This window comes from Staurois parvus, unplaced genomic scaffold, assembly GCF_062004578.1.
Source record: "Staurois parvus isolate SC_StPar_1 unplaced genomic scaffold, SC_StPar_1.0 ptg000020l, whole genome shotgun sequence".
NCBI lineage: Eukaryota > Metazoa > Chordata > Amphibia > Anura > Ranidae > Staurois > Staurois parvus.
This window is the reverse complement of record NW_028317816.1, coordinates 549,264-786,102: the sequence shown is the minus strand read 5'-3', so window position 1 is coordinate 786,102 and position 236,839 is coordinate 549,264. Positions and strand designations below refer to the sequence as shown.

At 42.7% G+C, this 236,839-nt stretch overlaps 1 protein-coding gene across 3 annotated transcripts; it reads left to right on the top strand.

The window, feature by feature from the left end:
* Nucleotides 1-24,303: 24,303 nt before the first annotated feature.
* NUP214 (nucleoporin 214) lies at nt 24,304-207,431 on the top strand. 3 transcript variants are annotated; one of them, XM_089686952.1, is made up of 37 exons: nt 24,304-24,457; nt 29,113-29,308; nt 32,216-32,367; nt 35,498-35,693; nt 38,172-38,242; nt 59,550-59,613; nt 65,335-65,438; nt 66,094-66,203; nt 73,384-73,450; nt 78,818-78,944; nt 81,152-81,310; nt 84,732-85,329; nt 87,593-87,765; nt 89,111-89,193; nt 91,153-91,194; nt 96,359-96,508; nt 97,231-97,389; nt 97,499-97,602; nt 98,754-98,927; nt 101,390-101,478; nt 102,997-103,080; nt 103,651-103,929; nt 105,379-105,534; nt 105,630-105,729; nt 108,220-108,295; nt 114,061-114,163; nt 114,919-115,018; nt 119,047-119,117; nt 128,682-130,343; nt 130,493-130,563; nt 162,945-163,098; nt 172,118-172,264; nt 188,299-188,470; nt 201,444-201,607; nt 201,696-201,720; nt 203,907-203,965; nt 205,919-207,431. In XM_089686952.1, the coding sequence occupies exons 1-36, from the start codon at nt 24,416-24,418 to the stop codon at nt 203,941-203,943; spliced, it is 6,261 nt and encodes a 2,086-aa protein (XP_089543078.1). In that variant the 5' UTR covers nt 24,304-24,415; the 3' UTR covers nt 203,944-203,965; nt 205,919-207,431. The 3 variants fall into 3 exon arrangements, with proteins under 3 accessions (XP_089543078.1, XP_089543091.1, XP_089543083.1); XM_089686965.1 differs by lacking the exon at nt 172,118-172,264; XM_089686957.1 differs by lacking the exons at nt 24,304-24,457; nt 29,113-29,308 and adding an exon at nt 29,592-29,718.
* Nucleotides 207,432-236,839: the final 29,408 nt, after the last annotated feature.

Here is a 236,839-nt window from a genome sequence, read left to right as displayed (position 1 = left end):
GTGTCCACTCTACACTGACTGGTTTCCTGCTAACTGGATATAAAAATATTACAGTAATATAAGCATACTTGTCAAAGTCTCAGGAAAAGTGGAAAGGCTTGCTTTTTGCTGAGGTTTCTTTATGACACCCAAACAGCATCGTTGGGTGAGCACATTTCCTTGATGCAGATACCATATTGAAGCAGACATTTGAGACCATTTTTAATTTGAATGATCATGCTATATGGGCTACACATATTGTAGCAAAGAGTTTGGTGAGTGTTCAGTCTGAAGGGTATTGGTGTTTTTCCATACACTGGTGGATTTGTGTTAAAGCAAGATTGGATGATGGAGGTTTGTGTAATAGACTTTTTGTAATATTTAATTTGATTTATTAATTCACATTTTATTTTTCACACTGTAATGCTGTATATAATAAGGTTATGTTTTCTATATAATTTATATAGAGTGGTGCAGAAAAACATTTGACATATACGTATGGACAGGGATTCATGACTGGGCATTTGTAAGAGTTTGAATTTCCACTATTTGAACTGTTATGTTACCTCTCAAGGATAGGAGTGGCTGTTACCCGATTGTTCTATGTCAGCAGAGAAATGTCCACTCGATGTGTGGCTATAAAGACCCAGTGAAGCCTGATCTATCTTCTGCCTGAGCTCAGGGATAATAACTGACATTGTCGAGGTTGTAGATAGAGGTCAACATTGCCCATTAAAGCCTAAACTTTTATTTCATGTAATCATTGCAGCTACTTATTTTATGACACATTAGAAGTATCTGTTGGAATACAGTATTCATGTATTTTGTGCAACAACTACATCAGTATTCATTTGAGATATATTCTTCAGTCAGTAGATTGCAGTGTTTATAAGTTTGTAGCTGCATCTATGATTATATACTCTACAGTATGTCTTTTCTCTGAATAAAGTTTCCTACTTTCTTGTTGCAGTGATGCAGAAAGGCACATGTGGACTATGCACTGTCTGTTCTGTAAGGCCATAGGCAGAAATTCTAACACGTTTTACACCCAGGCAAGATACAACAACAGAAAGAAGACTGCAAAAGAATAAAAAGAAAAATGGTCAGTAACACAGCAGTACCAAAGCTTTAATTTGCAAATCTGACAAACCAGAACTACCAGTCTTGGAAATTCAAGATGGAAATACTGCTAATAAGAGAAGGTACATGGAAATGTACAAATTAAGTCATGCTAGAACACCTTTCAGATGATTGGATAGAGAAAGATCAGAAAGCTCAGAGCACAATCTCTCTTAGCAAGACGAGCAAATCATACATAGTGTGAAACTGATAAAAGAAATTATTACAAAATGTGCATGAAGGAGCTAGGTTTAGCAATAAACTGTATTTGATTAAGAAAGCTATACCATATCAGGCTGGCGAAAGGCCAGGATATGCAGGATTACATAAGGCACACCTTGGAAATGGTTGAACGCCTGAGAGGTACAGGAGAAGAAATAAAAGATTTTCATGTCTCAGCACTACAACTTGGTGGTTTACCAGAAAGTTATGAAATGCTTGTCGCAGCACTTGATGCACATCCAGATGATTAACTGATATTGGAATATGTTAAGGGCAAGCCTATGGATGAATTTAAGCGTAAAACAGAAAGCATTAATAGTGACGGTGCATCTATCACAGAGTCTGCTTTAAAGACAAAAAAGTAGGAATAAAACCAGTAACATGCAACAAGAAACACATGAATGCCTTGTGTGCAAGAAAGAAAGCCATTTAAAAGCAGACTGCAGATCCTGGAAAGCTAGAATGCAAAAACAAACTAAACCACAAAACACCAAAAGCGTGAAGGAAGAAACTGATTTTTCTTCAGATAATTATTGTTTTTCAGTCCAAAAGTTCAGCCTCATATTTGCAGGCATGGTGTGCTGATTCATGAGCTATGAGTCACATGGCAAATTACAAATTTCTTTATTCACCTTGACCAGAGTAAAACATAAAAAGTCACCACAGCTATTGAGCAAATAATGGAACCAGAAGGGGAGATGATTTTCTTTACTGTCCCATTTACCAGAATGTCACCAGAAAGATACTTGTGAAAAATGTCCTGTATGCACCTGCTCTTGTAACTAAACATTTGTCAGTGAAGAAGCTCACAAAACAAGGCAATGTAGTGACCTTCCAAGGTGACAGTTGTGCCATCACAAAAGGGGACATCTTACTTGCAAAGGCTAAAATTACAGATTAACATCTGTAAAAAAAAAAAAAAAATACAGATTAACAATGTCAGCTGGATTGCAACGAGGTGGATAATACTGTCAAGTTAAAACTGCATTCACACATGGCACAGACGACTTGGACACAGAAGTCCTAACATAATAAATAAATTAAATGAGAATGATTAAGTGGAATAAAAATTAGTCCATGTGATCAAACAATGAAAGGCACCAGCTGTATAAAAGGAGAAATGACAAGAAAAGCCTTTCCAAAGCAGAGAAACAGCAGAGCTAAAACAAAAAAAATCTTTGGACTTCATTCAGATCTTTGCAGTCCAATGTTGGTCCAAATTGACTCCAGGAAAGAAGAGGTATTTGCTCACTTTTATAGATGAGTACTCCAAGTATACAATACTATATCTATTACACAACCAAAGTGAAGTACCAGAGAAACTTGAACAGCATTTGACTCAAGTAAGCAACAAATTTGGCAAAATGCTGAGGGTATTGTGCACAGAAAATGGAACTAACACACAGGCGATTCTCAGAAAGCATGGCATAATATTTCAAACTACTGTCCCATACAACCCAGAACAAAATGGGGTTGCAGAAAAAGAATGAACCATGCTCTATGTGAGAGTAGAAGAACCGTGCTATTTGATACAGGTATGCCAACCACATACTGGGAGGAGGCAATTATGACTGCATGCTATCTCCAAAATCAACTATCAGGAAAATCAACTAAGAAAACTCCATATGAACTGCTGAAAGGAAAGGCCCTGGCATCTCAAAAGAAAAATGTACAAAATGGGACGCTCGCATAAAGGAAAATGTACTTGTGGTGCACATGAATCTCAAAAGGGATACAGAATTCTACAACAAGACACAAACAAGGTAACCATAAGTAGAGGTGTAATTGTCGATTAAACTTCAGTGTGTTTAATTTCATGACAAACACTTCAGACTAAGGGAAATTCCTCATCAGTTTCACATGAAAATAAGCAACAAAGACACAAAAATAGAAATTAACGCAGACAATCCAAATACTGTAAACAAAGAACCCAGGCCACAAAAGCCTTCAAATCATGAAATCTACCAAACGATATAAAGGCATCTCAGCCAAACGTCTGTCCTATATTGCTCATGTAGCATTAAAACCAGAGCCAGATTCATGGGATGAGATGCAAAGACTTCCAACCCATGAGAAACAAAAGTGGATCAGAGCTGCTGATGAAAAGATGACATCTCTTAGTGAACTGCAGATATGGACACTTTCAGAGTTAAGCGTGCAGTTAGCTGCAAATGGGTTTTAAAGGCCAAATGCGACTCTGAGGGAAAGATCTGTAGGTACAAAGCATGGAGAGTGGCAAAAGGGTACTCACGAAAATTTGGTAAGTATTACGATGCTACTTTTGCTCCTGTTGCAAAACAAAGTACTTTCAGAACACTATTGACAGTGGCGGTTTCTCAGAAAATGGTTTGAAAGCTCTATATCACAGCAGTCTTCCTTAATGGGAATGAGTGCTGGCCCTCCAAGCTCATGTCCGGTCCATTTGCCCCCAAAAGCTTCCTGTGTCTGATTTTGCATGAGGGTACTGGGCCTCATTCAAGGTGGTGAGGTCACTTTCGCTCCAGGTCTCTCTACAGCTCAGTGTACTGACTGTTTGTGACAAGTCCCCTCAGTCCCTGGAAATGCCCACGTGCCTCTGCCCTGGTGGCTTACCAATCATATGTTGGAGTCAGTGAAGTCATTCCTTACATTGTGTACAAATAAAACTTCAGCGCAACAAGTAACTCCTCAAATTCCTGTGTATACCAGTGCTGCTGACACTTACATGCACTTTTGACAGAACATCTCATCGATTTTTGTGGCTTCCCTATTGTATTCATCTCTTTCCATATAATTCCTTTTGATCCTTGTAAGTTTCCCTTTCGGGATATTCATAAGCCACATTTTGTGATCCATGCTTATGTAGCTATTTTTATCAGTGGGTTTGAAATATGTTTTGGTGATAATCCTCTCCCCTGTTTATACAATATGAGGTCTAGAAAATGTAAAGAGATGAATATAATAGGGAAGCCACAAAAATCAATGAGATGTTCTGTCAAAAGGGATATGAATGGGGTTTTTTTGGAAGAGAAAAAGAGACATGTAGATAGGATGGATCTGATAGAAAAGATCTGATCCAGGATGAGAGAAAGAATAATGAGAATAAGGAATATTTAACAGCAATAATCTTGAACTACAATCACCAGTATAAGAAAGTGGAACATATTATAAGGAAACATTGGGACATTTTGACTCTGGATAAATGGTTGAACAATGTATTACCCACTAATCCAAAATGTATTTATAAGAAAGCACCCAATATAAAAGATAGATTGGTGAGGAATGTCGTGGATGCACCTCAATCTAACAGTATTGTTTCTTTCTTTGATGAAAAAGTTTTTTTTTGCATGTGGCAGATGCTTTGGATGTAAAAGTGTTAAAAACAACTTGAAAAGAAGGAAAACTGTTATATGTCACAGTACGGAAGTACACTGTGCTATTCAAGATTGTACAACTTGCAAAAAAGGGGGTGGCGTATTGCATAGAATGCGAATGTGGCTTGCAATACATAGGTAGAACAAAAAGAACATTAGCCATGACCAGGGGAGTAAAGATGGCTTTAAGTCCCACTCAAACAATACCTACCCCCCATCCTTATCCTAGGTAACCACACTGACAACAAATGGAGTTAATGGCCTTCAAAACCGACCGTTTATTATAACCATCAATAAATAACATTTTAAATAACAGAAACACAAAGGTCCCAATAGGCATCAAGAAAAAGGAATACCTGCGTCCTGCTTAACTAGGACTCCAGCCGCAACATCATCAACTCGGAGAACCACTGCAGATACCCCCACCAGCACAACTGGAAGCCGTACCTCAGACGAGTTCCTACAAAGTGCCTTTTCTTGTGCCCACCTTAACCAACAAGGACCTTGCACCCCACCAAACGTCACCCAGCACCAATATGGCACAACCACCACCCAGACAGACCATTAAACAAAGGGCAGGCGGGAGGGAAGTTTGTCCTGTGAAAACTCTCTCCAGACTGAAAAAAAACCCTGCCACACCCTGTAAAACCACCCCTCATTGCTCCCCCTACTCCTTCCTTAACTATCTTGACTCCCCCTTATCCTAATAGGACTCTGCCTCTCTCAACCCCCTTTAACCCCTGTCATGCCATAGTTTGCCCATAATATAGACATGTATGGTTCTGATGTTCTCAGAGAACAATATAACTGATAACAGTCAGTACAGGCAGAAAGCATAGGAAGTTATCAGGTCACAAGGTTTTCACCAAGATCAATAGCTACAGTACAGTGTGGAGCGTATGACAGTGGGTAGCATGTACAGGGAGAGAAGTGCGGAGGGAATGGCGGTGGGTAGTATTTGCAGGATGGTGTCAGTAGAGCAGTGGATGGTGTCAGTAGTTCTTTTTTTTTTTTTTTTTTTACAATTTTAGGATTTTTTTTTACAATTGAATGTTTTATTATTTTTATAATTTTTCAAAAAGCAATTTGGGTGGCCATATGATGATGTCAGTAGAGCAATGGCGTGGGTGTCAGAATTGCTTTACTGTTATTATTACATTTTTCATTATTTTTTACAATTTATTTTTGTATTATTTTTTTTCACAATGATTTTGTGGGGGCAGTGGATAGTGTCAGTAGGGAGTGAACAGGGGGCACTAGTATATGTTGGGCTGTCATTAGATTGGGATGAACAAACAGAACCTGTACCCCTTATATCATATGTCCTGATCACAGTATTCCTTACATCAGATGTCCACACATGGGACCAACTAGTGCCATAGGCTGATGACACAAAACTAAACTTCTTTGGCTGCACTCATGAATGCTATTGCTGGAGGACAAAATAGGAAAGAGGAGGAGAGGAGGGAGAGAGATTTGGGGGAAGGAATGAAGGAAAGAAATGGAGGAAGGAAGGAAGGAAGGAAGGAAAGGAAAGGAAAGGAAAGGAAAGGAAAGGAAGGGTGGGAAGGGAGGGAACGAAAGGAAAGAGGAAGGAGGGGAGGAAGGAAGGAACAAAAGGGAGGGAGAGAGGGAATGGATGGAGGAAGAAAGGAAGGAAGTGGAGGGAGGGAGGGAGGAAGGAAGGAATGGGAGGGCAGGACGGAATGAATGAATTGGAGGGAAGGAAAGAAAGGAGGGGAGGGAGGAAGGAAGAAAGGAAGGAAGAAATGAGGGGAAAGGGGATAAAAGAAAGGAAGGGGATGGAGGAAGGAGGAAAAGGGAGGAAGGGAATAGAAGGAAGGAAGGTAATGGTTGTCGGAAAGAAGGAATGAAGGAAGGGAAAGAAAGGAAGGAAAGGAGGGGAGGGAGGAAGGAAGGAAGGAAAGGAGGGGAGGAAGGAAAGAAGGAAGGGAGGGGATGGAAGAAGGAAGAGAAGGAAAAAAGGGAGGGAGGGAATGGATGGAGAATGGAAGGAAGGAAAAGAATGGTGGAAGGGAGGCAAAGGAGGAAGGGAAGGAAGGTTGGGAAGGAAGGAAAGGAAGGAAGGAAGAAATGAGGAGAGGGGAAAAAAAGAAGGAAAGGAGGGGATCGCCCCTAGCTTCGGCATATATTTTTTTCACTTTTTCTGGCAGAGAAATAAATTTTAAAAAACTGTTATTTTGTTGAGTTAATGTTCTATTGTTACTGTGTTCTATTGTTAACCATTGTTGTTTGCTTTGCAGGAACACCAATCAGCTGCAGCACTAACCTGTTTATTCTGACAGCAACAGGGTCTTGCTCTGAGAATATACATACAGTAAGTGCGTGCAGCGCTATTGGATGAGATTTGTCATCCGCAGTTAAAAAAGAGCATTTATGCCCAAGCATGGGGGCCTGGGGTGGTCAGTGGGTGGATTGCCCCTATGCTTCGGCATATATATTTTATAATATTTTTTGGCACATTTCAATAAAAACTGTGTTTTATTGAGTTACTGTTTTATTGCTACTGTTGTATTGTTAACTGTTGTGGTTTTCTTTGCAGGCATGCCATTCAGCTGCAGCAATGATCTGTTTATGCTGACAGCAACAGGGTCTTGCTCTGAGAATATACATAAGTGCATGCAGCGCTGTTGGATGAGATTTGTCATCCGCAGTTAAAAAAGAGCATATATGCCCAAGCATGGGGGCCTGGGGTGGTCAGTGGGTGGATCGCCCCTATGGATCGGCATATATATTTTATAATATTTTTTGGCATGTTTCAATAAAAATGTTGTTTTATTGAGTTACTGTTTTATAGCTACTGTGGTATTGTTAACCGTTGCAGTTTTCTTTGCAGGAATGCCATTCAGCTGCAGCAATGATCTGTTTATTCTGACAGCAACAGGGTCTTGCTCTGAAAATATAGATAAGTGCGTGTAGTGCTGTTGGATGAGATTTTTCATCTCCAGTTAAAAAAAATAACATATATGCCCAATCATGAGGGCCTGGGGTGGTCAATGGGTGGAACGCCCCTATGCTTCGGCATATATTTTATAATACATTTTGGCACGTTTCAATAAAAATGTTGTTTTATTGAGTTACTGTTTTATTGCTACTGTTTTATTGTTAACCGTTTCGGTTCTCTTTGTAGGAATGCCACTCAGCTGCAGCAAGGATCTGTTTATTCTGACAGCAACAGGGTCTTGTTCTGACAATATACATAAGTGCGTGCAGCGCTGTTGGATGAGATTTTTCATCTGCAGTTAAAAAAAATAACATATATGCCCAAGCATGGGGGCCTGGGGTGGTCAGTGGGTGGATTGCCCCTATGCTCCGGCATATATTTTTTCATTTTCTCTGGCAGAGATTTCAATAAAAAAAGTTGTCATTTTATTGAGTTAATGTTCTATTGTTACTGTGTTTTATTGTTAACCACTGTTGTTTACTTTGCAGGAACAAAAAAAAAAAAATAAATATATATATATATATATATATATATACATATATATATATATATAAAAAAATATGAAATGTAGTTATATAAAATGTTCTTAGAAGTTGATTTTTGAAAAAAAACCTCAAAAAACTAAAAATTGTATAAATATAAAATATTTAATTGTATAAAATTTATAAATGTCAAAACACAGGGGCAAAGATGACTTACATAGTGCAGAATGTGGTAATGTTAAATAGGACATGTACAGTGTGGAGCATATGACAGTGGGTAGCATGTACAGGGAGAGGAGTGCGGAGGGAATGGCGGTGGGTAGTATTTGCAGGATGGTATCAGTAGGGCAGTAGATGGTGTCAGTAGTTCTTTATTTTTTATTTTTTTTACAATTTTAGGATTTTTTTCACAATTGAATGTTTTATTATTTTTATAATTTTTCAAAATCAATTTGGGTGGCCTTCTTTGGCTGCTTTCATGCATGCTATTGCTGGAAGACAAAATAAGAAAGAGGAGGAGAAGAGGGAGAGAGATTTGGGGGAAGGAAGGAATTAAGGAAGGAGGAAGGAATGAAGGAAGTAAAGGAAGGGAAGGAAGGAAGGAAGGATGGGAAGGAAATGAAAGGAGGGGAGGAAGGAAGGAAGGAAGAAAAGGGAGGGAGGGAATGGATGGAGGAAGGAAGGAAGGAAGGAAGGAAGGAATGGGAGGGCAGGAATGAATGGGAGGGAAGGAAAGAAAGCACGGGAGGGAGGGAGGAAGGATGGAAGAGAGGAAGGAAGGAAGAAAGAAAGGAAAATATGAGGGAAAAGAAGGAAGGGAGGGGATGGAGGAAGGAAGAAAAGGGAGGAAGGGAATAGAAGGAAGAAAAGTAATGGATGGCGTAAAGAAGGAATGAAGGAAGGGGAAGAAAGGAAGGAAAGAAGGGGAGGGAGCAAGGAAGGAACGAAAGGAGAGGAGGGGGAGGAAAGGAGGAAGGAAGGAAGGAGGGAAAGGAGGGGAAGAGAGGGGAGGGAGGAAAGAAGGAACTGAAGGGATGAAGGAAGGAAGAGAAGGAAAAAAAGGGAGGGAGGGAATAGATGGAGAATGGAAGGAAAGGAATGGAGGAAGGGAGGCAAAGGAGGAAGGGAAGGAAGGCTGGGAAGGAAGGAAACGAAGGAAAGGAAGTAGAGAAAGGGAGGAAGAAATGAGGGGAAGGAAAAAAGGAGAGGCATAAATTTTTTTCACTTTTTCTGGCAGAGATTTCAATTAAAAAAGTTGTCACTTTATTGAGTTAATGTTCTATTGTTACTGTATTCTATTGTTAACCATTGTTGTTTGTTTTGCAGGAACACCGATCAGCTGCAGCACTAACCTGTTTATTCTGACAGCACCATGGTCTTGCTCTGAGAATATACATAAGTGCATGCAGTGCTGTTGGATGAGATTTTTCATTTGCAGTTAAAAAAAATAACATATATGCCAAAGCGGGGGGACTGGGGTGGTCAGTGGGTGGATCGCCCCTATGTTCCGGCATATATTTTATTATTTTCTCTGGCAGAGATTTTAATTTAAAAAGTTGTCATTTTATTGAGTTAATGGTCTATTGTTACTGTGTTCTATTGTTAACAATTGTTGTTTGCTTTGCAGGAACACCAATCAGCTGCAGCACTAATCTGTTTATTCTGACAGCAACAGAGTCATGCTATCATAATACACATAAATGTGTGCAATGCTGTTGGATAAGATTTTTCATCCGCAGCTAAAAAAAAAAACATCTATGCCCAAGGATGGGGGCCTGGGGTGGTCAGTGGGTGGATCGCCCCTATGCTTCGGCATATAAATTTTATAATATTTTTTGGCATGTTTCAATAAAAACGTTATTTTATTGAGTTACTGTTTTATTGAAACTGTTTTATTGTTAACCTTTGCGGATTTCTTTGCAGGAATGCCATTCAGCTACTGCACTCATATGTTTATTCTGACAGCAACAGGGTCTTGCTCTGAGAATATACATAAGTGCATGCAGCGCTGTTGGATGAGATTTTTCATCTGCAGTTAAAAAAAAGAACATAACATGGTGGACAGTGGGTGGATCGCCTATATGCTCCGGCATATATATTTTAAAATAAGTTTTGTCACGTTTCAATAAAAATGTTGTTCTATTGAGTTACTGTTTTGTTGCTAACCATTGCAGTTTTCTTTGCAGGAACGCTATTCAGCTGCAGCACCGATCTGCTTATTCTGACAGCAACAGGGGTCTTGCTCTGAGAATATACATAAGTGTGTGCAGCGCTGTTGGATGAGGGTTTTCATCTGCAGGTAAAAAAAGAACATATATGCCCAAGCATGGGGGCCTGGGGTGGTCAGTGGCTGGATCGCCCCTATGCTTCAGCTTATATTTTTTAAACATTTTGCTGGCAGAGATTTCTTCATCCACATTGATCGACAAGAATGAAGGGATCTATTAGGGTCTTTTTTCATTCAGCCCCTGGGAAGAACACTGTATTTATGCCCAACATTAGAACTGGTTGGATGCAGGGCAGTATATTGTAAAGTGGGAATACCACACACGTTTTCTGGCAGAGATGTCTTCATCCACATCCATTGATATGAATGGACGACTCTGTTAGCTTCTTTTTTTTGTTCAGCCCACAGGTTGCGTGAAAAAAAAGAACAATACACATATGCCCAACAAGGACCAGTGATGTACTGGTATGTCGCTGGACTTTGAGTGGTTATACCGCTACAGGCATCACCCTGGTATTGTTATTTTCAGCTGGAGGTCGGCTTCTATGTAAAAACAATCCTAGTGGCTCTGTTGTCCCACCGGGGAACCCGGGAATGCAGTTGGTGGTTCTGCCTGTTGACCATGGAGCTGATCAGAGACTGGAATGGCTCCAATCAGCTCTATGGTCAGAGAAACTGGAAGCTCTGAGCATTTCATCACTTCGGTTTTGCAGGATATAAACAGGGCCATTTTTAAAATAGGAAAGCATCTGATCACACTAATCTTGGTGTGTGATCAGATGCTTTAAGTTAAGAGGAGAGATCTACAGTCTAATAGACATCAGATTTCTGAGAAAAGAGTACCTGTCACTGCCTAATGCTATCATTGGGAATATTTACATTCCCTGTGATAACAAAAAAGTGATCAAGAAAATAAATAAGTAGTGTTAAAATAAAAAAAGCAAAATACATAATTAAAAAATAAATTAAAGCACCCCTGTCCCCCCGTGCTCGCGCACAAAGGCGTACTCAAGCATTGGCCTTGTGCCGGTATGTAAACAGCAGTTGCACCATGCATGCAAGGTATCGCCGCAAACCTCAGATCGAGGGCAGTAATTTCAGCACTAGACCTCCTGTGTATATCTAAAGTGGTAGCATATAAAGGCTTTTAAATTGTTGCCTATGGGCATTAAAAATGAATGCAGTTTGTAACTGTTGCTTGGGGTGTATGCACTTTTCTATAGCATGTCATGTTTGGTATTTATTTACTTGGCATAACATCATCTTTTACATTTTACCAATTGGCCAATATATTGTGTTTTTGTGTATTAAAATTCAAAAAAGTGTAATTTTTCCCAAAAAAGTGCGTTTCAAAAATCGCTGCACAAGTACTGTGTGACATACAAAAATTGCAACACCCTCCATTTTATTCTCTAGAGCAGGGATCTTCAAACTTTTTAAACAGGGGGCCAGTTCACTTTCCCTCAGACCATTGGAGGGCCGGATTATAGTTTAAAAAAAAAAACTATGAACAAATGCGCACACAGTACAGGAGATGACCAGAGACTGCGGACATACAACGGCGGCGGGAATACTGAGCCGGCCGCTCCATAAGACGCACAGACATTTCCCCCCAAGTGTGTCTTATGGAGCGAAATAGTGCCCCATCATTGGTGTCAGTGGAAGGAGTAGTGCCCCATCATTGGTGTCAGTGGAAGGAATAGTGCCCCATCATTGGTGTCAGTGGGAGGAATAGTGTCCCATCATTGGTGTCAGTGGGAGGAATAGTGCCCCATCATTGGTATCAGTAGGAGGAATAGGGCCCCATCATTGGTGTCAGTGGAAGGAATAGTGCCCCATCATTGGTGTCAGTGGGAGGAATAGTGCCCCATAATTGGTATCAGTGGGAGGAATAGTGCCCCATCATTGGTGTCAGTGGGAGGAATAGTGCCCCATCATTGGTGTCAGTGGGAAGAAATGTGCCCCATCATTGGTGTCAGTGGGAGGAATAGTGCCCCATCATTGGTGTCAGTGGGAAGAATCGTGCCCCATCATTGGTGTCAGTGGGAAGAAACGTGCCCCATCATTGGTGTCAGTGGGAGGAATAGTGCCCCATCATTGGTGTCAGTGGGAGGAATAGTGCCCCATCATGAGTGTCAGTGGGGGGAGGAATAGTGCCCCATTGTTGGTGTCAGTGGGGGGAGGAATAGTGCCCCATCGTTGGTGTCAGTGTGGGGGGGGGAATAGTGTATGTACTCTCCAGAGCCTCAGGATATGCACAGCCAAAAGGGAAGCCAAGGGTACCAGGACAGCGACAACCAAAGGAAATGATCCAGGGGTGCAGCCCTCCTCAGACGGGGAAATCAGCCACTGGATAGAGAGAAAAAAAAACAGGTGGCGCACACACCTAGTGCATTATCCAAGGTTTATTGTAGGAGTGAAATAATAAAAACATACTCACAGACGAAGCATGTATCTAAAAATCATAGAAAAATGACAATGGCCACAACGGCAGGCAAGGTGTTCTCACTGTCAGTGCGGTCAAATGGCTGACGCGTTTCGGGGACGAATCCCTTTCCTCAGAGCTGATGAGCAACCTCTGATGCTGATGTATGATGAATAGAAAGTAAGAGCCTCACTGTCAGGCTCCCCAACCAGGTACGTGACAAATGTACTGTCAAATCTTGGGTGAGAACCTTCTTCCCTCAGCCAGGGCATTGAAAATAGGTCGTGGATGGGTGTTCCAGCATGACAATGACCCAAAACACACAGGCAAGGCAACTTAGGAGTGGCTCAAGAAGAAGCACATTAAGGTCCTGGAGTGGCCTAGCTGGTCTCCAGACCTTAATCCGATTGAAAATCTGTGGAAGGAGCTGAAAGTTCAAGTTGCCAAACGTCAGCCACCAAACTTTAACCTCCCTGGAGGTATTCCTGAGTGTAGCTTGGGGTAAAGTTTCAGCACCACAAGCGATAACCTCGAGCTACACTCGGGAATACCTTGCAGTGTTGCTCCGGGATCCCTTCTGCACTTACCTTGTCCTTCGCTCTCATGATGTCCCCCTGCAGCATCCCCTGCCAACTCCTCCGGCCGATGCCGGCATCTGTCTTCCGGGTTCCATTCCCTGCGACGTTGGGATGTACGGGAACCTAACCGGTGGGAAATTTGAAAATGTCAAAAAGTGACATTCACTAAATACACTAAAATCACATAGTAAAACATTACTGTATCAAACCATTTCACATACATTTTGTCCCTAGTGCTTTGTCCTGTGCCCTGCCTGCTTTTTTACTGTTCTTTCTGCCTGGAAACTGAGAAATGTCCATGGCATCCAAAAAGCATCCCTTTAGGTCAAAAGTGGTTTTAGACCAGCTAGAGAACAGCGATAGTAAATTAGAACTACTTGCAGAATTGAGTGATAATGATTCGTGGGGAAATTCGTCATCAGTCACTGAAAATGATTTTGCAACTTTGCTCTAATTTCAAATTTCAGTGTTTTTGGTTTGATCACATTATTGGCTTACATTTATTGTTATTTTTTATGATTTTTATTAAATTATAATTTATGATTTTGAGTTTCAAATTTTATCATACCCGGGATGTTTACTAGACTCTTGTTCGGACAGATTTCAGTGAGATATTTCTAAACATTACAGGCCTACAATAAAAAAACAACATATTTCCATGCAAAAAAATGTACCGCTTTGAGCACAGAAATACTGACATAATCAGACTGCTAGGGAGGTTAATGATTTGGAGAGGATCTGCCAAGAGGAGTGGGCCAAAATCCCTCCTGAGATGTGTGCAAACCTGGTGGCCAACTGCAGGAAATGTCTGACCTCTATGATTGCCAGCAAGGGATTTGCCACCAAGTACTAAGTCATGTTTTGTGAAGGAGACCAAATACTTATTTCCCTCATGAACATGCAAATCAGTGCATAATTTGTTAGACATGCATTTCCTTTGAATTTTTTGTTGCTACTCTGTCTCGTAGTGTTACAATACACCTACCATTCAATTTTTAGACTGATCATTTCTTTGTGAGTGGGCAAACATTCAAAATCAACAGGGGATCAAATACTTTTTTCCTTCACTGTATATATACATATACACTATACACACACACATATACTATATTGCCAAAAGTATTGGGATACCCCTCCAAATAATTGGATTCAGGTGTTTCAATCACCTCTGTGGTCACGGGTGTATAAAATCAAGCACGTAGGCATGCAGACTGCTTCTATGAAAGAATAGATCACCCTCAGGAGCCCAGTGAAGTGAAAAGTGTGGTACTGTGATAGGTTGCCACCTGTGAAATAAGTCCATCTGTGAAACTTACTTGCTACTAAATATTCCACGGTCAACTGTTAGTGGTATTATAGCAAAGTGGAAGCAACTGGGAAAAACAGCAACTCAGCCATGAAGTGGTAGGCCACGTAAAATGACAGAGTGGGGTCAGTGAATGCTGAAGAGCACAGTGCGCAGAAGTTGCCAACTGTCTGCAGAGTCAATAGTTAAATACCTCCAAACCTCATGTGGCCTCTAGATTAGCACAGCAACAGTGTGTAGAGAGCTTCATGGAATGGGTTTCCATGGCCAAGCAGCTGCATCCAAGCCTTACATCACCAAGTGCAATGCAAAGTGTCGGATGCAGTAGTGTAAAGCACGCCACCACTAGACTCTAGAACAGTGGAGACATGTTCTCTAGAGTGATGAATCACACTTCACTGTCTGGCAATCTGATGGACGTGTCTGGGTTTGGTGGTTTCTAGGAGAACGGAACTTGCCTGACTGCATTGTGACAAATGTAAAGTTTGGTGGAGGGGAGATTATAGTGTGGGGTTGTTTTTCAGGGGTTGGCCTTGGCCCCTTAATTCCAGTGAAGGGAACTCTTAAGGCATCAGCATACCAAGACATTTTGGACAATTTCATACTCCCAAATTTGAGGGGAACAGTTTGGGGATGGCCCCTTCCTGTTCCAACATGACTGCATACCAGTGCACAAAGCAAGGTCCATAAAGACATGGATGAGTGAGCTTGTGGTGGAGGAACTTGATTGGCCTGCACAAAGTCCTGACCGCAGCCTGATAGAACACCTTTGGGATGAATTAGAGTGGAGACTGCAAGCCAGACCTTCTTGTCCGACATCAGTGCCTGACCTCACAAATGCACTTCTGGAAGAATTGTCAAACATTCCCATAGACACACTTCTAAACCTTGTGGACAACCGTCCCAGAAGAGTTGAAACTCTTATAGCTGCAAAGGGTGGGCCAACTCAACATTGAACCCTACGGACTAAAACTTTGATGCCATTAAAGTTCATGTGTATGTAAAGGCAATACTTTTGGCAATATAGTGTGTTTGTGTATATATATATCTCACAAAAAGAAAATGGGGGAGAAAGATACTAAGGTATATCACAAAGGTCACTATCAGAAGAAATGTAATTTCAGATACAGATCCTCATCACACCTATGGTTCAGTCCCTGTGGGATGCGAGTGGTAGTCTGATGATCGTCAAAAACACGTTGGCTGTTTCAGCTATGTACATGCCTTTACAGTAAAGAAATATACAGTTGGACTTCATCCTGAGTGCTGGCCATTCCTGTTCTTATCCTGTTCTGCGGGGGTTTTGGCAACTTCCAGGTCTGAGCACCGGGCGGAGCAGTAATTGAGAAAGGTGGTAGCGTCCTCACACCTGTTTTTCCTAGAGTTGGGGACCACATTACACATAACGGCCTTGACGAGGCAGTACGATTTCCACAGACTGATCCCATTCACAAGGGCTGATTAGTATAGTGCCCCATGCAGAGCTGTCTTTTCCTGGGTTTGGATACACAGGTATTTCCTTCATCCCCGTCTTGGCATCCCATTGTTATCTATTGCAGGGGTAGGCAACCTTAAAGAGGAGGAGATCTACCTGAACAACATGGGAGAAGTCAGATATCACTGAGCATAGTGTTGCCTCCTCACACTTGATTTAAACCTCTGATTTCCGTACTACTGTGTCGCAGTTACGTGCATTGCACAGCAATCATGGGTTTTAATCAAGTGGTGAGGAAGCAAAATATCACCTCCTCACCACCTGTCAAACACACTTGGATGGCTTTTCAGTGTAGCAGCAGTGCCTGATGCACTTGTGAATGAGCCCTTAGTTGCATTCGGCAGCGGCACCCTTAGGGCTTGTTCACATATAAAGTTGATGGGTGGTAAAACCCTGCTTTTGAGTCACATTTTTACTGCCCGCAGTCCTTACCCCCTTTAGCTGCTGAGGCAGCAGCCAAAAGGTGTATCCATGCCACAACAGGAATAAAACCCCCTGTTGCTTTTGGTGGGTGCTACGCCTGCCAATTGCAACCCATTCAAATAAATGGGGCCACTCTGCAAGATCTCTGCAACTGCATGCTTCTGCGGGATCCAAGGGGTTAAAGCAGGTGGTGAGAATGCAACGCAACACTTCCTGCTTTAACCCCTTGTCTGCTGTACTGCACAAGGTTGCAGGGCTCTTGCAGAGCGGCCTCATTTACTTGAATGGGTTATGCTTGGCAGGTGCTACACCCACCAAGAACACTTCTTAGCTATGAGGTTTTACCACCTCTCAAAAAGTAAATGTAAAAGAATCGGTACTGTTCTAAGCCCCCTAATAGGCTGCTTTCACATTGATGGGCTAAAGTTTACCTGCACCATGGGTGCAGTGCATTTGTGACTTTCCTGGGTTAGCTGCACTTTGCCATAGACTTCTATTATATCCTATTATATCCTGCAGGTGTGGTGCAATTTCTGAAAGCAAAACAAAACTTAGGAGTTTTGGTGTACATTCAGAATATGCACCAAATCCGCAGGATATAGTAGAAGTCTATGGCTAAGTGCAGAAAACCCACAGGAAAGCTGCTGGCACATTGCACTGCCCGACGGTCTGTGTAAACTACAGCGCATCAGTGTGAAAGCATATCACTGCACGTGGGACAGGAGCCAGCACTACAGAGGAGGCATCGACTTATGCGGCTCTTGCTCTCTACTACAGCTCCAACTTTAGAAGTAGTCCCTCTGCATTGCACTCTGATTGATGCTCTCTGATGGTGGGTCAGCAAGCCCAGACCACGATCTACCAGTTACCTGGCCAAGATCGACAGGTTGCTGACCCCCGGTGTATTGTAATACACAGTTGCATGGACACAGCTTCTGTGTCCCAATATGACTTTGGACAGGGAATATCTGAACACTGTCTCTACCCTGTGGTTCCCTATAGGACTGGGAAAATTCCATGAGAGTGATCCCATGGCATGACTGTTTGCCTCTCACCACACGGAGAAAAGGTGTCAACCTGGCTGCCTCCACCAAATAACCTTCTCCATCCAGCAGCAACCTCTTCACTTTACTAGAGGAACATTTTCTCCAATTAGAGAACAGAATCTCTACCTGCTAAACTACAACGGGAGAAATGGCACCAAACTTTGTAAGCACCGTTACCTAAAATCTGTATTCATGGTGCAACATATACTGTAAAAATATATTTTGTGCACTGTACATAACACACTACTCAGAGCATAAAATTAAATAATATTTATACATAATCTATTTAAAAGCATGCTATATTTAAACATTTATAAGGACTATACCTCGCAATAAAAAAATAAGCTCTGCATAGCTCAATCATTATAAAATTAACATAACTGAATACATGAAGAAACAATATCTTTGATGTTAAACAATATGATCCCCAATATCACTTGCACTGTCCTAGCTGAATATCTAAAATCGTGCTTTGTTGTCACTTACTAGGGTTGAAGGCAGGGGCGGACTGACCATTTGGAAACTCGGGCACTGCCCGAGGGCCCGAGGTCAGTAGGGGGCCCCATGAGATGCCCCTGGTACCTTTTTCATAGGCTTTTTTAAGTTTGGGCAAGGACACAGGGGCCCCATGATCCCCTATTGCCCGGGGGCCCCATGAGTTGTCAGTCCGCCCCTGGTTGAAGGTCATAATGGCAATCTCTTTATCTGTCCCACCTGACACTGGTGTGCAGTTTAAATATTGATCATTACGCCTCCACTGTCTGTCAAGCAAAACTCTCTATGGTTGGCATGTTGCTTGCTCCCTGGCAGGACACCAAAGCAGGTGGAGAAATGCATGTGTGGGGGAAAGGACACTGCCAAAGAACACAAAGAACAGACTTAGTACAGAAGGCAATACTGTATGAGGATGAAAAGGAGGGGTGGAGGATGGGGGTGTAGGTGGAGGAAGGGAGTATTTCATGAAGACTACTAGAAATTGGGGGAATGGAGCAGTACAGGGGGTTCTGATGCCAGACAAGAACAGCAGCAGCAAAGAAGAGTGCTGGAAATGAAGGTGAGGATCAGTAAATGAGATGATGCAGATTGGCAGGAGGAACAGTATAGTGGAGTGTTGAAGGTAGAGGAGCATGAGATGCCTTCTTTCTTAATCCTCCTAGGAGTAAGTGAAAAGTGGGCACTGCTGCTGCAGACCTTGGGTAATTCCTGCCAACCCCTATCAGAATCCAATACCAGAATGGATCCCGCCACAGAGTAAGGCTCTCTTTATTTTGCTCTAGGCTCTGCATCATGTGAGGTTTTTATTCACCTCACTACTCACTTATGCACCAACTATACTAGTATTCAGGTCTGACAGAGATGTGGCTGGTATGAGGAAACATACTGTAGTTCCTGGCATTGCAAACTGTGGCTCTGTAGAGATCTTTGCTGGTGGCTCTTCCAAATTAGTGAACCATCCCTGTACTGGGTAGGTTGGGCAATCAGGCATGGGCACCAAGGGAGCCTTCATGTTTGTCTCAAGAGAGATTTATTTTAGGTAAAAAAAACTAAAATGGAATATAAATGGCTTGCTTAAAAGTGGCCCATTGGTGCTGTTACCTGAAGCCTTGAATCAATTGGTGTGTGAATGTTCATGCTAACAGCATCAATCGCTGTCAGCCCGCCATTAATCTAAATGGGCCACTGCTGATCACATAATCTGGTCATTCCCGCAGCAAGAATCCGCAGATTCTTGCCGCAAGAATCTGGTGGCTGCACCAATCTGGCTGTATGAAAGAGGCCCTAATCTATTTTGTTTTCTAATCTCTTCCTGGGTTTGCTTTACTGCTGCTGGGACCAAATAGAAATCAGGCTACAAAGCAAAAGATTTGTAGGCTATTGAGAAGAAAAATTAAATCATTGCGAAGAGGTTTCCCCATGGTGTAAATAGCCAAACAGAAACCTACAGAGCGAATGGACCTGTATACAGTACTTGCTATTGTATTCCATTGTATAACCTCCTGGGATATTCTTTACAGCAAACACTACTTGCTTCTTACCAGGATACAGAAAAACACACATGGGCACTGATAGGCGGCACTGATGGGTAGCACTGACTGGCGGCACTGACTGGCAGCACTGCTGGGCACTGATGAGTGGCACTGCTGGGCAGCACTGATGGGTGGCACTGCTGGGCACTGATGGGTGGCACTGCTGGGCACATGTGAGTGGCACTGCTGGGCACAGGTTGGTAGCACTGCTGGGCACAGGTGGGCAGCACTGGTGGGTGGCACTGCTGGGCACAGATCATCAGTGCCGATCCGTCCTCTGACAATTGCCAGTTATTGGCAGTACTTTTTTCACGCTGTGACAGTGTGAGGAAAGTGCAGCTGGTAACCGGCAACTGCATTTATCGGTGATCTGCAGTGTCATTGGACACAGCTGATCATGTGGTAAAAGGCTGCTGTGATTGGCCTTTTACCACATCCTACGGACACAGCTGATCACGGAGATCGCCGGGTACATGCCCCCCGGGGGCGTGCGGGAGGGCGCGTTCTGGGAGGACGTCATATGACGCCCTCCCAGAACTGGCTGGCCGCAGTGAAGCCATCATTCGGCTATCTGCGGTCGGCCAGTGGTTAATGCTTTAACTTAAAGCATTACTAAACCTTAAAACAAAATTGAAATATATTGTACTTTACTAGTCCCTAGCTGTTGTGGCTGCATTAGTTTTCTTTTTTCAAGCTTTTCTTCCTTTTGTTTTCATTTCTTGTCCTAGGATGACAACAGTCACTCACTCTTTTGTATCAGGACAACATAACAAAGAAAGGACTATGGAACCCCACTCCTCTCCTATTGCCCATAATATAGACATGTATGGTTCTGATGTTCTCAGAGAACAATACACCTGATAACAGTCAGTACAGGCAGAGAGCATAGGAAGTTATCAGGTCACAAGGTTTTCACCAAGATCAATAGCTATTTTTTTTAATTCAATAAACAGATACAGTATCTCACAGAAGTGAGTACACCCCTCACATTTTTGTATATATTTTATTATATCTTTTCATGTGACAACACTGAAGAAATGACACTTTTCTACAATGTAAAGTAGTGAGTGTACAGCTTGTATAACAGTGTAAATTTGCTGTCCCCTCAAAATAACTGAACACACAGCCATTAATGTCTAAACCGCTGGCAACAAAAGTGCATCCACCCCTAAATGAAAATGTCCAAATTGGGCCCAAAGTGTCAATATTTTGTGGGGCCACCATTATTTTCCAGCACTGCCTTGACTCTCTTGGGCATGGAGTTCACCAGAACTTTACAAGTTGCCCCTGGAGTCCTCTTCCACTCCTCCATGACGATATCTTGGAGCTGGTGGATATTAGAGACCTTGCGCTCCTACACCTTCCCTTTGAGGATGCCCCACAGATGCTCAATAGGGTTTAGGTCTGGAGACATGCTTGGCCAGTCCATCACCTTTGCCCTTAGCTTCTTTAGCAAGGCAGTGGTCATCTTGGAGGTGTGTTTGGGGTCGTTATCATGTTGGAATACTACCCTGCGGCCCAGTCTCTAAAGGGAGAGGATCGTGCTCTGCTTCAGTATGTCACAGTACATTAATAAAATCAGATGAAGAATCAGATAAATAATTGCACAATAACATATGTTAAGTAACTCAGTCCATATTAAGTGGTAAAGCAAAGTGATTTTGTGCAAGTGTCCAAAAAATCCATGATCAAGGATAACCATGACTCTTGTGTTCTTGTGAATGTACAAACATTGCACTAACCAGATAGCGCATTAACTGTGCGTGGAGCAAATAAGACCCGCTCCTGGTGCTCTGGACTTGTGATACCAGGAAGATGTCATCTGCAAGTGGGCCACTAGATGTCTTCAGTCTAGGTGTATTCTTAAGCCATCCACCAGGACAATCACCAGCGGGGGAGGGGGAAGTCACACATCACTCCAAATCATCAGGAACATCCGGATCTGATCTGGCCACTACGGTGTCAGTCAGGATAGCCTTGCGTTATATGTACACAGGTCAGGGGCACCTCCCTAACGTGTTTCGTGTAAATAACATTCCCTCTGGGGAAGTGCGCTATCTGGTTAGTGCAATGTTTGTACATTCACAAGATCACAAGAGTCACGGTTATCCTTGATCATGGATTTTTTGGACACTTGCACAAAATCACTTTGCTTTACCACTTAATATGGACTGAGTTACTTAACATATGTTATTGTGCAATTATTTATCTGATTCTTCATCTGATTTTATTAATATTAGCGCTGCATATTTTTTTTTTTTTACATTTCTCATACTAGGTTTTAGAGGTTACCTTTTTATGCTAGCGGCTTTATATTTATGTTCCCAGTGCTCAATTACCATTTTTATATATGTCACAGTACATGTTGGCATTCATGGTTCCCTCAATGAACTGTAGCTCCCCAGTGCCGGCAGCACTCATGCAGTCCCAGACCATGACACTCCCACCACCATGCTTCACTGAAGCCAAGACACAATTGTCTTTTTACTCTTCACCTGGTTGCCGCCACACACGCTTGACACCCTCTGAACCAAATAAGTTTATCTTGGTCTCATCAGACCACAGGCCATGGTTCCAGTAATCCATGTCCTTAGTCTGCTTGTCTTCAGTAAACTGTTTGCGGGCTTTCTTGTGCATCATCTTTAGAAGAAGCTTCCTTCTGGGTCAACCATGTAGACCAATTTGATGCAGTGTGCGGCTTATGGTCTGAGCACTGACAGGCTTTCCACCCACCCCTTCAATCTCTGCAGCAATGCTGGCAGCACTCTTATGCCCATATCCCAAAGACAACCTCTGGATATGACGCTGAGCACGTGCACTCAACTTCTTTGGAAGACCACGGCAAGGCCTGTTCTGAGTCAAACCTGTCCTGTTAAACCGCTGTATGGCCTTGGCAACCGTGCTGCAGCTCAGTTTCAGGGTTTTGGCAATCTTCTTATAACCTAGGCCATCTTTATGTAGAGTAGCAATTCTTTTTTTCAGATCCTCAGAGAGTTCCTTGCCATGAGGTGCCATGTTGAACTTCCAGTGACCAGTATGAGAGAGTAAGAGCGATAAAACCACAATTAACACACCTGCTCACCATTCACACCTGATTCCTTGTAGTACTGAGTCACATGACACCAGGGAGTGAAAATGGCTAATTGGGCCCAATTTGGACATTTTCACTTAGGGGTGTACTCACTTTTGTTGCCAGCGGTTTAGACATTAATGGCTGTGTGTTGAGCTATTTGAGGGGACAGCAAATTTACACTGTTATATGTACAAGCTGTACACTCACTACTTTACATTGTAGCAAAGTGTCATTTCTTCAGTGTTGTCACATGAAAGGATAGAATAAAATATTTACAAAAATATGAGGGGTGTACTCACTTCTGTGAGCTACTGTATATGAAAACACTTTCAATTGTATATTTAACAGACCAAAAGGAACAAAATATGTTTTTAGGGTTTTTTATGCCCTTTATGGCTGAAAGGTATAGTATTTAAAGCGGAGTTCTAGCTCAAAAAAAAAAAATTAATAAAAGTCAGCAGCTAGAAAAATTGTAGCTGCTTTTAAAACACAGCCACTTACCTGTCCTTTAGTCCAGTGGGGTCTTCACTACTGCTGGTTTCACTGGCCGTCTTCTCTTCCTGGCACCGGCATCTTTAGTGTGATGCGGATGGAGCCCTGCACGGCCGTGCTGTTTTCAAATTTGACAGCTAGTACGGGTAGACTTTTCTTCGTACCATCTGTCACAGGGAGGGGAGACAGCGGGTGGTGGCTAAAAACAGGTGGAACACGTAACACGTTCCCAAAGGTGAACTTATCCTTTAAGAAGATTAAAGTTGAACGTTACATATAAAATTTGATAAAAAATGTTTATTTAACAAGGAACATACATTCCACAATATTATTTATTCTTCCAAAATTAGTGTGTGCTGTAAATTGCCTCCAGCATTCTTCCTGTTTCTTCTTGCTGGAGGCTGCCATTTTCTTCTGCCATTTTCTTCTTGCTGGAGGCTGCCCAATGCCCCTGACCAGCAGTAAATCTTTAAAGGATAAGTTCACCTTTGGGAACATGTAACGTTCCCATACACGCAGCCACCGCCCTCTGAGAAGATAGTATGGGGAGAAGTCTCTCCATACTGCCAAATTTGAAAACAGCGTGGCCGTGCAGGGCTCCGCCCACATAGACTTCCATGAATGCACTGCAAGTCCCGATAGCCATGGCGGCTGTGGGCTTGTAGTTTTCAGTGAACGATCAGTGCTGTGGAGTGTCATGGTAGTTCATTGAAGCTGTCAGTATATCTGCTTGACCGTACATCCCATAACGCAATCAGATATTTTGACAGGTCTGTAGGAACCCTGCATGGTATCAGCAATATACTGATCTCTGGTGCAATGCTTTCCAGGCTCCCGTAGACAAAAATAATAAATGCGCATTTTTCTACATGCCAAAAAATGTGCATTTAGTATTTTTATCTAAAAGGTGAACTTATCCTTTAAAACTAGTACTCCCACTCTCAGTTCTCTTTTGTTCTTTCTTCATAGCCATCCGTGTCACAATCAGCACTTCACCGCTTCTGCAGCATCTATTCCACACCAATTTGCCCTACGGCCCGGCCTGACAGTCCACGCATGTGCAGAACAATGCCCTGAACAAAGATGGCGGCACTGTACACGGAAGTTGCGTCTTAATTATACTGATGAGCGCGAAGTGGCAACTTTACGGAGGAGCTGTAAGGTGTTCCGGTGTGTGAGGCCTGCCAGGAGAGATACAGCCACATGGAGGAGGACACGGATGCCCCCCCAGAGAGGGACACTAAGGTGGGTGCGGGGGAGAGGATTGGTGACTCGGTGGCAGAACATGCTGGGAGTACTTTCATTACCACAGCTGTTTTCAGACATGTGGGGAGTACTGTCTTTACCACAGCTTGTACCAGGGATCCTGGAGTGCAGTCATTACCACAGCTGGTATCAGGAGTGCTGGGAGTACTGTCATTACCACAGCTGGTATCAGGAGTGCTGGGAGTACTGTCATTACCACAGCTGGTATCAGGAGTGCTGGGAGTACTGTCATTACCACAGCTGGTATCAGGAGTGCTGGGAGTACTGTCATTACCACAGCTGGTATTAGGTGTGCTGGGAGTACTGTCATTACCACAGCTGGTACCAGACATGCTGGGAGTACTGTCATTACCACAGCTTGTACCAGGGACGCTGGGAGTACTGTCATTACCACAGCTGGTACCAGACATGCTGGGAGTACTGTCATTACCACAGCTTGTACCAGGGACGCTGGGAGTACTCTCATTACCACAGCTGGTACCAGACATGCTGGGAGTACTGTCATTACCACAGCTGCTATCAGGAGTGCTGGGAGTACTTTCATTACCACAGCTGTTTTCAGACATGTGGGGAGTACTGTCTTTACCACAGCTTGTACCAGGGACCCTGGAGTGCAGTCATTACCACAGCTGGTATTAGGAGTGCTGGGAGTACAGTCATTACCACAGCTGGTATTAGGAGTGCTGGGAGTACTGTCATTACCACAGCTGGTATTAGGAGTGCTGGGAGTACTGTCATTACCACAGCTGGTACCAGACATGCTGGGAGTACTGTCATTACCACAGCTGGTACCAGACATGCTGGGAGTACTGTCATTACCACAGCTGGTACCAGACATGCTGGGAGTACTGTCATTACCACAGCTGGTACCAGACATGCTGGGAGTACTGTCATTACCACAGCTGGTACCAGACATGCTGGGAGTACTGTCATTACCACAGCTGGTACCAGACATGCTGGGAGTACTGTCATTACCACAGCTGCTATCAGGAGTGCTGGGAGTACTGTCCTTACCACAGCTGCTATCAGGAGTGCTGGGAGTACTTTCATTACCACAGCTGGTACCAGACATGCTGGGAGCACTGTCATTACCACAGCTTGTACCAGGGACGCTGGGAGTACTCTCATTACCACAGCTTGCACCAGGAACGCTGGGGGTACGCTCATTACCACAGTTGGTATCATGAATGCTGGGAGTACTCTCATTACCACAGCTGGTACCAGAGATCCTTGGAGTACTCTCATTACCGCTGCTTGTACCAGAGGTGCTTGGAATACTCTCATTACCTTACCTGGTACTAGGAATGCTGGGGGCAGTCTTATTAGTACAAATGGTACCAGAGATGCTGGGAGTACTGTCATTACCCCAGCTGGTACCAGAGATGCTGGGAGTACTGTCATTACCCCAGTTGGTACCAGAGATGCTGGGAGTACTGTCATTACCCCAGCTGGTACCAGAGATGCTGGGAGTACTGTCATTACCCCAGCTGGTACCAGAGATGCTGGGAGTACTGTCATTACAGCAGCTGGTATCATGAATGCTGGGAGTACTCTCATTACCGCAGCTGGTACCAGACATGTTGGGAGCACTCATTACCACAGCTTGTACCAGAGGTGGTTGGAATACTCTCATTACCTTACCTGGTACTAGGAATGCTGGGAGCACTCTTATTAGTACAAATGGTACCAGGGATGCTGGGAGTACTGTCATTACCGCAGCTGGTACCAGAGATGCTGGGAGTACTCTCATTACAGCAGCTGGTACCAGAGATGCTGGGAGTACTCTCTTTGCCACAGCTTGTACCAGGGATGCTGGGAGTACTCTCTTTGCCACAGCTGATACCAGGGATGCTGGGAGTACTCTCGTTGCCACAGCTGATACCAGGGATGCTGAGAGTACTCTCGTTGCCACAGCTGATACCAGGGATGCTGGGAGTACTCTCGTTGCCACAGCTGATACCAGGGATGCTGGGAGTACTCTCGTTGCCACAGCTGATACCAGGGATGCTGGGAGTACTCTCGTTGCCACAGCTGATACCAGGGATGCTGGGAGTACTCTCGTTGCCACAGCTGATACCAGGGATGCTGGGAGTACTCTCGTTGCCACAGCTGATACCAGGGATGCTGGGAGTACTCTCGTTGCCACAGCTGATACCAGGGATGCTGGGAGTACTCTCGTTGCCACAGCTGATACCAGGGATGCTGGGAGTACTCTCGTTGCCACAGCTGATACCAGGGATGCTGGGAGTACTCTCGTTGCCACAGCTGATACCAGGGATGCTGGGAGTACTCTCGTTGCCACAGCTGATACCAGGGATGCTGGGAGTACTCTCGTTGCCACAGCTGATACCAGGGATGCTGGGAGTACTCTCGTTGCCACAGCTGATACCAGGGATGCTGGGAGTACTCTCGTTACCATAGCTGGTAGCAGAGATGCTGAAAGTACTCTTATTGCACAGTTTGTACCAGGGATGCTGGGAGTAATCTCGTTGCCACAGCTGATACCAGGGATGCTGGGAGAAGCATCTCACTCTAGCTGACAGGACATGTGAGAAGTATTTATCCCACCGTAGCTGGCGGATGACATTTGTGGAGTATTATTCTTACTATAGGTGACAGCAGGACATCTTACGGTGGCCAAATATGGAGCGATTTTATATCCAATCATTCAAGTAGATTTACTGTCCACTCAGAAGCTGGAAAAGATTGTTTGATGAGCCGTACACTTGATGATCATATCCATCCCTCTACTCTCCTCTGTTCAGATATTCCATCCAGGCTCAGCAGAGTAATTGTGATGACATGGGCAGAGGGCCCATTCTGTTTCTTCTAGGTAATTAATAGAGCAGATCATCCCATTCTGTGGTATCAGTCAATCAGATTGGTACCTGTATGGCCACCATTAGGAGTATTGTTACCACCATAGGTGATAGCAAGGCAAGATAGAGTGTTCTAATGACTTCTGAATGCAGAATAAGCTGGGAGCATTATTTCCTCTCTGGCTGATAAAATGATGTGCTGGGAGTGTTATTCCCTCTGCAGCTGGAAGCACAACATATTAGAAGCAATGTCCTTACTCTAGGTGACAGCGGAGCATGAAGAGAATATTATTCCCATCACTGCTGACAGCAGTGCACGCTCGGAGTATTATTATTACCGTACTTGACAATAAGGCATGCTGCGAGTATTCTGCCAACCACAACTGGCAGCAGAGAAGCTGGAAGTACTATTCATACCACAGCTGCCAGCATGAAATGCTAGGAGTATTGTTCCCACCACTGCTGGCAGCAGGGCATGTTGGGAGTAATTCCCTTCTCAACTGGCAGCAGAAATGCTGAGAGTACTATTGCTACTACAGCTACCAACATGAAATGCTGAGAGTATTATGCCCACCACCGCTGGGAGCAGGGCATGCTGGGAGTAATTCCCTTCTCAACTGGCAGCAGAGATGCTGAGAGTACTATTGCTACCACAGCTGCCAGCTTGAAATGCTTGGAGTATTATGCCCACCACCGCTAGGAGCAGGGCATGCTGGGAGTATTCTTCAAAGCATTACTGGTAGCAGAGATACTGGAAGTAATATTCCTACCACAGCTGTCAGCATGGAATGCTGGGAGTATTATACCCAACATTACAGTCAGAAGGGCATGCAGGGAGTATTGTTTTACCAGCTCTGGTAGTAGGGCATGTTGGGAGTACTGAGGGAAGCAGCTCTCTGTATAGTATGGCTCAGTAGATGTAGAATTACTGTGACCTGTCAGCTGAGTGTTGGACTCGTATAGAGAGTACTGGGACTTTCGTTCTACAGTAGTAACTAATTCCAGCAGTGTAGGGCTTAGAAATTGGTTGGTCAGTCATTTAAGTGCTATATTATAGATGGATAATGTTAATATTCCCATTGCACACGTTCCTGGATCAGGCTCAGAAGTGTCGGGTGTTGCAGTAACAACTGGAAACATAACAGGTCGACACTCATATTTGCCAGCACACTGCGGATCATCAGTGTTGTCCAAAAAGCTTTTTTTATTGTAGAATGATCACATCACAGAATGAAAGGTGCAATGTTTCGGAGCTGCACAGGACCCCTTTGTCAGGTTCTGAAACGCTGCACCTTTCTTTCTGTGATGTGATCAAAACTGAAACATTGGAATACTAGTCGGTATCAGTATGCAAAGGTGTATTTGCTTTGAAAGAATAAATCACCTCTAACGTTGAGTGTCCGATATGTGTGGATGTTGCTGCATTATGTAAAACTATTAGTTTTTTTACATATTACAATGTTGTCCCTTCAAATTGTGCAGAAATTTAAATGGTGCCTTCATTGGAAAAAGGTTGAGAAACCCGGTTATTCAGTTTAGGTACATATTAAATGAGATTGCGCAGGCTTTGTGCAATCAGAATGTAGCGTGTATGGCCATGCTTAATTGCAACTGTAGGCATTGTTAGCCAGTCAACAGGTCTGATTTTAATACTGAATTTCCTCTTTAGCAGCAGCCATGCTTGTTAACTAACTAGGTGCCAGTGGAATCCCTGAGCACCTTTCAGGATTGGCATGTTACAAATTCAAGAACTGTTATTAGTCCACTTACATCCTACCAGACCTGCTCTAAACAGATGTTTTGCTTATTTAACAGGATTTCCAGTTCAGACAGCTGACAAAGTTGCGAATCTTCCAGCCTCCACAAGAACTTCCCAAAGATCGCTCCACTCTCTTGGCTTTATCCAACAAGTATGGGTTCCTGTTTTTTGGTTGTCCTTCTGGCCTGAAGATTTTCTCCACCAAAGATGTTCTTATCCCAATAAAAGCTGGAGAGGACCCAAACAGCATTGGTATGTTCAGTTATTTTAGCAACACCACATCTATGCTCAAAATCTTTCATAAATATTGAAAAAAGAAAGGTGGATAGAGGCTGCATATCAGAGATCAGTTTCATCCTGTAATCTGCCATAGAAAATTTACATCCAGAATCATTTTGCACTAAACTTCAAATTTTCTGTGCTGCTGTTTTTATAAATCAGTTCAAATTTGTTTAAAGTGTTACTAAACCAACAGTAAAATCAGTTTGTATATGCATTAAAGCATCTTCGAACCTGCACAAGAACTTCCAAAAGATCGCTCCACTCTTGGCTATATCCAACAAGTATGGGTTCCTGTTTGTGTTGTCCTTCTGGTCTGAGGAGTTTCTCCACCAAAGATGTTCTTATCTCAATAAAAGCTGGAGAGGACCCAAACAGCATTGGTATGTTCAGTTATTTTAGCAACGCCACATCTGTGCTCAAAATCTTTCATAAATAAGGAAAAAAGAAAGGTGGATAGTGGCCTTATATCAGAGATCAGTTTCATTCTGTAATCTGCCACAGAAAATTTACATCCTGAATCATTTTGCACTAGATTTCAAATTTTCTGTGCTGCTGTTTTTATAAATCAGTTCAAATTTGTTTAAAGTGTTACTAAACCCACAACAGTAAAATCAGTCCGTGTATGTATTAAAGCATGCTGCTTATACTCACTGTGGAACCTGCATTGTATTAAAAGGATGTTTGATCCTGTCTTCTCTGACCCCCCCTCCTTCTATTGTCCCCCATTCATCTGCTGATAGAACAGAACTTTGGGGACAAGCTGCACATGCTCATTTTGGTGTGTATTTCTAGAGTTTTTTTTTTTTTTCTTGAGAGAGTGCATATGATCAGCACAGGGCCAATCAGCACTGTCCAGACCCAGGGCCATGGGTTGTGCAGTCTCATTGGACAATCAGGGAAGAATGAAAACTCCTACAAGCTTTAACCAGTGCTCTGCTGGACACTGATAGAAGTCGCAAGACTGCTCTAACTGCTGAGGGGAAAAGGTATTTAGCAGTTTATATTTACTAAATTGTATTTCCATGTTGTGTGTACTATAGGAGGCCAGATATATTGAATGCAGGGTCATGAGTTTAGTAACACTTTAATAGAAAAAAAAAGAAAAAGAATGGAGCCTAAAGTAAACCCATAAGAGTTTTGCAACACGAATGAACTGTTCAGCACCCCTGCCAGTGAGTTCCTTTAGCACTGACCAAGCTTTCAGAGACTGCCACTGTTTAGAGATTTGTGGCTGCTCTTGAAAACAAGTTGCTTTTCAGAAGCCAAATTGATACTGCACAACACAACCTACTATGGAAAAAAAAAAGGTTGCCCCTTGAAGAAAGCCAGGCAGGGATGTCTAGCACAGATAACCTCAAAGCCCCTCATCAGTGTTGGTAAAACAGCTGATTGGCATGGGTGTGAACCAGAACAGCTTTAGCTATCCACAGTGGGGATGGAGAGGAAACGCGGTTAGAGGATCTTGTCAACTTTTCCTTCAGTGTTGAAATACTCTTTCACTCTTTTACTTTTCACTGCTGCCCCCCCCCCCCCCCCCCTCCCATTTTCATTTTTTTTTATTTTTTTTTTTTTTTTTTTTTTTTGTACACTAAAATGCACATTTTAGATACTTAAACCCCCAAAACATATATTTTCTGAAAGCGGAGACCCTGCGGAATAAAATGATGGTGTCATGTGACAATTGTGTTCTTGTTTGTTAAAACTACATTTTGAGTAAAAAAATAACACTCAAATTTTTTTTATTTTTTTTTTACACACAATATAATACCCATTTTGTGGTAAAATATAAAAGCTGAGTTTCTGTAAAGTAAACGGATACCAAATATTACAAGCCTCAAAATTGCGTGCTTGTGAAATGGCAAAGGAATACAGTACCCATATTTACCCGCTGGATCATCAATGTAGAGTTAACTGAAAGAACAGTGCTCTAGAAATATAGCTAGTTGTCACTGTCATACTTGTGTGCACCCGACGTGCGTGTTTCTGTGTTCATGGGTACAAGGGGGCTATGGGCCTGTGACTGGACAGTTTGGGTAAGAAGACTGATTATCTCATCTCCCTGTTCCTCTGCTCTCTCCCCCTGTCAGTGGTTTCCTTGTTGATATAGAAGTTCTGCAGCACAACTGTTTTTAAAAATACTTGGAGTTTAGCTTTGAAATGCCAGCTAGTTCAATGTGATATCCAGCTAAAAGGGATATAACTGCTGTGAATGGATTGGTTCTATCATGGAAATTAGACATTGATGATTACATACTTGCACTTATTCCCAGGGAGCCCTTTGACTTAAGATACTCATTTTGTATATTAGATTTCAGTCAAAAAAGTTAGTGTTTTAAACCACTGACATAAAAAAATTAACAAAGCATAGACTTCTCTAGTATGTACGTGCCTCTACCCAAAGCACAGAGTGTCTCCACCTCCTCCAGCACACAGTTGTGGATTGATAGCCTCAGCCGTATGTTTCCCCATGAGACTGTGTAAAGGGAGGTGCATCCATTCTCTCCTTTCAGGTCTTAGTTTGCACTCGAAATATGGCCACAGGAAAACCGACATAGTATGAACCCAGCCTAAGGCACCACCCTCTAATTTGCTATTTCCCGAACCACTGTATTTATCATCCAGTTTGGATACCCTTTCAGATGAACAGGGGCTTGAGATATGGGAGTAGGTGCACTGAACCTTGGCTTTCTTAACTCAAAGCAAAATTGGCAAAAATTAATTCCTTGGGTTTCGGAGCTTCTAGAGTGCTTGGGTGCATTGAAAGCTTCAGGTATGTACAGTAACTTCCTTTCTTCACTGGATTAGCCTTTACAGCAGTGACAGGTTTCTCTGTTGTATTTAACATCACAGACTGAATTTTATGCCTCTTTTGTGCAGTTGCCAGTCCACCTGGGATTGAAGTGCCAACCACATATCCAGTGCATCATGTGGCCTTGAGTTTTGACAACCTCACTCTGTCCGTCTGCATGTCCTCCAGTGGAGGTGGCTGTACAATCTCCTTCTATGATACTCGTACACTACTGAACAAGGTATTTGGATCAGACTTCCATTATCTTCTTTTTTTTTTTTTTTTCTTTCAATAATTAGGATTCCTGTAGTACAGAAATTATTTTACTGAGTTGTTCTGTTTTAACAGAAATAGATAAAACAGTTTGTTGTCTAAAGCAAACAGGAAAATGTAATATGTTACAGATTATCAGTTCTTTGACATAGTGGCTGCCTTTGTTTTTTTAACTGTATCTATTGAGGGAGCCGTGACTGCCACTCAGGCTGCATTGTGAGCTTGAATGATCTTTATGAAATAAACGTTTAAGCTCATCTAGCTGCCACCAGGAAATGAAAGTAGGCAAGATGGCTCACCTACTTCTAAGTACTAAATCCACTCTCTCTACACTCTATGCATTTCCAGTCATCGGCACATCAGGAGCGTTGTATCTTAAAATCTTTTATTGACTTCATCGGAGGTAGTTTATCAAACATTGTTTAACCACTTCCCGCCCGGCCTATAGTCAAATGATGGCCGGGCAAACCTCTCGTCCCTCCAGGAGGGTGTCATATGATGTCCTTCCTGGATCGCGCTTTGCGCGTGCCCTCAAGGCCCCGCTGTGGCGAAATCTGTCACCGGCTGTGTACCTCAGACAGGGACGATGACAGATCTGTGTACTGGCCCCATTGCTAGTACCATGTGACCTGCTGTGACCAATCACAGCAGGTCACATGATAGTTGTATACAATGGATGGCTTCCATTCATACCATTCATTGTATACAAGTGTGTTTAGCTGTAAATGGTCACAGTGATCACATGCACAGGCTGCGCCAGTCACAGCCCATCTGTGTCATGTGATTAGCTGTGGCCAATCACAGCTAATCACAACAAAAAAAAGCTGAATAATGGATTTAATTCAGTTAAATGTTGCTTATAGCAAACCCCCCCCCCCAAAAAAACTGATAACTTCCCCAAAGTAGTACAATGTTACTATGGTAACATTATACTACTGTGGTCATAGTGTAATATGAAAAAAAAAGAGAAAAAGTAACAAAAATAAAAAATAAAATTGAAAACATTTTTTTTTTTTTTTCGTACTGTCAACAGTCAGTGTCCCTGATCACTGCCACACCAGTTATATGATGACGTTTTAATCCACTGGTGAAAGTATGTAAGGAAAAAAAGTGTGAAAATAATTTTTTTTAATTTCTTCATTTTCCAAAAAATATGACAAAAAAATTACAACTTCAAAAAACTCACCATGCCTCTTATGAAATACGCCGGACTGTCTACTTTGCAAAAAGGGGTCATTTGGGGATATCTGTACCATTCTGACATTTTTGGGCCTCAAGAAATTAGATTGGCCGTCAGTACTTCAGGATTGATCAATTTTCAGATATATCCCATAGTTTGTGAACACTATAACTTTCCTACAAACTAAATAAACACTAATTTGGGTTATTTTCACCAAAGAAATGTAGCAGACTACATCTTGGCCTAAATTTATGGAAAACTAATATTTAATTGCAAACTTTTATAACAGAAACAAAGAAATGTGTTTTTTTTTTTTTTTTGTTTTTGTTTCCTAAATTTTAGGGGTTTTTTTTGTTAGCAAAAAATAAAAACCCCAGTGGTGATTAAATACCATCAAAAGAAAGCTCTAGTTGTGTGAAAAAAATGATAAAATTTTAGTTTGGGTACAGTGTTGCATGACCGCGCAATTGTCCTTCAATGTGTGGGAGCGCTGAAACCTGAAAATTGGCCTGGGCAGGAAGGGGGTAAAAGTGCCCGGTAAAAGAGATTTGTGCTTCTAATGATCACTGGTAGGTTCCGCCCCCTGTTGGATCCAAGAGACTGTGTTCTGGAAGGAAAAATTAGCATGCACACACAAAGGTTTCTAGAAGACCATCTGAATCTTTATTCGTAGATTCCTCTTCTTATATTGTAACAAAGAAAACTATACAATAGGATTTAGATGGATACTTGTCAAGGCTGTGAGATTTTCTCAGACCTTGAAATCAGTTACAAGTAACCAACAGTTATTTTCCCATGGGACAGAAGTATTTGACTTTTAACTATATCATAGCAGAAACAGGTGCTGTTAGTACAAAGAAATAATTGGTTAGTTTTCATGCCTTGAGCAGAACTAGATTTAAAAGAATACATGAGTGCAGGCCTATAGCACATAACTGACACACAACTATACATTTAATTATCTAGACGGATTAGAAAATAATAAAAATGGAGGGCAAGGAACATATACATTTCCCTTCACCTGGTATTGAAGTGGCTAAAGGATAAGTTCACCATTTTTAAATTAAATAAATAAATGTACATTTTTTTGCAGGTAAAAAATGTGCATTTATTTTATTTTCATTAGAATTAGAAGCCTGTAAAGCATAGCACCCCTGTTCAGTAGATGGTGGGTGCAATCTCATATTCCTGCAAACTGTCAGTGTATCTGTTTTCCCGCACCTCATAGGAACTGGCAGTTACTGAACAAAGGGAGGCATCAATAAACTGCCTAGGGTACTCATCAGAACTGCATTGAGAACTAAAATCCATCAGTAGTCTGTAGTTGTAGTTCTTGGTAATTGTAGTTCTCCCATTTACAGAACTCTGTGAATGAATGATGCGGCCGGAGGGGGAGGATCTCAGACAGCCATGTTTTTATTTTTAATTGTAACTGCGTGCAGGAGGAGGAGATCCTTGGCCTGCTGTAACAATGGGGACATGTGGGGGAGGGGCTGTACGGGAGCGCTCAGTTAATAAGCTGTTACACCCTAAACATGGGTGTAATGTATTTCTAAATGTACATTTCTTTCAAACAAGGCCTTTTTTTTTTTTTTTTTAAATTCACATTAAACATAGGCTAATTCTAGATTTTTCAGCTCCACATGGAAACTAGGCACTATGATTTTTAATCTAAAAATCTGTCTTAACACTTGTGTTAATTTGCAGAGTTTTATAAAATAAGTTGTTGCTCTGTTGATTAAATAAGTCCTCAACCTCTAGTAGAATAAAGGCTTGAGGGCTGAATTGCTTTAAATAGCACAGATAAATAACAGTGTTTGTAAAAAAACAAAGCAAAAATAAACTGCCTAAACTGTAAGTGTAATACAGATGTTTCTTTGTCTCTTTCTTTCTTTCTCGCTTTCTCTCTCCCTCATAGGCCAAGCAGCCTAAACAGGCCTTTGCATCTCAAACACTTTTGCAACATGCTGGCAGCTTTGTTGCAGACCTTAAATGGAACCCAGTGTCTCCCACTGTGGCTGTCTGTCTAAGTGACGGGAGCATTGCTGTCCTACAGGTCACAGAGTCAGTAAGTCTGTATGCTAGCTTGCCCGCATCTACTGGGGTTACCTCAGGTGGGTATCTTTTTTGGTACATTTAACATAACTGGTTTGATTCTAAACATTCTATTTCTCACATGTGGAAGGAAGGTGGGGGGACCTAACAGAATATGGTGTACTTCAATGTGCCAAAGTAAAACTGTTCTCTGTGTTGTTGCACCAGCTTACTTTAGTGAAATGTTGCAGTTTCTACGAACCTCTGATGGAGCGTGCCAAAATAATCACACGTTTTAAAGTAATACTTGTTTTAAATGTAATTCATGGTCTAAATACTTTAGCGAAGAGCGGTGGACAGCTAGAGCAGCATTGTAAGATTGAGTGGAGAGTTGGATGTGTGGACGGAGAGCACCATTATTTTGTGACAAATTAACAAATTGTCACACAACACTTTTATTTATTGGCGCAGAAATACTATTTAAATGCCCGTATAGAAGTTAACACTTTTTTTTTTTTTCTGCAGTCCAATCTTTGTTAATCCCCCTGAATAAGATTACTTTCTGCCTAAGTAGTTTATATCCCTTTGCATTAAATAAACATCCTATGTCCTATGCTGTTGGGGATTCTTTGGAAAAATTCAATTGGACGTTTTGAAACCGTTAACAGTGAAACTGTTAAAGTGGAAGTCAAACACTAACTATACTTAAATCTGCTCCCACCCCCATTCTAAACCTTTTTTTATTTTCCCTGTGAAAGGAAAGATCTGTATACTTACCAATTTTGAGGGTGTTCGTCCTGTCATATTATCGGGTTCCAGCTTCAGTGTAGAGCAGGGACAGCTGCCAACCAATGTCCCATAGTAAACCTATGGGTGACATAATCACCAAGAATCTACAGCCGTTTGTGGCAATCTCTCTTCTTTACTGAAGCCAACACTGGGACAAGATTATGTAACCAGACTGGAGCTCCCTCAGCATAAGTATATAGATCTTTCCTTTACATGGTAGATAGAATCGGCTTAGAATGGTGGTGGGAGTGGATTTAAGAATAGTTGGTATTTGACTGAACTTCTACTTTAAAGTTCTAAATATAAACTGTTAATTTTTGTTTCACTTTTTGAAGCTAGAAGCTGAAAATTAGCCAATCCCTAAACCAGATTTCCAGAATAATTTATATTGTGTTCCAGCCCTGCTGCATTATCATTTGGATCTGCTAAGACCAAAGCTTTATCTATGTCTAGTCTCATATCATATCTGTCATACAGAACAGTACAGAAAATTAAATTTCCTGTTGGTTTGTGGGAACGCTGTTTTTTTCTTTCTAATTCAGCAATGAAATGATTTATCCCACTGAATTTTACATCTATTTTCCACCACAGGGTTAAACTAATGTTTCAACTTTCTGAGATTGCTGATAATTTAAATTTCCACAGATCTGTCAATTGTTATCTTTGTTGCAGTTAAGCAGTTCAGCTTGGGGCCATACACCCCCAGCCTGCTTAGTGATCCAAGACCAAACATCATTATATTAATAAGTCATCCTTGTGCTCCACCTTCCTCTAAACTTGTTAAACCTATAGTGCTCTGTGGTGTACCAGACTCTAATCCTTGTTGCCCCTTAATCTTCCAGCCCTGTGCCAAGGCGAACAGGGAGCCAAGCAAATACATGTAGTTAAACTAATAACATCTTAAAATGCATTTCATTACATTTTTATACTTTCATTGAAACTTTAATAAGTTTTAACTGTTGATATTACAAGATGTCAGAAATTGGTTAGTAAAATATTTTTTATGGATAAAACATACCCAAATCCACAGCACTGATCCAAACCTACAACTCTTAGGGCCAGTTCACACTGCATGCGTTTCAGTTGCTTTTTTTTCTGCATCCAAACACACAGAAAGTAGGTTATATGGTTGTCAGTGTCCTAGTTCACGTCAGTGCTTGCAGTTCCAGTGCTTTCCGGTTGCAGGAAAAAAAAGTAAAACATGCTGCTTTTTTCCTGCACAGAACTGTACTGGAATGTGGTAAAACACACCGGAACACACAAAAATGCATAAAGAACGCACATGTTTCTATTTAAATTGCCGAAAAAGAGAGGGGAAGAGATGAACTGGAATACATCAAAAATGCACTGGAACACGTCAAAAACATGCATGTGAAAACGCATCCGGAACGCAACTGGACTGCGTTTCTATAGTGTGAACTGGCCCTTAATGCAAATGGACAGTCCAGGTGCTGGCTCCTGTAGACCATCCTCGCTCCAACATGAAGATATAAGTGTCGCACTCCGTATGTAGTTAGCTTGTTTTAGGACCTATTTTATCCTTGTGAGCAAGCCCATTGGGTTGAAATTCATTTTGGGAGTGTGGTTATTCTGTTTCCTTGTTTGGGCCTTTTTGTCATAACTAAAGCAAAAATTTTGCACTTCTATTTCCATCAACAACTAATCAGGTGCCTGTGACTAGCAAAAGAAAAACTGAAAAAGTTTAAATCTGACTTTGTACTTGTTTTCTGTATAGAATTTGATATTCTAAACTTGTGATTTTGTTATAGTGTGTTGGAGCCCTAAAGGGAAGCAGCTGGCTGTTGGAAAAGAGAATGGCACAGTTGTGCAGTACCTCCCGGTAAGTGTGGCTAGTCTCCAATAATAGAGTAAATTGCTTTTGAGATTTTACCAGTTTTGCTCATATTTATAAACTGGTGATCCCTCTACACTGAAGGCTTAATCTAGTGCACCTTATACACTGTAGGCTAAAGTGGTTAACTCTGTGCAGTGTAGCCTAAACATGGTAAACCCCTTATACAGTAGACTAAAACATATACAGTAGACTAAAACATACACTATAGGTTAAATGTAATACCGTGATCTGTTGTTTAACCTGCTTTCCTGCTCTGTAGTCAGTTTTTTTTTCCCCCCAAAAAAAGTGATAGAGAGATGGGTTTATTGTGTGTGACATAATTCCCAAATGTGAAAGAGATTAAGCCCCTGCTCACACTGGTGGAACTTGTCATGCGATTTGACAGGGCTAAAGTGATATTAAAGGCAATTAAAAGAAAAAAATGACAAGCATGTCCATACATACTTGCTCTGTGCAATGGTTTTGCATAGAACGGCCTCGATCCTTCTATTCTTGGGTACCCTGCCACAGCACTCCTGGCCCCTCCCTCCTGCCAAGTGCCCCTTTAGTAAGCTGCTTGCTATGGGGGCACTCAAGCAGGCTCACTTTGAACCGCTGCTCTGTGTGTCCATTCACACACACAGAGGCGGAGCTCAGCCCTGCCCCCTCTCTCTCCTCATTAGCTCACTGGCTATGATTGACAGCAGCAGGAGCCAATTGCCCCCACAGCTGTCTCATCAATGAGGCAGAAGAGTCCCCAGAAGCCTAGGCTCTTGTGCAAAAAGCTGGATTGCGACGGGGCTCGGGTACATATTGGGAGGTTTGGGGGGCGGGCTGCTGCACACAGTTTTTTTTTACCTTCATGCATTCTACTCGCAGAAAAGAGCCACATGTCCCCTTCAACCTCAACAAACTGATATATGTAGACATAGATCCCAAATTCATACTTTCTGCCCTATTTTGCCCAGGGTTTTTTTGTTTCCGTTTTTGCTTCTTCCGACCGTAAATCTTGCTCGTTCAGCCCACCACTGGACCTGAGTATTTTGCTGTTTAGGTGTATTTGTTTGTTTGAGTTTTTTTTTTTTCTTTTCTTTTTTTATATCCACTTGCAGACCACCCACATGTACAGCTCTCTGGCTATACTGACATAGGGAGTCACTGCACAGCGAAATGGTGTTCATGTGTTTGCTAGGTGACCATATGATCACAACGTCAACAAAGGTGTTATGAATGAATTTCATTCTTAACAGCTTTGCGTCTGTTACTAGTGAGCTGTGATTGGCTCACATGGTACCTGGGCCAATTGCAGCACCCTATACCATGTGATTACCTGTAGTCAATCACAGATCACTAGTATTCTGAACTGTCATGAACTTAACCCATTCATGACCGTTCATAGCATTGCTGGTGCAATGTACTTCATTGCACCAGCAAACATAGTGTAAAAAAAAAAAAAATCCCTGCTCACCCCCCCCGAGGAGTTCAATGTTATTATGGTAACACTGAACTACTCTGAAAGTATTTTTTTTAAAAAATAGTAACAAATTAACCACTTCCCGCCCACCCACAATGTACTGCAGACGGGCAGTAGCTGCAGGCAAAGCAACGTACCAATACGTCGCTTTGCTTTTCCGGGTTTAGAGCGCACCCCCCGTTGTCATTCCTTGTAGGAGGTGTATGCCAGCAGGTTTTGGCCGGGACTCTGCTGATCTTCTACAGCGAATGGAGATGCAGAGCTGTGCCTGTATTTGTAAATACAGGCACAGGATCTAGCTGGTTCTCTCCCTGGAATCATTTTGTTCCAGAGAGAGAAGAAAGACATCACTCGTGAGTAAAAGCAGCACACTGCACCCACACACGTTAGAGACATTTTAACAACTTGATTGCCACATTTAACCCTTTGCCCCCTGCCAGTGCCATTAGTACAGTGTCAGTGTACAGTATTTTTCACTTATCACAGTATTCGTGCCACTAGCGACGTCAGCGTCCCTCCCAGCTAGGGTCCTCTAGCATTAGATTGCCTGCACACTATCGCACTCATGCTATAGGTCGCTGATCAACGTCATTACTAGTATAGTGTTTGTACAGATCAATAACAAAACTAAACCAGTGCCCCCTTGGTATTTGTGTTCCCAAAAACGCAGTGTTAGCAGGATCATTCCCGTTCGCTGCCAGCACTAGCTTTTAGCCCCAACGCTCCCCCCCACCCCTAACAAGAAGAAGTGCAGTGTCAGTATAACTTCTGATCACTGTCACCTGTAATACATTGCACACAAAACTGCAGTGTTCACAGAATCAGGCCTGATCTCTGTTAGCACTTGCCAGTAAATTTTTTTTTTTTTTTTTTTGTAGCGGTTCAAGCAGTCCCTGACAGCCAGCTGCTCTGTTTCCCGTGAGTCGCACTAGGCACCTATACATTTAGAGTCCAAAATGTCCAACGGAAAGGTACACTAGTGAAGAGGCCTACAGAATTCTGAGCATGTCAGTTGAGAGCGAAGGGGAAGACTCCCTGACACAGTCCGCCTCAGAATATGAACCTGTAGATAGCAGCGGCACCCTGACAGGTAGATCGGGTGATGGAGAAGAGGTCCCTGTTAAGGTCAGGCGTACCCGTCCCCATGAAGCTGAAGTGCTAGGATCGCATGACTTGTCTCATAACCAGCAGAGTGCCAGTACTAGTGCTGCACTACCTTTTGGTGAACTGGCAAGCACCAGCAGCCTAATATATCCTGGTCTTTTTTTTATACCAGTACTGCAGTATTGGTTGGTGACGTGGCGTGTCCGGGGGCGGACTGACCATTTGGAAACTTGGGTACTGCCCAAGGGCCCGGGGTCAGTAGGGGGCCCCATGAGATGCCCCTGGTACCTTTTTTCATAGGCTTTTTTGATTTTGGGCAAGGACACAGGGGCCCCATGATCCCCTATCGCCCGGGGGCCCCATGAGTTCGCATAAGTGCAGTACAAGCTGGTGCGGTGGCAAGCACAAGTAGTGTCTCGCAGCCCCCAAGAATTTGCACACAGACCCGTAGAGCCCCTAGTTTCCTTCCAGACGTGCTTGCAAATGCTGATTGGCAGCCCACATATTTTACAGCACCCGTACTTAACACCCCCCCCCCCCCCATTCACTGCCCAACCTGGAATTCAGGTGATAACAGCAAATTTAACTACTCCCCTTGATTTTATGGAGACGATTTGTACGATTTGATTGTGGGCCAAAGAAATTTATATGCTCAACAATATATAGCCGCAAACACAAATTCAAACCTTGCCAGACCATTCGCATGGAAACCCATTGCGGTTTATGAATTTAAAACCCTCAACATGGGTATTACGAAAAAGAATGAGTTGCGGTTGTATTGGTCCACAGACCCAATTCATCATATGCCCGTGTTCTCTGCTGCCATGACCAGGCATAGATATGAGATGATAATGTGCTTCATGCATTTCAGTGATAACACACTCTGTCATCCTTGGGGTGACCCTGAACATGACACTCTACAAAATTCGGCCCCTCGTAAACCACCTCACTGAGAAATTTGCAGATGTGTATACGCCCCAGCAAAACATCTGCGTGGATGAGTCCATCATTCACTTTACTGGCTGCCTTGCATTCAAACAGTATATCCCCAGCAAGTGTTCCAGATATGGGGTCAAATTTGTATAAGCTCTGTGAGAGGGCCCAGGCTGTACGTACAAATTTAGGGTTTATGAGGAAAGAGACAGCGAAGTAAAGCCCCCCCCGACTGCCCAGACTACATGGGGATCAGTGGCAAGATAGCTTGGGACTTTGTGTCGTGTTTGTTCCGTAAGGGGTACCACTTATACGTGGACAATTTGTATACAAGCGAGCCACTATTTAAACATTTGTACAATCTTGGAATTGGCTCATGTGGCACCGTGTGACCTAACCACCGGGGCTTCCCTTAATGGCTTGTAAATACCTGACTTAGAAAGGGGGAGAGAGCCTGCTTGAGGAATGAAGAAATTGCTCATAGTGAAGTGGAAGGACAAACGGGATGTTTGTGTCCTATTTTCCATTCACGCAGACGCAACAGTCTCTGGCATTGTTGAGAAACCCCTCTGTGTCCACGACTATAACCTTAACATGGGAGGAGGGATGGACTTCAATGACCAAATGATAAATCCGTACCTAGTTTCCCAGAAAGCTTGACACTGGTACAAAAATGGTGTCTTTGTTTATTTCAATTGGCTATACAATGAATATAACACCCCTGTTAAAATGTCAGGTTTCTGTGATGTGAAAAAATTAGACCAAGATAAATCATTTCAGAACTTTTTCCACCTTTTAATTTAAGCTATAAACTGTACAACTCAGTTTAACATCAAACTGAAATCTTTTAGGTGGAGGGAAGTAAAAACTAAAATAATATTGTTGCATAAGTATGCACACCCTTAAACTAATACTTTGTTGAAGCACCTTTCGATTTTCATTACAGAACTCAGTCTTTTTGGGTATGAGTCTATCAGCATGGCACATCTTAACTTGGCAATATTTGCCTACTCTTCCTTGGAGTGCAAAAACACTCCAAATCTGTCAGATTGTGAGTGCATCTCCTGTGCACAGCCCTCTTCAGATCACCCCACAGATTTTCGATCGGATTTAGGTCTGGGCTCTGGCTGGGCCATTCCAAAACTGTAATCTTCTGGGGAAGCCATTCCTTTGTTGATTTTGATGTATGCTTTGAGTCGTCATACTGTAAGCTGAAGTTCCTCTTCATGTTCAGCTTTCTAGCAGAAGCCTGAAGGTTTTGTGCCAGTATTGACTGATATTTGGAACTGTTCATAACTCCCTCTACCCTGACTAAGGCCCCTGTTTCAACTGAAGAAAAACAGCCCCAAAGCATGTTGCTGCCACCACCATGCTTCACTGTGGGTATGGTCTTCTTTTGGTCATGTGAAGTGTTGTTTTTGCGCCAAACATATCTTTTGGAATTATGGCCAAAAAGTTCAACCTTGGTTTCATCAGACCATAACACATTTTCCCACATTCTTTTGGGAGACTTGCAAAATTTAGCTGGGCTTGGATGGTTTTCTTCATAAGAAAAGGCTTCTGTCTTGCCACTCTACCCCATAACCCAGACAGGATACATCGAATACAGGAGATTGTCACTTGTACCATACAGCCAGTACTTGCCAGATATTCCTGCAGCTCCTTTAATGTTGCTGTAGGCCTCTTGGCAGCCTCCCAGACCAGTTTTCTTCTCCTCTTTTCATCAATTTTGAAGGGACTCCCAGTTCTTGGTAATGTCACTGTTGCGCCATATTTTCTTCACTTGATGATGACTCTGAACACAGCTACATCCCCAGTTATAACAGAGCGTGCACACTTATGCAACCGCATTAATTTTAGTTTTTTATGTTTACCCCCCCCCCCCCCAAAAGATTTCAGTTTGTTTTTCAATTGAGTTGTATCGTTTATAGGTCTCATTATAGGAGGAGAAAGTTCTCAAATGATTTATCTTTGTCATTGTCATCTGACGTTTTAACAGGGTGTGTAGACTTTTTATATCCACTTATCCTTCCTAAAATTCCAGGAAGAGGTCATCAAGGCCTTTTTGTATCCAGAAGGTGCTGTGGCCCAATCCTCAAATCCAGATGCAGTTAGCCAGCTGCATGAGAGGCATTTTCAGGATGTCCTTTCTGGTACCCCAACCCAAAGGTCACCCCAAAGAAGATGTCGCGTCTGTAGCAGACACGGAATAAGACGCAACACCAGCTTTTTTTTTTTTTGTCCCCCTTGTCCTGGCCAACCTGGTCTCTGCCGCAAGGACTGCTTCCGTCGCTACCATACATTAGTGGAGTATTAGTTTAGGGTACAGCACGGCACAGTTCAGGGCACATAGTTACACAGGGTCTCGAAAGATGTTTGGTAGTCAGGAAACAGGCTATCGCATTTTGAGAAAACCTACAATCTGTTTTAAAAAAATTGAAGTTTAAAAAAAAAAGTTCAAGTCCAAAAAAATGTTTTAATATTTTAGAAACCAAAAATAGTTTTTGTTGTTGTTACTGTTCTACTGTTATGGTTTTACTGTTTTATTGTTAACCATTGCTGTTTTCTTTGCAGGAATATCATTCTGCTGCAGCACCGACTTGTTTATTCTGACAGGGTCTTGTTCTCTGAATATACATAAGTAGGTGTGTGCAGTGCTGTTGGATGATATTTTTCATCCGCAGTTAAGAGAAAAAGAGAGCATGCATGCCGAACCATGGGGGCCTGGGGTGGCCAGTGGGGGATAGCCCCTATGTTTCGGCATATATATTTTACAATTCTTTTTTGGCACATTTCATGTGTGCCCACCATTAGAAGTGGGTGGATGCAGGGCAGTATAGTCTTATGGTGGGAATACCACACACTTTCTTGCAGAGATTTCTTCTCTTTTTTTCATTCAGCCCACAGGCTGCATAAAAAAACCCAAACATAGCATATACACCCAACAGGATCCAGCGACGTGCTGGTATATCACTTGACTTTGAGTGGTTATACCAGGATAATGCCTGCAGCTGCAGGCAATCATCCTGGTATGGTTTTTTTCAGCTGGCGATCGACTTGCATGTACAAGCAATCTTAGTGACTAATTAGCTGCAGGATTGTTTTTACAAGTAGCAGGAGAAGATGCCCCCTCCCCGCTGCCTTTTCGGGCAGTCCCGTGCCCTCGGGGGAACCTGAGAATGCAGCCGGTGTTTCTGCCAGCTGACCATAGAGCTGATTGGAGACCGGAATGGTGCCAATCATCTCTATAGTCTAAGAAATCGGAAGCTACGAGCATTTCTTCACTTCAGTTTCGCAGCGCCATTTGTAAATTGGGAAAGCATTAGATCACACCGATCTTGGAGAGATTAGATAATGCAAGGGCAGAGGAGATATCTAGAGTCTGATAGACCCCAGATTTCTCATGAAAGAATATATGACCATGTCCATTGAAGTTATTAGGGATATTTGCATTCCCTGTGATGGCATTAAAAGTGATTAAAAAAAAAAGGGACGGTGTAAAAATAATTAAAAAAAATCAAATTAACTTAAAAACGAAAAAAAAAACCAAAACAAAAAGAAAAGCACCCTCGCCCCCCACCCCCAAACCCGCACCTGCGCCAGTATGTAAACAGCGGTTGCACCATGCATTTGAGGTGTTGCCGCGAACAACAGACCAAGGGCAGTAATTCTGCCACTAGACCTCTGTAAATCTAAAATGGTATTTTTTAAAGCTTTGCCTATGGATATTAAAAATGTATGCAGTTTGTCGCCATTGCATGGGGCATGCGCAGTTTTAAAAAGTATGTCATGTTTGGTATCTATTTACTCGGCATACCATCATCTAATACATTTTACCAAATAATTGGCCAATATATTGTGGTGTTGTGCATTAAAAGTAAAAAAAAGTGTGTGTGGGTTTTTTTGTTTTTTTTTTAAATTTGCGTTTGAAAAATCGCTGCTCGAGTACTATGGGACATAAAGAAAGTGCAGTACCCACCATTTTATTCACTAGGGTGTCTGCTTTAAATATATATATATATATATATATATATATATATATATAATGTTGGGGGTTCAAAGTAATTTCCTAGCAAAAAATACTGTTTGTTTTTTTCATGTGAACAAAGTGTCAGAAAAGGCTTGGTTTTTGGTTTTCAGGTGGTTAGAAGAGTGAGTGATGTGTGGCATAAGCTTTTAATGCTGGGCATAAAATGCCCTCACCCGCCAAAATGATCCCTTTTTGGAAAGTAGACACCCCAAACTATTTGCTGAGAGGCATGTTGAGTCAATAGAAGAATTTATTTTTTTACCACATGTTTTGGGAAAATTACAAAAAAAAAGAATTTTTTTCTTTTACACAATTGTCAATTTATTGCTCACACATGCCATGGGCATATGTTGAATTACTCCCCAAAATACATTCTGCTGCTTCTCATGGGGATACCATGTGAGAGACTTTTTGACAGTCTAGTAAAGTACAGGACCCCAAAATCCAATAAGCACCTTTAGGCTTTTAAAGAGCTTTATTTCCTCATTACACTTCCTGACTACCTATCACAGTTTCAGAGGACCTGAAATGCCAGGATAGCTCAAAACCCCCCAAATGACCCCTTTTTGGAAAGTAGATACCCCAAGGAATTTGATAAGAAGCATGTTGAGTATGTGCCAGCAACCTGAGAGCGATTGTTACTGGGTCAGGTTAATTACGCAATTAACCCTTCACACTGCCACCACCACCTTTTTAGAGAGGAGGAAACTCTCAAATCTTAACAATAACACTATGATATTCGTATAAGCGTCTGTAATACACACGGTCACCACAGACAGAAGTATTCAGAGAATTATTACATACAGTAGCACTCTTCAGAGACAGGGATTCTTTAGTTTGCATTAAAAGCTTTAGAGACAGCTGAACACTTTTCAGACAATAGGATTTATTACTAAAAGGTCAATTAAAATATTTACAGAAAAAGATGTAACAAAGCTATAAAGAAAGCAATAAAACAACAGAAATAAAACAAAGAAGTTCAGAAGTCAGAATACTTGCAAAAGTCCTTGGCTTGAGTAGAGTCCAATCGTCCGAACAAAGGCTGCTCTGACTCTCAAGTCTCTTAGGTGGTTGCTGATCGATGTTAAAGGAGAGCTCATTTTTCTCCAGGCTATAAGTCTTTTCCTATCATCTCAAAGGGGTGTCTCCTGAGAACAAATGACCAATCGTCCAGTTTGGGGATGGGTGTTAGGCGGTAACCAAGATTATGACCAAACCCCTTACAATTTCATACTATGGTCAATAACCAGCAATAGGTACCGGTAGCATCCTAGCAACTGGCAGATTAATATTTAGAATTATATTCTAAATGCACAGATACCAAACTTCGCATATCTTTGCCACTCCAGATAAAAGAGACTGCTTTATTTTCTTTTGTAGATACTGATACAGTCATGCAAAGTATCGTTTGACTCATATTAAAATGACCTATGCGAATATGTACTTCATATTAATGTGCCCAGTTCCTGCTGAAGTGTATGAATTTGTATGAAAAATGACTCGTGTGGAATGTACGTTTTATGGCATGATTTAGCCCTAATAGCCTAACAGGTCGTGACTGATTGAATTATTTTTTTACGATCGGGCAGAGGAAAGTGGTTTTTCAAAGAAGATCCCCTGGGAGCAGACTAATTAGTGGTTTACAGCCATGGAGCACATATAGCTGTGTTTATCTAGGACAAGAGGCACTCCTGACCTCCATCCGCCCAAAGCCCCACATTCCATTCAGAAGGGAGGAGGGAGGACAGGAGAGACAACATGGCCGCGACCTAACAAGATGGCTGTCAGTGTACATGTCTCTGTTTCGCACAATCGTCACAGGGGGGGTTTGGTACTATCCTGGCATTTCAGGGCCTCTGAAACTGTGATCGGTAGTGAGGAAGTGAAATGAGGACGTTACGCACCTTCAGGCTTTCAGAGTGGTCATTGGATTTCAGGCTCCTGTATGTGACTAGGCTCCCAAAAAGTCTCACACCTGTGGTATCACCATACTCGGTAGAAGTAGCAGAATTTTGAGTTGTACTTCCAAATCTACCCATGGCTTTTGTGAGCAATATACCATTTAAGTGACAACTTTGGAAAATGACAAAAAATTTTTTTTTTTTTTTTGTTACACAAAGATTTGTGGGGAAAAAAATAAATCTTCCATGTACTCAATATGCCTCTCAGCATATAACTTAGGGTGTCTACTTTCCGAAAAGGGGTCATTTGGGGGTTTTTGTACTGTGCTGGTATTTTAGCACCTCAAGAAATGTGATAGGCAGTCAGAAAGTAAAAGCTGTGTAAATTCCATTAGCTATACCATAGTTTGTAGATGCTATAACTTTCACACAAAGCAATCAATATACACTTATTGGGATTTTGTTTTACCAAAAGCATGTAGCAGAATACATTTTGGCCTAAATTTTATGATGAAATTTGAGTTTTTTGGATATTTTTTATGACAGAAATGAGAAAATATTGTTTTGTTCAGAATTTTCGGTCTTTTTTTTTTTTTTTGTTTATAGCGTGAAAAATAAAAAGCGCACAGGTGATCAAATACCACCAAAAGAAAGCTCTATTTGTGTGAATAAAAGGACATAAATTTTAATTTATGTACAATATTGCATGACTGCACAATTGTCAGTTAAACTAGTGCAGCGCTGTATAGCAAAAAATGGCGTAAATTACAGTATGTATACCATAGTTTGTAGACACTATAACTTTCACACAAAGCAATCAATATACACTTATTGGGTTTTTTTTTTTTTTTACCAAAAACGTAGCGGAATACATTTTGGCCTAAATTTATGACTATCTTTGCGTTTACTATATATTTTTTTATAGCCGAAAGTAAAAAAAAATCTTTCTAAATTTTCTGTCTTTTTTTGTTAATAGCGCAAAAAATAAAAAGCGCACAGGTGATGAAATACCTCCGAAAGAAAGCTCTGTTTGTGTGAAAAAAAGGGCATTATTATTATTATTATATTATACAGTATTTATATAGCGCCAAAAGGTTTGCTCAGCTCTGTATATTATAGTGGGGGACAGTACATGAGATAAATAGGATAAAAACGAGCGCTGGATCTGACAGATTCAAGCCGCTAGCATAAAGGTAAACCTCGTATAACCTCTTCATAGAAAATAAAATACAGCAAAAAATGCAGCGCTTGAGTGTATAGTAAGGAGAATTAACATATGTACAACAGACTTAGAAGGAAATACATTAAAAGTATGACATGCACCAGGTTTAACGTACATAAATTAATGTAAACAGTGGTCGGGTGAGTAATAAAGATTCATCCAACCAATCGAAGTGCATATAGTGATAGGGATGTTAGAGTCATTAGATCTGGGGGTACATCCAAGTGCCAATCAAATCCGTGACTTCTGTGATAGGAGAATAGCTGTAAAATGCACTAACCAGATAGCGCAAGTAAAAGCGCATTGGAGTATAATGACCTACTCCTGGTCACAGCCAAATGGTCATCAGCGTAGATCCCTCAGGAACACCTGTGCACCACTCTTGCCGTCTCCTACCACCAGGGGGAGTGCGCCTCTTTACAGTAACACGAATTTGCCTTATATCCTCTATCGCCAGGGGTGGTATGCTTTCATATCAGGAGATCACCTTAGGGCAGGGGTGTCCAAACTTTTTTCAACGAGGGCCAGATTGGATGAAGTGAACATGGTGGAGGGCCGAACATTTTTCCGAACATTCTTTGAACCATTACAATTAAATGCAAATAAATTATTTTATGCCAAGTTAATTGCAAACGACATACTTTTCATTTCATAACATTAAGATCAACTAACAGCTGAGTTTTCACAATGTATTGAAAATACATTTTAAAAAAACTTACCTGCATTAATGTGAAGGGTGAAAAAGGTAGCTTTAGCTGAAGTCTCTACTCGGCAGCCGGCGGGGAAGAGAAACACACTTCACGCTGGAAGCCCGGCCCTGACGTCACCGCCCTCTGTCGCTCCCAGCACGGCTCAGTCACGCATGCGCACTGCTCTCAAGCAGAAGACTGTCTGCCACAGAAGGGAGGGCTGTGCGACAGCCGCATTTACACAGACCAGGGAGAACGCGCCGCAGTCAGGCATGCGCACTGCCCTCTGCTCTCAAGCAGAAGACTGTCTGCCATAGAAGGGAGGGTCGTGGGAGGGCCACATTACACAGAGCAGGGAGGGCTGTTGGAGGGCCGTATTAAACCGACCCCCAGACCGTAAATGGCCCGCGGGCCGGACTTTGGACATGCCTGCCTTAGGGACTCGGCAATAAGACCCAAAAGAGAGAAATCTTGATAGTGTAGTATTTTTATTCAAGAGATTGGTAAAAACAGGTAGCACACTTACATGGTAATGTCCAAAGAAGTTGATTCACAGAATCCAAAAAGATGGCCAACAGTCAGATGCATGAACCAAGTAGGTAATAAGTGGTATGCGAGGTATCCTTATCCCTATATAAGGATATAAAGCAAATTCGTGTTACTGTAAAGAGGCGCACTCCCCCTGGTGGTAGGAGATGTATGTCATGTTTGGTATCCATTTACTTGATGTTACATCTTTTATATTTAACCAATTGGGTATTATATTGTATTTTTGCGCATTAAAAAGTGTATTTTTTCCAAAACCGTGTTTAAAAAATCACTGCGCACATAAAAAATTGCAACACTTACCATTTTATTCTCTAGGGGTTCAAAGTAATTTTCTAGCAAAAAATACATTTTTATTCTATGGAAATAAGTGTCAGAAAAGGCTTAGTTTTCAAGTGGTTTGGAAGAGTGGATAATGTGTTGCAGAAGCTTCTACCATTGAGCATAAAATTCCATGGCAGTTCAAGCACCCCCTTTTTGGAAAGTAGACACCCCAAGCAATTTGCTGAGGGGCATGGTGAGTATTTTGCAGATCTCATTTGTTAAAAATATTTGTGTAAGTGTAGTGCTGCCCCAATATTCTCCAATAAACAAAGTGTCATCAATGTGCACTAAATATACAGTGCTCTATATATACAAAAACCACAAATTGACGTGATAAAACCCACTCTTCCTAAAGTAACAAAAGTACTGAACGTTAACTCCGAGCTACACTCGGAAATACCACCAGGGAGGTTAATTAGCAGAGGGTGTTGTTAATCAGTTTCAGCTGCTTTGGTGTTTACGAAATTAACAGTTGCACTAGATGGGCGACAATGAGACGATCCTCAAAACAGGAATGGTTTTACAGGTGATGGCCTTGCCTTTTTTTTTTTTTCCTACTCTTTTCTGACTTTTTCACTAGTTTTGCTAGGGTCAGTGTCCCTACTGGTAGCATTAGGCTGTACCTGGACCCTACAGAGATTGCACGGGCAGTCCAACTCCTCCAGGATGGCATATCAATATGTGCCATTGCTAGAAGGTTTGCTGTGTGTCCCAGCACAGTCTTAGGAGCATGGAGGAGATTTCAGGAGACAGGTAGTTGGACAGGGCTGTAGAAGGACCTTAACCCATCAGCAGGACCGGTTTCTGCATCTTTGTGCAAGGAGGAACAGGATGAGCACTGCCAGAGCCCTACAAAATGATCTCCAGCAGGCCACTGGTGTGAATGTCTCTGACCAAACAATCAGAAACATACTTCATGAGTGTGGCCTGAGGGCTTGACGTCCTCTAGTGGGCCCTGTGCTCACTGCCCAGCACCATACAGCTTAATTGGCATTTGTCATTGAACACCAGAATTGACAGGCCCACCACTGGCACTCTGTGCTTTTCACAGATGAGAACAGGTTCACCCTGAGCACATAATGACAGACGTGAAAGGATCTGGAGAAGCCGTGGAGAATGTTATGCTGCCTGTAACATCGTTCAACATGACCGTTTTGGTGGTAGGTCAGTGATGGTCTAGGAAGGCATATCCATGTAGGGACGCATAGACCTCTACAGGCTAGACAATGGCACCCTGACTGCCATTCGGTATCGGGATGAAATTCTTGGACCCATTGACAGACAGTGGTGCAGTGGGTCTTGGGTTCCTCCTGGTGCACGACAATGCCCGGCCTCATGTGGCAAGAGTATGCTGGCAATTCCTGGAGGATGAAGGAATTGATACCATTGAATGACCCCCATGCTTGCCTGACCTAAATCCAACAGAACACCTATGGGATATCAAGTTTTGGTTCATCCAACGGCGCCAGGTTGCACCTCAGACCATCTAGGAGCTCAGTGATGCCCTGGTCCAGATCTGGGAGGAAATGCCCCGACGTTGTCAGGCATGCATACAAGCACATGGGCGCCATACAAACTACGGAGTACCATTTTGAGTTGCTGCAATGAAATTTTAGCAAAATGGACTAGCCTGCTGCATAATTTTTTCCCCTTTGATGGAAATGAAAATTATCAACATACAGAGGACTGAATTCAAAGACACCCCGAAAATCAAATGATGAGGCATCCTTACGTTCCTAACACATTACCCAGTCCATATCCGTATAGATATCCAGCATGATATTTTTCCCCATTGAGATCTGATGTGTTGTCAAAGTGTTCCTTTTTATTTTTTATTTTTTTCTGAGCAGTGTATATAACAGATCTCATTTGTTGCCACAAATTTTTGGAAAATGAAGAAAGAAAATGAAAATTTATTTATTTTTTCAAAACCTTGTGACAAAAAATATTTGCAAAATATCCACCATGCCTCTTATCAAATTCCTTGAGGTGTCTACTTTCCAAAATGTGTTGTGTGTTTGGGGGAGCCCCCCCGGGTATTTGGACTATCCTGACATTTCAGGGCCTCCAAAATTGTGATAGATAGTGAGGAAGTGAGATGAAGAAATCTGCCCTTTGAAAATCATTGGATTTTGGGGGCCTGTATGTGGCTAGACTGCTAAAGGTCTCCCATATGTGGTATCCCCATACTCGGGGAAAAGTAGTAGAATGTGTTTTTGGGATTTTTTTTGTAATTTTCTAAAAATGTATGGCAAAAAAATAAAATCTTCCATGGGCTCAACATGTCTCTCAGCAACTAGTTTGGGATGCCTACTTTCTTAAAAGGGCTCATTTGGGGGGAGGTATTTATGCATACCTGGCATTTCAGGGCCTCTGAAACTGTGATGGGTAGTGAGGAAGGAAAATTTGTAAATTATGCCCTTTGAAAGCCTGAAGATGGTCATTGCCATGCGTGAGACTTTTTGGAAGCCTAGCCATGTACAGGGCGTACATGGCTAGGCTCTCAAAAAGTCTCGCACATGTGGTATCTCAATACTCAGGAGAAACAGATGAATGTATTTTGGGGTGTAATTTCCACATATACCTATGACATGTGTAAGTAATATATAATTTAAGTGACAATGTGTAAAAAAACCCGAAACCTTATTTTTATTTTAACCGCTTGACTATCGGGCACTTTTACCCCCTTCCTTCCCAGGCCAATTTTCAGCTTTCAGTGCTGTCACACTTTGAATGACAATTGCGCGGTCATGCAACACTGTACCCATATGAAATTTTTATAATTTTTTTTGAGACCGAGCTTTCTTTTGATGGTATTTAATCACCTCTGGGTTTTTTATTTTCTGCTAAACAAACCAAAAACAACTGAAAATTTTGAAAAAAAAAAGTTTTTATTAGTTTGTTATAAAATTTTGTAAACAAGTGATTTTTCTCCACTGATGTGCGCTAATGAGGCTGCAGTGATGGGCACTGATAGGCGGCACTGGTAGGCAGCACTGATGGGCATTGACAGGCATCACTGATGAGCACTGAAAGGCAGCACTCATATATGGCACTGATAGGCGGCACTGATAGGCAGCGCTGGCACTGTTAGATGGCGCTGATTGCCAGCTCTGATAGGTGGCACTGAAAGGCAGCTAAGATGGGTGCTGATATGTGGCATTGATGTGCACTGGTAGGCACTGATGGGCACTGGCAGGTGGCATTGATAAGCACTGGCAGGTGGCATTGATGGATACTCAAAATCTTGGGGTCAAAATCTTTACCAAGTAATTATACACCTGGTAGTTTAACTTCTATAGTTGGGAAGATATTGGAGCGTTTAATAAAAAACACATAGATGAGTTCTTGCTGGAAAAAAATGTTTTAAGCAACAGACAGCATGGATTCATGAAAGACAGAAGTTGTCAAACAAATCTGATTTCTTTTTATGAGGCGGTGAGCAGAACCATGGACAGAGGGGTGGCGGTGGACTTGGATTTTGCAAAAGCTTTTGACACAGTTCCCTACACACGGCTAATGTGTAAGGTAAAGTCTACAGGCTTGGAAAAATCCGTATGTAAATGGGTAGAAAACTGGCTAAAAGATTGTATTCAGAGAGTAGTTCAGTGTTGGGACCCTTACTTTTTAATATATTTATAAACTATATAGGGTCTGAGATTGAAAATCCAATTTCAGTCTTTGCAGATGACACCAAGCTGTGCAGTGGAATAACGTCCTTACAGGATGTCTTCAACTTACAAGCCGACCTCCATGCACTGTTTAATTGGGCAACTATGTGGCAAATGAGGTTTAATGTTGATAAATGTAAGGTAATGCACTTGGGGGCTAAGAATATGCATGCTTCATACATACTAGGGGGAGTACATCTGGAGGAATCAATGGTGGAGAAGGATCTGGGCGTTCTGGTAGATCACAAGCTTAATAATGGCGAGCAATGCCAAGCTGTGGTTTCTAAAATGAGCAAAATTCTCTCTTGTATTAAAAGAGGTATAGACTCCAGAGAGAGAAAAATCATTTTACCCCGGTACAAATCATTAGTAATACCTCATCTGGAATATGCAGTTCAATTTTGGGCACCAATTCAAAAAAAGAACATTGGGAAACTTGAGAAAGTACAGTGAAGGGCAACTAAACTGATACGAGGCATGGAGGAGCTCAGCTATGAGGAAAGATTAGAGGAACTGAATTTATTCTTGAGAAGAGGAGATTAAGAGGGGATATGATTAACATGTATAAATACATTAGAATAAAAAGGCATAAAAGTGAGCGCTATGGATGAGCTGCTGTAACACCGAAAGGCACCAATAACCTTCTGAGACCAAATGATATAATAAGGTGCAGCGCTAAAATAATGTAAATCTCAATATAAAGTGCAATGAAATGATTAAAGAAACAATCTTAGTAACATATAAAGTGCAAGTGGTGCTAATTCAAGTGATAATTCAATCAACAAGGCAAATGTATAAAGTGACGAGAGTGTAAATGCACATCCAGCAAAGTGCAAACAGTGCCAATAAGGTGATAAAGTGTGTAATACCATCAATGAATAAACGTTAAGCTTCAGATAAAAGTGATCCTCATTGAGTATTCTGGTGATAAAATAATAGAATTACGCACTCACCAGATGCGTAACACCATTACGCATTTGAGAATAATTATATCTCGGTGGGCCAGCTGGATCATCTTATAGACACCTCTGCCCTGGTATAGATTCCTCTCTGGGTCATCAATGGGATGCAGTACTTTTCACCTTTTCCTGAAACAGTACCCGCAGCACAACTCACTCCAGCTGGCACGTGCGCGGTAAGTCTCCGGTCAACAAACTAGGAGCCAGCTCATTGATTGTATTACACACTTTATCACCTTATTGGCACTGTTTGCACTTTGATAGATGTGCATTTACACTGTCGTCACTTTATACATTTGCCTTGCTGATTGATTTGTCACTTGAATTAGCACCACTTGCACTTTATATGTTACTAAGATTGTTTCTTCCATCATTTCATTGCACTTTATTATATTGAGATTTACATTATTTTAGTGCTGCACCTTATTATATCATGTATAAATACATCATTGGTTCACATGGTGAAGTTGGTGTAGAGCTATTCATCATGAGGTCATCACAGAGGACAAGGGGGCACTCTTTACGTCTGGAGGAAAAGAAATTTAATCTCCAAACATGGAAATGTTTCTTCACAGTAAGAGCTGTGAAAATGTGGAATAGACTCCCTCAAGAGTTGGTTCTGGCCAGCTCAGTGGATTGCTTTAAAAAAGGCCTGGATTGTTTCTTAGATACACAGAATATAACTAGATACTAACATTTATAGGTAAAGTTGATCCAGGAAATATCCAATTGCCTCTCGGAGGATCAGGAAGGAATTTTGTTTTCCTCTGGATCAACTGTGGATATAGGATTATAACTTTTTTTTTTGTTTTTTTTTTTCTATAGTTGAACTGGATGGACTCTTGTGTATTTTTTTTTTTTTTTGCTTTTTTTTCAGCCAGACTAACTATGTAACTATGTACTGACAGGTGGCACTGATGAGGCTACACTCATCATCTGGGCACACTGATCATGTCCCCTCTTAGTAATGCCAATTACCGTGTCTCTTCTCCTCACGAGCTGTCAGCGTGACAGCGCGTGAGGAGAGAAATGCAGATAACCGGCATTTCCTTATTTGAGATGAGCTGTGATTGGACACAGCTGATCACATGACAGAGCCGACGTCTTCTGCTCTTTCCGTTGATTGGTGATCCGCTGTGTCCCACAGCGCACCACCGATCGCCGCTGGTTAGAGTGTGAGGACGATATGACGAAAAGGGGTCTTTGGGGTGGAGATGTACTACCCTGGCATTTCAGCAGAGCAGAAATGTGATGGGCAGTCAGAAGGTAAAAACTGTGTAAATTTCAGTATTTATACCACAGTTTGTATACACTATAAATTTCACGCAAACTAATTTTTTTTTTTCTACCAAAGACGTATAGCAGAATACATTTTGGTCTAAATTTATGAAGAAATTTATTGGGTACTTTTAATAACAGAAAGTAGAAAATATAATTTTATTTTTTTTTTAAATTTTCGTTTATATTGCAAAAAATAAAAATCCCAGAGGTGATCAAATGCCACCAAAAGAGAGCTCTATTTGGGTACAGCGTTGTATGACCACACAATTAGCAGTTGAAATAGCTCAGTGTCTAATAGCAAAAAAAATGCCCTGGTCAGGAAGGGAGTAAATTCTTCTGGGGCTGAAGTGGTTATCTCCATTATCTTTCTTACGTGAAGGTACACCTAGTCAGCCTCCGTTTAATTTTCTCCAGGAATTTATTTTGTACGTTGCTGTTTATGTGTAAGCATGCATTAAAAGAGATTCCAGTGTTAATTCAAAAGCAGCATACAGGTTTGCACCTCAGTAAAGTGCAGTATTCCACATCAACCAGATAGTCTCTCAACAAATCTGACTGCATTAAGTTAAAATCTGGTTGTTGTGGGTTGTTTCTTTTTGCATCTCCATATATTATTATTTAGCAGTAGTAGTTGATGACACCCTTTTGCAAAAGTTAGTTTTTTTAACCACTTCCAGTCCGGACACTCTTACCCCCTTCCTGACCAGGGCAATTTTCAGCTTTCAGCGCAATCACACTTTGAATGACAATTGCGCGGTCAAGCAACACTGTACCCATATGAATTTTTTACCATTTTTTTGGGACAGATAGAGCTTTATTTTGGTGGTATTTAATCACCTCTGGGTTTTTTATTTTTTTTTTATAGAAAAATAAGTGATTTTTCTCCTTCACTGATGTGCGCTAATGAGGCTGTAGTGATGGGCACTGATAAGATGCACTGATGGACACTGTTGAGGCACTGGTAGGTGGCACTGATGGGCATTGACAGGCATCACTGATGGGCACTGAAAGGCAGCACTGATAGGCGGCACTGACTGGCACTGTCTAGCACTGATAGGCGGCACTGACTGACTTTATTTTGGTGGTATTTATTCACCGCAGGGATTTTAATTTGTTTTGCTATGTAAATGAAAATGTCCAAAAATTTTGTAAAAAGTGTTTTTCTTATAAAATTCTGCAAATAAATAATATTTCATCATAAATCTTGGCCAAAATGTATTCTGTTTTCTTTTTAGTAAAAAAAAAAAAAATAAGCCAAATTAGTTTATAACCAAAAATTATAATTTTGAAACTTTTTTTACTTTTTTTTTTTTTTATATTTTAATATTTTTTTTACATACTGTCACCCTAGCAGTACAGTGTCACCATGGTGACACTGTACTACTTTTGGGGGGTGATGAAGATTTTTTTTTTTTTTACACTGATTGCTTTTACACCCATATAGGATGTAAAAGCAATCGTTTCTCTTTCTCTCTGTCTGCATTCTTGCAGCCATTGAGAACTACTGAGTGAGCTGTGATTGGTCACAGCTTGTCACATGGTACAAGGCTGTTGTGAATAGCCTTGTACTATGTGACCTCTGTGATCATTCACAGATTTTACACGTAGTAAGCAATGATGTCACAAGTGACATCTTGCTTACTACTTTGCATGTGATCACTGATTGGCCAATCAGTGATCACATGATCGGGACCTCGTACAGAGGTCCCGTTCGATCGGTGTTTCACTGTGTCCGGAGGACACATCGGGCACCGGATCGCGGTGCTGCACGCTCCCGTGGAGCGTGCACAAGCAGGGTGCAGTGCCACTGTCCGACAGGTGTCATCTGATCAACCATAGCCTGGCTGAAACCCCTCACACACTGGCCTGGACGGCCAGCCTCTGCCAGCCACAGGGACCTGCCAGATTACACCAATCTCCAGGAAATACACCTCTTCACAGAGCGGTTGGTTTTTCCACAGCGACCAGAGTGTCGTTGTATTCTCGAACTTCCCAGCTCCAGGACACTCCAGTCTTTGATAGTCTCTGCGCCTGTGATATTTGCTTTTTTCTTTTTATATATTTCAGTTAGAACTTTCCCAGTCCTCTGACATACATGTCTGCAAGAGCTAACTGTTTGTTAATACTTTATGTAAGCTATTTTTCTTCCCTAGACCAGCGAAAGATGTAACGTTCTAATTTTTCATATATAGTAAACAGATGCCAGTAGCGTAGTAGCCATGTAAAGAATACCAAGATGAAAATTAGAGATGTCACATAGGTTGACTGTCCAATTAAAACATGTTCAAGAAGTTACAGTTTTCCTGTTTGGCTGGCGTTTTAAAGAGGTATTAAACCCAAAACCAAAATGTGATGTCCACATTCGTGGTTTTTTTTTCTATTAGAAAGAAGTGCCACCTGTCAGTGCTGAACAGTGCCACATATCAGTGCACATCAATGCCACATATCAGTGCCCACCTGAGCTGCCCTTCAGTGCCGCCTATCAGTGCTAGACAGTGCCAGTCAGTGCTGCCTTTCAGTGCCCATCAGTGATGCCTGTCAATGCCCATCATCTTCATCAGTGTCCATCAGTGCATCTTATCAGTGCCCATCACTACAGCCTCATCAGCGCACATCAGTGAAGGAGAAAAATCACTTATTTACAAAATGTTATAGCAAAAACTAAAAAAAAACATTTTTTTTTCAAAATTTTCAGTTGTTTTTGGTTTATTTTAGAAAAAAATAAAAAACCCAGAGGTGATTAACTACCACCAAAATAAAGCTCTATCTGTCATAAAAAATGATAAAAATGTAATATGGGTACAGTGTTGCATGACCGCGCAATTGTCATTCAAAGTGTGACCGCGCTGAGAGCTGAAAATTGGCCTGGGCAGGAAGGGGGTATAAGTGCCCTGTAGGCACTTAATAAATTCATATACTGTAATGTTGGACTATTTTTATAAGGCTATTCAATGTTGTTGGTTTTTTGTTTTAAACATAATGTTTTTGCTATTTATGTTTTTTAAGTTACTTTTTATAATATTTTATAAAGTTTTCAAAAAATATACTTTGTGAAGGAAGTTATAGTATGTAGGAGACTTACCCTTTTGAGGTGTCAGGCTGTGTTTGTTTCCTTGTTTGTTTGCTTCTTACTTTATATTTTTTCATTCTGTAATAATTGAGTTAATATCTTCTTTTAGAATCTCCAAGAGAAGAAAGTTATTCCCTGTCCTTCCTTTTACGATTCGGATAATCCAGTTAAAGGTATAGAGGATTTCGCTTTGTTATTGATGTTATGGGCATTCCTTCATAGTACAACAGAAATGTGAAATATGACAAACTTGTGTCTGCAAATGGTACCCTATGGTACCTTGCTGCCTACAAGTAGTGGCTCCTGTACTGACTCTGCCTCCTGAAGCTCCTTCTCTCAGCACCTCTGTAGTTCATAAGGCAGGCTCTGGCAGGATCAGCAGAGCATAGTGAATGTGTCACAGAATTTAAGGGGGATCTTCATAAAGTAAGTTTACAAACTTCAATTTGTTCAGAGTAATAGGGGTAGGCTAAAAATCATTAAAATTCAGTGATGTGTGATTTAAATTTTGATCACATACAGTTGTGTTCAAAATAATAGCAGTCAGACATCACTAACCTGATCAATCACTGTTTTTGGTAGAAATGATATTTCTACATGGCAAATAATTTACTAGCAGGTGTAGTACAGTAATAGAAATCCAACAGACCCGACAGTCATGACATGCATGCTGCTGATTCTATGTAATTGAATCACTAATTGAAAGGGGCATGTTCAAAATAATAGCAGCGTGGAATTCCATTAGTGAGGTCATTCATTCTTTGAAAAACAGGTGGCAATTATTGCCCTTATTTAAGGAAGGAAGGCAGCAAATATTGTACATGCTGGTTACAGTGCATTTCTCTCTGAAATTCTGAGGAAAATGGGTCGTTCCAGACATTGTTCAGAAGAACAGCGTACCTTGATTGGAGAGGAGAAAACATATAAAGAAGTGCAGAAAATGATAGGCTGCTCAGCTAAAATTATCGCAAATGCTTTAAAATGGCAACCAAAACCTGAAAGTCGTGGAAGAAAGCGAAAAACTACCATTCGAATGGATAGAAGAATAGCCAAAATGGCAAGGACTCAGCCAACAATAAGCTCCAGGAAGATCAAAGAAGGTCTAAAGTTACCTGTGAGTACTGTTACAATTAGAAGATGCCTATGTGAAGCCAAGCTATCTGCAAGAAGCCCCCGCAAAGTCCCACTGTTGGAAAAAAAAGACGTGCTGAAGAGGTTACAATTTGCCAAAGAGCACACTGACTGGCCTAAAGAGAAATGGCGCAACATTTTGTGGACTGATGAAAGTAAGATTGTTCTTTTTGGGTCTAGTGGCTGGAGACAGTTTGTCAGACGACCCCCAAACACTGAATTCAAGCCACAGTACATTGTGAAGACAGTGAAGCATGGTTGCGCAAGCATCATGATATGGGGATGTTTCTCATACTACGGTGTTGGGCCTATTTATCGCATACCAGGGATCATGGATCCGTTTGAATACATCAGAATACTTGAAGAGGTCATGCTGCCTTATGCTGAAGAGGAAATGCCCTTGAAATGGGTGTTCCAACAGGACAACGACCCCAAACACACCAGTAAACGTGCAACATCTTGGTTCCAGACCAACAAGATTGACGTTATGGAGGTGCCAGCCCAATCCCCGGATCTTAATCCAATAGAAAACTTGTGGGGTGACATCAAAAATGCAGTTTCTGAGGCAAAACCAAGAAATAGAGAAGAACTGTGGAATGTAGTCCAATCATCCTGGGCTGGAATAGCTGTTCACAGGTGCCAGAAGTTGGTTGACTCCATGCAACACAGATGTACAGCAGTTCTCAGAAACAGTGCTTATACAACTAAATATTCATTAAGTGATTCAAAGGAAAGCAAAATCTTCAAACATTTTTCAGTTTATATAGTGAATGTTTGAGTTTGTAAAGAAGAATACAAACACTGCTGTTTTTTTTAAACAGTCTAATATTCACTTTTCTTAAATTTTTTTAGAGGAACAACACAAATTTGATATATTTTTCTTCATGTTTTGATTTGGAATAGAATGTGTAGTGTTACCAATGCACTTGTGTGTATGGAAATAAACGCTATTAGAAGGATTTTCAGCTTTATTCACTTTATTCAACACACTGCTATTATTTTGAACACAACTGTATATGCTTTAACTAGAAATACTGTTGCAAAGTTTGCTATCCGGGTTGTCTACACAAATCCTCCATGCTTCCAGTCCTTGCACTCTGCATTATTTTAACTAGTTGCCGACCGCAGATAGCCGAATGACGGCTGCACTGCGGCCGGCCAGTTCTGAGTGGACGTCATATGACGTCCTCCCAGAACGCGCTCTCGGGCGCGCACCCGGCGATCTCCGTGATCACTGTGTCCTACGGACACAGCTGATCACGTGATGTGGTAAAAGGCCAATCACAGCAGCCTTTTACCACGTGATCAGCGGTGTCCAATGACACGCTGATCAGAGGGAAATGCAAGTGCCGGTTCTCAGCTGCGCTTTCCTCACGCTGTCAGATCGTGAGGAAAGTACTGCCGAGAACCGGCAGTTGTCAGAGCGGGGATCGGCACCGATCATCAGGGCACTGATGATCAGTGCCCTGATGATCGGTGCCCAGCAGTGCCACCCGCAAGTTCCGCCCACCTGTGCCCAGCAGTGCGCCCACTAGCTCTGCCCACCTGTGCCCATCAGTGCACCCACCTGTGCCACTCTGCAATGTCACACACCTGTGCCCACCAGTGCCACCTACCTGTGCCCACCAGTGCCACCCACCTGTGCCCACCCACCGGTGCCCACCCACCAGTGCTGCCCACCAGTACCACCCACCAGTGCAGCCCAGCAGTGCTGCCAGTCAGATCCACCAGTCAGTGCCCAGCAGTGATGCCAGTCAGTGCCGTCTATCAGTACCCATCATCAGTGTCACCTTAGTGCCGCCTATCCGTGCCACCTCATTAGTGCTGCCTATCAGTGCCCATCAGTGCCGCCTATCAGTGCCCATCAGTGCTGCCTCATCAACGCACATCAGTGAAGGAGAAAAAATACCTATTTGAAAAATTTTATAAACGAAACAAAGAAACTTTTTTTTTTTTCAAATTTTTTGCACTTTTTTTATTTATAGCGCAAAAAGTAAAGCGCCCAGTGGCGATTAAATACCACCAAAAGAAATCTCTATTTGTGAGAAAAAAATTATCAAAATGTCATATGGGTACAATGTTGCATGACCGCGCAATTGTCAATCAAAGTGCGGCAGCGCTGAAAGCTGAAAATTGGCCTGGTAAATAAGGGGGTATAAGTGCCTGGTAGGCAAGTGGTTAATGTGTATTCCTATACAAGTCTGTAGTGATTCTCTAACTTCATAGCATGCTGCAGAGCTCAGAGATTTTCCAGCATATCTAGGAAGGACACCATGGAGAAAAGTGCAGTTGATAAATATTTCCCCTAAAGCTATAAGGAAGAAAAGCGTGTGCCTCATCAAAATAAACTTTATCACTGAGTGTTCACCTTTCAAGCTCCGGGAGTACAGCCTTTTCCTCCAAATATTACCTATCAGCGCTGTTTCTATTCAGGTCTATGGGGCTCAAAAATGCACCACATCACACCAAACACGCACAGGACTTTTCTGGAAATCGCATTGCATTTGAAACGCATAGGTGTGTACGACCTCCATAGAAAGCCATGTTATCTCTCTTGACGTGTGAATCTATGCAATCTAGAACACATCAGAACTGCATCAGATTTGCATCAATGTGAACCAGGACTAAAGGCAAAGTTTGTGTATATTCATAAAGCAAATTATGATTTACTGCAGTGTTTTTATCTTAAATCTGAACTCTGGGAAATGTAAAAATGTTTCCTTGCTGTGGGCCTGCCCCAACACTGCAAGGGTTAAATGCTACTTTACATCTAGGGGCCTGCTGTCAGAGGGAAAGGGGTGAGGGGGGTGAGTGGGGCATGAGCTAGAACATGCTTCATATGTCACCCTAACCCTAGGTTCACACGTAAGCGTTTTCCACAGCGTTAACATGAATTCCTATGGGACATGTTCACATCTCCGCGTTTTCACCCGTTTTATGGAAAGGGTCAGGGACTTTTTTAAATGCAAAAAGTTGTGTTTTTGGTTCTATAGACCTGAACAGAAACGCTGCAAAAAAGCATGTAGTGCATTTTTTGCTGCGTTTTTTTTGTGTTTTTTCAAATCTGCCTAGCAACAAGAAAAAAAAAAAGTGTGGCAAAAATGCAACGCTAAAGGCAATGCAGAAACGGGTCAAATGCAAACTGCATGGGTGTGAACCTAGCCTAAAACCTGGTGTAACATGTTCCAAAGGTGAAATTATCCTTTTAAGTTGCCAATAGATGGATTGATGTTTGGCCAGTTCAGCGGGGACCAGCTTAATTTCGATCTGCTTTAAGCCTTTAGATCGATGTCTTAGAAATGTGCTTGTTGGAAAATTTGTGTTCAGTCATCGCTGCAAGCCCATAGGCTGCAGCACTCACCAGTGTATTCTGACAGCAGAGGAAAGGATTCTTCCAGTCTACCACACTTTTTTGTAGAATGGGGAATTTGTTCAGTATTTTCAATCAGCCCTCTGACTGATCTGGAAAACCCCCCCCCCCAAAAAACTGAGCCATGTACATACAGCTTTAATAGATACTTAGAGCAGATCACAGATCAGTGATTTTTGGAAGCAATTGTAAGCCTAGCAGTGATGTCCACCACAGAATTCTACCCATTTTTAAATTGTTACTAAATCCACAACAGCAAAATATCTGTATATGCAGTAAAGCATGCTTGTTATACTCACTGTGGAACCTAAGGGGTTAATCCTTAAAGGATGTTTGATCCTGACTTCTCTGATCCTCCCCTTCTTCCAGTGCCCCCCTCTTATCTTATGATAAAACATATTGTGTGGAGTCACTCTGCACATGCTCAATTTGGTGTGTATTGCCAGAGATTTTTTTTTTTTCTTGGGAGAGTGCATGTGATCAGCACAGGGCCAATCAGCACTGTCCAGACAGAGGTCAGGGGTTCTGCATCCTTCTAGCACAAAATGAAATCTCCTACAAGCTTTAACCAGTGCTCTGCTGAACACTGATAGAAGTCACAAGACTGCTCTAACTGCTGATGAGAAAAGGTATTTAGCAGTTTATATTTACTAAAATAACTGCACTTTCATGTTTTGTGTACTGTGGGAGACCAGATATAGTGAATGCAGGGTCCTGGGTTTAGTAACAATTTAATGTAATGCCCACTGGGGGCCCAAAGATCACAACAATCCAGTATTGCATTTTGGCCTTGTCCCCTGCAAACAGAGGTTTCTCCAGATTCTCTGAATCTTTTGATGATAGTATGTGTTGGTAGATGATATATTTGAAAGTCTTTGCAATTTTACAATAAGGAACATTATGCTGAAATTGTTCAACAATTTTTAGACGCAGCTTTTCACTGAATGGTGAACCTCTGCCCATCTTTAGATTTTTGAGATACTCTGGCTAAGGTGCTTTTTTTTTTTTATACCTTCTCATGTTACTCACCTGTTTGCCAATTATTCTAATTAGTTGAAAATGTTCTTCCAGCTCATCCTTCTTAGTACCACTTACTTTTAATTTCATTGTTGCCCTGTCCCGAATTTTTTGAGACATATTGCTGCCATCAATTTCAGAATTACATTTTTTTTCTTATAATGTTACAATTTCTCAATTTAAACATTTTTTCTTATGGTTTCTGTTTTCTGTTGTGAATAAAATATGGTTTTGAAATTTTTCAAATCATTGTATTCTGTTTTCATGTAGTTGTTACACAGCATCCCAACTTTTTTGAAATTGTACATGTAGTGTATTGTGTATACAGTCTTTAGTTCCTTTTATGTTCAGTACTCACTATGTGTTTGTATCGTAGTGCTGGATGTTCTATGGATCAGCACATACGTCTTTGCAGTGGTGTATGCAGCTGCGGATGGCTCTGTAGAAACATCTCCTCAGCTTGTGATGGTCTTGCTTCCGGTATGTCATTTTAATTTTATCTGTCATGTAGTGTAAAGGCAAATTTTGTTCTAAAAATATATGCTGCATATCTCATACCATTTATACTTAGCCTGCATGTTAGGAACAGTAATTCTGTAAGTGACACTGTATTCATGTTTGAGAATTTGAATTTGCTGCAGAATATTGGTGCATGCAAAACATGGGGCCTGCATACTTTATCAGTTTCCATCCAGAATGCACTGGAACATTCTAATTTGCAAATGGACATTTTCATTTGGTAGTTGGTGCCTAGCCCTGTGTTTCCAAGATTCTGCACTCACAATAGGCCATCCAGGAGGCAGGGCTATCAGTGTCTTCTAGTAGGAAGTCCATACAAGGGCACTTGAGGTTTATTGGTTCCATGTTCACACTAGGTGGACAGAGGAGATGTGCAGATACCTCATGGAGGAGGCGTTCTCACTTGAGTGCATGCAATTCAGAAACCAAAATGTGAGTATGGAGTTTTGGATTCCTGGGAGTTAATGCCAAAGCTCAATGATTAATATATAATTTCACACACTAAAAATAAAGTAAAGCCATTAGATCAGCCATGCCTTTTCTGGTAGCCCCTGTAAAACTTTGTTTTAAAGTTGAACTCTTATTTTTGTTGAACAAATGCCAATATTTAATGCAGAAAAAAGAAGACAAACGAGGGGAGCGCTTCTTGAACTTTACAGAGATCTGTTACTGCAGCATCAACAATGAAAGACAGCATCATTTCTTTATGAATTACATGGAGGACTGGTAAGTTCCACTTGCAGATTCCAAATTTTTCAAGGTTAATATTCTGGTGGTTGTCATTTTAACTTTAATGAAACTTTATAATCTACCTGATATTTGCATTAATTCCTCAAGTCGCATAAGGATTAACATCCAAGCAATAGTTTGCTTGTAAATCGACTGCTTTCATATAATCATAGGTGTCTGTACCTCGCATTGCTGACAGTAACTTGCAAGGGCTGTACTTTCTGGGCTGCGTGATTAGCTTTCAGGTGTTCTTTCCAGTTCAGAACAACTGGGGTGCAAAGAAGGGTGGTTTCATTCCACTCCTCCCCACCTGTGGGAGAATGAGGGTTCAGGTGAGGTACATAATTTGGATGAAGAGGATGAGGTTCGCGGTGAAGGTCGAGACTGTTCTTTGGATGAGTCTTCTCAGGAAGAGGCTCAGGGCTCTGGCCTATCTCAGGTATAGAGAATCAATTTTTTTTGGGGGGGGGGGGGGGGGGGTTGCAGTAAGAATTTTAAATTTCACCTCTCTTAGGGTCACTGGGTTTAAGCAGTACCCCATAGAGGAGGAGTTCTCCAGAAAAAAAAAAGTGTTGTTCTCCAGCCAAAGACCTGGCTTTCACCTTCCTGAACAACTCTCTCACAGTCCCAGTGGATATACTGTAGTTCCAGGTTTAAGAATGCTATGGATAAGAGCTTTGAGACCCTCTTTAATGACTTAGGAACATATTACAATCTAAATACAAGTGTAGCATGTAACATGTTCCTAAAAGTGAACTAAGCACCTGCTTCCCACTCCCAAAACCCCCTCCCTGTGACAGCATGGGGAGGTTCACTCCCTCACAGCCACTGTCAAAATAAAATCGGAGCTCTGTGAATGAATAAACAACAAGTTGTGTCTGCCTCCGTGACAGACAGACTTGTAATTCTCAATGAACTATTTCTGTTATACTTGGCACTCTAGTAGTCTATTGACATTTCCTACAGCTTTCTAACTAAAAGTTTGTGCAGAGTTATGGGTAGAAAGCTGCAGGAAGTGTGTTCAGGAGCCTGGCATTGCACCCATGACCCACTGATCGCGGAGGCAATGTTTTGCAGGCTCCTGTGAAAAAATGTGAATTTATTATTTTTTTCTTTTACAGTGAACTGCACCTTTTTAAGGCATCTTTCTCCTTGGTGGGAGCAGCCCTGCAGTTGACAGTGGCTAAGGTGGGAGTCTGCCTTGAGCTCAAAGTTCAGGCAAAACATATGCTTCAGTCTAGGGAATCTGATCATGAGGATCCTGCTCTTGGACAATACCTGGAGCAGTTTTCAAAATATTTTGAGTTTCTTGGCAAATGCTTTAGAGCAGGACTGGTGGCCCTCCAGCTGTTGCGAAACTACAAATCCCACCATGCCTCTATCTTTGGGAGTCATGCTTGTAACTGTCAATCTTGCAGTTCCTCATGGGACTTGTAGTTTGAGCTGGAGGGTTACCAGTTTGACACCTGTGCTTTAGAGGATTCCATTTGGCAGCTATCAAGGCTGGATATAATGTCTGTCCATATGAGATGACTCCTGTGGTTCAAACGTCACTGCCTCTAAACTCCTGTAAACATATAGTGTGCATGGACACACAGGCTAACATGGAGGGGCATTTACAGACAGAGAAAAAAAATTGCCTAACTGCCTGTGAAAGCAGCATTTTTGTGCTCAGGTGTGCATGAGGCCTAAGGAACCACCATAGTGGCTGTCCAATGAGAGTGAACACTTGTTTGGGCCATCCCTGGATGCTTTCATCCAGAAGGTGATTGTGGAGCAGAGCATGCCATTTCCCCTGAAAAAGAAGAGGGAAATCCAACGGGTCAAAAGCTGGGGCCTTCTTCAGCCTCCAAGAAGTAGTTCTTTTATCAGCGACAGACCTCAGGCTTTAAGTAAAATCCTACCACTGAGTTTCAAATGAAGAACTGGACCCCAAAGACCTCCAAGCCCAGATAGAAGTCTTCTTCCCAGTGAACAGATACCCCAACTTTTACCAGTGGGAGGAAGCCTGTCTGCCTTCATGGCTGTCTGGACTTGGGAAATTGTAGATGAAGAGTTCATAGCTTGGTGTCTAGAAATTACAAGCTAAATCACCAATACTTTCCCTTTTCAAGCTTCGCCCATTGTGCCTGTGCTGAAAGGGGAAATGGTTTACAGCTTCTATTCAAACCTCTTTACGGTCTCCAAGCCAAACAGATGTCTGGTCTATTCTGGACCTCAAGAATCTCAACAAATTCCTGCTAGTGCGAAATTTCAGGATGGCGTTTACCTAGTCGGTGATTGCTTCATTTCAGCAGCATCCTTGGATATCAAGGATGCCTATCTGCACATCCCCAGTGGATTCTATGGTTTGCTCTTCGGTATTACCACCAGCTTATGGTGCTGTGATCTGGCATTTGCACTGATCCCAGAGCAGTGGAAGAGGTTCGGTGTGTGTGGTAATCCTACTACCTTGTATGTGCAATATGATGCTGGCAAATATCTGACAACACAATGGAAAGATCCTGTGCATGCACAGTAGGAAATTGCAGACCAGGTCACTGCAGCCCATACATGGGCTCTTTATACGTATTCTGATATCAGAACTGTGTTGGTGGAATTCCTGCATTGCATCATGTGCATGTATGTTTTCTAGAGGAAGATCCAACTGTTGTTTAATTTAATTTTCATGTACAGTGTATGTATTCATTGTCACACAGAGATGTTTATTTCTTAATCTTACATCACAGGACACAGACTCTGATATTCATGCTATATTCATTTTCTGCTACCACCTTTATGCAAATGAACACTGGTCAAAAAAGGCAAGAGTCTCCACCAGGCATAATCCCAACCAGAACAGCTAAGCCTCAGTTTTTAGCTGGGGTTCTCAGGTGATAGATGTGTCTCTCTGATCTCACTCATAGGATTTGTTCCCATAAAACATAGCCTATTCCTTACACCTGATGAAACAAAGGAGGGCTGTATCTGGTTCAGCAGGCCAAGAGGGGTTGTACCCAGACTACTCATGCAAGAGCAGGGATGGTCTGTAATGTTTGCTAGACCCCATGGTGCAATGAATCTGGTAACCTCTCTGACAGGATGTTCTACAGGTCCAGAGCAGTGATCCCCCTGGAGGGGAGTCGAGTCGCTGAAGGCCCTGTGTGGCACACACTTGTGATGTAGCTATGGGCCTTGTAAATGCCTCTGTAGTAGTGGAGTAATGTGTCAGTTCCTCAGACAGTATTTTTCCTGTTTTATTGGCCTTATTTGGGCAGAACCACATGTGCTGGATTACAGCATGCGCCATTTTTACCAGTCACGGCCACAGAATATGTGCATTAATAAAAAGAATTTACCAGCGCCACTACTCTCTAGAGATTTGGTATGGAAGCGGAAAAATAGTTGGCTGGGGATCCTGGACCTACAGATCAGTAATGTATTTAATTGTCAGATCCTAATGGGCAGTGTATGGGTGACTCTTGTTTTTTACTTTCTTTTATTTCACCAATTGTTGTTCCCATTAGCAGTGGTCAGCAATTCCTTACATTTACCATCCATCCACAAGTGGATTTGAGTAGCTTTAGGGTGGCTCTTGCGAAGTACATGTGCATTGCAAGTCCTACACATCAAAAACAAAAAGAAAATACTAGCACTTGCACTAGCTTCCTAATATCTCTTTTCAGCTCACTTAAAGTACACTTGGTCCAGTCTACTAAAGGTTAACAGTCCACAAACACCATCAGTTGCTGCAGCTCCTCACCAGACTTCCATGGGGGGGGGGGGGGTCCGGGGGGGGGGGTCCGGGGTGGTAGTAAGGGGTCAGAAATACTCCTGTAGACCAAAGACAAAAGGAGAGAGCATTCAAGCTCCCTGATGTAGTATACTTTATTAAAACAAGCTTAAAGTGTTACTAAACCCAGGACCCTGCATTCCCTATATCTTTTCTCCCACAGTACACACAACATGGACATGCAATTATTTTAGTAAATATAAGCTGCTAAATAGCTCTTCTCATCAGAAGTTAGAGCAGTCTTGTGACTTCTATCATTGTCCAGCAGAGCACTTGTAAAGCTTGTAGGAGGAGTTTTCATTCTCCTCTCACTCTCCTATGAGGCTGCAGGACCCCTGACCTTCTGTTTGGACAGCGCTGATTGACGCTGTGCTGGTCATATGCACTCTCCGAAGAAAAACTTTCTAGCAATACTGTACACACCAAACTGAGTATGTGCAGCTTGCCCTCAAGGCTCTGTCCCATCAGGAGATGGGTTCAGAACAGTAGAAGGGGAAGATCAGAGAAGACAAAATCAAACATCCTTTTTTACACAATGCAGAGCATTAACCCCTTAAGTTCCACATTGGGTATAACAAGCATTCTTTACTGCATTTACAGATTGATTTTACTGTTTTGGGTTTAGTAACACTTTAATGTACAGTCCTCCACTTTTCTCTGCAGATGAAACCAAACATCTAAGTATCCGCAGGATATATAGGCTCACAGCGTGAACACAAGCTCCATCCACAACACAACTCTTGGCAAGTGTCAAGTACAGCATGCCGTTCAAAACAGAGTTTTCAGCTGGCTGGGGTGGTTGTTTACACCTGTTGCTGGGACACCCTTTTTTGGAGGTGTGATCCCCCCTCCTTTCTCAAGTCTGACGCTTTTCTTGTTTTCCTGTTCTAATATTTAAGGGCAGTGAGCACTCTGCACCATTAGCCCCTTACATACCTACATTGGGCTACTCCTCAGTTTCCTAGCAGGAGACAAAGCTCGTACAAATCATTAGTAAGCAGTGAGAACAACCAAAAATGCTCTGTGGATTCTCTGGACTGAAATATTATATATACAGTGGGCAAAATAATTATTTGATCCCCTGCAATTTTGTAAGTTTGCCCACTTACAAAAAAAATAAAGGGTCAATAATTTTTTTTCATAGGTGTATTTTAAATGATAGAGACAGAATATCAACCAAAAATCCAGAAAAAAAAACACATGATACAAATGCGATAAACTGAATTGCAGTTCAGTGAGTAAAATACGTATTTGATACTCTACCAACCAACAATAATTCTGGCTCCCACAACAACAAAAAAAAAAGTAATAAAAAGTTTTAAAACATAAAAATACAAAATCCCCCCACCCATACTGTCACCAGTCAGTGTCCCTGATCACCGCCTCACCAGTTATATGATGACTGTACTGTATTGTCAACAGTGTAAAAAAAAATCCAAAAAGCATTGCTCAATTTTCAGATTACATACCATAGTTTGTGGACTCTCTAACTTTCCTGCAGACTAAATAATATACACTAATTTGGAATAATTTCACTAAAGAAATGTAGCAGTATACATTTTGGCCTAAATTTATGAAGAACAATTATTTATTCGCACAATTTTATAACAAACAAAAACATTTTTTTTTTCCAAAATTTTCGGTCTTTTTTCATTTTTTTTTAACAAAAACCCAGTGGTGATTAAATACCACAAAAAGAAAGCACTAGCTTTGGAAACAAAATGATAAAAATTTAGTTTGGGTACAGTGTTGCATGACCTCTCAATTGTCATTTAAACTATGAAAGAACTGAAAGCTGAAAATTGGCCAGAGCAGGAAGGGGGTAAAGGTGCCCTGTACTGAAGTGGTTCATAATGTATATGGGGTCAGTAGCAAAGGGGGATTTAAATGTTACAATATTATTTCAATGACGATTATAATATATTTATATATGCTGCATATGTATGAACAATTAATAGTCCTAGATTGTAAGCTTGAAAGAGCAGGGCCCTCGATCCCCTCATGTTTTGCATTGTATTGGTATTGTTCTGTCACATGTTCTGTCCCCCTTTGTAATGTACAGTGCTGAGCGAACTATTGGCGCTTTATAAATACTGTATAATAATAATAATAATAATAAATATCTAAAAACTTTATGGTATAAAGACCTGCTTGTGTGCATTGTTCGGCCATGTAAGACGGGACCCACCCCTTCAAGGAGTACTGCCTGACGATCCCATTACGGTCTTCAGATAAGCACATGGTGTTAAAAGCATCATAGCACCCAGTAGATTCAACAATAGGAATAATAGGGATAGATATGTCCACATTTTTAAATATGCATGGTTCCTAGAGCTGTAAGATGTCCGGCTGGGTACTGAACCTTCAGAAGTCAGTCTTAGTTCTTGTGACACAATGTGTGGAGTACCTTGGCCTCCTAACCAATATTGCATGGGCATAGGAACTGGCCTTTGTTATAAAAGGCAAGGTTCCCCCTTTCCTGGTGTCAGTGCTTCCAGGGCTATTCTGCTGAAACTACTGTTGTACAAGCTTGTAAGGCTACCACCTGGTCTTTGTTTACAAAATACTACTAGGTAGTTTTTCACATTTCTGTAGATGCTGTTTTGGGTGGAATGTCTTGCAGGAAACTTTGTTTTGGTCCCCCCTTCCCCCACGTTTTTCTTTTTGGGATTGGGCGTGTTGGCCTTGTTGCCATGTAGACCACCCTTCATGTTCAATACTTTTGGGGCATCCCAAGTAGTTATGAATATCAGAGTCCTCTGTTCTGTGATGTACAATTAGGAAATTAGGATTTGGGTCTACTTGTAAAAGTCTTTTCTTGGTGTACATCACAGGGCACATAGTTCCCCCTCCCCTATTGTTTCTGTTCCTGATTGCTTGCTACAAAACAGGTTTAGCTGAACTGGGAGGGAATATGCCTCAGCAGGGATTCCTGCTTTTTTTTTTTTTTTTTTTTTTGGTCAGCATTCAATCACCTGAAGGTGGCAGCATAATCCAAATAATCAAGGGACTACATGCCTGGAGTTTGCATGTTCTCCCTGTGCCTGCGTAGGTTTCCGGGTACTCCAGTTTCCTCCCACATTCCAAAGACATGCTGGTAAGTTAATTAGCTCCTGTATAAATCAACCCTGGTATGTATGAATGTGAGTTAGGGACCTTCGATTGCAAGCTCCTTGAGGGTTAGGGACTGATGTGAATTTACAATATATGTAAAGTTTGGCGTAAACTGACATCGCTATATAAGTACATGTAGTAATCATTAATATCAACATTTTCTGTAAACTGTTATGTACTCCTGAAGAAAATTTGTTTTATAGGTAAACCAAAAATTCTAATTTCTGTAAAAAAAAAAGTTTAACTTGTCCGTGCAAGAGTGACCTGGTAACATTACTTTATCTCTCTCAGGGATGTCCTACTCGGAGCTTCTGCAGCTTCCGTAGAAGTCAGTGTAATTGCCAAGCTACCTGATCAGGTATTTTTATTTTTTTCCAGTAAATTTTTATTGAGTTTATTATATTTTTAGATTAAGTAAACGAATAACAAATTGTGATAAATATTGGTCAGTTTGCAGTATTAAAGCAGACATTAAACGTTATCAATCAAAAACAACATGTAAACAGGGCAAGGAAGTAGAAGATAAGCTAGCATGTACTATGTTGTAAAAGTGAAAGAAAATTGTTTCAATAGTAGATATTCATTAATAAATTCAATACTTTGAATAACATCTGTGTTGGTTTCAGAGTAACTGAATGATAAATGCCAAATTTTGCAAGGTATGCCACACGAGAAACTCTTGTAAGGGGTTATAAAAGAAGGGTATTGGCTAGATTGGGGATGTAGGAAGGTTGTTAATAGATGGGGGGGAGATCCAGCGCTGTGCTTGAGAGCAGAAGCACTCTACTCTCTCTCGCTCCTCACTGGCCACAGATGCAGCAGCAGGAGCCATTGGCTCCTGATGCTGTCAATCACAGCCTGTGGGGAGATAGCAGGGGGAAAGGCCGATCCACGCTGTGTGTCATTGGACAAAGCGCTTGGCTTTCGATCAAGCCTGCACGAGTTCCCCCAAAGAAAGCAGCTTGCTGTGTGGGCATTCAGGAGGTGGGAGGAACCAGGAGCACCATCCGGGGACCCGAGAAGAGGAGGATTGGAGCTGCTGTTTGCAAACCCATTGCACAGAACATGTATGTAGGCATGTATGACTTGTTTATTGTTTGAAAAAAATTAACGCTTTACAATCACTTTAAAGTGGTTGTAAAGGCAGACGGTTTTTTTTATCCTAATCCATTCTATGCATTAAGATAAAAAACCTTCTGCATTCAGCTCCCCTTATACTTACCTGAACCTGATTTCGAACCAGCGATGTGCATGAGAGCTGCTGCTCTCTCCCCCCTCATTGGCTTAGAGTTAGCAGGAGCCATTGGCTCCTGGTGCTGTCAATCTCAGCCAATGAGGAAGGAGCAGTGTTGAGCCAGCTCTGTGTCAGTGGACACAGATCTAGCTTGGGAGTTAGCAGGAGCCATTGGCTCCTGGTGCTGTCAATCTCAGCCAATGAGGAAGGAGCAGTGTTGAGCCAGCTCTGTGTCAGTGGACACAGATCTAGCTTGGGATCGAGTATGCATGAGCACGCCCATAGCAAGCGGCTGCTGTGGGGGCATTCAATGGGGGGAGGGGCCAGGAGTGCAAGTGGGGTACCCGAAAAGAGGAGGAACACCACTACTCATCCAAGATTGGAGTTCAACCTAAGTGCATTTGATCTGCTTGTATAAGGGGTTAACATATTGTGGTGAGTGCTGTGAACAAGGGGGAGCACGAGTGGAAGCACAGATTTTGATTATCACCATTTTTGAACAAAGAGCATATTCACTGAAGCACCAAGATCACAGAAAACTGAACTAAAATTTGTTAAAGGCGCAGGGACATCATAGTCCCGAGGGGATCAAATGTTGATTTGTTGTGCTGTCATATCATGTTTATTAATCAGTATAAGGATGGAGGTGCACTGTAGTTTCACAGGCATCCAGTTGATGATCACAATATAATTTTGGTATAATATATTTAACACAGTGTGGAAACACTTTTCAGAGATGTTGAATGCGGGAGGTGCATTGCAGTGTTTGCACCTTTTTGGTAAGGGATAGTATTTGTTTCACATTTTTATTTGCTCACTTCATTTGTATGCACAGGTCTGCAGGTTTTGAAAACGTAAGGAGATATCAGTACACAGCAAGTGGGGGAGGTGTATTGTAGCACCCACAATGCATATAATTATTATATGCACTAACATACGTCACGTATCCTAACACACAGTTTTAGTTTAGAGGCAGCACTATACCATCTTTTTTTGTTTTCACACATCCCTATAGATTTGTGTTAGGTGTAAGCAGTGGCTCATCCTCATTTATCATTGTGTGGATCTATATCTTGACTTTCAAGTCTAAGGATGGCCCACAAACATTCCTCTCATTCTCAAGAGAGTTCGCATAAAGGCACCAAGAACTCTAACTTCCTCCCCAGCCAGGAGTGCAAAAGGACCCTAGCAGGGTAAGGTACAGAGTGTACTTCAGGTCTGCCATCACCCTTGCCATGCAAAGTAAGAAGGTAGCTTCTCTTTCAGTAGCTTCTGGGAAAGTCTTATTTCACACATGCAAGTTCACAAAGTTCTTTCTTAAGGCAACAAAATCGAATTCCAATCCATTCCCTCGAAGCGTTTCTTCACTTTCAATCTTTTGCTGAAGTACTGAGGGTTATTGAGAAAGTGGGGATAATTGTTCCCATTTTGACTTTTCCCATTTTGAGAGATTGATAATTCTATATAAAGCTGATCCTCAAGAAGGAAGGGGGTCCAACCTACCATTGACTTTAAAGGTTCTCAATGTATTTGTGAGGGTTCACAAGTGCAGGATGGAATCCATACTGTTGGTAATTGGATTCTAACATCTCAAGATTTCCTGATGTCTGTACATATACAGGACTCGTACCTAAAAGTTCTGGTCTTGAGTCACGATCCCCCCCCCCCCCCAGAAATTTGTTGTAAGGAAAGGTCACTCTGAATTTGTGGTGCTGACTTTTTGGCCTGTCCTCAGCCCCAGAAGTAATAATTTATAGTTTTGCTTTCAGTTCTACCTGGGCAATTTACTGTTGGGGCCGGATTCATATTAGGACTTGGCAAAGAATCTTTAGGTGACACTGTGCACATTACAAGAATTTGGCTGGATCCCAAATGTCACAATGTCTTGTCTTTGTATCTCTCCTTTCCTGCAGTGTCCGGGACTGGGATCTTGACCTAGTTCTTTCTGTTTGCAGAAACTGCCATTTGAAAACTTTTGAGAAATTCCTTTACTCTCGTTATTACAAAAGGTAGCGTTTCTTTTGATAATTGTTTCAGCTAGGAGATTATCTGAATGGGTGGCATTGTCATCGTCTTTCCTTATCCTTCATAAGAACACAGTGATTCTCTGGCTGAGACATTTTTGTTCCCGCCAAAGTTTTTTTTTTTTGCCTTCTATATCAATGAGAACACTGTGCTTTCTTCACTCTACATCCAACAAACATTGCGCTACAAATATGGATGTAAAAAGGATATAGTGAGCACTCAGGGAGAAAAAGTCTCAGCTGTTAGCACAAAAAGGACAACCCACTTTTATCCTCATAAACATAATAAAAAGAAAGTGCAGCGCTATAGTGAATAACATGGCTGACTTGAAAATGATAAAACAATGGGTGACTTGCGTGGACAAATAATCAGTGCATAGTTAACAATATGATATGATCAATCAATCTCTTATGTATAGTGTCCAAAATTTGTAAATAAACATGACATCAAGTGATGAGTGGATCAGTGACAATTCTTCCTCCTAATGCACTCACCAGAAACATATAATGTATGCTCATTCAAAATATTATTATTATTCAGTATTTATAAAGCGCCAGTAGTTCGCTCAGCGCTGTACATTACAATGGGAGACAATACATGAGACAGTACAATAACAATACAGTGCGATACACGAGGGGTTCGAGGGCCCTGCTCCTTGGAGCTTACAATCTAGGAGGGATAGAAAAAATAGAAATACTCCTCCAGCAGGTCAGCCTTATCCACCACCAGGTACAGGTAAAAGGTATGCACAGCTTTAATTCAACAGAGACAGTTGATTCCCCCAAAAGGTGGCTCGATTCTTGGAAGCAAAATGACCCAACAAAGATTGCCGCCGGACCATCATATGGACACTGCGGCGTGACATCAGGGAGGAGGAGCCTACGTTTTATCATTTTCATGTCGCCCATGTTATTCACTATAGCGCTGCACTTTCTTTTTGTCTTATAAATATGGATGTATTTAGGGCCCTTAGTGGACTTGCTTGTTGTCGCTATTGGTCCCCAAAAAGGGGTTTTCTTCTTTTACCATCTCTAAATAGATAAAATAGATCATTTCATAGGCTAATGCTCTTAGGCATAAAGAGCCACATTTTCCTATTACTGCTCATTCCACTAGGACAATTGTTATTTTGGCCTTTCATCATCAGGCCCCATTGTCATGGGTGGCGACTTGGTCTTCGGTGTGGAGTTTTACATAATGCTACAAAGTTGATGTGGCTGTGTTGGCAGATGCTAGCTTTGACTGTATAAAGTCTTGCAGGCAATAGTATAAATCATACTGTTTAGTAAGGGTGTATGTAATTCCTTTTCTTTTTTGCATTTTTGGTCTTTGCCTGCCCTTTGATTGCTTGTGGAGAATTGGATTGATTCAGGTTGATCTTCTACCTACTAGGCAGTAAAGCCGGCCATAGATAGTCGAAAACTGAATGAAAATTCTTGTCTGTTGTTGAATTTTTTGTTTTTCAGATCATTGGCATACCATCTGCAACACATGATTTTCGTGCTGCAGTCGAAAGTGCCTGATCCAACGTGCTGGGTTTTTTTTTTTTTTTTTAGAAACACTATAAACAAATGCTGGCTCAGACGTATGAGCTATTTTGTTGTTTTTTTGACCATCAGAACGTTCAGTTTTTGACTCCTCTATGGCTGGCTTAAGCCAGCTAGTAAGAAATGAGTTACTGCAGTGATTACTTATGAGTTCTGCAAACAGGCTTCTTTCAGCATTGTCTCAGCAAAGATACAAAACAACATGAAAAAAGAAAACTAGAGATCCACCTGCTTGTCCTAAAGAAAAATGTAAAAAAATCAAAATGCAGTATTGCATGATAAATAAAAAAAAAAAAACATCCCTATCAATGTTCTCTGTTTACTGGTGTGTATCTTTAAAATGTCAATTGTGTCTAAATATGTTTCGGGACAGCAGGGTCTTTTCTTTTATATGCCCGGTAATGAATTATTGTATAACTTTGGCTTTTTTTTTTTTTAACCAAGATAACAAACGTGTCATAGTTACCTGCTCTGTGCAATGGAGCAGGCCAATATTCCTCTTCTTGGTCTCCTGCCGGCGCTCCTGGCTCTTCCTTGAGCCAGAACCCCTACAGGAAGCGGCTTCCTCTGGGGATCCTCTCTGCCTGCATCCATAGACAGGCAGCGGGGCACGACCCCACTCAAACGTCACAGAATTCGATTGACAGCAGTGAGAGCCAATGGTTCCCACAGCTATGGATCTGCCCTGTGAGGAGGGACAGAGCAAAAAGAGTCGCTGCTCCTCTTGAACAGCACTGGACTGTGTATGAATAGAGTCCATTAAGGTAAATAAATGTAAGGCTTTAGAACCATAACAGCAGAGCTGACAAAGCCTTTTTTAGGTCTGAATTTTTTGTTGAGGCAGCTTTGAACTACTTTTTGTAAAACACACAGCTGTTATGACACTGCTTCCTTGTTTAATGCATGATCTCTCTTACAGAACACCTGGGAACTATGGATTTTGGAAGATTCTGGCCGAGCTGAGCTACCATTATCGGACAGCAACGATGACACATTGCCTATGGGAGTTGTACTTGATTATACCAGCCAGCTAGAAATAGCGATCAGTATGTACTCCTATAGTTCAATTTTAATAGCATCCCTCTGAACTCCTGATTTGTTTGGTGGGCCACAATAGAACACATCAGCCATGTCTCTAGGAGTTCAGGCAGTTAAACACTAACCATAGCTTTTAGCAAACTATATTCTTTGGCTAATATGATTTGCTGTCAGTGCTTGCTTTGTGTTACATTCTTTGGCACTGTTTTTGCATTCAGAAGAAAAACACATAGCCAGGTCTGCATTAACTTGGACATTGTTTACACATCCTAGCCCAATAGACAGCACCAATTGGTTGTAATCATGGTGAATAGGAAATTATTCTGTTTTATATAATTGTCCTGTGATGCAGTTCCAATTAGTTCAGGTGCCCAGAATCACTTGTGCATATCTTCAGTTATCTTCTAGAGCTCCTAAACCACTCCCTCTAACTGGCAGATTTTGGCTTGAATGTTGGTGCTTGGTCCTACTCCAGCTCTCTGTTGGTTATTGATATCACCAAATGCATTAGCTAACCAATATACAGTAGCATTAAGGAGTTAGTTAATGACTTCCTAGTGGAAGTCTGTGTTTGCATTTTAAAGTGCATTGAAATTAGGGGACTCTCAAGGTGTTGTAGAACCGGGGTTTCCAACCTTTTTTCAAACAAAGGGCAAGTTTACTGTCCTTCAGACTTTAGGGGGGCCGGATTGTGGCCAGAGGGAGTAGAAAATGTCCTGGACCCAGCATCAATGGGAATAAACATAGTCTTAGACTTGGTAGTCAGTAGAAGGAGGCGTAGTGCCCCACCATCGGTATTAGTGAAAGGAATAGTGCCCTATAATTGGTATCAGTGGAAGAAATTGTGCCTCATTGTTGGTGTCAGTAGGAGGAATCGTGCCTCATATCATTGGAAGGCTTAGTGCCCCACCAGATAAAGGCTAGCAAATGGCTGCATCCGGCCCTCGAGCCACAGTTTGGAGTCCCCTGCTGTAGAAGATAACTGAAAATATGTGCAAGCACGTCTTGGTGCTGTACAATCTATTGTTTAATTCATCTGGAAGAACTAGAGGTACACCACAAAAAAATTTAGTAACCAGTCAGTTGTATTTTTTAAATTCTATGCTGGCAGTAGTTTCAGTAGCTTTGGTCTGGATAATACCCAATGCTTAAAAGGAAAAAAAGAAAAAACATTTGCATACCTTCCACTTGCCCTCCAGAGGATTTACCCCCCTTCCTGACCAGGCACTTTTTTGTGTTACAGTACTACTTTACTTTAACTGACAATTGCGCAGTCATGCAATGCTGCACCCAAATTAAATTTACGTCCTTTTTTCCCCACAAATGGAGCTTTCTTTCGGTGGTATTTGATCGCCTGTGAGTTGTTTTTTTTTTTGCGCTATAGACAAACAAAATTCTGACAATTTTGAGAAAAAAAACAGTATTTTTGACTTTTTGCTATTAAACATGTCCAATAAAAAAATCAATTTTCGTCATAAATTTAGGGCAAAATGTATTCTGCTACATTTCTTTTGCTAAAAAAAAATCCTAATACATGTAAGTGATTTACGTGAAAGTAATAGCGTTTACAAATGGCGGTGTATATATCCTGGAATTTTATTTTTTTTTATTACTAGTAATATCGGCGATCAGCGACTTGTAACGGGATTGCGGTGGGCATGCTGACACTGGGGGGAACTGACTTTGTGCCATTGACATCCCCAGCGACACCAATACAGTGATCAGTGCTAATAAAAAGCACTGACACTGTACTAAAGGCACTGGGCAGGAAAGGGTTAACATCTGGGTTGATCAAAGGGCTAACTGTGTGCTGTTTCACAGTATGCTGTGTGTGTGCTTTCCACTGTAAGCACACTGCTTTGTATGGCTCTGCTATGTATTGTTTACATACAGTTCTCTCCCCCGTTGGTTATACTTGGCGATCACCGTCCGGGACCCGGTAATTGACAACCAAAGCTGTGTATGGGGGCGTGGGTAGGCCACGCGCGCCCCCTACCCGCAACTGCAAAGTCACATGTATATATACGTGATTTTGTGCTCACCTGCTGCCCTGTAGCTGTATTTCTGCTATAGGGTGGAGGGGAAGCAGTTAAGCTTTTGGTATTATTGCCAGTAGATTAGGCTAACAGATTGCTGAGATTAACAGTATCTAGCCCTTACAGTTTCTAAGATTGTGAAAGTAGCCATGAATGTTTTCTTTGCCTGGTTTCTACAGATGAAGAGAAAGTATTGCCTCCTTCCCCCATACTTATTATAATTTCAACTGATGGTGTCCTGTGCCCATTTCATGTGATCAACTTAATTCCAAATGCAAAGTCTCTTACCACACCCCTGGAAGAACTCCGACTGGAGGGGGAGCGACAGTCTAGAAGTGGTAAGTTTATGCTTTCTTTGCACCTTGTTTACTTTTAGAAAGTGATTGTAGGTTGTCAGTTTCAGAAAGTTGTTACACCACCTTTCAGTGCTATTACGCTTTGAATGACGATTGTGCAGTCATGCAACACTGTACCCATATGAATTTGTTAGCATTTGTTTGAGACCCATAAAACTTTATTTTGGTGGTATTTGTTCACCACCTGGGATTTTTATTTTTTTCCTATATAAATGAAAAATTCCAAAAATTTTGAAAAAGTTTCTTTTAAAATTTTGCAAATAAATCTTTCTTCATAAATCTTGGCCAAAATTTATTCAGTTATCTTTTTAGTAAAACCAAAATGACCCAAATTAGTTTATAACCAAAACTTTTAATTTTTAGAAAAAATTTTTACATTTTATTTAATTTTTTTATGTTTTATTTTTTTTAACATACTGTCACCCTATCAGTACATTGTCATCATAGTGACACTGTACTACTTGTGGGGGGGGGGGGGGGTGATTTTTTTTTTCTTTTTTTATACTGATTGCTTTTACATCCATAAAGGCTGTAAAAGCAATCATTTCTGCTTCTCTAAGGCTGCATTTTTGCAGCCATTAAGAAATACTGTGGGAGCTGTGATTGGTCACAGCTTGTCACATGGTCCAAGGCTGTTGTGAATAGCCTTGTACCATGTGACCTCAGTGATCATCCACAGATTTCACAAGTAGTAAGCAATGATGTCAGGAAGTGACATCTTGTTTACTACTGTTCATGTGATCACTGATTGGCCAATCAGTGATCACATGAATTGGGGCCGGACACAGCGTTCACTGATTGCGATGCCGAGCGCTCCCAGGGAGTGTGCACAGGCAATGGGTGCGGGGGGACGTTTATAAACATCCACCCGCAACGGCAGCGCTCCTGTCTGACCGTTTATCGACATGGGCCGGACGGGAAGAAGTTAATAAAGTGCTGTTGTAACGTTTATTAAGAATTCATAAAGTACAGAAGTTAAAACTCCTATAAAAATTCATAAGTGTTAAAAAGGCTAAGTTCACCTTTTTTATAAAAAAAATAAAATGTACACTTATTATTATTTTTCTTTTTCACTCAGCCGCCTGTAAAGTATTGGACTTGCGATCACCAGATCACGGGTACAATGCCAAAATCCTGCACAGACTCAGTCAGCCATACGGGCAGACTTCTAGGGAAGTATCAATTAACTATTAGAGTGCACACCAGTGCCCTAGCAGTTCATTGAGAACTACAAGCCGTCAGCTGCAATGGTAGACAGTAGTTGTAGTTCATTCATTCACAGGAAACTGAATGAATGACGCGGTCATGTGGACGCAACCCCGCACAGCGGCACTGTAAATTGTGACAGCAGGTACAGCAAGTAGATCCCCTGCCCACTGTCACAATACGGGCAGGTGAACTTTGGCAACTAAATACGTATGTAACACCACACCAAAGGTGAACTTAATTCAAATGGTGTGATAAAAAACAAATAAAGGTATAGGCATTTAAAGTGCAGAAAGAAATGCGTCAGATGCAATCTATTCTTTTAAATGATCACTCTGGGCATCTGACAGATTGCTTTGAGTACTTTACATGGACATGTATTGTGCTTTGTGGATGCAGCACTGAAATTAGCAGCACTTTATATGAAATGTATGTATTTGAACTTTAGGACTGACAGTCTGACACTATGGACTTTTTTGTTGTTACACTTTGTGAATTGTTTTACACTTTGAAGAATTTATAGAAGTTTTAGTTTGTACACTTTACATGAAGTCTTCTTAGCTTAGATTACACATTCAGACTTTCCGAATCATCAGTGTGATGAGAAAAGATTAGGTAGGTTCTGAGCACGGTATACTCTTTATTGATGTATAAGTAGTAAGTACCTAAGTTTAAGAGGTCAAGACCCCTTGTAAAAGTTTGTGAAGTACACATGAAGAGGTATTTCTGCTTAGGAAAGGTAATGGGTCCCACAAGGTGCCTGGCCAGGGCAGGAATTTCGGACTTTGTTTACAAATATGGATGAGTTAATGAATAAAAAAGGCTTCTTAACGAAACTATACAATTAGAGAAAAATGGGTGCATCCCTTCCTAACATGATAGTTGCCGAGCTGTTGTGATGATCCACCAACCTAAATAAGTATGGCCAAAGCTCTTTTGGCAAGACGACTCATATGGGTCACAGGAGCGCACTTTGTTATGCACTGCTGTGACCCGTTGTCTGCTGACATCACTCGGCCTATCCAGGCTCAGGATAGATCCTGACTTCACAGTGAGCAGCTGAGAGTCCGAGCCCGCTCTAAGAGTGAGAAGTCAGCGATCACATGACTGCTGATCGTTGAGCACTCACAGCCGTTCTGTGCAGAGTGCGGTGTCTGTCAGTCACTGCTATCTGCTCTGCCCCAATTACAATTACCCCCCCCCCCGCACTGCGGCGGGGGGAGGGAGCGGCTGACTCAGGCTCTCAACAGGTCGCTGAGAGGCTGAGCCAGGTGCCGCTGTAGACTTTGGGGTGGATCCCAAATTTGAAGTCAGGATCCACCCCAGCTTGGACCAGCTGAGGGACGTCAGCAGAAAATGGGTCACAGGAGTGCAGAATGAACTGCACTCCTGTGAATCACAAGAGTAGTATGGCCAAAAGAGCTTTTGGCTGTACTTCTCCTTTAAATCTCCATAGGAGGATGGGGGGGGGAGGTGTTTATTTGCAAAAGTAAAGGTTTCCTATTACTGGTTTCTAAATCACTGACCTGAAACAAGCTTGCAGATCTGCAGACTTCACTTGCTGTATTGTTGTTTCAAGTCTTTGATTTAGTAGGTGTCACAGCTAAAAATCAGCTACCTAGCATTTTCACTTGAAGATCAGCATACAAACCAACAACAGCTAAAATTGCAGTCAATCGAGCATTAAGGTGCAACATCTGGTGACCATGCCTTTTGCTTATTATTTTAGGAAAGTTTGTTGGATGCACACTGCATGAAGTTTTAATCTTAATTCAAAGTATCTTCTGGTCTGAGCAAAATGGTGGTAACATTGGTAAAACCTTTAGGCCCCTTTCACACAGGTTTTCCATATGTCCGTTTTTCATCTGTCCCTTTACTGATGAAAAATGGACACCCATGTATTTCTGTGGACTAATTGATGTAAACAGATGATCATCTGTTTACATTCGTTAATGTCCGTATCCGTTAATATCCGTTTTTTTTTTGTTTGTTTTTTTTAATGGAAAAAACCCTGTTTTTCTTCCGTAAAAAAATAAACGGACGGTGAACTGATCCATTTTTTTTCTTGGAAAAAAACATGACTGAATTGATGAAAAACAGAACGCCCTTGTGAAAGGGGCCTTCATGCAATATTGTCTATTATTGAATCAAAAAATAAGTTGCGTTCTTAACTTGTTTTTTTTTTATATCTTTGCAGCATCAAGCGTTCCTTCCCATGCCCCCCAGGCTCTTGGAGCTCCACCTAGTACACTTCCAGCCATCAATCCATCTTTTAACATTCCTGTATCTAACCTTGCTTCCAAAGTTATGCCATCACCCCCTGCATTTAGTTTGCCTGACACTACCAGCAAACCTGCCCAGGTGTTCACTCCTGCCGCTGCAAGTTTTTCCACCAAACCGCAGACCGCGTCACAGGTGTTCAGTGCTCCTGCAGCAAATTTTCCCAGCAAACCTCAGGCTACTCCGCAGGGATTTGGTGCAACTGCTCCAAGTCTGCCCAGCAAACCACAAGCTAGTGCTTCACATTTTGGTGTCTCAGGCCCTGTTGGAAAACCTCAAGAATCTACTACAACTTTTAGCTTTTCTACAAATTCACCATCTGCTTCAGTAGGAACAGCCAACACTGGCTTTTCTGTGGCAGCAAATCCCCAGGGTTTTTCCTTCTCTGTGCAGGGACCTCCAGCTTTTGGAACCTCCTCTTCCAAGCCGGACAACTCCCCTAACATCGCACAACAACCAGCGGGCTCCAGTTTTGCATTCTCTACATCTAATGTCAAAGTGAACCTTAACGAGAAGTACGTACAAAAACAGAAAAACCATCACACGTAGCATAACTTGTATTGTGCTCATAAATGGATGTTAAAATGTAATTTCTACCATTTTTGTTAGTTTTGAAATGATGTTGGGTTGGAGCCTCTGTTGGGTTTTTTTTTTCTTTTTATGTCCTAAATACATAAGCTCACTCTGTTTTTCTGTTCCATACTAGAAGGTAAGATAATGTAATCTTCCCCAAATTAATAGAAAAAAAAGATAAATATTTTTAAAGCAGTTCTCCAAGCTGAAGGTTTTTTACCTTAATGCATTCTACACATTAGGGTAAAAAAGCTTCAGTATGCCTTCCCCCCCATTCGTCTCCTTTATACTTACCTGAGCCCAATATCAATCCAGCCAGTGGCTCCTGCTGCTGTTAACCACAGCCAATGAAGAGGGGGTGGGGCAGAACAGCACTTTGTGTCTATGGACACACAGAGCGGTGCTTGGGAGCAAAAAGAATTACTATGGATGCACTCAGTGGAGGGGGGAGGAGCTAAAGAGTGCCAGCAGGGAACCTGAGAAGAGGAAGAGCGGGGCTGCTGTGTGCAAAACAGTTGCACAGAGCAGGCAAGTATAACATATTTGTTAGTTTGATTAAAAAAAAACCAAAAACCTCATAACGTTTAGAACCACTTTAATTCTTCTTTACTTTAGCCCTAGTCCATAATGATGTGACTTTTCATGCAATTTGAACAGTGAAATCTCATAACAGATCGCATCCAATGATCGCCAATGGAACCGTTGTAAACGAAGTCACACCGCTTTTGAAAAGTAGTTCCTGCACTACTTTTGCCGTTTTTGGGTGCACTTTGCATAGACATCTGCATGAAGTCGTACAGATGTCTGCAGGTCACACCCGAAGTCGCATTGACATGCAACTTTGAAATCGTACAACTTCAAGTGAAGTTGCACAATTTCTAATTTGCATGCAGCGTGAATGGGGGCTTTTTATCTTTATTTCCTTAATATGAGAATTTTGGTCTGGACAGTCTGTGATTGGGTAACCAGTGCTTTTATTATTAAAGTGTTACTAAAGTCAAACATTTTTTAAATTAAAATAACAAACATGTTATACTCGCCTACTCTGTGCAGTGGTATTGCACTGAGTGGTCCCAATTCTCCTTTTTTCGTGTCCTCCGCCGGCAGTCTTGACTCCTCCACCTCCTCTTAGTGTGCCCCCATAGCATGCCTTTTGCTATGGCGGCACACAATGTCTGTGCACTCCTGAGCTCTATGGGGACTTAGCCCCACCCCCCACTTCCTTCTCCTTGCATTTGACTGACAGCAGCTGGAGTCAATGGCTCCTGCTGCTGCTCAAGTGCTGTGTGAAAAGGAAGAGAGGGGAGAAGAGATGCAGCCATGCACAACGCTGGATCTATTCTTCCCCTTCACACAGGGATGTTGGTGGGGCGGCAAAGAAATAGGAACCGTTTTTTTAGCTTAATGCAAGGAATGCTTTAAAGTTTTACTAAACCCATTTCCCTGCATCCACTATATCTGGTCTCCCACAGTACACAGAACATGGAAGTGTAATTATTTTAGTAAATATAAACTGCTAAATACCTTTTCTCATCAGAAGTTAGAGCAGTCTTGTGGCTCCTATCTGTGTCCAGCACTAGCTAAAGCTTGTAGGAGGAATTTTCTTTCTTCTCTGGGAGGATGGAAATCCCCTGACCTCTGTCTGGACAGTGCTGATTGGCCCTGTGCTGATCTCTAGGAAAAAAAAAAAACCTGTCTAGCAATATACACCAAACTGAGCATGTGCATGCCTACAGTTTAGTCTGGTGATAAGTGGTAGTCGCTTGAAAAAGGGGCGGAAAAGAGAAGAAAGGATCAAACAGCCTTTTTATACAATGCATAGGATTAACCCCTTAGCTTTCACAGCGAGTATAACAATCATGCTTTACTGCATATACAGATTGATATTACTGCTGTAAGTTTAGTAACACTTTAAGGTAAAAATGTTTTTAGCTTTAGTATCACTTTAAATGTTAACATTCCACTCTTAACTGCATAGTGCTTGAGGACAGGAGTGGATAATATACTGCAGAATTTGGGAACCTGGAAGTCTTACCAAGGAGCCAGTATAATCTTAAGCAGCCAGGGAACATGAGTATATATGGTGAGCTAGTGGTCTAATGAGTTTTTGAACTGCACTAGCATTAATTTCATAGGTGATTATGCTCTTTATATGTTACCATATATGTTGAATTTCTGTATATTCAATTCCTCTTTCTGTTCTAGATTCAGTGCTGTTGATGTAGCAGCCACGAAATCTGGTTTTGCTCCTCATAGCCAGTCATATCCTTTAACTCCTCCCGTGAAGTCCACAGTGGCAGTTGCTCCCCAGAGCAGCATTGTGCCTCCACCACTTCAGTCACCGTCCTTGATGGCTCCTAACCGCTCGTTTCCTGAGGGTAATTAACTGATAAGACTAAATTTAATGTAGTGAAGTATATGGTCTCCAATAACTCCTTTTTATAGAGATATATATGTAATGTGTACAGTGCTGAGCAGCAGTCCTGGCTTCCCCTATCAAATGTAATTTTATGCTGATTTTCCCAGAAGGAAGGTAACAAAATAACTGCAAGAAACAAGTTAAATATGATTATGTTTCTGCAAATTTTAATACATGACTACTATTTTCTGCATTTAAATGGAAGCTAAATTATGTACTAGTAAATGTAAACCTAACTTGACATTTATTTTACTAAAACACTGTGGGGAGCATTTAAATGGAAGCTAAATTATGTACTAGTAAATGTAAACCTAACTTGACGACATTTATTTTGCTAAAACACTGTGGGGAGCATTTATTAATCTTGTTGTAAGACAAAACCATGCTAAGCACCAGCAGTGAGAAGCACCATAAGACATATTTACTAAAAAATTACAGTCTGAGTCTTAGAGGAATCCTTACCCTGTAAACAAAAATGTAAAAGTCAGCATCTTCAAATACAGTAGCTGCTCACTTTTAAAAAAAAAAACACACACTTACCTGTCCCAAGATCCAACAATGTCCTCATCTGACCCAGCTCTTCACCGGTCTTCAAGTCTAGGCATCTTCACTGTGGGCAGCCGACCGTGACTCCTTGTGCCCACAGCCAGCCGCCCACTGTGCATGTGCAAACCACACTGCGCCCTATGAATAATCCTGCAGTCTCCTGGGACCCATGACATGCCCCAAGAGGTTGCGAGTGAAGGAGGGGGGCCAAACTATTTGGTAATAAGTCTGCTGTTGAACTTTGCAAAAGGTTGCAATTGGCTGCCCAGGAATACATGTCACAGAAATGTTGCTCAAGGAGACATAGCCTGATTTGTAACCAATTGAGTTGCCAGTTGTCCCTTTGTGTATAAGTAATTGCCTCGTTTTGTCTTTAAATTGCCTAGTCTATTTCATCCTTTATTGCATTGTAACACTACTGGATTCCCTGCAGCCACATTAATTTGCTCCAGTGAAGGCTGCATGTCATAGCTCAGAGACCGTTTCTTGTTGGCGACAATAGTAAAACCTGCACTGCAAAAAGCATTGGCAATACAACTTTTAGAGCAGCAGACGAGATCTGTGTGCAGACAGGGGCACCAGCCGAATGCTCTGGCATAAATCCTACCTCGCTCCAAAAAAATCTAATGTGCATGCTATTATCAAATGCAGGTATTTGCTTACAGTGTGTTTGTTATCCTTCCTAAAAGCAGAATGCTTTTGCACAGTCTGTGATGCCTTAACTAATGTTTTTTTTTTTTTTTTTTTTTTTTCTTCAGGCCATCTGCAACAAGCAACCCCAGTAATGCGCCAGAAGACATTGAAGATCAGTTCATCAGAGGTGAAGCAAACACCTCCTCAGGTAATCTTCTGCGTCCCATGGCAGGGAAATATAAAACATTTTGATTTTGATGAGTAGCTGAAAGGAATAAAAAAAAAAAGTCCCATCCATACCAAGCCCTTCGGGTCTGGTATGACTTTTGAGGGGAACTCCCACGCCAAAATAAAAAAAAAAAAATCCAGACCAGACCCTTATTCGAGCATGCAGCCCGGCAAGTCAGGAAGGGGGGCGAGTGAGCGCATTCCTTTGGGGCCTGACCGTGTTTGTGGGGGTCTGTGGGCAGGGTGATTATCGGAATCTGGAAGCCCCCTTTACCAAGGGGGCCCCCAGATCCTAGCCCCCCCTTGTGAATGAATTTATCAAACGCAAAAATCAAAAGAATGTCCCCCGCAGCAGATCCAACGTTAATAACAATGCTCGCCGCCACCAATCAGAAAAAGGAATTTAAAAAAAGCTCCACTCCTGACAATCCATCTGCCTGCTCTGGTGGTTTCACAGTTCTTAAATATGTAAGGGGCGGGGCCACCCAGAGACATCAGGCATGGGACCCCACCCCCCATCAATGATGTCACATGGGGCGGGGTCACTCAGGTGATGTCTCTGGGTTGCCCCTCCCCTTACATATTTAAGAACTGTCAAGCCACCTCAGAAGCAGATGGCTGGAAGCCATCGTCGGGAGCGGAGCCTTTTTTTAAAATTCTTTTTTTTTTTCGGGTTGGCGGCGGCGGCAGTGACGGCGGGCATCGTGATTGACCTTGGATCTACTGCAGGGGACACTTTTAGTTTTTTCTTTTAATAAAGAACTTAAGACCGTGTCCTGTCTTTTTTCACGCTCCGCTTGTTTTTTTGTGAATGAGTAGCGGTATCATGTACCCCATACGCATTCACATAATGGGGGTGGGCCGGGTTCTGGGGGCCCTCTTGTTCACGGGGGCTTCCAGATTTCGATAACCCCTCTGCCCGCAGACCCCCACAACCACCGGCCAGGGTTGTGTGGAAGAGGCCCTTGTCTCCATCAACATGAGCCCCCCCTTCCCCAAAGCACCCCCCCATGTTGAGGGCATGTGGCCTGGTATGCTTGGACTGCCGGGCTGCATGCTCGGATAAGGGTCTGGTATGGATTTTGGGGGGGACCCGCACGCCTTTTTTTTTCTCCTAGCGTGGGAGTTCTCCTCAAAATCCATACCGGACCTGAATGGCTTTGTATGGATGGGAGGGGGGACCCTACGCCATTTTTTTTAAATTATTTTTTAAATTGCCAATAATTCTTTTACATTCAGCTGACAGCTGAAACAATAACACATGGTTGTCACTGCTAAAATACCGCGTGATTTGATAAAATAACTCATGCAGTATTTTTAGTAGCATTTACTTTTTTCTGACCTTCGGAACGGATTAATTGGTTTTCAATGCATTCCTATGGGAAACAGTGTTTCGGTTTACGAATTTTTTGCTATATGGAAAGTCCTGCAGAATGAATTAAATTAGTAAACCGAGGTATTACTGTACTTGCAGGTTCCAGGCACCAAATGTGTTATATATGGTGCAGTTTTATTTAACAGATGGTCCTCCTATCTTGTATTCACTTGCTTGGAAGTCATTTTGTATTATTCTCTGACATTATTACTACAAATCACAGACAGAAAAAGAAACTCAAAAGGGCATGTATCTTTACAGGGTGTTTGCTGGAAACCTTGAATATGTTGATTTTGGGGTTAACGGTGATGTTGAATTCTGCTCCCACGGCAGACCTAATCTTTACACAGTTTGTGTCCTGTGGTTGTATGAGTTTTCTTCCATAGCTCAAAAAAGACAATTGTATGTTAATTGGCTTCTACCTGAAACTGACCTTGAAATGTTTATGGTATATAACTTTAACTGTGAAAAAATTGCATATGGTATATAACTTTAACTGTGAAAAAATTGCAGAGTATGTTACTTGCCTTATAATTTTTTTTTCTTTTTTTTTGTTTTCCGCAGCCCCAAGCTACCAACCCTATTCTAAATGCAATGCAAGAAGAGGTATGTGGTTTTAGAAATGTAAATATAAATCATACCCCTTTCTTGTCTATTGAGGAAGGTTGGAAGTCTTTCATCTTCGGGTTATACTGCACCTATAGGAGGATTGAATATTGGCAAGAGAAAACTGTAGGCCAGCCCAAGATGACACCTTTTGTCAGCATGTTTGTTTTTTTGCAGGTGTCATAGGAGTATAGATGCCTTTTTTATACAGCTCTGCTTTGTAAAAGAGTAACCTATTTTTTAGCACTTTTTTTCTTCTTCACAATCTTTTTTTTTTCTTCACAATCTTTTTTTCAACCAAGATTCTTCTCTACTTAGTTGCTAGAGCTGACCTCTCCAATTGAAGCTATCTGGTGTGGCCATCCTCAGCCTGGCTTTTGGAATGCCACATCCATCTTCAGCCTGGCGTTTGAAGTGCCACGTCCAGCCCCCACTGGACTGGATGATGCAGGGAAGAGTCTGTAAGTCACCTTTGTACACTAGGTATAACATAGGGCACTTTCCAGACTTTGTTTTGTAAAAGGTTAACAGTGGAGCACTTTTCAGGTCCAGAGCTGTTGGCATTGCCTTAGTGCTTGTCTTGTCTCTGAAGACTCCCTTTGTAAGTGGGCTGAGCAGTGGGAGCTGCCTTGGGTAGCTGAGTCCCTTTTTAAAATATCTTGTTTTGAACCCATCAGAGCCATTTTTTCCCCCTGCTCTTACCCATATGTGGCATTTTTTGTGATTCTCCTCTGCAAGGCAAGTATCTGAACTGGTGGCCCTATTCTTCTAGGAGCCCTTTGTGGTCTTTCATAAATAAAAGGTGGTGTTGAGGTCTAGGAAAATAGGACATTGCTTTTCTGTCTCTCCGTCTTGCTCCAGTTTACCAAAAGGAAGTTTCCCTTCATTGTCTGGATGTGGTTTGGGCTGTAAGAGTGCTCTCCAAACTACTGCTTCTTTCAGGAAGACTGATTCTCTTTTTGATATCCTGAATAGACCCTGAAAGGTTGCTTCGGCTTCTTGTTTCAGTGTTTCTAGGTGGCTTGTTCAGACAATTTTCAAAGTGTATGTTTTCAAGAATTAGGTTTTACTGTCTCCTGTCAGATTGCACATTGCTATATCTGTGAGTGGTTCTTGGGCTTTGGCATCAAACAACTGTTTTTCAGATTTGAAACTTTGCCACCTGGTCTTCTGTTTACCAGGTAGATATTGAGGTCTCAGCTGACGCCCAGCTACAGGCGTTAAGGTCCTTTAGGCTGGTCTTTGAGCTGAGGGCTTTTTTTGTCTGCCAACATCTGATCCTCTTGTAGGCAAAAGTATACCTTGAAGGTGGAAGACATTGTGTCCCTCAATGGATTCCAAGAATGGTCAGTAATCCTATTTTCGTTGACTATTAAAGAAGAGCATATAGATAGAACCATATTAAACAAGACTGTGTAATGCGCATGTTGCAGTAACCCACAGCAGTATAATGATATCATATTCTCACTGCTTTTTCTACGGTTTTATTGGCATGAAGCCACATTGGTCTATCGGTAGAGGCTGTTTTTGGTGTTTTTTTTTTGTTTTTTTTTCTTAATACCTCTTAAAAAAGTGTTACTATTTTTGTCAGGAAAGTGTAGTAATTATTAGAAATATAAGAGCAGAGTCCAGTAGAGTGTTTAATGCATAAGATATTAAAATAGCTGTTCACTTGTAAAAGTATGTCTTGGGCAAATCATGTCAAGAGGGCCAATTTGCTTAACTTCCAGAAGATTTAATTGCTTTAACGTTATCTCAAAGGGAAGCCTTTGTTGAAAATATGTAAGTTTCTGTAGGACCCATGTGTCATAGATATAGTGTGTTAAATCCATCCATCCATGCATACACTAAATATAAACCCAGTCTTTTGTTAGTGATTGCCATGTGTACTCCTAAGGATTGAAGAAAGTTGCTAGATTTATTTTAGACTCAGATGTAATCTGACAAAAAACAGAAACCTGGAATTGTGTTGGTGTACACCCAGTACACAGGGCTTCTTCATATTAATGACACCGGCAAAGAAGAAAAAAAAAAATAAATCTTTTCCCTTTTTAGGCATAACCTCTCCCAGCTCCCTATTCCTGTGGTGTGCAATAACCCCATTGTATTGGAATTCCTGGCTGTTTACTGACATGTAGGTCAGGTTGGGCAGCTGTTCTTGGCCACCAGTGGGGGGTGATATACTACTGTAGTGGTACCCTAAGACCTTAGGAACACCAGCACAAACTCCATTTTGTTTTCGGGGCAGTTAAGATGTATTTAGAAAGGCCTGGTAGATGAAATTCTCCAAGTCTTACAGCGACAACACCTCTCAGCTATGGCATAATTCTCTTGTACTTTGGGGACTTGCGCAGGGCTCATTTATTACCATCCTCTCAGCTGGGTGGCCTTCTTGTCCCTAGGCCTGCTATCCTCAGATAGGTGTGTGTCTCCGAATGGTCATATTGGCTGGTGTTTCCACGGTTTCAGGGGCATAGTTCTTCACTTCTTGTGTGTCTAAGGAGGAATTTTTGTCTGCAATTGCTGGTCTGTGGGAACAGCTCTATGGTGTTCTCAGGTTTTGAATTCCTGAGGAGCAAACGTGTGCATTTCCATTCCCCTCCTCTACTTTAGCAAGCAGATGCTCTGTAGGAGAAACATCTCTTGGATTAGGAAGGGACCGAGGAAGCCAATGAGGATAGGATATCCTTGGGGTCCTGGATTGCCCCCATCATAGAGGTCCAAGGTAGGCCTCCTGGCAGATGCCATACAAACAGATTTGAAGTTACTGCTTCCCAAGTTGTGTTTTCTAAAAGTTACGAGGTTTGAGTGATAGTGGACATCTAAGAACCTCAAATTGCTTTCTGTACATCCTTGTTTGCAGAATGCAATCTACTATGGGCTCACCCAGACAGCAAGACCCAGGCGGCAAGACCCAGACGGTCTCGGTGATTGAGGTCCTGGTATTTAAATACACTATGGATAGGAGGTTTGAAGCCCTCTTTAAGATGTCCTATGTCCTTTTCTCTGGTAAGAACGGCCCTGCTGCCAGAATTTGCTGTGATGGGTATGTGCTAAGCCCTCAAATTTTTGGCAAAGAGAATCTGAAGCAGGTGACCCTGCCATTGATTGGTATCTGGAGGATTCTCGAGTTTTTGTTGATGCCCTATAGGCTGCTTTCCAGATTGAGCACCACATCAGTCCATATGTGGTAAATCCTGTAGTTCAAGAGCTGGTTGGCAGAAACTTTGTGCAAGAAGCAGTTTGAGAGGCTGCTGTTTGAGGGCAAGAATTTGTTTGGGTCATCCTTGGATGCTTTAATTCAGAAGGTGACTGTGACATGCTATTAAACCTCAAGAATAAGGCAGGTCAGAAGCCGGTGCTACCTTCAGAATATAAGAAGCGTTCTTTTCATAAGCAGCAGGCACCTAGCTGCTGGCAGAAGCCCATCACCTAATTTCACAAGAAGAGATGAACCCCCAAGTACTCCAGTTCTGGTGAGAAGTTCTGATTCCAGTCATACATGTGGAGGATTTTGAACCTAATCTTAGACAAGGGCCCAGGTGAAGGTGCTCCTTCATTCTCAGGTGGAGTCTCTGTGATCACTGGAAAATCCTTTGATTTGTTTGGGTACAGGGGAAGATGTTAGCTGCTTTTGAGTGTTCCTGTGTGCCCAGTTTCACTCCAAGGCATTACAACTCTGCATCCTGGTAGTGTAGGACAATCGTCAACAGCCTTTGGAATTGCCCATGCACTTGACTGCCAAAGCCAGTTTGACTCTCTAGTGGTGGAATTTTCAATGTAGATGTTGGAAAAGCTTTCCTTTTAATGACTTGGAAGGTTTTGACGATGGCCAGCTTTTTGGGCTGTTAATGTATTCTGACGAACCTCTTTGTTCAGGAAAAGTGGCTGTTGGAGGAGGAGCAGAGGTTGTTTCATACATTGGTCCAGCTTACCATACCTGTGAAAACCCCTTTGGAAGTGGATAATCGCTGTAGTTTTCGCTGCTACTACAGTGATGTCCACTGTTCTCCGCATCCCATGGTGAACAACTGACCTGCTGCATAGCAAACACAAAGAGTTTCTTGCTTTTTAAAGGCACCATTCACAGAATACTTATTCATTATTGTCAATGAATGCAAAGCATTGTCTGGTTGGATGAGATGAAGATGGTGATGTTGGTGCTTCTCCTCTCCACCTTGTCCAGTTAGAGAATGTCTTGCGTTCCTTGAGAAAATGGCAAGGTGTTATGTAAAAGTGTGTTCATTATGCAGCAGGGCGCTATGATCCGGTCATATGACCTGCTCCCAGTGGCAGCTTTAGGGGAGAGGCAGGACAGCCAACAACAGATGCCCCATAGCAGATCTATGGGTAATGTCACTGCGCACGCATTGCAGCCATTGTCAGCGATCTCTCCTGTGCCCTAAAGCTGACTACTAGGGAGATCACATGACCAAGCAAGAAGGCCCTCAGAATAGCTAAGTACAAGTATCTTCCTTTTAGAGGGTAGTTAGAATAAGATGTAGAAGGGAAAGGGAGTATGTTTAAGCATAGTTAATAAACTTCCACGTTTTAGCTACAGTGGGGATTTTCTTGTCTATTTAGTTGCATAAGAGAAAACTTCTCTTTAGTTCCAGTTCAGCCTTACAGCTACATTGATACATCTCGCTACTGAGTTTACAAAAGTGGTGATGTTGATTTATTTTTCCATTGGGCAGTCTGGAGACAAAAAAAAAAAGAAAACAGACATGGGGATTGCAAATGTAAACCAGGAAATGAGGACACCATTTGCTTATTGCAGTGCAGTCTGTGTGTAGCTAAATCCATTTCAGGCCTTGGGTAGATAGGTGCATTATCTTGTGTTTGCCTTTGAGTTCCTTCACAGGTACATTTGACCCCCTCCTAAGCTGCTTGAAGCTGCTTTTTTATGATCGACTTGTATGTGGAGAAGAGCAGTTCTGACATAAACAGCAGTCTGTGTACCCAGGCACTATACTTGTGTTTTATCTGTTTGCTTGAAATTCCATTTTAAATTTAAAGCTGAGGGCTATGCATCAGACTGATTATGTATTGATAAATATGCAAATTTATGTTTAATCTGTTTGAAATATGTACATTTAAAATGTTCATCATTTTATCTTTAAAACGTGTTAAAACATTTTGATAAATATATTGTGTTGCCCAGATTGCTCACTTTCAGAAAGAGATGGATGAATTAAAAGTACGGACGGCAAAGTCCTGTTTCACTGTGGGGACAGATGAGGAGATGAGACAATTGAAGACAGAGTGCAATGATCTTGATTCCTTTGTGCGGGAAATCAAGGCAACCACAGAGGTAAGTACACAATAGTACTGTTGTGTTTCATTGCTGGGCATGTCCCATTAACCATGTAGCCAGTAATCTGTCTATGTGCAGCAGACAGTGTGGCATATAGCCCCATAACACAGGAAGGAACGAACACAAGGAAAAGTCTGAAAGCGTTTTGTTACTAATTACATTTGCCAAAGGTACAGTCAAATATAAACTCTTCCCAAGTATATAAAATATATATAAAGCTGGACAACATTTCCAGCTCTACATAGTATTGCTTATCTTGCTTTAATGCTCTCAGCCAGCTTAGTTCTCACTTCACCGAGCAGCATTCCTATGAGAAAAGGTGTCAAAAGGGGCGTTACTAAATGTTAACAGTTTGCACAGTGCTATCCACTCTTTTAGTGATCTTTGAAGAAATTATTCCTAATTGCATTGGGATGTATGGTAGAATGTGCTGAGTGTATGGCATGGTGGGTTGAGCTCTTCATACACTATGCTATATGTAACATATTCCAGACTGCCCCATTCTTTACACTGTGCAGTTCATATACTGTATACTGCACATTTCCCCACTCTGAACACTGTGCTCTAAATTATATAGTTCATATTGTTAGTCCATCGCAGTAATCTCTGAATTCCACCCATTTAATGAATAAGCATACTAGCTAATACACATGCTGTACATGTTTATTTTAAGCTACACACATGCTAAAGGTCTTTACAGATGTCTGTTTTTTGTTTAGTCTCTACATAATGATATTGGATGTCTTCAAACCACCCTGCGCGATGCATTTACAATTGTGCAAGATGCAAAAGAACTGAATGAAAAAAAAAAGAATCCAGTATACCGCTGTCTTCTGCAGCAGAGACCTCTAGACCCTAAAAGTGAGGCACAGATGCAGGTAATTCTGGGACTGGTGCTTCTCTACAGTAAACCAAATGTAACTGGACAGTGATGTCTCTCATCAGTCTGCTCTTCTTATAACCCAATCTTTTGCTTTTCTTATATAGGAGATTCGCAGACTCAATCAGTATGTGGAATATGCTATTCAGGATGTTAATAATGTCCTTGATTATCGATGGGAGCAGTATTTGTACAATAGGAAAAAACAAAGGTGTGTATTTTTGTTTCAATAGATTTTTATTTAAATTTTGAAACGTAAGAAAGTGGTACTGTCGTTATCAAACATATGTCTTATGAGCAAGCGAAGGAGGGGGAGAGAAGAGAAGCTGGGTACACCCTCCAATATAAGAGGTGTGAATTTTTGTAGATACATCTTAACCACTCGTCTACTGAGGCAATTTTTTCATTTTTTTGCAGACGTTAAAGCATGCATTTCTGACACAAAATTACTTTAAACCCCTAATATTATATATTTTCTGAAAGCAGAGGTTCTATAAAATGGTGGCAAAAATGCACAAAACTATTTGGTACACACAAACACAATAGAATATTTATTTTGTAGAATAAAAACATTGGGTTAAGTAAACATACTGAACATGTTAAGTCTTAAAATGGCATGTGCTCGTCGAATGGTTAAAATATGGTACCCAGAATGGACCATAGGTGATATTTTAAAAACCTTTTACAGGTTATAAGTTTAGAGTTAACCTAAAATATAGCCCAAGAATTATTGCTATTGCTCTGAAGTTTGTGGCAATACCTCACGTTTTGGCACAAATGTCATTTACATACACTTGTGTGTGTTTGCATTTCGCGTGTATGTTCTGGGTGATGGGGGTGAACACACAAGTTGTCTCCTAAACCTTAAAGCAGGCCAACAGGTACAACAGGGAGCCAGCGATTTTTGATTCATGCATGGGTAGGCTACTGATCAACTTCTGTATAACCAGCCTGTTGGATTTTCCCCGCTTGATCAGTACCGCCAGCTGTAGCTGGCAGTGCTGATCAGTGTATTCTAATGGTAGGAAGTCTGCTAGCTGTCAGAATACAATACCTCAGCGAGGAGGATTCCTCCATCCACACAAAGTTTGTGATTGGCGGAATCGAGTCATTTGTTTTCGTTCAACTCGCTGGTTGAATGAAAAAAAAAACTTATTTGTGGGCTGCTTTTATATGTGACTCGATCCTGGTAATGTAGTGTATTTACCTTAAGCTGTCATTAATACCATTGTCAGTCACCTGTTTACGAGTGAAACTTGCCTGTTTTGATAATTTTGTTTTGTTTTTGTTTTTTTTGTGCTAGAAACTAGGTTGGAATATTTATTTATGTAAGCCATTTATGCGCTTTTTTTACTTCCACAGGGGCATTGCTGTTCCGCAGCGAGAGACGCTTTTTAACACGTTGGCTAGTCATCAGGAAATCATAAACCAGCAGAGGCAACGTTTAAACCAGCTGGTAACCAAATTGCAGGACCTCGCCCTGTACAACCAGACCTCTCAGTGGAGTGTACAGATAGAGGCATCCACTGGTCAGAGGTATGATAATTGCCAGATATGTTTACACACACCAGTGTTCTGAACAACAGGTAGCCTGACTTATAGATTAAAGGAGATTTGGATCCTTTGGAAATATGCTTCAGAAATGTGGTCAAATCTTTATTTTAGTTACAGTAAAGAAGAGACTTCTCTTAGGATTATAGATGCATTTAACTTATATTTTGCATGATATTTACTTGTAAAACTCTCCCTTGTCTACAAACAGCATTCAAATGCCCTGAGACTGCTTCTGGGTATTTTTGGATGTGATATCTGCAGCCCCAACAGACTTAGAGCTGTCACTCACTTAGAGGTGACACTCTAGTATTCCCCTGTATTCCTCCCCTGACCACTAAATAAAAGGTTATGAGTTTAGCCAGCACAAACAGCCACTCAGGACAGGTGGGCTATGCTAGGGAAATGCCTGAAGCAGTCAAATCTTTTATCAATTTCAGAGTTTCACCGATCAGCCATAACGTTATAATTACTGACTGGTTAAAAGAATAACATTCCTTATCTGATTATCATGGCATTTGAAACCATGGTGGGATAGATTTGGCAGCAAGTAAACATGTTGAACCTGAAGTTGGTGTGTTGAAAGCAAAAAAAAAAAGGCATTACAGTTTGCTGTGTGTAGGACTGCATTGCCGCAGACTGGTTAGGATGCCCTTGCTGACCCATGTCTACAGCCAGAAACACCTACAATGAGCATGTGAACATCAGACCTGGACCCACAGAGCAATGAATGAAAATGACCTGGTCTGATGGTTCATGTTTTCTTTTACATCATGTGAATGGCTGGGGGGTGTGTGCATCACTTCCCTGGGAAAGAGATGGCACCAGGATTTAGTATAGGGAGAAGGCAAGCCAGTGGAGGCAGTGTGATGCTTTGGGCAATGTTCTGCTGGGAAACCTTGGATTCTGCCATTCTTGTGGATGTTACCTGACACAAACCCCCTAGCCTAAACATTGCTGATCAAGTACACCCCTTCATGGAAATGATATTCCCTGATGGCAGTGGCCTCTTTCTGCAGGGTAATGTGCCCTGCCACACTGCAAAAATGGTTACGGAATGTTTTGAGGAATACAATAAGTTTGAGGTGTTGACTTGGCCTCTGAATTCTCCTGATTCTAATTCAATTGAACATCTGTGGGATGTGCTGGAAAAACAAGTCTGATCCATGAAGACCCCACCTTGCAACTTATAGGACCTAAAGGATCTGCTACTGATGGCTTGGTACTAGATACCACAGCATACCTTCAGTGGTGTCCATGCCTCGACAAGTCAGGGCTGTTTGGGCCTACTTAAAATTAGGTGGGTGGTCTTAAAGTTATAGCTGATCAGTGTATATTGCAAGTCAATAAAAAATATTTATGAAAAGGAGGAACTCCATAAGTAAGCACTTAAAATAATTAATTTTTCTGTGCCTTTTTATCTACGTTTTTTTTTAAAGTTGGTAACTGTTCCTTTAAGAAGTGGTAACCTCTTTCCAGTAGCTGCTGACCAGACTTGCCCAGTGGTTAGGAGGAATTTTAAACTGGTTCTCTTTTCAGTTTAGTGAGATTTCTTGGATACTTTGCAGAAACAGCTTTCTTTAGGCTACAGCATCTTTTGTGTTGAGGTCATAACTTTGTCTTGATCTTTTCCAGAATACAAAATTTGTTTTGTTTAAAGCAGGAGTGGAAATTTTTTAAAACACCACTTGTCCAAGGGAGTAACTTGGGTTCCCAAGCTACATGTCCCTCGTGACAATCTACTTGCCCTGATTAAAAAAAAATCAAAACTGTATTGAAATCTGAGATGCTTTTATAAACAATAGGGGCTTTATGCCGACCTTAAAGTGTTACTAAACCCACAACAGTAAAATCAGTCTGTATATGCAGGAAAGCATGCTTGGTATACTCACTGTGGAATGAGTTAAGCCTCTGCATTGTGTAAAAACACTGTTTGATCCTGACTCATGTGATCCTCTCCTTCTTCCAGTATCCCCCTCTTATCTCCTGATAAGACATATTGCGTGGAGTCACTCTGCACATCCTCAGTTTGTTGTGTATTGCTAGAGAGGTTTTTTTTTTTTTCCTCTTGGGAGAGTGTATGTGACCAACAGAAGGCCAATCAGCACTGTCCAGACAGAGGTCAGGGGTTCTGCATCCTCCTAGAGCAAATAAAAACTCCTCCTACAAGCTTTACCATGTGCTCTGCTGGACACTGATAGACGTTATAAGACTGCTCTAACTGCTGATGAGGAAAGGTATTTAGCAGTTTATAATTATTAAAATGATTGCACGTCCATGTTCTGTGTACTGTGGGAGACCAGATATAGTGAATGGAGTGTCCTGCGTTTCCGCAGTTCAGTTCTGCTTTACCACGATTCGTGATATTTTATTGTTTTGGTTTTGAGACACCACTGAAATTTTTGTGGATGATTTGCATTAAATACCATTTATATATCTATTTTCAGACAATTTGAAGAAGAGCTAAAAAACCTGCAAATTGCAATGTCAAAAACTGCTTTGGACATACAGCCCCAATCTTCACCTAAAGTACAGCGTAAGTACCAAACTTCGCTACATTTTATATTTTCACAATGAGACAAGGCATCAATAATAAGTGCATGTCCTCCCAACAGGAAGCCTGACACTCAGAAAAAATTCACTCTTCCAATTTGGTCTATTCCCCCCTGCAATACATTGGCTGAATAGTATTAATTTGAGGTGTATGGGGAAAAAGACACTATGAACGTGTGCTAGTTTGCAAGCTTGTATTTGTGTAAAGGCAATATAGGCTGTGGCCTAAATTGTCAAACTTTTCTCACGGTGTTAGAATTCCTGTTATTTTATTTGTACAGTACAGGACACAGGCTGAATATTCATAGACCCTGGGTTAAAGGCTGGTATGTTCAGGTGATTGGACACTGGCAGCATAACCCCACCCCACTCCTTGAGTCCTCAGTCCTTGAGTCCCCACTCCTAGTGTCCTAAGGTGATGGACCTCTTTGGGAAAAAGCACACTTAGCAAAATAGTTTATTATTTTACTTTGAATCTTCAGCCCATCCCTTTGGCACAACGCTTTGCCCACAAAGACCACCGAGCCCTCCCCAAAGCTCGCTTCAGAGTGAAGGGGCGGCCTCGCTCTTAAGAGTCGGGGGACTGTAGCGGTTTGCATCTCTCTTGGACCACAGACATCCCAGACCTGTGGGTTTAATAAGTGGTTTCCGAAGGTTACAAGATAAAGGTAAAAACTCTGCCATCTCACCGCTGCCGTCTTTCAAATCAACCAAAAATAAAATTGTACAAGGACAGACTTATTTGCACAAGGTCATGAACCACCTCTTGTCCCAGGGGGTCATTGTAAAAGTACCGCCCCAAGGCATATTCAAAGGATTCTACTCAAATTTGTTCACGGTACCAAAGCCTGACAGAGGCATCCGTCCTATCCTGGACTTAAAATTCTTAACAAATTCTTCACATTCCAAAATCACATATGGAATGAGCAAGTTAGTAATTGCCTCTCCGAGACATGGGGAACGCATGGCATCAGTGGACGCTTCATTCATGTCCTGCGACATGTGACATGCGATCCTGTCTAGTGTGCTACAATACCTAACCCTCACACGCCACCATTCTTCTCTTTTAATGATAAAGCATAGTTTATGAAACACTGTTCTTTAGCAAACTAGTATTCAAGTATTCAATATGAGTAATAAGACTGGTACTCACAGGCCACTGGCTGCGAGCGCTGATCGGTGTGCTCTGGCAGGGGGTGGGGGGAGGGGTCAGAACGCAATAGCTCAGCAGGGAGATCATTCTACTAACATCGCATAGTTAGTACAGCAAGCTCTTTTTTTTTTTTTTTTTTTTTTTTTTTTCTCGTTCAGCCCGCTGGGTTGAACAAAAAAAACTGCCTATCTGTACCAGGCTTTACAAAATCTTAATGTCATATACTTTAAGGGAAACTTTCTAAACTAATCATGTAGGCTGCCATTGCTAATCTATCTTGTTTGAAAATGTTAGTTGTTTGACTTCAGTACTTTATATTTATTGCATGTATTTCGTGTTTTCTTGCAGCCAAGATATCAAAATTAAAGCTGAACCAGCTGAGAAATTTTCTGGCCAACAGGAAACCGCCAGTGGTTAGATCACTTGCCCCAGGTAACAACTAGCTTTAGTTTTTTTGGTACAGGAAGGCTTCTAACTGAATAAAGAAAAACCACCAGAGAAAACTTTGTACTGTGCTCAGAAGATCTCTATAGATCTGTATAGATGTCAGTAGCGTCTGTGTTGAAAAACATCCCAGGCCAAATTAATTTTTCCTTCTGGGATTACCCATTCATAGTGTCTTGATATTGTGCAAACTTCTCAAACTCTTGATGTGGGTAGACAATTATCACAGGCTTGCAGGTCAAATAGGGTTATGATGGCTATGGGCCTTTCCCCCCAAGTTGGCTTCTTTCAAACAGGTCTACAGTGTGCAATGGAAAGATTGTTCCCTCTTCCAGTGGGAATTAAAGATTAACCAAAAGAGGTATACTGGAAAATCTTTAACCGGCCTTACTGAACTACCTGTAGAAAGCTAATGCCTGACACATGAGCAGCTTTTCATATGAAAGACTACTATAAACATGAGCAATTGTTTTGTTTTTTTATTTATTTTTTTTTACAAAAATGATTTAGTTTTTTTCAAATGCTTTATAAATCATTCGTTTTGTGTTCTGTTTTTAGCCAACCTTTCTCGGTCATTATTCCTGGCCCCGAGTTACCTTGAAAACTTGGATGATGTAAGCTCAACATCTGTATCTGAGGCAGCACTTAATGAAGAGATTCAGGCACCTACACAACACGAGGCATTTAAACAAGAGACTCCACCACCTGAGCCGTCTTCTCTCCGAACTGTGCGCCACGCTCCAGTGACACGTACTGCATCTGTGCAACCAGGCTTTGGAACACCATCACTTCCATTTGGAAAAGCTCAGTCTCAAGTTGGTCCAATTACAAGCACTCGTGAGTCAAAAATAGTCATTCAATTTCTTAAATCCTCTATGAGCAAAAAACTTTGTTATATTTATTTGGTGGCCATAGCATCCTCATGCTGTAGGGCACCCACTCTAAGCCAGATCTGCACACCAGATGTCCATCTGTCCTATCTTTATGCACAGGCACACTGTGTGATTTTTGTGAAGCACTAGTCTTCCACTTCTAATGTACTGTATATAAGGGGATGTTTCCGAAGTCGCTAGCATGTTGGTGCATTGTACTGTGTTTAGAAATTCTACTACAATAACATATCATATACGTTGACCAATAGTTTTTTGGTCTAAGTCATATCAGCAGTGTTTAGTTGGTCATCTTCAGCCTTTTGTATAGTAAGGCAAAAGAAAAAAAATATAACAAACTGTGATATAATTATATATAATGACATATAAAATAACCACAAATAATAGCGCTACCCTTATATAAAATAAATAAATCATTAAATCACCACCAAATAAGTGCATAAAGTGTGACTATGCATATATCAAAATAAGGCTCCTCATAGAGTCCATTCAATAAAGTCCATGCACAAAATATTGCTTATGAGCCTCAGAAAATGAAGTCTTCCTTCACCAGTGAAAATTCAGTGTTTTAACACCCCATCAGATTGAACACTCACCAAAAGCTGGTGATAAGCCAGCATATCTGTGTTAACCAGCACTCCACAGCTCAGCTCCACCTTATGGATATCCAAACAGCAAAAAGCTGGTGATATACCAGCGTATCTTTATTTGCCCAGCTCTCCTCAGCTCCAGCTTAGAAATATCCAGACAGCTCCATATAGTACATGCAGATATAAAAGATACTCGCCATAGTGCAATAACTTATATCAAAATTTATTCAGGTAATCCCCCCATAAAAATACACTCACATTGAGTACAACAATATCCAGCATTTGATTTATAAGTACACACGAGCATCCAGCTCTTTCAGCAGCGTTTCACCAGCCTGCCTGCAATCAAGATGGCGTTGTTGCGGTCACGTGATCCGGACACGTGTGTTGGCGTGCGTGGTGACGTCACTGACAGACCACACTCTAATGCGTTTCGTCATACGACTTCGTCCGAGGGAGTGGCAAACAGTACGTGGAGCGTGCTTATAAAGCACCGCCTCCTATCTCATTGGTCACTTGAAATAAAAAGAAAAAAATAGTTGCCCCTAACAACTGGTGAATTTCCAGCTGTTGCTTTTTTTAGAGTAAGTTTCAAAATGAAAGGAAGACAACATTGGCACCTCCTTTATGAGACAGGAGACTCATTATTTGTCAATATATAGAGAAAAGTTCCTGTGAAAACTTACCCTAACACATATCAATGTATAAATGTTAATACAACGTCCATTTCTTCATTTATACACAAACGCGTCAGTTCGATACCTAAATGTTATTAACTTGATGTGCTTAAATGTGTCATTTTCCAGCTGCAGTCCCTGCACAATCAATCAGAGTGATCCCACAGGGTGCGGACAGCACAATGCTGGCAACCAAGACTGTGAAACATGGAGCTCCCACTGTCACTGCTCCACAGGCAGCTGCTGCAGCAGCTATGAGAAGACAAATGTCCAGCCAGGTGCCAGGTAATATGTTTCTGCATGGTAATATTGACTTTTTTCTTTCACACAATTGTATTTTTTATTTTTTCAGTTTAATTGATGCGTTTCTACAATTTTAGCCTCGCTGACTGAATCTACCCTGCAAACTGTACTCCAGGTGGTCAATGTTAAAGAATTAAAAGGCAATGGGCCTGGTCCAAACATTTCCACAGTGATTGGGTAAGACTTTATAAATGGTTTGCTTTCTAGCAGCATGATACCAGTTTGTAAATTAACAATTGACAAAGCGGAATGAAGATCCCGGTGTACGGGACCCAGTGACCATGTGCCCCCCGCAAATACCCCCCCTCAATCCAGGGAGAAAAGTGAGAACACTGCACCGAGTAAAAGCACCACTACATTTTACGCACGCACGCACACGTTAGAGTAGCACATTCTACCCTTTGATCGGCCCTACAGCTCTGAACCTCTCTTCTGAATAGGCACCTAATCAAGATGCAGTCACAGTGCCACGAAAGTGGCCTACATCAGTAGAAGGGTATAAAAGAGAGAGCGCACAAACCTTGTGCATTACCTCAGTAAACCATGACTAATTTTATTTTATTTAGGAAATATACTCACAAGAGTAGCAGTAAAACAGGCATAAAATAACCATAATCCACACAGGGTTACAGGTCAATCCAAAGGGGAGATAAAATCTAACGCGTTTCGAAGGGTGATCCCTTCTTCATCAGAGCTGGGTTTGACAGATAAAGACTTCAATTTGGCAGAGTTCCCATAGCAAGGAGACATTCAGCCACTGAGTGTCAGTATTACAGCTGTACAGATTCATGATAGAGCTGCACAACATTTGATCAACAGTGGATGAACACACTGTTATTAACCTTCATTTGATCTGAGTCCTTGAGCGCAGGAGATAGTGGATGTTTAGTGGCTTACATCAACCAAGGGAGCACAGGGAGATTGAAGGACGTGAACAACATCATCTCTTGAACAGAAACTCCCTGTACTGTGTTTTCTGTGCTCCACATTCCAGGAGTGGACACTTGAAAAGTGGATGATCTCAGCTGCCATCACCTGGATCCAGGTAAATGGGCTCTTCGTCTGGATGTCTTCAGTATGATATGCCTGAAATAGAACACATCCTAGTCTCCAGATTCAACAACTAATTACCTGTTTGTTGCCAGAACCAGTGATCATCAAGCTCTAGCCTCCGATGCCTTTATAATCCCTTGGTCTCCATTAAGGCTAGTTTATGCCTTCCATCCAGTGCATATCCTGCCTCGTCTACTCAAAATACAGCAAGAGGAAAAACCGTGATCCGAATTGCACCAAACTGGTTCAGAGGAACCTGGTACACAGAAATACTCAAACTTCTAGCAGATGACCCGTGGGTTCTTTCAAACTGGCCAGATCTGCTATCTCCAAGCCCTCTATTTCATCCTGCTTCTCAGTCTCTGACTTTTTAATGGCATAGCTGTTTAAACCCAGGTATTAAAAGATAGAGTGGTTTCTGAGTCTGTGATTCCTACCTTGGTAAAAGCAAGAAAAGCCTCGTCCAGGAAATAAAATCTTTTTTTTTTCCTGTTGTGAAAATAGGCATGTCAGTCCCAGAGATTACTTTGTATCTTGCATTCTGCCCTTCCTGCAATCAGGTCTGGACTAGAAATTGGCCTTAAGTACTTTTGAAGGTCAGGTCTTGGGTTTATCCATTGTTTTTCAAAGGTCTTTAGCTTCACTCTCCTATATAAAAGGCTCTCTAGCCCAGTTCTGTATGGTCACCACCTAGTCTTCTGCTCATACTTTTCAAAAGTTTTATTAGCTGGACGTCCAATCTTCTGCTGATGCAGCTTTTGGCCTCAAGTTTCTTGCAATGGCTGTCTAAGGTTGGGTCTTCTGACCCTTGTTGTTGTGCCTGTTGGTACAGTTATGTTTGCCTTATTGCTACCCACCCTTCCTTTTCATTGCTTGGGGATGTCCCATGGCATGAATACTCTGCCTGTTTCCTGTAGTGTACGATTAGATTGGAGGAATTTTGACTTACTGGTACATTTAATATCTTGCAGTACAGTACAAGAGAAAGGTCACTTTCCCATCCATTCTTTGGTTTACTCTCTATTGCTTGCTACAAAATTGAGGACTCAGATGAGACCTCTGAAGCTTTGCCAGTGTCTGATCACCTGAAGGTACGTGCCTATGACACATGGTGTATGAATATATGAATATTCTACCTGTGTCCTGTACTATACTCCAAGATATGGAATTTACAGATAAGTCAAAATTCCTTTTTATTTATTTTTTTATTTTTTATTCACAATTAAATAGTTTTATATTTCATTGAGGGAGAAGAGTCCCACCTCTGTGTTTATGACCAAGCTCTCAATACTGCTTGCTACAAATCTAAGACATGCTGGTAGTAGGAGGGGTAATCCTGGGGTGGCCTATGGTATTTTTGTTTGCCATTGTGCAATCCTCCTTTCAGTAACAGTATAACTCAAAAGTGAAAGACTTCCTGTTTTCCACAATGGACTTAAAAAAAGAAGTTTTACAGTGAGTAAAAATCCTGCTTCTATGCCATCCAACGTCTCTGGTCATTTTCAGGGTGATAGTTTTTACATTTGTGTGAACTGTGACAAAGTGTATGGGGCTCAGAATATATTGAGAAATCAATTATGTTCATTATAACTATGCCTTACTTCTTTTCCTTAGGCCTTCCGTTCCACAGTCTGCTGCTCAGGCGATCAACCAGGTGCTAGTGACAGTAGGATCAGCTCCTGCTAAACAGGTATACAGTTCATTCAGTATTTTCTTGAGTTAAGGGCAGATTAATAAAAATAGAGTAACGCAGGTCCAGGATGGGTTTTAAAAGGAACCTGTCAATGTAGCAATACAGGAAAGTAAGTACACTGTAGCTAAATAAGTAGTCAAATATACAGTACTATGGAAACATTTTAGGCAGGTGTGAAAAAATGTTGTAAATTAAGAGTGCTTTCAGAAATAGAAGTGTTAATAGTTAACACTTCTAGTTAAAAGTGTTAACTCCCTACTGCCACAGCCCCAATTCCAATATTTTTGTGAATAGTTGAGTCGCGTAGCCTTATTTGCATGTCCTTCACGAAAACATAGGAAATGGGGTGCAGGAAAATGGCAGCAAGTGCTCTTGAATGATGAGTCAAAATTTTAATTATATCGGCTGTAGCAAGAGGCAGTTTGTGTGCGAAGAGTTGGAGCGCAGTGCAATAATGAGTGTCTGCAGGCAATAGTGAAGCATGCTGAAGGCCCCTTTCAGGTTTGGCCTGCATTTTTGCAAATGGAGTTGGAGATTTTGTCAGGATCAATGGTGTCCTCAATGCTGAGAAATACAGGCAGATACTTATCCATGATGCCATACCATCAAGGAAATGTGTAATTGGCCCCACATTTTGTTCTAAAGCAGGAAAACGACCCCAAACATACAGCCAATGTCATTAAGAACTATCTTTAATGTAAAGAAAAATAAGGAGTCCTGGAAGTGATAGTTTGGCCCCTACAGAGCCCTGATCTCAACATCATTGAGTCGGGCTGTCTGGCTCTCTATGAAATGACAGAAGGATTTGAGGCAGCCTACATCCACAGAAGCTCTGCGGTTAGTTCTCCAGTATGTTTGGAACAACCTACCTGAGGAGTTCCTTCAAAAACTGTGTGCAAGTGTATCTAGAAGAATTAATGCTGTTTTGAAGGGAAAGGGTGGTCACACCAAATATTGGTTTGATTTGAATTTCTCTTCTGTTCATTTACTTTCCATTTCATTAATTGATAAAAATAAACTATTAACATGTCTATTTCTGAAAGCATTCTTTATTTACAGCATATTTTCACACTTGCCTTTGTACAGTACTGTACATATTTCATTACTAAGCCCATATAACTTAAAATGGATTTGAAAAAAAAATGATTTGCTGTGTTACAGGGAACAGCTAGAAATGTAACTGTGCACAAAGTCCTAAAATATTTACATTCTGTTTTGAATTCTTTCTGAAAAATAGGGCACTTCCTGTGCCTGGAGCCTTATAGCTGTATATCCGTAATGTGCGCTAATCTAAAGTACTTTGCCTCCGAATGCTAGTCCCTTACGATTTAGAGTGTGGTATTGTGCAGTTCACTTGTCTTATTGCTAGAGAGTAATCTATACCTGAGGACCTGCAGTACAAGTATCTCCATGCTTCTGCTTCGTTCATTCTGTGGATGTGTGCTTTCTTCAACTCCCATGCTACTGCTTGATTATTCCTGCATCAGTCACTTGGAGGGCAGTTGTGACTAGTGATGAGCTTGGGTGCAAACTCTAACCTGAACTCTGAGCTCCTGCTTTTTTTGTGTTCCAATGAGCTGTGGGCCCCCACTTGCAACCGAAGTTGTCAGAACAAACCATCTCTCTCTCACCCATCCTCATTTATTTATTTATTTATTTATTTTGCTAGTGTCCTTAGGTGGTGGATGACCTTTGTCTGAAAGCTGGTCAGCTGTGTCTAATTCTAATTTTACTGGAAGTTTGAAGACTACACATTGTTTGTCACATGGAGAAATCACTTTCCCTCCTGGCTGCGTGGATGCAACTGTAGAAATGTTATTAGCTAGTGGATCATGCGCCCCTCAGCAGCACCTAGGGAAACTGTAACTGGGCCTCGCCACATGGAATACATAGGGCTGCCCTGTAAATTTGCCTTTGGCACTGAATTCTGCGTTTTTATACTCACCTGCTGTACAGCAGTGTAATGCAGTGCAGTTAGCTCTATGGGTCCAGGGCAGTGGCAATCTGAATCCTTCTAGTTTCAGTCCGTGAAGAACCTTTCCATGGTGTAGTGGGAATGCAGTTCCAAAGCAGGCAAATCAGAGTTCTCACCTGGTGAGTTCTCCCCTGTGAAGGAGCCTGTAACGTGGTGTGTTATTGCCTTTTACCCTTCCCCTGTGGGGTCCACCCCAACCCCTATACCTGCTTGGACATGGGTAGTCCCTGAACACTGAGCTCCTTCCTTGGCACAGAGGGGTGAGCTGCAGGGCTGTGTTAAAGCGTGCACCACGTCAAACGGTTTGTTATGGCTCCTGTGAAACATTGTGGTGCGCAATGACCCACTCTGTCTGTATGGTGCTGCCCTTTGTAGACGGAACACAGCCTTCCCCTGGCTCCAGACACCATCTTGAGCACACTGATCTACTACAGACAAGCGCAGTGTAATTCCTGCTACCTTTCTACTCCAGGTCTCCTCGTCAGCCTTCATTGTGTTACCTAACAGCCTACAGTCGTGAGACACAGGATGACTACACTCCTTGTGCCCTGTAGCAATACTCTCTGCACTTATCAAAGTTAACTACCCCTTAAGGAATCCTAAAACATCATGGCAGATGGCAGACAGAAGGGCTATGGGATAAGGAATGTGCTCGTCGAGGGAGTCGACACTTTCTATCAACATTCTCAAATTTAGAGCCATTTGCTTATCCCAGTTTGTGGTCTACCAGCTAGCTTTAGGAGCAACTGAAAAGGGTTCAGTCGGGCAACAGCACAGTCGCAGTTTACAAAATGCCACCAGCTGCCTGTTGTGAAACAGAACTAGTCCTGATTTGGGCCAAAAGGCATGCTTCAGCCCTGTCTAGAGTAGATACTTGGCATGCACTGTGATCATATTGGTCCAGAAGAACTTGGTCTTTGGACATTGTCTGACTCCTGGGAGACGCTCCATGCGCACTTCCAGGCCAGCCAGACTTCCTGTCTCAAGGTCTGGTCTACCATCCTACTTCATTGTCTCTGGTTTTGAAGGTTTGACTGTTAACACCCAAGTCCTGAAAGCCCAAGGTCTCCCTGACCATGTAATTACTATACTATTAACATTTGGTGAATCAGCTTCTTGCAAGGTATGTCATTGCACTTGGAATGTTTACTTTGTACAACATGCACCTACACAACATGGCCTGTTCTTCCTGCAGTCTGACCTGGAGCACAAATTGACCTTTGAGAACCCTAAAGGGTCAATTCTGAACACTGGCAATCCTCCTTTTTCAGAGACTGCTGGTCACTTATTCTCTGGTAAGGGCTTTTGTTCGGGGGGGGGGGTGTCTCACATAGTTTCCCCTTGGCATCTCAGTACCTCGGCCAGCTACCCCCCTTACCCACTGCTATTCTTGCCTTGGGGAAAATGATGTGTCCTGCACCTTGCAGCCTCCTAGGTTGGCCCCTTTCCATATCCCAGGAGGCTATTGGAGCCCATTCACAGAGCGCGGGTGGGTAGACTTGGCATCATTTGGGGGGGGGAGGGGGTGGCTACCTGAACCTGGAAGAAAAAGCTGGGCTTCTAGTGACTGAGTGCATCAAAATGACAGTGCAGGATCAGGAGATCACAGCAGGACACTGCTGGATCCAATGGGCAGGTAAGTATGTTTTCGGATTTGAGCCCAGCACCACAGGTAAGGGATTATTAGTGGGGGGGTTCTTTTTTTAAGGAGTGCATTTCTCTTCCTTCCTCCCACTTGCTTTGTGTCACTGACTAGTCTGTATGGACCTCCATACTTTGTAAGGAGTCTGTTGTAGGGGAAGGATAATGGTTTGTGTAGGTGGCCATTTGATAAAAGAAGTTGTACAAGATCAGATTGTAATAGTGGTGGAGTTTAAACATGGCAATGTATTGCATGTCTAATCAGGAGGTAGCTGAAAAAAAATCTAGTTAAGTAGATTGTGGAAGGAGTTACTTTCATGTTTAAACAGATAATTTAACAGATAATTTGCTTTTTCTTTTTATAGTAAACATTTAATATTAAACATATTGCAAGTGTAAAATGATGTGTATTAGATTCTTCAAAAGGGTCAGTGTAAATATACCAAACAGTGTTATAGCTATAATGGTGCTCTAGTATTACACCATGTTCCAAATTATTATGCAAATTATATTTTTCTCATTTACCTAAATAATTGATGTAAATAACAGTCAGCATAATTCTCATGTTATCAACTATTAAGAGTACAATTCAAATGTTATTGAACAAACCTCCTAATGATAACAGTATTTTTTTTAAACATAAAAAACTTACAATGCACTGTTCCAAATTTATTACGCACAGTAAGTTTCAAAACACTTTACAGGTTGTAAAGAACTGAAAATTGTCATTTGTTGTGTTTGCAGCATATTTACTGAAATCAAAAGCTATTTCAATCAAACTTTTAACAACATTTAACTTTTTAAACATTTTAACAGGTCACGTTACATTTTAACATAGGACCCCTTATTCGATAGCAGCTTCACAAGTCTTGCATCCATTGAACTTGTGAGTTTTTGGACAGTTTCTGCTTGAATTTGTTTGCAAGATGTCAGAATAGCCTCCCAGAGCTGCTGTTTGGAGCATCCTCAAGCACAAGATCTATGAGGGTGGGAGGCAGTTTACATCCAAAGGTTCTCAATAGGATTGAGGTCAGGGGAGGATGGAGGCCACACCATGACTTTCTCTCCTTTTATCCCCATAGCAGCCATTGATGCAGAGGTATTCTTTGCAGCATGTGATGGTGCATTGTCATGCATGAAGATGATTTTATTACGGAAAGCGTAGTTCTTCCTTCTGTACCAGGGAAGAAAGTGGTCAGTCATAAACTCCACATACTTTGCAGAGGTCATCTTTACACCTTCGGGGACCCTAAAGTGGCCGACCAGCTCTGTTCCCATGATTCCGGCCCAAAACATTACTCCATCACCGCCTTGCTGACGTCGCAGCCTTGTTGGAACAGGGTGGCCGTCCACCAACCATCCACTACTCCATCCATCCTGGACCATCCAGGGTTGCACGGCACTCATCCGTGAACAGGACTGTTTGAAAATTAGTCTTCATGTATTTTTCTGCCCAGTGCAGCCGTTTCTGCTTGTAAGCATTGGTTAGTGGTGGCCAAATAGAAGGTTTATGCACAGTTGCAAGTCTCTGGAGGACTCTACACCTTGATGTCCGTGGGACTCCAGAGGCACCAGCAGCTTCAAATATCTGTTTGCTGCTATGTAATGGTATTTTAGCAGCTGCTCTCTTGATTCGATGCATGGATCTGGCAGAAATCTTCCTCAATGTGCCTTTATCTGCACGAACCCGTCTGTGCTCTGAATCAGCCACAAATCTCTTAATAGTGCGATGATCACGCTTACGTTTTCGTGAAATATCTAATGTTTTCATACCTCGTCCAAGGCATTGAACTGTTTCACTCTTTTCGGCAGCAGAGAGATCCTTTTTCTTCCCCATATTGCTTGAAATGGTGCTCTGCTTAATAATGTGGAACACCCTCCTTTAGTAGTTTTTCCTTAAATTGGGCTCACCTACCAATCTAATTATCACAGGTGTCCGAGATTGTTTTCAGTGATCAAAAGAGCCCTGACACACAATGCCATCCATGAGTTAAACTGAAAAACAAAATATTTAATCTTTGTGACACTTAAATAGAATTTGCATAATAATTTGGAACAGGGTGTAGTTGTAGCTTTGCCCATAAACTAGTTTTTCATGCTCTTTTCTTTACCTTTGTTTTGTTCTGTTTTTTTTGTGTTTTTACAGGCTCAGGTGCAGCCACCCAGTGGATTAAAGACACCATGTGCTTCAGCTCCTACAAGCAATGTCATTGCACAACCAGGATCTGGGTTGGCAACCAACAAAATGGGTAAGCTAATGGCATTCCTTTCTCCTCCAGAGCAGTTTTCTTTCTTTTTCTTTTTACGTTAACATGTTAAAATGCATATTTTAGGCATGAAGAATAATTAAAGCTTCCACACATACATTTTCTGAAAGCAGAGCCCCTGGAGAATATAATGGTAGTAGTTCCATTTTTCTATGTCACTTTATTGGAGCAATGGTTTTATCATAGTTTTTCAGAAAAAAAAAAGCACTCAAGTTAAGTTTAGTGCACACAAATGCAATATTGGTAAAATACGAGGTTGTGCTGAATAATTGCCCAACATATCTAACCTTGAAACTGCACATGCCTGTGAAACAGTGACAAACCAAATGCTTAGGTGTTTTTTGTTTTGTTTTTTTTTTACATTTTCCGACATCCGTTTGCTATCACATAGGAGACCAATAACCCTTTATCCTTTATGTGATAGCATTTTGCTGTGACAGGCTCTTTCATATCACACCTGATGTTTCCCCTCCTTTTCTCTGAAGCTAATGGAGCACAGATTGTGCTTCAATAGTTTCTTCTGCAGCCACAGTAGCCAGGGAAAGTGACGCCTGAAGCTGGAAGTGATGTAGTAAACGTTTCTTCTGGGTTCTTTCTAATTATTCTTTCCATTATTAATGTATATTCTCTTATCTTCCTTCCTTCTACCGAGCAACTAAAATTAATTTGACCTTCAGTTCACTTTAGCTCACTTTGAATGTTTTTATGTTTTGTTTTTTTGCTTTTGTTTTTTTTAGGACAAACCAGTTCAAAATTTGAAGCCCAGACTACATTGTCTTCAGCTGCCTTGACTTCTGGTATACCAGGCAACAAAGCATTTTCTTTTCCAGGACAAAGGTAAGGACGCTAGACAGAGCTGTCTACTGGAATTGTAACATATCTGCAATATGCAGTTCCACACCCCAGAATTTTCTTGCTTATGTCACCAATTTCTTGTCATTACAAGCTTATTCATAAAACACAGAACAATTTCAAGCCTCACACTCTTAATCAGGTGATAATTATATTTCAAAGGCAGCTTCATTAGAGTGTCATTAAACCCACATCACTAACAACTGTCAGTACAATGCTGTATTACATGCTGTTCATACTAACTCACTCACTATGGGATGCGTTTTCTGTATTCTGCAAAAAAACTGATTGATCCTGCTTTTCATTGTCCCTCCCTCTTTGTGTCCTCGCTATAGCCTGAGATTGTGTAGACCTGTTGCCACCTTTACTTGTGTTTCCATACTTACCTCCAGGATACCCCCATCCAGTGGAGCTCCCTGCCCCAATCTTTCTGACTATCCCCTACTCTGTCCACTTTTAGGCGATTCCTGAATAGCCTATCCTGCCCACACCTAACAACTGTACTTTTATTTTCTCCATCAGTTCATCCCTCATAGTTCTTACCTTTTGTATCCCTTCATCCTCCCTCTTAGATTGTATGTTCTAATGGGCAGGGCCCTCTTTATTAATAATCTACTGAGCATGCTCCAGTTTCAGTTCCCTTCTTAACTGCTTATTTCCTACTTTTTCTTATCTTATCACTTGACTGTTGACACCCATGTGGGCCTATAAACTCCTGATAAATGACAACCCACTGCCTCCCTGTTCCTCCATGCCCACTAAATGGCTCTACACTATGGGGGTGGGATTTAGGATGGTGATTGATGAAAGCATCACTGCAATTCTAAGCACATACAAACAATAAACACAGGCTGGGGGGCCCACACCATGGAAGAAGACTAGAAGCTGATGTTTACCTTCACATGGGAAGGGAAAAGGCTGGGCCACATGACAGCTGTATATAGATTATGAAAAAAGGAACTTAGACTTTTTTTTTTTTTTTAAATTAAAATCAATTCAGTGTAATACATACTGTATACATAAAGAGAAGGGATAATGTAAATTAAAAAGTGTGTGTTTAGTATCACATTAAATACTACTACAAAATGGAGATCACACAATCAAGCACAGACACTACCTATTAGTATCCTATAGCAACCAAACTATTATCAAAATTAACAGTTTACTAGTAGAAGAAATTTCACCCCTCTACAAGACAGGTTCCTTGTATCAAAATGTAAAGTATAACTCAAGGCAAAACTTTTTTTTTTTTTTTTTAGTTTTCGATACTGTGAAGATAGGTGTTTTAATCTATTAGGTTTTTATTGCTACCTGTGCCCGCTAGGGAGATTTGCCCTCACTATTTGTCCTATTTACTGTTATCAAAAGTAAATGAAAATTCTGGTGATTTAGGGTATCCCAAGGGATTACCTTAATTTGCAGGGACTTCCTTTCACTTCTTGTTTTGGCTATAGGACCGGAAGTGAAGGTAAATCTCTCCAATGGGACACAGATGGCAAAAAGCCCTGACAGGGGTTATAACCCTCCCTTAGTGTTGGTTCACACTACTGTGACTTGAAAGTTGCACCATTTGCCTGGCCATTTTTTTAAAAATTAAAAAAAAAAAAATTAATTTTGGCATGGAGTTTCCCTTCAAATCAATGCTAGACCTGAAGGGCCTGATATGAATAGGGTGTTAACCATGACATATATTTCTGTTCCAAATTTTTTATTGCCGGAATTTTTTTTTTTTTGTTTACATTCAGCTGTCAGTGGGGAACCCTGCTGATAGCTGATGAGTCATCCGTTGTTAAGGATGTGGCGGCCGGGTTGCCAGCTCCTTAGCCACCAGCAATTCTTTACACAGAATTTGGATCGGTTGAGCAATGTGCGACTGATTCGATTTCCAATTGTTTCAAAAAGTTGAAATTTGTTAAATGAAGAAGATTACTGGTAGCTGATGTTCTCATTGGCCACAGGCTGTAATGAATGCCGTCAATTAAAAATTTTGAAAAAAATGAGTGGGCCCCCCTGCCCCAAAGCAACCCCCCCATGTTGAGGGAATGTGGCCTGGTTGAGGAGGGGATCTGATGGCTTGGATAAGGGACTGGTATGGTTTGGGGGGGACCCCCACACCATTTTTTTTTTATTTTTTCACATTTTTAATTGCTGGCAATCTTTACATTCAGCTTTCAGCCGAATGCACTGCAAAAACTGATCAAACTGCATTGGTGTGAACCAAGCCTGTCTGATCCAAATCACATCAATATAGATGAGGATTCGACTTGGAGGCGACTTCCAATAAAGTCTATGGGCACAAGTTGGATAGAAATCACCTTGAAGGTGGTACAGGAAACTCTTCCAATGTTGGAGTGACTTTAGTAGTGCTAAATAAGACAGCTCTTAGTGAATTACATGGGATTCACATGTCATGCAACTTGGGGTCACACAAGTCAGATTTCAAGCCGCAGCAGTGTAAACCGAGCCTATATCTAAAATGAAAAAAAAAAAAAGTTTTGCCCTTAGTTCTACATTCCTGTTACATTGTATCAACTGGAACATCCCACATTAGTTAACACAGAAGCACCCAAAATAAGAAACAATGTACCTCAGGAATTACTCTAAAGCCATTGAATAGCTATCTAAGAAGCATGCAGCTTCTGGCCGTACACTAAAGCTGGCCATACACTAGTAGAATTTCATTCACAATTTTACGTTTTAAGAATGTTGTTCAATTTTTATTTATTTATTTCAATCATCATGTGGTCAGATTGACAATTGTGTTAGACCATTTAGAACGGAAATTTCAAAGCAGAATAGACATTTTTTCTTGCGCAAATGCATTTGTAACAGTAAAAGTGGTTTTCAGAAAATACATTCATTCCAAAATCGTATGCCAAAAGAGTGCAGGATTTAAGAAAAAAAAATCATTCATACTCACTATTTGGCTATAGCATTGACCTGATGCTGCAGCTGTCCCCCAGTGACTCTTTAAGACCGAGAACCGAGCAATCACTTGACCACTGATTTAAATGTTTTAAATATTTGATATTATTGTCCTATATCATACTTTAGCGCTACATATTCATTGTATTGTACTATTTGGAGTTCTAGAGGTTTACCTTTTATGCCAGCTGCTTTTCTGTTTTTGCACTCGCATTTACTTTAATTTTTCTATTACTTGACCACTGATTGCTCAGTTCTTAGTCTTCATTTAGCAGAGAGCATTGACTGTCAGTCATTGGCTCTCTGCTATGCCCCTCTAGTGATCACTGGAGTGCCATGCTGTGGAGGGGGCACGTGCATCTGGCAAAGGCTCTCAGCAGCACACTGAGAGGCTGAGCCAGCTGTTGGTCAGGTATCTGGGTGGGTCCCAACATTATTGTTGGGATCCCTACAGAGCCTGGGCTAGCTCTGTGACACCATCTGACATCTGCTAGCCGTCAGAATTTAAAAAAAACATGGCCATGCGGGTCTCCGCCCACCCGGCCATGTCACTCATTCATTGTATTTTGTGAATGGGAAAACTACAAGTTCTGACTGCCTTTGCGGCTGTCGGCTTGTTGTTCTCAGTGAGCTGCCATGGCGCTTTTGAGCACTGTGGTAGTTCGATTCTTTCTTTCATAGTGTATCTTCTTGCATATACCAGTTACGAGCACACAGATATACTGACATGTCTGCAGGAGTCCTGCCTGGCAACCCTGATCTACTGATTGCTGGCAATGCTTTACAGGATCCCAAAACAAAGAATAGTAAATGCACATCTTTTTTTTTTTTTACCCAAAACTGATAATGCAATAAAATCAGCAGTACTTCAGAGCTTGCAACACTGCATAGATAATAAATTTGGCACATTATGAAAGGTCCATTAGTACATCATTTTGTTTGAAATAAATATTCCAGCAACAGGGTCTTGTTAAACTGCAACTCATTTATTGAATATTGTGCAAATGCATATAAGCAGGCCTGATATTTCCTTGTTCTCATTGTTTATATACCCATTATGGTACATTTGTGGTCTGTCTGGCTTGCAGTGGTGTGTTCTCATTGGGAAATGGCGCTCCATCCTCTGCTCCTTCATCCAGTCTGGGAAGTACAGCTCAAGGTAAATAGATCTTTTCTAAAAGCTACATTTTATGCTTTATTACCATAGTGATAATCTGTGTACTGTTTTTTTAGATTTGGGTCCAATTCATGCTGGCTTTCTCTTTCTATTTTTATTCTTCTGGTTTTCTTCCATTTTTCATTGTACAGCTAATTAATTGCATTGTCCTTCCTGCCATTTATAGATATATTGAAAAGCAAATAAAAATGCATCGGTGTGAAAAATAAATGGTTGCTGGTAAATTGTATAACATACTGCTGTATTTTTCTTGGACTCCATAGGTAAGATAGTCACCCTGGAAATTTTTGTTCCATCTAACTGCCATGCCTGGTAAAAAGAAATACAATATATCACTATTCTCCAAAATGAAAACTACAAAAGTCACACCTTAGTTATGGTCCTGTGGAAGGGGACAGGGCCACAGACAGCTGCAGGAAATTCTTATTTTGGAGATATATGAAGCTTGTGGTTATTCTGCACACTAAAGACCATTTAGGGCCTCTTTCATATGGCAAAAGTGTTTCAGCTTTGGCAAAATTCCAGTGGATTCCTGTAGCTGGACGTACAGGTGGATGCAGATAGTTGCGGTCGCTGAGCCTCTACAGAGTAATGACAGACTGACAGCAGCTGTCTGGCAGTGTTTGGTTTTATCGAACAGCCAGTGATTACTTGCTGTTGGGGACAGTTAATTGCTCCTGGATTCAAGCTGTTTGCATCCAGGGATGAACCTCTATCCCTGCTGCAGGTAATTGCTGCTGTGCACCCAAGAGTGAAGTACTGGTTATTAGGTGGTGTTATAATAAGTGAGAAAAAGCGCCAACTACTTATATCTCCAATAAAGCTGCAAACCTTAGCCCAATAGGTATAAAAATCAATAATAAAAAAGGAATGTGCTAATCAATACTAAAGTGTCATAAAATAATTTCCACCAAAAATAAATAAAAATATGTCTAAACTAAATAAATATCTCCACAATTCATATATAAAGACTAACCACTATAAAGTAAAAAACAATGTAGTAATCTGTATATCAATAAGTATAAATAAAAGTCCACAATTCTTGTATGAAGTCCAACCGCCATCAAGTGATAACAATGTAGCAATCTTGTATAAATAATTGACAGCGTGAAGAAAAACAATCCACCACCAAATGAATTAAATGAACTCACCAGTGCGATATGCTGGTCAAATTATAAATCAGCATAATATTGCTCTGGGAGCGATGATCTGTTTGAAGTATCCAAAAGTATGGGAGCAATACTCTGCAATCAGCCAGCATAGATGAAGAAACTTTGTCAAGCGACCTCCTCTCTCTCTCTCCATGAATAAGGCAATGCTCGGGGGATTAAAAAGAAATATAATGGTGCAGTAAGTTTTTAAAACATAGGTTTTATTGAATGTCAAACTCACAAAGAAGGTGTCTAAGCCGATACCAGCATAAAGCGCCTCTGTCAATCCCAGGACAAGCCTCCTTCACCCCGGTGATCCTGGGATTGACAGAGGTGCTTTATGCTGGTGTCGGCTTAGACACCTTCTTTGTGAGTTTAATTGACATTCAATAAAACCTATGTTTTAAAAATGTACTGCACCATTATATTTCTTTTTAATCCCCCAAGCATTGCCTTATTCATGGAGAGAGAGAAGAGGTTTGCTTGACATAAAGTTTCTTCATCCATGCTGGCTGATTGCAGAGTATTGCTCCCATACTTTTGGATACTGCAAACAGATCATCGCTCCCAGAGCAATAGCGATTATGCTGATTTATAATTTGATCAGCATATCGCTCTGGTGAGTTAATTTAATTCATTTGGTGGTGAATTTGGTTAGTCAATTTTTTTTTTTGGACAAATAATGTACTCATTAAACAAAAATCATTAATTCTGGTATCGTGAGAAAAATGTTTGTGTTTTGTCCTTTCTGATAATTTTGCATGAACTGTTGTGATCGGCTCTTGAAAGCTGTGCACTAACGATCAGATTATCAGATGATCGCTCTGAAAGTGGTATTTTTTGTCCGATTTTCTCATCATGTGTACTAGGCTTAAGACTGCAAAAACTTTTTAGTTGCAGCTTCTGTTCCAGCTCTTTCTCTATAGAAATTAGGAACACCCTGGCAGGCTTGTTTGCTTCCCCCAAATGTATGTTAGCCTTGTATCCATTTGGAGAGGATTGTGTACAAAAAGTGGTATTGTGGCTTGCCAGTGGCCCATCTTAGCAAATCAACCACTATTCTGTTAGAGGATACACCTGTCTTTAAGAACCCAACCGATAAGCGTTTGGAAGCCATTTCTAGAATGCTGTTCTCACTAGCAGATCTGGATCCTCACCCATTCATTCCTGGGACTTAACCTTGCCAGACCATGGCACCACTGTGCTGCAACCACATGCAGTGCATCCAGTTGCAGCAAAGTCCCAGTCCCGATGTGCCACGGCCACAGCAGGAACAGTACAACCCTGGCTGCTGCCTCTATAGTTAAACGGGGAGCAGTTGGGGGTGGTAAAAATGCCCACACACACACGTAATGGTACCTCCACGCATTCGAAAATGCACTGCATTTTTGATGCAGTGTCATTTTAAAAAAGGGTCACGGACTTCTTTCCCTGTGCTTCCATGAGTAGGGCAGCCCTTTGAAAGGGGCTGCCCTACCCACAGGAATGCAGGGAAAGACAATGCACAGCAATTGTCAGTATGGTGGGGGGGGCTACCATTAAGAATTAATGGTACCCCTGCAAATCTGCTAAAGAGCAGCTCATTTGTCTGCGTGCTGGGAATCTCATCTCCCAATCAGCATTCTGGAGCTTTGAATGATTTGGCTGTCTCTGCAGCATTGAACTGTCCTGCTGGAGGATCCAGATTTTGTCAGACAATGCCACTTCAAAATCTGGCCACAGTAGTGACAAACATCAGCCATCAGGGAGAAACCAGAACTCTTGCTGCAGCAATAGAGGTAGATCACATAGTGTACTGGGCAGAACTTCGCATTCCAGCCTTGTCTGCAATGCACAGACCAGGCATGGACATTTGTCAGGCTGACTTCCTCAACTGGCAAAGACTTGACTTGGGGGAAGGGTGGGGTAGTGGTCCCTACACCAAGAGGTGTTCCAGGACCTGTCTCGCAGTTGGGGGATGCCAGATGCAGATCTGCAAGTTTATCAATAAACTAGACTGGTTTGTATCCAGGAATATGGATCAATTTGCTTCTCAAGATCAAGCTAGAGGGCATTCCTTGTGATCCTCATTTCTCCAGACTATCCAGAGAGATGTGACACTCTGACTTGTAGACCCTGGAGGGTGCTCCATGGGCTGTTCTAGATTGTCCACATCTTCTGTTTTGTAGACCGAATTTGCCACCTTTCTTCGCAGTTGCTGGCTTTCTCGACATAACTCTCTCTTTTTTTTTTTAATTTAAATATTTATTAGTTTTTCATATTATTACAAAAATTCCATAAGCAGAGACACAGTACATATAAATAATCAATACATTTCTACTCTGCCCCTTCTAATTTCCTCTTATTCTTTCCCTCCCCTCCCAACCCACTTCTACCCCCCTTCCCCCCTCCCTCCCCTCTGCAAGATCTCCAATCTCTCAAGGCCCAATAACTTTAAATAACTTCCTAGTTTAAAATTTTCTATATTTCTCTTTCAATCCTGATTTTTCCCATTTTTCCCATCGCGAATAGTATATTCCCAACCTGTCTTCCTGCATATAGTAAGATTTTTCCATTCTACTAATCTGGTTTACCCTATTGATCCAATCCTCCATCGGCACCTCTGTCCTCTGCCAAAACTTGGGTATCAACCCTTTTGCAGCACTTAAGTAGTACCATACGCCTGATTCTTTATATTTATTTACTGTTGTCACAACATTGTGTAGGAGACACATGGTTGGGTCTAACCCTATGTCAATTCCAGTTATTATTTCTATTAATTTGACTATTGTCTTCCAGAAAACCTGAATTTTTGGACATTTCCACCATATGTGAAACACCGTGCCCTCCTCCCCACATCCTCTCCAACACATTTTTGAATTCTCCCCACTCATCTTGTGCTCGGTGTAATATGCCATCGTGTCAGACATTTATAGTTAATCTCAACGTCTCTCATACTAACACTCTCGTGTACCAGTCTAAATATCTTATTCTGTTGATCCTCATCTATCACCACCTCCATATCTCTTTCCCAATTTGTTATAAAAATTAACTTTGTGTCTGTGTCTAATTCTGTGAGTATTCTATAAATTTTTGTAACACCGTGTTTCCCATCTCTACGTGTTTCTAATAGCCTTTCAAACATATTCCACTCCTTTTTTAATCTCAAGGGTTTTGGGAGATTTCCAATGAAACATTTTAATTGATGATATTTCCACTCATCTATTCTAGTAAACATATCTCCCCCCCTCTCTTTTAATTCTTTAAATGTTCTCAATTCCCCCTCTACCAATACGTCTCTCAATTGGATATCTTCCTTTTTAAACCATCTCCCTGATATCTCATCCTTTCCTGGAGGGAAAAACTCCGTGTTTGCAAGAGGCATTAATATAGAGTTGAATTCCCATTTCATGTGTTTATGTAAATTATCCCATGTCCTTAAAACATTTAAAGTGAAAGTGCTTGTGTTTTCTTTAATTCTTCTATAATGTGCTGGAACCCATATCATCTTACTCAAACTAATTCCACTCAGTTCGTTTTCTATTTTTACCCAACTTTTTCCCTTATGGTTAAATGTCCAATCATAAATTCTTGCTAAAATTACTGCTTTATAATATCTCTTGACATCAGGTAGTCCCATTCCCCCTTTCTCTTTAGTCCTACTTAGTGTTTCGTATGATATTCTTGGTTTTTTATTCCTCCATATATATCTTGTTAACATTCTTCTCATTATCTTAAAAAACGTCTCTGGGAGTTTAATTGGGACCATTTGAAATCTATAAAGTATTTTAGGTATAATTACCATTTTAACTAAGTTTATACGTCCTAACCATGATGGATTTCCTCCTTCTAATCTTTTTAATTCATCTTTAGTCTCATTTATCAGAGAAATATACTTTAATCTATACAATTGTTTATATGCGGTAGCAAGTTTTATTCCTAGGTATTTTATATCTTTTTCTCTCCATATAAAGGGGAATTCTTTTTGTAGCTTTTCTGTTTCACTCTTTGGTATATTGATGTTCAGAATCTCTGTTTTTGTTGGGTTAATTTTTAGATTTGATAGTTCACCATATTCCTTCAAGGTCTTCATTATACTTGGTAGTGTTATTCGGGGGTTACCCACATAAAACAATAGGTCGTCCGCAAAGGCCGCTACTTTATGTTCTATATTTTCTATCTGGGTTCCCTTTACCGCTCCACTATTCCTTATTATTAACAACAGGGGTTCCAATGTCAAAACGTACAACAAGGGGGACAATGGGCAGCCTTGTCTTGTTCCATTGGACATCCCAATGGATTCCAACCTCTCCCCATTTACCGTGATGATTGCGGTGGGCTCCCTATATAATTTACCTATCCACTCACGCATTCTCTCTCCAATCCCCAACACTTCCAAGTTGTCCATCATAAAGCCCCAGTCCACTTTATCAAACACCTTTTCGGCATCAATTGACAAGAGCACCACCGGGGCTTTCCCTTTTCTACTTTTCTGAATAAGCATTAAAGTTCTCAACCCGTTATCTCTACCCTCTCTCCCTGGGACAAAGCCCACCTGATCTCCATGGATCCATTCAGGCATTAGATCTTTCAGCCTGTTTGCTAGAACCTTTGCGTACAACTTGGTATCAGTGTTCAATAATGAAATTGGTCTGTAGCTAGAGCACTGAGAAGGATCTTTTCCCTCCTTATGAATGAGAACGACATGGGCCTGAAGGGATTCCCTCCTCCCCTCCATCCCACCTCCCAAGTCATTCATATACTTCTTCAACTTCGGTAACAGTAATTCACTAAATTTTTTATAGTACTTAACTGTATAACCTTCCGGGCCTGGGCTTTTCCCACCCCCTGTACTACTTAATGCTGCTTCTATTTCTTCCTGGGAAATTTCCGCATTCAAGGAGATCAATTGTGTTTCACTGAGCTTTGGTAATCCCGCATTTTTTAAATATATCATCCTTTTTTCGTTAATACCTTCTCTAATTTCTTTTGGTGAACCTTGGTGCCTAATATTATACAACTTTCTATAATACTCCGTGAATACTTTAATAATTTCTTTAGTTGAGTGGACCAACTCCCCCTTAGGACTTTTTATCTTTTCTATATAATTCCTGTTTTTCTTTTTATTCAGGGCTCTCATTAAATATTTTCCTGGTCTATCTCCCCATCTATATCTTTCACTTAATACTTTGTTATATACTCTTCTCCTCTCCTCTTCCATCAATCTCTCTAACTCGTCTTTTTTATCCATTAACTTCTGTCTTGTTTCTATTGTTATTTTCTTCTTATGTATCTGCTCCAAATCCAGGATTTCCTTTAGGAGTCCACTAACCCTCTCTCTTCTTTCTTTCTCGACATAACTCTTGAACTCAGCATTAGAGAAACAAGAGCAACTATGAAACGTTAAGATGTAGACTTCCTTCAAGGTCTATCGTCAAACACCGAACTTGTCCTTCCTACAGCTGGGACTGGACCAATGTTTGGCCTCGGCGCTGATTAAGGTCATGTTTCTGTCTTGTTTTAGAGATCATTGGCCACTCATTCCTTGGTTAAAGTGGTTGTAAAGGCTCAAGGCTTTTTTTAAGTTCTTGCATTCTATGCATGAAGGTAAAAAACCTGTGTGCAGCAGCCCCCCCTCCCAATACTCACCTGAGCTCCATCGCAATTCAGCTCGGCCCCCCTCATTGGCTGGGACAGCAGCGAGGACAATGGCTCCTGCAGCTGTCATTCACAGTCAGTGAGCCAATAAGTAGAGAAAGGGGGCAGGTCTAAACCACAGCTGTGTGTGTGAATGGACACGCAGATCAGTGGCTTGGGAGCGAACCTGCTTCGGTGCCCCCATAGTAGTAAGCTGCTTGCTCTGGGGGTACTCGGCAGGAGGGAGAGGCTAGGAGCACCAGCAGAGGACACGAGAAGAGGAGGATTGGGTCTGCTTTGTGCAAAACCCACTACGCAGAGCAGGTAAGTATGATGTGTTTATTTTAAAAAAAATAATTTTGCCTTTAATATCACTTTAGGACCTTTTTACAGGGTGTTCTTCATGTTGCTTGTCCAGGTTTTTCCCCTGTGACTCTGTGGGATTTGAATCTAGTTCTCTCTGTAGTTCAGAAGCCTCTGTTTTGAGCCTATTAGAGACATACCCCTCTACTTTCACTCAAAAGGTGGTCTGCATTGTAGTCATTACCTCTACCAGGCACATGTGTAAACTGGAGATCATATCCTGCAAGGAACCTTTTCAGGTTTTGCATATGGATATAGTCTTGAGGCCCAGGACCCAGTACAGTGGTTTCTGCCTTTCACCTCAACATGGACAGCCTTCTTCCATTGCACTTTCCGGCTCCAGTTCATAAAAAATGAAATTACCGTTCATTTTCTAGATGTGGTCTGGGCTGTGGGGTCTGTCTCTCAGCCACTGCTTCTTTCAGAAGGACTGATCCCTTATTTGTCATACTGGGATGTTCTCTGTGAAGGTGTACCAGTTTCTGGTTACATAATTTCTAGGTAGCTCAAGACAGGCAATCATCGAAGTTTATAGCCCACAGATGGATTTCCACCATTTCCTGTCAAGGTACACTTCTAGATCTCTGAGTGTTTCTTTGGCTTTGTGGTATCAAGCAACGTTTTCTCTGATTTTGCAAGACTATCTGGTCTTCTGTTCACACGTTCTCTGAATTCTTCCTGGTGGATGTTGTGGCCTCTTTTGATGCCATCTTGGAGCACAAGGTCCTTCAGGCAGCTCTGAGCTGTGGACAGTTCCCTGTTTTTGGGGGCCTGTTAGTGTTTGCTGTGTTGTCCACCCCTCAGATTAACTGCTTTTGGATGTCCCAAAGGTGAAAGACTCCTTGGGGTTTATTTACTAAAGCTGGAGAGTGCAAAAATCAGACTCACTTCTGCATAGAAACCAATCAGCTTCCAGGTTTCATTGCCATAGCTTCATTGAACAAGCTGAGGTTAGAAGCTGATTGGTTTCTATGCAGAAGGGAGTCTGATTTTGGACTCTCCAGCTTTAGTAAATAAACCCCCTTGTGTCCCTCAAAAGACCAGAAAGAAAAAAAGATTTATTGTACTCGCCAAAGATTATCTTTTTATTGAAGTCCATTGAGGGACACAGGTCTCACCTCTCCATGTTTATGGTCATCTTCTTGATACTGCTTTACTTCAAAACTGAGGTATACAAGTAGTAGAAGGGGTTAACCTGGGCTGGCCTACAGTCTTTTTGTTTGTCAGCATCCAATCCTGTAGCCATCAGGATAATCTGAAGATGAAAGACTTCCTGTGTTCCACAATAGACTTCAAGAGAAGGATTTTACATTAAGTACAAAAACCCTATTGTATTGCAGATTAATAGTCCTTAGATGTAGTGGCTGCGTTCAGTGTTTTCTTTTTTTTTCAGGCTTTTGCTTCCCCTTTTATTTTTCACCTGGTGATCCTGACAGTAACACACTTCCTGTACTAGGGTAACAAGGTTCCCTCAATCTACTCTGAGGTGGAACAGTGTTACCCTAGGATAGGCAGTGTGCTAGGATTACACAACACATACCCTTCTTATCTCCATAATATAGGGAAGGTGTTTCATTTTTAGTTCACAGAGGAGAACTGAGCAGGGCTGTTAACAGTGTTTGAGGTTTTAGTTTAGTACATGCTGCATAAACATAGTGACTCCATTTCTGGCACAATCAATAGGTTTTTTGGACTTCTTGAACAGCTATAACAAAATGTTTTTGAGCAGACAAAAATGGACAAATTAGGGAAGTTCATTGTTATTATACCTTTTTAAAGTCAAGTTTAATTGGTTCTTTTTTAATGTGAAAATCCTTATAATGGTTGACACTTCTATTTGAAATATACTGTAGATTGCAGTAATATAACATGCATGCAGTAAATTTATAAAATCTGTGCAATCTAACTTTTAGTGAAAGAAAATCCGTTTTTTTTAATCAGCAAGTAATGCATAGTAATAAAAAATTCCATATGCGTTATGCTAAACATAAATGCTGTTTTCTGATGTTCCTCTTTAAAAAAAAACAAAAAAAACAACTTTATTTTAAGACCATACATAGGCTATCATTCCTGAACTCAGCTGAAATTGTAAGTCTTCTTACCATTATATTCATCCAAAGATATTAGCAGCTTTTGACCCTGAAAACAAGTGTTCAGGTGGGATTAGACCTTCCTCTAGCTACACTTGGTACATGCTTTCTGTGGATTTACTTTTGAGGCTGCAAACCACTAGGGATCTAGCTGTTCTAGACGAAGGTCAGCAATGGCAGCTACCATATTTCTCTCAATAGAAGGTTCCCTTCACATAACCACACTTTTTTGTTTACGTCATTGCGTATCTTTTTTATTATTTAGTAAGACTTACATTTTTTATAATTGCACATGCAAGCAATCTTTTTTGTTTTTGTTGTTTCAGTAAAGGACACTAGCCAGCCAACCCCTTTAACCAACAGCAATGGAAACAAATTCCAGTTTGGCCTTGTACCTGAAGCAAACTTTGCTTTTGGGCCCCCTAAGCCAGGCACTGGTAACACCACTGCTAGCACCTCGGATTCTACAAGTGCTAGACCAACCTCTGTCCAGGCACCTCCACCTACTACATCACTATCTACTGCTGCAGGCACTGCAGCAGCTGCACAGACCTTCACTGGTGGAGAGACTCTGGGAAGTTTTTCAGGACTGAGAGTTGGTCAGGTTGAAGAAGTACCTAAAACAGAGCCTACTAAAGTCACTCCGCCAATACAGCCAGTAAAAATTTCTGGTGCTGCTTCTTCGACAGCCATTGGAGGTTTTCAGCCTTCAAAACCTGTAGAACCAGCTTCAACGACAAGCAGCTCTTCAGCCATATTTGGTAATATGAAATTTGCAAACACGGGGATACCTGGCATGTTTAATTCTAGTGGCATTAAGCAGAACTTCTCATTTGCAACACCAGCCACCGCAACATCTGTAACTGAAGTTTCGTCCACAGTGCAAGTTACATCATCTCTGCCTTTTGGTGGTTTCATAGCGCCTTCAACATCACTTCAGACTCCTACAACAACAGTTTCTGCTGCACTGCTTACACCTGTACCTAGCTCCACATCTGTGGAGGCCAAGCAACCAGCACTTGAAAAACCATTGAATGAGCCTGTGGTGCTCCCTCCTCAGCTGCAAGCATTGCTTGCTGCCACAACAGACAGTAGTAAGGAGCCTGTTTCTGCAGCGGCTGGAAGAACAATGACCACTGTTCCTGCTGTCATACCTACAGTTACTAAAACACAACCTGCTACAGAAGCTAAGACAACTACACCTGTTTCCGTTTTTTCAACCACAGAAAGTTCCAATTTAAATGTCCCCATCACATCCACACCTACATCAATCAGTCATCTGGCTCTTCCTGCAGCTACTACCTCTGAGGGACCCTCTTCTCAGACTCCAGTGTTGGTTACATCCACTCCTACATTAGGCCCAACCAGCACACAGGTCACATCTGCACCTACAGGGTCTACTGCAACAGGATCTTCTTTTGGCCAGCCTCTAGTAATAGCTGCACCTACTCCAACCACAACAGCTGGTTCTCTCTTTGGCCCAGCCCCAGCACCTAGTACAGGTACTCCTCTGTTTGGTCATCCAAGCAGTACATCAACCACCACATCTGGAATTACTACTTCTGGCTTTGGCACACCAAGTTTTGGATCAGTAGATGGTGGTGGAGGCTTTGGACAGCCTGCGTTTGGTCAAACAGCATCACTTTGGAAAGCACCAGCTAGCTCTGCCAGCAGCTTCTCCTTTGCACCATCAGCCTATGGATCACAACCAGCCTTTGGGCAGACTCCTGCTTCAACTGCTGCAACCAGTAGTAGTGGCAGTCTGTTTAGATGGCCTGCAAACACAGGCGGGTCAAGTACACTCTCATTTGGGCAACTGCCAAGCAGCAACAGTGCATCCACTGCTGGAGGAGGCCTATTTGGACAGAGCAGCACCGCAGTTTTTGGCCAGAACTCCACATTTGGGCAGAGTGCTCCTATTTTCGGCAGTGCAAGCTCATCTACAACAACAACGTCATCTTCTGCGTTCAGCTTTGGGCAACCATCAGGTGCGTATTGCTTACATTAATGATTTTGTCCTTTTAAACCTGAAAGTGATGTTTGTGACATTGACCCTCTTCAAGAATTTAATGGAAGTGAAATTGAAAAGTATCATTGAATGCATTATTATTTTTTCTTTTTGCTTTTTACTTTCTAGCATTTGGCTCCAATTCCACTGGACCAGTATTTGGCCAATCACAAAGTGGCGATGCAAACGTCTTTGGACAGGTATACATTTTTTTTATTCTTTGTGTACGGATGTGACTTTATAGGGTCAAGGTTCAAATGGGTTGCTCTTTTTGATTCAAGTTTTTTTTGATGGTGTAAATCAAGGTTCCTTCTCTCCTGAACTCTTTACTGGATTTGGAAACTCTAGTGGGAATATCTCATCCTATTATACAACCAATTTGTTTTGCCAAGATACTGTGGTCAGCAGGCTGTAAGTTGTTAGTATGGAAAATCAGCTAGAGCAGGTGTTAAGTTACAAGGTTTAGGGGACCTCAGTCATGACCCCTGATGTTTACAAAGGGCCGCACGTAATATTCAGTATATGTAATACTGCAGAAGAATTTCAGAGACTGCAGGATTAATAGAGGGAACTGTCAAAAATTATGGACATTTTACAGGTGTAGTAGAGACATGCTGAAGAACCGCGTTTTCTTTCAAAAAGCTTCTATGCCCTAACAATAATAATAAAAAAAAGAGCATAGGCTTTTTATCATTTTGATATGTTTATGTTGATAGGATTATGTGAAGTATCCAGTACAGCAGTCAGGACTATGCAGTATACAACATACATATGGTGCAGGGGCGGACTGACCATTCTGACATTGCCCAAGGGCCCAGGGTCAGTAGGGGCCCGGCGACTGGCTCACTGGACACAATTCACTAAGCGGTATCTTACTGCATCCGAGTATGCGGTAGGATACTGCATAGCATTTTTTTAAAAAAAATAGAAATTTGAATTCACCAAAAAAAGCTACTAACATACTGCATGAGTTATTTTATCAAGTCATGCGGTATTTTAGTAGTAAAAACCATGCGTTAATGTTCCAGCTGTCAGCGGGGTTCCCCACTGACAGCTAAAAGTAAAAGAATTGTCGGCAAATAAAAAAAAATTATTCAAAAAACGGCACGGGTTCCCCCCTCCATCCATACCAAGCCCTCCAGGTCTTGTATGGATTTTGAGAGGAACCCCCACGCCAAAATTAAAAAAAAAAATCCATACCAGACCCATATCCGAGCATGCAGCCCGGCAGGTCAGGAAGGAGGGGGGACAAGCGAGCGCCATACCAGGCCATGTGCCCTTAACATGGGGGGGGGCTTGGACCTTGTCCCCATGCACCTTGTCCCCATGTTGATGGGGACAAGGGCCTCTTCACCACATCCCTAGCTGGTGGTTGTGGGAGTCTGCGGGTGGTGGGCTTATCAGAATCTGGAAGCCCCATTTAGCAAGGGGGCCCCCAGATCCCCCCCCCCTCCTCCTCCTCCATGTGAATGAGTATGTGGTACAGGGTACCGCTACCCATTCACAAAAAAAAAAGTGTAGTGTGAAAAAAAGACAGGAGACAGTCTTTGACATGTCCTTTATTGAATGAAGGAAAATAAAAGAATGTCCCCCGGAGTAGATCCAACATCAATCACGATGCCCTCCGCCTACATTTTTGGAAAATTACAAAAATAGTTTTCTTTTTTTTCTTTTTACAGTTTTACAGTTTAGTGGTATATTATATATTTATTTATTTATCGAGTTTATATAGCGCCAAAGGGTTTGCTTAGCGCTGTACAATAGAGGGGGGGACAATACATGAAACAGAACAGTAATATCAAACAGTACACAAGGGGTAAGAGGGCCCTACTCTTTCGAGCTTACAATCTAGGAGGGAGGGGGTAGAGGCACAGGAGGAAACGGCTGTGCGGGATGGAGTGGTAGGAGGAGGGAAGGGCAGTGGCTGTTAGGTGAGGGTGGGGTAGGCTTCCCTGAAGAGGTGGGTTTTCAGGGAGCGCCTGAAGGTGAGGAGGGAAGGTGACAGTCTGATGGATTGGGGTAGTGAGTTCCAGAGGATGGGGGAGGACCTGGAGAAGTCTTGCAGTCGTGCGTGGGAGGAGGAGACCAGGGAGCAAGATAGAAGGAGGTCCTGTGAAGAGCGAAGGGTACGGGTAGGGTGGTACCTGGGAATCAGGTCGGTGAGGTAGTTAGGGGCAGTATTGTGAATGGCCTTATAGGTCAGGGTGAGCAATTTGAATTTAATGCGTTGGGCAATGGGGAGCCAGTGGAGGGAGAGGCAGAGGGGGGTGGCAGAGGTGGAGCGGCTGGTGAGGTGGATGAGTCTAGCCGCTGAGTTCAGGATGGTCTGAAGCGGGGAGAGCCTGCACTGGGGTAGGCCGGTGAGGAAGGAGTTGCAGTAGTCAAGGCGTGAGATAATCAGGGAGTGTACGAGTAGTTTGGTGGTGTCTGGGGTAAGGAAGGAGCGTATCTTGGCGATGTTTCGGAGGTGGAGCCTGCATGTGTTTGTGAGTGATTTGATATGAGGTTGAAAGGAAAGGTTTGAGTCCAGAATGACGCCAAGGACCTTGGCTTGCTGGGCGGGATTGATGGTGGTGGTGTTGGTAGTGATGGAAAGGATGGGGGGGGGGCGCAGGCTGGGGGGAAGACGAGAAGCTCGGTTTTGGAGAGGTTGAGCTTGAGGAAATGGAGCGACATCCAGTCAGAGATGTCGTTTAGGAGGTGAGTGATGCGGGCGGAGAATGTGGGGGTGAGGTGAGGGGTGGATAGGTAGATTTGAGTGTCATCAGCGTAGAGGTGGTAATTGAAGCCGTGGGAGTGTATGAGTTTGCCAAGGGAGGAGGTGTAGATGGAGAAGAGAAGGGGTCCAAGGACAGAGCCCTGGGGGACCCCAACAGAGAGGGGGAGGGAAGAGGAGGTGGTATCATTGTAGGAAACGCTGAAGGAGCGTTGGGATAGATAGGACGAGAACCAAGAGAGAGCGGTGTCTCTGATGCCAAGGGAGAGTAGTTTATTAAGGAGGAGGGGATGGTCAACTGTGTCAAAGGCCGCGGAGAGGTCTAGGAGGAGGAGGACAGAGTAGTCGCCTTTGGCTTTGGCGGTTAGTAGATCGTTGGTGATTTTGAGGAGGGCAGTTTCGGTGGAGTGTAGGGGACGGAAGCCGGACTGTAGTGGGTCAAGGAGGTTGCTGTCAGTTAGGTGGGCGCTTAGGCGATCGAAGACCAAGCGCTCAAGGAGCTTGGAAGTGAGTGGCAGCAGGGAAATTGGTCTGAGGTTGTTGAGGTCAGTGGGGTCCAGGGAGGGCTTTTTGAGTATGGGGGTGATGTGTGCATGTTTTAGGGGGGAGGGGAAGACGCCAGTAGAGAGGGAGAGATTAAAGATGTGGGTAAGGGAGCGGATGAGGGAAGAGGGGGGTGACCGGAGGAGTTGAGAGGGGATAGGGTCCAGGGGGCAGGTAGTGAGGCGGGCTTCTGAGAAGACTCTGCTGACTTCCTCAGTGGTAGTAGGGCTGAAGGAGTGCAGTGATGGGGGGGTTACGGTAGGCAGGGCCTTGGGTGTGGTGGGGGGCAGTGCCGTTGCGGGGTCAGAGGAGGGGAGAGATGAGGGGGTGATGGAAGGGGGGAGGCTAGATGGGGAGGTAGATTGCATGTTGACTATGTCCTTGCGGATTGCGTCAATCTTGTTGTGGAGATGAGTGGCAATCTCGTGGGCGGTAAGTGAGGTACTGAGTGGAGGAGGGGGGGGAGAGAGCAGGGAGTTGAAGGTGGAGAAGAGTCGGCGAGGGCAGGTGGAGAGGGTGTTAATCAGGTTAACGAAGTAGGCCTGCTTGGCGGCGTGGAGGGAGGAGGTGTAGGTGAGGAAGGCAGATTTGTAGAGGGAGAATGCATGAGGGGACCTGGTTTTGCGCCACAGTCTCTCCAGCGCACGACTGCGACGTTTGAGGCATTTAGTATGGTCGTTGTGCCAGGGTTGGAGCGGTCTGGGTTTGATGTTGCGTGTGGTAAGGGGTGCCAGAGAGTCTAGGGTAGCTGATAGTGAGTCGTTGTACGCGGTGGTGGCTAGGTCAGGACATGACAGTGGAAGGATGCTGTCGTGTAAGCGGTTGGCAGCCGAGTGGAGGGGGGCCGGGTGCAGGTTGCGGAGGTTGCGGCTGGTGATGGTTTGGCGCACTGGGGGGGGGGGGAGTTAGGGGAAGGGGAGATGGAGAACATGAGGAGGTGGTGGTCGGAGAGAGGGAAGGGGGTGTTAGTGAAGTATACCCATGTGTGAGTATGCTCACACATGGGTATATTTGGAATTACACCCCAAAATATTATCTTCTACTTCTGAGTATGGGTATACCACATGCGTGAGACTTTTTGGGAGCCTAGCCACATACAGTAGCCCGAAATCCCCTTTGAAAGCCTGATCGTACGTAATTTCCTCATTTCACTTCCTTATGTCCCGGCATTAGCTCCGCACATCTCCAGCGCCGATAGCAGTCCATATAAGGGCATAGTGCTACCTCGCTCCCGGGCCCCCCCCCCCCCCCCCAGTCCTGAACCAGACCTCGGGCACTCAAAATAATGCCCGGAAAAACGGCGGTGAAGAGCCGTGGAGGCTCCCAGATGCCGGGGACTGGAAGATCCAAGATGGCGGCCGGATCGGCGCCCGCGGCTCCTGGTGCCTCCTCTGCCTCTCTCACGGCAGCACCTCTCCCCCAGAGGGAGAAAATGAGCACCTCTTCCCACACTGGACCAAGGAGGATTGCAGCAGCATCACCAGCTGGGGTGAGTGCCTCCCTGCAGTCCCCCCAGTCACCTTCCAGCCCTGTACCACCAGAGTCCCAGGATTTGGCCTGTTCCTTGGGCTGTGACTCCCCTGCCTCCTCGCCATTGAGCAGTGAGATCGCTGCCATTTTCTCCAGCCAGCATAGCGGTCCAGAGCCTGCAGATGACAGCCCGGCTTCCTCACCAACAATTCCTCCTGACCCGCCTCTATATTCTGGTGACGCGACTTTGATAGCTCGGTTCACAAATTTGCTGCAACGCGAACTGGACAGAGCTACCTCAAAATTGGCAGCTGACCTTAAGCAGGATTTTCAGGTCTTGGGCTACCGTCTGGACAGTATTGAGGCTAAAGTTGATGTGACAGCCCATAGTGTCTCCCAAAATTCTAACATGATCACCGACTTGCAAGATCGCCTGGAGGAAGCATACTCTAAAATTGATGATTTGGAGAATCGGGCCAGGCGATACAATTTTCGCATTCGAGGACTCCCTGAGTCGGTTAAGGAGCTCACTAGCTGTGCACACACCCTCATGCAGTCTGCTTTGCCTGACATTGATGACCTTCATCTTGAGATAGATTGTATTTACAGGGCATTGATCCCCCCCCCCGGCAAGGGGGGCCTCCTAGGGATATCATCGTCAAGCCTCATCTTTTCCAGGTCAAGGAAGCGGTTATGCGGTATGGCAGGGAGAATCCGGACTTAGAGCTTACGGGGCACAAGATACAAATCTTTGCTGATGTCTCTCCGGCCACTATCCAGAAGCGGCGATCCCTTAAGCCAGTACTCTTTCACTTGGTTCAAAAGGGCATTAGATATCGTTGGGCCTACCCTTTTCATCTGCAGTTCACTCTTAATGGAAAGTCCTTTGGGTTTGCTACATTCCAGGATGGCGAGGAGTTGCTGCTTCAGCTGGGTATTATCTCTCGCAGTCCGGCATCTCATTCCCCTATGGGATCAGCTCCTCGACCTCCGCTGCTCCAGCCATTGTGGACTACACCATCATCTAAGAAGAGGGGGTCCCGGAACCCACCTGAGAAGATCTCTTGAACTTCCGTGTCCTTTTGGGGACTTTTTCACTGTGATGTGTTGATTGGTGGTGGCCTCTCTGTGGCTCCTAAGAGCATTGGCCGCTGCTGCTGTATTGGTGTGGGGGGATTGGCGGGAGAGCTGTGGGCAGGACTTGGGGTTTATATTGCATCTGTTTGCTGAATACCATTTCAAACGGTTTCATTGTTGTGTTCTTATATTTTTATGCACTATACTTTTGATTTATTGCTGATGGGTTACTGTTATTGTTGGTGCCGGAGAGTGTCTTTGTGCTCTCCTTGATTGGAAGACTCTTCCCTGAGATCGTCTCTCTGGGCAGATCCATTCCACCACAGGACTATTGCTCTGTTTTTCCTAGTACATTGTTTGATTCATTTATATGGTATTGTTTCGTGTACCGCGGTTACTTGATATTCAGACTTTTGTGTTCCAAATGTCTTTTCCTTTCTCTTCCCTTTTTCTCCGATTTTTCTCTTTGTCTTTCTTTGTTCTTCTCTGGGGTCAGCTGGCAACATTTAAGGACTCTTAAGGACCTTTTCACTTATCGGGAACGAGGGGTCTCTATCCTGATTAGCTCCGTAATTACTTATAATGTCTTCCCTACGGTCAACTAGAGGAGGTATTCGTCTAATTTCTCCCAATGTCCGAGGGCTTAATTCCCCATCCAAACGCATACAGGCCTTTAGCTCATACCACTCCCTTGGGGCAGATATAGTTGCCTTACAGGAGACACATTTTCCCCCCTCCTTCTCTCCACGCTATATCCATAAAAATTACCCTCTCTGCTTTTTTGCTAATGCTACAGAGAAAAAACGGCGATGGCGCTTTGCTTTTCTCGCCAAATGGCCTTTACCGAATCTAAAATTATCCGGGACAAGGAGGGGCGATATCTTCTGGTGAAAGGCCACTTGGGAGGAAACCTTTTCACTTTTCTAATTTATTACACCCCAAATACCAATCAGGTGGCATTTTTCAATATATAAATCAGTCCCTTTTTTGATAGAACGAGGGACTAGACAGGGATGTCCTCTTTCTCCATTGCTCTTTGCGTTGGCAATGGAACCACTTGCGATTGTTATTCGCGCTGATCCCACTATCGGGCATTTACTGTGGTCAGCGGGTTCATAAATGCGCCCTATTTGCTGATGATGTTCTCATGTACATATCTAATCCTCAAACATTTCTTCCTGGTTTCTTCCATTTGTTTCATCGGTTTTCTGAGGCCTCCATCCGGTCTTACGCTCAACTCATCTAAAACGGTTGCTTTAAATATCTCGTTACCCAATTTGGAGGCTCATTACTTATGGGAAAATTTTGATTTTCAATGGGCCCCTATTTCTCTCCCCTATCTAGGGATTCACCTTACGAAATCTATATCGACGTCAAGGCCAACTATCTCCCGCTTTTCAAACGACTTAAAAATGACTTACTAGACTGGCAGGATCTCTCACTTTCCTGGTACGGTAGAATTCTATTAAAATTACCTTTCTACCAAGATTATTGTACTATTTTAGGACACTACCAATCATGATCCCCAAACGGGAACTGTTATTACTACAAGCAGCAGTCTCTAGATTTGTATGGGGGGGAAAACACCCTAGGCTTACCAATCTACCTTATTTTCTCTGAAGAGGCATGGCGGTTTGGGACTCCCTAATCTTTTAGCATACTTTCAGGCGGCCCAAATAGCACAGTTATCGTGTACTACGGCCAGGGGATATGTCCCCCAATGAGTGGGGATTGAGGCTCTTTGGTGCCATCCATATGCTATTGGTACTCTCATGTGGCTTCCCATTGTATTGCGTCCTCCTATTTTGTGTCCTACTCTATCCTATTCATTATCGGTGTGGGATAGATGGCGAGCTCGTAAACCTTTCTCCTCTCCGCATACGCCCTTGGCCCTGGTGTTTGGTAATCCTGAGTTTGCCCCGGGTCTATCTTCCTCGAGGTTCCAGTGGTGGATTAATAAGGGGTTGTTACGTATTGGAGACTATTTAGATGGGGTTCATCCTCGGCCTCCTTAATATTTTGTGACTAATTATAAGATGCCTCACGGAGAAATATTCCAATATCACCAACTTCGCTCTTTTATCAATAGCAAACTTAGATTACTCACAGAACCTTGTGCGCTTATTTCCCTCGAGGTCTCCTGTGGGGCAAGTGGGATGATGCGAGGTCGTTTATCCATTATTTATGCTTCGTTGGTTGATCCCCTCACTAAATTATCCTACATGACCCAATGGGAGAGGGATTTAAATAGTTCATTAGATTTAGATACATGGCGAATGCGGCTCATATTCTATCGAAGATCTTGATTAACACTGATCTTGTTGAATCCAACTATAAAACGTTACTTTGATGGTATTTGGTTTCTACTCGCCTAGCCATAATGTATCCCTCAGTGTCATCTAGCTGTTTCTGACGCTATGGTCAAGAGGGTACCATGTTCCACGTTTGGTGGAAATGTCCAGTTGTGAGTAAGTTCTGGATCCGCATATTCAATTTTATATACTCCGTAACAGGAGTTAGTATCCGTAGATCGCCGGAAGTGGCTTTGTTCAATTTACTACCCTCTGACATCCCCAAAAACTCGACTAAACCAATTTTATACCTATTACTGGCGGCTCGCATTACCATAGCTAGAAGTTGGAAACAATCTTTGATCCCGTTAGACAGGGTGAAACAAAAACTTAACTGGATAATGGTTAAACTGACAGGTATTGTCAATGACGATATGTCCAGATTTGAGAGGACTTGGGAGCCTTGGATTAATTACATTACTATATCATGAGAGTCCTACAGCTGACACCCCCCCCCCCCCCCGCCCTTCTTATTTTCTTCCTTTCCCTTAGGAGTAATTTCCTTCTTCTTTTCTCTCTTTTCTCTCTTTTTCTACTCTTTTCGCTGAATTATTTCTGTCACATTTGGTTCATTCCTTTGGTTCACTTTCTGTTTATTGATTTCTGAAACCTGTATGTCTTGATGGTTATGGCACTCTGTGTGTATTTGTAATGCCATTTTTCGATAATCTTTTTGCATGCCTATCAGTGTTATGATTCTGATTCTATATCTCGTTCCACCATGTAGGTGGACTTTTTTTTTGTTATCTCATTTTATGCTTTTATATGCTTGTTTCTCAATAAAAATATTGAAATATTAAAAAGAGGCATGGTGAGTATTTTGCAGATCTAATTTTTTTCTCACAGGGTTTTAAAATATAAAAAAAGTGTTTTTGTTTTCTTTCTTTATTTTCCAAAAACTTGTAGCAACAAACACAATCTGCAAGAATACTCAGCATGCTTCTTATTAAATTCCTTGGGGTGTCTACTTTCCAAAAAGGGGTCATTTGGGGGGTTTCATACTATTCTGGCATTTCAGAACCTCCGAAACTTGATATGAAGTGTAATGAGGAAACAAAGCCCTTTAAAAGCCTGAAGGTGCTTATTGGATTTTGGGGTCCTGTATGCAGCTAGACTGCCAAAAAGTGTCTTGTGGTATCCCCATACTTGGGAGAAGAAAGAATGTATTTTGGGGAGTAATTCCACATATACCCATGGCATGCGTGAGCAATATATAATTTAAGTAACAACTTAAAGTTTTTTTTTTGTCATTTTCCAAGAACTTGTGGTAAAAAAAAATGAATTCTTCTATTGACTCAACATGCCTCTCAGCAAATAGTTTGGGGTGTCCTATGCCCAGTATTAGAAGTTTATGCCGCACATCACTCACTCTTCTAACCACCTAAAGACCAATCCTTTCCTGACACTTTTTGTTTACGTGAAAAAATCTGTATTTTTTGCTAGGAAATTACTTTGAACCCCAAACATTATATATTTTTTAAAGCAGGCACCCTAGGGAATAAAATGGTGGGTGCTGCAATTTTTTAAGTCACATAGTACTCGCGTAGCGATTTTTCAAATGCTCAAAAATGTTTTTTTAAAAATACAATATATTGGCCAATTGTTTGGTAAAATATAAAAGATGATGGTATGTCGAGTAAATGGATACCAAACCTAACCTGCTATAAAACTGTGCACGCTCTGTTCAATGGCAACAAACTGCATACATTTTTAATATCCTTAGGCGACATTTTAAAATCCTTTACAGGCTACAATTTTAGATGTACATGGGAGGTCTAGTGCTAGAATTACTGCCCTTGATCTGACGTTCGTGGCAATATCTCACATGTATGGTGCAACTGCTGTTTACATACCGAGTCAACGCTTGCGCATGCAGTTTTTTTTGTTATCACTTTTCTTGTTCTCACGGAGAGTGTAAATATCCCCTGTGACTGCAATAGGCATTGACAAGTATTCTTTTCTGAGAAATCTGGGGTCTATTAGACTCTAGTTATGTCCTCTGCCTTACATCATCTGATCTCACCAAGATTGGTGTGATCCGACGCTTTCCCAATTTACAAATGGCGCTGTTTTATATCCTGCAAAACTGAAGTGATGAAATGTTCGTAGATTCCAATTTTTTTAGACTACAGAGATGATTGGCGCCATTCCGGTCTCCAATCAGCTCTATGGTCAGCTGGCAGAAACACCGGATGCATTCTCAGATTCCCCCGATGGCACGGGACTGCCCGAGAAAGCCATGGAAGGCAGCGGGGGCTTGGGCATCATGCTGGTATAACCACATAAAGTCCAGTGATGTACCAGTACATCGCTGGTCCTTGTTGGGTATATATGCTATGTTTTTTGTTTTTTTTTTATGCAGCCTGTGGGCTAAATGAAAAAAAAAAAGAAATCACTGCCAGAAAAAGTGTGTGGTATGCCCACAATTATATATATGAATTGGGCATAAAATGTGCTCTGAACGTCATCTAAGTCACAGCAATAGAAGAACACAGTCTGCTGAACATACTACTATACAAACATTAGATGTTGCCATGGTTTAATTGCACATAACATGTAAACATTCACAGTGCAGGGAGGAAAAAGTATGTGAGGCCCTAGCTTAATGACTTCTCCCAGAGCTAATTGGAGCCAGGAGTGAGCCAACCTTGACTCCAATCAGTGTGATGATATTGGATGTGTTGCTGACAGCTGTTCTGCCCTTAAAAAACACACACCTGTTTTGGGTTTACTGGTTTCAAGAAGCACTGTCTGATGTGAACCATGCCTCGCAAAAAAGAGCTCTCAGAAGACCTACGATCAAGAATTGTTGACTTCCATGAAGCTGGAAAGGGTTACAAAAGTATCTCCAAAAGCCTTGATGTTCATGTGTCCACGATAAGACAGACTGTCTACAAATGGAGACAGTTTAGCACTGTTGCTACTCTCCCTAGGCGTGCTCGTCCTGTAAAAATGACTGCAAGAGCACAGCGCAGAATGCTGCATGAGGTAAAGAAGAATCCCAGAGTGTCAGCTAAAGACCTACAGAAATCTCTGGCACATGCTAACATTTTTGTTGTCACATCTACAATAAGGAAAACATTAAACAAGAATGGAGTACATGGGAGGACACAACGGAGGAATCCATTGCTGTCCAAAAAGAATATTGCAGCACGTTTGAACTTTGCAAAAGAGCACCTGGATGTGCCACAGCACTACTGGCAAAATGTACTGTGGACAGATGAAACCAAGATTGAGTTGTTTGGGAAGAACACACAACACTATGTGTGGAGAAAAAAAGGCACAGCACACCAACATCAAAACCTCATCCCCACTGTAAAACATGGCGGAGGGAGCATCATGGTTTGGGGCTGCTTTGCTGCCTCAGGGCCTGGACGGATTGTTGTCATTGATGGGAAAATGAATTCCAGAGTTTATCAAGACATTTTGCAGGAAAACGTACGACCATCTGTCCGCCAACTGAAGCTCCGCAGAGGATGGGTGATGCAACAGGACAATGACCCAAAGCATACAAGTAATTCAACAAAACAATGGCTGCAACAGCACAGAATACGCCTTCTGGAGTGGTCCAGTCAGAGTCCTGACCTCAACCCGATTGAAATGCTGTGGCATGACCTTAAGAGAGCGATTCACACCAGACATCCCAAAAATATTGCTACACTGAAACAGATTGTGAAGAGGAGTGGTCCAAAATTACTCCAGATCGTTGTGCAGGTCTGATCTGCAACTACAGGAAACGTTTGGTTTAGGTTATTGCTGCCAAAGGATGGTCAACCAGTTAAGTCCAAAGGTTCACATACTTTCTCCTCCCTGCACTGTGAATGTTTACATGTTATGTGCAATTAAACCATGGCAACATCTTATGTTTGTGTAGTATTATGTTCAGCAGACTGTGCTCCTCTATTGTTGTGACTTAGATCAGTATTTTTCAACCTTTTTTGTGCAAAGGCACACTTTTTTCATGAAAAAAATCACGAGGCACACCACCATTAGAAAATGTTAAAAAAATTTATTGAAAAACTTTTTGACTTGAGGGCCGCAATGGGTTCATATATTGGACCCGGGGGCCGGACCAAGAGTAGATGAATGATGTGTATGTGTCATCCATAGTAAGTATAGTAATATTCCCCCATAGTAAGCATAGTAATTCATCCCCCATATAGTAATTCATCCCCCATAGTAATTCATCCCCCATATAGTAATTCATCCCCCATATAGTAATTCATCCCCCATAGTAATTCATCCCCCATAGTAATTCATCCCCCATAGTAATTAATCCCCCATATAGGAATTCATCCCCCATAGTAATTCATCCCCCATATAGGAATTCATCCCCCATAGTAATTCATCCCCCATAGTAATTCATCCCCCATAGTAATTCATCCCCCATATAGTAATTCATCCCCCATAGTAATTCATCCCCCATAGTAATTCATCCCCCATAGTAATTCATCCCCCATAGTAATTCATCCCCCATAGTAATTCATCCCCCATATAGTAATTCATCCCCCATATAGTAATTAATCCCCCATATAGTAATTAATCCCCCATATAGTAATTCATCCCCCGTATAGTAATTCATCCCCCGTATAGTAATTCATCCCCCGTATAGTAATTCATCCCCCGTATAGTAATTCATCCCCCGTATAGTAATTCATCCCCCGTATAGTAATTTATCCCCCATATTAATTCATCCCCCATATTAAGTCCCCAAGCCCCCCCTGTGTCAATTCACTTACCTTTGCTCCGCGCGTTCCTCTCGCCGTTCCGGTGTAGCATTAAAATCTGTCTCCTATGAGGATCTGTCCCCCTCGACGTATCTGCGCATGTGCCAGTTTCAGGCATTAGCAGCCGATCGGCGATCTCCGGCACATGCGCAGATACGTCGAGGGGGACAGATCATCCTGACTAGAGATGAGCGAATTATTCAAAAATTCGGTTCGGCTTATTCGCCGAATTCGCCGATTAAATTAGCTTCGTGCCGAATATATTCGCTGCGAATTTAACTTATAAAAAGGGTGTTTCTAGGCTTCAGAGAGCCTTTATATTAGTGCAGAACACTGTACCTTTAATTTAAATGCCCTTGGAGTCTGCTGGGGAAGAGAAATAATACTGTCAGTCAGTATGACATGCAGATGAGTGCCGTCGATCTTAGAATCACCGCACACTTCACTCATTTGGGCAGTCACAGGGCCAAAACCAGAGTGTGGAGCCACAGTGTGGCGGTGGAGGCAGCAGCAATGGGAGGCCATACAGCACCCTATGACAAAATGGAACCCACCAGCAGTGTGAGGAGACCTGAAAGTGGCACATGGCAGAGTGTGGCGATGGAGACAGCAGCAATGGGAGGCCGTACAGGGACCCATGACACACTGTGGAACTGGCAGCAGCATGAGGAGGCGGTACAGGGGCCCATGACAGATTACGGGCCTGGCAGCAGCATGAGGAGTCGGTACGGGGGCCCATGGCAGATTACGGGCCTGGCAGCAGCATGAGGAGGCGGTACAGGGGCCCATGGCAGAGTGGCGGAGCGTAAGCAGCTAAAATTGAAGGCCATACAGAGGCCTATGTTAAAAAGTCCCCCCAGCAGCAGCGTGGGGAGATGACTATCAAGAGTCCAATGGCAGAGTGGCGGAGCAGAAGCAGCTTCAATTGAAGGCCATACACAGGCCTAGGTTAAAAAGCGGAAGCCGTCAGCAGCGTGAGCAGACGACAGAGACACATGGCGCAGGGTGGCGGTGGATGCAGCAGTATTCGGAAGCCAAACACAGGCCTCGGTTAAAAAGCGGAAGCCGTCAGCAGCGTGAGCAGACGACAGAGGCACATGGCGCAGGGTGGCGGTGGAGGCAGCAGCAATGGAAGGCCATACAGCACCCTATCACAAAATGGAACCCACCAACAGTGTAAGGAGACCTGAAAGTGGCACATGGCGCAGGGTGGCGGTGGAGGCAGCAGTATTCGGAAGACATACACAGGACTAGGTTAAAAAGCGGAAGCCGTCAGCAGCGTGAGCAGACGACAGAGGCACATGGCGCAGGGTGGCGGTGGAGGCAGCAGTATTCGGAAGCCATACACAGGCCTAGGTTTAAAACTAGAACCCAGCAGCGTGAGCAGACGACAAAGACGCACATGGCAGAGGATGGATCTGGCAGCAGTATGAGAAGGCGGTACAGGGGCCCGTGGCACAGTGTGGTGATGGGGGCTACAGCAACTGGATGCCAGAAAGTGGCCGATAGGGCTGTATACTGCATGACTACATAGGTGGTTTTTATAGTACTTTATTTTGGCCTCCCTCTCAGCAGGTGTGAAAAAGGCCACCATTTTTGAACGGTAGCGAGGGTCCAACAAGGCGGACAGCCAAAAGTCATCCCTCTGTCTGATGGTTATTATTCGGCTGTCGCTACGCAAGCAACCGAGCATGCTATGGGCCGTTTGTGCCAAGGAATGCGAGGGACTCCCTGCCTCCATCTCCACAGTATACTGCCACGGTGCGTCTGGGTCCTCTGTCTCCTCCTCCTCCTCTACCAGATGCTCCTGCTCCTCCACTCCTGTCCGCTGAGTGGAAAAACCACCCATTTCACTCAATAATTCCTGAGCACCAATGTCCTCCTCTACCTCCTCCTCTTCTTCCTGTCCTGCCCCCACAGGGGTCATGTGGCGTTGAGATCTGTGCGCCACGTCTACCGCACCCTGACCAGCCATTGTTAACAGAATTTGTTCCAGGACGTGCAACAGAGGAATGACGTCGTTCATCCCATAGTCCTGCCGACTCACGAATAGCGTGGCCTCCTCAAAGGGCCTGAGCAAGCGGCAGGTGTCACGCATGAGCTGCCAATGGCTGACATCTAAGTTACACAGGGGAGTACCTTTATCCGCTTGTAACATCAGGAAATCGGTGATGGCCTTTCGCTGTTCGTAAAGGCGGTCTAACATATGTAGGGTTGAATTCCACCTTGTTGCAACGTCGCAGATCAGGCGATGCTGTGGAATTCCGTTCTGCCGCTGCAGCTCAAGGAGGGTGTGCTTTGCGGTGTAGGAATGGCTGAAATGCATGCAAAGTTTACGTGACATTTTAAGGATGTCTTGCAGTGGGATGGTGGATTTTAGGAACCGCTTGACAACCAGATTGAACACGTGAGCCATGCATGGCGCATGGCACAACCTTCCTTGACGCAGAGCAGACACCATGTTCTTTCCGTTGTCGGTCAACATGGTTCCGATTTTCAGTTTGTGCGGAGACAGCCATCTGTCGATTTCTCTGTTCATTACACTCAGAAGTTCCTCCCCTGTGTGACTACGTTCGCCAAGGCATACCAGGTGCAGCACAGCGTGACACCGTTGCGCCCTGCACATGTGATATGCCGGTCGGGTAATGGGACTTGGCACAGGGGTGGCGGCTGAGGACACGGCGGAAAAAGAGGTGGTAGAGGCGGACATCTTTGCTGGACCAAGGACGTGCAAACGTGGAGGCAAAAGCGGCGTGACCTGTCCAAGTTGCTGGTGCGGCTGTGCCGGCACCACGTTCACCCAGTGGGCCGTAAATGACATGTACTGTCCCTGACCGTAGTTACAGCTCCACACGTCGGCGCTGCCGTGCACTTTGGCAGAGACCGACATGCTCAAAGACTGGCCCACCATCTCTTCTACATGTGAATGCAGGGCTGGCACTGCCTTTTTGGCGAAGAAATGCCGGCTTGGCACTCTCCACCGCGGCTCGGCACAAGCCATCATTTCTCGGAAAGGTGCTGAGTCCACCACTTGGAAAGGGAGGGACTGCAGCACCAGCAACTTGGACAGGAGGACGTTCAGCTTCTGCACCGTCGGGTGCGTGCTCGCAAACTGTTGTCTCTTGGAAACGGATTCCAAGAAAGACTGCTGACGGAATCCGTGAAGAGGAGTAGCAGGAGAAGGAGCATCTGAACGAGCGGAAGATGCCAAAGAGCGACAACTCCCCTCAGCAGAGGTGTTGGAGCCTTGACTGGCTGATAGAGGGCGATTGACGTCGGGTGACGGAGCAAGTAACGGAGCGGGTGATGGAGCGGGGGCTGGGGCAGGCAGAACCGCCGTATCTTTATCACGGTTTTCCCAGGCCACCGAATGGCGACGCTGCATATGCTGACGCAACGCTGTAGTCCCAACATGGGCCCCCTGGCCACGCTTGACTTTCTGGCCGCATAGTCGACATACGGCTACGTTTACTTCCTCGGGCGGCGTGACGAAAAATTGCCACACCGCCGAGTAGGAAACTTTGCCCCCGCTACTCCTCACTGGCTGACTGCTACTTCCTCCGTGCACACCGGCACCACTACTGGCCGTCGTGGTAGGCTGCAGTGGAGCTGGTGCTCTACTCCGTTGCCGTTTGGCTCCACTGACACTGCTGCGACCCTGCTGCCTCCTGGGCAACCCACCGACTGTTTTGCTCGCTGGCAAGCTGGCACTCTCTTCTCCTGATGTTGCGGAAGCAATAGCCTGATGACGACGAGGCTGCCAAGTGCGATCAGCCTCATCATCATCAATTAGGGTCTCCGCGTCACTACTAGCCCCCTCGGCTGCGTGTGGGTCAGGAGACAGACCTGTCTCTAGACCGGCTACCGAGCCACTCTCCTCGCCAGTACTTCTTCGCCTGGCTGCTGAAGAGGCGGATGTCTCCCCCCTTTCCTGACCGCCCTCTGTTAGCTCTTCCTCACTGTACAGTGGGGCTGAGCCCACAGCATGCGATACTTCGCTTGGTGAGGGAACACCAAAGGACAGGGGCAGGTCGAGGACACGTGATTTCAGTGGGCTTGCTCCCGGGCCATGCCAACTAACGGTTGTGTCTGACGTACCCACCGACCGTTGGCTGTAGGTGTCAGAGGTGACCTGGGAAGAGGAAGACGACCGAGTCAACCAATCGATGACGGCAGGGTTGTCGGTGGAGACACGACCGCTGGATGACACCGGGAGCACTGGCCTCTGGCTGCGACTAGTGCTGCCTCGACCCCTTCCTCTGCTGCCACGTCTGCTCGCTCCTGAAACATTGCCTCCTCTGCCACTCCTCTGCGTGTTGTCTGACATACTCTTTAATTCAATAAGCACCCCAAAAATAAAACCGGATTTAACTCTTTGAACGTACAATAGTGGTTGTGAAGCAGAAAGTCAGTTTATTTAGCACAATCGGTCAATTGCAGCTTGCCGTTGGCTGGAAACTGTACGTTTATGTCACTGGAATGCACTAATCACCCAAAAAATATTACCGCCACCCGGCGTGTAAATGGATTTAACTCTTTGAACGTACAATGGTGGTTGTGAAGCAGAAAGTCAGTTTATTGTACACAATCGGTCAATTGCAGCTTGCCGTTGGCTGGAAACTGTACGTTTCTGTCACTGGAATGCACTAATCACCCAAAAAATATTACCGCCAGCCGGCGTGTAAATGGATTTAACTCTTTGAACGTACAATAGTGGTTGTGAAGCAGAAAGTCAGTTTATTTAGCACAATCGGTCAATTGCAGCTTGCCGCTGGCTGGAAACTGTACGTTTATGTCACTGGAATGCACTAATCGCCCAAAAAATATTACCGCCACCCGGCGTGTAAATGGATCTAACTCTTTGAACGTACAATAGTGGTTGTGAAGCAGAAAGTCAGTTTATTTTGCACAATCGGCAAACTGCAGCACCAACTGTGCACGACAGCCACCAAAAAAAAAAAAGGGTGTATGTCACTTTAAATTTTCGATTCTTTGATAGCTGTGTCCCTGAGTAACGATTCTGTGTCCCTGAGTAACGATTCTGTGTCCCTGAGTAACGATTCTGTGGCCCTAAAGTCTCTGTGGCCCTAACTCTGTCCCTTAATACAGACAGGTCTGTCTCTCTTGAATGACCGGAGGCTAATGGAGAATTCTAAGATGGCCGCGATTTATAGCTCCACCATTACACAGTGCTGGCTGGCTGCTGATTGGCTAATGCGATCACATGTCATGATTCATGACTCAAGAATGCATTATGGGTCAGCGCGCCTTGTCTGCGCGCCTTCCCAGAGATCCCCGCCTCATCTTCTCTGTCCATTTTCTCCTGTCGCCACACATGTTGCCGCCATTTTTGGGAAAATTCGATTCGTGCATCCGAAGTTTGCTAATCTTCGGATTCGTCGCGAATCAAATTTTTCCAAATCTTCGGAACGAATTCCACTTCGTTATGTTCGATTCGCTCATCTCTAATCCTGACAGTATCACGCTCCGCGGGCCGGATTAAAAGGTCCGCCGGGCCGTATACAGCCCGCGGGCCGTAGTTTGTCCATTGCTGTTCTAATGATTGGTCTATTTGTGAGCCGAGGCCACATGTTACGGATGAAATTGCAATTTTTCCCACGGCACACCAGACAATATCTCACGGCACACTAGTGTGCCGTGGCACAGTGGTTGAAAAACGCTGACTTAGATGACGTTCAGAGCACATTTTATGCCCAATTCATGCAAAACTCCACGTACCGTATTTTTCGCTCCATAAGACGCACCTGACCATAAGACGCACCTAGGTTTTAGAGGCAGAAAACAGGAAAAAAAAAATTCTGAACTAATGGACTGCAGACACAGTACAGGAGATGACCAGAGACTGGGGACAGCACAGGGATGACCAGAGACTGGGGACAGCACAGGGATGACCAGAGACTGGGGACAGCACAGGGATGACCAGAGACTGGGGACAGCACAGGGATGACCAGAGACTGGGGACAGCACAGGGATGACCAGAGACTGGGGACAGCACAGGGATGACCAGAGACTGGGGACAGTACAGATGACTGACCTTTGGGGAGGTGGGGAGCGGGTACCTGAATTTGACAGGTACCCGCTCTTACTGCGAGTTTTTGTTTGATCTTACCTGTTCCTCAATCCAGCCGCGCGCTGTCTTCCCGGCTTCTGTAATGGCACTCGGCCGGGTGACCAGTGCGCATGAGCGAGAAGCACTTGCGCTTTGTGATTGGTCCGGCGGCTTCTGGGATCTGTCATGTGTCCCAGGTACCGCCTTACCATTCACAAAAAGCACCGCTTCTTGCGCATGCGCACTTGGCACCCGGTTGTCATGCCCAGTGCCCACACTACAGAAGCCGGAAGACAACGCGCCGCTGGATAGAGGAACAGGTAAGATCAAAGAACAAAGTAAGAGCGGGTACCTGTCAAATTCAGGTACCCGGTCCCCACCTCCCCAAAGGTCAGCAGTCATCTCCATAAGGTCCCGCTGCAGAGCTGAGCGGCCGGCCCGGTATTCTGACATGGCCGCGGTGGAAATACCGGACCGGCCGCTCCATATTCGCTCCATAAGACGCACTGACATTTTCCCCCCTTTTTTTGGGGGAAAAAAGTGCGTCTTATGGAGCGAAAAATACGGTAATCCCAAGGGGTTCACATACTTTTTCTTGCAACTGTGTGTATAGGTGTGTGTGTGTGTGTGTGTATGTATGTATATATATATGTATATGTGTGTATGTATGTGTGTATATATATATACATATACAGGTGACACTCGAAAAATTTGAATATCGTGCAAAAGTTCATTTATTTCAGTAATGCAACTTAAAAGGTGAAACTAATATATGAGATAGACTCATTACATGCAAAAGAAGATAGTTCAAGCCTTGATTTGTCATAATTGTGATGATTATGGCTTACAGCTCATGAAACCCCACATCCACAATCTCAGAAAATTAGAATATTGTGAAAAGGTGCAATATTCTAGGATCAATGTGTCCCACTCTAAGCAGCTAATTAAGCCATAACACCTGCAAAGGGTTCCTGAGCCTTTAAATGGTCTCTCAGTCTGGTTCAGTAGGAATCACAATCATGGGAAAGACTGCTGACCTGACAGTTGTGCAGAAAACCATCAATGACACCCTCCATAATGAGGGAAAGCCTCAAAAGGTAATTGCAAAAGAAGTTGGATGTTCCCAAAGTGCTTTATCAAAGCACATTAATAGAAAGTTATGTGGAAGGGAAAAGTGTGGAAGAAAAAGCTGCACAAGCAGCAGGGATGACCGCAGCCTGGAGAGGATTGTCAGGAAAAGGCCATTCAAAAGTGTTGGACTTTCACAAGGAGTGGACTGAGGCTGCAGTCAGTGCATCAAGAGCCACCACACACAGATGGATCCTGGACATGGGCTTCAAATGTCATATTCCTCTTGTCAAGCCGCTCCTGAACAACAAATGTCAAAAGCGTCTTACCTGGGCTAAAGAAAAACAGAACTGGTCTGTTGCTCAGTGGTCCAAAGTCCTCTTTTCTGAGCAACTTTTGCATCTCATTTGGAAACCAAGGACCCAGAGTATGGAGGAAGAATGGAGAGGCACACACTGCAAGATGCTTGAAGTCCAGTGTGAAGTTTCCACAGTCTGTGTTGATTTGGGGAGCCATGTCATCTGCTGGTGTTGGTCCACTGTGCTTCATTAAGTCCAGGGTCAACGCAGCTGTCTACCAGGAGGTTTTAGAGCACTTCATGCTTCCTTCCACAGATGAGCTTTATGGGGATGCTGACTTCATTTTCCAGCAGGACTTGGCACCTGCCCACACTGCCAAAAGCACCAAAACCTGGTTCAATGACCGTGGGATTACTGTGCTTGATTGGCCAGCAAACTCGCCTGACCTGAACCCCACAGAGAATCTATGGGGCATTGCCAAGAGAAAGATGAGAGACACGAGACCGAACAATGCAGAAGCATTGTTCCATAACACCTCAGCAGTGCCACAGGCTGATAGTTTTCATGCCACGCCGGATTGAGGCAGTAATTGCTGCAAAAGGGGCCCAAACCAAGTACTGAGTACATATGCATGCTTATACTTTTCAGAGGTTCGATATTGTTCTATGTACAATTCTTGTTTTATTGATTGCATGTAATCTATTTTTCTGAGATTGTGAATTTGGGGTTTTCATGAGCTGTAAGCCATAATCATCACAATTATGACTAATAACGGCTTGAACTATCTTGCTTTGCATGTAATGAGTCTATCTCATATATTAGTTTCACCTTTTAAGTTGCATTACTGAAATAAATGAGCTTTTGCACAATATTCAAATTTTTCGAGTTTCGTGTGTGTGTGTGTGTGTGTGTGTGTGTGTGTGTATGTATATATATATATATATATATATATATATATATATATATATATATATATATATATATATATAATGTGTGTGTATGTATGTATATAGCCCTGCATCCACCCACTTCTAATGGTAGGCACACATGAAATGTTCTTCTTTTTTTTTTTTTTTTCCTGATCGATATGGATGAAGAAATCTCTGCCAAATGAAAATTAAAAAAATATATGCCAAAGCATAGGGGCCATCCACCCACTGGCCACCCTAGGCCCCCATGCATGGGCATATATGCTCTTTTTTTTTTTTTTTTTTTTTTTTTTTAACGGCAGATGAAAAATATCATCCAACAGCACTGCACAGACTTACTTACATATATTCTGAGAGCTGTTGCTGTCAGAATAAATAGATCGGTGCTGCAGCTGAATGGCATTCCTGCAAAGAAAACAGCAGTGGTTAACAAAATCGTACCAGTAAAACAGTAACTAAACAATAATAAAACTACTATTTTTGTTTACTTTTTTTATTTGTTTTCACTTTTAACCAGATGGTAGGGTCTCTCAAAATTCGACAGCCAGTTTCCTGACTATCTAGCTTCTTTTGAGACCATGTGCATATATGTTCCCTAGATTGTGCCTTGTTGTACCCTATACTAATAGTCCACTAGAGTATGTTAGCGATGGAAGAATTCCTTGAGGCAGAGACCAGGTTGGTCAGGACAGGAGGGACAAAAAAAAAAGCGTGTGTCACGCCTAATTACGTGTCTGCTACAGACACAATGTGTTTTTTTGGAGTGCCTTTTGGGTTAGGGTGCCAGGAATGGCATTGGGAAAATGCCTCTCATGCAGCCAGCTCACTGCATCTGTGTTGGGGGTTTGGGCCAATGCACCTTCTGGATACACAAGGGCCATGATGATGTCTTCCTGAAATTTTAGGAAGGATCCACTTCATCCAGTTGCTTTGTAAAGCACAAAAGCGTTTTATAGAGCCAATTGAAATAAACATACATTTTTTTGTACCAGCATCTGGCTTTTTGGGAAACTAAGTACGGCTTCATCATCTGGTCGTTGAAGTCCACCCCTCCCATGTTAAGGTTATGGTCGTGGACACAGAGAGGCTTCTCAACACCAGCTGCCGTGGAAATCTGGATGGTCATGTCAGCGTGAATGGAAGACAGGACAAACAAAAACATCCCATTTGTATTTCCACTTCACTGCGAGCAATTCATCATTTTTCAAGCAGGTTTTTCCCCTCTGTCTAAGATGGGTATTTTCAAGCCATTGGGGGAAGCCTCTGCAATTATGTCGCACAGTGCCACATGCGCCAATTTCAAGATTGTCTAAATGTCTAAATAGTGGCACGCTTGAATAAAAATTATCCACGTATAAGTGGTACCCCATATGGAAAAAGGGTGACACCAAGTCTCAAACTTTCTTGCCACTGCTTCCCATGTAGTCTGGGCATCCGGGGAGCTCCACCTGACTATTTTTTCCCCTGTAAAATTGCATGTATAGCCTGTTGCCCTCTCACACACTTATATTTTTTGATCCCATATCTGGCACGCTTGCTGGGGACAAATTGTTTGAATGCAAGGTTGCCATAAAAACTGAGGGACTCATCAATACAGATGTTTTTCTGGAGAGTATACACATCTGCAAATTTGTGGTTAAGATTATTTACGAGGGGCCAAATTATATGGAGTCGGTCAAATTCAGCGTCGCCCCATTATATTCTCATATCTATGCCTGGCCATGGCACCAGAGAACATAGGCATATGATGAATCGGATCTGTGGACCAATACAACTGCAATTCATTTTTTTTTTTTAGTAATGCCAATGTTGAGGGTTAGGCCCAAAACAACTTTAAATTTGGAAACTATAATAGGTTTCCATGCAAATGGTCTGGCAATGTTTAAATCTGGGTTGGCGGCGATAAACTGTTGTGCATATAAATTGCTTTGATCCACAATCAGTGCATACAGATCTTCTGTGAAAAATGGCTCCAAACAATCAAGGGGAGTAGTTAAATTTGCTTCTTTCACCTGAATTTCGGGTTAGGCAGTAGATGGGGAAATTATGGGTGCTGCAGAATGTGTGGGCTGCCAATCAGGATTCACAAGCACATCCGGAAGGACACTATGGGCTCTACGTACCTGTGTTCGAATTCTTGGTGGCTGCGGGACACTACTTGTGCTCGCCACTACACCAGCTTGTACTGCACTTATGTGACTCTTCATGTCACCAAGTGATACTGCAGTGCTGGTCTGTATAAGACAAGGATGTACTAGGCCGCTGGTGCTCACCAGTTCACCAAAAGGTTGAGCATCACTAGTACTGGCACTCCGCAATCTACAGGTTTATATTCTGAGCCTGATTCTGTCAAGTGAGGCTTCCCCTTCGCTCTCGTATGACACGGTCAGAATCCTGTAGGCCTCTTTGCTAGAGTTTGGCATTTTGGTCACTAAATTTATAGGCATCTAGTGCGACTCACGTGAAAAAGAGCACCTGGCTGTCAGGGACTGCTTGAATCGCTACAACACAATTTACCTGCGAGTGCTAGCAGAGATCAGGCCTGATTCTGTAAACACTGCAGTTTTGTGTGCAATGTATCAAGTGACCGTGATCTACTCACTCTGCACTTGCTGGGGGAGAGGAGGGGGGTTAAGAGTAGGGCTAAATGCAGGTGCTGGCAGGTGGCGGGGCTGATCCTGCTAATGCTGCGTTTTTGGGGACACTATGCTATTGTGAATGCTAGTATAGTTCTGATCTGATCAAATATATTGATCCGTTCAGACAATAGACAAGCAATGGAGGTTTGTGTATGTGAGCATGTTCATGGCAATCAAGGGGTTAAATATGATGACTGATGTAGTGGAAGGCAATATGACCCTATCTAGGAGGGACACTAACGCTATCTGAAGTCGCCTGTGACACCAATACAGTGATCAGTAAAAAAAAAAAAAAATCTGTACACTGTACTAATGAAACTGGTAAACGGGGGGGGGGGGGGGGGGGGGGGGGGGGGCGATCAGTGGGTTAAATATGTCCTAGCTGTGCTTTTTACTGTAAAAGTCTAGTGCTTTTTACTCATCGATCTGCTTTTTTTTCTCTCTCTGGAGCGGAATGTGCTCAGGGAGAGAAAATTACATTTACACAGGTACAGGAAATAATGCAAACACAGGTACAGGAAGATCTCTGATAGGGTAGGGATCAATCTGCAGATCCAGGCCAAACAACACTGGCCTGAATCTACTGATTGATTGGTTGGACACCGAGTGACTGCACCACCAGATTGGTGGGCGTGGTCATGTTGGGAGTGTGAATCACTTATATATACGTGATTTTGCGCAGGGAGCCTGCCATGTAGTAGTAATTCTGCTATAGAGCGGAGATGAATCGGTTGATTGGTGGTTAGACCTTAGCATAGCCCCTTCATTGATGGCCAGTAGTCATTGTGCCCCTCCTTAATCTGGTGGTCCACGTGCCCCATCCTCTCCCCCCCTTTAGCTAGAAGTCAGTGCATCCCCCATACGCTGGAGGTCAGTATGCGTTCCCTCCCCCCTTACACTAGTGGTCAGCATGCCCTCCCCCCTACTTAAGATGGCGGTTAGCGCTTGCCTCCACGTTGACATCCAGCTCATGTCTCTTACCCTTCTGGCCACAGGTAGCCTTAGTGCACCACCAAGCATCATGCGGGCCATAGAGAGCACAGCACTTGGCTTTTCTCAACCCCTTTCCTACCCTTCCCGGTGCAGCTGGTGTCTTCTGTCGCCCTTCCACTTGTTCCAGCACTAACTGCATTTTTGCACTGAGCCACTGTCTGATAATGTTCACAGTGTAAGGATCAATCTGGTTTTTCTTTCAGTCTCTGTAGCAATATTCTATTTACAAACTCTCTGTGCTTATTTACTAGGTGCTGTTTATGTCAAAGGCTGCTTTACTGTACAGTGCCCACCCTACCAGATAGACACAGAATTGGGGCAGCACAGACCATGACAGCTGTAGCTGTCAAGCTGCATATAGTCAGCGGAATGCAATCCCCATGAGCTCCTCACACTATCCAACTGCTGTCAAACTACAGACCAGCGGCTGTACAAGACAGAGACATGTTACATGAGACTGCTAAAGACTACCCCCCCTTTTTTTTTTCCAGGTAGAGACTACCACCTTTACATCTTTTTAAAAATCATCACTCTCACCTGTGACTACCCTCCAGTAGCCCAATGGCTACATGGCAAGCAACAAAGAAGTTCAGGCTCAAAACCAAGGCGCTAAAGATTGAACAATACATTTCTGCCTTATGTTCTCTGTAGTTGATTTTAAATAGGGATGTTAAATTCACTTAAGCTGGGTAAACACTAGCGGGCTGAATAAAAAAAAAAACAAAAAAACTCAAGTTTCATCATTTGGGTGGATTCATGGATCTCCCCTGCTGTGCTATTGTATTCTGACAATGGGGAATACACTGATCAGTGATGCAGCAGCTGATGGATTACCTGTTTCCCTAGTCATCTTCCAGGACAGCTTCACATGAGAGATAGGCTCCTCCCAAGAAACACCCGATCCACCTGCTTTTCCATAAATAGCTTCTCTCCCTAGGGGACCCTCAGTATTAGTGTTTCCCCTGGACCGGGACTAGGAACTGCTCTCGGTTTTTTTAGTTTAGCATGGTCGTCTGGTGGGGTACAGAGGCCTACTGGATGGGGCTACCCCTCCTCCTATTTTCAAGCAAGGCAGGGGCCTTGCGGGGTGGCCTCTCCAGTGTTCCCTACAAGCCCCTCTTTCCTCAGGGCGATGGGGTTGACAGCACCCTCCTTTTTGGTCCTGCGGGGCTCTCCAGGGGTGATAGAGCCCTCCTCCCTGGCTTACTGGGAATGGACCGTTACCCTGTTGGGTAAAAACAGCCTACCTTCCTCCGTTGCATGCCGACATCCCGGCGAGGAGGCGCGGGTGGATGACGTCACGGCCGGGATCGTCATTTCCGATTGCCGGGACCCGTGAGCTTCATTTCCGGCACTCGAACAGGAAGAGGCCCGCCGCCATCTTGGATATGGACGGAAGGCCGCAAACTTTGCCCCACACCACGGCCGCTTCATCCACCAAGGCCGTGAGAGGAAATCGGCGTACCAGGACCCAAGGGAGGGGGCGGAGCCCTACTACCCTTTAAACACAGCCGTGCCGAGGGCAGGGAAGCCGCAGAATGGAGGCAGATTTGACCGAGCTGGAGGGAGGCCAGCTGTAAGATGGGCCCATAGGAGGAAGAGAGAAGAGACGAGGAGGTCCTCTGTGAAGCTAAGAGGAAATGCGCTACCTGCAAGAGGAGACTCGCTAGCTCTTGGAAAAAGCAGCTGTGCCAGGAGTGCATTGACAAGCTGATTAAGAAAGAGTCGGGGTTGCTCTTCAAAGATTTTCTACAAAATATGACGCAGGAAATGTCCAAAACCTTTTAAAATTTCAGAGAACAAATGCAGGAATCAGGCCTGGACGAGCCCCAACCAGGCAGCTCAGGCATTTCCCTACCGGCTAAGAGGAGGAGACAGGACCTGGGCGCTGTCACAGTTCAAGAAGAACAACCTTCCGGTACTTCCGGTTCAGAGGAAGGCGAGGCGGAAGAACAGGACCACAGGTCGCGGAGATTCCTTTTTCCAGTAGAGGATACAGAAGGTTTCATAAAGGTAATCTACGATACCCTGGACTTAGAAGAGGAACAACCATATCTCTCTCTGCATGAGTAGCTTTATGCGGGGCTACAGAAGAAAAGCGGCCGCACATTCCTGGTCCATTCCTCCCTATGGTCTACCATAAAGAAGGAATGGAAAGAGCCAGAAAGGAAAGCTTTTTTTCCTAAGAACCTGAAAAGACGTTTCCCGTTTAAGGATGAAGATGCGTCCGTGTGGGAGTCTTGCCTGAAACCGGATGCCCCACTTTCGAAGATCTCGAAATCCACAGATCTATCGTTTGAAGACGGAGGTTCTTTAAAGGACCCAATGGACTGCAAGGCCGATACATTCTTAGAAGGGCATGGGAATCGTCCGTGGTAAACTTTAAACCAGCAATAGCAACAACCTACGTTTCCAGAACCCTAGACGTAAGGCTGGGCCAGCTTTGCTCTCACCTGGAACAAGGTACACCAGCGGAGGAAATCCTCAAATCATTACCGGTCTTGGAGAAAGCAGTAGCCTTCATCGCAGACGCATCAGCTGAAACAATCAAGTATACAGCGAGATCAACTGCACTCATAAACTCAGCCCGAAGAGCCATTTAGTTAAAATCCTGGCAAGGGGTTGTCGCCTCCAAATCCAGGCTCTGTGGCCTACCCTTTGAAGGGAAACTACTCTTTGGGCCAGAATTGACCGCAGTTCTCCAGAGATCGGCCGATAGAAGAAAAGGATTTCCTACCTCCAGCAGGCAAGCGGGACGGAAATTTTTTCGCCCCAACAGGCAGCAGGCAACAAGGGAGGCAAAATTTCAAGGTCAGAAGAGGGCCTGGACCTCCAAAAGAGGAAGGCAGAAGGTTGGCTTCCTCTTCAACCCCACCCAAGTCAAATTCAAAACTCAGTCCAAGAGACTAGCGAAGCCAGGTAGAAGGCTGGGACACTTCCACACACAACGGCTCTACCAGATTGCATTCATCCTAGACACAATTGACATTGGCTACAGGATAGAGTTTTCCCATTCCCCCCTCGGAGGTTTATTGCGACCCCCTTACCAAGGGACGAGGAAAAGGCGGACGCGGTTGTGAACCTCCTGGAAGAGATGCTCCAACAGAGCGTGGTCTGTCAGCTGGAGGAGGAAGAAATGGGAAGAGGATTCTACTCTCATTTTTTTCTAAGAAGAAAGGCGTCCAGAAGATATAGAATGATACTCAACCTGAAGAAGGTGAACGGATTTGTAAAACCCAAAAAATTTTGCATGGAAACAATATATACGACGAAAGAACTCTTTCTTCTGCCTGGTGCATTTATGGCATCAATAGACCTAAAGGACGCATACCTTCATGTTCCGATCAGGGAAGAATCAAGGACATTTCTAAGGTTCGCGCTAAAGGTCAAGGAAAGAATGATCCTATTCCAATTCAATGCACTTCCTTTTGGTGTATCTTCAGCACCAGGAATATTCACAAAGATCCTAGCGGAACCTCTGCAAGCTTTGAGGCTAGAAGGGATAAACCTCATCCCCTATCTGGATGATCTACTCTTATTTGCGGACACAGAGCCCTGAAATGCCACGTGGAGCACACAGTATCCTTCCTGGAAAACCCGGTGTGGTTAATAAATATGGAGAAATCACAGTCCCTTCCAGGAGGATCACGTATTTGGGATACGTTCTGGATTCCACAAATACTTGCTTATACCTGACCGCAGAAAAAGCTCTCAAACTACAAGAAGACACGAAAACCCTCCAGGGGATGGCGACTTGCACAGTCAGAAATGCCATGAAGCTCTTCGGCCACATGACAGCAGCCATACTGGGGGTACAATGGGCACACCTACACTCCTGAACGATACAAAACCACGTCCTCTCCCACTGGGATGGCAGCCAAGCGTCCCTAGATTCCAGCATCCGCCTCACGCACAAAGTGAGAGAATCACTGGAGTGGTGGGGGAACATCCACACACTAAAAGCGAGAAGAAGGTGGAAGCAAGCCAACCCAATAAGAATCACCACAGATGCAAGTATGTGGGGGTGGGGCGCACACATGGAGGATTGCGGGACCCGGAAACCTTGGGGAGATCTTCAAACTTCAGGGAATTATTGGCAATTTTCAGAGCACTCACAGCTTTTCAGGAGAAAATAGAAGGGAAAGAGATTCAGATCCTGTCCGACAACATGACAGCGGTCGCATACTTGAACAGGCAAGGAGGCACAAGGTCCCCGAAACTGATGGAACTAGTAGAAACCCTCCTGAGCTGGGCAGAAAGGAACCTAAAATCCATCACAGCATTACACCTGAAGGGAGATCTAAATCAGCTAGCCGACCAGTTGAGACGAGAGGAAGTCAGCCAGTCAGAATGGTGCCTCAGCCGTACAACGTTCGACCAAATCTGCACCAGATGGGGTACTCCCTCCGTAGACCTTTTCGCCAGCAGAAAGAATGCAAAACTAGAGAAATACTTCTGCCTGCAAAAGGACCCCAGGAGCGCAGGGACAGATGCACTGGCCCAACAATGGGAAGAAGACCTCCTTTACGCTTTCCCACCATTCAGACTACTACCAAGAGTGGTACAGAAAATACAGTTGTCCCAAGCCAGGGTCATCCTGATTGCTCCGTTCTGGCTCAAAAGATCATGGTTCTCCTTCCTGAAGAAACTGAGCCTAACGCACCCGTGGATGATACCACCCACGCACGACCTACTTGTGCAGGGGGCAGTGGTACACCCACACCTGGAAAAGCTATCCCTGACAGCTTGGCTTCTGAGCGGAACAGGCTAGCTAAAAAAGGTTTATCAGAAAGAGTAGTTGCCACCATCTTGGACGGGTGGAAAAAGTCGACAAATACCATATACGACAAAATCTGGAGAAAATTTTTTTTCCTGCTGGAGAAGCAGGAATGAGCCGTCAGGAGCCCCTATCCTAAATACAGTGCTCAAATTCCTTCAAGCCGTGGCGGATAAAAACCTGGCCGCCAATACACTCAGAGTGCAAGTAGCCACTCTGTCTCATTTCTGGGAGCTGAAACTAGCAGAGGATCCCTTAGTAATGAGATTCCTGAGAGCCATCTCCAGACGCAGAGTTCCATGCATGCCAAAGTACCCTCTATAGGACCTAGGCACAGTTCTAAAAAGTTTTCAGCAGGAACCTTTTGAACCCTTGGAGAAATGCTCTCTCAGGCACTTGACCCTCAAAATCACTCTCCTCAAAGCCCTGGTCTCCGCTCGCAGAATTGGCGAACTGCAAGCTCTGTTAATAATAGAACCTTACTGCACAATCCTGTTGGACAGAATCATCCTCCATATGGATCCAGCATTCCTACCAAAGGTCGCGTCGCATTTCCATAGATCACAGGAAATAGTAATACCATCCTTTGGTGGAAACCCAGGCAGCACCAAAGAGGGTGACTACAACAAAACTGATGTGAGAAAATGCCTAATTGTGTACATCGAGCGCACTAAAACATGGAAGCGCTCATCCAGTCTCTTCGTCTTATTCCAAGGCCCGAGAAAGGGATACAATACCTCCAAAGGCACCATCGCAAAATGGATAAGAGAGTCCATCTCAGAGGAATACAAAACTGCGCCAATGGCACTTCCACCTGGCTTGAAGGTGCATTCGACCAGGGCCACTGCAGCTACTTGGGTAGAGAAAGCAAGGCCGCAATATGGTCAAGCTTCAGCAGCTTCGCCAGACACTACCGGTTGGACCTGATCGGCAACAAAGACCAGGCGTTTGGCAGAAAGCTCCTGCAAGCGACAGCCCCGCCCTAATGTACGTATTCCTATTCAGTCCTCTCATGTGAAGCTCTCCTGGAAGATGACTAGGGAAAACACAGTTATTTACCTGTTAACTATATTTCCAGGAATCTTCCAGGACAGCGTAACTCCCTCCCTATTACTGTGTACTTATATGCTGGTGTTCCGTCATTCAGTGGACTGGTTTTATATTGTTCCTTCGGTCATCTTTATGCTTTATCCTAGGCCAGGGGTCCTCAAACTTTTTAAACGGGTCCAGTTCACTGTCCCTCAGACCGTTGGAGGGCCGGACTATAGTTTCAAAAAAAAAAAAAAAACTATGAACAAATGCGGACACAGTACAGGAGATGACCAGAGACTGCGGACATACAACGGCGGCGGGAATACTGGGCCAGCCGCTCCATAAGACGCACAGACATTTCCCCCGAAGTGTGTCTTATGGAGCGAAATAGTGCCCCATCATTGGTGTCAGTGGGAGGAATAGTGTCCCATCATTGGTGTCAGTGGGAGGAATAGTGTCCCATCATTGGTGTCAGTGGGAGGAATAGTGTCCCATCATTGGTGTCAGTTGGAGGAATAGTGTCCCATCATTGGTGTCAGTGGGAAGAATAGTGCCCCATCTTTCTTGTCAGTGGGAGGAATAGTGCCCCATCTTTGGTGTCAGTGGGAGGAATAGTACGTCATTGATGTCAGTGGGAGGAATAGTACGTCATTGATGTCAGTGGGGGGGAATAGTGCCCCATCATTGGTGTCGGGGGGGGGGGGGATAGTGTCCCAGCATTGGTGTCAGTGGGAGGAATAGTACCCCATCATTGGTGTCAGTGGAGGAAAGAATAGTGTTCCATCGCTGGAGTCAGTGGGGGTGGAATAGTGCCCCATCGTTTGTGTCAGTGGGGTGGAGGAATAGTGCCCCATCATTGGTGTCAGTGGGGGGAGGAATAGTGCCCCATCGTTCGTATCAGTGACACCAATGATGGGGCACTATTCCTCCCACTGACACCAATGACACTTAACTTGCTGTCCCCTGCTCCAGCATGGTGCTGCTGCAGCCAGCCTGGTTGCAGCAGCACCATCAGCACGGCACACTTACCTGTCAGCTGCCCTTCTTCACTCCGGCCTCTCCCTCACTCGATGTTCGCGGGGCCGCTCGGCTCCGCCTCTTCGCAGGTGATTGGCCACCTGTGTGCCTTGCCTGAGCTACAGTTCTAGCGCCCAATCACCGGTGAGGAGGTGGAGCCGAGCGGCAGGAGTGAGGGAGTGGCTGGAGTGAATGAAAGAGCAGCGCTTCCTGGACTGGATCGTCGTGGGACTGGGACCGGAGCCAGGTAAGGTACAGCAGCCCCTTGCCCGCCCCTGTACTTAGTGTCCCTTCCTCGCTGCGAACACTTCCCTGCCGGCGGGCCGGATAAATGGCCTCGGCGGGCCGCAGTTTGAGGACCCCTGTCCTAGGCCTTTGGTCATATTCCTGTTCTGAGGGTCCCCTAGGGAGAGAGGCTATTTATGGAAAAGGTGGTGGATCGGGTGTTTCCTGGGAGGAGCCTATCTCTCATGTGAAGCTGTCCTGGAAGATTCCTGGAAATATAGTTAAATTTTTGCGTTTTTCTTGCATGACCGTTCGACAGCAGTTGGTCTAATCTGTTTTTGTTGAACAGAAAGGGCTGCACACATTGAAATATTTAGCTGGTTTCAATCGAACCAACCAAATTTTGGTCCATGCGTACTGAGCTTTTGGCTGATGTCTGCAGCAGTCTGAGAGTCCCAGCCAGTGATGCCTACGTTAGGGTAGTATATTTTATCACAAGTATTCTGGTAAGCAGTCAAAACTTGGTGGATTCTCAAGCACCACCCAAAACAAAAAAATGTATTGGGGAGGGTTTACTCTATGCTGCTTATGAGTTGCATAAAACACGGATCTCTCTGTTGATGTCTTTTTTTTTTTTTTTCTTTGCAGTCATCTTCCACCAGCGGGGGGCTTTTTGGCTCAAGCGGCAGTAATACGGGTGGTGGTTTCTTTAGCGGTCTTGGTGGTAAACCCAGCCAGGAAGCTGCCAACAAGAACCCATTTGGATCATCCAACACTGGTTTTGGGTCACCCAGCTCTGCCAGTGAGTATTCCTTAACATTTGTTTAAAGGTCTAAACTTTAAATGAATTTGAAATTTGTTATATTATGATTGTCTTGATAGATTGATGTGATGCAGGTCATTCTTGCTCTTTTTGTACTTTTTGCAAATAATAAAGTTTATAAAGTAAACCTGTTTCAACTATGAGCAAATCAGATTAAGTCCAGACTAAAAATATGATTAAAGTATATAAGCTGATGTATTTTATTATATAAATTTTTTTTAAATTTTTTTTTTTTAGTAATAACTGTACATTAAAATGATGTAGTGCCATAAGTATAGACAGAAGATATATGTACATCTAAGTTTTCCTCTAATGTTCAACTTGATTCCACTGCCTGCTAACCATACTTTTTGGGTCTTTAATGCATTGGCTAATGGCAGAGCAGGCCAATCTTAACTTTTAAAGTCAAGACTGGCATATTATAACATCATGATCACTTACCATAATCCTTGGAGGCATGGACACCACTAGACCTCTGCAAGATGAGCCTCCTTGGATAGGACTTGTTTTTCCAGAATACCTCACAGATGTTCAATTGGATTGAGATCTGGAGAATTTGGAGGCCAACATCTTGAACTCATCATTGTGTTACTCAAACCATTCTTGAATTCATCAGGCCAGGCCACCTTCTTCCATTATTCTGTGGTCCAGTTTTTAAGTTATGTGCACATTGTAGGCTTTTTGGTTGTGGACATGGGTCAGCATGGACACCCTGTCACTCACTGGTCTGCAGCTATGCACCCCTGTATGAAAAAGCTGCGAAGCACTGTGTGTTCTGACATCTTTCTATCCGAACCAGCATTTTCACTTATTTGAGCTACAGTAGCTCTTCTATTGGATTGGACTACACGGGGTTAGCCTTTGCTTCCCACATGCACCAGTGAGCCTTGGCATCTCATAACCCTGTCACTGGCTTGCCAGTTTTCCTTCCTTGAACCACTTTTAGTAGGTCCTGTCCACTGCAGACCGAGAACTTCCCACAAGAGCTGCAGTTTTGGAGATGTTCTGATCCAGTTGTCTAGTCATTACAGTTTGGCCCTTGTCAAGGTCACTCAAATCCTTACTCTTGCCCATTTTTTTTTTTTTTCTGCTTTCAAAACATCAACTTCAGGGACAGAATGTTCACTTGCTGCCTAATATATCCCACCCTGTAGATAATGTTGTTCAGTTTACTTAGCAGTGGTCATAATGTTATGGCCAGGGCCTTTTTTGAGCCAGAACATGGCCAGGCTCTGTTTTTACAAGTGAGAGCCTACCTCTCCTGACGGCTCAAGCACCACTTCCTGCTGCCGATGCCCCTACTAGACATTTTAATTGTTGCTGCAGGTGAAAGAGGCAGAGCCTCAAATGAATGTGCACTCACTGCAGTGTGCGGGGAAACAAACTGTGGCTGCAGGAAGTACTATAGCCAACTGGCTGCTCAGATACATTTTGCTAAGGTAAGCATCTGAAAAATGTCGGAAAGGGGGAGTTGAGGGCAGTGAAAGGGGGGGGGGGGGGGGAGTGCAGAGGGAAGAACTGAGGAGGGGTGAAGAAGTGAGATGTGGATTGGGAATGCAGAGGTAAGGAGCTGTGGAGAAGGCTGCAGGGCTTAGCTGTTGGGGAAAGTGGTGGTGGTGAGGGGTGGGGGGGTGATGCAGAGAGCTGTGGAAAAATAGTGCAGAGGTGACCTGCAGAATGTGGGAGGAAGGAGGAGGAAGTGTGCGCTGGTGAGCTGCGGACATGTGCAAAGGTATGCTGTAGGGGGGAGGGGGAGTGTGTAGCAGTGAGCTGTGGATTAAGGATGTAGAGATGGGCTGTGGATGGTGAGGTGACAGGAGTTCAGAGGTAAGCTCTGTATAAGGCTGTAGAGGTTAAGGTGCAGGGGTGAACTACAAGCCCTCTCCTTCAAGCTTCCCACGTCCTTCTTTTGGAAGGTCAATGCCTTATTTCACACCCTTATTTGGTCATATTCGGGGGGGGGGGCACGTTTGGCTTTCCATGTTCTGACCCCACCTAAGAAATGTGGTGGTGTAGGCCTGCCGGATTTCGCTCCTATTATAGAGCCACTCACCTCACCTGCCTAGTCGACTGGCACTGCCATGGTGCTGCCAAGCACTGGATGGCCATGGAGTTGTAGGGCTCTGGGGGTATGGCCCTGAGTTGGCCGTGGTTGCAATGTCCTCTACCTCACGACCTAGTTGCACACCCAACTCTTAGTGCCACTCTTGTAGTTAATCGGGAACCATTCCATAACACGTCCATTTCTCCGGTGCCATCTCCTGGTTCCCATCTGGAGAAACCCTGACTTTCCTCCAGGACAAGAGTGAAAGCGATATGTGCTTCTAATAATACACTGGCAGGTTTAGGCCCCAATTGGATCCAATGAGACCGTGTTCTGGAAAAGAATTAGCATGCACACACAGAGGTTTCCAGAAGACGATCTGATCTTTATTCGTAGATTCTTCTTCTTATATTGTAACAAAGAGAATCATACAATAGAATTTCGCTAGATACTTGTCAAGGCTGTGAACATGATTTTTCTCAGGCCTTGAAATCAGTTACAAGTAACCAACAGTTATTTTCACATGAGACAGAAGTATTTGACTTTTAACTATATCATAGCAGAAACAGGTGCTGTTAGTACAAAGAAATAATTGGATACTATCCCTGCCTCTACCAAGGCTAAGTTAAGATAAAAAAACAAAAGAATATTGTGAGTACAGTTCTATAGCACATAACTGACACAGCATATTTTCATTAACTCATTCTGGGTATAATACAAAAGCAATTAATAATACAAAAAACAACATGGAGTGATACATTTCCCTTCAAAGAGGACCCTCAATTTGCTTGTCTCACAACTACTCCCACTTGGTGGACTTTCTCAATTCCACTGGGATCCTCCTTGCCAATGACTTTATTCGACTGGTGGATCCCCTGTTGAGTGTTTGGAGAGGTCTTCAGTCTACTCTTATCTGCACTCCCCCCGGTATTTCTCGAAAGTTGACTGCCTTTGAAGTTCTATGTCACAAGGGAGAACCGATTCGCCATAGCCTCTCCAACATCTGCTCTTCTCTCATCCACCCGGAACCCAATTTTGTCCCTCCTTTCCTATCTAAATGGGAGTCTGATCTGGGCATCTCCTTTACCATGTCACAACGGGAAAAGATCCTGCACTTTGCCCACCAAATTAATCATAAACTCCTCACGCGTTGGTACTAGGTGCCATCTAAACTTCACCGTATTTCGCCGCAGCCTCCGGATGTGTGTTGGCTCTGTGGGGCTGACGGTGGCACTAGTCTCTATGCCTCCTGGCAGTGCCCGAGGCTTCAACCCTTTTGGTGAGGAGTGACTGACATTATTAAACAACTTACTGCTGTGGACCTGCGAGACGACCCAGCGGGCTGCCTCTTGCATTTTTCGGGGAGACCCATCAAAAAATATAAGGCCTCTCTCACTATTGAGCTGCTTAACGTGGCCAAGGCTTGCATTCCTTTACAGTGGAAAGACAACCACCCTCCTACCCTTTCATTGTGGTTCTCCAAGGTGAACGAGCTTAGGGACATAAAGTATCTTACTGCCACTCTGTGTAATGAGGTCTTGCGGTACACCTGGCACCCTTCGCTATGCTTTGTATTTACAGATGCATACCTGACCGAATCTGCTCACCCTCACTGAAGTCCTGTCTCTACCTGCCTTGATTTCTCACCTCGGGAGGGGATGCAAGTCCCATGGGATCTGGCTCTGTTTCTCCTATATCCCATCTTTCTCCTACCTCTGCTCCCTCCTTTTTCATTTAACTCCCTCTGCGCTTTTCTAACCTTTTTTCTTTTTTCCGTTTCGCTCCGGCCCCTACAGTGTTTTACTGTGGGGTTCCCCCCCTCACTTTCTCTTCATTTTACTATGACATTTTTGATACTGGTATAGTTTTTGCTATGTCGGTTCGATATCCTTTTTATGTTACCTTTCACATCTTTGTAACTCTAAAGTTGGCCTACTTTCTTTATGCTCTGGCATAATCCCCCTTTCCCTAGCATGTTTAAACTATTACAAAATGATTTGTTCTGGTCCTGCTATGTCATATATGTGATGTTTTATCTGCTCATGGTCCATTGACCTCACATACTAACTCGATGAACCCCTAAGGATTCAGTGTGACTGTTTCAAGCGTTTTTAGACATTTGTACCATTGTGTTTTTAATGTTAATTCCACAAATAAAAGAATTATTAGGTAAAAAAAAAAGGGTGCAGAGGTGAGCTTTGGGTGGGGGGGACAGAGGTGCTAGAGTTTTGCTCTCAACTCCATCCTCCATTCATGACTTTTCACCTTTAGTAACATGCTACACCGTATTTAGGGTGTAACATGTTACTAAAATCACCACTCCAATTTTGACTGAATATTCAAGTTGTTACATAAGGTCACTCGTTACAGGTTTGCCAACAATGCATTGCTTCAGCAACTTTTGACTATTTTATGTATTTATTACAGGTATTTTCCGGTATATAGTAGAATTTACACGTTCCTGCCCTCCAGTTGCTTTTATCTAACCTCCCTACTTCACATGCATAGTGCCACATACTAGGGTCAATTTGTACAGGAGCCAATTAACCTGCTAGCATTTCTTTGGCATAATGGAGGAAACCCATGCAAGCATAGGAAGAACAATGTAAACTCCCTGCATGTAGTGTCCTGGCCGAGATTCATACCAAAGACCCTATTCAAATGATCATAGACTATTAGTGCCTGTGCTGATGGGAACTTTCTTTTGAAATAATTTTGAGGCACTTGCAATTAATTCTGAATGATCATAGAAGTGTATTTGACCTGCTTCAAGCTGCTTTCCCATATGCATTCCCTTAGACTTGTATCATGGAAAGGTAAATGCCATGAAAAGTAAATAAATAAAGCTTAGGATATAATGATCATATGGGTTACAGACCTAGAAAATAACATTAGTGGAAAAATAACAAAAAGGAAAGCTTATATATTGATAAATTGTAGTGTATATTGCATTATTAATGAAAATGTAAAGATTGGGGGGGGGTTATACCTTGCTGCCCTTGCTTTTAGCAAGTTTGGCACATGCCATTGCTGAGAATGCTGAGGAAGGCTAGCAGGAAGACTGATGTGTAACATAATTATATACAGTGCCTTGAAAAATTATTCCTACCTCTTTAAATTTTCCACATTTTGTAATGTACAACCAAAAACGTAAATGTATTTTATTGGGATTTTTTGTGATAGACCTACACAAAGTGGCACATAATTGTGAAGTGGAAGGAAAATGATAAATGGCTTTCAACATTTTTTACAAACAAATATCTGAAAAGTGTAGTATGCATTTGTATTCAGCCCCCTTTACTCTGATACCCGTAGCTAAAATTTTGTGGAACCAATTGCCTTCAGAAGTCACCTAATTAAGGAACATAAGTGAACAAACAGCATCATGAAGGTCAAGGAACACACCAGACAGGTCAGGAATTAAGTTGTGGAGAAGTTTAATGCAGGGTTAAGTTATAAAAAAAAAAATCCCAAGCTTTGAACATCTCACGGAGCACTGTTTTAATCCATCTGAAAATGGAAGGAGTATGGAACAACTACAAACCCACCAAGACATTGCCGTCCACCTAAACTGACAGACCGGGCAAGGAGAGCATTAATCAGAGAAGCAGCCAAGAGGCCTATGGTAACTCCCAAAAAAGCAGCGGAAGCTGGGAAGAGGAAGGAGATGATTCTGCTTGAGGTCAAGAAAGAAATCGTCAGGAAGCATGAAGGAGGAATGCGATTGACTGACCTCTCCAAAGAGTATGGAAAGAGTGCTTCCACAATTGGTACCATCCTAAAGATGAAAGAGAAGATAACTAGAAGAGATGCAGCCAAGGGAGTCATCAGGGTCTCCAAGCAATGGCCTCCTGTTCTGGAGGAGGTCAAAAAGTTGCTCCTGCTTTGAATTGAAGAGAAGCAGCGTGCAGGGGACACAGTGACCGAGGCGATAATCTGCGAAAAAGCCAAGGCCTTGCACACTGACTTCCTTGACCAACAGCCAGGAATGTCAGCCAATGCAGAAGGCTTCAAGGCGAGCAGGGAGTGGTTCAAAAGGCATCCACAGCGTGGTCAGGCATGGAGAGGCCGCAAGTTCTGATGTTGCTGCAGCTGAGGAATTTGCTACAGAGTTCCTGGAGGTCATGATTTCAGAGGGCTACCTTCCTCAGCAGGTCTTCAACTATGATGAGACTGGGCTCTTCTGGAAGAGGATGCCAAAGCGTACCTTCATCACGGAAGAGGAGACATCATTGCCTGGCCACAAGCCGATGAAGGACCATCTCACTCTCCTGTTCTGTGCCAATGCCATTGGAGACCTTAAGATCAAGCCCCTGCTCGTCTACCACTCAGAGAAGCCACGGGCCTTCAAGAAACACAAGGTGAAGAAGGAGCAGTTGAGCGTTTTGTGGCGGTCCAACCCAAAGGCTTGGGTCACATGCCTCTTCTTTGTGCAGTGGGTCAATCTTGTTTTCGGTCCTGCTGTCAAGCAGCACCTTGTCGACAATAACCTGCCGTCAAGGCCGTGCTGCTCATGGACAATGCTCCTGCTCATCCTCCAGGCTTTGAGGAAGACTTGCTGGAGGACTTTAACTTCATCAAAGTTGTGTTCCTTCTGCCTAACACCACCCCACTACTCCAGCCAATGGATCCAATTTTAAACAACTCTACACAAGGGAGCTTTTCCTTCGATGCTTTGAGATGACAGATCGATAAAGCCTCACCCTTCATGAATTTTGGAGAGACCATTTTGACATAGTGAGCTGTCTGCAGATTATCACCATTGCCTGGGCCGGGGTCAGCCATAGAATCCTAAATTCAGCTTGGCGCAACCTGTGGCCAACCAACCGTGAGCTAACCACTGAGGACCTGGTGGAACTGCAGAAGGAGGCGATGGAGGAGCGGGTCTCATTTGAGGAAGAGGAAACAAGTGAGGAAAAGTTCTCTTCCAGGGAACTCAAGGAGCCTGTGGCTAAACCTACAGGCTTTTGCACAGCAGCACCACCCAGATAAGGCTCTAGCCCAGAGACTTGTGAACAGTTTTGACACCGACATCATGTTCTCTTTCCGAGGGATGCTGAAAAGGCGCTGGAGGCAGTAGACAATGGGAAGGTTCCTACTAAAACAGCCTAGACATGAAGAAGAACCTGCTTCTGTTAGTGCTGCCCAGTTGCTCTGCTCCTCCTCCAGAGAGTGTTGAAATTGTTTGAAAAGTTTGCCATGTTTTAGAAGATGTGTGCTTTAAAATTTGAAGTTGGATGTTTGACATGTTATTGCTTGAGTACTCCTGTCCTTGTACAGTATTAATGCGTTTAAAAAGTGCACTTTATAAAGAGTTTTGAACAGATAAGACTTGTGTTTGACTTTTTTCTGACCTCAGTAACGGATTAATTGGTTTTCATTGCATTCCTATGGGAAACGGTGTTTCGGTTTACGAATTTTCCGCTATACGAAAATTCTCGCAGAACGAATTAAATTCGTAAACCGAGGTATTACTGTACATGAAAGTAAGGTTAATATAACTTGGATTACGAAATCTTCAGTTTTACTCAAATTAGTTGATGCAAAAATTAATACACCATACAACAAAAACTACTACATCTAGTATGACCTCCATGATTTGTAAGGACAGCCCCATGTCCTCTAGGCATGGAATGAACAATTTGTCGAGATATTGCAACATCGATTTCTTTCCATCCTTCAAGAACGACCTCTTTTAGAGCCTGGATGCTGGATGGAGAGTGATGCTCAACTTGTCTCTTCAGAATTCCCCATAGGTGTTTGGGTTCAGATCAGGAGACATACTTGGGCACTGAATCACTTTCACCCTGTTCTTCAGAAATGCAACAGTGGCCTTAGATGTGTGTTTTGGATCATTGTTATGTTGGAAAAGTGCACAACAACCAAGGGCACAGAGTGATGATAGCATCTTATTTTTCAATATAGAGCAGTCCATCTGTGAATTCATGATACCACCAATGAAATGCAGCTCCCCAACTCCAGCAGCACTCATGCAGCTCCACAGAAGGACACTGCCACCACCATGCATTTTTCTTTGTACTCCTCACCTTTGTGACACCATACAGTTTTGAAGCCATCAGTTCCAAATACATTTATTTTGGTCTCATGATTCCAGCGTACAGAGTCCCAGTAGTCGTCTTCTTTTTCAACATAGGCCCTGGCAAATTCTAGGTGTGCTTTTTTTTGTGCATGTGCTTTATGAGAGACTTCCTTCGTAGACGACACCCATGTATGCCATTTCTCTGCAGTGTGTCATGGGAAACAATCACCCCAGTTTGGCTTTCTACTTCTTTAGCTAACTGTAGTGAACTTGCATGAAGATTTTCTTTAACCCTTCTCATCAGAAGACGCTTTTGTCTAGGTGTTCTCTTTCCGGGATGGCCTGGACATCTCTGTGAGATGGTTGCAGTCCCATTTTTGTTAACTTTTTGTATCACTTTTGCTACAGTATTCTGACTGATAAGTAAAGCTTTGCTGATCATCTTGTAGCCTTCACCTTTTTTCTGTAAAGTAGTTATTTTCTTTCTTTAAGTAACGCCCTTTTTATAATCAACTGTCTGATGGACAGCTGTTTAATGAATAAATGGACTCACCTGTAGTTTAATTCTTGTTAATTAGGATTTTGTTGCCTAAAATTTAGCTTTGCTCTTAAGACTTTCATTGGGGTGTATTCATTTTTGCAACATGATCTTGAATTAATTTGTTAGGAAAAATACTTTTGTGTGTGTGTGCAAATTAACAAATCTTGTTTGTAATCAATGGCCCGCTTTTGTGGGAGTATTTTGTAGTATAGTGTCCCATAGAAAATGTTGATTCTAAATGAATGAAGTTTTCTGACTTCTCTATTTAAATTGAATAGGATATTTCAAAATTGACAATCTCTTTATGTTCTTCACCATCCATTTTTTATACATTTGTCTACTGAAGTCTGAATTTTTTGTTGTTCTACCACAGATTCAAACAGCCTCTTTGGCAACAGTGGGGCAAAGAGTTTTGGATTTGGCAACACATCATTTGGAGATCAAAAAGCAACTGGGACATTCAGTGCTGGTGGTAGTGTGGCTACACAAGGATTTGGCTTTTCCAGCCCCACCAAGACAGGTACGCACAGTAGTTGCAGGTCGTCCAGATGGACTGTCTAATACTGGCATACACATTTCCTCCACTTCTGATCTCCAGATGAACTCCAGGTTAAATGTTTAAAACACCCTTGAAATTCATGGGAACTGTTTTACCTGTCATTGGATTTGTTTTTTCTGTCCATCTAGTCTTCAGCCCTTTCAAACAGTACAACCAGGTTGGTGACCTGACTCCCTCTGCTGCAATTAAGCAATATAGCTAGGTCCTCACAATGCCCCCACCCTGTGATTAGACCATGAAGGAGCAGTAGCAGCTCAACCAATTGCTCATTCTGCTCTTTCCTCCTGTAAGCATGTATCTTTTAGCATGCGTGTACCTATTTGGGTCCTGCCCCTCTCTCCCCCGGTCCTACCTTTAAAAAGGGATTACAAGATGCTAAAACCAAGTCAAAATCAGTTGCTTTCACTAATTGGATTTAAAAGTGTGAGAAGGAGTTGATAATCATAACTATTTGGTTATGCTGCCACATTCAGGTGAATAGACACTAACCAATAAGACAGGGCTCTCCGCCTAGACAAAACCTTCCCTGCTCAACTAAGTCTCAGTTTAGTGCTAGTTTCTGAAGGTGACAGATACTTCCTTCAGTCTTTCTGAAGATATCTTTTTTTTTTTTAAATAGATTTTAATCTTTTATTACATGTTTAAGTAGTTCGGAAATCAACAATTCAAGTACAAATAAGATCTCTCAAGTACACGATCAGTACAAATTATATCCACAGCAAATGTGATCGAAAACATAGACCAAAAAAATTATAGACAAGTTAAACCACCATACCATTGTTGTGAAAATGTAGAACCCATTTTCTACCAAGATCATAAAGATTTTAGGTGGAGTTAAAGATGCAAGAGTCTGAAGATATCTTCTTTTGGGGCATTTCTAGGTCTGTTCCTTACACACCTACCAGGGCAGAGGTGGGCTTCATCCAGATTGGTTACTATGGCCAGCAGACCTAAGAAGGACTGTATCTGGTTCCCGCATAGTGTTATTTTCTTGTAAGGCACATTGCCTTAACTGAATCCAGCCTGCATATGCACCACCCTGCCTCTTCTTCAGCTGCTCTACTGTGTTGATATGGCCACAGCAAGTACAGGAGCACTGCAATATCTTTGGGGTGCTGCCACAAACATGTTCTGCCTAGTATGATACTTTTCTCAGCTGAATGGCTACATCACTCGGTGGTATACAGGCCTGATTGCCCCTTAGAAATTCATGGCTTTGTGCAGACAAAGAAGTGAGAAGAACAATGGGATGAGCTCCCAAATCCCATTTATCAGGTAGGAAAACTTTGCAGGGGCTCCCCTGAGGGTCAGAAACTCTGAATCCATGTCCTTGTCTAGTATTTCTTCCGTTTCAGGTACACAGTCCTCTGCTTCGTGTCATGAGAGGAGTTCTCTGTGACCAAATCTGGACTGCGAGATCAACTTTCAGCAGTTCTTACTGCTATGAAATGGCTGAAATGCAAACTCCATTTTGTGGGAGAGTAGGGTGTGGGATGATTATCCTTTGGAGAAGGAAGAGGAAGAAGTGTCAGCCATTGAGGATCAGGAAACCTCTGTACATGAGTCCTCCTAGGAGGAATCTTAGAGTCCAGGACTGCCTCAATCACAAAAGACCATAATAGGCTTCCTGGCAGATATGGTTTCCACTAACTTTAATTTACCAGTAATGGAATCTTCTTCTGTTAAAGTCACTTGCCAGTGCACATACAGTACATCAAGAAGTGATGTATGGTAATGGGGCTTACCTGGAGAGGATGTTCTCACCACTGAAATGGTTTGCCAAACCCTGTGGATGAGGTTCTGGGCCTTAAAGATGCCATAGATTAGAGTTTAGAGGTGTCATCTTCTATGGTAAAAGCAGCTTGGCAGCCTGCAATGGGAGTTTGCCAAGCCCTCAAAGTTTGGGTAAAAGCATATGCTTCATTCCAGAGAATCAAATCTGGGGATCCTGCTCTCTGGCAGTTCCTGGAAAATTTTACAAGGTCCTTGAGTTTCTCAGTGGATACCTTGGAAGGATCCATACGGCAGCTGTCCCAGTTGGGCACCATGTCTGATCACATGAGAAGGATCCCATGGCTCAAGTGCTGGTAGCTGGAACTTCTCTGCAAGAAGCAAATCGAGAGGCTAGCCTTTGAAGGCAAATGCTTGTTTGGACTGTCCATGGATCCCTTCATTCAGAAGGTGACGGTGGGGAAAAGAATGCTCTTACTCCTTAAAAAGAAGGCGAGGGTAACAGGTTAGAAACCAATGACACCTTCAGAGTCCAAAAAAGGTTCCGTTTCCCAAACAACCAGCCTCAGGCTCCAAACCAAAGCCTACTTACCAGTTTGGTTAAAGGACTCCCAGGTTCTCCTCTTTTCAGTGAAGGGGCGTGCCCACTTCGCAGATGGATGGACATCTACAGGCCTTCATGGGTATTTGGACTTGAAGTCCCAGAAGACTGATCGCATGGTGGTGTCCAGAGACTATAAACTGGAATTTTATCCGCTCTTCCACTCCAGAATTAATTTGCTTAAGGGTATACTCAGATCTATAAAAAAAGAGGGTTTTTCTTTGCAACCCTAGAAAGCCTGCTACAAGGGGTTATTGCACACTGCGCCTGGAGAGGCGAGGTCTTGCAGCTTTTATTCAAACTTGTTCACAGTTCCCAATCCAAACAGAGACGTATGACTTTTTCTGGACTTCAAGGATATTCAGAAGTCTCCTGAAGGTATGAAAATTTAGAATGGAGTTCACCCTTCCTGGCTATCCCGATTTTCCAGCCTTACCAATGCGATCTGCATATTGCAGTGGAGGATTTTCATTATTAGTTTGTGGCACTACCCTTTGGGCTGTCTATGGCCTTCAGGGTGTTTACCAAGGTGTTGGCTCAGGTTCTGGGGTTGTTGAGCATCGAGGAGATTCCTACTGTGGTATACCTAGGCGATTTGCTGTTACGGGAGCGATTGGATCAAAAACTGATGTGCAATGTCCAGCAGACAGTACAAGTCCTGAAGAGGTTCTTCTGGGTAATGAACATTAAAAGTCAGCCTTAGTTGCAGCGCAGTGCCTAGAATATCTGGAGTTAGACCAAAGGTACTGCTTCTGCAGGGGAAAGGCCTGTCTCTGAGTCCTGCTGAAGCCTTAAGGACTTTGGAAGGTCTCTCAATCTGAGTATGCATGAAAGTGCTGGAGCAGATGGTAGACGGCTTCAGTGCTGTCCCCTATGCCCAGTTTCACTCCAGAGATTTGCAACTCAATATCCTATCAGTATGGGGCAGATGTCAGGAGTCCTTGCATCTGCCAATGCATCTGACTTCCAAGGCTAGATCCGCTGTGTAATGGACACAGATGCTGGGTACCTGAAAATTGTTTCTTTAGGTGAAGAGTTTTGACAATAGATACAAACCTGTCAGGCTGGTTCAGGAAATGTGGTCAACAGAAGAGCAAATGTTGCCGATCAACATCTTGAAACTTTGGGTGATTTTGGCTAGCCCTCATACACTGGTCCATCTGTCTTCGTGGTCTGCTCGTAATAGTACAGTCAGACAGTGTCACAGCTGTGGCATATATTAGCCTTCAATGATTTTTGCTGATCAAAAAGACCAGTGGACCTTATCTTTTCCCTGGCAGAACTACATGTTCCTGGCCCCCTCCACCATCTACATTTATGGCATAGAAAATTGGCTGACTGATTTTCTCAGTCATCATCCGCTGAATTCAGAAGAAATGGCTGTTTGCTCGTAGGTGTTTGCAGGGGTTTGTCTGCGATGGAGACACCAGATGTGGATCTTAGTGACCGTATTCCACATCAAGCTAGACAGGTTTGTGTCTTGAACCAGGGATCCTCTGGCCTTTGCAGTAGATTCCCTGCTGACTCCTTGGTATAGGTTTTCCCTGATCTGTGCCTACCCTCCACTACAACTCCTTCCTCATCTGCTGCATAGGATAAAGGTGGAAGGTGTCCTGGTGATTCTGATTAAATCGGCTTGGTGAAGAAGAACATGGTATGCAGACATCGTAAATGTCTTGGCAAACGAGCCATGGGCTTTTCTAGGTTGGTTAAACTTGCTGTACCATGTCTGTTCTTCCATCTTGCTTGGTGGTAGCTAGCTTTGACGGAATGGCTGTTGAAGTCCTGAGGGATACAGGTTCTTCTGATTATGTCATTCCTACCCTCTTGATTTTAAAATCAACCTTCAGGAAGATGTACCTTTTGTACATGGAATGCTTGTCGAGATTCTCATTAAATTCATCCCCAATAGTATGTCGGGAGGTATATTTTGGACTTCAGTCAGGTTTGGGGATGTCTTTGGCTATGAGTACTGAATCCAAAGAACAAAAGGTATACCGCTCAGGCAAACCATCCAGATCAATCCAGGACAGGTGCAGGCTCTGGCTCGCCACCACACACGATGCAACAGGAAGAAGGGTCAGCCGCACACCGGAGGATGGATGAATATAGTGTGTATTTATTAATCCATAGGGCACACAGAACACCAGGACATAAATGCAGGACTTGTTAACGCGTTTCACACGATCTCGTGCTTAATCATAACCATCATAACCGTGCGAAAAAAGTGCTTCACTCTGGATGCTGTTCAAGTTGTTCAATGTTGCAGCTGTTAATCTGAAGCTAGAGAGTCTCATATGAGTCAGGCTTTTTCTCACCTTTTTTTCTAGGTGGATTCATTAGCTCATTTCTCGGGCCTGTGGTGTTAAGGGCAAGGTTCCTGTAAAAGGCCCATTCTACTAGAATTGTCAGTGCTTTGTTGGCTTTTCAGCTTCAAACATCTGTTCACGTTTGTACGGCTCCTACCTGAATTTTCTTCACATATTTACGAAGTTCTACAAGGTTGATGCTTTTACCTCTGTTGAAGCCAGTTTTGGGCAGAAGGTCTCTTCGGCTCACATTCAGTGCCTAGGAAGTTCCCAAGTAGCCACAATTATTAATTCCTCTGTTTCCTGCATGTGCGATTAGGAAAATATGATTTTTGTTTAACCTGTAACACATTTTTTGTAGCATATCACAAGAACCAGAGGCGTGATACCACTCTTTTTGCTTGTGTTCATCATTGCTTGCTACAAAACTGTGGTTTAGTTGAGTTGTGAGAGGTTATGCCTTGGCTAATATTCCTGCCTTTTACTTTTGGTCAGTGTCCATTCACCTAAAGGTGGCAGCATAACCCAAATAGTTCTGGGTACTAACTCCTCTGTGTCCTGTGATGTACTCTAAGAAAAGTATTTCATGGGTAAACCGAAATTTTAATTTTTATTTTTTTTTGTATTTGTACAGAGTCCAGCTTTAGGTCAAGCTAACAGTGAGCCTTGTTACTAAAATATGCAAATAAAAATTCTTTGTTTTTCATCAGATAGTAATTCTGTTTTGAAATAAGCTATCTAAAAATAACATGGCAGGAGAGCCACCATTGCTGACTTGTTTTTCAAGGCACATGCTTAGTGTCTGTAATTTTTCCTTCTCTCTAATCCAAAGAATATGTGTGGTGACTCGACCAGCATATGTTACATACATCTTATGACACTTTGTCAGCATTCCATCTGTATACTTTTTAAAGCAAACCTCTTATCATGCGTTTTCATGCTAACCAGAGCTTACTCCTAGGGTGAATCACTCTTGAGTATTCGCTGGTTAGCATGAAATGATTACTTTCAAACAGCACATCCAGTGGTTAGTCTTGGCAAGTGTGGACCCACCTGGAGTGGTATAGACTGCAGTATTTATTGATAAAGTAATTCTTCCTTCAGTGCACTATGAATTTATAAAATGGAACCAGCATGTTCACCTCAGATGTTGGAGCACCTGCTATATATACTGATCAGCCATAACATGATCACCCACCTAATATTGAGTAGGTCTCCCCTTTTACTGCAAAAACAGCCCTCACCCATCAATGCATGGACTCCATAGTAACATCAACATGAAAGACAGGATCCAGTGTTACCCAGGAGAACATTGGCCAAAACATCACACTTCTTCGGCTGGCTTGCCTTCTTCCGTAGTGCATCCTGGTGCCATATCTTGCCCAGGTAAGCGATGCACACTCAACTTGTCATCCACATGATGAAAAGAAAAAGTGATTAATCAGACCAGGCCACCTTCTTCTATTGCTCTGTGGTCCAGTTCTGATGCTCACATACCCATTGTAGCAGCTCTTGGCTGTGGACATAGGTTTGCATGGGCATTGTGTCCAGTCTGCGACTATGCAGCCCCATACGCAACAAATTGCTATGCACTTTGTGTTGTGACACATTTTGTGTCAGAACCTGCATGAACTTTTTCAGGACTACATGGGCCAGCCTTCATTCCCCACATGCATCAGTGAATCTTGACCTCCCATGACCCTATAGCTGGTTCACTGGTTTTCCTTTCTTGGACCACTTTTTGTAGTTCTCGACCACTGCAGACAGGGAACATCCCACAAAAGCTGCAGTTTTTGGTGTTGCTCTGACCCAGTCATCTAGCCATCACAACTTGGCCCTTGTCAGTCGCTCAAATCCTTACACCTATATACATAGATAAATGTGTAGCGCTATCCCTTTTAGGAATAGTGAATGTAATACACATACAATAGTGAATGCAATGCAGTGAATACACTGATTGTGAAATATTATGTAAAAGTCTGGATTGTGGCAGCTAACGCGTGTTCCCGATGGTAATTAAACAGGGTGTTGGAGAAATGACATGCTCAACAGAAGACATTATTACACACTATATAATTGTATTGGTCTTCTATATAATATTTCACAATCGTGGTGGATTTAAGATTATATTGAGATTGTTTTTGGATTTTGCATTTATTTTGTTTGCATTGCACTCACTGTGGTCTTTGTATTATATTCATTATTCTTAAAGGGATAGTGCTGTATATTTAATACATTTATCTATGTATAGGTTTGTAGTATCTGTGGCTACTAGTGGAAGCAACTATCTTGACCGTGATATTGGTTACGCCTTTTTTTATAGTATATATATTAGTAATCTATATTATATAGTTGTGTTTTTTTTTTTTTGTTTTTTTTTTTATATCTTTTTGATGTTTTGATTACGTTAGCAGAGAGTCCACTAGGGTTTAGCAAATCCTTACCCTTGCCTATTTTTTCTTCTTTCAACACATCAACTTCAGAGACATGTTCACTTGCTGCCTAATATATCCAAGCCATTTTAACGAGATAATAATTGGTATTAACTTTACCTGTCAGTGGTCATAATGTTATGGCTGATTGGTGTACATACTTGTTCTAGATAAATGATCAGCAATTAGTGAACCAAGCATAAGGATCAAAGCCCCAGAACATGCACCTCAAAAAAACAAATCTGCAATGACAGCTTCTATATTTCTATCTTTGGTTTAATTTAAGTATGCTAGCATACTTGCAGTCACAATAGCGTGAATCTTAACCTTTCCTTAAATCGAGCTTGGCCCTGCTTCTCTCAGCTTACAAATTTCTTATTGCTGATTTTGAACAATAGGAAGTCTCAGGAGAAGGTGGGGCCAAGTTTGATCAGGAGTAACTGAGTTAAATATGAGTTCAATTACTTTTGTTTCTGAACCTGTTGACATAACTGAAGTGCCTGATCGCTGGGCAGAAATGTTTTTTCTCTTATTCAAGAAAGTGAAAACCCCTTTAAGAAGTAGCTTTTATAATACAAGAATATAATGACATCCGATGTCATGGATCATGGACAATTGGTTTATATTTCCATGATAACTTACCATAAATTATTACCATTCTCTGCCAATAATTATTTTACAGCAGACATTTTCTATGGGTTTTGAGTTTGCAGATTCATCAATGGGCTTGTGTTTATTAATTCAGGGCATTAAGGCCTTGAATCTTTCCTAGACTATGGAGGCCAAAATGTCCTTTATTTCTCATCCATTGAGGGACACAGGAATTCTGAAACAGTCATGTTTATACTGCTGTCTTCAAGACATTGGGATAGTGGTAAGAAAGAAAAATTATAGGTCCATCCCCTGCTTATCCCCTCCTTTTATCTGGCTTGCCTCAGTTTTTTGTTTTTGCTAGTGTCTTAGGAAATTGGAGACCATTTCTTCAGCTCTGCAGAAAAAAAAAAGTCTATATCTTAATCATACAACACAGGACACTAGCAAAAGCTTTGCTGGATCACATTCCCAGTGTACCTATATAACAGTCTCTTTTTGCTCATGTCCTTAGGTGATGTAAGGAGATATGCTATCAGGTGATGGACCCCTTCTCCTGTTGGAGACATTTTTTTTCTCTGTTTCTCACTAGTTTTCCTTTCCTTTTAAACCTGACACTTCTATCAAAATCTGACTGCTGCTTTCCTTATGACTCATTATCAGTTTCTGGTTTGGTTACCTTCAATCTTGGGAACCATACCTGGACTCCACAATAAAGGGGCCTGCGTGTGATGTTTGCGTCTGGCACTGGATCTTGCACTTGGCCCTTGTCTTTGCGTGTGGTGCCATGAGTTAACCACAGGGTGCTATCCAGGTTTAGAGCTGTGGTCCATGCCTTTGGTACCCAGGGAATATGCTATGAGAAGTGAAACCTAGAACCTGGATAGGACTGCTGACATGGACAAGGTACGACAAGGTTTCCCTGTACTTTTACATACAAGTTCCTAGCTATACGTGTCTTATTGGATCATCACTTGGATCTGTAGTTTCAACTACATTATATTATTTTATCCTACAGAACACACCACAGTGCTAAGCACACAAGCAGGGTTGAGGGCACAGGCTATGTGGTAATATACACCTTTGGTGCTTTTTCACTGGCTTTTATTGTCTAACTTTATTCTGCCTTTATAGATTACATTATTTTTTTTACCTATTTAAATTTGGTGGTCTTTTCTTTCACCTATCTGAAGTTCCTCCCTGGCTACTGACATAGTGCCTAATAAAACTCTTTACTGCACATATCTGGCTATGATTTTCCACCATCAACACAAGGCCTCCCCAATGTCCCAGGAATCTTCGCGTCCACTTTCGAATTCCCTAGCTGTTTGTGCTCAGCTACTTGGTGTATTCTACCTTCAGGGGCTTTAAGCATGCTGTGTTGCCATCTCCTGTAAAGTCTTTCTCTTGCTCCACTAAGCCATTAAATCAAATTGGGCTTGGGGCCCCTGTTACCAGCTTTGATTTAGGGTCCAAACAGTCTATTGTATTCCTGAAGAGAGGCTGTAGCAAATGTTTGGAGCCCTGTGCTTTATTTACACTAGCTTTCTGCAAGCATCCAAGCTTGTCTTTCACATAGGACCAATATCCATAGGAATGCATAGAGCTCATAGCTATAATAACATAGATGTTATTATATCCAAGGAGAATCTGACCTGATTAGCTTTTGATGGACATTGTTCGGCACTGCTCCTGACACTGTTATTGGCTATGCCACAGGTAGTGTGTAGAGTGTGCTTCTGCTTCAACAAAGGAGGTTGATGGAGTGGTCAGAAGAAACCCACCCTTTTCCTTTAGTTATTTTGGCCACAGGTACTTGTAGGCCCTCAGAGCCAAACTCCCATTCAGCTTGCAGGACCCAGAACCACAGATCTGCTAACTCCTCTGAAAACCTTCTTCATGAAGGTGTACCCCCATTTCTACAATTGAGGGGTTGTTTGAAAATCTAGTTGGGTCCTCTAGACTAACTACAGACTAACCCCTTGTGTCTTGTATGTCCTTCTGCTTCTCACTAATTTTCTTGTGCTGCTGCACAAAGCAATGTATCTTCCCAGGTCTTCTCAGGTTCCCTGCACCTTAGGACCTCTTGTTCCTGGGGGAACTTCACTTCAGGAGTTGCACCCCACATGGAGTTACGCTTTCTATTTCAGAAAAATTATATAACCTCAGATAAGGTTGAAAACCTTATGGTAATTGGTACTCCTAAGCATTCCCTCTTTCTAGAGGGGACCCCCTGACCTATGAGGTTGGCCAGTGCCCATTCCTATTGTTCTCTTTACTAACAAGAATCTGATTCCTTAGTGTCCTTTTAGGAGGCGCCTATTTTTCAAAGTGCTGGACCTCTTGTGCACCCTAGTGCCTTTTCCTGGCTTCTCCATTGTGGAAGAGGGTCAGCCTTCTTGACCCTTGAAGTCAGAAGAGTTTGATACCTGCAAGCTTCAATCTGATTGGACCCTTACATGGGCCAATGTTGGCAACTATTGGTCAGCATCAGACGAGGCTGTGAACCCTTGTTAATTCATTGGCCCTCTCCTTAACATTTAGGGGTTTGTATGGCTTTGGAGAAATACCATTTTACCATTGTTGCCCCTTCTCTTGTTGACTGCCAGTCTTTTGTAGCCTCTCCCTCTCTCTTTATGGAGGTCTGGACTTGGTGTGACATCCAAGATGGTCCCTATGGACCAAGACATCCCAGGTGTGACCCATCAGTCTTTGAGAGGGCATGAGGTGCTCTCTTACCTACCATCCTGTGGAGATACCACCTTCAGGGATGTCCCCATACCAGGGGTTTGAGTCAGGTTATCCAGAACAGTTGGTCTTCATTTTGTTGATAGATCTCATTGTGAATCTGTTTCCTGACCTCCACTTTCTTAGACATAACTTAGGTGTTTTACAACCTTCACGTCCTTTAAGGTTTGGTAGTTCTCCCTGTGGTGAAACAAGTGGCCTGTTCCCTACATTGGACAACACTACAAGTACTACTCTCAACCGTACTGACCTCTTTAGAGACAATACATTGCCATCTGGCTTTTAACAACCAGTCGTGTCTACAGCAGAGGGAGAGGTTGTGAGCCTGTGTGCACCTCCCTTTTTTTTTTTTTCTTGCATGGCAGAGGAAATCATTGCTAGAGGGCCCTGTATTGGATCGGCAAACAGTGTGCGCTAGGGTCCTGCGACACGTCACTTGTTTGGAATAGAGTACATCCAGAGGCCTTCTGAGGTCCTGATCACATGGAAAGAGATCCTGACATCCATGGATGATTTAAAGCCTTTTGAGTAAATTCCACTAGATCCCTTCCTTAAGTTATGTCCTTGATCTGGTAAATGATCTTGCCTGTCTAAGCTAAGGTTCCTGTCCTTTACTTTACAGTTGTAGATGCTTCACTATATTTGGGTTTGGCAGGTCCTGCAGAATTCCTCCCTCAGGCTCCAGAGACACCTTCAGGTGTTAAGGTGGGATGGTCTTGCTCATCCTCTCGCTCTTCTGATGTTTGTGTGCCAGTCTGGGATTGTGGTATACCTTCTTCCCTGCCTACCCTTTATCTCTTGTGCACTCCACCCCTTTCTTCAGTCAGGCTGAATTAATGGATGGTACTCTTGGGTTCTCTAGGCAATCCCATTCTTCTCATGGAGCCTTCCTTCCCTGAACCCCAAAGGATTGGTAGTGTATGGCTTTGGGCCTTTCCCTTGTAGATCAGCTGGTATTTTCTTGTTTTTGTTCAAGGTTCCCTCTGTGGTTCTGTTCTCTAGGGTACTTGTCCCAGTGTTTATGTTGACCATATCATGTTGTTGACTCTGTTTCTCTCTTATCAGGTAGTTTTATTCTTCCACCTATGTGGTGGTGCAGGCTCTTCTGTCCTGGTCTTAAACATCAGGTTGATACTCTAACTTTCACTGGGTCAATGGACGTGGATTTTACCTCATATAGTTCAAATTCAGTTTCTTCTTGAATCTGTCAGTGTCTTTTGCCAACCCCTCAGTTGGACTGCTTCTGGATATACAGACTGTTTCAGAGTCACCCAGTCTTTCAACAGATAAGAAAGAAGATAAGAAACAGATAAGAATATAACATTTATTTTTTTCTTAGAGACCATTGAGGGAAACAGTTTCCATCCCTCTGTGTGTTTATGCTTTGCTGGCCCTGCTTATTGCTTTCTTAAAAAACGTAGGCATATTGGGTAAAGAAGACGATATAGTAACACTGGCTTACAGGTTTTCTGTTTGCCAGTGTCCAAGCCTCCTGAAGGTGGCAGTATAACCTAACTTTCAGAATTCCTGTGTCCCTCAAAGGACACAATTGAAAAATAAATTTCAAGGTAAGTGCAAAAGTTCCATTACTTTGTATCTGTGGAGTTCCTTTGAACCCTAAACCAGGCTGTAAATGTGACTTCTATCCTCAGATAGCCTTAAGCCCTGTCACTGACTTGTCATTTCAGTCTTGAATTCCAAAGTTTGTAGTGGCTGCTGAAGTGCTAGCATTTAATAGTTGAATGGCATGGGGCAGAGTTTAACTTTGGTGCAGAAGTCAAGGCTTTTAACCCCTTTGTGCCAACGTCACACAAATATGCGTCCTCACAGAACTTTTTTCCATTGCGTACCTGTCTTTCTGCTGGGAGCACGCCGCACATTGCGCTCCCAGCACAAAGACTGGAGTGTCACTGAGAGCCCCAGGTCCCGTTCTAACGATCGGGACCCATGACTCCCGATTCCGGGTCACATGATTGCTGTGATAGCTTCTGATTGGCTATCACAGTGGTCAGTCACTGTATAGCCAGCCCCCCCCCCCCCCCTGGTTTTGTTTGTTAAAATACAAAAAAAAAAGATAAATATTAAAAAATACCTAGTTCAAGGTTTGATCTAGTTCAGTGCCAGGGTAAGTGTTTGAGTCAGGGTCAAAGGTCAGGATTTTTAATTTTTTTAATTGGTATCATTGTCAGTTAGTGTCAGTGTGTTTTAGGTTAAAAAAAACCAAAACAAAATGCGCACTATTATTTCTGGGCTGTACCACGGTTGCAAATAACATACACATATATGGTATCGCTGCAATCATCAAGAGCTGGAAAATGTATTTTGGATTATTCTTTGGTGGTAGGTTATGGTAGTAACAAGAAACACACAGCTATATTAAAAAAAATTATATTATGATAATTTAAAAAAATCAGGCGATATCCATTACCATTTACCACCAAATAAAAGCCCAATTTGTCCTGAAAAAAACAAGGTATAATTCACTTGGATGTAGTTGTGATGATATGTAAGGTTTTACTAACACATGTCAATGTTGCAAAATTGTGCTTAAGCATTAAGATTTGTTTTACCCTTAGGCATGAAGGGGGTTAATATACATCCTGGTCTTTAGGGTCCAAGAGGGTTCCATAGGCACTAGAGATTGCAGCTACCACAAGGTTTCTGAACTCTGCAGTGCTATTCTGTTAGAAATATTTTAGGCCAATTTAGGCTCACTTTAAGGCTTCATGCACCTGGATGTTTTTTGACGCAGCTCTTAGGGGCGTCTGGCTTTTTTTTTTCTGGCCCTAAACTCCTCTTCATGTTAGCCTACAGGTGAAACTTGAAAAATTAGAATATCGTGCAAAAGTTCATTTATTTCAGTAATGCAACTTAAAAGGTGAAACTAATTTATGAGAGAGACTCATTACATGCAGAGCAAGATAGTTCAAGCCGTGATTTGTCATAATTGTGATGATTATGGCTTACAGCTCATGAAAACCCCAAATCCACAATCTCAGAAAATTAGAATATTACATGCAATCAATAAAACAAGGATTGTACATAAAACCGTATCGGACCTCTGAAAAGTATAAGCATGCATATGTACTCAGTACTTGGTTTGGGCCCCTTTTGCAGCAATTACTGCCTCAATGCAGCGTGGCACGGAAGCTATCAGCCTGTGGCATTGTTGAGGTGTTATGGAAGACCAGGATGCTTCAGTTTGCGGCCTTCAGCTCTTCTGCATTGTTCGGTCTCATGTCTGTCATCTTTCTCTTGGCAATACCCCATAGATTCTCTATGGGGTTCAGGTCAGGCGAGTTTGCTGGCCAATCAAGCACAGTAATCCCACGGTCATTAAATCAGGTTTTGGTGCTTTTGGCAGTGTGGGCAGGTGCCAAGTCCTGCTGGAAAATGAAGTCAGCATCCCCATAAAGCTCGTCTGCGGAAGGAAGCATAAAGTGCTCCAAAATCTCCTGGTAGACGGCTGCGTTGACCCTAGACTTAATGAAGCACAGTGGACCAACACATCAGCAGATGACATGGCTCCCCAAATCAACACAGACTGTGGAAACTTCACACTGGACTTCAAGCATCTTGCAGTGTGTGCCTCTCCATTCTTCCTCCATACTCTGGGTCATTGGTTTCCAAATGAGATGCAAAAGTTGCTCTCATCAGAAAAGAGGACTTTGGACCACTGAGCAACAGACCAGGTATGTTTTTCTTTAGCCCAGGTAAGACGCTTCTGACTTTGTTGATCAGGAGCGGCTTGACAAGAGGAATGTGACATTTGAAGCCCATGTCCAGGATCCGTCTGTGTGTGGTGGCTCTTGATGCACTGACTCCAGCCTCAGTCCACTCCTTGTGAAAGTCCCCAACACTTTTGAATGGCCTTTTCCTGACGATACTCTCCAGGCTGCAGTCATCCCTGCTGCTTGTGCAGCTTTTTCTTCCACACTTTTCCCTTCCACATAACTTTCTATTAATGTGCTTTGATACAGCACTTTGGGAACATTCAACTTCTTTTGCAATTACCTTTTGAGGATTTCCCTCCTTATGGAGGGTGTCAATGATGGTTTTCTGCACAACTGTCAGGTCAGCAGTCTTTCCTGTGATTGTGATTCCTGCTGAACCAGACTGAGAGACCATTTAAAGGCTCAGGAACCCTTTGCTGGTGTTATGGCTTAATTAGCTGATTAGAGTGGGACACTTTGAGCCTAGAATATTGCACCTTTTCACAATTTTCTAATTTTCTGAGATTGTGGATTTGGGGTTTTCATGAGCTGTAAGCCATAATCATCACAATTATGACAAATCACGGCTTGAACTATCTTGCTTTGCATGTAATGAGTCTATCTCATATATTAGTTTCACCTTTTAAGTTGCATTACTGAAATACATGAATTTTTGCACGATATTCAAATTTTTCGAGTTTCACCTGTGTGTGTCCATGCGCACATAGGCGTCTAAAGGCAGAAAAAACCCTCTGCCAGCTCATTCAGGAGCAGCCGTGTTTTGGCAGAAAAAACACTTGATGCATCTAAGCGCTGGGCATGTTTATCGCTTGAATGTTAATTTAAATGGCCAGAATAAATTATGTATTATGTACTAATTCTAATTAAATTAATTAAGGCCCAAGTGCTTAGGCACGTTTAGATGTATCAAGCGTTTGCAATCACTTTTTCTTCCAAAACCACTTCCAGGAGGAAAGGCATCTAGGAGAGAGAGCAAAAATGTCCAGTGTGCATGATGCCTAAAGAGCACATGCTGTTTAGTAGCAAACAAACCCTGTATTAGGAAGTATAGACTTTTGGGGTCACAGACTTTTGATTCAGATCAGGAGTTTAACATGCATGCTTTTTTCAAGATAGTGATTCCAAAATCACTAAGGCCAGAGGATTAATAAAAAAGCCATGTAACTAGCATTTTCAGAAAGAGGTTAGCAGTGACAGCCTCTGTAATTCTCTCCACCAGAGGCCTTTTTTTAGGGCAAAGTTGCTTGTACTTCATAATGGCTGCCATATTGTGGGTCAAGCTAATGTTTGTGAGAAAAATGTGTTTGTCAGTTTTCTCTGGACTACAGTTTATCAAGCTGTAGTGATGTTCTAGTGTGTTCATTGGGCTTATTATCCTAATATGATGTGAATCATTCATAGCAACCAGTTAGATTTTTGCTTCCTATCAGATCAGGGAAGAGAATAAACCCTGATTGTTAGAGGTTACTGAACATTGCTGGTTGCCATACGGAGTGCTGTTGTCAGCTCATGCAATAGCCTTATTTTGGATATGTTAGTGGTTCATTTTAGATACGTTGGGCCTTGTTTATCAAAATGTAATTTTCCATTGTAGGCACAAATTTTGCTGTGGTGCGACATAGTAGAATATTCTTATTTTAGACACTGATAAACTGTGACAAGTGTGTCCAAGAATTTCAAATAATAATAACATAAAATATGGCCACCACCATACACAGCATAATGTGATCTCTGTCCTAGTTTGTCATAGTGCGAAGACCCTTGTCTGCTATTGGCATGCATGTGATTCTTGTTCCCTTATGTCTCCCTCCCCCTCCCTCTTCTTTTTTTTTGCCTCTGTTTTGCTCAGGTGGGTTCGGCGCTGCTCCAGTGTTCGGCAGCCCTCCAACATTTGGGGGATCCCCTGGATTCGGAGGGGTGCCAGCATTTGGTTCAGCCCCAACTTTTACAAGCCCGCTGGGCTCGACTGGCGGCAAAGTGTTCGGCGAGGGTACAGCTGCAGCGAACACAGGAGGATTTGGGTAAGAAGAAGCTCTTGTATCCTATTACACATTTTGGTTTGCATTGCACAAAAAAAAAAATTCTAGTCTGTTTTTTTTTTTTTTTTTTTAATTTTTATTCTTTTCTTTTTGGGAAAGCTGCATAAATTATATTGTCACCCCCAAATGTTTATCACTGCTGCAGAAGACCCTTCTGCTCATTGATTTGAATGGGCTGTTCTACTGTTGGGCTGATTGTTAAAGAATGTGTCCCCAGAAGACCAGATAGAAAGGTGGTTCTCCACATAATGCACCAGTAGGCAGGCAGATATTTGAACCCAGGCAGAGTGTATACACCAAGTCTGAGGAGTTTGACTGGCTAAGCTATGGTACACTCCCGTATACCACAACCACTACAAGAGCTCCTACGTTATTAAAAGTCAATGAGCTAAGTCATGCAGCTAGTGTGTGCACCATTTGCATGTCTTCTGAGTTTTGCTTTCTTCTTTCCCCTCTTTCATGTCAGAGATACAGTTTAGTTGCAGATTTCGCTGCACTATATTAATGCCTAAACCGTGAAGAAATGTACTTGAGAACATCTTTTCATTCGTAAAAAGTTGGTGTTATGTGATGTTGCAAGTGAAAGTGTAGTATTTAAATTGTATGATTTTAAAAGCTAAAGTTTTTTTGTTGTGTTTTTTTTTTCATAAAAATTGTCAACAGAGTCTAATTCCTCAGATGCTGATACTTTAGGCTTGTAGGGTTCACAATAATTAACATGGACAAACCTAGTCATTTTTAAGAAGGTATTGCAGGGAAATTAAGTTTTGGTGATATTCTTTGTACAAGTTTTCAACTACACAGTTATATTATGCACATTTTGTTTGTGTTTACATTTTCCAATGCATAGCGGTTTATTTATTACACCTAGTTCACATGGGCTTTAGCTTGTATAAGCAGCGTGAACAGCAAGCTTTTTACAGAGTTTTCAGAAAGCTGAAGTTTTAAAGGATGCTTTTGCAATTGTTTGGGAATGTTAAACACAGATTTTAAAGTAGAACTGTGCCTAAAAAAAAAAAATCTTAAAAGTCAATATGAACTCATTATTCTTCTTGTAGTCCAAAACAAAACTAGACTTTTTGGTACCCTTTTTCAATATGGCTCCACCATTTTTATTATTCCTGGTTACCCCTCTTCCTGATGGAATCATCCGCCCACACTCTATACCATCCCTCTGAAATGTACCTACAGCTCCTTCCCTTAACACATCAGCTGTCACAATCCCCACCTCTCTACATTGTTAGCTCCATGCCTGAATTATGTTCTGCAGCTCTTGTTGTTCATGCAGGAACTGCTTCCATCTCTCACTAGAAGGGAATGCATGTAGCGGTTGTAATACAGGGTATGACAAACTTTTCAGGGAAGCCCAGAGGAAACAATTTACAGATATATATAATAAATAAATGGTGCAGCGCTAAGTAATAGAGCACAGTTTATATACACAATATATGAACATGCATGATATCACTCTGAGGGTGATCAATAAATACAAAAGTTCAATGTAATAGTGCGGATCGTGGAGAGATCCCAATAAGGTGAGTGGACGTCCTGATCCAAGGTGTGATGGTAAGTGTGATCACACAAATAGGTGAAAAACGCACTCACCAGATGTGCGTTTAATATACGCAATATGCAATCCTGCGTCACCAGGCCATAAAACGATCATCAGATCCTGGATCAGATTGTACCCAGATCACCATCCCGGTTCAACAGAAGTGAGGTCATCTGAAACCGCTACCAGGTATCACCACCAAGGTCCCGAGTCCTCCAGATGGGCACTGCAAATGATAGCACTCACACAGAGTGCCCAATAAGAGACCTCATAGCGTGATACTGCTTTAGATGCTTTTATTCAGGGTTGGTTGGTGTGGGGTACATAAAAAGATTAACCAAAAAGTTTACTGACCATATGCATTCCTAGGTAGTAAGGTGTCCTGCTGCTGCCCTCTGACGCATTTCGTGCGATGCACGTATTCATAGGGTCCAGGGCTAGCCCCATTCCAGAGCTAGCTATCATTCGCAGTGCCCATCTGGAGGACTCAGGACCTTGGTGGTGATACCTGGTAGCGGTTTCAGATGACCTCACTTCTGTTGAACCGGGATGGTGATCTGGGTACAATCTGATCCGGGATCTGATGATCGTTTTATGGCCTGGTGACGCAGGATTGCATATTGCGTATATTAAACGCACATCTGGTGAGTGCGTTTTTCACCTATTTGTGTGATCACACTTACCATCACACCTTGGATCAGGACGTCCACTCACCTTATTGGGATCTCTCCACGATCCGCACTATTACATTGAACTTTTGTATTTATTGGTCACCCTCAGAGTGATATCATGCATGTTCATATATTGTGTATATAAACTGTGCTCTATTATTTAGCGCTGCACCATTTATTTATTATATATGTTCGATTTGGAGGTTTTATTTGGTTACCTTTTCGGTGTATCAGCTGCTCATTAACGTTTTTGTGTATACATATCGATACACTCTTTGTATTTAAGTCGCGCTCACTATAACATCTTTTATTACTAATTTACAGCTATAGCAGTGAACAGCACAGGGGGAGATATAGGTTCCTAAAGAAGAATAATTATAATGGGCGTTAAACTATAAAGAAAAAACGAGCCATATGTTTTAATTGCAGAAGTCGAAAGCAAGGAAAAGAAAATCCCTCGTAGAAATGAGAGGAACAGGTTTTAAGAGACTTTACATGCACCTAATGGAACCAATTAGACTATATTATATCTTAAAAACCATGTTTCTTATAAATACAGATGTTAAAAAATAGCACATAAATGACATGTCCACTCAAATTCTTAATAAGCTGTGAATTACAATCACATATCAGCACACTCCCACAATCACATGTATGCAGCGCACAATATTGGCACTTTTCACGGTGGTCACTTCTGCAGGATACAATTAACATCCAGTGAAAAACCTACAGAATAACATACGAAACTAATATAAATAATACATTATAATTTACAGTAAATATAGTATTGTACACGGGGAACAAAAAAAAAACTTTAGTCCCTGCCCCTTACAGGCCTACTGGGGGGCATATGGAGGGCCCGCAAATGCATGCGGGACAAAAAAAATAATTATATATATATATATATATATATATATATACATACATACATACACAGTCAGGTCCATAAATATTGGGACATCAACACAATTCAAACATTTTTGGCTCTGTACACCACCACAATGGATTTGAAATGAAAGATGTGCTTTAACTGCAGACTGTCAGCTTTAATTTGAGGGTATTTACATCCAAATCAGGTGAACGGTGTAGGAATTACAACAGTTTGCATATGTGCCTCCCACTTGTTAAGGGACCAAAAGTAATGGGACAGAATAATAATCATAAATCAAACTTTCACTTTTTAATACTTGGTTGCAAATCCTTTGCAGTCATTTACAGCCTGAAGTCTGGAATGCATAAACATCACCAGACGTTGGGTTTCATCCTTGGTGATGCTGTGCCAGGCCTCTACTGCAACTGTCTTCAGTTCCTGCTTCTTCTTGGGGCATTTTCCCTTCAGTTTTGTCTTCAGCAAGTGAAATGCATGCTCAATCGGATTCAGGTCAGGTGATTGACTTGGCCATTGCATAACATTCCACTTCTTTCCCTTAAGAAACTCTTTGGTTGCTTTTGCAGTATGCTTTGGGTCATTGTCCATCTGCACTGTGAAGCGGCGTCCAATGAGTTCTGAAGCATTTGGCTGATTATGAGCAGATAATATTGCCCGAAACACTTCAGAATTCATCCTGCTGCTTTTGTCAGCAGTCACATCATCAATAAATACAAGAGAACCAGTTCCATTGGCAGCCATACATACCCACGCCATGACACTACCACCACCATGCTTCACTGATGAGGTGGTATGCTTAGGATCATGAGCAGTTCCTTTCCTTCTCCTTACTCGTCTCTTCCCATCACTCTAGTACAAGTTGATCTTGGTCTCATCTGTCCATAGGATGTTGTTCCAGAACTGTGAAGGCTTTTTTAGATGTCGTTGGGCAAACTCTAATCTAGCCTTCCTGTTTTTGAGGCTCACCTATGGTTTACATCTTGTGGTGAACCCTCTGTATTCAGTCTGGTGAAGTCTTCTCTTGATTGTTGACTTTGACACACGTACACCTACCTCCTGGAGAGTGTTCTTGATCTGGCCAACTGTTGTGGAGGGTGTTTTCTTCACCAGGGAAAGAATTCTTCGGTCATCCACCACAGTTGTTTTCCATGGTCTTCCAGGTCTTTTGGTGTTGCTGAGCTCACCGGTGCGTTCCTTCTTTTTAAGAATGTTCCAAACAGTTGTTTTGGCCACGCCTAATGGTTTTGCTATCTCTTTGATGGGTTTGTTTTGTTTTTTTCAGCCTAATGATGGCTTGCTTCACTGATAGTGACAGCTCTTTGGATCTCATCTTGAGAGTTGACAGCAACAGATTCCAAATGCAAATAGCACACTTGAAATGAACTCTGGACCTTTTATCTGCTCATTGTAATTGGGATAATGAGGGAATAACACACACCTGGCCATGGAACAGCTGAGAAGCCAATTGTCCCATTACGTTTGGTCCCTTAACAGGTGGGAGGCACATATGCAAACTGTTGTAATTCCTACACCGTTCACCTGATTTGGATGTAAATACCCTCAAATTAAAGCTGACAGTCTGCAGTTAAAGCACATCTTGTTCGTTTCATTTCAAATCCATTGTGGTGGTGTATAGAGCCAGAAATGTTAGAATTGTGTTGATGTCCCAATATTTATGGACCTGACTGTATGTATGTGTAAATATATATATGTATATGTATGTATATATATATATGTGTATATACACCCACACACACATATACACACACACTATATTGCCAAAAGTATTAGGACGCCTGCCTTTACACACACATGAACTTTAATGGCATCTCAGTCTTAGTCCGTAGGGCTCAATATTGAGTTGGCCCACCCTTTGCAGCTATAACCGCTTCAACTCTTCTGGGAAGGCTGTCCACAAGGTTTAGAAGTGTGTCTATGGGAATGTTTGACCATTCTTCCAGAAACGCATTTATGAGTTCAGGCACTGATGTCGGACGAGAAGGCCTGGCTCACACTCTCTTCTCTAATTCCTCCCAATGGTGTTCTATCGGGTTGAGATCAGGACTCTGTGTAGGTCAGTCAAGTTCCTCCACCCCGGACTTGCTCATCCATGTCTTTATGGACCTTGCTTTGTGCATTGGTGCGCAGTGATGTTTGAACAGGAAGGGGCCATCCCCAAACTGTTTCCACAAAGTTGGGAGCGTGAAATTCTCCAAAATGTCGTGGTACCCTGACACCTTAAGAGTTCCCTTCACTGGAACTAAGTGGCTGAGCCCAGCCCCTGAAATACAACCCCACACCATAATTCCCTCCCAACCAAACTTTACACTTGCCACAATGCAGTCATGCAAGTACTGTTCTCCTGGAGACTGCAGAACTTATATACATCCATCAGATTCCCAGACAGAAAAGCATGATTCGTCACTCCAGAGAACACGTCTCCACTGCTCTAGAGTCCAGTGGCGGCGTGCTTTATACCACTGCTTCCAATGCTTTGCATTGCACGTGGTGATGTAAGGCTTGAATGCAGCTGCTCAGCCATGGAAACCCATTCCATGAAGCTCTCTATGCACTGTTGTGCTATTCTGAAGGACACACAAAGTTTGGTGGTCTTCAGCTATAGACTCTGCAGACAGTTGACGACTTCTGTGAGCTTCAGCATGTACTGACCCCGCTCTGGCATTTTATATGGCCTACCACTTTGCTGCTGAGTTGCTGTTGTTCCCAGTTTCTTCCACTTTGTTATAATACCACTAACAGTTGACTGTGGAATATTTTGTAGCAAAGAAATGTCACGGATAGACTTATTGCACAGGTGGCAACCTATCACGGTACCACGCTTGAATTCACTAAGCTCCTGAGAGCAACCCATACTTTCACAAATGTTTGTAGAAGCAGTCTGCATGCTCCTAGGTGCTTGATTTTATAGCTGCAAAGGGTGGGCCAACTCAATATTGAACCCTATGGACTAAGACTGGGTTGCCATTAAAGTTCATGTTCTTGTAAAGGCAGGTGTCCCAATACTTTTGGCAAGTGTGTGTGCACGTGCACGCGTATCTCTATATATAAAACAAAAGATTTAAAAAAAACTTAGTTGTCACCAGAACTGGTGTCCCCAGTGGAAAATATCTCCACTTTTCCTGTTCGATGATCCAAAATTTGGGAAACATCAGCGAGGGAGACATCTAGCCCCAGATGGAAGAGGATGAATGAAAGTCTGTCTAGTTTTTGTATAAAAATTCTATATTGCATATGTAGTGCATCCAGGCTAACCACAGAGTATACACAAAAGTGCATCCAGGTAATCGGCCAGTGTGACCAACTATAGTCCGGGGAGAGGAAAAAAAGCAATAACAAAAATGTATAATGAGGGCCAGTAGAAAAAGGGAGTGTGCTGGAAAAACCTGAAGAAACATATGCGGACCTTACCAGTGCTGGTACCTTAAGTTTAAAGGGAGAGATGCCCCCCCCCCCCCTACAGTCACACCCAAATCTCCACATAGGACTGCCATCCAAGGGGGCAGGGTAGGACCGCACTCTGTCAGGTATGCTACCTAATATGACTGGAGACAGTGGGAGCTGAAGCCAGACAAACCCACCTGTAAGTGTGGAGAAAACCACGCCCATGTCACATCCAGCTGGGGTCAGACAGAGAAGAAGAAAACATCAAGGAGTAAAAAAAAAATATAAGCCCTAGGACAGGGAAGGGGGTAGCACCAATCTGGTGTAAAGGGGGGGGGGGAGATTTAAAAAATAATGCAAATTATTATTATTATTATAAGCATTAAAAAAAATATTATAAATAGAAACTTTTTAGAGAAAAGGAGCAAAGCGTAAGCGGTTAGGAACCAGCATATTACTGAGTGAGGTCTTTCTCCCAAAAGTAATGTTGGGATTATCATCAATTAAATGTCTGATAATATGGTCTTCCTTTAAAATATTCCTTTTGCTTAATTTTGCATTTGGCTTCAGATTGATTGTTAAATGGGGTAATTAAATCAATCTTGTGGGAACCTGCTTAAAATGTTACTAAACCCAGGACCCTGCATTCACTATGTCTGATCTCCGACAGTACACAGAACATGGAAGTGCAATTATTTTAGTAAATATAAACTGCTAAATACCATTACTTAGCAATTAGAGCAGTCTTGTGACTTCTATCAGTGTCAAGCCGACCACATGTAAAGCTTGTAGGAGGAGTTTTCATTTTGCTCTAGGAGGATGCAAGACCCCTGACTTCTGTCTGGATCGTGCTGATTGGCCCTGTGCTGATCACATGCACTCTCCAAAGGAAAAAAAACTCTCTAGCAATACACATTAAACTGAGCATGTGAAGAATGAGTCCACATGATATGTCCTATATGGAGATAAGAGGGGGCACTGGAAAAAGGGGAGGAACAGAGAAGCCAGTAACAGCTTTTTTACACAATGCAGATGATTACCTCCTTAGGTTCCACAGTGAGTATAACAAGCATGCTTTACTGGAAGACCTTTGTAAGGAAGAATGGGCAAAGATACCTCAAACAAGAATTGAAAGACTCTTGGCTGGCTACAAAAAGCGTTTTCAAGCTGTGATACTTGCCAAAGGGGGCAGTACAAGATATTAACTCTGCAGGGTGCCCAAACTTTTGCAGACGCCATTTTTTTGTTTTCTGTTATTTTTAAAGTGTAAAAGATGTAAATAAAATCTAACTTTTGTTGACATATTATAAGAATGTCTAATCTGTAATTTGATGCCTTTTGGAGATTTTTCCATCTTTCCTTGGCTTCTTTATGCACATTAATACAAATTTGTAGCTGGGGTGCCCAAACTTTCGATCCCCACTGTATATATACAGTGAAGGAAATAAGTATTTGATCCCCTGCTGATTTTGACTGTTTGCCCACTCACTAAGAAATGATCAGTCTAAAAATCGAATGGCAGGTATATTGTAACATTGAGAGACAACAATTCAACAAACAATTCAAAAGAAATGCATGTCTAACAAATTATGCACTGATTGCATGTTCATGAGGGAAATAAGTATTTGATCCCCTATCATTCAACAGGATTTCTGGCTACAGGTGTCTTTCATACAGGTAAAAAGCTGAGATTAGAAGCAGTCTCTTAAAGGGAGTGCTGCTAATCTCATTTTGTTACCTTTATAAAAGACACCTGTTCACAGGAGCAATCAAACAATCAGATTCCAAACTCTCCAGCATTGCAAAGACCAAAGAGTTGTCCAAGGATGTCAGGGACAAGATTGTAGTCCTACACAAGACTGGACTGGGCTACCAAACCATCGCCAAGCAACTTGGTGAGAAGGTGACAACAGTTGCACAGTTTACAGGTGCAATAATTCGCAAATAAAAGAAACACAAAACAACTGTCAGTCTCCCTAGGTCTGGTGCACCATGCATGATCTCATTTCATGGAGTGTCAATAATCATGAGAACAGTGAGGAATCATCCCAGAACTACACGTGAGGATCTTGTCAATGATCTCAAGGTAGCTGGGACCACAGTCACTAAGAAAACAATTGGTAACACACTACGCCGACAAGGATTGAAATCCTGCAGTGCCCGCAAGGTCCCTCTGCTCAAGAAAGCACATGTCCAAGCCCCTCTGAAGTTTGCCACTGAACATCTGAATGAATACAGAGGAGGACTGGTTGAAAGTGTTGTGGTCAGATGAGACCAAAGTCAAGCGCTTTGACATCAACTCAATTCTCCCTGTTTGGAGGAGGAGGAATGCTGCCTATGACCCCAAGAACACCATCCCAACTGTCAAACATGGCGGTGGAAACATTCTGCTTTGGGGGTGGTTTTCTGCTAAGGGGACAGGACAACTGCACCGCATCAAAGGGAAGATGGACGGGGCAATGTACTGTCAAATCTTGGGTGAGAACCTTCTTCCCTCAGCCAGGGCATTGAAAATGGGTCGTGGATGGGTGTTCCAGCATGACAATGACCCAAAACACGGCCAAGGCAACAAAGGAGTGGCTCAAGAAGAAACACATTAAAGTCCTGGCGTGGCCAAGCCAGTCTCCAGACCTTAATCTGATTGAATTTTTTTTTTTTTATGTTTTGTTGCTATTCTGTCTCTTAGTGTTACAATACACCTACCATTCGATTATTAGACTAAGCATTTCTTTGCGAGTGGGCAAACATTCAAAATCAGCAGGGGATATACTTATTTCCTTCACTGTGTGTATATCTATATATATATATAGAGAGAGAGAGAGATAATTTACAAAATATTCAGTTTCATGGAAATTAGTTGGTGCAAAAATGAATACACCCCACAACAAAAACTACAAAGTCTTGTATTTTGTATGACCTCCATGATTTGTAAGGACAGCACCAAGTCATCTAGACATGGAATTAACAAATTGGTGACAAATTGCAACATCTATCTTTCTTTTTCCATTCTTCAAGAATTACCTCTTTTAGAGCCTGGATGCTGGATGGAGAGTGATGCTCAATTTGTCTCTTCAGAATTCTCCATAGGTGTTCGGTTGGGTTCAGATCAGGAGACATACAATGGATATAAAAAGTCTACACACCCCTGTTAAAATGTCAGGTTTCTGTGATGTAAGAAAAAGAGACACCACTAAATCATTTGATAACTTTTTTTCTAACTTTTTAATGTAACCTGTAAACTGCACAGCTCAGTTGAACAACAAACTGAAATCTTTTAGGTGGAGGAAAGTAAAAATAAAAAACTAAAATAATATGGTTGCATAAGTGTACTCAACCTTAAACTAATACTTTGTTGAAGCACCTTTTGATTTTATTACAGCACTCAGTCTTTTTGGGTATGAGTCTATCAGCATGGCACATCTTGACTTGGCAATATTTGCCCACTCTTCCTTGCAAAAACACTCCAAATCTGTCAGATTGCAGGATAATCTCTTGTTCACAGCCCTCTTCAGATCATCCCACAGATTTTTGATCGGACTCCGATCTGGGCTCTGGCTGAGCCATTTCAAAACTTTATTCTTCTTCTGGTGAAGCCATTTCTTTGTTGATTTGGATGTATGCTTTGGGTCGTTATGTTGAAAGATGGAGTTCCTCTTCGTGTTCAGCTTTTTAGCAGAAGCCTGAAGGTTTTGTGCTAGAATTGACTGGTATTTGGAACTCATTACAGCTCTCCAGCCCTTCGTGAACAAACTGCCTCCTGCTACAACCAAATATTTAAAATTTTGACTCATCAGTCCAGAGCACCTACTGCCATTTTTCTGCACCCCATTTCCTATGTTTACGTGCTTAGGACATGGAAACAAGGCTAAGTGACTGGGGTGGGAGGATGTCTACTGACATTTGTTCCAGCTTAGTAAACGCACACCCTGGACTTTTATTACACCTTTTATTTGGAGAGCTGCCCAAAGGGGCAGATTTGCTAAAACTGGTGAACACAGAATTTGGTGCAGCTGTGCATAGTAACCAATAAGTTTTATTGTCAAAGCTTAATTGAATTGAGCAAGCTGAAGTTAGAAGCTGATTGGTTACTGTACATAGTTGCACCAGTTTTGGTAATCTCCCTCAAAGAGTCTCTATTGCTGTCCTCTCAATGTTCCTTTCTTTTAACCATTCCTGCTTGCTGCTTCACGAAAAGCAGACTGTCTCCCCACACCTCTTTGCAGCTCAAGACATGCTTTGAAATTTTAGATACCATGGACATCCATTAACACACCTATCATGTTAAGATGCATTATTGACGTGTTTGCATCATATTAAATAACAGTTTCCAGACACCTCCTCTGTGTTGGTTTTCTATTGTATGGATTTGTGTACTATCTCAAAAAAAAAAGAAGCTTCCTAAATGCATCTCAAATGCCCTATAAACACCATTGTCACAAATGGAGACGTGGGGAGCAGTGAAACCAGCGAAATGCTAAAGGTTGGATACATTTTTGTGAAATGCAACGCAAATGCAACCAGTGAACAGCACTGTGTGCTGCAATACACAAAAATGATATGGAGCATCAATAGGCATTCATTAAGGCTTCAGAAACACAGATGAAATGCCTGTGTTTGACGCTAGAGTAAACTTAGCTTTACAGTCACAAAAGGTGGTTTCCCCTTCCCTTTTTTTTTGAAAACTTACAAGGCCTTTTCAAATCCTACACTGGGACGCTTGCTTCTTTAGGGATGCATGTCCCATAATGTCCTTAAAATATCTATCCAGATTACTGCAGTAGCTAGGCACCTGCATGGTCTCCTATAGACATGCCACTATGTGTACTGCAGCAGCCTGGCTTCTGCCTGATCACCTGTAAACATCCCACTATATATCTCATATGAGTGTTTTTTCTAACTTTATTTGCAAATGCAACATGATGGGTTAATACTCCCCATCTATTCACAAATCAGTGTAGTCTCTATATTCCTCAAACAAAATACCACCTTCTGTGATGCTTTTCAACCTTTAACCACACCAAGACCATTCATATCCCAAGGTGCCTTAGAGAAGACCTTTTACCACAAGGCTCCTGAGCCTAATTGCTTATACAAGAGTCCAGCTTTTGGTCACGTAGTACATCTCCCTCTTTGTTGATCCTGTGTCCTTCCCTGGCTCCTCCCCCAAATTTGTACTGTTCAGAGACCAACAAGATTGACGTTATGGAGTGGCCAGCCCAATCCCCATATCTTAATCCAATAGAAAACTTGTGGGGTCACATCAAAAATACAGTTTCTGAGGCAAAACCAAGAAATAGAGAAGAACTGTGGAACGTAGTCAAATCATCCTGGTCTGGAATACCTGTTCACAGGTGCCAGAAGTTGGTTGACTCCGTGCAACACAGATGTACAGCAGTTCTCAGAAACAGTGGTTAAATAACTAAATATTAAGTGATTCAAAGGAAAGAAAAATCTTCAAACATTTTTCAGTTTATATAGTGAATGTTTGAGTTTGTAAAGAAGAATACAAACACTGCTTGTGCCAGGTGTGTCTGTGTCACATTTATAACTTCCATTAGAAAGACTGACTCTTTGCGATCTCTGATGGTCCTCATAAAAGGGAATTTGCTTTGTGTGCCACTATTTCTTGGTAACATATCATCATTCAAACTTATGATCTTAAGAATCAGGTTCTACCTTTCCCCAGTCAAGGCACACCATACTGGATCTGTGAGTGCTTCTTGGGCTTGTCAGCAGCAGGCTACTGTTTCCCAGACTGCAAGACTGCCTCCTGGTATTTTGTTGCTATGTTCTCTAAGCTCTACCAGGTGGATGTTTAGGCCTCAGCCAGATTTGAGTGTAAGGGCCTTTAGTCAGCTCTTCTAGCTGTGGGCAGTCACTAGGTCTGTCATTTTCTTGTGGGTCTGTTCGTGTTTTGTTTGCTGTTACCCACCCCTCAGTTGGAGCGCTTTTGCATACAAACAGTTAATTGAGGGACAGCAGTCCCACCCCTCTGTGTCTATGATAATGTTCTTGGTACCGCTTTTATACCAAACAGATATTTGCTGGGGTAGCCACTGTTTTTTGCTTGCCACTGTCCAAATCCTCCTGTAGCCAGCAGTGTAATCTTAACAGTCTTAGAATTTCCGTGTCCCACAATGAACTCCAAGAAATAGATTTTGCAATAAGTAAAAATATCCCATTCGTCTAATCAAAGGCATCTCTGCATACCTCTCCTGCCACCCCCAAGGCAAACATTTGATGTCTTCATGAGCTCAGCAGCTGCAAGATCTTCAGCATCTGACACTTTCAGGACTGGAATTTAAACAATAAAATGTCATGTACACTAACCCTGACTGTCAAAAAAACTCCCTAAAATGTACAATATTCAGTGATAGAAGATATTGTCAAGTCATTAACGAAGTTCTCTCCATTTGTACTTAACATTCTTCCTTTTGGCAGATTTGGAAGCAACTCTCCCTCTGCCACATTTGGCGGCCTGGCCAGCCAGGGCACCCCAGCTTTTGGGAGTCTGCCCCAGCAAGGAAGTGGATTTGGTGGACAGAGTAGTGGATTTTCTGGATTTGGTTCTGGTAGTGGTGGAGCAGCCTCAGGAAGCAGTGGAGGTGAAGTACTTTTTACATTCTGAAAGAGCTTGAACCAGTAAACCATCATAAACTTAAATTAACCCTTGTTTTGTTCATTGTTCTTCAGGTTTTTCATTTGGGGTGCCAAACCAGTAAGTATTTCTGACAATGTCACTTGATACTGATTCTGAGTGTTATTTAAATGGGATGTTTGACTTGTCTTGTTCCCTACTGTTATCGTTAGCAGGACTAATTTCTTTGTTTTCAAATTTGTGTCTATAATATTGTGTTTTTGTGCTTCTAAAGCTGGCCATAGACCGTTCAAATCTCTGCCGGTTCAGCAGGGACCGGCTGAGATTCTAACCATGTATGGGCAGACTGAATGTACCCAAGTTGATCGATTGGTCGATCATCTTGGGTACAATCAGCCTGTCGGATTTTCCTTGTGATTATTGGATCCCTCCAAAGTCTGAAGTGGCTGAGTGTCATCAGACTTGAACCCAATATCAGCTGCATTTGGTTCACAGGAGTAGAACTAAGTACACTCCTGTGACCCATAAGAAAAGTAAGGTCAAAAGAGCTTTGGCCCTACTTCTCCTTTTAATGAAAGGTAACTGTAGATATAAATATTTTTGTTTGGATGTGTTTTGCTGATTCTTGCACTTTGATGAGCCTGTTATCCTACAAGAATGTTGCACAGACTTGACCTCAGTGTTGTAGAAGTGGTTGTATAATTTACAATCCACAAGGAGGTCTGTTGGTTTTTGCTCAGTTACCTCTAAATTAAAAATAAATGAATAAACCTGTAATTAAATCTAATTGTGGGTGGCCACTGGCAAGATAAACTTATACGCTTCTTCTTTTTTTTTTTTATTTATCTTGGAGACATAGCAGTGAGATTAATCCACCACTGTTAACCTCCCCAAACTTCTTCAATTACATTTCTAGCACATCATAAACTGGGTTTCATTTTATTGCGCTGTTTATAGCCAAGCCTTAGATTCAGCCTCTGTACAATAGCATCATGGGAAGACCTAAAGCCACCTTGCATATGTGTGGTGCATTGTGCTTTAGACATGTTTTACTTTCGTTTGAGAAGCATTGAAATTGAACTCTATATAATGTGCATATTCATGTAAGAGCATCAAAGATGCAGCAAGCAGGATTTTTTTTTTTTTTTAACGCACAGGTGTGAATAGAGCCATAGAGGAGAGAGGTCGTAGTAGCTGAACACCTGGAATTGTGGTGTTTACAGTTTTCAAAAAAAAAAATCAATAAAGTTTATGCAAAATTAACCTTTACTTGCCATTTTTACCTGTGTGTCACCTTGTGTGTCTGAACCGTTGCCTAACATTCCAAGGAATATAAACTTTTGATCAGAGCCATTTGGGTGATTTCTGTTATTATGATTTAAAAAGGAGCCAAACAACTATAATGAATAAAAGGCTTCATATGATCACTATCCTTAAATAAAAGACAGTTTTTGGCTTGATCAGTCATATTTTTCATATAAATGCCAAAATATCACAATTTCTGCCAGGGTATGCAGACTTGTAAGCAGAACTGTGTATATGTATGTGTGTTTAATTAATAAATTTATATTGAAGACCACTGAGAATGCTTGGTAATATGCAGTTCCCACATCTGTGGCTTTTTAAATTGCAAATAGTGTCTGTGTATAAATAGTCAGAGTTTAACTCTCACGTGGATGCACTGAGCAGACTAGATACTGAGCCATGGGGAGCAGAATAGAACTGTCAAAAGACTTTGAATGACAAGGTAATGGAACTTTTTTTTATAAATATGGAAAAAGATATCCAAAGCCTGGAGTAGTCAGTACTGTTCAATCAACAATGGAAAATTTGGGGATCTCCTGATACCAAACCAAGGCCAGGTAGACCAAGAAAGATTACAGCCACAACTGCCAGAAGAATTGTTCAGGATACAAATAAAAACCCACAGGTAACTTAAGGAGAGATACGGGCTGCTCTGGAAAACAACGGTGTAATTGTTTCATGGAGCACAACAAGATAATACTTGAACAAAAATGAGCTGCATAATCAAGTTTCCAGAAAGAAGCCTTTACTGCACCAACTGAACAACACACTAATGTGCCTGAGGTGTGGATAGAGTAAGTTTTACCCCAAGACGTGAAAGTTTTATGACTCTTTAGGATTAAAAATAACTTGTAAAAAGATATGAAATTAACCAATCTTTGATTTTATTTTTTAACTGTTTATTTTCTGGTTGTAACAGTTGTAAAAAAGTTCACTTTTTTACTTGTTACCTTTCTTGATACACATCTGTACATGGCTAACACCTGTTTACATTTCCACAGGTCTACGTCCACATTTGGGGGTGGCTGGAGAAGCTGAATGTAAGGAGCCTGAAACAAAGGTGACTCTTTAAAATAAACTTTGTAAAATGTGTCCCGTTTTGCCTGTAATCATGTCACTGCATTGCCTCTCAGAAACTACAATAACATCCTGACAGCATTCTATCCATCTCTCTACTCATCTGCTGCTTCAAAAGATGCCACACGTTTTACCAAAGTCTATCCCATGCTTTTCAATTAATTGTTTTTTAAATTTCCGGTATTTGTGCCTTGTACTATTTAGCTTTGTTTTAATCAAATTAAAGTGTTTTGTGAGCATTTAAAGTCATGTATGCAGCATAGTAGTCATCTGCACATGTCTGTATATCACCCATGTTTTTTTGCCATGAGTCCCCAAAAACCCAAGACATTCTTTTCAAATCTGACAGAGCTTTGAGGGCTTTAGATTGGTCAGCCTCCTGCACCTCATTGTCTGCCAGTGGGATCGCCATTACAGTCCAGTAATATAATATGGGAATAAGTGGGACAGAGTCCATGGCCATAATAGCTTGTTTGTTAATTGGTTAACAATGCCACAGCTCTTGGGAGGTCAACTGAGAGGTGACATGCAGGCATCTCTTATACAAGTCTCACTTTATTAGATCCTTCAGTTATGATTTAATGCATATCTAAACCAAAAACAAAAATTGTACATATTGTAGCTTACCAGTCCTTAGATGTAATGGCTGCATTAGTTTTCTTTATTTAGTTGTTTTTTTGGTTTTTTTTAATTTTCACCTTTTGATCCAGACAAACAAACGTCTGGTCTTACGCTGGCAAAAGACTGTACAATCTGATTGTAGGATCTCCTTTAGATCTACCAACAGCCATGTAGTACAATAGCTTATCTGACTGGATACACATGGAATGGATTGTCCCAATCAAAGCTTCTACTAGATTGTTATGCTAGTTTTAAAGTAAAATATAGAGATTGTACAACCAGTTTGTAATGGGTGTGGCAAGCTTGAGGGTGGCTTGACTTAATGGAAATGTAACAGAGCTACCCTTGGACTGCAGTGCTGTCAACCTGGGGAGAGGATAGTGTAAAGCTCAATTTAAGCGCACAACCTCCTTTTTAGATCTGCCAACAAGTAGTTCAAGATTTGCTTGATTGGATACACATTGGATAGATTAGGCAGGTCCCCATATTACATAATTTTGGTAAATATAAAGTTGATTGTATAAAAATTGTATATCAGATTGCAATGTATGTTGTAACCCATAGATGTACTAGCAAATGTAGATGGGCATGACTAACAAATTAAAGCTGAACGCCAGCTGATACTTTTGTAACCATTGTAAGTACTACTGCCAGTGTTCTCAACCCTCTAACTGCCACTTTTATGGGTCAGCATGGGCTGTTAAAATTTAGGCCTCATGCACACAGGACGTTAAAGAAAACTCTCCTAGAAACTGTTGTCCTGGCAGCAGCGTTTTTGCAGAAAAAAACGCTTGATGCTTGTAAAAGTATCCACCGCTTTTAGAAGCGTTTAGGCGCATTTACAACTGTCGAGCGCTTTGGCTTTAATTAATTTCATTGGCCAGAATGATCAGTTATTCTGGCCATTGAAATGTATTAACATGCAGGTGCGTTTAGACGCGTCAATCCTTTTTTCTGCCAAAACACTGCCGCTCCTGGACGCATTGGCCCTGGGTTTTCTTCCTGATGGGAAACACTACTGACACTTAGTCTGTGTGTAGATTAACATGGAGGGCCGTTTGGAAGCAGTAAAAAAAAACATGTCTGACGCCCATAAAAGTGGCAGCAAAAACGCCCTCTGTGCATGAGACCTTAAGTTGGAAAAATAACAGCAGGATCAACAGGTGAAAATAAGGGGAAAGGAGCCTATAAAAAGAAAACATTGTTTGGTGAGCTGCAATATAATACATTTATGCTTTTGGGTTTAAATACACTTTTTTTAAGTGCCCTTCACATTACATTACCCCCCAAAAACATTTTTTTTTTTCCTTTTTAGAAACTTTATTTGAAGTATCAGTCACAGATGCAGATATTTGTTATAGATCCGGACTTCAAAACATTTTACATCAACTTCAAATGATCGTCATCTCAAGAGAACAACATCTTTGTTGTGATTGTTACTTTTGTTCCTAAAAAAATGTATTTATATGTTATGTTAAAATGTTTCTCTCAATACATGAATAAAAGTAAACTGGAAGAGATGTACAACATATATTATGAAGTTAGAAGAAATGATGTCTGACAAGAAAGCAAGAAAGGAGGGGGAGGGGACCGGAACCTGGAAAATTGTCCCACCCCAGGGAGGATCTTCACCTTGCCAATCTCAACAAGATGCTCATAAAGGTCTACAGCAAAGATCTTGTAGGGTAGTCTGTCAGGATAGAATAATGGAGTTGTCTTTGCTAGTTTTTGTAGTCTAAAGTGCAAGATGCAGGGCTGTCATCTTCATTTTTCTGGCTCCTTAGTGAGTTGATGACCTAGAACAAATATTCACAAAATGAGTTTTTACTCCTTTCATGAGCTGCATTTTTCTTTCAGGCCAGTGATTTTAGGTACTAAAGCCAGGATCTGGGAAACAGCGAAGATCTGCATTTAAATCCCAAATCAGTATTGGTAGCCCCTATGATTCTATCGTCACAGGTTCCTTTAAAGCCTCCAATCATTTTTAGTGCTCCAAAACCTTAAAGCGCAAATACACTGAATCTAAGTCCCACAAGCCAAAAAACGCTGTTTGATTTGAAAAACATCTCCTAGCATTTCTGACCCTGGCCATCTTAAGTAAGGGCAGATTATTCAAGTAGCATTTACTTCCTGGAATCCATCTGCCTTTAGCTTAGACAAGCAGGCAAGACGGTGTGGTTAAGTAAAAAGGAAAAACCTGCGCTACACCCAAAAGATAAATATGCAAAATGAATAAATTTGTGAATAAATATAGTGAACTGTTGCTACTCTTTTCTTGAACACCAGAAAAATAGAGAACATATATAAAGTGAGTGTGCTGTACACTAAACAATCAAATGCAATAACTAAAACACAGTATATCCATAAAATAATATAACAAAAAATATATTGCTAAAGTGCTATGGAAAGTCCAAATCTAAATAATGACTGAAACGAAAAAGTCCCAAATCCAGTGACACAGTGTTTGTGTGCTGAAAAATCTTCCAACAAAGGTGTATAGGTGTCCACAAGTACTTGTGTGCTTCGCTGAGAAAAACCCATCCTCCCGTCCTGAAGACTCCTAGGATGTATGACATCATTTGCCTAGTCCTGGAAACCAGGAAGTAACTGAAGAAATGTAAAAAAAAAAGTTTAAAACCAGTAAATATTCTATACTTTCATATCTTATTTACTAATACTAGCAGCATAAGGATTAAGAATATTGACTGAGAGAGTGACGTTTCACTTTAATGTAATTCTCTGAATTGTGTACTTTTTATTGTTAAATGGTATTTGGTCAAATTTATTTTAAACATCTTTAATTAAAGGATACAGTTGGGTAAGCTGAAGTTTTTTTTAGTTTTTTTTTATTTATTTGTATAAATTCTTTATTATACAAATAAAAGTATACTACATTGTATATCTATAACACAGTTTGCAAATAAATATATTTAAAACTCACCCTGTGTAAACTGCCAACGCTACATGGTCTTGGAAGATGATAGAAGTGTGTCCAGAGTGACTAGTATACTGGTTTTCATACTCTTCATATTTGTTTGACATTATAGCCTCTGAAACTTGTTGCTTAATCACACATGACACAAGGTAGTAGTCTTAACAATGGGTTATATGCAGCTACCTTCAGGTGAATGGACATCTGCTAGTTTTACTAGTTCGTGGACATCTCTCTGCTCTTTGAAAAGCATGCTCTTTACTATCCTGAACTGGTGTTCACCTTCGGTAATGGTGGAGGAGGCGGCGGCGGCATTCTCCGCGACTACAGCCAGGAAGGGGCCAGGTGGCTCGGCGAGGACGGCGGCATGGGCCAATCGGAAATGGATAGGAGGAGCAAAGTCCAATGAGCAAGAGGGGAGCAGAGAGAGGGTTTCTGGACAAGGCAGGGTTGAAAGGGGAGCCATGAGGTTGGGGCAGGGCAGTGACAGGGGGAGTGGTGGCATGAGAGAAATAACTGTAGAGATGTATATAGAGAAGTATGTATAATGTACAGGAGAGAGATCCGTGTGCATAGTGAGCAGCAGGGAGAGAGAGAGGAGTGTGTATAGTGTACAGGAGAGAGAGGCCTTCTGACACCATCCTCTGCCCCATTGACCACTTGTCTGCCCTACTGACCCTGTCCTCTGCCCTGCTGGCCCCATCCTATGCCATGCTGACCCCATCCCCTGTCCCACTGACCCCAAGCTCTGCTCTACTGACCCCTGTCCTATACCCTGCTGACCCCCTCCACTTTCATGCTGACCCCCTCTTATGTCCCGCTGACCCCATCCTCTGCCCCATTGCCCACATATGTGGCACTTGGACGAATCTTGTAGCCTTGCCTAGGGCAGCACAAAACAAAAACACACCACTGCCCCTTAGGGGTATGTGCATCAAGGGGGCAAAGCCAAAATGTGGTTTGTTCCTAACATCCTTGTTTTGGAAGAAGATCTGCTGTGATGAGTCCAGGCTAACATACCTCACCAGGGTTCAGTATATTGTTCTGTAATTGCCCAGGGTCTAGCGGGAGTGCTGGCTGCAACTCTTAAAATGTGTGGCGAAGCCATAGGCAGGAGTTCCAGTTCAAGCATGCTTTTTTTCAGTTTATATGTAAAGTGCATGCAAGTGCCACTTTTTCTCACTCCGACATGCAGAGGGTTGGCTTAGAACTGCTCCTGCGGAATGCTACAGCACAACTTGAACTCCTAGTGAGTGCTTGGCATAGATGACATTACCTCTTCTCACCCCACAGTGACTGTCGTACCCTCCAGGGACACCAGGTCAGGGATCTGATGGGCCTATGATCGGCTATTGGCTCCGGGGAGGATAATTGCTCCTCAAACGACCCTAGTTCCTTGCCCAAATTTCTACCCTCCTCTGAGGTATCTGTTGCACCCCCTTGCAAACACCCTTTCACTTAATCCAGAGAGGAATTTTCTATCACTATATCTGACTTTTTTTTTTTTAGCAGGCTGGAAGCCATGGACAGCAAGAATCACAAGTGGGCCCCCTCAGCCTTTCCTGCAGAGTCTGTGCCTGAATCCTCTGCTAGCTGTCATGTCACCTGCAGAGAAGGAAGAAAATTATCCCTCTGAGAGCTCACACCAGAAACAGGATTTATCTGCTGATATTTCTCAAGAGAATAACCCCTTTTCTACATTTATCACCATCCCCTGATGGTGGGGATGGACTTGGAGCAGGCCAAAACCAGGTCGCGGCCCCTGGGTGCAACCAGCTGTGGTAGAAGCACTTGCCGGTGGTATGTAGCAGGTGAGAGCCTGATGTGAGGAGGCGGAGTGTGCGAAGTCAGACAGGCCAGGTCGGTAACGGTGGAGGCAGGATGGTACAAGCTGCAGGCAGAAGGATAAACGGTTCACTGGCCAGGTTCGGTAACAGGAGATCAAACGTACAGGATTAGACAGGAGAATGGTCAGACAAGCCAGGGTTCAGAGCAGGAGATAGTCAACGAATCAGGGTCAGGTAGGGTCGGCAACAAGGCAATCTCTCAGGAATACAGGAAAAGACCATACGGCAATTTGAGTACAGTCAGAGCCTGTTTAAATAGGGCGCCCTGCGCTCTCATTGGTGCCAGACGTGCGTCCGCGAGTGCGCACGTACGACCGGTGTTGCCGTCGCAGGCGCCCAGGTCCTAGTGCCCGCGCATGTGCAGACCCGCGCGCCGTGGTAAAGCATGGGGTCCCTGACAATCCTATTGAGGAAGGGTTTCTGAAGAAGTAAGATGTCTATAGTGGCAATCTTTTTTTTTTTTTTTTTTTTTTTTTTTCTGTCTTCGCAAAACCTTAATGGTTCCTGTTAAGGATGTTCCTGTAGAGAAGAGGTTAGAACCTCTCTTTAAAGACTAGTTCACCTTAATCAGTCCTGCCATGCAACCTGCTGTCACTTCCATGATAGTCTGTCAAATCCTTGCTGTCTGGACCAAGCACATGGTCTCCGCCTTTTTTTTTTTTTTTTTTTACGGATCAATCTGTCCACCTCTACCTGGAGCTCTTGCCTGAAGCCTTACACTACTGCATACATGGGTTTGTGGACACGCTTCACCAGATATCCAGGATGGACCATGTTAGTGAAATGCCAATGCAAGAAGTGTTTCAGAGGATGGCCTTCAAAGGCGATTCCCTATTTGGTAGCTGCTTGGACACGTACGTCAAGGTGGTCGCTGGAAAAAAGAAAACTTTAGCTTCCGTAGGTTAGTTTATGTATCCTGAGTATTGGTAACTTTTGTTCTTCTTAGGCCTCGAGTCCAAACCTTGGGCACACTTCCATCGAAAGACTTCCCAAGCCACCAAGTCAGGGAACAGGCTCTCCTAATGAGGGGGTGTCCTGTTTTTCAGAGTGGGTTGGGAGAGGGGGGTATACCTGTTGGCCTTCTCAGCCATCTGTTCCCAAGTGATATACGCCATTTGGGTCCAAAGTGTCATTTCCAGGGGCTACAAACCAGAGTTTAGGACTAGTATATTTGAGAGCAAGAAGCTGGGAGATGGCAATCTTCCCTGCATAAACAACCTTCTGAAGTTGTCTTTGTCCTGAATCACCAATTATGGTACCTGGGTCTGATATTGGATGTGATCCTGCCCTGGGACAAATTTCTGCTCATATGCCTGGACCCTTTGGTCCCAAAGTCCAGCTCTCTTTCCATGCCTGCATGAGGGTCCTAAATCTGATGGTAGCCACTTTCATGCCACACCATTGTAGCTCAACATTATGTCTGTGTGGGACAAACCGACTTGGCTCTTACACTGTACCATGCATCAGACTCACAAGGCTAGGCTCTCGCTGGCATGGTGGATTTCCAACATGGCGTTGGAGACCGGGAAACATCTTACTATAAACATGTAGGAAGCTCTTACAAGAGCTTCTAGTCTATTGAGTTGGGGAGATGTCCTGGATGGCTTCTCGGTACAGGGTATATGATCATTGGAGGAAGCTGGTCTTACTCTCGAAATCCTGGAACTAAGGGCCATTTGTTTGTCCCTTTAACAATGGACCTCTCAGTTGTGGTGTCACCTGACCAGAATCCAGTCACACCTCTCCAACCATCAAGAAGGCACTAGAAGTTACACTTCTCAAGCCTGTATGCCATCTACAGTACTGTTCAAACATCAAGGCAAGTTTAAACAAAAATGCTGTAAATTAAGAATGCTTTCAGAAATAGTAGTGTTAAGTTTATTTTTATCAATTATAAAAATGGAAAGTAAATTAACATGAGAAATTCAAACTAAATCAAAATTATGTTTGAATATATTTTGCCTTCAAAACATCAATTCTTCCATTCCTTTTGGTACACTTGCACACAGTTTTTGAAGGAACTCGGCAGGTAGTTTGTTCCGAATATCTTGGAGAACTAACCACAGAACCTCTGTGGTTGCAGGCTGCCTCAAATCCTTCTGTTTCTTCCTGTTATCCCAGACAGACTCAATTTTGAGATTAGGGCACTGTGGGAGCCAAACCATCACTTCCAAGACTCCTTGTTCGTTTTTTTTTTTTTTTTACACTGAATTTAGTTCTTAATGACATTGGCTGTATGTTTGGGATTGTTGTCCTGCTGCAGAATACATTTGGGGCAATCACATGCCTTCCAGATAGTATGGTATGGCATGATGGATAAGTACCTGCCTGTATCAGCATTGAGGTAACCATTGATCCTGACCAAATCTCCAACTCCATTTGCAGAAATGCAGCCCCAAACCTGCAAGGAACTTCCACCATGCTTCACTGTTGCCTGCAGACACTCATTGTATTGCTCTCCAGCCCTTCGTGAACAAACTGAATACAAACACATTTCAAATTTTAATCAGTCCAGAGCATCTGCTTCTGGAAGCATTCTGTCAACAGATGGTGTACAGAACGCCCCCTGAACATTTCATTTCCTGCTTGAGTAATTGGCTTACTTATTTTCCCAGAAGTCTGCATGAAGATGCAAGTCAGATTTTTGGCATCCCCTGCAACAATAATTTCATTTTTGGTGAGATACTTCCAAAGAGAAATCATGTCTAAAGGGATGAAGATCTTGCCAATTTCATCATTCGAGCCCTGCAGGAGCAGCTGCTGATTGGTAATTATGAAATCACTACCATGCAGATTTACTCTGCACATGGACACAAACAGACAGCTATTTCTTCAGAATTAAAAAAGGTAGGAATCTGAACCAAGGTTTGTTAAAATCCTTGCAATGTGCATAGATCACCCAGAGGGGATTTTTTTTTTTAATCAACAAAAGTGGAGTTACTCTTTAAATATATATTAAATATATATTTGGTGAATATACACTCACTGGCCACTTTATTAGGTACAACTGTTCAATTGGTTGGTAACAAAAATTGCTAATCAGCCAATCACATGGCAGCAACTCAATGCATTTAGGCATCTACACGTGGTGAAGACGACTTGCTGAAGTTCAAAACGGAGCATCAGCATGGGTAAGAAATGGGAATTAAGCGACTTTGAACGTGGCATGCTTGTTGGTGCCACATGGGCTGGTCTAAGTATTTCAAAAACTGCTGATCTACTGAAATTTTCATGCACAACCATCTCTAGGGTTTACAGAGAGTGGTCTGAAAAAAGGAAAATATCCAGAGAGCAGCGGTTGTGTGGACAAAAATGCCTAGCTGATGTCAGAGGAGCATGGGCAGACTGGGTTGAGATGATAGGCACCAGTAACTCCAATAACCACTCATTACAACCAAGGTATGCAAAATACCATCTCTAAACACACAATACATCAAACCTTGAAGCAGATAGCCTACAGCAACAGAAGACCACACCGGGTGCCACTCCTGTCAGCTAAGAACAGTAAACGGAGGCTACAATTCTCAAAGGCTCACCAAAATTGGACAACAGAAAATCGGAAAAACGTTGCCTGGTCTGATGAGTGTCACTTTTCTTAGAGATGGTTGTTTGCAAACATCCCAGTAGAGCAGCAGTTTTTTAAATACTCAGACCAGCCCGTCTGGCACCAACAACCATGCTATGTTCAAAGTCACCTAAATCCCCTCCTTCCCCACTCTGATGCTCGGTTTGAACTTCAGCAAGTCGTCTTCCCCATGTCTAGATGCCTAAATGCATTGAGTGGCTGCCATGTAATTGGCTCATTAGCAATTTGTGTTATCAAGCAATTGAACAGGTGTACTTAATAAAGTGGCCGGTGAAGGTATAGTCAACCGCATAGAAAATGAATAAACGCACCACTATGGTAAATATAGTGTCTGCGCAAGAAATGGAAAAAATAGATGTCCAGAGGAGAAGACAAGACCGAATATGTTCTTCACTACTGGTGCTCCATTATAATGTGCATCAGGCATGCTCAATCGTCCAAGCACAATCCTAAACCATATAGAGCCTGATCAAACACTCCACAGCCGCAAGAACCTCTTCAGATCGCTCTTCAGCATAAATTGAGTCCCTCAATTCTTGCAGGTGGTATAGCTGCCCATCCATCTTGGCAAAATGTCTCCAGGTCACGCAAAGTCTTTGGTAGTTTTGCATGAACCACATGTTTGAAATCTCAGAGAGGCTCGATGATATTAAGATCAGGAGACTGTGATGGCCACTCCAGAACCTTCACCTTTTTCTGCTGTAACCGCTGGAGTGTCAATTTAGCCTTGTAAACAGTAGTGGAAAAAGCGAGCGCTCTCTACTAAGCAGCTAGAACACCAAAGGCAACCAGTAATAAAACCTTCAAAAACATAATGGATAAAATAGGTGCAGCGCTACAAACATAAAGTAATAATGTTCATGAGTATGCCAATAAAGTGATAGTCAGTGCAGGTCTAGGTGCAAATTAGCTGTAGAATCCGCAATTAGTGCTCCAAAACGTGTGGTAAAAGTATGCACTCATCAGATGCGTAAAGTAAATACGCATTAGATATCACTGCAGGGGTCTCCTCTAAGGGTTGGATAGGGTCCTAGTCTGGGCCAATCCACCTGGTTATGGTGGTGCTTGTCAGGAGTTCACGGGTAGGAATAGGGTCCAGCTGGCCAGAGATCCTTTAAAGTGATGGACAGGTGTAGAAGCCTGCTTTAACCTCCTTGGCGGTATGATTCTTTCCGATTTTTTGTGCTGAAAGCGGTACCATTTTTTTGCATGGAAATATGTAGTTTTTTATTGTAGGCTGTAATTTTTAGGAATAACTCGCTGAAATCTATCCGAAAAAGAGTCTATTAAACATTCCGGATATGATAAAACTTGAAACCCGAAATCATAAATTATAATTTAATAAATAATCATAAAAAATAATTATATAATAATAATATTAAATTTATTCAATAATATAATCAAACCAAAAACACTGAAATTTGAAATACAGAGGCAAATTCGCACATCGCTGAGCAAAGTCGCAAAATCGTTTTCAGTGTCTGATGATGAATTTCCCCACAAATCATCACTCAATTCTGCAAGTGGTTCTGATTTACTATCGCTGTTCTAAAACCGCTTTTGACGTAAAGGGACGCTTTTTGGCCGCCATGGACTTTTCTAAGTTTCCAGGCAGAAAGAACAGTCAAAATGCAGGCAGGGCACAGGACAAAGCAGTGGGGACAAAATGTATGTGAAATGCAGTGAAAAAGCAATGACAGCAAAAATGTCATTTTTCAAAAATTTCAAATTTCCCGCCGGTTCCGCCGCCCGAACGTTCCAACGTCACAGGGACCGGAACACGGAAGCCAGATGCCGGCATCCGCCGGAGGAGATGGACGGGGACGCTGCAGGGGACCCATCGTGGGAGCGAAGGACAAGGTAAGTGCTGCAGGGACCCCTAGAGAACGCTGCATGGTAAGCCCGAGTGTAGCTTAAAAGTATAATTTTAGCAATTCCAAAACTCCAAAAAAACAGCAGAGTGAGCAGCAGAGTAAATGCACACGGACTAACCATCCAGTAATTAAGATGGCCGCCGGCCCTCCATGTGGTGCCAGTGGCACGGCGTCTTTGGCTCCTCCTAAGGACATTCTAATAAATAAACGACATATTTGCTATTACAGCAGATTAACTTGTCAATATCATATGTCTTCCCGGTATGGCATGATGTATAAGAGGCGACTCTCTTATTCCTTGTATTGTTGCACGTGCATATAATACACTTGTTGCAAGGATAGAAGCCCTTGAGATCAAAAAGCGTTGGGGACCTAGTAGGTGGATTAACCACGTTGGGAGATCTCATATCTCTAAGTGTGGTAGTTTTACGAAAAATAACTTCAGGCTTTTCCGGTAAGATTTTTGACAGCACAGGGTCTGCTTCCAATATACCCCAATTCTTTTGAATGATATTGTGTATAGCCCTATGTTGGGTGGAGAAAGTAGTTCTAAATGGACAGACTAAGTTCTTGGTTGGTCTAGTAGTGTCATCCAGTATATCACCTCTATCCATATTAGCCACCAATTTAAGGGTATTTTCAAGGACCTCATTGTTGTAACCTTTTTTCTAGGAATCTATTTTTTAGAATAGAGGCCTGTTGATGGTAATTGTCAATATCTGTATAGTTCATCCTAATTCTGAGGAACTGACCCTTGGGTATGTTGGCCAACCAACTAGGGTGGTGACAACTGTCGGTTGGGATATAGCTATTCCGGTCCGTTGATTTGAAATAAGACTAAGTAGTCAAACTGCCATTAGAATTCATTAGGGTCAGATCTAGGAAGTTAATTTCAACAACACTATAATTATAAGATAATCTGATATTGATGTCATTATTATTCAGAGTGCCAAAAACGTTAATAAGGGATTGCTCATCACCATTCCATAATAGCAATATATCGTCTATGTAGCGCTTATATAACGTCAGCTCAGGCCAATCCCTGGCATAGATAATGTCCTCTTCCCAAAAGGACATAAAGAGGTTAGCTAGGCTAGGAGCGAATTTAGCTCCCATTGCCACCCCTTTAATCTGCAGGAAGTATTTATCATCAAACCATTGGTAATTTTTATTCATTGCAAAGTTAAGTAGATCTAATATAAAATCAATGTGAGATGAAGATAATGAGGTGTCGAAAATAGTGAGTGAAGTCAAATCAAGTGATAAAGACTAAAACGTGAATAAGTCCCACTTTGCCCAGCAACACTTGGTAATGCAAGTTTGTCAGTAGACCTTCAACTTGAAGCACCTATGTGTTCACTACCACCAGGCTTGCACTCTCACCTCCTTAAATTGACCTATATACTATACTATACTATAGGTTAATATGCGCTCTGTTAATATATCCACTGTTACTCTATTCGATTCGGCATCTCCCCATTAGTAAAAGCTATAGGTCCACTTCAGAGGATCAGGCAGATGTGCACTCAAGAGATAAAAAGCAAAAAGCTTCCCATAGTGTACAATGCTTTTAATATTTAAAAAAATAAGCAATAAAACTGCACTCACATAAAAGAAAGGGCTCACGTAACCCATGAGCAGCATATACAGGGATTAAGGTATACCAAGATGGCAGCTTCCTGCGTCATCACGGAAATACGTCACGTATCACATAGGATAGAAGGTTGGTTTATTGGCCTTTTTATGCTAGCTGCTGTCTTTGTTTTTTCCTGCTGAGAGTTGACTTTATACTTTTTTGTTTTTTTCTCTCTTTAGACTGCTTGCTACAACTGAGCAGGTGAGGGAGAGGTTATATCTTCAGTTTTCCTTGTGCCTAGTGTCCATTTCCCCTCTAGGCACCAATGTTGCTTAATTATGTTCCAGATGTGTCCCTCAATGAAAAATAGATTTTAATGTGAGTACAGAAAGGACACAGACTGAATATTCACAGACCCTGGGGTATAGGCTAATAGCTTCAGGTGACTGCACACTGGAAAAGCTTTTGAACACGCTACCTTGAGCATAACACTTTAACCCTACCCTAGTGTTCTGTAGGTAATGATCTTAATGGAGAAATTTTTATGCTTAACCACTTCCATACCGGGCACTTTTACCCCCTTCCTGCCCAGGCCATTTTTCAGGTTTCAGCACTCTACCACTTTGAATGACAATTGCGCAGTCATACAACACTGTACCCAAACTAAAATTTGATCATTTTATTCACACAACTACAGCTTTCTTTTGGTGGTATTTAATCAACACTGGGGTTTTTATTTTTTTGCTAAATTTTGAAAAAAAAACAAGTTTTTCTTTGTTTCTGTTATAAAAGTTTGCAAATAAATAATTGTTCTTTATAAATTTAGGCCATGATGTATTCTACTACATGTCTTTGGTGAAAATAACCCAAATTAGGATGTATTATTTAGTTTGTAGGAAAGTTATAGAGTTCACAAACTATGGGATCTATCTGAAAATTGATCAATCCTGAAGTACTGACGCCCAATCTAATTTCTTGAGGTCCAAGAATGTCAAAATGGTACAGATATCCCCCAAATGACCCCTTTTTGCAAAGTAGACAGTCCGACGTATTTCATAAGAGGCATGGAGAGTTTTTTGAAGTTGTAATTTTTGTCATAATTTTTTGGAAAATTAATTACTTTTCTATAAGCAAGCATTCACCTGAATGACATTGATTCATTCAGGGGTTTTTTTTTGTGCTTAGCTGTGATTTGGCCACAGCTAATCACATGACACAGCTGGGCTGTGATTGGCCCAGCTTGTGCATGTGATCGCTGTGACCATTCACAGCTAGACACACTAGTATACAATGGATGGCATGAAAGGAATCCATCCATTGTATACAACTGTCATGTGACCTGCTGTGATTGGTCACAGCAGGTCACATGGTACTGGAAACGGGGCCGGTACACAGATCTGTCATCGGCCATGTCCGAGGTACACGGCCGGTGACAAATTGCACTGCAGAGCGGCCCTGCGGGCCCCAGAGGGGCGAGGTGTTTTGCCGGCCCCTTTATGCTATCGGGCGGGAACCGGTTAAGTAGTTCTTAATTTCTTTGAATTCTCTAATTCCCATATTCACTGCCTTCTACTACAATAGAACCAGTGCAACCATGGTAAAACCTTGGGTACCATACTGGAACCCCATGCTGTGGAGACAGATTGTAATGTCTCTTTGGGTACTGGATCCTGTTTTGGAACTCGGCTCAGCATTTAGTGCAAAACATGTAGTTAGTTGGCTGTAGGGTGCTATACAGTTCCAGGGCTGTTGTCCATTCCTATGGTTCTCAGATGCTGAAGACCTCTCCAGAGTTATGCCCACCATGGAGGGCGAAGCCTGTATCCAAATTGGGACCAGAAATTTGGAAAGGTGAGACAGGCTTGTCCTGTTTATAAAACTGTTACTATAGCCCTGTAGCCATTATGTCTCCACGTTTTGCAATACACTTATTACTTCTGAATAATATTTGTTATATAACCAAGGATTTATGTTTGGCTTTGTTTACTTGTTTAGTATTTAAACTTTCAAACTTGGAAGTACAATTTCCACCAACCAGTGCTTAGTCTCAGCTGAATGACCAAGTGTTACATCACTCCACAGGTCACACTATTACAATCATCTTCTGCCAAGAGTCTTTATAAGTCAGTTTCTCCCACCCTTTTGCCATGGGACAGTTAACAGCTTGGTTGCTGTGTCCTTCTCTGGACACTCTTACCTCATTTTTGCACCCTACTGCGAGTACCCCACAGGGGAATACCCTCACTATGGTAAAAACCATATGCAAGGGAATGGTGGCAAAAGTTCAGGCAAACATTCTGTCACCTAAACAGGACATTATTTTTAACACCAATCTCTGCATCTGATTCTAGATGTATCTCAAGCATGCAACAAGCAACCTATCTGACCGAGACAGATTTTTCTGCAAGTATGTCAGAATTTTTCAGACAGCTAATGGTCTTATTTCAGCCATCACTCTCCAGAGCTCCACCCTGTGTTTTTGAGTCAAAAGAGCAACTACCTCCCTTAAAAGAAGTAGACGTGGAAGACTTTCAAGAAGACCTGGAGGCAGTTTTAGAAGCGGCTCTGGAAGATTTCTCACTAGCTCTGAAAATCATTGCCGCACTATATCCAGTGGAAAAATTATTCTCTAAAAAGTAGACTGTCCCTGTAGTAGACCCCGCTGTCTCAGTCTTAAAGATCCTACTGTTCCTATAGAATGTTTCTTCAAGGATTCTGCAGACAGAACATATTAGATGCTTTTAAAGACTGTCTTTACCCTTGCAGGTCCAACCCTGCAACCAGCTATTGCTGCAATTTCTGTGTCAAATTGCAGCTAACGGGACTAGGGTGTGGAATACAGAACAGGACCTTGTCTTTCAGGACTAAACACTGGCGGAACACTTACAAGCTCTGCTTTAGTTTTCTGTGCTGATGCCCTAGAACATGTTATGACACAAATTTCTATTTTCTCACTTCTGTCCATATGTGCAGCATGTTATGGCTGAAAGCCTGCTCAGCTGAATCTGCCTGTAAAATATCCCCCAGTTATATGACCTTTGAAGGAGGGTGTCTGGTGCGGCACTTGAGAAACTCATAAAAGATGTCACAGGAGGAAGGCTCCTAACCCCCCATACCCCTTCAAGGGATACTACATCAAAACATAGAGTACCACACTGCTCTCCTCCAGCTTCATCCTGAAACCCAGACGTTAGCTCTACTTTTAAGCACAAGACTTGGATCACACTTGGAGTGGTGAGGGATTGGGTGGGGAGGGGGGGGGGGGTAAGTCTGCTACAGTTTGCATTTCTCTGGGTCACAGTTGTCCCACACCTAACTTAATTGTCCCATTGAAATTATTCCCTTGCCTCAGGCCCCTACATCATAGCATTCTGTTGGTCTAGAACAGGGGTCTCCAAACTTTCTAATTAAAGGGCCAGGTTACTGTCCTTCAGACTTTAGGGCCAGTGGAAATAGCAATTGTCTTCACATCAATGGAAGATATAGTGCTCCATCTTTGGTATTAGTGGGAGTAACAGTGCCACATCTTTTGTATTAGGGGGTGGAATGGTGACAAATTTGTGGTGTCAATTGTAATAGTCTGTCATCTTTGGTGTTTTGGGGAGAAAAATAGTGCTCCATCCTTGATATTGGTGGGAGGAATAGTGCACCATCTTTGGTATTAGGGGGGAGGAATGGTGCTCCAAGGGCCAAATAAAGGCAAGCAAAGGGCCACAGTTTGGAGACCACTGGTCTAGAACACACACTCTCCATCTCTCGACTTCCTTTCCTATACTTCTCTCCATACTTTCCTAGAAGGTGAGAACAACAGATGTCAGCCCTACAGGTTGGGGAGGAATGTTCAAATCTCTCACAGTTCAGGGAACCTGGTTACTCAGAGAAACACAGCTCCCCAATATATTGGAGCTCAGAGCAATAAAATTGTCTCAGCACCACTACCCCTCCTTCACGGTCACCCAATAAGGGTACAATCAGACAATGCCACGTCAACTATTAGGAGGACCCAGGAGTCAGGCATCCTTGAAGGAAATAAACCTGATCATCTCCTGGATGGAAAAGCACTACAGTTGGGGGGCGTGTCCAAGATGGCGACCGGAGCGGCCGCATAATCCGGAGCTCCGGTGCCAAGCTTCTAAATCCGCTGCCATCCGTGCGGCAGCGGATCACGGAGTGACGGCGGAGGACCCGGGTAGTATCCCCGATCCCGGGGAGTCGGTACCCGGGTGATATTTCCGCCCCTCGTGGCGGCTGACGTCCGCGGCCTGGTGCGGCCGCGTGGGCCGGGGCTCCGGCGCCACCCATCAGCTCTCCCATCCGCACCTGCTGCCATCCGGGCTGTGGGAGATCGCCTGGGGACATCCGCGGCGCCCTCTGCATTGCTGGGACTGGGGGAGAGACGCCGCTGAGCCTTGCTGCTTCCCGCGGTGGCGGAGGCATCTGCGGCCTACATCATCTGTCTGGAGCCTCCATCTGGTCACAGTGAGTGGGGGATGCGGGTGCCCTCTTATCATTAGCTCCCCCCACAGTGACTTGGGGAGTGGGCCTCACGTTGCTGACCCCGGAGCCTGCCATCTCCCGTAACCACGGCCCCTGTTGGGCTCAGAGGCCTACTGGGGCCTTAATATTGCCCCGTGGAGTGTCTCCCTGGAGGGCCCTGTGCTTGGTGTTGGAGGTCCTCTGCTTCCCACTTGTCCCTCTTGTGTCCTAGGTTGGGATCTGGTGCCATCATCCTGCTCCGGTGTGCTATATCTGCGTGTTACTGTGATCTATGTCCTCTCTACCCTTCCATGGCTTGCTAAATATCTTTACAATATAATGTTCTTGCAGACGGATCTAACCGCATTCATGTAACTACAATCCTAAACCTATTTTGGGCGTTATAGGTCCCCTGGGGTTATAATCTCCATTCATTATCCTATTTTCAGTTGATCACCCCCAGGAGACTCCCTGTATGCCGTCCACAAAGAAAAAAAAGGGACAAGCCCAGAAGTCCCTCACGACATACCTACTTAAGGCACACGAGCTTTGTAACATGTCTCCAGTCAATACAGAGCGAGCATCCCTGTCCGATCCCACACAGGATACCACCGCTCCCTTATCGGCCTTGGTCAGTGAAAATACACAGCAACTTACAAAAGGAGACTTGGAGTCCTGCTTGGAATCTATGTACGCCAAACTAGCCGCCAAATTTCAATCAGAATTGCATAAAAGCACTAATGTTCTCTCTCAGGAAATAGCCACATTGGGCTCCAGGACAGACCGCTTAGAAACCAAACACGATGAACTTAGCCTGGCCTATGGTGAACTTTCCAGAGAGCATGATCATTTACCAACGGCCTTTTTTCAACTACAGGCGCAGGTGGAGGACCTTGATAATCGCAATCGCAGGAATAATCTGCGAATCGGGAATCCCGGAGTTTATGTCTGACCTCTCCTTAATCGTGACCAAATTATTTCAATCACTCCTCCCGGATCGTGACCCTGGGTCTTTTGCCTGTGACCGCATCCATAGAGCCCTGCGCCCTAAACCTCCTACTGACAAGCCACCTAGGGATATTGTCCTGTGCATGAGGGACTTTTTGACCAAAGAGGAAATACTCAGAGCTGCTCGCAATACCCCTACGATCTCCTTTGAAGGCTCGGTCTTACAAATCTTTCCAGATGTTTCCCCGGCCACTTTGGAGAAGCGTAGAAAAATGAAAGAAGTCACAACGGTCCTGTTCTCAGCTCGTATCCGCTACAAATGGGGCTTTCCCTTTAAGTTGATTGTTCCACATAATGGGAGCACATATATAGCTACATCCCCTTCTGAAGGTAGAGCAATCTTGGCCAAACTGGGCCTAGCGGATGCCCCATCACCTCAACGTCCACCCTCCACCCCTCGTGTCTCTCCCATTTGGCATACCCCATCTCCACGGAGAGATAGAAGGAGAGTCAGACAGGATCCGGGTTGACAGGTCCATTCTCACTTGCCTATTACCTATTGTTTGACAGTCCTTGGTCTTGCCTATTGTCTTTTATGACTTTACCGAGAATTGAGACACAGGGATTTTGTTTCTTACATCTTACGCTGTCAGGATGTGTATTTCTATGGTTACTGGTATGTTAATTTTATAATCCTGAGTAATGTGTGTGCCTTGCATTGATAGCTGGACGAGTCAAGGTATAACAAGGGTCTTTGGTCCCTCTTAATTGCGCCCATTGGTTTATGGTTTCACAACTCTTTGACACGTTACCCTACCCTGCCTCCTGACATGGCCGGAAGTGTCGCCGCCCGATTGAGGGGTGGCAGTTCCGTTTTCCATGTTTTAGGGAGACAGGGTTTGGGCCCATTTGGCCCCTTAATATTTGAACTTTTTGTTTTATCAGGTATGACAAATTTTCAGCCTGATCCATGTTCTTCAGTTACCCTCTTATTTGTAGGAGCTCTTCAAATCTCCTCTCTATTGTTTTTTGTCTTCTTTTTTTTCAACACTTTAGTGCATGAGGATGGTGTTGTGTCGGTCTGTGGACATCATGGCCCCCATGTTGGGGCCGGGGGGTCCCCTGGGCTGGTTCTGCCACCTGTACGTCTGTCTGCTATAGACCTGCGGATTTCTATGTCTAGCCAATTAATTTTAGGGGATATCCTTGTAATGTGTACTTTTATGATGATAGCAATAAGCTCTGTTTACTATGGTAATTCAATGTATTTCGCATAATGTCCAGGGTTTCAATTCGCCAAACAAGCGCAAAACGGCCTTTCTTCAATATAAACGACTGGGAGCCAAGATTATCTTATTACAGGAAACACATTTTGCAGCTGCAAAACACCCGACATATTTTCATAGATCTTATAGGCAGGGGTATTATACCCTGCATTCCTCCAAGAGTAGGGGCGTAGCCATCTTTCTACATAACTCATTCCCCTTTGAGGTTCAACATGTGTATCGTGATCCGGACAGTAGGTTTATCATTCTTAAAGGCACCCTTTCAGGTCGAGAACTTACTATTGCTAATGTATATGCACCGAATTCAGCACAAGCTACCTTTTTTTCAAAATTTTTTGGTACTCTGGATAGGTTTTTGTCTCCTCATCTCTTGGTGGGTGGGGATTTTAATCTGGTGGCAAATCCTCTTTTGGACCGTAGTTCCCCCTCGCATTCTTCCCAGGCTTTCCCAAAATCCCTTACTAAGAAATTAGATACCCTCCAGTTGGTGGATGCCTGGAGAGCGCACAACACCGGAGCCAGGGATTACACATTTTATTCCCACCCACATGACTCTTATGCTATATTAGACTATATATTTTGTACCCCAATTTTACTAGCTAATTCTAGGGTAGCTTGCATTCATTTGAGCCCCTGGTCGGATCACAGTATTGTGGCCTTATCTATCACATTTGTGGGATTGGCACCTACTCCCTTCTCTTGGAGACTTAATGACTCTATGCTAACCGATATTGACTCTCGCCAGGAAGTGGTTACATCTATTCAGGAATATTTTCAATCTAATTTAACCCCTGATATTTCCCCAGCCACACTCTGGGTAGCCCACAAGGCGGTCCTACGAGGCCGACTTATCTCCATGGCCTCATCCAGAAATAGAAAACGTTGGCAGCAAATACTACTTCTAACCCGAGAATTAGAAGCACACTATAGAAGCCATGTCGCTAATCCATCTCTACTTAATAAACAGCTACTGTCCCAAAAGCTCTTGGAACTGAATGCCCTGCTTTCCCAAAAAACTGAAAAGGCCCTTCGCTGGTCGAAGGCCTCATTCCTATTACATAGTAACTCGGCATCTACCATGTTCGCAAGGAAGTTGAACCACTCTCTGCGCCCCCCACACGTGTATAAATTACGCACAAATTCGGGTGCTATCTCATCTCTACCTCAGGAAGTCTTGGGTATTTTCGAACATTTTTATTCTAAACTACTAGCTCCTCCACAGTTGGATTCTGTCCCTCTGTCGGACTCTTGGCTGGACTCTATACCCCTCCCTGCCCTTACACCCTCTCAGATTGTCACTCTTAATGCCCCCTGTACTTTAGAGGAAATAACATGTGCGATAGGCGCGCTCAAGCGCTCTACTGCGCCGGGTCCTGACGGATTTACCGCTAGCTATTATAAACATTTTGCCTCTACATTGGCTCCATACTTGATAACTTTATTTAATGATGTTTTGCAGGGGGGTAAGTTCCCTGAGGAGATGTTATTGGCTAACATGTCTCTAATACCCAAGCCACAGAAGGACCACTGTTTGCCACAAAACTATAGACCAATCTCTGTCATGAATAATGATCTAAAGATATTTAGCCGTATTTTGGCGGACCGGTTGGCCCCTATCATCTCCTCGTTGGTTTCTCCAGACCAGTCGGGTTTTATTCCCGACAGATTTATTACTGATAACATTCGTCTCACTCTAAATGTTATTCAAGACGCCAATTTACATTCCAAAGAGGTTCTGTTGATGAGTTTGGATATAAACAAGGCCTTTGATAGTGTTCTTTGGCCCTACTTGTTCTCCTTGCTACAGAAAATGGGCTTCAGTGACGGGGTTTTTGGCAGGCATACATGCCCTGTATGACTCTCCTAAAACGAGAATTAGGCTTCCTGGCTGTAACTCTGACTTCTTTACATTGGGTAGAGGTACCCGCCAGGGCTGTCCTCTTTCACCCCTTTTATTTGCGCTGGTGTTGGAACCTTTGGCATTGGCGATTAAATCACATTCGAATATTTCTGGCTATTCATTATTAGTTTCACATTTTAAGCTGAGCATGTATGCTGATGATGTTATGCTTTTTATTACTAACCCGTTGACTTCTTTACCTAACTTGTGTGCTGTATTGAACGATTTTGCCAAAGTGTCAGGTCTCGCCGTTAATTTTACCAAATCTGTGGTCATGCCTGTTAATGTTCCTGACTCCCTAAGTGCATCTCTCCGTAGTTCTTTCCCATTTCGCTGGGTCAAGGACAGGATATCCTATCTGGGGATTAACCTCACTCCCAGATACTCGGATATATTTGCGGCTAATTATCCACCGTGTGTATCGCGTCTCTCTACTCTACTGAAGATCTGGCACGGTTATCATATCTCCTTTCTGGGTAGAGTCACGGCGGTTAAAATGAATATTTTGCCCAAATTGCTTTATCTTTTTAGAGCACTTCCAGTTCCGGTCTCAAAAATGTTTTTGGATCATTTTCAGCGGACTATTAATAATTTTATTTGGGGAAATAAGCATCCACGTTTTGCCTCATCCATTTTGTATCGCTCACAACGGTCGGGAGGTCTCGGTCTTCCTAACTTTTGGCTATATTATCTCTCGGCTCGTTTTGCGCAATTGTCACAATGGGCTACTATTAACTCTCAAATCCCGTGGATCAAGTTTGAGTCTCAGTCGATACGTCCTTTTTATTTACCGGGAATTTTATGGTCTAACATCTCCCCCCGATCGACTGTTTTTCATAACTCCATAGTGACTCACTCACTGACGCTTTGGTCCAAACACAAATCTAAATTGGGTTTAGTCTCTCCTATTCCCCCAGGTGTGTCATTTTTTGGGGATCCTACTTTTGTTGTAGCCTTTTCTTCCCCTCATATGTTTCGTTGGTGGTATGATCGATCTTTTATAAGATTATCTGATTTCCAAAGAGGAGGATCTTATATTACCTTTGATATGCTGCGCGTGTTATTTGATGTTCCTCTTCGTGAGTACCTTCGTTATAGACAGATTAGGCACTTTTTTAAGGCGCACTTTGGCCTTACCCCATCCTCTCCGATTTCCTTTTTTGAACGTATCAGCCGTGACTCTCCCAGGGGTAGGAGTCTTATCTCAAATCTTTATCACCAATTTTTGATCTGTCTTTTTCATGCTCCCCCTTTGTACAGACGAAAATGGGAGGAGGATTGTGGCATCACTTTTTCGGATGAGGATTGGGATTCCATGGTGGATAATATATGCAAGAGCTCTAGATCTCTTTCGGTTCGTGAGACGGCCCTTAAAGTTCTAACCAGATGGTATTATACCCCGTCAAGACTACATGTACTGTTTCCACAAACGTCCCCTCTAAGTTTTCGGGGCTGTGACTGCACGGGTACTTTGGTTCATATATTTTGGGATTGCCCGACCATATCTTTGATCTGGCGTAGGATTTCTGAGGTCGCTGCCTTATTGTCGGGTGCCCCGATACGATTGTCCATGCAGACCTGTTTATTGGGGGCCCATATCCCAGGGGTCTCTGATGCCAATCTGAGATTGATACACACATTATGTATTGCCACTTTATGGTCTATTGCCCTACATTGGAGGTCCAATGTTGTACCCTTGGACTCCGTTTTACACAGAATTGACACTGTAATGCTTATGGAACGCATTCATTATACCCTACTGGATAAGATGCACTTATACGATAAGAAATGGGAGTCATGGAGAGATTGTAGACATTTATTGCATGCTTAATAACATCCCCAGTAAAAGTTGGCTGGCATGTACTATTGACAGGTGTATCACCTAACCTACTTTGTCGTTTACGTACTTCATGCACTTGTAACTTCCTCTTTTTTTCTTATCTTCTTTGTTATGTTAATATACTTTTATGTATTGTACTTTTCAAAAGTGCCTTGTTTTTGCTGACAATATCACTTTTAAAGTGTGCTGTTGTTTTACTGTCTACTCATGTACAATAAAATCGTTTGTAAACAAAAAAAAGAAAAGCACTACAGTTTCTGCTGTTCATATCCCAGGAGGGGATAAATAGAAGGTGGCTTTCCTCAGCTGTCATTGCCTGGACCAAGGAAAATGGCCCCTTCATCCTGACATATCTTCATTCCCATATGTCAGAATTGGGGGACCCCAGATGTCATGCTCAACAACAAGTTTCCTCCTATTTGTGGCCAGGACCAAAGATCCTCTATCACCGCCATCCAATGTTCCCAGTTGTTTCTGTCCAAGATTCTCTAGCACCGCTATTCAATCCCATGGCCTCAGTCTAGATTAACATACTGTATACCTTCCCTCAAGTGTGGATTCTTCCTCAACTGCTCATCAAAACAGAAATGGAGAAGAAATTGGTGATTCTCATTGCACCAAACTGGCTTAGAAGAACCGGGTGTAAAGACATTCCCTGGCTTCTCCAAAAGAGACCAGACTTGCTGCCCCAAAGTTCTCTGTACCATTCTACTTTTCAGTCACTGGATATGACTGTTGAAGCCCAGGTCTTAAAGGATAAGGGTAAATCTAACGTCATTCCCACATTACTCTAGGCCAGAAAAGTCACGTTAACAAAGATCTACTACCATACCTGGAGATCCTTTTTCACCTGGTTTGAACTTGATACCTCGTATTCTGGCTTTTCTGCAGTCAGGAATCGACCAAAACGTATTTCTAAGTACTTTTAAGGGACAGATTTTGGTCTTGTCCATCCTATTCCAAAAGCCTTTGGTCTCCCTCTCATAAAAAACATTATTCAAGGTGCCTCATGGATCAGACCCCATTACAGTAAGGTGTGATTCCTTGGGATCTCATTCTGGTCCTCTCTGTGCTTCAGAAACCACCCTTTAAACCCATTAGGGATTTTCCCTTGGGTAATCTCTGCTGCAAAGTGGCTTTCTTGGTGGTTATCACGATGCATCCCAGAACTGGTATCCCTCTTTTGTATGGAGTCCTTTCTAATCTCACAAGGACAAAGTAAGCTTACACCCAAAACCCTTCTTTCTCCCCAATGTAGTATCAACCTTCCACCTTAAAGAAGACATTGTCCTACCTTCCTTGTACTTTGCTCCCAAGTATCCCAAGAAAATTGCTTTAGCTTTGGACGTAGTCAGGGCTTTCAGAGTCTGTCTGAAAGCCACAACATCTATGTGAAAAGTAGACTCTTGTCCTGCCAGCAGGGTCTCAAAAAGGAAACCCTGCCTACAAGTCCACTATTGCCATAAGACAATTCATTGTATAGGATATATAAGAGACTATACTCTAAAAGATATGGTACCTCCAGTAGCCTTAAATGCTCAGATCAGTGGGGTTTTCCTAGGCATTCCACCATCAGCCATCTTTAACTCAGCTTTGTAAGGATGCAACCTGGTTTTCAGTTCATACAGTCTCCATTTTTTTCAGGTGGATGTCTAGGCCTCTGTGGATGCAGCTATCTGCCACGGGTTTCTTCCAGTAGCACACTGAGTTGGGTCTTTGACCTTTTTCTCTTTTGTTGGACCTGTTGGCATGGTCCTGTTTGCCTTGTTGTTGCCCATCCTCTTGATTTATTGTTTGGGGAGGTTCTAGGGTGTGTCAGGTACTCAACGATTAAAATAAAAGGAATTTTGATTTACCTGTAATTCCATATCTTGTAGTACAGTAAAGAACACAGGACAACCTCCCATTTGTTCCTGTGTTACTCTGGATTGCTTGTTAAAATGCTGAGGTCTCACAGAGTGGGGTTGTGTTATAGGGGAATGTCCAAGGCGGCATTTCCAAAAGCTTTGTCAGGGTCCAGTCACCTGAAGGTAGCAGCCCATAACCCAGGGTCTATGAATATCTAGTCTGTGTCCTGTAGTGTAATCCAAGATACGGAATTTACAGGTAAGCAAGTCATACATTTTTTCCCACGCTCTCTCTCCTTTTAAAGGGTTAGTTCACCTTTACCAAAAATTGCCTATGCAGACGAGCAGCATCTGTAGATAAAGACAAACTGTGCGGCTTTGACTAAAGTTAAATAATGTCTTTATTATAGGTGTAGGACATTCACATACATCTTGAAGCATGACCTGAAAACTCAGTAATAGCTGGGCCTCACTAAGCAGTGTCCTAGGAGTTTTCAGGTAAGGCTTCATGAGGTACGTTTGCTTTTCTGCTACAAATGCTTCTACCTGCATAAGCAGTATTTTGGTAAAAGATGAACTGACCCTTTAAAGTGTTACCTGCTAAATTGTAATTTTTAGCCAGTTTTATGTTTCAGAACAATTTAAAAGTAGACTTTCACGCTAGGCATTGAAAAAAATTAACTAAATTCTTTCACTTTCTCAGGTTAAAGAGAGGTTTATGTTGTAGACATATGCAAATCATAGGCGGTGTGTGCAAGGTGTGCCTGGGCACACCCTAATAGCCCCATGCGCATTAGCATTATTGTTCTCTGTGTTGGTAGGGAGATGGGAAAGATCTCCCACTGAGTGGCTCTGCTTATAAGAGAAGTGTGGAAGCACTTCTCTTTCACTCTGAATCTGAAGGCAGAGAGATAATGTGCTGGCAGGGAGATCAGAAAGATCTCCTCTCTGACTGGCAGAGTGGTCTGGATATTTGTCAAGGTATTTGCAAGATGTAGATCAGTTGTGATAAAATGCTTTAGTGCATCTACTCCTGGACTCTTTGAACTCCAGGCACAAAAACTTGTATTTATATGTTTTTTCTAAATAGCCACACATGACATAAACCCAATTTGTATGCACTAAATGCCTTTGCAAACCCAGATATTACTATATACAGGTACGAGTGACACAGTCACTGGTCTGTACTTTACTAGAGCAGAGCTGTGGGGGTATCCAGCAGGTTCACCCACTACATGCTGTACAAAAAAAGGCTACCACCCCAGCCTATAACTATCCTTTATAGCAAGGTGCACATGGAAGGGCAACAAACAACGTAAAATTGAATTCAAATACTTACCATAATTTTCCATCCTGACGAGCTCCTTGGCAGCACAGCTGGGTGAGGCCCCACCCACCCCCTGCCTGATCAGGATGTAACGCAATACATTTTTGACCCACCTCAGCCCGTAACTCGTACTACTAAACTGGGTGGGATTTGTGCTGCCATGGAGCTCCTCAGAAAAGGAAAATGGTAGATAAGTATTTGAATTCAATTTTCCGTTTTCCTGATGGCTCCATGTCAGCACAGCTGGGATTTAACTAGCCACACACGGGAGGGTAATGCAAAACCAACTTAATTTTGACTGGAAGCAGAGGCCAAAACACCCCTGCCAAAATCAGCAGTAGTCAAAGCCACAGGTTCTATACAATAATGAGTCATGAAGGTATGAACAGAAGACCATGTAGCCACTTTACAGATTGTTTCCGAGGAAGCTCGGCCCACTGCTGCCCACGAGGTTGAAATTCCGCTAGTGGAATGCGCTGTGACCCCTCAGGCACAGGCAACCCTCTCATTCTGTAAGCTAAAGAGATGGTCTTGACCAGCCATGTAGCAATTACTCTACTAGAAGCTCTCGAGCATTTCCGTGCACCGTTAGGGATGTTGAAAAGATGATCTGAGTTCCTGAGCTCGGAAGTAGCGTCCGCATAGTCTCTCAATGAATGCCCAACATCCAAAGGACTTGGGTCCTGGAAATTTTCAGAAAGGAGCATCAGGAGTGTAATATCTTGCGTTATGTGAAACCTGGAGGCAACTTTGGGTCCAAATCCTAGCATTGGTCTAAGCACGACCCTATCCAGAAAGAACTAAAAAAAAGGGTTCTTTAAACCCTAAGGCTGCTAGTTCTGAGACTCTTCTGGCTGATGTTATTGCCACGGGAAATGCTGTTTTCAGAGTAAGATGCCATAGTGAGACAGGATGACTGAAGATGTCTGATGAGAGGAAGTCCAACACCAGAGGCAAGTTCCAGTTCGGGAAAATCAGAGGCTTTGGTGGTCTTTGGCGGATAGCTGCCTTAAAGAACTGAACCACTGAAGAGTCCGATCCCCATAGGGAACCTGTAAAAGCTGAAAGGGCAGAAACGTGAGACTTCAGAGTACTCACAGACAGAGCCATATCCAGCCCTACCTGGAGGAATTCCAATAAGTGGCAGACTCTCGGGGTATCTGGCGCAAAGCCATGCCTATTTGCAAAGTCCATGAATTTGCTCCATATCCTGCTGTTTGGTGCTGTCCTTCCTGTCTCTTATCAAGGTATCTGTGACCTTAGCTGAGCAGCCTAGATTGATCAGCCTTTGTCTTTGAAGACCGAGGCCGTCAGCCTGAGTTTCTTCAGAGTGGGTTGCCGAATGGGCCCCTGCATGAGCAGATCCGGTGTCACTGGCAGAGGGTATGATTCTCTGAAGTTCTCTAATGCTGCCCTCAATTCTGTTGGAAACCATAGTGACAGCCCGGAATGACCACTGGGCCCAGTGAACTCTGCACAGGGCTCCCCAGCCCACTTTGCTGGCATCAGATTGGACCACCTGCCACTGTATCGCAAGTAATAAATGGCATTGTAGGAGATTCTACCATCTCGACCACCATTCCAGGCTCATTCTCATCTAGGAAGTGATTTGTATCTTCTGCCCAAGATTCTCCAATCTACATTGTTCTAAGAGCCCACCTGAAGGGGACGTAAATTCCATTGCGCCCATTTGACCATCGGAATAGCCGAGGTCATAAATCCTAGCAGCCGCATACATTCTATTGCAGGAAGGTAGAGCCTCTTCTGGGATATTGACCTTGTGTTCAGGATGCATTACATCTTGTCCTACGGTAACGCCACTGATGCTGCCTGAGTGTTCACTTCTGCGCCTAGGTACACCAGGATCTGGGTTGGCACAAGGTGACTCTTCTTCCCGTTGATTAACCATCTGAAGTTTTCCAGTGTCTCCATGGTTAACTTTCGGTGTGACAGAAGCATCTCTCTGTCTTCATTCAGGAGCAGAATAGCGTCCAAGTAGTGATATAGTCACGCTCCCTATGACCTCAGGTACGCCACTAGGGCCAGAAGAATCTTTGGGAGTATTCTGGGTGATGTGGTCAGCCCAAAGGGTAGGCATACAAACTGGTAGTGGAGCTGCCTCACCGCAAACTGTAGACATTTCTGGTAGACTACAGGGAAATACGCATCCTTGAGGTCCACTGATAGAAGCCAATCCCCTGGCTGAATGATTTTCAGTATTGTCTGGAGAGATTTGCCATCTTAGAATCTGTCTTTCTTGATATATATTTTGAGCCTCCTTAGGTCTAGCACTAGAAATAGAGGCGAGTAGATTCCAGAAAACTGTTCTTGCTGGGGTAGTGCAACTATCACCACCTGGTTGAGGAGGGTCTCTATGTATTCCCATAAAACATCCTGCTTTTCTCTTGCCAAAGGTAATTTTGTTGGGACAAAGATTCTGCGGGGATGGCTCAGGAACTTCCAAGCATAGCCGAACCGGATGGTGGAAATTACCCAAGGCTCCTTTACCTCTTGTGCCCACACCTGATAGAACTTGAATAATCTGGCTCACACGCAACAAGTGTGAGCCGGCAGAGTCAAAAATGTCTGGGACTCCTGTCCCAGAGACGAAGTTGGTCTCTTCGACTTGTGGTTCACAGCCATGTTAGACTATTGATGATGAAATTCCCTCCCTGGCCTTTAAGATTTAGCATTTCTACCTCTGGTTCTAGTCAAATTTGTGTATGCTGCACCTCTTCTGCAAGGCAGCCTCTGATCCTGGGGAATAAACCCCGACTTCTCCCCTGTGGCGTTTGCAATGGCAGTGTCTAATTTATTTTCAAACAGGGACTGCCCTTCAAATGGTATCTTACATCATCCTTGTTTGGAGGCTGGATCCGCCACCCAGGGCCTCAGCCATAGGGCTCTTCTGGCTGTTACTGCATTAAGCATGATCCTGGCCAACATCTTAATTAGGTCAATGGATGCCTCCGCTACAAAAGAAGCTTCAAATTGGCAAAGGAGGCTAAGACCTTGGCTTTGCTCAGGTAACTTTCCACTGCCACCCAGGACTCCATGGCTTTCCAAATAGCCGCCAAAGCCATATAAGGTCTACACACCCCACCAGCAAGTGGGTAAATCTTTTTAAGATCCACATCCACTCTTCTATCTAACACGTCCCTGAATGTCACTGCATCATCTAGCGGAAGGGTTACGTGTCTAGCGAGGCGCATAACTGCTGCATCCACCACCGGAGTCTCCTCCAAATTCTTAATACTCTTAGACTTGAAGGGGTATAGCTTTGCGAACTGATTCTTAAAAGTGATTTTCTTATCCGCTTGGTTCCATACATCAGTAATTATGTCCTGAATTTCTTCCATGAATGGGAAATTCACTCACCCATTTTCATGTTTGTGAAAAACTTCCTCTGCTTCTTCTGTGGTTCTTCGCCGGCGGTCTTTCCAAAGCAGAGCCTACCTAATCTCTTTCATGAAAGGCTGGAGCAAGGCAAAATCAAAACCGTCATAACAGCCCTCTTCCTCCTCTCAGGAAACAGCATCTGAGCCCAAAGGTTCCTGGGCCTCTGGAATCACCTGACTAGCTGGTGGCATCTGCGGAGACAAGGAGCCCTAGGTGGACGGAACAGGAGGTGAAAGCCTGCGACTGTGATGCAAATGCCTTTAGCGTCTCCTCAAATGACTGCTTCATTAGAGATACCATCTCCACCTTATCGGGTTGTTGGTGTTTGGTTGTTTCTTTGAAGCAAGTCTCTGGCATGGCTCTTCTAGGGCATGCGCCCAGCATTCTCCTGGTCTGGGTTGGTCATGATGCGAATCTCTGCCGTATCGTGATGGGGAGCACTAACCACTAGAGGCTGAACAGGAACATGAGGCCTCTGTCTGTCTCCGGGAATGTCGGTCCTCCCTTGCAGATGACCATCTCCTTTCTGAGCTTCTTCCTTCTGATCGTTGGGAAGGATAATGACCAAGGCCCGAGAAGCTGGGGCAGTACAGACAAAAAGACAAAATTAGTAATTGACTCGAAAACCAACAAAAAGAATATGGTGACATCTTCCCTACCTTCTTTGAGAACGCTGGTCTTTAGAGGGGGTAGGCATGTTATCACTGCTGTAAAAAGAGAAAACCAAGAGCAGGAGGCAGAGAAACACAGCAGATAGAACCATAGGAGCACAGCCTTGCAGGTGCTATGCATACCTGGAGGCGATAAAGGGAATAGCAGGTAAAGACAGGCTGCAGGAGCATGCAATCATATAGGACCCAGATGTTTCAGCCAGAAGCATCTTTAAATTTTGGCTTCCTTAAGCCTGGCCCCACCTCCCCTCTCCTGATTGGCCGAGTGGTCCTGTGTATGCTCAGAGTGGACTGCAGCATGCGCTCCACACTGGCCCACACACACTGACTGAGCTGCGCTAGTAAGAAGCAGGGAGACTGACGCCACTCCCCTTAGAAGAGGCCACAGCTCTCTATCCACTGAAATAATCCCCAGCAGCCTCCATGGAAGGCGTTTATCACATAGCCCACCAGTGTAACACCCCATAGCCAGCAGTACTTTACCATGACCTGATGCCGCCCCGAGGACCAGCAGTGGGGTTCCCTGGTAAAACTGCTGTTAGCAAAGGAGTACAGGGACCATGTCCAACATTGAGAGCGATTCTGGATGGACAGCCAGCCATTAGACTAGCTTGGAGGCGAGACGCCACCTGTCCTGATTGCAGGAGGAAGAAAAAGGAACGCCTAGGCTGAGGTTGGTCAAAAATTTATTAAGTTACATCCTAATCAAGCAGGGGGTGGGAACAGCTTACATTAAAAACAGAGGATTTTGTTTGCACGCATTTGCAAATATATGCATAAACCAAAGTGCCCACAACAAGGGACCTCTGTATATACTGCGGTCCCAACTCTATCATTTTCAGAGCCTCCATAGTAGGAGCACATATAACAATGGATAGGTAGAGGGCAGGTGTGTCTTGGTCACTCAATTTTTTTTCAGACAAATACTGTACTGATTACATGAAAAGCGTTCCTTCTAGTATTGTACGAGAAATATTTTTGTGCTTGTCCCTTTTGCATTTCATGATTTCATTTCACATGAACTGTCATGATCAGCTCTCAAAGGCTGTGTACTAACAATCAGATTATCGTATGATCATTTCCAAAGCGGTATTTTTTCATCCAATTTTCTTATCGTGTGTACTAGGCATTACTGCAAAAAATATGAAAGAAATACACAAAACATAAAGGCAAGTATCAGTACACTTGCCACTTTTATTTAGACATTGCTTATCTTGGAGTTCAGCTTTAATGACTACAAATGCACTTCATGGTGCAGTAGGGACTTGCTGGCTGCTCAGAAGCCAAATACTTAGCACTTTGTTTTTTATTTTACTCCTACATCTCTGATACTGGGATGTAGACTCAACAGGGCCTCTCTAGTCTTCAAACAGTGGTAGATAGAAACATTTCTGAAAGTGCATCAGCTGTTTTTCAGAGTCTATCACATGTGCTATTATATACAGGCTGGGAATTTGATTGCAGAGTTTCAAAGTAATACAAAGTTTCTTCTTGTGTGATGTGATATGAAGGGATCCATCATGTTCACTTCCAAAATGATTTTTTTTTCTTTCCGAAGTATTTCAACTTTTAATAGTGCTGCAGTAAGAACACAATGTATTAACTCCCAGGGTGATACAATTCAGATCAATGTGACCAGTAAAAGCCTACCTCAGCTGCTAGCACTCTTATGAGATTGGATGTCATGAAGGAAAACCATCAGATAAATGAGTCTCCAAGGTAGCCATCCTGACATCTGGATTATAAATATAAAAGTAGTGAATACATGGTTTCACTTTCCTGATTGGAGAACTGCTTGCCAGAATAACCTAATTTTTAATTTTCAGATGTAATGTAATAGTATGGTCTATGCATGTACAAGACATATTGCTGAGGAATAATGTGTGCCTCCTGTGCATGAGAATATTTATAGAACAAACATATTGTTCTTTTATACCATTATTGTAATCTTATTGTTTGGTTCTGTTCCATCTCCAGTGGTCAGAGTCCTAATCCTGCAAAATAAAATCTCTCCCAGTGGAGGATGAAGGAGATTAGAAAAGCCTTGCAGAGTTAAAAGGAATACATTTGCAATAGAGGGATGGGAAGTCTTTTGATGGAAGCATTTCTAGCTAAAATAGAAGAGGATTCGTGGAAATATGTACATGATGCCAAGTCTGGGATTGTTCATACACACAGGATACTCCTCTCTTGGCTTAACAAATAAAGAGTTTTAATTGAAAACATAAATCCATCCCAATTTGGTATTGCCTGGAAGGTATGAAGGTAGCCAGACTTATTTTGTATTTATTTATTACAGGTACTTATATAGCACCGTCAATTTATGCAGCGCTTTACATATATATATTGTACATTCACATCAGTCCCTAACCCTCAAGGAGCGTACAATCTAAAGTCCCTAACTTACACATACATACATTAGGGCCAATTTAGACAGGATCCAACTGACCTACCAGCATGTCTTTGGAGTGTGGGAGGAAACCGGAGTACCTGGAGGAAACCAACACAGGCACAGGGAGAACATGCAAACTCCAGGCAGGTGGTAGCGTGGTTGGGATTCTAAACCAACAACCATAGTACTGCCAGGCGGAAGTGCTAACCATTTAGCCACTGTGCTGCCCAATATATTTCTATTTCTGCAATAAACCCCTTTCCCACAGATCTGCTGTAACAGAGTGCCTATTTACTCATCATGCAGAGATGCAGGCACAGACCCCTTTAACTTGT

Bases quoted from the DNA above. Each gene is read 5' to 3' on its own strand.
- NUP214 (XM_089686952.1), top strand. From the start codon at position 24,416: ATGGAGGAGGACACGGATGCCCCCCCAGAGAGGGACACTAAG. The intron at 59,614-65,334 runs GTATAGAGGATT...TTTGTATCGTAG, and splicing joins TTCGGATAATCCAGTTAAAG to TGCTGGATGTTCTATGGATC. The intron at 130,564-162,944 runs GTATACATTTTT...TTTTCTTTGCAG, and splicing joins ATGCAAACGTCTTTGGACAG to TCATCTTCCACCAGCGGGGG.